Here is a 229,467-nt window from a genome sequence, read left to right as displayed (position 1 = left end):
CCATCAGCAGGACTCCAGGAGCCTGCCTGGCTCACATGCTCTGATTACTCTCCTGATTTGCAGGCTGTGTCCTCACATCCACGATTTGTGCCCAGAAATCAGCTCCACCCTGTGTTTATTCAACCCTGCCTGCTCTGTGCAGCCCTCCACAAGGAGATACGTGCTCATTACAAATATTTACAAAGCAGCAGAATCCATCTGTCCAGCACAGCACGTTTCTGCTGCCAGTTGCACCAACTCAGCCAAAACTGAACAGGAAGTGTTCCCCCCTTTAGCAGGAGAGAAGCTGGAGCTGGGAAGGCAGCTCTGGAAAGGATGTAGGGACAGAAGGTCTTGGGATGCTACAGCCTCATTAGCAGGACTAGAGCTGCCTCATAAGGAGAGTTAGAGGACAGAAAGGGGCAGAGAGCTGGGCTGCTCTGTACCATATCCAGCAAAGTTTGAGTGCCTGAAGGGAGCTGCTGATCTTCAGCAGGAGCAGGGAGCCAGCCAGGATCATGGAATCATAGAATGCTGGGGGTTGGAAAGGCCCTGCAGAGCTGCTCCAGCCCAAGCCTCTGCTAAAGCAGGTTCCTCTCAATCAGGGGGCACAGGAATGTGTCCAGGTGGGTCTGGAAACCTCTCTAGAAGGAGCCTCCACACCCTCTCTGGGCAGCCTGGGCCAGGGCTCTCTCACCTCAGCACCAAAGGAGTTTCTCCTTGTGTTCCAGCTTCTGTCCATTACCCCTTGTCCTATTACTGGGCACTACAGCAAAAAGTGTGACCCCATCCCCCTGACACCCACCCTTTAGGTACTGATAAGTATTTCTAAGGTCATCCCTCAGCCTTCTCCTCTCCAGCCTGAACAGCCCCAGTTCCTGTAGCCTTCCCTCATAAGGAAGTTGCTCCAGTCCCCTCAGCATCTTGGTGTCCTTGCCCTGGCCTCTCTCCAGCAGTTCCCTGTCCCTCTTGAGCTGGGGAAGCCCAGAACCAGATACAGGACTCCAGAGGAGGCCTCATCAGGGCAGAGAAGAGAGGGAGGAGAACATGCCTCAACCTGCTGCCCACGCTCTTCTTAATACACCCCAGGATGCCACTGGACTTTCTTGCCCACAAGAGCACATTGCTGGCTCATGTTTAGTTTGTTATCAAGCAGAACCCTCAGGTCCTTCTCCCAGAGCTGCTCTCCAGCAGGTCACTCCCAACTTAACAGCTACCAGCTGTGGGGCACACCATGGTCTCAAGGTAGTACATGCCCCTGTGGTAGCCAGTAATGGACTGAGGCTCTCTGGCCCCATATACCCTGGTTCACCCAGTCTTCAGCAGTCAGAGATTAACTTCAGCTCTGAATCACAAGGTTGAACTGTCTTTGTTGCAGATTTGCTGACAGTAATGCTGGATAATTACACGCGTCCAAACTGTTAAAATGAAATGACTTCCTGGGACAGCAAGTTCCACAATGAAACACCAGTTCAGATGGCAACAATACTGATGATCCCATCTTTTTATGAGCTCTCCTTCCCCTCACATTCCTGTCACACAGACACAGGCAGGGGTTTAGGAAGGAGAGCAGTTCTTGCTCAGCTTTGTGTCCTGTACTCCTCCTGCAATGCACGTCTGTGAAATCACCTGACTCAGCTCTACCAGCCCCACTCGCTTTCATCTCTCTTCAAAGGAGATTCCTCCATGCTTTTGATTATCCCACACTTTCTTATTTCCCTCCAGCACTGAAGCAAGCAGATGACCAGCACATGACTGCCAACTCCTTTCACCCCTTGCACTCCAACTGTCCTTCAGCCTTCCTAATAGCTCATTTTTCTCTCAAATGCCCAGAGTCCTCACTGAGGGGTCCAGGATGACTCCACAACGAGTTAGTTAGTATTCTAGAGGGGCTACTCCCAAACTGAAAGGAATTCCAACTATGTTCTTATGGGAGGCAGCTCTGGGACAGTCTCTGCAGTCACATGGCAGTACATCTGCCTTGCTCAGCTCTGTTCCTTTCTTTATCCTCCAGCATGGTCTCCTCTCTCATTTCTAGAGCACATCCACTCTCCTGTTTTCAACTCATTCCAGCTCACTGTTGGCCACAGGGTTCCCAGCTCTCAAACAAACATTTTAACAATAGCTGGAAGCTCAAAGTCCTGCAGACAATCTTTTCTTTCAGCAGAGCACATTTTTCTTCCTCTTAGACAACATCTCCTGGAAAAAGCAGCTGACATCTTCAGATCCCTTCCTGACCTTATGGCATTGATGAATCTGGGAATGGTGCTTCCCAGGTTGTGCTGAGTAAGATGTGAGGCATAAGTTAACAGGTCCTCATTGGGCACTTCAGCTGGGCATTGCAGCAGTGAAAGAATTAAACACCTCTTGGCTGGTCTTGCTACTCCAGTACTTGGCACTGGTGAAGTACAAAGTTTGCTGGTGCTCACCATGAAGGGATGAGAGCAGAGCTGGTGGCTACAGCCTTGCTGTGAGATTTACCTGCCCAAGGGCTCTTTCATGTCCAGGCTGTAGAGAACAGTCTTCCCTGGAAAGTGGGCCTGGGCCTGTCACCTCCAAAGAGCCACATGCAACAGGACCACCTGAAGCCCTGCAAGCCATTCTGCTCCAACTGGCTGCTGAAGTCTGCTATTGTTTAGCAAAAGTAGCTGCACAATTAGTTTGTCATGTCAGGGTTTCACTCTGCATTTGAGGCTTGGTCTAAGAGATTCTACCCATTCTTCATGGCTGTTCCCAGCACCAGAGGCAGGAGAGACAGCACACAGGCCAGGGATGGACTGGAAAGCTCCCAACAGCAAGTTGCCAAATGGGAGAGATGCCTTGGCTGTTCTGCAACAGCAGCCTTATGTTCAAACCACAGAGACAGACAGACCTGGTGCAATTTCCAGGCAGCCTCCTCACTGCAGTCTCCAGAGAAATCACCACATCCCTCCTGAGCAAGGAGACCTCACTGCTGGTGCCAAGCTTTGCTGGCTGCTGGCCCCTGTTGTTCTCTGGTTACAGATCCCCTCTGAGGCTCTCTGACAAACCAGGAGCCTGAAGAGGCACTTCAGTCCTTTAGCTTTCACTGGCAAAAGTGTTTGGTGCTCTTTTCTTGCCTTGCAACAAGCTGGTAAACACTGAGCCCAGCTCCACAACCTCCTCAGTCCTCCCAGGGCAGCCAGACCTGGCAAGGAAACTATGTCAGCAACAAGTAGTTGCTGTCTCATGGTGAACCTATTTGTTCCTCAACACCAACTGCTAAAGCTGATTAACACAAGGCACAGCTCTTTATCTAAGCAGGAGCTGGAGACAGGGGAGTGAGAATAGCCAGTCAGAATAGCTGCTTTGCAACACTAGATTTAGTGACCAGTGCTTACAGCTCTCCCACAGGACATGAGTGAAAGAGCAGGGCTTTTAGTTCTGCCAATCCCAAACCAAACAGCCTCTGATTCTAGTCCAACCCAAAACCTATGGAGCACTTTTACATCCTCCTTCACCCAAGGGTCCTGAGGCACTGGATGGAGCTGTGTGCTGAATAACACCACCAACTTTACGTGCTTGAGATGAAGCACAAGCCACACCACATCAGAGCCCATGACTGCAGCAAGGGCACAGTGTTACTCATGCCCTGTAACCCTCTTCCTGTAGCACTCATCCCCTGCCATGTAAGCCTCTTGTTTTCTCATTTCATCAAGTTTCATCCCTTTAACACAGTTTTCATCCCTAAATTGTTACTTGCATCAGACATACAATTTTAAGATGGAATATAGGTTAAAGTTCTCCTGTTGTTTCTTGTTCTCTCAAGGAGAGCTGTTGCTACACACAGCTGACAGGTTCATGTGAGAGCTGCTCCACTCCAGCTGCTTCCAAGCCAACCTGGAGAGAAAAAAACCCACCCAGAAAGCAAGTCTCAAACCCAGATTGGAGCCCAATCAAAGCCAAACAGGAGCAGTTTCCAGTCTCAGATCCTGGGCTCAATTTTAAACAGCAGGGAAACAAAGGCAAGATTGAGGTGGGTGAAATCCAGCTCACAGCATCCCCATCTTACCAACGAGGAACATGCAGCACAAGGCTTAATTTCTCTTTCTTGCTAATCTGTTGCCATACATGACAGTAATGCTTGATAATGACACACATCAGGTCACTGTCCAAACTGTTAAAAACCAAATCCCTTCCTGGGACAATAAGTTCCATCAAGAAACACAATCTAAGATGATAATGATAATAATCTTTTAATGTGATCTCCTTCCCATCTTGTTGATGTGACAGACATGTGGAGGATTAGGAAGGGCAGATGATGGGATTTACATGATGTGACATACAACCAGTGTGGTTCAAAGCTGGGTGACAGCACCCAGGCTCAAACCCTGGAGCCCAAATGTAGATCCCAGATCTAATCACTAAACCACAGAGGATGACTGCACCAGGAGTGTTTAGTTTACAAGTCAAAACAGAGCCTAACTGCCAGCATAGGAGTGCAACCCGATAGCCTGTCCACAGGGCCTAGGGCCTCTTGCACAACCCTGGCCTTGGAATCAGGATGCAGAGGCAATTAGGCAGGAGCAGAGCCAGCCCTGCAGCAGCTGAGGGGTGAAAAGGGGAGGCTGATAAAACAGGAACCTGCCCCAAGGGTGCATCTCTCAGCTGCCAGCCCAGGTAGATTTGCACAGTGGCTGCTGCTGATTTGCACCTGGCTTCAGGTCATACAATTAGACCTTGAGCTGCTGTCTCCTCTTGCCCTGCAACAGCAGGCAGCCAAGCCAGCAGGTGAAACACCCACCTAAGCCCCAGTGTCATTGCAGCACCAATATTTAAGCTTTTAAGAGAAATTCCCTCCAAGCTCATACCTTAACCTCTTCACTACCAGAACTAAAACCTCCGTGAGCTTGGAGCATGTCTGTGCCACGAAAGTCCATTTCTGAAATGGACACCTCTTGAGATCACTCAGGTAGAGAGTGAGAAACCATTCTCCTCAAAGGCCATTACTATGGCAGCTCCTATTCACATGAACAGAACCTCTCATTTTACCCAAAGGCTGCCTCCCTCCACCCCTTCTTTCTTCAGAGCACACAGAAGTCTGTGAAGGAGCAGAGCCAGTTTGGCTGCTGGGTACTTAAATAACTCCCTGTGCTGCTTCTGAGAAAGACCTTCTCCATCCATCACTGCTTGATGGAGCTGGCAGGACTGAAAGATTAAACAGGTTTCAGCATAAGGTCTCACTATAAAGAGCAGAGAAGTGCCCTGCCAGCTTCTCACCTTGCACTTATCTATAAAACATCAGCTTTCAAGGAAGTTCTCATGGGAGGCAAGAAATGTGAGATGGCAGCTTCCCTCATCCAAACCAACGCTGTAGGTCAACCATGGCTTTCAACACCTTCTCCCCCCTGCCTTTCACTCCTGTACCTGCCAGGTAACACAACCTGTGTAACTGCACCCACAGAAAAACACCTGGTATCAGATTTAAAATCACCTTTGTCTCCCTCTGCAGAGGCTGTCAGCCTCCACCTCAAAAGGCATCAGCAGTACTGATAAACCTTGGCTGATCCTCAGCTGCTTTATGTTGCTCCAGGTAGGTGCTGGCACAATGTAGACCAGTTAAAGCTCTGCATCACTGTTGCATCCTAACAGTGAGGTCCTTAGACCTAGTTATACATTCTGCTTGTGCTGCAGAGACTCTGCTCTCTGACTGCAATACAGGCTCAGGCAGAAGGGCTGTAAGATCAGGAACCCAGATGAGAAACCCTTTTTCACTCTTGTTGTGAGAATGAATCTCTCAGTTGCAGTTTCTGCAGACAGCAACCAGAACAAAACACCCCCCACCTACTGGTACACCAGAATTTTACACGGGCTCAGACAGGAATGATTTCACACAGGCAGAGTTATTTGGAGAGGTATCTAATGTTCCACTTCACCCAAATCCCAAGCTCATCCACACCTTGGTGGACTGTCCCTCTTCACACAGCACAGCAGCAAGCACTGACCCAAGGGACTCTTGATTTTATGCCCTAGACAAAGATTTTTAAGCCTGCCCAAGGCAAATCATGGCTCAAGCTCTTGAGTAAAGACTTCAGAGAATTGCTAAACCCTTTGCTACGAACTACCACGTTAAGAAGAACTTTCGTCATCTGCACACCTCAGTTTTCCTACCTGTGAGAGAAGGATGACAGTCTCCTGACTCCCTGGGTGTTGCTAGGATTAGACAATGTTTGCTCAACATTAAACACAGATTTTAGTGTCTTGTGTTATTGCTACTGTCACATTACAGAAAGGTCAAGGAACACACTGCAGTGAGTCAGAGCCTTTCCACAGCATTAGTGTAGTCCTCTGAGCTGAGCCAGGCTCTCTGTTTGGATAAAGCCCACCACAGTCTCACCCTTAAAAGATCCCAATGTACGTCAGAGTGGCAGCTCTTTCCTGTTGCTGCCTCATCTCTATGTTTAGGATAAGGAGCACTTGGAAGATGATGCTGTAATTGAAGCAGGAGAAGGAAAAAAAACACCCACCACCACACCAACCCACACATACAAGGGGAAAAAAAAGGCTATAAAAATAAACCAAACTTCCCTCAGATAAACTCTGAGCATTAGAGAGTGTTTAGTCAGAAGGAAGGGAGAGATGAGATGTGTTTAGGCAGAAATTAAATTAACATAGGGAAAAATGAGTCTCTCACTTCTGCTCCAAACAGAACTCTCAGTGAGAGGTTCTTGCCAGTCCAGAGCCTCGGGTAAAACAGCAGTCATGTTACCAAACCTCTCCCATAAAGCACTTGCAAATATTGAGGCCATTATACATTCTCCAACAAAAATACAGCCCTTTTCTAGGAAAAGCATTGATTCATTGACCCTCCAGTTCTTACCTGGAAAGGTCTTGTACTCCATGAACTCAAGGCAGGGCTTGCAATGCCAGTTCTTAGCACCCTGTCCCCTGGCTGGAGACATTATGTTTCTTGGCTGGCCAGCCAGCTGGGAAGTATGCTGCCTCATGGTCACAGAGCCACGCTAAGCAGCCCCAGCGCACATTCTCCAGGCTCTCTGCCATGCAGCCAGGAGCCCCACGCCCTGAGAACACTGACTTTAAACCACCAACATACAAATCAACCTGGAGAGGGTGACAGAAAACTTCAACACACCAGAGAAAGCAGAGTGAGGGCAGGCAAAGCTCTCACCTGGGTCTTCTCTACCTCTTCTTGGCCTTAAGAACTCCATCTCTGTGACCCTTATCTCCCATTGCAACCCACCCATCCCTTCCTCACTACCTTCCCTATCACAATAGCTTTAGTGCTCCCAGTTACTCACTGCAAACACACAGTAACATCCAGCTCATAGTGTCTCTGTTTTCCCTCTTCCTGTAATCTCCCCCCCACATCCTTACCTCTCCTGCACCCTCACTCTTGATCAACACCACAAATCAAATTCCCCAAGTCAACTGTCACCCACCAAACACTTTTAAAAGTTCTTTTCCATTACAAGCTTTCAGTACCTTCAGCTTCTGGCAGCTGGTTCCAGACACCACAGTGCTAGCTCATCACCCCCCAAATACACAACAGGATGTCAGCTCTGTGCAGAAGAGGCATTGAGGCAGAAGAACAACGTGTTCATCAGCACAAGACAGGCAAGGAGATGCGCTGCAGACTGCGTGGTGCAGGGTCTGTGTTCCACTTGGAGCTCCCAGACAGCTGTTCACGGAAATTGCCATCAATGTCAGCCTCACCACTGCTATTAGACATCTCATCCATGTCCAGGCCCAGCTTGAACCCATTTAAGTTGTAAGGGATAATGAGATAACAGCATGACATGTTGCAGCTGAAGGTTATTTAAACACCCATCTGGTACCTGTTAGGCAGCATACATCCTATTGTTGTATAGGAAATATATGTCACCTCCCTCCCACATGGAAAGGAGAAGATCTATAGATTTGTCCCATGCTACTCCTTTTTACATAGATGATGTAATTCTCCTTCTCTGTGCTGTTCCTAGCTTATGACTTTGCATTTCCTATCTGTATTTTAGGAGACACAGTCCTTTCCAGGCTGGTGACACCTTGTGAAAGGGCACAATGAAAAATATACTAGGGCTATCTCACCACACTCTTCACATGTCAGTCAGAAGAGGTTCCATCCCATCCAGGTTGGAAAGGGTAGACCATAAACTGTGACATTTATTCACCCTTTGCAAGACACAACTCTAGACTTTATCCCAGGACCATTCAGGGCTGACAGTTCACTTCAGCCTTCATGGGACCACACTCCTCTCTAGAAACGTCTGCTGAAGCCTGTGAAGTGAGCAACACAGCCTGCTTGCACCTTTAATTCCCTTTTACCTGAGAGAATCTGCAGGTCTCAGCTAAACCAGCCTCATTTCTTTATTCTCCATCTTCCTTTCTAGCATGACCTTGGCTATTCTCAGTCTGCTGCTGAAACTGCCTGTGAAGCTCTTGCTCTTTGTGAGCCCTCAGCAGCCGGGACGCTTGTGCAGTATCCCAAGAAATCACGTTTCACAGCACAAGCGGGCAGCTCTGCGCACGGGTACGCCTCCCTCTCCCGTTTTTCTCAGGCACGACTCAAGTTTTCGGCAAAGTTCTACCGTGTAAATCCTGGACTGAAACCTTTGCCTGACACCCCCTCTAGTGTTCAGCACAGGCGAACGCAGAGGACCGATGCACCAAGGAAGCAGCTGACTGGAAAAGTCCCAGCATTTTTCCCCTCAGCAGTATGAATCCATCTTTATGAAACTCTCATTTGAGTTGTGTCCCAGATTGCTCTGACACTGTCCAAGCATCATGGAAACCTGCATATGCCACTGCAAATTCCTTCCTCTGGCTTCTACACACCGTGTGTGCCTCAACAGAGAGATTGCAGCTGGGAAGCCCAGCAAGCTCTGCTCCTCATGTGACAATGGAAGAGTCTCAAAACAGGGACCAACAGGGCTTTAAAAAGAAAATGAGAATTACTTAGAAGTGCTTGTCACATTCTTTCAATGAAAGCACTGAGAAAATGACAGCTGGTTCAGTGTCTGCCCTTCCCTTTGCAAACACACTTTGTTTTTGTTGAGGGTGGATGTGGAATCATGAAGTTGTCAGGACAAAATACGTGCTGAAAGCCTGGTTTTAATCAAGCAGCTTTCTGACATGGTCAGTCCTGGGAGCTGCAGAGCTCCAGCCACTGCTACAGAAATCTTTGGGCTCTGCAACGGTAAGTGCACAATCCACTTGGAATAAGCCCCTGCTGTGTTCTTGGTTAATCACCAGACCAATTAGCACCTTGGTTAAGATGCAGTGAGACTGCAGTGCTGCTCCCTTCAGTGCTGGGATTGTTCTGATGAAATTCTCCCTCTACCCATGGGGCAATACCCTGTTCACAACACTTGCAGTTCAGGGGCAGTGTAAGTCTGGTAGCTCATTAACACCTCCAGCTTACAGGAGATTTGGCTTCCATCCTCAGGCCCCAGGCTCCAGGAAGTTACTCTGCCATTTCTGTTTTAGTTTCAATTCCTGCTGAGCCAGCCTGCCTTTCAGTTTCCAGCATGAAGCTGCTGAATGCTGCTGTGTTCTTTACTCTTCTGCCCACTTTAACGCCAGCTTTGGACCCTCTCAGCACTTCAATCTTCATGGGGAGTGCTGCTATGGTTTGGCAGCTCCTCTCCCCTCACTCCTGGCTCAAGTGCAGGCTCCTGGAGTGTTGCAATATGAAGGACACACTGAACTTCTCAGGTAAGGCAGGGGCAAGGGTATCTTGAGACAGGTTGTTGGTGGGTCCTTCCCAGGGTGGTGAGGGCTTCCTTTTTGCTGCCAGCTTCCTCTGGAGTCACTGTGGAAGGACAAAAGTTACCACCCACAGTGGGTCTGGAAGACTAAAGGCTGTAGTAATGTAACTTATCCCACAAGTGGTTGTGTACCCTGCCTCACATGGCAGTACTGGAGCATTTTCCTTGCTGGTGTCTTGGTGTATGTTGGCAGAAGCAGGCAAAATCCTGGAGGTGAATTCAAGGCTAAGAGATGGACACACTGATGGTATCCCACACCACAGCTGGTGGCTGCCTGTAATAAATGTCAGATGAGGAGCAATTAATGGCAGGTCTAGATTCAAAACATGCTGCTTCACTTCCTTGAGAGAAACAGGCTGGCACACCTTAGTGATTGGGGTTGTTCCACCCTTCCTGCAGGGAACTAGTGCATGGTCTGAAAAAGAGCTTATGCAACCTTTTAACCATAAACTCTTGATCTTGCCACCTGGAAATCCCCTTTCCCTTTGTCATGAGATTACAAGTAGGGCTTCATTTCAGTGCTGGGCCACAGATTTCCAAACAAATCCTCAATTGTTGGAGACCTCTGTGCCTCCAGGCACTTGCAGCATATCACTTCCTACCAGCTCTATCTGGCTGCTTACATACAAACTGTTTGCTAGTACTTCATCCACTCAGACACCAATTGTGGTACTTGATGAGGCAACTTGATAGAGAAGCACATTTTTCTATAAACATGAGGTATGCCAGGTGTCACAAAAACAGAATTTAGCATGTGCAGTGAATGAGGGTCTGCAAATGCATTAGATCCCATCCCAGAGCTTTATAGGAGGCAGGAGCTACAAAACTGCTGGCACTCCTGCCTATCTCATACAAACTGCTTGGTTCCCATAAATGCCATCAAGAGTCTCATTCGTGAGTCTGCTCCTCAGATGGGTTCTCTGCTGACTCACAATCTTGTCATGGCTAGAGGGCAGTGAACATTTGTTGTTTGGGATGGTCATTCATACACACCAGTCTCCCCTCCAAAACAAGGAGGGCTAACGTGGCATTTTCTGTCTCTTGTCTCCCCTCATTCCTTCAGTTCTAAAGAGGGATTTGGAACGAAAAGTCTTTGGCCAGCATCTTGCTATCCAGATAATTCTGAGAGCTCTGAGCACAAACATGCACTCCAAACAGCCTAGAAAGCCCCTGGTGATGTCCTTCCACGGCTGGACTGGAACAGGCAAATCCTTTGTCAGTAGTATCATTGCAAAGAACCTCTATCAGCTTAACATACCAAGACGGAGGTTCGTGCATCACTTCAGCACAGTCCTGCACTTCCCACACCCTTCACATGTCCAGCTCTACAAGGTACTTGCAGCTTTATCTCACTTTCTCCAATTTATCTACAAATGTGAGTGCAAATCCCAATTAATTTTGCCTCCTCTCACAGGAGCAGCTGCAGAACTGGATTCGAGGCAATGTCAGTGCCTGTCCGAGGTCCCTTTTCATCTTCTCTGAAATGGATCAGATGCCACATGGCCTGATAGACTCCATCATGCCATTCCTTGGCTACCATGAAGAGATTGATGGTGTTTACTATGGCAAGGCAATCTTCATCTTTCTGAAGTAAGGAAAACCAAAGGCCAGAAGGGAATTGCACAAAATCAGCAGGGACAAAGGGAGGAAGAGCTGCTGGATAGGTTTGTAGCTGTCTGCAGCATGCTTGAGCAGCCAGGGTCCCTTGCTGTCTGTCTTTACAGCATGGTGTCAATGAATACTCCCAGCCATGCTGTCAGCCTATTCAACACAGCACAGAGAAGTGCTCTGTCCCCAGGCAGGAAAGGCCTCCATTCCTCAAGTGGATGGGAAATGGACAATATCTATGATGGCTCCATGAAGTACTGGAGATGCCACTTCCACAGTGGTCAGTAAATAGTTTTCTCCAGTTCTACAACTACAGTTAGACAGAAAGGTCTTTGTGGGATGGATGGGAGACAGGACAAAAATCACCTATTGAAGGCCACTTGCATACACAGACCAAGGGAGCATGACTCTCCCAGGTATTATGCTCAGGAAATTCAGCTCTGTTCACACCACATGACTGAAGTAAGCTCAAACACCAGACTTTCAGCTGGTATACCTCTCAGCTTGCTTTTATGTTCAAAAAGGTGGCTGACTACCTATTTCAGCTTGAGGAGGCAATTACTACAGTGAGTGACAGCTTGGTAGAGAACTTCTCAGTAGCACCTGGCAGTGTGACCAATCCTCCTGCTCTGCTGCAGTTGTTCAAGCTGCTTTCTCAGAGGAGTGCTCACACCAGACCTGAGACCAGAACCAGATCTGAGATCTGAGCAGTAAAGATGGCAAAGGTACAGCTATAATGAGCCAGTGAATCTCTTTCCTAACAGCAATGCAGGTGGAGATAAGATAACAGAGATGGCTCTTGATTACTGGAGGAGGATGAAGAGAAGAGAAGACATTCCCATGAAGGAGCTCCAGTCTCTGCTCTCAGAGGAAATCTTCAGGAACAGAAGCAGTGAGTACCTCGGGGTTCAGACCCAGGACTGCTGATGTATTCTGCAAAATAATCCATGGAGTGCAGAGCAACACACTGGGCTCTGCAGCACTCTGCTGGTAAAGCTCCCTGTTCTCTCTTCCAGGTGCTTTCTTTCACAGTCAACTGATCCAGAAGAACCTGATTGACTATTTCGTCCCTTTCCTTCCTCTGGAATATAAACACGTGAGGCAGTGTGCCCGGGAGGAGCTGCGTGTGCAAGGGCATCCTGAGGATGAAGACCTCATCTCAGAGATTGCCTTGGCAATGACTGACTACCCCAGTGAGGAAAGACTCTACTCCAGCAAAGGCTGCAAGACTGTAGCCTCCAGAGTGACTCTGAGCATCTAGGCATCAATAGGCTGAATGCCTCACCTTCTGGTTACGAGACCACAGCAGGTGGAAGAACCAGTAACTCCCTTTCCCCTCTGTGCAACTCAGTCTACACACCATTCCTTGAAGGGATTCAGGCTGTCCCATACCTGAGGCACCTTCTGTAGAGCCCTTGAATAAGCACACAGGACATGGCAACAATCATGGTGTAGAGTAAGCAGAGGAGGGACATGTGTGAGGAGGTTTGCTCTCCTTGACAGACAAACACTGCAAATACAAGTACTTTGAAGCAGAACATCTCCCACTTCGGTGGTAAGAGTGCACTTAGCATTAATAAATCTAGGAATAAGTATCATTCTCTGTTAGTATGAGTCTGCTTTATACTGGCTGTCACCTGTGCATCTCACACAAACCACACTGGAGATCAGCACCACTGTTCCTGCTCTACAGCTGTGGAAAGCCAAGCAGCAAGGGTGAGGTTTGCAGGTTGCCCCACAGGCCCTGCTCAGGGGTGGTGCCCTGGTTCCACAGCCCATCCCTGTGGCACTGCCTCAGGCTGCTCTGCTTACCCCATGCCCTTGGGGAACACCGTGTGCCTGTGCTGCTCAAGGGTAAATGGAAAGGGTGCAGAAAAGGCCTCCTCATCTCCATGCCATGTCCCCATGCTGTTTCTCCTGCAGGCTGTGGGCAGCTCCTCTGTGTTTCCTCGGCTCTCAGAACTTATCTGGATAGTTGGCTTTTTGGTCCAAAGCCATCTTTGGAACTGAAGGAATGAGGGGGGAGAAGAGTCAAAAAGTGCCTAATGTTTGCAGTCACACATGGCTGTAACAGAAACATCGCCTGATACAACACAGGGTGTGCACAAACGGAGGAACCATCCCCCGTGCATCCCGTGCTGCTGTAAAGAGCGCTGCCTTCCCAGACTCCAAAACGGAGTCTTAGAGGGTTGTCCTAGACTGGTGTTTACGGTACCAGCAGCATGGGGTGAGGAGCACCATTCGCACCCGTGTCTTGCAGGAAAACACAGTGGGGAGGGATGGGGATGGCAGGGACGGCGCCTGGTTTGCTCAGAGGGGTGATGGCAGGGATGAGGCCTGGCTCACTGTGAGGGGTGACGGCAGGGACAGTGGCCGGCTCGCTGTGAGGGGTGACGGCAGGGACAGTGCCCGGCTCGCTGTGAGGGGTGACGGCAGGGATGGAGCCCGGCTCGCTGTGAGGGGTGACGGCAGGGACAATGCCCGGCTCGCTGTGAGGGGTGACGGCAGGGACAGTGCCCGGCTTGCTCTGAGGGGTGACGGCAGGGACAGGGCCCGGCTCGCTGACGGGTAACGGCAGGGACAGGAACGGAGCCCGGCTCGCTGAGGGCCCGCGGCCCCTGAGCCGCACGGCTCGTCCCCGCCTCACCCCTGTGCCGTCACACGGCGTGACCCCGCGCACCGCTCGCCGCGCTGCCCTTCCCAAAGATGGCGGCGGCTGTGGGCGGAGCGGGGCGGGCTCCGGCGGGGCCGCGGCCGGCGGCGGGAGGACGCGGGGCAGCCATGCTGCGGGCGGTCGGGCTGCTGTGGCTGCTGCTGCCGGGGCTGGCGGCGCTGGAGCCCATCAGCGTGGGCCTGGCTATCGGAGTGGCCTGCGCGGTCACCGGCTACCTGTCCGACCCCAACTTCTACTGCAAATTCGTGGAGTGCTGCCCCAGCGCCGGGCAGCGCCTCAACGCCACCGGTACGGCGGGGACTGGGGGTCGGCGGGCCGCGTGGGCCCGGAGACATTCCCGCTGGGCCTGGCAGTGGCCGTGCCGAGCCTGGCTGATGCGTGGCTGGTGACCAGCACCCCTGGGGGCCGTGCCGAGCCTGGCTGATGCGTGGCTGGTGACCAGCACCCCTGGGGGCCATGCCGAGCCTGGCTGATGCGTGGCTGGTGACCAGCACCCCTGGGGGCCATGCCGAGCCTGGCTGATGCGTGGCTGGTGACCAGCACCCCTGGGGGCCATGCGGAGCCTGGCTGATGCGTGGCTGGTGACCAGCACCCCTGGGGGCCATGCGGAGCCTGGCTGATGCGTGGCTGGTGACCAGCACCCCTGGGGGCCATGCCGAGCCTGGCTGATGCATGGCTGGTGACCAGCACCCCTGGGGGCCATGCTGAGCCTGGCTGATGCATGGCTGGTGACCAGCACCCCTGGGGGCCATGCCGAGCCTGGCTGATGCATGGCTGGTGACCAGCACCCCTGGGGGCCATGCCGAGCCTGGCGGATGCATGGCTGGTGACCAGCACCCCTGGGGGCCATGCCGAGCCTGGCTGATGCATGGCTGGTGACCAGCACCCCTGGGGGCCATGCGGAGCCTGGCTGATGCGTGGCTGGTGACCAGCACCCCTGGGGGCCATGCCGAGCCTGGCTGATGCATGGCTGGTGACCAGCACCCCTGGGGGCCGTGCCGAGCCTGGCTGATGCGTGGCTGGTGACCAGCACCCCTGGGGGCCATGCCGAGCCTGGCTGATGCGTGGCTGGTGACCAGCACCCCTGGGGGCCATGCCGAGCCTGGCTGATGCGTGGCTGGTGACCAGCACCCCTGGGGGCCATGCGGAGCCTGGCTGATGCGTGGCTGGTGACCAGCACCCCTGGGGGCCATGCGGAGCCTGGCTGATGCGTGGCTGGTGACCAGCACCCCTGGGGGCCATGCCGAGCCTGGCTGATGCATGGCTGGTGACCAGCACCCCTGGGGGCCATGCTGAGCCTGGCTGATGCATGGCTGGTGACCAGCACCCCTGGGGGCCATGCCGAGCCTGGCTGATGCATGGCTGGTGACCAGCACCCCTGGGGGCCATGCCGAGCCTGGCGGATGCATGGCTGGTGACCAGCACCCCTGGGGGCCATGCCGAGCCTGGCTGATGCATGGCTGGTGACCAGCACCCCTGGGGGCCATGCGGAGCCTGGCTGATGCGTGGCTGGTGACCAGCACCCCTGGGGGCCATGCCGAGCCTGGCTGATGCATGGCTGGTGACCAGCACCCCTGGGGGCCGTGCCGAGCCTGGCTGATGCGTGGCTGGTGACCAGCACCCCTGGGGGCCATGCTGAGCCTGGCTGATGCATGGCTGGTGACCAGCACCCCTGGGGGCCATGCTCAGCTGACAGAGACCTGTTGGTGATCATGTGGTGCTGAGCTCTCCCTCTCCGCACAGCGCTGAAGATGCAGCTGGACACCAAGCTCTTTGGGCAGCACTTGGCCAAGGATGTGGTGCTGAAGGCAGTGCTGGGCTTCAGCAGCAACCCCAGCCCCAAGAAGCCGCTGACGCTCTCGCTCCACGGCTGGGCCGGCACTGGCAAGAACTTCCTCAGCCAGATCCTGGCGGAGCACGTCCACCCCACCGGCCTGCGCAGCAAGTTTGTCCATCTCTTCCTGGCCACCCTGCACTTCCCCCACCATGACAGAATCGAGCTCTACAAGGTGAGGAAGGACACAAGGTAATAAGTTACCTTAAGTCCCTAAAACCCTGAGTACAAGGAGTTTGGCTGTTTTATGCTACACATGTCCCCCCAATCCCTGACAAATGGAGGTGTAGGATAGAACCATACAGCCGGGGATTCCCAGAGCTGGTGCTTCGGAGAGAGGGAAGAGGGAATGCAGAAAGTGAAAGGCACTAGAACACCAGGAAATCAAAACTGAGAATAGTTGCCAGGCAATGTATTCTCACTGATGCCATCTGCTGATTGTGGTGGTGCATAGAATCACAGCATTGTTATGGTTGGAAAAGACCGAAGGTCATGGAGCCCAAGCCCCTGTGCCAGGCTGCCCAGGGAGCTGGAGGAGTCCCCAGCCCTGGAGCTATTGCAAAGCCGTGGAGCTGAGGTGCTGAGGCTGGGTTAGTGGTGGGCTTGGCAGGGTGAAGGGAGGGTTAGGACTCCAGGAGCTAAAAGGGCTTTTCCCACCAAAATGATTCTGTGAAACACTGAATCATTAGGTTTTTTAAATAAAGAAAAAGCAGCTTTCTCCTCCCCAAGGCTTCCCAGCCTAGTTTTCATGTCTTATCCATCCACTAAGCAGAAAGAATTAGAAAGTCTTTCCTCTGTGAAAAAGAACTCACATTTAAATTCAGCATCACCTGTCAAAAGGATGAGAGAATTTATGTCCCTCTTTCCAGGAAAAGATAAAAGCAGCAAGTGTGGGATGCTGCCGTGTGAAAGGGTGTCCCTAGAGCCTGTCACATACAAGAGGTGTTTTTTCAGTGGTTTCCTCCCTCTTCTTCCAGGAACAGCTGCAGAACTGGATTCGGGGCAATGTCAGTGCCTGTGCCCACTCTGTCTTCATTTTTGATGAGATGGACAAAATGCATCCAGGTCTCATTGATGCCATCAAGCCATTCTTAGACTATTACGAGCACGTCGATAGGGTGTCCTACAGGAAGGCCATCTTCATCTTCCTCAGGTCTGTAGCACCTATTTCAGTCCTTTTAAGATATTGAGATATTTCTTTTGCTAATGATGTGTAAACTCTGATAAGAACATGAGGAAAGGCTGTGGGACCTGAGGCTGTTCAGCCTGGAGAAGGAAAGGCTAAGGTTGGACCTCATTAAGTACCTAAAGGGTGGGTGTCAGGATGGGGTGACACTTGTTTCCTTTAGTGCCCAGTGACAGCACAAGGGGTAATGGACAGAAGGTGGAACACAAACAGTTCCACTGGAACACAAGGAGAAACTCCTTTGGTGCTGAGGTGAGGGAGCCCTGGCCCAGGCTGCCCAGGGAGGGTGTGGAGGCTCTTTCTTGGGAGGTTTCCAACCCCACCTGGACACGTTCCTGTGCCCCCTGAGCGAGGGGAACCTGCTTTAGCAGGGGGTTGGGCTGGAGCAGCTCTGCAGGGCCCTTCCAACCCCCACCATTCTATGTTCCTATGGGACCTTATTCAAAGAACAGCAAAAGAACTGCTCTGAAGTAAAGACCCTGTTTAAGACAGAGGGGAGCACTAGGAGCTCTGATGCTGTGCAGCAGACCACTGCAGCACGCTGAGCTCCCAAGCCTGGCCCAGAGCACAGACTGTATCAGAATCAGAGTTCTCATTTTGGGGCAGTTCTCTGGGACAGGTGTCCTGTGTTGAGTTAGACTGATATGGAGTTCCCTGTCTTCACAGTGGCCACTTTGGTGCTGTGTTTTCAATTTGTGGCTGAAACAGTGTTGATAACACACCAGTGTTGTGGCTGTTTCTGGATAGTGCTGGAAAGCCTCAAGGCTTTCTCTTTTTTCCCACACTGCCCTCGGCAAGTAGACTCACTTGGGCAAGAGGATGGGAGGGGACACAGCTGGGACTGTGAAAGAAAATGGGTTCAGCTTCCAAGGTGATGGTCCTTCAGAGACTGCCTGAGCATTGGTCTGACTCTGGGGATGGTATGTGATTTCCTTAAGCCTCCTTGGGTCTTTTTTTCTTCTTTTTTCATGACCTATTAAACTGTCTTTATCTTGACTCACAGTTCTGACTTTTATTCTTCCTATTTTCTCTTTCCCTCCCCCTGAAGCAGGAAGGAGTCAGCATGTGGCTGTGTAGGTGCTTGCCTGGTTCAGTTGTGTCTGTACTCAACACTGTGTATTTTTCTTTGATCAACAGCAATGCAGGTGGTGATTTAATTAATAAAGCAGCTCTTGACTTCTGGACAAGTGGAAAACAGAGGGAAGAGATTCAGCTGAAAGACTTGGAGCCCATGCTGTCCCTAGGAGTCTTCAATAACAAGAATAGTAAGTCACTGTCCCCAGAAAAGGGGAAATTCATTTTGCTTCGTAACACGTGGTTCATCTCTGCAATCTGTACTGCAGCCTCCCTTGACCCTGCCCTGCTTCCTGCCACCTTCCTGTCATGCTCTGGCTGCTGCCCTCTGTCCTTTCACTCTGCTTTTTCTCACATGAGATTTTCCAGCCTGTACCCTGAAGGGCAGCAGTGACAACTGACAGGTACCACGAGGCTGAGCCCTTCAGCTACCTGGCGTGTTCTTCCTTGCAACAAACTGCTTTGTGAATTTCCTCTGGCCTATAGATCCTGTCATGTACAGGCTCAAGTTTAGATAAACTCCTCCCTCTAATTGTATTTTTCCCTCCCCTCAATTCCTCCAGGTGGACTGTGGCACAGCAGCCTCATCGACAGGAACCTCATCGACTACTTCATCCCCTTCCTGCCGCTGGAGCACAGGCACGTGAAGATGTGTGTCAGGGCTGAAATGAGGGCCCGAGGCTATGCTGTCGATGAGAAGGTGGTTCAGGCAGTGGCTGATGAGATGACATTCTTCCCAAAAGAGCAGAAAATCTTCTCTGATAAAGGCTGCAAGACTGTACAGGCCAAGCTGGATATTCACGAAGATGTGATGAGAGATACAGAAACCAGGAGCTGATTCCTCTTTGGGTCTCCAAAGGCCTTTCATGACTTTTGGAAGTCTGTGTATTTGCACTTCTTACTGTTGCAGGGAGGATGGTGAACATACCAGTGAGCTGTCTGGCCTTTCTGAACTGATTAGCATCTAAATGTTGCCCCCTTCATTGTTCTCTGAAGCTGTAAATTTCTAAGCATAACACATATGCTTCTGTGCACTGGGTACAGCCTCTGCTGCTTTATCCTTCCAAGTGCTTCCCCCTCTGCTGCTTTGGGGAAAAAGAAGGTGTAAAAGAGACTTTATATTCATCTAAGGGGATGAAGTGAAATTGTGTGGTAAGTTCAGGTCTTCCTAAGCAGAAGGACCCATCTGAGGGATTTGACTGTTAAAACATACCAGCCCCTTTTCCTGTTCTTACTCAGAAAAGTCTCTCAAAGGTCTGACTGTTAACAGCTTGTCACGTTGATCTGCATGTGGGCTCCTGGGCCTGAAGTCAGCAAGATCTTTAGTAGTCCCACATGCCCCCTATAGTTTAGGAGTGGGTAATGCTGCTCTCACCTGGCTTGGAAGACACTTCCATGGCAGAAGTTATTTTTAATAGTGTATTTTTATACTGAAGTGTAATGAACAGCACTACAGAGCTTTTCCTAGAGAGCCACAGAGAAGGGTGTATGGGAAATGGGAGCATGGGAAATGGGAACAATCCACAATCTGATGAGAGAATCATGTTTTACAGTAGCCTTTAACATTAAAAGATGATCTGTGTGGAAGGGTGAGTGATCAGTGAGGAAGATGGGAAAGACTGAATTAACTTTCCCCCACTGCTCAGGGACTGGGGTTTAAAATTCTGTTGCAAGCTTTAAGGTTTTCATCACCCATCACTTGCAGGTCAAACACTGCAGTGTAAGCCAGAAGTGCCTACCACTTGGTTGATTGTAGTGTGGGTTTTTTTTCCTTAGAACTGGTATGAGGGACTGGGCTATTCTTTAAACCTGCTTTAAGATGTGATGCAAAACTTGCAGGTCTCCAATACTATTATGTTAATTCAGATTACCTCAGAGCTTAGCATGTGTGTTGAGCTCTAAATTTGAAAGTGCCAATTGCATTTCACAGCCCCACAGGGAGTTTGTTGTCACTGATGCAGTCTTGGAAGCCAACTGGTAACCTTATGACACTGGCCTGTTGCTTTGCATGTATGATGTCTTGCCCAGTAGCTGACATTTATAGGTGTAAATACTGCATCCAGGTACAATTACTGCAAATACAAACTATTTGGGTAACTACAAAGCACTAACTGTTACTGCTGTGCTGCAGTTGGAATAAAAAGTGACTTTTCTCTCTTGGTTTGGTAATTTTCAGCTACAGGGAAGCAGCAGCTCGTGCAGTGTTCAACCAGCTGCACTGCAGCTTTCTGTTAAGCTTTCTTGAGTCTTAAAAATCTTCTCTGCAGCAAAGGATAAGCAGATGGAACAGCCCGTTGATACTGAAACACGTTGAGTCATCCAACAGCACAGTAAGGAACTCAGCAGCTAAATACAGCTCAGTAGAAAGAGACACCTATGAAAACACCTTACAGCCTCTGCCTGCTTCAGTTATTGACAGGTATCTCCTACCTTACTGCCAGGCCCTGCAGGACACACGTGCCCCAGGTGGCTTGTTTAACCATTCCTCCTCTCTGGGCTGTGTCTGGAAAGCTGTCCTTCAAGGTGGCTCTTCTCTCACTGGCAAAGGCTCGACAGGGCAGGCTTTCATCATATCTCTGTGGGTCAGAGCATCTGTGGCCTCTCCAGCACTGAAATGAAGCCTATGTGTAAATAACAGCCTCATTCAAGTGAGGTACAGCTCTTGGCAACTCCCACCTCCCCCACCAGCCCTTCCTGCCCTTGTGCACCGTGTCATGTGCTGTAGGGATGCACACAGAAGCTCAGGACAGAGCATCCCTGGGAAGTAGAAGCTGTTGTGGTCATTAGGACTTTGCACTCTGCAGCACTCCACACACAGCACAGCTTGGCTGATGGCCCGGGGTGACAGGCAGATGAAGCTCTGTCACAAGAGCAGCACTGACTGCATCACTGTTTTAACCCATTGCCTCCAGTTTTATGAGCACAGTGTGAGATCCAAAGGCTGAATTCAACAGCAACTGCTTGTGCTGGACTTTGGTAAGAAGAATTCAGTCTCAGTGACTGCTCAGCTACTCTGGATCAGACCCTTCGCCCTCTCCCCACTTGACATTTTAAGTTGTCTGATCCACTTTTAAGTGGCCTATTGAGAGCAATAATGGCCAAAGTTAACCAGTCACAGCAAGAAAGACAGAGTGAGGCCCTCACCTCTGAAACCATAGTCTAAAGGGGAGGAATAATGACAGAATCAGATCAAATCTAGGGGGGCTTTCAGGCACATGTATTTCTTTTACCCAGATGGAGATGCTTCTAGCCAGGGCTGCTGTTTTCAAGACCAGAAGACACACAAAACAGAGGCAGTCTTCAGCCTTTCATCATCAGCTCTGCACCCTCTGGAGGAAGCTTCCACCTACCCTGAGCCACCTAGGGCTATGATACAATGAAACACTTGCTCCCACTGTCTGTCAAATGCTATCAGCCGTGTTCCAACAGCATACAAAGCAGAACTGGGAGTACTGAGTGCTGGAGGAGTCACAGCAGTAGGTCCATGAACTTTCTCTTGCTGAGAAGACACCAGCAGTAGTAAAAGTTGATCATTTTCATGGCTGCTTTTTTTTCCATTAGCCAGTCCTTTGCTATAATCAGAAGGTCAAAGAAACAGATAAACACCAGAGTTCAAAGCACTCCTTTGCCAACTGACAATTTGCATATTGCACAACTTCTGAGCAGAACTGGGCAGTTGGAGTCTTCCTGGCCCCCTATCTTTTTTCTTCCCCTTGCAGAGAAAAGTTCAAGATGCTGCCACTGAAAACATAAATGGCTTCAGTCAGAGCCTGCAGGGTGTTCAGACAGAGGTGCCACAGCAGGAGGAGGAGCTGGCAAGCTGGTTGCACCTAGTCTCTAGAAGACAAGTCCATCCTTATGATACTGTTGAGCACATATACATCTTCAAATCCTGCCTCTCCAAAAAACACACAAGTGTGTTAATAGTGATGGTCTAGAAGTGCATTTTCACTCCAAACTTCATTTGTTTAACCAGGTAGCAGAGTCCCATCTCATATACTCAAGAAGGGAGATGCAGTATTTAAGCACAGCTGAATGCTTCACAGACACACAGTGTGTTCTTCCTCAACAGGAGAAGCTTCTGCAGAATGAACATCAAATAACTCAATGCACAGGACACCAGAAGGTAGCCAAGGAATCCATTTCGATGAGAAAAGTTTATTTTGAATAGAAACTGGAGTGAAAAAAGCCTCTGCAGTGCTCACATTGAGAAACAAGTCTGACACTCTTCACAGTAACCCCAGTTGACACATTTCACATTCCCCTCCCCCCAACCCCCTTTGGATCCATCTCTATCCTGACCCTAAAGGCATATGGTATTGTGAGAAGATGAAAAAGGGAAAACTCTGCACGTTGGCCCCTGATTTCTACATGGAGGTGAAGAGCAGAACCCACTTTTCCTTTTCCTTGGTGAAAAAAACCAACTTAACCTGTTCCCATGAAGTGACACCCTTTCTGTGAAGCTGATTCACCAGTCACAAAGCACATCTCCCCCTCCTGGGAGAGCAACTTTATCCATAAAACACTAACCAAGAATAGGAACCAACCACACTGACATGGCAGCCAAAGATTTTAACTCGTAATATTAAGTCCACCCACTGAACAGTACTCACACCAGAGTTTCATCTGCTTAGTTTGACATTCAAGAGGCCAAATGATACTACTGCTTTGAGAAAGACTCTGGTTCTGCATGATGCTGAGTAGAAGACTCTGGCTTTTTTCTCATTACACAGTTCCCATTACCTTTGCAAGAGCTGAGCTGTTCAAGGACAAAAGACACAGAAGACAGGAATACCTTGATTCAAATGCTCACTATTGTCTACAGATCATCCACATTGAACTGAAACCCAAGTGAAATGAGGTCACAGCCTCAGTCCTTCTGTACCTGCCAACAGGCTGCCAAATGATTGATCATAACATGATCCAAGAGGAATCTTCAGCTCTGCCAGACACAGGCCCCCCACAATCAGGACACAGTTTCTTTAACAACACAAGGGTGAGGTATTTGGGAGCCATGATGAGTGGCAGAAGGAAAATGCAGAGGCACTGCTGCTTCTTTACACACCAGTTGAAAAATAACGTTCCTTCCTTTAAAAAGTGCTTAAAAATGAAATGTCCCAGGTTCTCCACTTTGTGATTAAGTTAAATTTCCTTCTTTGTGGGTTCTAGCAATGAAGTGTTTTAAAAGTCATAATAATAATCCAGCTTGGCATCCACAGTTTTACACCCTTTATCTGAATAAATTCTCTCCTCTCTGGGGAAATAGGTCATCTCATCAGCTATTCTGGTTAAAATCTCCTCATCCACAGCGTAGCCACGCGACTCGATCTCCACCCTGACACACATCTTCACATGTTTGTATTCCAGAGGCAGGAAGGGAACAAAGTAGTCAATGAGATTTCTATCAATCAAGGTGCTGTGCCAAAACCCACCTACAAAGGGAAAGAGAAGGAGGTTGTTAATAGCTCCTCTGGTTAAATACTGCCATGGGTTAATGGGAGCAAGAGCTACATCAGAGCCCCAGCTACATACCAGTAAGAATTAACCCGTGATTTTAGAGACTTACAATGCACAAGCTGGGCCAAACACAAGCCCTTTCTCATAGTACCTTGTGCATAAAGTTTTGGACAGACATATCATCCTCACTGAATGTATGTAAGCCTGGCTGCCCAGGTTCTAGTCTCATACCTTCCCCTCTCTCCCCTACACAACAGGTTTCTATCTCTTATCAGCTCTCCCAGACCACTTTTCTCGCTCCTTTTTTAGAGCCTGCATCTGAGCTTTTTAAAAAGCTCTGTAATATTGCTTCCAGTGCTAGTTTTAGAGCACAATTGACTCAAAACTGCTTCTCACTGGAAGGCCTGTGTGAGGAAATCTAGGCAACACTGGACTGCCCACAGCAGGGCTGGCAGGTCAGCTTGTTGCTCTGAAATAGCTGCCTGAAGGCTTTAAACAGGCTGAGCAAGACAGGCTGAGTGGGCTGGGGGTGAAGGAGGTGGCTTTCCCATAATAAAATGTTTTATTGGTTAAAGATTTTTCAGCTACTGCAATATCTAGCCTTACTGTCAGCATTTCTGTTTGTTTTCCCTGTAGTATGTCAATAAAAAGCTTCCCCCAACACATGTAACCCAGCAGACAGCAAACACACTGGTAGCCAAGGTGCACATAGAGCTCCAAAACCTCCTTGTCATCTCAAGAGCTGACTGTTTGCCCCAAAATTGCATTGTGGCTCCTTACTAACTGAATGGGCCACATCCAGTAGAAAACACAGCTGTAAAAAACCCCCCAGAGCTAAATGCAGCCCATCCTTTTGTGGCACTTCCCCCACCCCAAAAGCAATGGCAGTTCTACTCACTATTTTTGTTATTGAAGACAGACACAGACAGTGCATTTTGGATATCTGTGAGCTGTATATCTTCCCTTGTCTTCCCATTTCTCCAGAAGTCTAGTGCCACCTCTGTTATCTTTTCAGCTCCTGCATTGCTAAATGAAGAGAAAGCAAAGACTGTAGCTAGAGGTAGGTATAAAAGGCATGGAGTGTATGTGACAGCAAACCCAAGCAGTCACTTCTCACCTGAGGAATATGAAGATGGCTTGTCGGTAAGACACCCCATCCAGGAGCTCATAGTAGTCCAGGAATGGCTTGATGGCATCAATGAGCCCTGCATGCATTTTATCCATTTCATCAAATATGAAGAGTGATCTGGGGCAGATGCTCACGTTTCCCCTAATCCACGACTGCAACTGGTCCTGAGGGGCACACAAATAAAAGATGATGAAAGAGTTTGTGTTGAAAAGACAGAAAACAGCACTTCTGCTTATTGACCTTTGTCCTGAAAGAGCCATTTCAACGGTGTCACTTTAATAGCTTTAGCTTCTTGACTAAAACATGCTGAAAAGCTGTAAGTAAACAAAATCTCACGCTGGTTCTGACAAGTTTTAGGTCACTGAGAGTGTGGGTGTCCTGGTTTTGCCTGGGATAGAGTTTGTTTTCTCACTAGTAGTTGGTGCAGTGCTGTGGTTTGGGTTTAGTGTGAGAATAATAACACCACATCCATGTTTCAGTTGTTGCTCAGTAGCACTTACCATAATTCAAGGACTTCTGAGTTCCTCATGCTCTGCCAGTGAGGCCATGCCCAAGAAGCTGGGAGGGAGCACGGCCAGGATAGCTGATCCCAACTAGCCAAAGAGCCACCCCATACCACAGGGCATCCTGCACACTGTAAAACTGGGGGCAGTTGGTCAGGAGGGGCCAATTGCTGCTCAGGCATCGGTCAGTGGGTGCTGAGCAATTGCACTGGGCATCATTTGTTTCATTTCTCTCTCTTATCTTCATTTTCATTGCTATTCTTATTGCTATTCTTAGAACAGTCTCTTCTATTTCAATTGTTAAACTGTTTTTATCTCAACCAACAACTTCTTTAGGTGTCAAAGCTACAAACAGTATTAATTTTGCTACTGGAATAGCACCAGTGAAGACATTGTACCTCCTACCAGAAGCAGAGACAGAATTCAGTTCTCAGCCCTGGGTTTTAATGATTCAGAAGGTAAATGAGGGCAATTACGAGACCTTCTTAAAACACAGTATTCTCAGACAGGCTGATGCTTTACTGTATTTAAAGAGTCTCTCACTTCAGTGTTGCATTTAAGATCAATAATGAAGTAACTAGGGGAAAAAAGGTTGATCTGCTGGCAGATGAATGAGATGTAACTGTTCTGGCCATTTTCCATGATTCACTTTTGATGTTTACTCTTTACTCAGTCTCTGAACTGCAAGGGCAGCATGGGGTGTATTGTAGATAAGAAGTGACAGGTTCTCCTGCTGCCTTGGGCAGCACATTTCCCAAGAGTATTCACCTCAAAACAAAACCAGAAAAGGACTCATTTTATCTTAAAATAGCTCAGTTACAAGAAGGGGAAAGGTAAGCTGTAAGAGAGGAAATATTTCCTCCATTTAGAAATAAGGTTTTTAGATCATCCCATTCCCATTTGTAACAACTACCAACTGGACAGAAACCCTCAGTACTACAAGACAATGGTCCTCATTCCAACTCTGCTGATAAAAAACCCCAAACCCAGAGAACATGCACCTGAGCTAGTGCTCCATGTCATACCCATCTGCCTACAGAACTGTGCTGAAACTCAGCAAAGCAGCAGAACAATCCCAAATAACATTTACCTGGGCCTTTATGACAAAAGAATACGTTATGATTTTATCTTACAGCTGGGGAATGGATACAAACTAAATAACTTGCTCAGTGTGCACTAAACCTGAAAAGTACATCCATGTTTCAGCTTGCCATGGTACTTGACACGTTTAGAGGTGACTGGGTGGCTCCTCAGAACCATGAACTGCTGGCTTTCTGCAGTGCCCACCAGCCTATCAACTAACCCTGCAAACCTGCTGAATCACACTTAGCCTTAAGTCTCCAAGCAAACTGCAGAATGAAAGTTAACCTAAGGAGAGACTCAAAACACAGGCAAAAGAATTCACATTCACGGGAAAAAGTTCTGATGGATGTCAGGATCTACTCAGTTCTGTACAGAGGATCACAAAAGCGGCACTGACTGTGTTTTGCTGGATAGAAACACTTAGGTTCCTGATCATGCCACAACATCTATAACTGCACACAGCAGCCACTGCAGCAGAGCTGTGCCCCACCACCACAGATCCCACAACACACTCTTACCTTGTAGAGATTGATGCTGTGAGCATGAGGAAAGTGTAAAGTTGCCACGAACTGATGGACATATTTACTCTCCAGACCTCTTTTATAAATGCTCTCGGCGACTATCTTACTGACAAAGTTTTTGCCTGTTCCAGTCCACCCGTGCAAGGAAAGGGCAAGAGGCTTCTTGGTGTTGGTGTTGTTCAAGAAGCCCTTCACAGCCTTTACAACCACCTTGTTCACCAGGTGCTGCCCGAACAGCTTCTTGTCCAAGTTCTCCTGCAGAGCTGGACAGGGAGACCACACTATTAACAGCCTGGAGGGAGCCGGGCCGCGGGTGCCGCCGGCTTCGAGGAGGGTCCAGCACCCACCGCGGCCTCACAGCAGTCAGCCCCGGGCCAGGGGGCAAAGGGCCGGCCGCGCCCTGCGGCTCACGTAGGCCCCGCGGGCCCTGCCCGGCTGCCGCGGCCCCTCACCCCGCCGTCCGCCACCCCCGCCGCGTCCCCTCGGCCCGCGCCGGCCCCGCCTCGGCCCGCACCGGCGGCGGCTCGCTGCTCGGGCCGCTGCAGGCAGCACTCCTTGAAGTAGCAGTAGAGCCGCGGGTAGGAGATGAAACCGGTGAGCGCGGACGCGGCGGCGCCCGCGATGGCCAGCCCCAGGCTGATGGGCTCCACGGCGGCCGCCGGCCCGAGCAGCGGCAGCAGCGCCAGCGCCGCCCGCAGCGCGCCCCGCCGCAGCTTCATGGCCCGCACGGCCCCGCCGCCGCCCGCCGCTTCCGGCCCGCCGCGCCGCTTCCGCTTCCGCTTCCGCCGCCGCCATCGCGGCTCAGGGCGGGGGCGGGGCCGGGGCGCGGCGGGCGGCCGCCATGGCTGCTCGCTGCCCGGCACGGCCCGGCACGGCCCGGCCCTGCAGCCTGGTGCGGCGGCAGAACGCGCTTAAACACGGCGCTGCCGCTCCAGCGCTACTCGGCACGGCCCTGCCGGCAGCGATCGCGGGGACACGGCGCCCCAGAGCTGCACGGCGGCAGCGACAGAAACGCGCGGGAGCGACACCCGGGCGCTGCTGTCCCTTCCTCGCTGATGACAAGGGACATTCAAGCAAAGTGGCTTTGAAGCTTCCGTTTATATTTACAAGACAAGCAGCGCTGTGGCTTTTAAAGGATCTTTTTTGTCTGTTTTCATCGGTGTGGTTTTTAAGAGGCCAAAAGAACCCGTAAAAGCAAGTTTGTTTCTCACTAAAAAAATGCCAACCATGAAAGCTCTTACAAAAGACATTTTATAACTGAAAATAAGCTATATACAAGATTTCACTGACCAGAGAGTTCACAACCATCTGCAAACTGATTCACTGCAAGAACACAACAAAACCTTTTGTAGGTAACACCAGCAGGTGAAGGCAGCCACTCGCCCCAGCTCCAGTTGAGGTCATTGACTCAAAATCCTCTATTAGTGGAAAAGCAGAAGTGCAAAGGCTTGAGCCCACGGCCCTCAGTAGCGCCTGTTCATCTTCTTGAACTTCTCATAGTGGTAATCATCCGTTGCCTTTTCGTTGAGTGGCCGTTTGCGGTTCGGAGGAGACCCTTCCAAAGAAAGAGAAAGCAATGTTATTCCTGTCCTTTCATCTTCTTGACTATCTCACAATGATAATCATCTGTTGCTTCTCACTGCCTGGACATTTGTGATTTGCAGGAGGCCCTTCAAAGGAAAGGGAAGAGTATTCCCTTGTTCTTTCACAGGAGACGTTTCCTTAACTCCACCACTTTCCTCACCACAGCCCTTTGCTACATGAAGGATTGTTGCTTTAGCTGTCAATGCTCCCCAGCCTTGCACCTCTTCCTATTCTAGCTTGCATCAAACCCTTATCACCCAGCTTTGGCAACATGTTTCAGGTGTGACCTTTGCTAATCCACTCTTGGGCATCTCTAAAAGCATCCTCCATCCAGAGGGCTTCATCTGTGACCTAGGAGGGGTGCACCAGGTGCAACAGTCTCTCACAGACTTGGGCTGAGTTTCCCCACTACCTCAGGGTACCCACAGAAGATCATTTCTCTGTGCAACACCCCTGAGGAGTTTCAGAGTCTCTGCAGATGAGGAACTTACGCTCAGGTTCTGGCCTCTCTGTATCCCCCACTCGCAGGGGACGGGGCTTTGGCTCCTCTTTGTTCCTTCGCACTGGTGCATTCAGCTCTTCATGATAAACTGAGAGAAGGAAAACATCACAGGAGGAATATTACCTAGAGCAGTGTTTTTCAGGCAGATGTATTTCTGTGGTATTTGTTACAACAGATCTTTAGTAGCAACAACAGAACCGCAGAACGAGTGTTCTTGTAATTGGTTTCTAGGGGTTATTGATACAGGCAAGGTGGGAGACAGCAAACTTCAGCAGCACTAGTTAACCAGAAGTGGCTCATAGACACTTCCTTTCCCTCAGAACACACAAATCTGACTCCAAAGCACCCCTGTAGGCATGGTGAGGCACAGCAGAAGGCTGCCTTCCCTCCAGATGGCTCTGGTGTGAGAGGCGCCCCCGGAAATTAATTCCCATCTCCCGCCTCGTAAGGTCTGTGTCTGCTTGACTACCTGTCTGCCTTGCCAGCCTACAGAATGGCTTCTCCCAGTTACTCATCATTTAGAAGACAGACAAGGCAGGCATTTCCAGCACAGGGCCAAGACACACGTTTCTACTGCATCAAGCTCTTTCTCAACTAACTGCTTTTCTGCAGCAGAGGAGAGGGTCACACCTGGCTCAGGAAAGCTATGTGAGACTTACATCTGTTGTGCTGGACATAGTTAACAGCCATGTTGGTGGGAACAAAGGAAGTTTCACTGTCTTTCTTTTTGTTCTGCTGCTCTGCCAGCAGCTTGGCCTTGGCCTCTTCAGTTGAGATGATGTTTTTGATTTTTGCACTAGAAGGAAAACCAAGAACAAAAATAATTAACATTCAGAAAGGGTATTAGGCACAGAAGTGCTACGTGGATGGGGGTTGGGGATAGTAATAGCTCTGCTATAGGACTGGATGGGGTTTTTGAGAGAGGAGACAGTGCTGTAAAAGCAGACACTGTTTCAAAGCAAAAGGGGAGCTGCATCTTCAGTGCATCCTCTTTCAGTGCAGGATATAAACTGATCCTCCAGAAAGGTGCTAGATTCAAGTCACAAAGCTTAAGAACCTCTCCCCAGGTGTCACATGGTGGAGCAGCACCACAGCCCCATCCCTGTGTACAACATCCTGCACTCGATCCCACGCTAATCCAGAGCAAGGTTCAATCCCATCAGGGAGCCACAAACCAGCCATACTGCTGCTCTGCCAATCAACAATCCTGGCAGTTCAGGCCATGACCAACAGATCTGTGAAGCACGTACTCAATTCCCAGGTCCACTTCAGGAATGCCACTCAGCATCTGGTTGGACAGCATCTCCTCAGTCTTCTTGGCAGAGGAGACGCGGATGTTCTCTGGCAGCTCGTACAGAGAGTCCTCGGCATTCTTGAGCTTCACCTTCTGCTCCTCATTCTCCACAATCCCCTTTCTCTTCTTCAGCTCAGTCTCAATGTACTTCATCCTAGACAGCAGCACATGAGGGACATACAGCATTTAATTGTTTCCTGTACTCCATCACTGTCCCCACAGCTAGGAGAACGGAATGAATCATCTCTCCAAAACAGCTCAGCTAACATCAATTGCAGGAAGCTGGAACACAAACAGTTCCACCTAAACATACGAAAAAACTATGTCACTGTTGAGGTGAGGGAGCCCTGGCCCTGGCTGCCCAGGGAGGGTGTGGAGGCTCCTTCTCAGGAGGTTTCCAACCCCACCGGACACATTCCTGTGCACCTTGGTCAAGGGGAATCTGCTTTAGCAGGGGGTTGGGCTGGGTGATCTCTAAAGGTTCCTTCCAAACCCTTCCATTGTATGAGTCAATGAAGTAATGTATGTGCTACTCTGTCCAAGAAATGATCAGATGCTACAAGCTCTTTCACAATCAGCAGGGAAGGCTCCCATGGGTATGTAATGCCAAGCTGGCTGGTTGGCGCCTCCCATCTTTGTCCATGCAAAACCCTCCTTGCGTCTGGCAGCCAGGAGGTGAAAGAGCAAATCTCAGGTAGCACTGGGAAGCTGTTTCTGGGACTACTCAGAATCCAAGACATTAAAAAAATAAATTGTGAGAGGACACTCAAGCCTGAATTCAACATCCCAGACACAACACAGCACGACTTACATGTCAGCATCTTCATCCCGCCTGTTGGTTTCAGCTGAGAAGGAAGTTCCCAAGTTTAGATCTTCCTCTTCATTAATCCTAAATAGAAACCACAAGGTTTAGAGGTTTAGGGGTTCTTTTTTACTGTTGTTTTGGGCTTTTCTTGGAGGTTTTTGTTTGTTTTTTTAACTAACTTGACAAGTTAGGGTAACAGTTACTGGTCAAACTGCATTATGTTGAACTCCTCAAAGCAACACAACATCTGGTTACTTCATTACTAGCTCTCATTTAATACTAGTCCAGGGAGAGATCTCCAGAGCTCACATGTACCCACCTGTCCTTGCCTCTTTCTTTCAGCTTCTTCATGTCCACCATTCCCCCAGACTTTATCTTGAATGGGTCATCCTGTAAAATAAGAAACAATGAAAAACCCTGAAGCTTGTTCTAGTATAACACTAGCCTTGAACATCTGGATAAAACCACGGAAGACACTGGTTGTCACTGATGTCACTGAGCTGTGACATCAGGCCTGCCCCAGGCCAGACTCGTACAGCCACTGTCTGGACCACAGGGAAGTTTTCCCATCGTGACACCTTAGTGCTGAGGTGATGAAAGTGTCTGGCACTTACCACAAGTGCTGCTTCTTCTTGCAGCTTCTCTCCAACAAGCAGAGCTACAGCACTAGTCAGGCAGAGAAAGAAATCAATAAAATTCAGTGGAAGGAAACATATTACCAATAACACTGCATTTCTTGGTCCTCCTCTAAATGTAACTGATGGTTTCACAGACTGGATGAACACCAGACTGGCAGTCTTACCAATCCCTCCACAGGGACAGAGAATTGTCACTGCTCTGAGGAGAACTTAAGGTAGATTTTAATGCCTTACAGCCAGTCACCAAAATGAGGAACATAGTTCATTGCTGGCACACATTTCAACCAGACCATCAGCTAATTGACAGCATTAGATGAGAGGGCAATTAGCATGGAGGTTCTGAAGGCGTCCAATTGAAACCTCAACAGCACAACAGTAATTTGGTGACAATGCTTTTCATGGAGAATCCCAGTCTTGATCCTTTTTTCCCACAGCTGGGATACAGAACAGACTTTGCTCACTGTAAACTGACACTGTGCACCTACACCAAACTCCCCCTCTTTTCCATCCTCAGGCTTCAATACAGAAACTTCTCTACCACAAACATGGTTTTCACTATCCAACACATCGTGCTTTCTACAGAAAGGAGGAAGGTGACAAGAGAGACATTTACTGTGACATGGCACTCTCAGGACAAAACACAGCTTCACATCTTTGGGGCTACATCCCTTACCTCACCCCATTAGGTCGCTTTCTGAGGCTCTGAACTTCTTTGGCTTCCTCAACTTTCAACCTGAAGAAAAAACAGTTGACTTAGTACTTGATGCTTTGTATTTAATCAACTACCTTGATTTCCTGCAGACAACACAGAATCTTCTGGACAGACTTGGCTTTCAACTTCTGCATGTGAGTGTCCACGTTCCTAGATACAGATCAGTTAGATATTTTCTATTTAACTTAAGGAATTCCAGGTATTCAAGCAACCAGAAAGCAGCGTATGGCATCTGCTGGATGAGCGCCTGCAAGGTGCCTTCCCTCAGCTGAGGAAGAAGCACCCAAACCCCGAAAGGCCTGAATAAGGTAAGCAGACAGCTGTAAGTGGCGGCATGACGTGACGTGAGGATGTGCCGTGACACCGCCGGATAAACGCGCAGCCGGGCTCGCCCTCCCCACGGCCGCGGGGCCCAGCGCGCCCCCACGCCCCGGCCGGGCTCTCCACGGGCTCCCGACCCACCTGACCTCCTCAGCGACCTGTTCGTCCTCCTCCTCCTCCTCGGAGTCCTCCCTCCGCCGGCGGAAGGACTTCTTGGCCGGCATGGCCCCGGCTGCCGCCCGCCGCCCCGGCCGCCACTCTGCGGGCCCTGAGCCCTCAGCTTCGCCTCGACGCGCGGTGATCACGTCACCATCCCGCGCCGAAGCCCGGCGGCCCTGCCCGGCTGCCAGCGCCCGGGCCCGGCGCGGCCCGCAGCCCCCAGCGCAGCCCCCAGCCCTCAGCGCAGCCCCCAGCCCGCAGCCCGCAGCCCCCAGCCCCCAGCCCCGCCACCTGGGGCCAGTCCTGCGCTCCCCGGCTCCAGGCAGACCGGGAACTGCTGGAGAGAGGCCAGCGCGGGGCTACCGAGATGCTGAGGGGGCTGGAACATCTTTCTTACCAGGAAAGGCTGCGGGACCTGGGGCTGTTCAGCCTGGAGAAGGCTGAGGGGGAACCGCATCAATGCTGATCAATGCTAAAGGGTGGGTGTCAGGGGGATGGGGGGACACTACATTCAGTGACGGGACCAAGGGTAACGGGCACAGGCTGGAACACAAACAGTTCCACTGGAACACAAGCAGAAACTCCTTCGGTGCTGAGGTGAGGGAGCCCTGGCCCAGGCTGCCCAGGAGGCTCCTTCTCAGGAGGTTTCCAACCCCACCTGGACACGTTCCTGTGCCCCCTGAGCCAGGGGAACCTGCTTTAGCAGGGGCTGGGCTGGAGCGGCTCTGCAGGGTCTTTCCAACCCCCACCATTCTATGAACTTATCCTTTCCTACCAGACCCCGTTCAGTCCCGAGGGCCTCTTTGTTTAGCACCGACCCGGCAGAGCCACCTCCGCCGCCCGCAGGCCGCTGTCCGGGACGCCGGGGAGAACAGACGCCTTGGGAAGCGCTTGTGACCCGCTGGTGCTTTAACACCCGTCCCCTTCAGCAGGACGGGGCTGCACCACGTCGAGCCGGTGGCCCAACCCCCGAGCGGCCGGAGCTCCAGGCGCCGTGTCCCCGCCGCCGGTTGAGCAGAGCCGGGGTTCGCCCCTCCAGCAGCAGCTGCTGCAGCAGACGCGCCGCCGGGGGCTCCGGCCGCTCGCGCTCCGCGGGCTGCGGACGGACCCTCTCTCCGAGCAACCCCCCGCCTTCCCGGGGCCCGCAGGGGCCGCGCCGCCGCCCGCCTCCTCCCCGCCCCGCCGCGGCCCGGCCCCCGCCCCACCCCCGGCCTCCGCCGCTCCGCCGCTCCGCCGCCGCCTCCCCGCGCTGCTCGGGGCGCCGCGGCCCTTCCCCCCGCGCTGCCGGGCCTACAGCGGCCGCCCGGCGCCAGGCGCGGCCCCGCGGAGGGGCCCGGCGCCCCGAGCATCCCGCAGGTGAGCGAGGGCCGGGGGCGGCGGCGGGGCCGGGGGGCGGGCAGGCCTCGGCACGGGGCGCGGCAGCGGCCGCTCCGCCTCGGCCGCGGGGCTGCGGGGGCACGGCCGCGCCGGCGACGACGATGATGATGATGCAGCACCAGCGGCCGGGGGGCTCCGGCCTGGCCCCTCTCCCCCGGGATCCCGCCGTACCCGGGTTGCAGGGGCGGCCCCTCCGGGCCTGGTGCCTTTCGCGGCCTCTGCCCCCGCGACCCTCGCAGTGGGACCCTGCGGGGCGGCCGGTGGCTGGTCCTGCCCCGATCCATGGGTATTTATACTTGACTTCACTCACTTGTCACAGCGTCTGTCAGGAGGGGATCAGCTGCACGTAGCAGGGCGAGGGGGCAGTTCCCAGAGCTGTGTGGGGTTGTTTTTTCTTAAAGGCTTCATGTGTGTGTGCGCCGTCGTGTTGTGACGACACGTAATAAACCTCAGTTCCAACCTGGTCTCCTTTGCCTGCTCCACATGAAACGCTTGGCGTCCCGATGTGTGACACGCTGCAAACGCTGAGCTCAGAAGCGCCTGGTTTCTGCTCCTTCCTTGTCAGCTGGGCAGTTCAGTAGGTGTTTCTTTCTTTAGCATCTCAAGTATAAAATGCCACTAAGAGCTGCAGATAACTTCTTTTCCATGGTAGGTTATGCAAGATGAGCGAGCAGAGCTGGCGTTTTGCAGACGAACAGAGCTGGGATTTCTTTTGTTTAGTCAGTTTTATTTAGTTCGTGTGCACACCACCCGTCTGCGTGTGTCAGAAATCCCTGACAGCCGGCTCTAGCTTTGGTACAACATCACACAGTTGTTTTGAGCCAAAAAAAACCCACCCCCAATCCCAACCCTGAGAAATATGTGACTGTGGAAGGCAGAGACACCGAGTTTGGCAGCAATTGAAGCAACCGAAAGTAGGTTGCTGTGGAATTGTTCTGACATGTTCATGTACTGTTCTTGCACAGACGTGCTTGAGAAAGACGGGCTGAAGGAGTTGTTTGCAGGGAACTTCTTTTCCCCTCGTACAAGGTACATTTTTGACAGGCAGAGTTAAGCTTTGTGGCAGTGCTTTTATGAAATTCCTGCTTTCCTGAGCAGCATTTGAAAGCTGTGTGCTCCTGCTAAGGCTCTGAGGGCAGAGCTGTGGGGGAAGGCAGGCATTGAATACCTCCTTCTGAGCAGTTAGGACTCACATCTTTTCTGATGCATTCAGTCAGGGCTGAGAGGCAAAAAGGAGGTTTTTCCCTGTGTTGTTCAGGAAGGGAAGCCCTAGGTGGGAAGATCAGCATCCCAGTGCTGGGGAGTTCAAAGGCATAGGTTTAATTTTGAGTAGAGGGATGATCCCACGGAATGTACAAACCCATCCACATCTCCAGGACTGTACCTGCCTCAGTCTGCTCCAAAAGCCCTTCCCAGTTAGCTGAAGCTGCTGAAGATGAGTCTGGAGTTAATTTTAAAGCAGTGTTTTGTTCGTTAGGTTTTCTGGGAACGAGATAAGAAATCAAGGAAGGTGAAGTAGGAAACAGAGCATTGATCCTTCTGTTTGTTTAAACTGGACCAGCTGATGGTTTGGGAAAAGGGGTGGATTTGGGGAATGGAGTCGGAGCCTGAAAGTGCCCCAGTTTTATGTTTGTTTGTCAAAGTGTGGTCTTGTCACTTGTCTTTTAAGTCAACATATTTTACATGCTACTCTTTGCTTCTCCATGAAACTGCATGCAGTTGCTCAGTTGTTTAAGCCAGGGGTTACTGAGATCCTGCTCACAACCACTGTTCTGTTTTCCAGCCTGCAGATATGCTTTCTTTCCCCTCCAGTTTTGCTTTGCTCCTCCCTTTCAGTCTATTCAGATCCAAAGAGTGCTGGAAAAACATTGTTATATCATTATCCTCGAGGTTTGTGTTCTGCCAAGACAAGGTGCTAGGCAAGCTTTTCATCTCCTGAGATAAGTGTTGCTGATATGGCTTAATCGTTTATCCTGGCTTTTTTCTCCTTTTCTCCCTGCTGTCAGTGATTCAGACCAGATAACACTGGGAACCCTTTCAAATGTTCTCAAAATGTGAAAGCAGCAGAGTGTAGCAGCCATGCTGCTGGAGATGAACTTCAAGTTGATCAGATTTTTCCATTTCTTTGTGTAATGATGGGAGCTTTTCCTACCTGCTTCCAGACAGGAGTGTTATTCTGGATCCTAATCTCTGTTGTTAATATCATTTGTCTTTCTTCTTTCATCAGCCATGAGTGAGGTTACTTTGACTATGCTTCAGAAACATAAACTCTTTTCATCTCTCTTTTTGTGGCTGCATGTTACCAGCCATGTTTAAAGTCCTTCACATGCCCATAGACCACCGTGACAGTGTTTATTGTGCTCATAAGCACACAGCTATGAAATCCTTTGTACTTGCAGTGCTGGGATGTACTAGCTGGGTGGAACAGTGTGTTATTACATTTGAACAGTCTTTGAGAGTTGTGTGGCTCACATTGTTCAAAATCTGTCTCTGCAGTGGTAAATGCCTGAGAGAATGAAAACTGGTTGTCTGTGTTACAGATCATTTAAGCCTAATTCCCTCTTGCCCAGCTTCATGTACAACAGAATGTCTGATAAAGTAGCCCAACAACTAAATGTTAGGTCCAGATCAGCACAGGGTGGGTAGCGTGAAGCCCCAAGACACCACAGGCTAAATACCTGTGTCTTGGGCTGCAGCACCTTTTTGCTTTTAACCCAGGATTCATGCAAACAGGCTAATGAGCTGTGTATCATTTCATGCTGTGGTGTGTTCAGAGCACCACGTTTGTTTTCCCCTCCACCTTGCCAAGCTTGCACAGGACACCTAGTTTCTAGGAGGAAGGCAAAGCTCATCAGTCTTGTTGGGTTCCTGGAGCACAGAGTGTTTGAGGACTATGAGAGTGGTGAGGTGACGTGTAAAACACGTAGGAGCTAATGGGAGCTTTTATTTATTGCCATAGGACTGTGCATCATTCAGGGGTTCTGTGTGAACCAGGCAGCCTGGGAGTTTGAGAAGAGGGTGGCTGGTAGATTGCTGTACTGCTCTTTGCATTTTGAGGCTACAGCAAATCCACCCCCAGACCCAAAACTGAATCTGCAGCCGTGCTGCTGAGGCTCTGCCTGTGTGCTGAGCACCTCCCTGCATTCCTCACTGCACAGATTATTGGCTTTATCCAAGTGTTCCCTTCTCCTCTCCATTGCCTCACTTGCTCACCTACCATGCCACAATGCAGCCACTCAACAACAGGTCAGAACTGTGCTAGACAATATGAATGACTCCAGGTTTAGACTTGGTTTGATCTCTGAGCCTTAAAGGTGCATATTGTAATCTCTAATGTGCAAAACATGCTAATTTATCTTCTTACAATCTGTGAGAGCAAATCTGAATGGAATTGTCCTTTCTTGTCCTAGGAAACCCCCACTCTGTGGGTGGGTGTTGGTGACAATGGGGGACACAAGAGACATCTGTCCTCACCTGGATTCCATAGGAGAGGTGACCAGAGATGATCTGCTGCTCAAATCCAAGGTACAGGCTGTTCTGGTTGTCAGTCCTTTCCCTTTTAACTATTGTGCATGGGTTGGCATGTTTGCTTTTCAAAGAAAGTGCTGTCTGTCTCCACAGAGGAGAGGCAGAAACTCTTCCAGTGCTGATGCTCATGTCCCATGAAGTCAGCCTTTGTCGACCCCATCTGATCTCTTTCTCACTGTCATTTTATCCTGCTCAAATGTGTCACAGCCAAAATGCTGCCAAATGGACATTGAACTGGAAGTGTGGTATTAAGAAATGAAATACTGTGAGCTGCAGGTTGATGAGGCCTGTCTGATACAGAACATGCCCACTCTTGAAGAACTAGGTTACTTCAAAACCAAACAAGCAAACAAACCTTCTTTTATCATGAATATGCAGGGAACTTGCCAGTCTTGTGGAGCTGTGGGACCAAATCTCTGGGCTTGTCTTCAGGTAAAGTGGCTTGTTCTTTGTGTGCATGGGATGGTGGGGACTTCTCTTTAATATCATTTAAAAAAGAAATGAAGCATTGTACTGAAAAATAAAAAGAACAGGAAACAAAGAAGGGGTTCACATTAGAGCTATCAACCATTTTTAGATGGATTCCAAGGAAGAGTCTCCCTAGATGAAAGGCTAACTCTGTCAGAACATGCCAGACTGTAACAGTTCCCTCCTCATGGGTGACTGCCCCCTGGTAGTCCTAAAATGAATGACAGCATTGACTGCTGGCTGGGTCCTGCCTGTGCTGGCACCTGTGGAGGGAAGCTGCAAGGGTGAGCCTCATAAAATGCTGCTGAGTGCAGCGAGGCAGAAAGGAATGACAAGGGGCAGGCGGGAGGGCAGGGGCAGGTTATTTTTACACTGGAATGCCCGGGTGTTGTGAGGCTGCACAGAGCAGCTGCCCATGGGAGCAGTTCCTTGGAACGGAGCCTTTATGTGGGTGCAAACTTGGCTCCAGGTTTGCTTTCTCAAACCAAGCAATTCCAATTTTCCACCTTATTCCGGTCCTTGGATAAAAAAAAAAAGCAAGTTAGGAAGCTGGCAAGATCAGCCCTGAAGCTGCAGCTGCTGGCTGGACTGGACATGGGTCTAATTTTGACGTGCCTGTTGTACTTTTGCTTTCACCAGATGGGTTGTCCTTACGTCGGTTGTGGGGAGTCCTTTGCTGACCACAGCACACTGCATGCACAGGTGAGCTTTCCCATTACCCAATCTGGTAGCCCAACGCTTCAGCTTGAGCTTCAGTGCTTCAGCTTCATTATTCCTCTTTTTAATACACATATATATATATTTTAGGCCAAAAAGCACAACCTGACTGTGAACCTGACGACGTTCCGCGTGTGGTGCTACGCCTGTGAGCGCGAGGTGTTCCTGGAGCAGCGCCTGGCCGCACACACACCCGCCCCACCCGCCAGGTTCCCTGAGCCGGTGCGTCTGTGCCACAGCCTGCCAGGGTTGGGGCCTTGCCACAGGGGTTCTTTACTGTTGCAAAGTCAGCCAAACAGATTCTGCTGTTTTTGCTGTGATAGAAACTCTTTTACTGAAAGAGGATATCTGAAGGGCTTGTGGGATCTCCCAGTAAGACTTCCAGATGGCTTTTGACCTGCTGGAGAGCAGCTCTGGAGAGAGGGACCTGGGAGTCCTAGTTGATAACAAACTAAACATAAGCAGCAATGTGCCCTCGTGGGCAAGAAGCCAATGGCATCCTGGGGTGCATCAAGGAGAGTGTGGGCAGCAGGTCAAGGGAGGTTCTGCTGCCCCTCTGCTCTGCCCCGGTGAGGCCTCATCTGGAGTCCTGTGTCCAGTTGTGGGCTCCTCAGCTTAAGAGGGACAGGAAACTTCTAGAGAGAGTCCAGTGCAGGACAATCCCTCTCACAACTCATCTCTGAAAGCAAACCTCTGACTGATGCTTATTTCTCTGTCTTTAGGATTCTCCATTGCCTGCTCACCCTCTGAAAGCTGTTCCAATTGCAGTGGCCGATGAAGGTGAATCTGAATCAGAGGATGACGATTTGAAACCAAGAGGTAACTCTGCATTGAGCTGATGACAGGGCTGTGAGGGTAACTCTGCAAACTTTAGGACCTGCACTGAGAGGTTCCTGGGAGCAGAGTGTAGAGACTGCCTAGAAAGAGCTGAATTCCCTCTCCTTTGGGGAGGAGTGTAGAAAGCAGCGTGTCTGGAAAGTGTTTCATACCTCTCTTGTTTGTGCTTTAGGCCTTACTGGAATGAAAAATCTTGGGAACTCCTGCTACATGAATGCAGCACTCCAGGCTCTCTCTAACTGGTAGGCATCAGGGCCTTTCAGCAGAGTCTTGACTAGACTTCAGTAAACATCAAAAGTGATGATCTGAGACTCTCAAGAGTCTTGCAGGGAGCAACCAGCCAGGCAGAGAAATTTAGTGTTTCTTTAGGGCAACAGAAGCTTTACAGTAGGAAACTGGGTGAATAGCCAACTGGTGGCTACAGACAAGTCTTAGATTTAGATGAGTACTGGAAGTAAAACTTCCTCATTTCTATTGTGACCAATGTGTTTACCACATGGGAAGGCTCTTCACATCTCTCTTCTGCCCAGTGATATCCTTCTAACGACCCATACCCTAAACTATTCACTAGCCATCCTGCTGAGAACTAACTCCAGGATCTCTTCTCTGTACTGGGAGCAGATTCAGATCAGCCTGTTTGTTTGAAGTTAGGAGTAGGAGAATCTTCAGGGCACTGAAACTTCTCTTTAATCTCCCTTGTAGCCCACCTCTCACACAGTTCTTTCTGGAATGTGGTGGACTGGTCCGTACAGATAAGAAACCTGCCCTGTGCAAGAGTTACCAGAAGTTGGTGTCTGAGGTTTGGCATAAGAAACGGTGAGTGGCCCCTCCCTCATCTCATCTGGCCAGGACTCAAAGGGACATTCTGAAGTCTGTCATCAGTAAAGAGGAGATTTGATCTTTAGGGATAAGTGCATTGTCTGAGGCAGTCACTTTATACCCTTCTGTAGATGGGTGTGTGAGTGTTCCCCCAAATCTAGGAGATCCCACGTCCTGCTACTGGTGGTAAGATGGGCATACTGCTGCCAGTGAAGAGAACATTTCTTAATGTTACCACTTGAGAAAGGAAGATTGGTTTTATGTATCTCTACCTTCTCTGTTGCCAACGAAGAGAAAAGGACGAAGTGAGGGAATACTGGGGCCATTTCTGAGTATTTTGAATGGACTGAGCAGCAAATTGCACTGCTCTTGCTGGGCTGAGGATTTGGATAGAGAAAAATGACACAGCAAGGGGAAAATACAAGTGATGCTTTGGGAAATGTTCACTAGTGGTTCATAGCCTAAATGAGCTCAAAGGACAGTGTAACATAATGCAGCTCTGGTGACATCTGAAGGTGTCTCCTCTGTGCAATCAATTGAACAAAATCAAACCAAGGATGTAAATGGCATTGTGTGTCTCCTTCAGGTTGTTAACAAGGGATAAATAAGAGAGGGCAACAGGGAACTGTGTCTACAAGAGAAGACTTTGAAGCAACATAATGCTATTTTAATACTGATTTTGATTTACTTCATTCAGTGGTTGATCAGATACTGAGACAGACACAGTGCTGCAAAATCAAACCAAGTCACTAATTGCAAACCCCTGCTCTGGAGAGAATCACCTGAGACAAAAGTGTGGCCAGAGCTTTAAGTTCAATGTGCTGTGTGGAAGGGTCTCTCTGGAAGGATGACTTTGCTGGAATGACTGCAGTGTGTTTTCTCTCTCTTAATTTGTGTATCACCCAGCTAATAGAGAAATACCTGCCCAGGCTCTGCAGTGCATACTTTTGTCCTCTTCAACTAGTTACCACACCCTGTTCTATGGCTTATTAGAGAAAGTGGCTCCAGGGCCTCAGAAGCAAACTAACTGCTTTGTTTTTATACCTAAACAGCCCGAGTTATGTTGTTCCAAGCAGCCTGTCCCATGGAATCAAACTCGTCAACCCCATGTTCCGAGGCTATGCACAGCAGGTGAGGCCTCCACAGAAACCTGCCATTGCTCCAAACATGAGGGGGATATTTCTTCCTGCAGTGGTGCTGCTTGTGTTCAGCAGAAAGAGCTTGAGCTCAGGGGTTGTGCCCACTTTGTGTCTGTGTTAGTGAGCTGATAGAACACTTGGGTGGGGTTTAGGAGACCTGGGTTCTCTTCAGCTAGCTTGCTGGTACCAAGTCAGCTTTCTCACCTCTGAAATGATGATGGTCACCTCCTTTATAAAGGGCTCAGAGGGCTATTGATACATAAATATATGAGTTAGGTATTATCCACATCAGAGCTTAGAAATCTGGATGAACCAGTACTAAAATGTTACAGATATGAGTGTTCTAGGTTGTTTTTCTGGGGAGTTACAGCAAGCTAAATCTTATTTGAAGACAGGATCCTTTGTTTTTCCTCTTTGAAGTGTTTATCAGCATAGATCTCGTGTTTCTTCTTTAGAATCAAATGTAAACATCAAACTATGATTAGAAAATGTATAAGAGAAGTGACAGCACATCTGAACTGTGCTGCTGACAGGACAGCAAACCAGAGGATAGCAATAATGATTAATGGAAGAACTTCCATATTTATCTTTGATGTGAAGTACGTTGGACTGGAAAACTCTGAGCTGCAAAGAAAGTTGAAAGGAAGGCAGGGCAGGCTAAAAGCCAAACTTCCCCTAAATAACAGAAACATCATCATTAACTTTCTGGAGTTGTCAGAATACCAAGTGGCTTTCCAGATGGTTCTTTGAAGCCAACGTATCGGTTCTTTTACCGTGTATTATGAATGGAGGAGCTTGCACAGAGACTGAGGAGTCTTTGGCTTCTGATTCCACTCCCTGTTTATTACAGATTTGAATCTGCCCTCTCTCAGGGATTGCTGTGAGCACAAGTCAGTGTTGGTGACATTTGTTTTGTAAGGGTCTGTTCTCTCCAGCCTGCTGCCTCCATCAGGGCTTCTCCTCATGTCTCACCTCTTATCAGTGATAAGCCCCTATAAATAAGCTCATGGTTTGCTGTCTGTGTCTTTCAGCTAAAGATGCTCAGATAAAAACTGGGCCTTTTATCATTTAGGAGCTAAAAGCATTGAAGTAGCAGACAGGCTCCTTGGTACTTCAGGAGGGTCTCCTTGTGTTGCAGAGGTGGCCAGGCTTTGTGGCAGCTCTGGAGGGGCTGTGAGGGGAGCTGGCTCCCCTCTGCCCCTCTCTTTTGCCCCATTTCTGCATGGGCACTAACATGGAATGACTCCTGCTTTTCAGGACACTCAGGAGTTCCTGCGGTGCCTGATGGATCAGCTTCATGAGGAGCTGAAGGAGCCAATTGTCGCAGAGACAAGGGATGTGGACAGCAGTGACCAGGACGAGAAGCGCGAGGGCGACCGGAGCCCGTCGGAGGATGAGTTCCTGTCCTGTGACTCCAGCAGCGACAGGGGGGAGGACGGGCAAAGCCGGAGCACGGTGAGCGTGGGCAGCAGCTCCCTGGCAGAGACAGAGTTGTTGATCCAGGATGAAGCAGGAAGGGGGATCTCTGAGAAAGAGAGGATGAAGGACAGAAAGTTCTCCTGTGGCCATCGGCGCAGCAACTCGGAGCAGGTGGATGAGGACGCGGATGTCGACACTACGATGATGGCAGTGGATGGCAGAGCCTCACCCGAGATGCTGGCGGCTCCCCGTCCTGCCAGCCCGTGCAGGACACCAGGTATCCACCTCTCCAGCTGTGCTGTTTGGGAGAAGACACGTTGTTGTGCCACACAGGGATGGTGTTGTGGTGCAGTAGCGAACACCACGGAATGTGACTGTTCCTTCTATGGGTTGCAAGAGATTTTGCCTCCAAGATCTTTCCCTGGCAGTAGTTTTGCCTTTGTGCACTGTTGCTTCTGTAAGGAAGTGTGTGAGCCAGAGAGATGCTGGGCTAAAGTGGGGCTGAGGAAAGACTATGTCCTGAAGGCAGTGCTGGCTGCCTCTGCCTTTCCTCATTTGAGAACAAGGCTTTGCCTGTGTGCGTTGCTTTACCTCAGAGGCTAGCTGTGGAACAGGCACAGAAGAAGGTATTTGTTAATGTTGGACTGTGGGTTTTGTGGAGAGAAAAGGGAGAAGGCAGAGTTGGTGCTTTTGTGGGAAAAGAGCAGCAGTGAAGACGTAGGTGTGGAGTCACCTCAGACTGAACATACCCGATCTTTCAACACTTCTTTATATAAGAGGCTCCCTGTGCCAGCTGGCACTGGAGGCAGCAGTGCTGTTAGTGTGGGGTAGGGATACAGGAGCAAGCTGTAAAATCTCATTAGTCACAAGTGGGAAAAAAATGGTGGGTTGGGTTTTCTCTCTGTGTAATTATGATGTGCTCAGTGTAGCTCTGTGTGCACCCATCCATGCACTGAGGGGGCTGCACCTGCCAACCAGGGCGAGCAGGACAGTGAACACACACTGACTCTGCATGTTGGGAAGGATTCTGTGCTGAGACACAGAGCTGGGCTGAAGCTGACTGCAATAGAGTCCCCTTCCCTCATGGGGGTTTTCACCAGGCTCTTCTCCCTCCCCACCTTCCCAAACAGAACCTGACAATGACGCCTATGTGCGCTGCTCCTCACGGCCCTGCAGCCCAGTCCACCATGAAATGCACTCCAAGCTCTCCAGCAGCCCTCCTCGCTCCAGTCCTGCCAGGCTTGGACCTTCCTACATCCTCAAGAAAGGTACAGTGCAAAGAGTGGATGTTGGGAGGCAAAGTGGGGAGCATGTAGAGGAGGAGAGATTCCCTCACAGGAGAGAGAAGGGATCCACCATGACCCCTGGTGAATGGTTGTAAGAGGTGCTGATTCCCCTGGACTTCAGTGCTTTCTGAAATAGTGCAAGGCAAAGGCTACAGGTAAAATCAATCCCTGGGCACAAGAGATGTTTTAGCATGACCTAATATTGGAGCCTGGAATGATTTCCATGTGTGATTTGTTATTAATAAGAGGGCCATGAAGTCCTATGCACAAACTCTGTCCCTTTAGGGAAGTGGGGAGATGTGTAAACATCTGTCTGCTGGACTTGAATTTCACAGCATGTGGGCCAAAGAACTGGACGATGATGTTACTGAGAGAGAGCTTCCTGCCTCTTGGCCACCTTGGGCTCACAATAGCAGAATTAAGGCTGCAGATGTACTGGGAGCATTGTTAGGCTTCAGAATGGAGCCTGGCTTCTGTTGTCAGCAAACTGGTCTCATCATCTCCAGCAAATTGCAAATGAAAACCCCTCAGGATTGCATTAGTCTGCAGCCATGTCCCTCCAGCCCTGCAATAATGACATCCTCTCCTGGCCATGGCCTGGCCCTTGGCTGAGGTCAGGGCAGCCACAGATGTTCTGGCTGGATGAAAAGCAGCTCTGTCTCTGTGCACGTGTGTGTGGGGAAGAGGGTTTGGTACTAAACCAAACTGTGTGTTTGGCCATCCCTGCTGGGGAGAGCTCTCTCCAGTGCAAGACACTTGGATAACACGTGGTAGATGTCAGAGGGAAAAATAGAAGTGCCCAGGGAGGTGAGGTGGGAGAGGAAGTGAAGGGTAAAGCTGAGAGCTAAATGTTGCAAGACCTCAGAAAAGCAGGGACTCTGTGGCAGGGCCAGGCTGCTAAACATGTAGGAAAAGGATGGAAACAGGATCTGTTTCTGCCTGCTGAGAGCTGGCACTTTCATGTTGGGTCACTGGGGCTCCTTTCCTCTACCACCCAAAGTCTTCATGTGGCTTTACAGAGGGCTCCACTCTCTCACTGGCATGCAAGTGGTGTCTGAACATGCAGGACAGCACTTCTCCTGTCTTCTTGTGTGGCTGCATGACTATACTGAGATGGGAGACTGGGAAGGATGGAGTGATGGGTGTCCCTTGTGTGTCTCAGCCCAGGTTCAGGCTTCTGGGAAGAAGAAGAAAGAGCTGCGTTACCGCAGTGTGATTTCTGACATCTTCGACGGCTCCATTCTCAGCCTGGTGCAGTGCCTGACCTGTGACAGGGTGAGTGGGGGAGGCTGTCACTCACAGAGCAGCCAGTCTGGCAGCTGGTAGCTCTTAGAACTATTTTGGTTGGAGAAGACCTTTAAGCTCAGCTGTTCCCCAGCACCCTTGTGCTCCAGCCCCTTCCCCAGCTCTGTGCCCGGCTCTGGCCACGCTGCAGCCCCTCAGTGTCCCTGTGGCACTGAGTGAGGGGCCCAGCACTGAGCACAGCCCTGGAGCTGCAGCCTCCCCAGGGCCCAGCATAGGGGACAATCCCTGCCCTGCTCCTGCTGCCCACACTAGATCTGATTTGCAGCCACTCTGGGATGCAGTTGGACCACTAAAACAATATCACACTCACATTAGAAAACTGATTCCAGTGCTACAAAAGCCATGACAAATGTCATCCTGCTGATAGCAGTGAAGAGTAATTAGCCAGAGCAAACTGCTCTTACTGCCAGCTCAGGTTTCCAGCCCAGACAAAACCAAGCAGTGACAGAGGTCAGGTCTCACCTCCATTACACACCCAGGAAACCCAGACCTCTTCCTCTTGGATGTTTCCAGGTTTCTACGACAGTGGAGACGTTCCAGGACCTCTCACTCCCAATCCCAGGGAAGGAGGACTTGGCCAAGCTGCACTCTGCCATCTACCAAAACGTGCCAGCTAAGTCAGGGGCATGTGGGGACAACTATGCCTCCCAGGGCTGGATTGCTTTCATCATGGAGTACATCCGGAGGTGTGTGTGTTCCCTGCACAGCACCTCTGTGTTCTGGGGCTGGCCCTGCAGGGCTGGAAGGCAGCTCTCCCTCCCCACTGGGGTTTACAGCAGAATGTCAGCTGAACCCTTCCGTGGGGGTCAGTATGTGCTACCTCACAGGTCTCTGAGCCTTTTCCTGCAAACCAGGTGCTGTGGCTCCTCCAGTTCGATCACTCACCTTGAGATCTCACGTGCAGCTGAGAACCCCTCACTCACTCCTGCCTTTAGCTCAGTCTTGCCCTCCAGGGTAAATTAATTCCTGATGTAGTTGTCCAAGTAGTTTCCAGTTTGAACAATGACAGTGGGAACACCAGGTGAGGGACATCCCCTGGTCCTTTGAGACGTGTGACGAGCTTAGAGCCTACAGCATGAAGGAAACCCATAATCCATTTGGGGGTTTGGACACCAAAGCACTGTCTCTTTGACGTGTAACTCTTTCTCTCATTCCCCTCTCCTCTGCAGGTTTGTGGTGTCCTGTATCCCCAGCTGGTTTTGGGGTCCTGTGGTGACACTGGAGGATTGTCTTGCTGCCTTTTTTGCAGCGGATGAGTTGAAGGGTGAGTTGTCTTCAGTGGGGTCTGACAGCTCCAAACAAGGAAAACTGTCTGGGGAGTATTTCGTGTGCATTTGGAGGCAGATGACACCTCCTGGAGCCTCTCACTGAGAGACTGGCAGTGACAGAACTTGGCAGTTCAGCCTCTCTGAGCTGAAGTGAGTTTTCCCACTTGCTCAGAAGTGTTTCTTTTTCATTCTGAACCTCAGTGAGAGCATCTTCAGTGAGGAGCACACTTGGCTGTTGCTTGTCAGTGCTGTGGCCCCTTAGCTGTCTTAGTTCTTTCACTTTCTCCATCCACTCCATAGCTCTAGAGGACCTAATTTGCTGTATTCCCTTGTGTAGGTGGGTGATTGCACACTTTTCTGCTCATTGACTGCAGTCTCTTTCTGCCCACACTTATTGAGAGAGAGGCTGGGTTGGATCTCTTCTCGCCCTGGCTTCCCCAAGAGGCTGCTTAGTGTGGTTCATAGAATCACAGAATCATTTGGGTTGGAAAAGCCCTTGAAGCTGCTGCAGTTCCAGCCCTCCCTTCACCCTGCCCAGCCCACCACTAACCCCTGGCCTCAGCACCTCAGCTCCACAGCTTTGGGATCCCTCCAGGGCTGGGCACTCCCCCAGCTCCCTGGGCAGCCTGGCACAGGGGCTGACACCCCTCTCAGGGAAACAGTTCTGCCTCAGCTCCAATCTCAACCTCCCCTGGGGCAACTGCAGCCCATTTCCTCTTGTCCTGTCACTTGTTACTTGGGAGAAGAGACTGACCCCAACCTCACCCCAACAGCCTCCTATCAGGGAGTTGCAGAGAGTGCTCCTGTCTCTCCTCAGCCTCCTCCAGACTAAACTCTGCTCCAGCCTGTATCATTGCCTGGGCTTGTGGCCCAAGCCCAGATCCCAGCCCTTGGCTTTGTTGAACCTCATCCAATTTGCCTCAGCCCATTGATCAGCCTGGCCAGGACCCTCTGAAGAGCCTTCCTGCCCTCAAGTGGGTTCCTCTGTACTGGGTGCAAATGGAGGCCTGTCAGCATTGTGTGCTCTCAGTAACTGCATCATGTCTTTCTTCATCTACAGGGGACAACATGTACAGCTGTGAACGGTGTAAGAAGTGAGTGTGCACTATCTGTACTGCCTGTGTTTCTGGAGCTGTCTCTGTGCTGCTCTCAAATGTTTTGCTGTGCCCTGTGCCTGGACAGTGCTTCTGCTGAGTGGCATGTGAAATCTGCCTTGTCTTACCCTGGAGTTCTGGTTTTGAGAGGTCACTGATCACAGATCAGACAAGTGCTGGCTTTGGGGGGGAAAGAAAGGAATATGAACAGGGATGTGGCTTGGCAGTACCAGAGCCACAGTATTAGAAGAGGCATGACAAACTGCTGATGCCTCCTTGGGGAAGGATGCTGCAAAGAGCCTCAATTTGCTGCTGCTGCTGCTGGAATTCAGGATATGTCTCAGATTTCAAAGTGAGCAGGACCTGGCCCTGCCCTTTGGCATCCCTTTGGTTTAGAGCTTTCTAACTGATAGTTTCTTCTCCTCCCTCAGGCTGCGGAATGGAGTCAAGTACTGCAAAGTCCTCCAGCTTCCAGAGGTGAGTAAAAGCACCTTCCTTCCTTCTGTAGCCACTGAGGAGCTCAGAGACAAAACAGAAACAGCAGTTTGTCCTGGTGGCAAAGTCCTGTACCTAGACCAGAGACTTCCCCACTCATTCTAAGGCAGGGAGCCAGCAGGTTTCACAACTACCAGGCAAATAACTCTTGCAAAGATCAGAAATGTGCTGTTAGATCAGGAATGTGCTGTTTGTACTCACAGCAGAGCTGGGCTTTGGTGGTGTCTGTCTGGCCTTTCAGATCCTCTGCATCCACCTGAAGCGGTTCCGGCACGAGGTGATGTACTCCTTCAAGATCAACAGTCACGTCTCCTTCCCCTTGGAAGGGCTGGATCTGAGACCTTTCCTGGCCAAGGAGTGTGTCTCCCAGATCACCACCTATGATCTCCTGTCAGTCATCTGCCACCACGGCACAGCAGGCAGTAAGTGCTTCTCCTGTGGGTAGGGGCAGAGGTGAGCAGCAATGGGATGAGTAGGAGCAAAGCAGAATCTGTTCCAGGAGGAGCCAACAGCTCTTCTGGGCTGAAGTGCAGTGTGGGACCTGCCCCCTCCATTCCCAGGCTTCCTCTGCCTGTGCCTTTTGAGGATTGAACCCAGCAGCTTCTGACAGATCCCCTGTAGTCATTCCAGCCTCACCACTGGGTTGGCTCAAACTCCCCATTTCTCAGTGTTCAGGCTGGCTAAGAGGCCCTTCCAAGGAAGGCAAATGAGGGGGACACTGCCAGGCTCCCCTGCTCCTCCAGAGCTTGCCTGAACAGGAGTTATGCCTATTTAAGGAGAACCATCCCATAATAGGAGAACCTCCCATTAGGAAGAGCTGTTTCCCTGAGAGGGGTGTCAGCCCTGTGCCAGGCTGCCCAGGGAGCTGGGGGAGTGCCCAGCCCTGGAGGGATCCCAAAGCTGTGGAGCTGAGGTGCTGATGGCCGTGATGTAGTGCTGGGCTGGGCAGGGTGAGGGGAGGGCTGGGACTGCAGCAGCTTAAAAGTCCTTTCCAACTGAAATGATTCTGTGACTTATTTAGACCTCTCTGCCAGCAGCTAGTCCTGCTTGTGCTGCTGAGGTTGGCCCTGCACTCTGAGGCCAGGGCTGTCATGCTGTCTCTGTTGCAGGTGGGCATTACATTGCCTACTGCCAGAACGTGATCAATGGCCAGTGGTACGAGTTTGATGACCAGTACGTCACCGAAGTCCACGAGACCGTGGTACAGAACGCAGAAGCCTATGTCTTGTTCTACAGGTGAGCTCTGCCCTGGGTGCAGCAGGCCCTTCCTGGTAACCTAGAGATAGACCTAGAGATGTGTTTCAAAAACTGAACATTTCAGGAATTGCTTCATTTTCTCTTCCTTTCCCTACTTAAGGAAAAGCAGCGAGGAAGCCGTGCGAGAGCGTCAGAAGGTCGTGTCCCTCGCCAGCATGAAGGAGCACAGCTTACTCCAGTTCTACATCTCCAGAGAGTGGCTCAATAAATTCAACACCTTTGCTGAGCCTGGGCCCATCACCAACCACACCTTCCTGTGCTCTCATGGAGGTAGGACAGTGCTTACAACCCTCAGCTCAACCTTCATGCTTCAGGAGCAAAGCTCCAGCTGTAGCCCTGATAGAGCCACTGCAGGATCTGCTGCTTTGGCAGCAACTGCAGCTGGAGGAGAGATGAGACAATGACCTCATTGTCCTGCTGATCAGAGGCCCTGAGGGATGTGCAGTGATGGCAAACAACAGTTATCAGTTCTCTTGTTTGGTTTTATAAACAAACCTGTAGCAGGCAGATAAAGCAGCAGTTCTGTTGCCCTGTCAGCCAGGCTGGCCCAGAGGGTTTGTTTGGAGGAGGGAGCACACGCCACTGAGCAGAGCTGAGATCAGGTTTTAGTCTTGTGCTGCTTCATCTGTCAGCACTGGGGAGCCCTCGTGTTTCTGAATTAAACACTTGATTAGAAATTGAGGCCCTGACCCAAGAAACCACAATTAAGGAACTCATGTGTTCCCTTGGCAAGGAAGTTCTGGGACTGAAGTTTTCCATAAGGGAGATCTGACACTTTATTTGTGTCTTTATCTGTCAATAACAAGTTCTCTGGGTCACTCTCCCTCCTGCCTTTCCTCCACAGGGATCCCTCCTAACAAATATCACTACATTGATGACCTGGTTGTGATTCTGCCCCAGAACGTGTGGGAATATCTCTACAACAGGTCAGTGTGGCCGCTGCATCCTTCCACGGAGTTTGGGGGCTTGTTTCACACCTGACCAAGACATAATCCCCTCCCAGATCACCTTAAAGGTGTGTGGGCTGGAAAAGACTTGCATTTGTCCTAATTGAAACCAAAATGAGCTCTATCAATGAACTCAGGGCAGTGCTGTGACCCTCCCTGTGGTAAGGCAGCACCCGGGAGCTTCAGCTGCAGATGCAGCTCCTTCAGCACTGTCTGGAGCAGCATCAGAATCCATCCCTGCAGGACACAGGGCTGTGGGGAGCATTTCCATCTCCTGCAGTTGCCCATTCCCCTCTCTCCCTTCCCATGCCCAGGTTTGGGGGGGGCCCTGCTGTCAACCACCTCTACGTGTGCTCCATTTGCCAAGTGGAGATCGAAGCGTTGGCCAAGCGCAGGAGGATTGAGATCGACACCTTCATCAAGGTTTGTGTGGGCAGAGGCTGGAAGCACTGGGAAGGGGAGGAGGTGGGAGGTGGAGACCAGTGACAGGCAGTTAGTGGGAAATTCCTGCCAGGGTGTTCCCCAGCGCTGGCAGCTGGGCAGGGGCAGCTGGGACACACCAGTGCTGTCCTGGCTGTGGGCAGACACGGAGTTTAAAAGCCTCCCAGCCTGTTTGCCTGCTGCAGGGAGCAGGAATGGGCTGAGAGGAAGGTGGTGGAATTACATGGGATTCTTCTAAAGAATGGCAAGGCTGCCCTGGAGTGACTGAACCCTTCCTGCATGTCTCTGTTCTCTGCTCTCCCAGCTGAACAAGGCTTTCCAGGCAGAGGAGTCTCCAAGTGTCATCTACTGTATCAGCATGCAGTGGTTCCGGGAGTGGGAAGCCTTCGTCAAGGGGAAGGATAACGGTGAGAAGCCAGAGGCCTCTGGAGCCTGGGGGTGAGAGGCAGAGTGGAAATAAGGCTGTTGGCTGGGAGCACCCCCTCTGTGAGCCCTGCTCCTGCCTGGTGGCACTGGACACTCCCAGGGCAGGGCAGAAGGAATCAGAGAACCTCTTCTGGAAACAAACTCTATCTGGTGGCACTGTGGGAAGCAAATGAGTTCTGATGGGCTTGTGCTCCTCTTACAGAGCCCCCTGGACCCATTGACAACAGCAAGATTGCACTCACGAAAGCAGGTGGCCACGTGCAAGTCAAGCAGGGTAAGGCTCACGTGTGCTGCCTTGCAGTGTTCCTGGGAGGTGAAGCAGAGTGGATGTGGATCTGGCTGCCCACAGGTCACAGAGCAGGATGACAGTTCCCTGCACAGCCCTGTGCTGAAGGGCCCAGGCCACCTCAGCCCTCCACTGGCAGCTCCTGTGGGACGTGTTGCAGTGGAGCCTACAGTCCCCTTGCCCTGGTATTCCTCAGGCCCCTTCCACCATTCCCCTCTGCCCCCCTGGATCTTGTACCTTCCATGGCACGTTGCTCTTGATCTTTACCCAACATCTGCTGCAGTCCAGCCTGAGAAACACCACTGCTCACACTGTCCTCGCTGGGTTCTCCTGACAGGCAGATAAAGATTGCATTTACACCTTAATTACCCCTCAAAGCAACCCCTGCTGCTCTTCTCCTCCTCTGTAACCTTTATGACTCTGCTTTCCATCAAGCCATGGAGTCCCAGCCCTTCCCTCACCCTGCCCAGCCCAGCACTAACCCCTGGCCCTCAGCTCCACATCTTTGGGATCCCTCCAGGGCTGGGCACTCCCCCAGCTCCCTGGGCAGCCTGGCACAGGGGCTGACACCCCTCTCAGGGAAAAGGTTCTTCCTCAGATCCCATCTCAACCTCCCCTGGGGCAACTTGAGGCCATTGCCTCTTGTGTTGTCCCTTGTGGCTTTCCCTCCGACGCCGCTGGTCTGAGTTCTGCTGTTGTCGCTTTCAGGTGCTGATTATGGGCAGATTTCCGAGGAGACCTGGGTTTATTTAAGCACCCTGTATGGAGGAGGCCCAGAGATAGCCATCAGGCAGAACATGGCCCAGGTCCAAGAGCTGGAAAGCCTGCACGGGGAGCAGAAGATCGAGGCGGAGACACGGGCGGTGTGAGCTGTGTGGGACAGGCAGCCAAGGGCCAGGGCTGCGAGGAACCCCGAGGAGTCAACCCTCTGCCCTCCTCTGGGACTTGGGGTGTGTGCAGCTCCCACTGCTCCTGGGGAAGGCAGGTTTCCTCTGCTGTCCTTTCACATGGCTTTGAATATAGGGCTGGTGCTGGGCAGGGCTGGCAGGAAAGCAGCTTCTCTGGGACTGCCGCGGATGAGGCGGCAGCAGGAGCCCGCGGCCACTCACCGGCATCTGCTCTGACCCCTCTCCCTCATCTCCTCACCAGGAGCCAGCACTCCCAGCCTGCCCCCAGCCTACAGGCTCTGCTCCTTGGCAGATTTTTGCTTCTGGCACTTTTGAACTGAAACGTGTATGGCTAAGGAGATGTCAGTTGTGTTTCCAGCAGGCTGTGCTGCGAGGAGAGGAGCCTTTTGCTCCCAGCTGACTAAGCCCCAGGGGCTGCTGGGGGGGTTGTGCTGGGGGTCACAGCTCTTGTACCTTCCTAGTTTTGCTCTTTATCTGATTCTTGCAAATTCAGTTGCAATCACCTAAGACATTTTGGAAGAGGCCATTTCTTTCTCTTTTAGCCCCTAAAGCTGCATCTTCACGGTCCTGCAGACTTAGTGGTTGTTCTTCTTTGTACCTGATCTCATGTGTTCAGCACAGCTTCAGAGAACAAAGCTGGAAGATGAGACCCCCTCCCTCACTGGCTCCCCACTCTGTTCTTTCCACTGAAGCCCTTGGCAGCTTCATAGCCACAGGCTGGAGCCTTCCAGGGCTGAAGAAGGCCCTGAAGCAGCTCAGACTGGAGCTGTTGCTGGGAGGACTCCTGGTTGATAAGCCCCTTCTCAGACTGAACCTGTCAGGAGCAGCAAAGGGGATGTGGAGGAGCTGTTTTGCTGGCACAGAGCCTGGGCAGAGGGGGCCATAACTCAGTGGTGGGGAAGGGGCCAAGCTGAGCAGCCCCCAGGCTAGTGAAGCAGCTTCATAGGAACGAGCTGCATTTGGCAGCCCAGCCCCCACCTGGGTGCTGAGGCCATTCCAGCTTCATCCCACAGCTGTTGTTTGTGTACACTGTGGCTCATTTAATGACCAGAAATAACGTCCTCCCCCGTCTCCTGCTGCTGCTGCAGCCAAGAGCACCCAAGAGCAGGCAGGAGAGAGGAGGGAAGACAAAAAAGGTGAAACACTACTTTTCTCAGCAAAACTGTTCCTCAAAGTCATCTCAGAAGCCAGGGAGGCACTACTGAGACCCTTGCCAGGGGTGGAGGGCAGTGCCTTGGAAGCAGGAGGACAGAGCTGGCCTGCAGTGGGCTGGGGAACCAGTTGCTGGTGGTGCTGGAACCTGACTGGTTCCACAGCACAGGGTCTGGGGTGGGGGGTGGCAGGCTCAGCACGGGGCTGGGCTCTCCCCAGCACCTCTGGGGAGAGGCTGAGGTTGGAAGGGGCTTGGACAGGAGAACTTGGAAAGAAAAATGTGGCCTTTATTCTTTTCTTTTCTTTTTTTTTAAGACCAAATAGTTGCTGCAGAGAGCAGCTTGTGTAGAAATGTGTCTGTGAAGGGTTCAGCATGTGAATTTCCTATCCTGTTGAGTGGGTGTTTGTGTGTCCTCAGCCAGGCCGGGGGCAGGGGCAGGGAACCAGCCATGGTGGGGGCTTCGGGAGCAGCTGCAGGGACTCTGTGTCCCCCCAGCCAGGCCCAGGAGCCACCTGGACTGTAAAGACACGCCTGTGCTTCAGTGTTACCCTTTGTGCTGAAAATGTGTTCTAATAAACCCATGTGCATTCAACGTGGGGCTGCCTGGTGACTTGCCCGGGGTGAGAGGGGCTGAGGGCAGCCCCAGGCTTTGGAGGGTTCTTCATAAAGCAGTGCAGCCTGTTCCGAGCCCGTCCCCTGGCCCTTACCGGCTGTGCTCAGAGGAGGGCGCTTGTTCCTTTCTCTCTGCTCACAAAACCTTCCTCTTCCCTTTCATTTACCCCGAGGCAGCCGCGTCTGTCCCAGAAGGGCCGAGGGGCAGCGAGTGCTCTGCCCAGCGCTGCTCCCACGGGCACCTGCACGGGAAGGAGAGGGAGTTCCCTTGAGCTGGTGGAGGTTTCATGAGGAGTTTGGTGCCCGGCTGCTGCGTGGCTGGAGCTGCCATAAGCCACAGCCCAGGTGATGCTCCCGTGGAGCACCGCTGGGACTGACGGCCCTGCTGCAGCAGCATTGAGGGAGTGACACGGCCTGTGCTGGAGCCTGAAAGGCCTGAAGCTGGGTTATTAAGGTTATGCAGCTCATTCTTGAGCAACTGGAAGTGAACCATCCAAACTGGCATCTCCCAGAACAACCCCATCCCCTCAGCAGCTCCAGCCCGTCCCAGCGAGGGCACGGCTCAGCCTCTGCTCAAACAGCCCCTGGGCTGCTCTGGCAACACCACACTTCTGCTTGTGACCCTCAGTGCTGTAAGACACTCCAGTTCTGCCTCTCAGTTTCATCTGACATCTGACTGCAGCTCTGCTTTTGGCCCAGGCCCTCGGGCAGCGGCCGTGTCTGAGCACAGCTCCCAGCTCCAGCACCCGCTGCCTCTGTCAGCTCCATCTCAGGGCCCAGCTCTTCCCCAGTTCTGTCTGCAAATCACTTCACTTCCCCAGAAAGGGCAAATGCACTGGACTGACAGAGCCAAGCTCAGCCTTCAGACCCTCTGCTCCTTCTCCCAGCCTTCAGGGAGCACTGGGGAGCTCAGGGACCAGGCTGTGCCCTTTCCCTCATGGGCAGAGACATCACCAGGCCGTATCTCAGCTGTGACACACACACAGTGACCATTCTGCCCCACACTCTTGCCTGAGGATGCCTCTGCCATGTCTCACCCCCCAGAAAGCACAACTGCACACATACCCCAGAGCTTTCCCCCAGCAGCCCCCTCACGGGGCCGTGTCCCAAAGCCCTCAGCATCCCTCACACCCCGACACCTTCAGCAACAGCCGCCACACAGAGCTCTCTCATTCTCTGCCCACTCATTGCTCAGCTTGGCTCCAGTTTCCAGCCTTCCCTCAACTTGTTGGGTTGTGCTGTTTCCATTTAAAGTTAGCAATGCTAATTCTGTGTGAGATAAAGCAAATTCAGAGCCAGACTGACACCCCCTCCTATTCGTTACTTCCCAAAAATGCAGAGACCAGACGCCTGTTCCATAAACAGCCTGATCTGTCCCCACTTGACAGGGATGTGAACTACTTCTGGCAAACAACAACTGAAAAACCCCAACAACTAACCCAAAATGCAATCTGACCTCAGGAAACAATCCCCATGGAGCTGCCTCCAAGGAAATGATCAGGCAGGAGTCACCTACTGTGAGCTGTACCACTGCAACCCCTCACAGTCCCAGAGCAGGCTGTTCCAGCCAACTGCACCGAGGGCTGATGGAGAAACTGGCCAGAAGCCAGACAGGGTTTTTGTCTCAGCCAGAGAGACACAGCCCATCCACCAACCCTGCCTGTGGATGGAGCAGTAACTGTCCTCACCCAGACTGACAGGACACATCTGCTTTTTGGATCATTCAGCAAAGGGGATCATGCCTATTGCACCCCCTGTGTGTTCACACCTGCATGCACACAGGCATCCTCTGCCAGGCTTAGCAACAGGCTCAAGCAATGGCTATCAAAATCATCTGCCAGGACTTCCAGTCAAACCAGAGCATCCGCAATGAGAGGGAACAGCTCTGACAGGAGAGGTTTTCCCTGAGCTCCCAGTTCTCACAGCCTCCTACTCAAGTGGGAAAAACCACAATCCACCTGCCTGGCCCCAGTGCCCCACCAGCTCCAACCAGAGCCATTCCTCTTTCTCCTCAGATGGCCACATTGAAAAAACAGCAGCCCAACAACTTCTCATCAGTTCCAGATGGAAAGAGAAAACCTGGATGCAATTGTACCTCTAAAGTGACTTGACTCTCAGCTATGAGGGACAATCACAAAGGTACTGGCAGAGCACAATGAATACTTCCCATACCTGAAAATTCCAGCATGAAAGAAAACCCCAAACAGATCCTCCAGGTACCACCAAGTGTGTCACTGCACAGCAGCAGCGAGACGGGAGCAGCAACAGGCTGTTTCTGCTTGTCTGTTGTACACCTTACAGCTGGAAGCCAACCTCAAATCCAGCCCATGGAGAATAACGAGGAGTAAGACAGCAGCTACAGGGAGTTTCAGGCTGCCATTTCATCTGGCTGAAGCAGCAGGTGGCAGAGAAACTCCTGTTCTTAACTGGAAATGTTTGTGTAAGGCAGAAAACTCACTGGGGAGCAACAGCCAGAAACCCTCCACAAATCCCAGAAGCCCCAGCAGAGGCATTGCCTTTGTCATCAGCAAAGGGAAGCAACAAAACCTTTGTTCCCCTTCTCAGGATGATCAAAAGGGTGCAGTGAAACTGTGCTTCTGGAATTAAATGTTTATTTAAATACACGGCTGACTTGCTTTTTCGTTTGTTACAAGGTCAATATTCGCTTTCAAATGGAAGCACTTTATTTGGTTGAATTCCGTCTCCAGAAATGAATGGGCAACACCTTTTACATGGGCAATGAAATCACAACACTGAGATGCCACCACAGTCTAGAGATCAGTGCTCAAACACACATACACACACATATACAGATAAAAAAAGTGCTCGGCATCGTCATGTTAAAATAGAATTTGGCTTCTTTTAGGGGGGTTTTGACACTTCAGGCAGGAAAACAAAGAAAAACCAACCCAAAGAACAATATGCACCCAACTAAAGGAGCTTCTGAAAAATACTCAGCATTAGACACAACTTTCAGTATCAGTAAATATGTTTCTTCTCTATTTACAGGAGTTAAGAAAGGGCATTAGAGACTTTCGCTGGCGACAGCGAGGCTTCCCAGGGGTTGCACAGCCCACACACGCTCTGGATGTCAATTCCAGCAGAGTTTTTATAAACCAGCCACACGTTCAGTCCTTGGGATTTTGCAGCAGGTAAATTCTGCACCACTGCCTGGGCTCCTTCCCCCGAAGGCAGCGGGGCAGAGGCGCAGCTTACGGAACGTGAGGGTCCCTGCTCTGTGCTGGCAGTTCAGTTCTAACCTCTGGGCTTTAGGGAACGAGTTGCCAAGTTTATAAAAACTCCTTCCACGGCCTTTTAATAGAACTTTAGAAGAAAAAAAACCCTCAGCTAAAGCTAATGCTCCTTCTCAAGCACTATTTAGCAACACAGACATTGCAGTCGCTCAGATGTCCCACGGAGGCCGACAGTAATATACTGTCCACCCACATGAAATATAGAAAAGCAAACTTTTATCTCATTTTCTTCCACAGAGATGGCACAACAATAGGTGAATTCTTCCAGCTGCTGCTTCAACAGTGCATTGGACACGAGAATAAAGGTACTGCAGCTAAAAAAATAGATTTTCAAAGACATTTTTGCACACCTGGGAGCTGCTGAACCATTGAGATCCTGAGAGCTGGGCAGGACAAGGCCTTGGCACAGGTCTCGAGACAAAGTCACGTGTGCCAAGCCTGGGGATCACATTCTGCTACCAGAGGCTCGTGGATCTGAAGAGCTGAGTGACCACAGCAGCAGCAGTGATAAGGATGGGGATTTAATTAATGAATTAATGATGGCCCTCTGCTGGTATGGCCCCTGGGCTGCTTGAATCAGGTTAAAACCATGAAGCTTTTGCTGGTTGATGCCTGCAGACATTAAGCACCGTGGTACAACTGCTACAGCACTAACTGTAGGGCTGAGGGACTTTGTGCTAGTAAAAAAGTTGGCATCCTGGATGGAGAGGAAGGGACAGAGTTATGAAGACAACACATAACCTAACTCAAAGATCACTCCATCCTGAGTGGGGACGACCTCAGTGATCCCCAACACGGGGAACAGATGATCCCAGGACTCTGACCCTGCACCAAAGCTCGGCAGACAGCAAAACTCAGACCTTTGTCTGCAAACTGAAGCCAAGAGGCTGCAGTTCAGGGTCGCTGTCCGGAACAGGGTCCATGTAGATGTTCTCAGGTTCTGGGGGTTGTTCACAAAAGGTGCTCAAGTTCTCTAAAGCAAGCAGATATCCCCAACTGATGTGTTGATCTATCAATAAATGAGGCCCTCAGGAGCTGTTAAGTAGTAACTGACTCTTACAGGGCTCAGATGTGTACAGGATAGCTGTGAAATCCCAGCAGTGGTAAAGATTCAAGGGAAACCAACCCAATACAGAAGTTTGGAAAGCAAGTGACCCTTTCTTAGGCAGTCGAGGTCCAGATCACAGGATATTTGGAGACATTACAGCTCTCTCTCCACTGTATGACATGATAAAGTGCAGCATCTCTTATCATGCTACTTCTGCTTCAAACAAAGCCACGTGGGAACAGGATGGTCACAATTCCTGTCTGGCTTGGGGGTCAAGGTCCAGCCCAGGTCAAGGTGGGGGAACGAGACAGGGTGTTGTTTCTCTTTTTCTTTCCTATTCTTCTTCTAAAAATATATCTGTGATTCCAACATTAAGTGATGAGGATGCACAGGAGGTCATGCAAAAGGGAGAAGGCAGGTCTGAAACGCTGGAAATCAAACCAAACCAACAAAAGAAAACTGCAAAGAGATGTAACGGCGCCGAGGCACGAACAGCGTGACCCCCTGGGAAGGTGCAGGCAAGGCAACAGGGCGAGCATGCAGACTGAAACGAGAGCAAAATGGGGCTCCAAACCAAAATGCCAGTGTCTCTGTCTGTGTGTGTCTGTGTGTGTGTGAGGAGGAGGGAGAGAGGAAGGAGAGGGGACAAAGAGGAGGGGGAGGAGAGAACAAGCAGGAAAAGAAGCGTACATACGTGAGCTGGAAGGCTCTCAGGAAACAGCAGGGTCATGGGGGTTTAATACTTGGAATGAGCATCAGCCTAGGTTTAAAAAAAGAAATAAAGGCTGACAAGTATTAGTGACCCTTTCTGGGGAAAGCAGAGTATTGAATAATGCACGTGGATCGATTTAATATCTGCAAATTCAGAGCCCAGTCCAGCTGCTGCAACACTGACCCGGGGCAGGGGGCTCCGCGAGCCCCTCTCACCCTCCCGAGCTCCCCGACGGACACAACCCGCAGGACTGGCACGAAAGGCACCGTGTGAAATGCTGATGGACCAGTGTGTACATTCAGATGGACTGAGGGAGAAGGGAGGACAGGAGACAGACCAGTACAGGCTTGGGACTCCCTGATTATCCTCTGCAGAGGGCAACCAGCGGTTCTTTGCCTGGTGTTGGGAGGAATCGGGTTGGGGTTGGAAGCGTTGGTTATGTTTTACAGAAGGGCTGTGCTGAGCTGGCAGAAGAGCAGGAAAGGTTGGTGAGTTAATCTGAGCCACAAGTAGCATGCCATGGAAAAGAGCAAGCATCTGAATGATACTGGGGTGGAATTTAGGTCTGAATTTGTCAAGTGGGAACTCCAGACAAGACTGGGAGCCTGGCTTTCCAGGAGTGTGTTTTTTAACTGCCTGCAGGGTAAACAGACCATTTTGTTTCTCCTTCTGTGACAAGCTCGCCCCGAGGTTCTTGCACCAGCACAAACACCTTTAGGAATCTAAAACATAAGAAAGACAAAAAGAAAAGAGACTGGATTAGAAAGAGGCTGGGGAAAATGGGATCCCTAAAGAGTAGCACTGCCTGCAGGAGGTTAAAGGAAATGCAGCATCCAAGCAACCACCAGCTTACAGGGGGTAAAGGGAGGCTCCCGCTCCAACAGTAATTGTTCCCCCTCAGCCCTCCCCTCCAGCATCATTGGGACACAGCTCTCCTCTGTGAGGAGGATGTAAAGCCCAGGGGCAGGACCCTGGCAGCACTTTGTTAGTGCAACACAGAACACAAACTTTTCAGTTTTCAGTCTGCAAAGGAGAACTGTTTCTGTTCAAGTGACAGCTGCAGAGACCATGAACAACACTGACAACAGCAACAGGAAGCTAAAACAAAGAACATTTCTGCAGATGAAACCAGACTGGTTATGCCTTTCCAGACAGGCTGCAAAGACTTGTCTTTTTCAAGAGAAGCCCAGAAATTAACAGGTAAGTGAAAGCAGCCTGAGCCTCTGCACTCGTCCTTTGCCACGCTCCTGTGCCCACAGACGTCTGGCCCAGAGTCAGTTTTCTCCATGGCCAAGTGAGGCTGGAATCCAGAAGTGTGATTTGGCCCAAGAGGCTGCAGTTTCCAAGGGGATACAGGATGAGTCTAAACTTCCCTCATGCTGGAGAGAGCAAGGGAACCTTCCCATCCCCTTTGTGCCCACTTCCATAAAGAAAAACCTCCAGATGACAGCACAAAGAGGCTTTCACAGAACCACAACAAAACATTTGTTTCCTGGAAGGGAATTGCAGTTGTACTTAGTGTGAGAAGCAGGTGAAAAGCAGCTCCTGGCCATTTGCTTCCCCTTAGTAAAGACAAACTGAAATGAATTGCAATTAAAAACAAAAACCCTCACAGGAATGAGAAAATATAATGTTTATTAGAGGAAGACACCATGGTACATCGAGCTATAGAGAGGTTCCTGACAGATGATGGTTCTTTAAAAGAACAAGAAGAGTAGAAATGAAACAACCACTCTGGCCAGATGGAACAATGAACAATGAACTTTAACACAAACTGAGAGTTTCTATGCAAGCCTGACCAGATGTAGGCAGCTGAGTAACCAAACCCAACGTCAGAGGGACTGAGCAGCTACCAAAGCAACAGCTAGGTTAAGCACAACAACAGCCTGTGAAACCATTTATATTTATACATACATAAAAGGATAAAAACAATTCAAGTCACTTTAGTTTTTAAGTTACGTTATGTACAATAGTTTTTATTATACTGGGAGAACTAAGGGCAAGTATTTAACAAGAGGATTTTTAAGAGCCACAGTCCAGTTTGTAATTACTGTTTCCTAAATAATTTGGCAAGCATTAAATAATCAGATATATCCTAGATTAAAACAAAGTGCATCAGCATGGTTAACTTTTACCTATTTACTTATAGAAGTCAGGGCTCTGCAGAAAGGTTACAGCAAACAGACAGCAGAGCTGCAACTCTGGGAATCACAGGGCTGACCTCACAAGGATGTGTATCTATAATGGAAGGAGGAACAGGCCCACAGTGGCAAAACACTCATCAGCACACAGCTCCAAAACTTCACAATATGTGCCTGTGACCCAACAGCCAGCCTTGCTGGGGAAGGGAACAGGGTGTGTTCACTGGGTGCAATGGGGAGTCTACAGAACGCTGGCAAGTTCTTTTGTGCATCACACCATTTCACAGCATCCCCTCAGGGAGAGGCAGCTTTGTTCCCCAGCAGGTGATGAGGTACCACATTCAGTAACACAGTAGGGTCACTCTTGAGCAAAAAGGCCAAGATTTGACAGTTGCCAGCACCAGATACCCAACGGGCACAGAAAAGCCCTGCAAGAACTCACACCCCTGCGTGCACTGAGGGGTTTTCTTCCTTTTCCCTCAGCAGTCAGAGGTTGGCAGAAGCCTCAAAACATGAGCTTACAGCCTGTAGATCCAATTCTTAAGGGTCTTTTTTAGCATCTCTAAGTTTCCTGCATGCATCACAGTGAGAATGACCTGTGCTGGCTCTCCCTTTGGTTAGGGAGGACGACACTGTCGACAACTAAATTCCCCCCGTTGGGTCAGTACTTTCATTGGCAGTGATGCACATTTAAATTTCAAGAAGTGAACTTATACATGCATCAGCTGAGTGAATGGTACCTAACAGAGTCTTTCATTGCTGGAGATAGGACATGTGCATTCATCTCTTCTAAAGAAAACCTTCTGACACAGAGCTCTTAAAACAACCGTAGCAGCAAACCGGTAGAATAAAAGGTGAACAGGCCTATGCAAACCTACTCAGAGATTTTCTGAAGTGATTTGTACTCATCTGGAAAAAAAAACAAAAGGCAAAACAAGATAGACATTACTGTTCTTTGTTATGGTAGGGTTTGCTAACAGCCTCTGACTGGAGGTACCACTGTAAGCTTTATGAACAGCCCTCGCACAGGTACTTGCAGGAGGACAGACCACAGCGCACGACTTACCTGTCCTACTCATCTCAGGGTTGGCAGCAGAGCACTGACATTACAGGCTTCAGCTGACTAGAACAGCTCAGCAGCTGCCAGGTAGCTTTCCTCAAAGCACTGAGCAGTTGCATTGCTGAGACAGAGCTGCCTCGGGCCCACGGCACTGGCACGGCTGAGCCAGGCAGGAATGCCCGAGCCAGAATAGATTCTGCTGGCTGGGAGAGTCAGTGATGGACTCAAGAGCTGGTGTGGATGCTCCCACCCCTCATGCAGCCAACCTTTACAGGTATCAGCTGCTCAAACTTCTTTCCCACAAGAGGAAAGAACTACTCAAGTTTGTAAATGCTTTAGTATTGCCAGTGGCATTCTCAGGAATGCCATAGATTCTGCTTCAAGGAATGAAGCCACTTCTACTAACCCACCAACAATCAAACAAGAAACATGCAGCTTGAAACAGAATTTGTCTTTAAACACAGTAGCACTTGCCCCAAATCTTCATCCTCCTGCTGGGACATTTTAAGGAAAGTTCTCTTTTAGCTTTTCCTTCTAACCAGAGAACTGAGGAGTAACAGAGGTAAATGCTGCAGTTCCTTTACATCACATATTCACTGATGCATTTGATTTTGCTCCTGAAGTTGAGCAAGATTAATGGAAAAACTGGAAACTCTCCATTGTTGCTACAGGAGTGGCTGCAACCATACCAGCCTTGGCTCCCAGCACAGCCTCACTTCTGGCACCACTCAGCACCATCCCATGGCTTATGTAACACCATTAACACACCAGGACCATTTTCTGGCTGGTATTGTAATGCTCCTGCAACATTCTCTCCAGAAGGGCAAATGAAAGACAAATTTTGGCCAGCTGAGTTGCAGGATTGTGTTGGGATTCCCTCACACCCCCTGGCTCTGCTCATGCAGAGGTGATTTGATGTGAGGCTCCACTGATGCGAGCCACAGTGTATGCCCCAGGCCAGTACAGCCATGCTTGTTACTTAAGACAGATTTAGATGCCACACTAGCTTAGCTGTTCCAAGCAGCCTACACTGCATTTTCCAGCAGAATAATAATGTTGCTTTCAACTATTGCCACACACAAAGCAGCTGATCTCCACAGAGCCCAGGAGTATGAGACAGCATCTCCTGTTCTGTTCTTTCTGAGTGTGAGGTAAGGAAATGTTTGATCCACATTCCTATTACAGGGGTCAATAAATGCTGACAGCAGGGATGATTTTTTTGCACTCTCATGTCTCAACTGACCCTGTGTTTGCCAACACAAATGTAGAACTACTGTATGTATGGCAAAATAAAAGACTCCAGACCTTCCTCTGCAGCAAAGACACTGCACTGTTTAATACCAAATCCAGGTCAGTGAACTGATCAAGTTAGAGTGATTGTTTACAGTCTTGCTCTGCTCCTCTCTTCCTCCTGTCCATAAAACCCCAATGACAATGGTTTGGTTTTCTTTTAAATTGGCTGAGACAGCTTGTTTCACATCAACAATAAGGTTTAAGGAAACACAACAATAATCTGAAGGAATAAATGACTGAAAAAAAGGGACTTCAAACACATCCTGGCTTGAAACAGGACTCAAATCTTTTGATCTCTCAGTGTGTTACACTACCAGGTGTGCACAGCACATATTCCGGTCAGGACTCTCCTGTAGATTCTCCTTGCTTATATAGTACATTTAATTGAGGAGTTAAAGCACCAACCTAAGAGAAGACTGGTGAGCCTAAACTCTGAATGTCTCCATTGACTGTGTGTGAGCAAAAGATCAAGCATTAGTTATGGTCCTCTGAAATAACTGTATTTCATCTGAAACAGCAAATGAAATGTATCAAGGGGAGAAGAGTGGAGGATCTTTCTTGATGTCTATGTTTTACTGGTTTACCAAGTACCACAGACTTCTGTGTCGGCAGGTTTTGGTAAGATCTCTCCTTCCCCTTCCAGACACACTAACTAAATGATGACTAGGTTTCAATCCAAAAGGTCCATAGAACACAACAGGCTCTGAAAAGCCCCCCCACAGGACAGCAGGCTACGTATTTCCTACGTAACACTCCACTGAACCAGGCTGGGACAACGAGATGATGTGTGAATGTGGCTGAGAGGCCACCTGGCTATCTGAGGAGAGAGAGTATCATCCCAAATGGCTTCAGATGTCCTGTGCCAAGTCAGGTGAGCAATGGCAGTGACAGTTGAAGCAGCACTGTCTGGGAAAGGCTCCTTTCCCCTTTAGCTTTGCAGTCTACCAACACTATCCTTCTCTGATCAATAAAAAGCAGGTTTTGCAGTACAAGAAGCCATATTAGTCCACGTACAAAATAATGCACTCTGAGGCATTGTACAGACTTTTCAAAGGCTCTATCTGCAACACAGAGCAGTTTCAGAGTTGGATTCCTCTGTGAAAGCAAATAAAGTAATAATAATAGTATTAAATATAAGTCATAGCACCTTTGGCATTTTTGTCCAAATAGACTTCAACATAGGACGTGGGGACATAGCCCTCCTCGTCTTCGTTCCTTCGGATTCGTGTCCAGCCATCACCTTTGTCTTCTTCTATTACATACAGCATTTCTCCTTCTGCTACAGAAATTGTTCCTTCATTCTGACCTGAAAGACACAGTTAACAGGGAGTTGAGGCTGCCCTGCACAACGGGAACCACAGATGCGGTGGAGGGTGCTCAGGGCACACTCGGACCACGCGCTGACGCAACCCACATTGCATCACCAGGAGCAAGAACAAGGGCTGTTCTGGAGACAACAGTGAGTACATAAAGAAACAGATGCATGTGATCCTGGGACCAAAGTTTTGAGTTTGTTTTTCTTGCAGAGACCCTGCATAAGAGGAGACAAATCACTGCCTTAGTGCCTTTCTACAAAACAGAACCATGCCAGAGTCTCACTTGCCCTTTCCTCGTCTCATTGAAGCACTGCAGGGGTTAAATCAAGGTTTCCCACTTGGCGTAGGAGCTAAAAAAACCATTAAGTGAAATGAGAGTGAAGTTTGAGTGGTACCTTCAAAAGTATAGAGTGCTTTACAGGTTCCTATGGTGGGCAGTGGTTCTTCATCATCAAACTCATCGTCAAAATCTGTTGCAGGTACTTTCATCTCAGTCTCCTGACTCTGCTCTTCTGTGTAACTGCCATCTGGGCTGCTCAAGAGAGGAAAATACACAGCAACTATAGCAACCAGTCTCAGGAGTGAAAAGAAAGGCACTTGGTCGCCAGACACTTCAGGCAAAGTGAGCAACTGTAGCGGGAGCAGCTCAGCAATTCCAGAGCGTGCTCAGAAGTGACTGTTACCACTTCAGTTGTCCCAGTGTGATGGGTGACACCAGTCATTTTTCCCATCAAAAGCTATAAAAAAATGCACCCACCTCACTCAGCTCCACAGCAGTGAGTGTAGGGGCTATTACACTTTCACCATGATTCACTGGAAGAAAGGTGCTGCCATTCAGTGAGAATTTTACCAGCTTGAGAGTTGGGCAGAGAGGAACCTCATGAGGTTCAACAAGGACAAGTGCAGAGTCCTGCAGCTGGGGAGGAACAACCCCCTGCACCAGCACAGGCTGGGGATTGACTTGCTCCAGGAGAGAGCTGGGTGTGCTGGTTTATAATAAACTGAGCATGAGCCAGCAATGTGCCCTCATGGGCAAAAAGCCAATGGCATCCTGGGGGACATCCAGAAGAGTGTGGGCAGCAGATTGAGGGAGGTTCTGCTCCCCCTCTCCTCTGCCCTGGTGAGGCCTCATCTGAGGTCCTGTGTCCAGTTCTGGGCTCCCCAGCTCCAGAGGGACAGGGAACTGATGGAAAGAGGCCAGTGCAGGGCTACCAAGACACTGAGGGGACTGGAGCATCTTCCTTATGAGGAAAGGCTGCGGGACATGGGCCTGTTCAGCCTGGAGAAGGCCAAAGGGGGACCTCATCAACACTTACAAGTACCTAAAGGGTAGATGTCAGGAGGATGGGAGAACGCTATTTTCTGTAGCATTCAGTGACAGGACAAGGGGTGATGGGCACAAGCTGCAGCAAAAAGCAGTTCCTTTTAAACATGAGGAAAAACTCCTTTGATGCTGAGTTGAGGGAGCCCTGGCCCAGGCTGCCCAGGGAGGGTGTGGAGGCTCCTTCTCGGGAGGTTTCCAAACCCTCCTGGACACGTTCCTGTGCCCCCTGAGCCAGGGGAACCTGCTTTAGCAGGGGATGGGGCTGGAGCAGCTCTGCAGGGCCCTTCCAACCCCCACCATGCTGGGATTCTTTGATCATATCCAGAAGAGTGGATCAAAGTTGGGAACTTCTATATACTAAAATCAAGCTCTTCACAGAGTTCCTGCCTTTAGTCTGGTTACGGAATGAGTTTCTGAACGCTGCAGAGCTACAGCTTCCCTGGGTAACCAGCGAAGGAAAGCGGGTGCAGTGCCAGGCTGGGCAGGGCAGCCCTGTACAGATACTGTACCTCTCCCGGTCCTGGGCACAGCTGTTGACTGCTGAAGTGTTCTGGGCCTCATAGAGGCCGCTCTGCCGCCGGGCCTGCTCGTTCCGTGGGGGCAACCTGCCCTCCACCTCAGCCAGCCAGCCCTGCAAGGGGAAAGCAGTGTCATGCTTTGCAAAGGGATATACGTTGTTTTCATTCTGCTGTGTTATATTTCACATTCAAACTAGGGTACTAAAACCAGACTGCAAACTCCTTTGAGTTGCAGTCATCAGGAGATACAGCTCCTGTGCCTGAAGTGTGTGTTAGCTCTATCAGTCTTGCCAAAAAAATTCACACTTCCCAAAAACTCAATTCTTTGGATAGCAGGTGCTGAAAACACCGTGACCCAAGAGAAGCAGTTGTCGGGAGATGCTGCTGCTCTAGTCAGGATGAAGTAAAAAGACACATGGCAGCATATAGTAGTCTCAGAACCACAGCAACTTCAGTGACTGATGAACACAAGAGGAATGCTGGGGGGAATCAAAGACCCAGTGACTTTCATCGGGGTAAGCAAGCAACGGATTGTAAAGCCAACAGCTGTAAGGAACATGTCAAATTAACAAGTCTGTATCTATTTATGTACACAGTGTAACTTAGAGTGAAGTCTCTTCTCAGCCCTATAATCCTCCTCATGTCATTATAATGGCTTCATACATTGCAAATATTCCTTATGCTCTTGAGATATTTTTCCCTTTGAGAAGCTTCCTGTTAATGGCAGGCTATTCCTTAGAACATATTTCATCTGGTGGCTTCTGTCTTGCTATTAAGACTATAAATGGTGCTTTGCATTTACGTTCCTGGGATTTTCCACAGGCATCTGTAACATGATCCTTCACATTATTTAATTAATTAAATAAGCATCTAAATCCCTCTGGGCAGTCCAGAGACCACTACAGTTTCTCTTACCCTCCACTTGGCACAGTTTGTTTTCTGTGGTAAGTCAAACAGCAGGACTGGTGGGTGACAGTCACCAGAGATGGTGCAAGTTTCAGCAATACAAACTGGTTCAAAAATGTCAACTAACACAAGTGCTCAAGCAGCACTTGCCAGACACAGTAAGGAAATACATCAATACATCTGGAAAAGCAATGAGGAAAAATCTCTTCTCATACCTCAAACTTCTGAACCTCTAATCGTAGCTTCTCGATGTTCTGTCCAAGCTCTGCCAATCTCTGGTCCACACTCGCTGCATCTCCCATCTGGGGGTTCTTGATATACACATCTTTCATTTTTGTTAAGGCATCTCTGAGAGACAGAAGAAAAATAAACCATGTAAGTGTGAGTGCAGCTGTTCTCTAAATGAGAGCAAATGAAAAGGTAATAAAACTGCCTCCTCTTTACTTTGTGGCTTAAGCCTAATCTGTTACAAAGGTAACTGAGACAGACAGGGGCTTTTGCACAGATAAGGTCTGGTATACAATCAGCCATTAAAAATGACCTTAAAATCACTTGCCAGAAGAGAATTTACACCACCAGGGATGGAAACAAGCTAGTGACCTTTACCTACAATGTGACATGACAGAGACATTGTACACAAGTCAGACTCTTCAAGCTCCTACATCAAAAGGAGCTCCTCTCTCTGCAGGCAGCTGAAGGTTCTTCAAGCCAGTGAGGCTGTCAGGAGCCTCAGCAGTGGCTCGTGAGGCTCCACAGGAGATGTACTGTCTCATACAAGCACACAGCACATTTAGACTGAATAATTCAAGCTCCACATGTCCCACTTGAACTGCAGCAGAAAAACAACTGAGTTCTTGGACATTGGCCTTTCACAAGGCAAAAGGAAGAACTTGCTGCGGACTTCAAGCCCGGCACATTCTTTTAGATTAAAAGAAAGATTAATTAAAAAAAGTATCTCACAACCATTGCAACAGATGACAGCTTCAAATTCTAGATGAATATCATCCCAGTTTTTGGGGCACAAACACTTGCATCATTATAATCCATCACGGGCTAAAATCCAGCTGAGAAACTGGAACAAAGAGCTGGCCATGGCTGTATTAACAAAAAGAAATGGAGTGCTAACCAGAAATTCTCACCCTGCCTGTTGCAGTTTGCCTTTTGCAACGGGAATCATTTGTAAGATATTTATTTAACAGAGCTTGAAACAAAGTTAAATCCAGCTGGTTTGCATTTGTCACAGCACAGACAGACCCCAGGTCACGTAACAGGAGAGAGGGCTGTGTTAAGTTATACAGCATTTTTACTGGACTCTTTCTAGGGGCTGTGTTTTGTATCAACCCAGATGCCAAAGGCCTGGGGCCTCTGAGATGTGAATTTTAAGGCCTGATATGATGAATGTGGTACTGTAAGGCCAAGATTAAGGTGGTACAGCCTCTGTGAGTCCCTGACAGCAGTGTGCTGCCTTTGACCTGACCCAAGTTGGGGCTGAACTTAGGGAAAGAAAAAAAGTACCCTGCATGATGATGAACATTTCAGAGCTTAAAGAAGGGTGGACTTAAGAGCCAATTTCCTGTATTACTGGCACAGCTATTCAGCTTTTCTCTAGGCACTAGCTGTGGGGAGAAAGGTTAATCTGAGTCCCACGACTCAAGTTAGCACGCTTTATGTTTTAGAGTTTCCCACCAAACTCTTGACAATTGCAATCCTGTGCCTGCCTTTGCTTTGTGTGTACAGAAAATGGGGAAAAGTGTGGGTGGCAAGGAAGTGGGACTGCTCTGTGGTTGAAGCCCTGAGGGACAATATTGCAAACATATGAGTCACAATTATTACTATTTTTTAAACTCTCATTTAACTGCTGGTGCTACTTCCTCAATCACATTCTATCTTTATTTAAAACCATTTCAGTCTGCTCTGATCTCCTATCAGATTTTAATGTTGGGTTACTTCAGGATCAATAGAGAGCAGAAAGGAAAATCTGTACAGAGACAAATGTAAGTTCCCACAGAGGGAAAGACCAAAGCAATGAGAAATCACATAGCTACACAGAGTTTTCCCTTTCTTATTCATGATATAAAACATCAGGAAGTTTGGGTTACTAGACAAATACATTGTCCAAAGGAAGCCAGAAGAAAATGTAGGTCAATCTGTACAAATGAAAAGCAGTATTTGGGGATAAACTAGTACAGGAGAATCTAAGGTTTTAAATGATTTGGGGAAGAAAAGTTCTGTCTCTTGTAAGCATAATGTGCTGGATCTTTTGTATTAAAAAGATTGTATTAAAGCCACAGAACGTGAACAAACACAAAGCAACAAACACAGGCTGCCAGAATCAATAAAAAGCATGTAACTAAAATAGCCTTATTCTGAACCAGAATGATGAATGCAGCCTTGTAGGAAAAGCATCCACAAAGGCACAGGAGCCATTATATTTCAGTTTGCAGGAAACGTAAGCTACAGATCAGAGTCTTAAGATACACACCAATCAATCAGCACTGTTGAGAATGCTGTCATACTCATAATAGCTTGGGATCTACCCATGTCCATCACACAGTAACAGGTGCTCTGCTTGGTGCCAAGAAGTCTGTGATTGAACCTTTATTCACATCCTGTTCTTTCCTAAAAACATACCCTCAGGAACAGCTCAAGAAATAAACTTTGTGTCTCTAATAGTAACCTTTGTCCACTGATCTCCTGTGAAAGCCAAGAAAGCAGCTCCAGAAAGGAGAAACTATCATTGCTCTCCTTACAACAAGACCATCTCTTCCTGCAGTTCCAAAGGCAGCAGATGCATTAGATAGAGGTGGGAGAATGGAATAAAGGGAAAGACAGCTTTTGCCCCAACTCTGAGCTACATCAGCCCAAATTAAAGAACTGCTTTCAGAGTGTGAGTTGTGGAGAGCCTTGGATCTCTCGGGGAACAGTACAGCAAACAACTAGAACCTTGTTCTTATTTGCTCTTTCTTACATTTTAAAGATTTCTGTTCTATATTGGACTATTTATTCTATTTTTTATTGAGAGGTTTAACATACCTTTGATCCATCTCCTTCTGGATATCTTTGTTCAGTTCATCGACCTTTTGCTGAAGCTTCTTTCTTCTTTGCTCGGGTGGGAGATTGCTGAAGTCTTCTGGCCCTGCTCCCTGCATGGAATAGAATTGAGGGGGGAGAAAAGAAATTGGGAAAGCATAATAATCAGAGCCTGAAAAAAATCCTTCAGGACTGCAGTTTGAAAACAGCTCACAAAAATCTGTGCAAAAATCACAATGGTCTGAAGCATTGCTACCATTTATAGTGAGAGTTATCAGTCCTGGAATGGTTAGGAATCCCAGAACCACATCCCACTTCACACCAAACAGCTAACGAGAGATCACCAACTAAAGAATGTCACAGTTCAACAGCAGAGCTGAGAAACTGCTTTTACTCATAGTTAGATCTTATTTAACAGAGTTCCATCCTCATGGAAAGCTGTTCTTTCCTGCCTTCCTCTACCCTGCTACAGTGTTTCCCTAAAATCACTTGCTAGCTTTTACTCCTGTGTCTCAGTGGCACTTCTCATGCACACTACCAACTGCTGGCTTGCTCTGCATAGTCTGAGTGTTGGTCCAATGCAGTAAATTTGTGTCAGGGCTCTCCTGATCACACTAAAGTAATAAAAGTGCTTCCCCTGGGATTCTGCAATTTAAAAACATGCTGCATGCTTTCCAGGATCCACATTCTGTGCCCAAGTCTCTCAGTCTTTCCTCCCTCATTTGTACTAGCATAAAAACCAGGAGTTATATCAAAGCCATATATCAATCAATTTGAAATCACAACCAAAGAAAACAATTGAAGACCACAGTTGTTACCTTTGTATGATTCTGCTTGAAAGACCCTTTTCTGCCTTCAAAGTGCTATGCCTCTTCTTGATTGCCTCAATATGACACAGCAGATAGATGACACTTAAAATACATCCAGACTATTTTCTTCCCAAGTACCACTTATTTTTGTCTTTCAAGAAAGCAGGGGGACAGTTTGGGTGGGCTAAACTGAACACATATCAACACTAATTAGTTGCACCATAAAGGAATGAGGTTCCTGTACATGGCCTTGAATTTGTACAGGTTTCTCTTGCTCTGGTTTCTGCTCATTCTGCATCCCATTTCTAAAGGGGAATACTGAGAAGGGTAAAAACACAAAGCTGAGTAACCAAACTCAGTGGCCCATCAGCTTACTGAAAGCTTATGAGACAGGCTGTAACAGTAGTCCTATTAAAATGTCACATCTCTGTCTCTCAAGGGGTGTGTTTTAGTGGACACTGCCACAAAGGGTCTAACGGGCAGCATTCAAAGGCTGCACTGGATGTGCTCTGAGACAGCCTGCTCCTCCTCCTGCAATTGCAGCAGAACAAGCCATCCGGAAAGAAAGTGTGTGGATGCTGGAGAGGCAGAGGACAGCTACTGACAGGTCATCTCCTCTGGCCTAGCCATTCAAAAAACCAGGACAGGCAAACCTAATGTAATTGCTGCCATATTGATCTTCAGCAAAAGACAGCTATGTGTCTAGTGAAGCTTTGATCACCTGTGTAACAATACACTTAAAATTCCACTCTTGAGACAGTGAGAAAGTAATTTTCAGACAAATGAAGGAAACAACTACAGTTATTCTGTAACTTCAAGCACATGAAGTCCTAGCAATGCTTACATTATTTGTTGTGCATGGTATAGGACAGATCTATTTTAATTCACCTTTTATGATCATATTTTGCTTGACAGTAACTCCCACATTACACTAGACATGGGAGTGACTCAAAATATTTTGCAGATAATCTACACACTAAACCCATCCATATCTCTAAGCATCTGGAGGGAGCTTTGTAAATAAACCTGCAGTTACAAGGGATGTGCTTGAAAACATCCCTAGCTACACTTTAGGACAATGCAATAGATGTAGTCAAACAAATTTGGCAAAACATCTTCTTTTTGATTCTTCACCTTTGATCCCAGGCTGGATTAAATTCAGTGTCTTTGCTCACAGTGCTTCAGACCAAGGCATTTGTGTTGCATACAAGTGCATGCCTGAAACTAGGAGGTGATCTCGCTCAGACTTTATTCCATGCTCGATCATTTCCCATCAATTACAAAAGCTACAGTTTCTGCTCCAAAAGGAAGAGTCAAGGAGTAATTTTTGTACATGCTGGGCAGATTTCATGCTGTAAAGCAAAAACACACCTGGGCTATCTCTCAAGTAGTGATCATTGCCTGCATTTTTAGAAGTGTTTCAACAGAGGTGGGATGGGGGGAAATCTGTGCTATTTCTCATGTGCTATCATAGGATCAGCAGAGCCAGTGCTCACTAGATTTCCTTGCACAAGGAGACTGAGATCTAGGATGCAAATTGTCCCAGGATGAAGGACTGTGGAAAAGAAACAGGCCACGTTAGGACCAGCTTCTGGGATGAAGCTACATATAAGCTGATTTCCTCCTCCTGAGCTGTACATGGGTCTCAGCCCTCTCTGCACACATTTCCAATTAGTGTAATTTTTGGTGAAAGGCCAGGGCAGCTATTAATTTTGGGAGGATTTATTCCTATGTTGGAAGGCTTAGCTCAGCTACACAACACACTAGCACTGAGACCAGGAAAACAACAAAAGAACAAGGTTTACAAGTAAGCTGGACACTTCCATCATTCCTCAGGCCTACCCCAGGTCCTCACTGAGAGGCAACATTGCTAATGGAGACCAAGTGAGTCACTGTGTTGACAGAGCAGCAGCAGAACCTGAAACCTCAGGGAGAACTACTTCATGTAGTTTTCATGCCCTAGGAATAAGCTGCTATGAACAGAGCAGGCCCACAATGACAAATCCAACAGCAATATATTCACAAGGTTTGAAAGAGAGGTGAAGATGTAAGAAAACTTTCAAGCTAATGCAGTTAAGGTGCTACTGCAGATCCTCTGAAGCTCTCTGAAACTGCAACATGACATCTGTGGCTCTTGCACGCTGGCATGAAGTGAGTGAGCAAACCAGTTGCATTCTCCTTGTGACTGGACTCTCGAAGGGCAAAGGGATGTAGATCAGTTGTCAGGAACATGCCACAGTGTGGAGTATCTCAAGCAATACAGTACCTTGTGTGTGAAGCTCAGCACATAATTTGCTTTCCCAAATATGCTCACCCCTTCCCTTTCCAACCCAGTAACATCTTACCGTAGTTCCCAGTTGCATCCAAGATAGAATTTAGGATTCATATATAGGTATAGCTCTCCATTTGTCAATTCAAATCAGATTGAGTTAACCTTGTTGGTTAAGGTTTACAGAACTTCAATTAATATCATTATTAGTTACTCTGAAGGACTACATAGGGCTGTAAAATGTAGGTGATAGTGATGCAGATTTCCAGTAACATCTGGGCATGGAAAGCAAACTTTGCAGCTGTGTTACACCAAAAGACATGCATTTCTCTTTGGAAAAGGTCCAGCAAGCCCAGAGACTTTTTTTTTCCTCCTTTAAACATTTTAGTGTGTACTTATATTGTAGCAGAATTACTCAATACTGTTTTTTCTACATTTTCATAGCCCTAGATTATAAAAGTGAAAACTAAACTATATATTAGAGTTAATTTTTTAGCAGCTTATTAGAAAGACTGAATTCTGATCACCTCTATTAGACTCCAGACCTGTGTATTCAGAGTTATCTGATAAATATCAAAAAAAAGTAAAGAAGAAACAAATTTAACAGTTAATTTCAGTGTCATGTCATATGTGGCACAGTGCACATTAAAACACACAGAGAATTGTGATTAAAACACAGGACAGGCATGCTGTAAATGTGCTTACCAGCTTGAGAGAAAGCTTCATGTAAAAATTGGAGAGATACAGGGTGGGGGGAGAAAGAGAAAAAAAAACAACAGTGCATCAGTAGAAAAGGAACTTTTTCAGACTGACGTTACAATAACATGACACATAATCCCTTTGCTGTTGGAAGGCAAAATGGGTAACACTAAGAGATCTGTGCAAAAGTTCACAAGATGGGCCAGTGCTCTCAGTCAGCTGCTGTTTCCTCACCAGAAACAGAAACGAAGAAGTGTTGTACCTCTACACATTGGGCTTAGCACTGCAGGTGAGAACCCGGCCTGGATTGCCTTATGGATAGTGGCTACAACAACAGTGACTCTCCCTGTTACAGTAACAACTCTGAAGTGGGGGAGAAAAGTGCCAGAACTTGCAATGTATTACATTTTAGATCAAAAATGTGCTGAAAGGCAGTTGTGAGCATCAGCCACTTTAAGCAAGGGCTTAAGAGAAGACCAGGGGACGTCACACCAAACCAAAACTTAGTGAAGAGGTAAGGCATGGCACTTGGCCTCCAGCAGTAAAGAGCACTTTGGGCTCTCCAGTGATTTCCTAGCTCTCAGGCCTACATCCAAAGGCCAACATCTCTGAAATACCCCTGTTGATTGGATACAGTGCTGTCTGGGCAGTCATATAAAGTCCTTTCATGTTCCTGAACAATCCATAAACAAGCAGTCTCAAGCATATTTTGGCTGTACAGTCAGAGAAGGTCAGGATCAAGGAGGAGGCAAAAGAAAAAACTCTTTTCTACACCAAATTGATTCTACAACAGCATGGTAGGACATTATTCAAGCTCCTTATGCAAGATACATGATCTAATTCTTCAAAGGTTACCACATTTCCTGCTGCAGAGCCAAAACGTTATCTTCAGTTACTCTGGGAAAGTTAAGACTGAATAGCAGTGTATGCTTCCAGAGCTGACACATGGCATGGTTTGTCTCTGCCCTGCACATCAAGCTCTCAACAGCACTGGAGGGCCTCAGGAATTGAGTCTTTCAGTGTTACAAGACATGAGAGCTGCAATTCCAGGGTTTTCCAAGAGATAGGGAGACTTAGCAGTGTTACAGTGCTTTTCTGTTCTGTACCCAGGAGCATGAGTTAGCTGTTGTTCATGATATAAACACAGATTTTTAAGGAAGAATCAAAAGTACACTCAGCCTCCTCCAGCCATCTGCACTGTGCCTGTCCTACAGGCTGATGACACTTGTGAAATGCTCAAACCACACAACAAACTTGTAAGTGCATAAACACGCATCCTTGGTGTTAAAGACAGCTGAAAGGTGGAAAACTCCTCTCACTCCAGGCCATGATCTGTACTGAGAGACTTCAGAACTTCTTTCCATTTAAAAGTTCCGTGTTATTCTACTACCAACAGCTCCCAGGTATGCTGCTCTCAGACCCTCATTTTTAGCAGAGTTCTTGAGGATTGGATTTAAAATATCTGTGATGTTTTCCGACAGCATGATGTAAGAAATACACATTTTCCAAAAATAACAGACCACCATTAGTTACCAGAGTTTGTACAGTGTTCAATATGCTCAGTTGTTCAATATGAGGCTCAATGTGGCCTTGAAATAAATAGTGAGAGATTCTATTCGAACTGATGAATTCAGTGCCAAGGCAGCAGTTAAAACTTCCTTCTGAAGTTCAGCCCATTAGGAAGTAAACACATGATAATCATCACAGTGCAACAAGAAATTCACTCTCCCAGCTAAGAGGTCATTAAAAAAAAAGCAAACCAACCCAACCCATTGGAGAGAATAATCATCTAGGAAGGAGAAAGAATGATGTCAATTCTCTTGCTGAAGAAATTCAGCGGAGGTAGCTTTTGTTTGCATAATTGCTTCAGCACTCCTGTGAACTTTCGCATAGATGGGATCAGCACAAACTGAGATCCTTGTACATATATACAGACAAGACTCATGGTGCAGAATAAATATTTACCTATGAAGCACTCTAGAAAAGGCACAGATGTATGCTACATGCGCTAGTTTCTAAACACTACTCACTCTAAAGGCACTATGCTACTGCAAAGAATCATCTGCATCAAGACTATCCTTTTGCTGTTAGGTTCAGCAAATTTGAAAGGGATTAAGACATTGTATGCCCAATTCTTATGCTGTTAAACATGTCAAAAATAGAGAACTTATTAATAGCATTTCCAAATAGTTCATCAGAGATTGTTATAACCAGTACAAGTAACAAAGCAGTGACCACGAAATGCTGAAATAAGTCAGGTTCAGTTTTCCATTGGTGAAATGTGTTGGCAATTTTACGTGACAGCAATTCAGTTTCTAGACACAAATATAAGCAGACTGAAGTCTACATTAAAACTAAGTAACTACTTTTGTCCATTCTGTTGGGTTTTCACAGCTAGAAACTTGCTCACAATTCCTGGGAAAATAGGGTCATTTCTTCCCCCCAAAGTTTCTTCAAAATGAGCAAATCTGTTTCAAGCTGTCAATTTGAACACATCTAGCTTAGTCTTGCAGGGAAAAAAAATGAAGAGCCTAAGAGCCACAAGCTTCAATAACACATGAGAGAGCATGAAAGCCAGCAAGTCCATGTGTTATTGGACAGTCACGGACACTAACCTCACTTACAGAAAACAAGGTTGAAATAAATCACTGGACTTTCACACAACCGAGAGGCAAAGTGGTCCTGTAACAATCACTTTATCTGAGCATTAGATTTTGAGGTCATATATTGATTCCATGAACTATCACTGTTACAGACAGTTCAGGGAAGCTTCAGAAAGCTCCATGGAGTGCTCCATGACCAAGGCACAGAACGTGTGACCACACTGCTGCAAATCAGGGCTTGGCTTATGATGCTCAAGACTGCGTTCATAAAACAATTTAGAATAAATGCACGGAACCTGTTTGTGGGACTTCACTCTGAATTTCACAGGTCCAGCTACTTTAATTGTGGCAATTTCAGCATTTCCAGAACTAGCAGACATACCTCTCCTGCATGGAACATGGTAAAGCTGCAACTTGCCTCACAGCAAATTTCCCTGTTGTCTTTTTCCAAAGCACATTTCCACAGCACACTCTAAGGACGTTGTAAGTGGGGTTAGCGACTGTGCAGCGACCGTATGGGCTGAGCACACCATACACGGACTTACAACATATTCCCTAGCCTCAACGGCACACGTGGGTGTCCCTAAAGTCCTCTTCATGAGTTCTTTGTGAGTATACAAAGACTGTGTCTGCTGGTGAGTCAGCAAGAGAAAACACATCCGTTACAGTGGAGACGAGCACGGCACCTCTGTGTTTACTGCTTCTACAGCAAAAGACAGCTTGGCATTTAACTGGCCTTTAAGTTCAAAATGGGAGTTTCCTAGAAACTCAGTGATTTATATTAAGAGTTTAGCATTCAGAAAACATTGCACTTTAAATGATAGCTTAAACATATAAGGTCAGAAAATATCTCTTTGTCTGTGCTAGAATAAACTGTCTTCAATGACCCCACCCACCCAAAAATCCTGGTCTTGGCACAGATTCATACACTTACTTTAGAACAACAAGTATTCCCAGGGGCAGGGAGCGGAGCAGGTACAAAAGGGGATGGTTTGTTTTGCTTGCTGTTTCTGCATGCTCACAGAACAACAAAGTACTGAATCACCCAGGCAGACCAACAGCTAAGTGTCAGGGGAGAAGACTGCACAGTATGTCACAGAGGCAAGACGAGGTGGTAAGGGAAAACATTAACTGGTGCAATGGAAATCAAATCACATTATAATGAAGTCAACAGTTTCCACTAAAAAAGAAACCACAAAAATCCCTCTGTGTGCCTTACGGAACAAGACAGAGGGTGGAACTTGGGTAATGATAGTAATATCTGTGTGTCCCAGCTCCCAGCCTCTGCAAGGAAAGGGCAAGGCCATGTAATGGCACACAGAGTAATTCAAAGGTGTAAGTTCTTCTGAACTAACAAAATCCAGGAGTAGAAGAGCTCTTTAAATAAAGGTGCTGATGTTACTGCTGCTATAGCAATAAAATATAAGAACACAAAATTAATATCAACTAGCAGAATACTGAGTTTCCTTTGTCCTCAAAACGGAATTAGAAAAAGCAGAGCAAGCATAAATGAAATTATGACTTATGTAAGTGGTTCCTCATTCTTTGTACTCTTCTGGCCTTAACTTCCCTAAAGAGACAGAGTTGATTTCAAGAGTTATATATCTTGTATACTGCCTTTTAAAAGAGTTACTAGAAAAAGAACTCAAAAACTGTGTAAAAGAGACTTTTCCCCCTTTTTTTCCCTTCTTAGCCTTGATCTGTGCTAAGTGCTGGAACAGTTTTACAGTTTTCCCTGTAATGGACATTTCTGCTGTTGGAGTTAGAAGAAAGAAACTTTGAGAAAATACAAAAATGTGATTAGAAAACCATAGACACTGACAGGACTCAGCACCTAACTTCTTAAAACACGTATCTATTTTTTCAAACAGACTAGGATTTCATCTTGGCAGTGACCACTGATGCTGGCATTGGCACCTCTGCACAACTCTTGCATCTGTTGGAGATTGTTCAGGCATCTGTTTCCTTCCACAAAAACGAGATGTGCTGGATTTTTGGTTTGAAAGCAAAATTCAAACCACACTGAGCACAGGACAGATCATTACTAATTATCTAATTCGTTTGAACGGTCACCACTGATTTTTCCACTTTAGTTTTGTAACTTCCAAATACAACAGAAGATGCTAAACCAAAACTTTATAAGGAAATGATAAAAACGTGCTGCCTCACCAGACACATTCTGAGATCAAAGATTTCATGAGGAATTGCATGGGAATCCACTCACTCATGTTTCAAGGATCAGTTACAATGTGCACTTCTGCTGCTGCTATTGTATTTCTTCTGTAAGGTCTTAGTATCTACTGGACTTGTTTACATTTAGTAGTTCCTTTTCATGCACTTCTTCCTTCAGCCAGTGCAAAAAAAGGAGTATGACCCAGTTTCTCCCAAAATAAACAAATTGTTACCCTGGCTTTTGTAAGAGTTTAAACAGCTTAGTTTATCAACAAAGCCAGGAAGAACCTGCTTGACAATTGGGTTGAACACTCTCAAATAATACTTAAAACCCCTTGTGGTCACCTTTACTGCAAGGTGTCTGGCTGGAGTGGAATTCTACCTCTGTACAAAACCAGCAGCGTGGAAACAATATTTGGAGCAAATGAAATTATTCAATGCCCAAAGTCAAATGGCCGTTAGATTGTGCTGTCCTGCTGGCTCCCTGCATGACTCTTCCAAAGTTGTTTCACTGCTGTACTTCTGTACAGATCCAATGTTCTGTGTGAAGAGTTTCCCTCTACATCCTCCTAATGCCTTTGGTAACATTGCAATCCAGTAGTTGTAACAGTACTGCTCATGCTCCTGAGTAAAAATCAGATGCTTTTGGATCTGACGGGGGGATGGAAAAGAACTGAGAAAAGGACATCTTGTAAAACTTAATAGGGTAAAAGCAGAATTAACAGCATTACCTGGTTGTACTGAATATAAAGGGGATCACAGAATGGTAGGGTTGGAAGGGACAACAAATGTCAGCTGGAACAAATGCCAACCACTCATTTTTCATCTGATGAATTAACAAGATTTGGGTGGTTGTTGATTTTTTTTTTGCCTGTCTAGAATGATTTTCTTCCTGAAGGTCATATTGCACTTTCATGATCTTTTAGTCTGACTATTTGTGTAATACAAATCACCCAAGGGCCTATGAAATGTGAACTTGGACTAGTTTTCAAATCAGATGTAGCAGGCTGCCAGAACTTTGCAGCCTTCTCCTACTCGTATTTCTAGATGAACCAAGTGGTCTGAATTTGTCCCTCTGGAAAATAGAGACCATGATCTGAACACTGGCTCCAGCTCTGTTGGGATGAGTCAAGCAGGAAAAGTATTTACATAGAAACATCCTAGTAGCTAACAAGGGAAGGAAATGAAATAGAACACAGCAAAAGGTTTAAATGGAGATTTAGCAATAGCTTTTCCTTGCACTTTTTTAATGAACATGTCAGCAGAAACTTAAAGGGTTTCAAAGAAGGCTATAGGAAATTGTTCTCATTACTTCACCTTTCACACAAACCACTTAACACCAATACAGGAGGCAGGATTTGTAGGACTTGCTTGGACTTCCCAGATGTAATCTGGCACATCACATGCTCCAGATCTGCTGCTGCAGAAGCAGAAATGAAAGGCTGTCTCATCCCCATAAAAGCCATTGAGGAAAGATGCTCTGAGCCAAACTGCAACTGATGGCAGGAGGTACATTTACAGAACCTGCCTTCAGACAACTTGGAAACTTTTTGCTTCCCCAATGAAAAGCACCAGAAATGTGATTTTTTGGGGGGGGATTCTGAATGTCCCATGAAATGGCAATTCCCTAGCAAAGAGCTGAAAACCAAGCTGTATAAAGCACCATTTTAAACAAAATGTGCTGTCTGTAACCAGATGTGATAAAATATTGTTTTCAGCACTGTTTTTAATTCTCTGTAACCACTGAAGTTCCCCACTGAAATCATCTCCACTTTTATACAACTCCAGCCCTCAGCCCTAAATGTCAGTACAGTCCCTGGAGCAGAATTTGGGCTTTTTAGAGTAGTCACTTCTTTGCTGTTACAGTCTTGAAAGAAAATGTTTTAAAATACTGAACACTTGTGTCTCCTTCCTGTAATTTTTATAGAAGGAAATAATCCTAAGGACCTTAACCCAGGAGCCAAAGCCAAGCTATAGTAGCAATTTTTCAGCGTGACTGACATATGTGAGCTTCTGGGAAGACAAAAGTCTTCTTTTTGTTTGAAACCCAGAACATTTTATCTCAGGAACCTGTCATTTTACCTACTGCCTATGAAGACCACTAATGAGAGCATTTAATTCCACACAAACACTTCAATATCAGCTTGCCAATACAGCCACAGTTGCTGTCAGTGACCAGAACAGAGCAGCTGAGCTGGGAAGACTCAGGCCATGTTTCCTACTTTATCAGCAGCAAAGGAGACAGGGACACTCAACTGAGAAGAGTGGTGATGTGTCACAACATGATTATCCAGTTCGATCTAGGTCCAGGTGAATCCTAAAGCCAGCCATGGAGGCCTCTGGCTTCTTTGAACCGTACAAGACATAAATCAACATCCAACAGACTGTTCTTGAGCTGTTGGCAGAGGAAAACCTCAACACCAGTCCCTCAGAACCTCTCATCTGTGTTGTCTCAGTTAATTCTTGCAAACTATGGCAGCTGTTACAAATAGGTTTTTTCCAATTTGGTTATTTTCACAAAGGTATTTCATCAACACTGGAAGTGTAAAAAAACCTCAACTGTGAGGGGAAAAAAAGCACACTTAAAAGGAATTAGAAAAAGGTCCAAGAGCATGATGAGATTCTAATGTTTCTATGGACACTTCAAAAACTGTTTAACCAACATTGTGTGCTCAAGGAGGCTCAAAGGCGGATGTGATACACTTCTTGGGAAGCAGTATTCTTCAGGTCTCTACGGGAATCAAGTAAAACCTTCCTATCTTATTGCTACAGGATGTGGTTAAGGTGCTTTACAAGCATCAATCCCAATTATTTAGAGCCAACTGTCATCGAGGTAGCTGCAGGGAACATTAAATTTGCTCCCCGTCCCCTCCAGTCTTCACCCACAGGGCAGCCATGGCTTAAAGCACACATGTACAATATAAACAGCTTTATTTCCCGTTAGAAACAGTTCATCTTTCACATCTCACCTGTTATCTTAAGACTCAGACTCACCAACCCTGCAGCACTTGAGGCACAAGCTGAGGCCAAGTCTCTGGAACTTAAGTTACATACAGCAGCATATTTGGTCACCAAAGACAGGGAAGTCCTCTTCCCACCACTACAGCAAGAGGTGTTAGATGATTTCAGGGAAACATCTGATCTTGCACTAACTGAAATCAGACCAATTATTTTCTAGAGTCCCTAATTTACTTTCCTCCTTCAGGAGGAAAGTAACACCAGGATCGGAGTAAACCACTGGATGATGCTCCTCCAAACCTACTCCACCACAGACAGGGCTATTCAGTTAATGACTTAGACTTCTCCATGAGTATTACTAAGTGTTCAGCTCTTCCTTCCCTACTTTGGACAGTCTCTCCTCCCTAAACAACCCAAATGGGTCATTTCCATCAGCAGCTGTACTTTTTGTGGTTTCATTGTGGGATTTTTGACTACAAATGGCTTTAGAGGTTGGGATTCCTTGGATTTGTCTGCATGTTATGACAAAACACAATGGATTCCTTCACAAAACAAAACAAGGTTTTTACGTAACAGAACGTGCAATAAAAGCGCAAGAAAGGAAGAAAAGAAAAAGAAAGAAGAGAGAGAGAGAGAGAGGTATCCAGAGGAGAACTTACCCCACGCTTTAGGCTCCTGAAGCAGTGGATTTTGGGTTTGGAGGTCATGAACTCGTTGAAGCGATGGGAGAGGGGTTCCTTTTGCTGCTTGGGAGACTGGGGGCCGTTGGGAACAGCAGAGGGTGAGGCAGAGGCAGGGGGAGGAGGAGGGGGCTGATGGGGGGATGTTAAAAGGGACATAAGCTACGTATAAGAGATGGAGAAGTGACAGAATAAAAACCAAAATAAAAAGATAAAACACAAAACGAAAATAAGCATCAAAACCAATATCTGAAATCCAGAGAAAAAACCAATTAAATAATTAAATATTAAAGGCCATGGTTCAAAAGAGGGGGGAAAGCAGAACTTTACAGTCGTGTTAAACGAAGAATGTGAGAGATGGAAGTTTTAGTAAGTGAAGCAACAGAAGAGCAACACAAAAGTATTCTGACAGGAAGCTCATGCAGACTCTTCCATGCAGTACTATCCCCATAAATTGCCCTGTTCTGGCTCTGTGGACAGCTCAGAATAATGCATATGGATAGAGCTTTCAAATACCTGAATTTAAATGGATCAGATAAGGAAGGTACCTTAGTGCCCAGTAGAGTTTCTATTATCTGGAAAACAACAAACCACATTCCTTCCTGCTTTCAAATCATACCTCAGTAATGAGCACACTTCACTTTCACAAATTATTCTATGAATTTGCTCAGGAGTTAGCCCTGGGTTCTGTTTCTGGCTACACTGATGTAAGCACCAGACAGCCAAGCTGTCTCTTACACCATGGAAATAGCAATGACCCATTTTGAACAGGTACATCTTTGGACTCTAATTAGAAGTGGTTTGATAAGGGTCTGAGTAAAGGGGAGATCGAAACAACAAAGCTACTCTGGGCTTCCATCAGTGTTACTGAAAACCAATTCAGTCCAGTCACCCTGCCACATTCTGGTAACCCCTGACAAATGTTGCCATGCATTATGGTGTAAAATATGACAGTGAAATGAAAAAGGTTTAATGGATACATAAGTTAATACGGTCTTTTAACAAGTCAACTGCTCAGTTAGTTGTGTTCTGTTAGTTGTGCTTAAGAAGAATGAAACACAGCAATTCCTTGTTCCCAGCCACCCAACTGCTGAACACAGTGCACAGACTGAAAAGACAATGCAAATGAAAAGCCAAGGAGAGTTTTAGAAGTGTCAAAACAGTAATGCCACATGGAAGCTTCCCAAAAGTAACAACATTAGTTGGCACACACGGCACTTAGGTAAGTGGTACACAATTCCTTCTCTGAGTTAGGAGCAGAAATGGACCATGGCAGAGACGTGACAACTCAAGTTAAATTAATATAAAAACTGCAACATAATTAAAGAAATTATACAAGAAAATCAAATTTAAAGATATAAAGAAATTCAAGTAACCAAAGACTACAACAAAACACCATATTAAACATCAGCTCTTGATTGTCTGAATCAAAAAGTCTCTTTAAACATTGTAAATTGCCAGGATTACTACACAAGACAGAGGTTACTGACTACACACATACAAGCATCAAGCTCAAGTTTGCAAGTCAGTACCTTATTTTTCTTGATGAATGGCCATAACTTGCCCTTGGATTTGCTACCAAACTTGGGCTCAGACTTGCCATCCCCTCTGGAGTTGGAAAGGCTGGATTCTGAGATCGTCCGCTTCATGGGCTGAGTGAAATCCTCAAAGTCGACATCTCCCGGAGGCTCAAATCCTGATTTAAAGGCTTCTATTACCAGCTGTGAATCCTGGAATGGGACAGATCCAGTACAAGTGTAAATGTCTCAGATCAGAGCTGTCATTAAATCAGTAGCACAGGAAAATAGCAGGACAGGAAAGTTTTGTATGTGCATGGATCAGGCTCACTCCCTGGAACAAACACACTTCCAGAGACCGGGATCAATACAAGTCTCTCCACCTTCTGCCCCAAGATCAAGGCACTTGGACTTAATTTCACTATATACTAGGCACAGCACAGTATCCTACCAAAATAAGGCACTCCAACGTGTAAGACATAAACCACCAGTCACTAAAGCAGGAAATGCAGTTAAGAGCCCAACAACCACCCCACATAGAACAAAGTTTCTGACCTATGTCAGTCAGAATGCATTACAACTGGGAACATAAATGGTTGCAATGTCAGCTTCATAATGGATCTCTAAATCATCAATCTATGGAAATCAAGCAGCTGAGCTTTAGTCTGACATAGTGTATTGTTCCTATTATGAAACTCCAGCCCATTTTGCTATCACTGAGATCAGTTGTTACTCAACATATTAACAGATAAACAGCAGAGGATGAGTCTAGTTAGGAAAACAAAAAAATCATAGCTACCATTAAGGTATAGGTCACTGCAGTTCACTAAAGATGATGCTTAGGAACAGTAAACTCAGATCTCCTCACTGCAACCTTCCACTGAGCTGCACACCCCGAGTCTGACCCCAGTTTAGCAATGTTGTCATACCTGTGATTTCATTTCAATCACAAATCATCATTCTGATACAAGTATCTTTACATCTACCAGACAAAATGATTGAAAGCTTACTATTGTTAATTTTATTGACTAGAAAAGCAATTATTCTTTAGTAACTGAAAGCTTAAGTGACTCAACACAAAGATTTAAGGTATAGAATTGCTGGGCATGCAGCCACAAACAAAGTAGTGGAAAATCCCAATAAATACTCCTATACAAAGGAACTCTTGGGTGATTACCCTGCCACAAATTGACGGTGAACTTGTGAACTCAGCTAGAGTAAATGGCAGGAGTTTATTTTGTGAGCTTTACTCAACAACTGAGTAGTCCAAGGTCACTCAAGCAGCCTGACACCTTGGTGCAGGCAGTGGCTGAGAACTCCATGCACTGTCATTAAAGCCACATTCCCTTTAGCACTGCCAGGAGTGGTAGATGCAAGTCAGCCACACATTGGCTGTATACTGTGTATTATGGTTTTGCTCTTTTCTTTTTGTCAGAGGGAAAGAAAAACATAAATCAAACTAAGAACAATATATAGTGTTTTTCTTAGCCAGGCCTACAAACACAATTAATTATACATAAGTTCAAATTCAGACCTGAGCTTGCCAAATGCATTTAAACCTAATGGACTTGGAAAAAAGCAACACTTTAGCACACTTTTTATCCACCTGACTTCATGAGATTGGGAAGAAAATGAAGGTTTAAGATCCTCAATCTATCAGGTGCACTGAGAAAATCCTACACAACTTTTAGGGAGGTAGAACAGTACTTTCCATTATCTCCTAGTTTGACATTCTTGAGATCGAAACATTTGAAGAGGTTTTTAGTAATAGTTATGAAAAAAGGATGAAGAAGAGGGAAGACTATAAATATATACAAGGTTACATTAAATACTCTACTAGTATTTTATCCTCCTACTCATGGGGATGTTCATTTTTCCCTCTTAATTTTACAATGTTCCTTTCATTTAGTCAAAACATCCTTCCACTACAATGGAGCTAAAAATAACCAGCATGCTCCATACATCACAGAGATAATGTCATAACAGGAACTCCAAAGTCCATAACAAATTAATTTTATCTGCTGCTAGAGCCTTCTGAAGCAAGTTCTGCACAGGTTCACCTAGCAGTCACTACAGCTTACCCTTGACCTTGGTGTTGTCAGAGTCATTGGAAAGAGGACATGGAAAAGCAGCAGACACAGGGATAACCAGTATTCCCAGCTAAATCCAGACAGTTTCTACTGCTATTATCAGGAACTCTATACACTTCAGTGAGGGCATTAAGCAATCCCATTTGCATAGTTGCAAATTTAGTAACTAAGCCTGAAGGACAAGCCCATTTGGCAAGTAAGCTTGAGGCAGAACTTTGTAATAGTGAAGCTGTAGAGAATACAGAAAGTATTAAATCTGTCCCATATGTCACTCTGGTTCTTAATGCTCTTCAACAAAACAGAGGTCCTGGAAGAAAAATGGTCTTCCAGAATCCTGCTAGCATCCACAGAGGGAAGGAACACAGAGCTGGTCATGGAAAGGAAGCCTGTCAGCAACCTGCACTTCCACAGTTTCAAAGTCACTACAGAAATACATCCTTCCTACCTATTGTACTACACAATGCTCCAATTCTGAGGCTAGAAATCACAGGTATCATAGCAACTCCACCTTCATAGACCAATGTTTGCAATAAACCTACCTGAAACCGAAAACTGATTACCAATAAGCTTCAAAATACCTACACAAAGTGTGAAGTTCTGCTCCTTTTGTTTTTCCTTTTCACATGATGAAAAGACAGGTTTGGTTTTCCTTTTTACCATCAATATTTTACTGGCAAGAAAAAAAACAAGCTGCCGAACTTGCAAGTTCTCACATTCTTTCAGCTAGAGTTGACACACAGTTTGGTACACAAGGTAAATTACTATAATTGGGGCTTTCTCTGTAATTATTTTCCTCTGACCAATGCATCTTCTGTATCAGTTGTGGTTGTTCCATTTAAAGCTCTGGTTTCTCAACTGAAGTTACTGCACAAAGAGCAGAGCTTTCATTTAACCTTCTTCAGTAACTCTTTATGCAATAGCTGGGTAGAAGAAGTGAAAATAAAACCAAAGGATACCAAGAGCTAAATGCCTCACTGTCTTTTGTCAGTGTCACGGTGTCTGACCTTACACATTTGAAGTTTAGTGATACTTTATGTTTGTTGATGATTACCAGATCCTGGAGATCTCCTCCCAGCTGGGAAACACATGTCTATGTGGGCCCAGAGTTTCACACAAAGCTTTTCCTGCTCAGCAGGCTCTTGGTTTTGCTCACCATTGTACCAGCTCTATTATCACCAGCTGTCCTTGCATTCAACTTTTCTGGAATCTGACCTAAATTTCAAAACTGACTACAGCACAGACCTAATTGACTTTCCTATGCAAAGTTTTTCAAGCTTGAGAAAGACAAGCAAAGCATTCAATTGGAATCTTTCGAGGAAAAGGAGAAACTCTCCTGATGGTAGCCTGAGAGAGCTCAGACTTGCTGCTTAGAACTTTTAAGGATTGAGATGGGAAAGGTCTGCTGTAACATTGCTTTAGCAGCAAAAGCAGGACATTCTCTATAGAGAAAACATAGCTTTTAAATTGTGACTGTGCATACCTATGGGCATCTCTATGAAGTGGCTGAACCTGTATGCTACAGCAGGGCAGGAACAAGCATATGACTTCACAGAATCAGTAATGTTAGAAAGTACTGGTCCAGAGATGAAACAGAAATCTTTGGTGATACTCAAGAAAAAAGAACCCCTTATGGATGTAACAGTTTTCCAGACAGAACCCACTGAAACCTCTGTAATTGCTCAGATATAACAAATTTGGTTAAATACATTTTGTTAGCAACAGGAGATCCCTGAATTACCAGTGGTCAAAGACACAATATTCTATTGTCATACTTATCCACATGAGACAACCTGACTCATCTGTGTGCAAGAGAGCTTAACTTGAATATCAAATTCATGGTGATTCATGGAGCTAGCTTAAGCCTTGGATGTGTTTTGCTAAGACCTCACTTGAAGATTCAGGCAGTACAGGCTTAGATATGAATCTCCCCAGTTCATCATGCAGCACCTAAAGCTGTACCTCAAGAAGGGTACATTGCTCTTACACAGGAATCTGTGCCCCAACTCACCCTTCTCCCACCCTGCAAGAGTAATTATCCGATCCCTTGGTTTCCTATGCTGTGCTCTGAGCACAATTGCCAAGCAGAAAGCAGTGGATTTATTTCGAAGCTTCAGCCTCAGGCTCATGCTGCCAATGAATGGCAGTCTCCAGCCTCTGGGCACTGAGTAGCTCAGAAAATATTCCAGTGAAAAAAACGTATGGGAAATTCAAACAGCCAGCAAGACACATGCTGTTTGTATTTGAAGCACTAATGTGATCCATGAGAAGGGCTGAAAGAGCAAGCAGAGACTTCATTTACAAAGGAAGCAGATCATTCTGAAATCAAAATAGAGAACACATTTGCCCTTGTACTAACTGCACATCAGGAAGCAGAACCCCAACTATTTATCAGCCTTTTTATCAGGAAGGCTGTTTCTTACTCCCACAATGATGCTCATAAAACAACATTAACAGAACTTATTTAGAGTTTGCTAGCAAACCTCAAACCTGCAAAGAGAGATTTTATTAAGAAGTAAAAATTTTGCCAGAGTTGTTTGCAATAATTTATGAAAACAACAGTTTCCCAATAGTGGAAGTATTTAAAGTAACTGGAACGAAGACATCTCTGCAACACTGACTTTTCTGTTAGATATAGAGCCCATTTGAATAAGAATTGGTGATTCTTTGGTGTCTAGAATCGTGCCTGCCATCATCTTTAATCTACACAGAAGCTTGTTTTTCAAATACAGTACTGCAAAAAGTAATTATCCTAGTAAATGGAGAGAATATTCCTAAAAGCAGCTACTCTTTGATTTAGTTCTATGACTATAAAGTTCTCTTGTGGCAGCCTGGACTCAGGATTTCAGTCTCCATATGCGAGTGATCAATACTAAAGATGACAATCACCAAGCCAAACAATGCAACACTTACATTCTTGTGATCAATTGATTCTGCAGCCTTTGTTATTTCATCCAGACACTTTCCAATGATGGGGATCACTTGGCGGTCGACCTCTGCAAAAGTTTTCATGGATTCACCTATCCTCACGATTCTTCTTTCCTCCATCTCTTGTATTTTCTAAAACATTACATTTCATTCAGATCAAATATCAGGATTAACTTCACAATTTCAACCAATTGTTCTCCCCAGCATACATCAGTTGCTTTAAAATTTATGGTTTAAATATATGTTTAAGAACAAACTCGGACAGCTGTTCTCATGAAGGCACCAAGTGACATTGTTCCCTCAAACATCAAAATGCCATTGTCTGTAACCTCTGTTACTTGGAATTTTTCCATTGCTTTTTATATGTTTAAAATGCTGACTTGTTAAAAGCACAGCTTTAGACTTTTCTAAGGATGGCTCCTAAGGCTTTGAAGAGAAATTCTACTAGAAAATCTCTCTCATTTTCTGCACGTATCCTGAAAGATCATATTTCAAAACCACTGCAGAACCCAAGCAAACAAAAACTTTGATGTCTCCCTTTCTCCTTTTCCCTAGAAGGTAATTTTTGGTTTACAGGCACTCCTACACATTATGTATTGCTCACATCAGGGCTTCTCAACACAGGCTCCCTGTTACCCAATGGATTCAGTGCCGTGACCTCCAGCATCTCTTCCATGGACCTCTCATTTACAACAGAGAAACTGGATGTGGGGTAATGCTCTTACAATAGATTGTAACAGGATAAAGAGGGCATGAACAGGAATGGACTGTTTCACATCAGACTGCAGGAACCTAATAGAGTTGTCAACTTAAAATCCCTTTTCCCTTGACTGATCCACAAGCATCAGAAATTCTTTATAAAACATCTTATTTCAATTCTGAAAGAAAGGACCAGAGTTTACTAGTGGTACACTGGTAGTAAAAGGGTACACCTGCAGTGCTTTAAGCATGCTCACCTACAACCCAGAGCACTTCCCAGATCTAGTGTCAATACAAATATACTGCAGAAATCTGAGAATCTGAATTTGAGATCTGATGCCAGTGATAATTTCACTCAAGACGTTAGTTTGAAATACCATGAAGCAAAAGAGGAGGTGCCCATTTAGCTGAGAAGTGCCAGCTACGGAGAAGAAAATACATACTGCTACATAAATATAACTTAATTCTCATCAGATGATAAGCATGTGACATTTTCTCCCTTACAGAGGTTGTATTTTCCACTTCCGATGCTTATGACCCATTACAGTGGAACGGTCATTTATAACTCCTGTTCTACTACATTAACCTCTCTCTGTTCAGTCAAGCACAAACTCAGATCTTCAGCCAGTATAAGTCTGATGGGTTTTTTGTTCTTTCTCTACAGTCTTTCTTTAGGCATCCTAAAACATAATCAGCAAGCTTTCTTAAACCCTTTGACATTCACTACTGCAAAACTACTGTGCTTTAAATTGAAACATCTGTGAAGTCTGATGTGAAGACAGGTTATAAAGAGCTGGGAGGCTTTACAGATGTCGAGATGCCCAGCTGACTTCTGCCCCAACAATGCAAATAATGCTCTCATTGCCCAGCTGCATGGACATGAGAGTGTAACAGAGCAAGATTGTGAGGAGTCCAAAGACTATCGTAATCTGTCATGACAATTCAACACCACTTTCCTCATATTATTGATGACATGATATCTAGTCTAAGAGAAAGGAACAATTTATCCTACCAAGTCTTCTCTTTCTTGGGTTGGCAGACTGCACGTAAAATCTGCTGACTGTAACAGAAGTCACCCCAAAAGTAAAAGACAGGATCACAGGATCGAGGCAATGTGCATTGTGCCCCTCTGTTCTTATCACAAGGTTATGAGCTACTCCAGATCACAGCCAGTGACCCTTACCTGGAAGATGTTTGGTATGTGTGTGTAGTAATGATCATGCTGCTCACTGTTGAATTTCTGCAGAGTGGAAGAATATTCTGCTTTGCTGTCTTCTGCCATTTGATGTCTCAGCTGGGCTTGCTGTCTTGCCTAAAGAAACACCAAAAGAAATTTACAGTTTGTACCCCATGAAAAGAAATTGCATTGTGTTACTCCTCATCTTACTACCCCTACCAGTAGGCAGCACAAGAACATTAGCATATGGGATTCTGAGCACTTCAGCTTTTGGTTTACTCCTGTTTTGTGAAATCATCTAAATCAAGCATAAGCCTGCATTGTGCAGTGTTACAACAATGCTATTGCCATCATCCATTCTGCATTCCATGAACAACTTCTGTTCATACTGCATGTAAACACTGAAACAAGCTTGGCCCTTTACTAGCCCACTTCTGCACACTGTGAACCTTCTTCTTGCTCCATCCTGTGCCCTGTTGAATAGCACCTGCTCTTCTCTAATGAACTACTTGCCCGTTGACTAGTAGTATTTCCAGGGGAAAGGGGAGTGACAAAAAAACCCTCTTTTCACTTGCTTTAGTCAACATAATCATGTCAAAACATCTTAACTCTGTGCTCCTGTTGTGCTCTCTGCAAAGTCCTTTATCTACACCTTCTTGAATAGCTCTGGCATGAAGTGCACCAGGAAAGTGAAGCCTGAGGAGTAGCTGAGACACAACTCTTCCTATTTTTACCCACACAGACGATTTGCTCTGCTACCCATCAGAGCACTGGGCTATTAACCTCACTTCTTTCTCTAGAACAATGTGTCCCTGAGTGACCCTTTGATATTTTCCAATCCCCCCCTTACAGTTTTGTTTCCCAAAGCCTTCTGTTATCTGTTTCACTGCCCAATGTATCTTCCTTACTGTCTATCCCATCTGTTTATTTTACATGCTATTTCCTTCCTTGCTGTTGGCCTTCATACAGCAGCTCTTCCTTCTCTTCCCATCCTACCCAGCTCTCTGTACCCATATGTTCCCTGTCCTGTACCCACCTGTTGAAGATTTAAGCTATCCTGAGTTAATAGTCTTTTTTGAGGCTCTCACAGAGCCTCCTCACGCTCCACAGCCAACCTAGCCCTGGAACAGTGTCACAGTGTCCAGAAAGTGTTATGTTCCCATCAATCCTTCAATTTCACAGTAACTTCTTCAAGAGAGGAAAAAGAAAGTGTTTACAAAAATATTTAAAGGATTTTTGCATGTTTCAGGGGAAATGGCATAATTAATCTCAGCATAGTCTAAAGCAGGCTCCCATTAAAGCCAGTTCAGAACAGGGTTATGCTTTGAACTGTTCCAAGCAGACAATAGTTTCCTGACAATAAATTTATGAAATACCAAATCATGGAACACTTTAGTAATAATAACTGGAAGGTAACAAATTCTGCCAGAAGGTTTCAAATCACAATTTGCAAAGAAATAGGCTTCCCTCCCATTTGTCCAGCTCACACATCTCACCTAATAATTTATTTCACCTCAATACAGTTATTTCTTTTGCAGTCAATGGCAGGAATTTCCTAGATCCCCTTCACATTCCTTCAACAAAAATACATCAAACACAATGAGAAAATGCTGGGCACTGAGTGCATAACAGAGAGAAGAAATAGCAGCATCCAATGGAAGCTGCTATGACTTTAACCAAATGAGTAAGTTCATTAAGAGACAGACTTTTGACCTTTCCCCCAGGGGTTTTAAGTGCCCACTAACTCCTGTAAAGGATGCACATGTAACTTCAAGAAGATTTACCTGCTGCAATGAAACTCCAAGCAGCCATACTAATCATTTTTCTGCCCCAAGTGCTATACAGCTTATTAAACTTTATCATCCACACACTGATATATAGCTACATTAAATGAGTGGAAAACAATATAGCTTTGTACTACAATACAAATTTACCAGCAAAACAAAGTCAGGCATGGAAAGGCAGACAGCTGTAAGAGTCATGTACCCTTGTCTCCCAAGCCCTTCCTCACATCCCAGCTGCTACAGATCAATATCCATTTGTGAGGCCCTTTCTCTCCATGTACCTAAGAGCAACCCATTGTTTGAGCTGACTTCAGGACAGCCCCAGTCCCACTCATACAGCTGTCTCTTTTTTAAAGATTATTTTTAATATTGTAACTGAGGAATTTGTCCCTTGACTCTATTGTTGAAGCAGAAAAACAAGTCATCCGTTATTACACATTTCCAGGCAGATCCAGCAAACATTAAGGCATCAGAGTTCATTTTCACCAGTGAGCTCATTGGTCGGGTATGAGCAAAGTAACTCTGAGCTGAATGTACACAGGAGTAGACGGTCAGTTTCCAAAACTATCTTAACTGGCCCCAACTAAGAGGAGGCAAGCAGATGAGTAAGTAAAATTGGGTACATTCCAAAACCAAGAATTTTTGTATGAGAGCCACAGTGATGTTTTGTTTCTCCTGGCCATTTAATGCATTTGGCAAGCTTCAAACAGTTTAAATATTTTTCCAATGAAGTATTTGGATCTTAAAATACAAATATATATATATATATATATAAAAAGTCTAGCATTTTTTATTACTTCATTTGAGGATGTCACTTTAATATCATCACTCCTAGCATTGACACAATTATATTTTATAGCTAGGCTCCTGCACTCTGTGGAAGCACAGAATGATAAAAATGAACTGATAACTCTAACATTCAGAGTAATGGATACAGAGGCCTGGAGCTGCACAGAGTCACAGAAGCTATTTCAGGAGTAATTTATAGTTGAGTTTTACAGAAAATATTTTTTTTCCTTCTTTACTGCTCACTTGTGCACACAAACAGCTTCAGAGAAGGTATTTTTTTGGGCTCCTTAGAGTTAATGTTAAAATATTTGCTCTAAGCAGTGTTTTCAGGAGGAAATGCTTTAGGATAATTGGTCTCTGGAAAATCAGAGCATGACTTCAGAGGTAAGACAATAATACTGTGATGCAGCTTTCAGTCAACATACTAACTGGGCACGAGTGACTGAGCAAGAGCTCACATTTACAGTACCACATCTACTGCAATCCAGATCTTCTGATTGTTCAGACTGACAGATTACCTGTTTGCAAGAGATGTCAAGGCTAGGTATTCCTAATGCAACAAAAAAATCTCCTCCCCTCTTGAAAGGAAGAAAAAATGGGATCACCTTTTGGCACCAAGAAAAAGCAGAATAGGATGTATACATTTGAGGGATTTGTGGGGAGAAGAAAAGCTGTTTGCTTTCAAACTCACGCTTCCACACACAAGATATGCAGGTTTTGCACACACTCCCCTACAGAGCACCTTTGTAACATCTTTTTTGTTCCCAAATAAACATGCACAGTGTACATACATTTTGTCTGCTCTCCAAAGCTTGGTTTTATTAAGGCAGTTCTTCTCTGAACTTGTATGGCAGCAATAGAACCAAAAGGTCACATATGCCAATGCACGTCCCATCAAGAAAAGCACTCCCAGGAGTGACCGACAGCTCAGTATCTGCAGCATCATTAACCTTGCAAAGAGCACACAGCTAAACTTCAGGTTTCCACTGCCATGGTAATCAGATTCAAACACAATCACACCAGAGGAGTGGCTTCTATAACTAATTCTGGAAGGTAAAGGAAGAGTAGCTGTGTTATACTGAACTAGTTACAAGCACACCAGCAGCACGTAAGGCTTATTGTCTATGACCTCTCAGAACTTACACAGAATTGCCATTACACGTACTCAAAAACCATCTTTTTGCTAGTTGGTGGAGGAGAATACAGGGCAGTAATTAACTGCAGGGTGGTAATAACTTTCAAGTTGTTGATTTTTAAAAGCTAGTAGAACTGCTGCCACAAATTCACAAAAATCAAGTATACTTTCTGCCATTTCAGTCCCCACTATAGAAGAGAATGAAGGATATTTTGCTGAGAACAATTTTCTAAGACACATTCCAGAAACAGCAAGAGGGTCAATAGACACACTGTCTTCTGGGTTTACACAGACAAAAAATGCAGCTCCTCGAGGCTGTTATGGTGGGAGTGATATGAATAACTGAAAAGGGCAGAAAAAAGCTTTGGCTGCTGTTCAGCTGATCCACACTGAGTGGAACAGTTCAACTTCTCAGCAGTTGCTCTTGTCCAGAATGGCAGAGTTTCCAGTCAAAACTTTGGTGTAGTTTGCTTTCTTTCTTTTCTCCCATTCCCCCCCCTTCCCCCATCCTTTTTAAAACCCAGACAGCATATGAGATGCATCCCTGCCAGGCCACTGCCTGCCAAAATAGATCTGTCTTTGGTAAACCCAAGATCAGACTCAAATCCAAACACAAAAAAAAAAAGCCACTGCCCCTGCTGGACTACCCAATCCCTTCAAAATACTTAATGATAAAGGCAGACTCAGAAACGCTTCACCAATTTCAGGAATGCTTGCAATTGCTCACAGATTTTTCAGCTGCAGGCTTTGGTCCTCCCTCCACAGATCTCACATAGCCACCCTCTGTTAGGAGCAGACATCATCACCAACAGCAGTGGGGTGTCTCTTGGTAGCAGCAACACTGGCAGCATTTGTAGAATCATTAGTAACAGTGGGAATTCTGCCATGGACTTCAAAACAGGGCCAGGATTTCAGGCTTTGATTTACATAGCCTCCAGATCAAGCTCCATTGTTTACTATTTTACAATAACCCGTTTGGTCTCTCTGGATTGGCAAGCAGAAAAAGGTTTTGAAACTTGCTTTCCTGAAAGCAAGAAGGTGCAAAAAGACAAGCAAAAAAAAACCCCAACAAAACAATGAGAAAAATCCTTACTTTCAACATTAGAAGAGGTGGGGGGAAAAAATCTGAGAGTTTCTGGACCCTAAAATCCTTTGGCTGAATATATCACACAAACTAGTGAGTCGCTGACAGGGGATGGAAAATTCTCATCACCAGACCTCAAGGAATTGTTATCTAGTGCAGTTGCATTGCACATAATTCTGCCAGACTACAGAAGTGCACACTTAAAAGAGATAATACCAAAGCAATGTAACACTGCTGAAGTTCTAACAAGAAAGAGGGGCCAAACGAAGGGAGCTGGGACAGTAAGGCAGTAAGCACACTGCACAGGGCTCTAGCACTGCTCTTTAATGGCTCTGCTCATATCTACACTCCTAAAAAACCCCACACTATCCTTCTGCAACAAGGATTGACCTATGTCAGTCCTATATTGATATGACCAGTCCCACAGCATGACTAAAGGCAAGGCTGCTTGTTGATTAATGGAGTCTGACAGCTAGAGGTGACTTGAAATTTCCCTTAAGTGCATGAGCCCAAAACTTTGGTTGCCTGGCTTCAGAGCTCAGTTCTGCCACAGACTCCCTTACACAAACTGGAGTGCTTCATTTATCATGTATCAAACAAGTGTATTGGTATTTCTTTTTTCAACACATCCAACCAATTGCCTCATTTTAGTCTGCAAAGTGTTCAGAGCAGTCCAAAGGTTGTGTAAGAGAAGGACCATTAGATAAAAATTAAGAACACCAGGATGTCCCACCCTGACATGTGCCAGAAAAACACCTCTCATCTCAAAGGCCCTAGTGAAACCACTGTCCTGAAGCCAAAAGTTTGCCTCCTTGCACTGCCATTCTCATGTCATGAATACTAAATATCCCAACTTTCTGAGTGCCCCAACTGCACATCCCTGCTGACATCCAGCAGCTTGCCACACAGCTCAGAGAAACGCTGGGTCACAGGGATACCTAATGAAAGTTCATTACAAAAGTTGTGCAGGGTGGGTGAAAGGCTATGGGGACTTGAGGGAGAGGTGAAAGGAGCAAATGTACTCAGAGCAGTGGCCAACAATGTTTAAATGATTTCTGGAGGTCTGTTTAGATGTACTAACATAAGCAACTAACTGCTGCAGTACATACATTTAAGTATTGAATATAAATAATGGAAATAATTTCAGAACTGTATAACAGACTGCCTAGCTCATACTTTGAATACTAGGCACAGTTCTAGCCATCTCTCTCCAAGAAAGAATTTACAAACACAGCCAAGGTAGAATGAATAGTCAGAGTTGAAAAGTTACCAGTATGAATTTGCCAGCCCCTTAAAAAAAAAAAAACAGCATTTGGGGTACAATTCACTCTCTTGAACTGAACTAGTTGCAAACAATAAGGTATCATTCTGAGGTCTCCACTTTCTTTTCTCTTAGTTCTTAAACAACTGAAGATATCAGTTCTAATATTTTGACAGAATAAGAATGGCTATAAACAAGCTTTCCAAATGTATGGCATACACTAACTGCTTTGCATTAGCCAAGAACACTGGTCACATCACATTTCTGATCCAAACTGCAGTCGATCCTTAACTCAGAAGTTGCTCTTATCATCTCATTTCCCTTCCCTAACTTGTTTGCTCCTTTAGTAATCCACCTCCCAATAGTCTCACTGTTACAAAACACAGACAAATTGCTATGTGGAGTGTTGCTGCAGAGCAGTACTGCTGAGAGGAAACCTAAGTTCAGATGGAATTCCTTAGCTTATGCCAAAACTGACTGGTTCTGTTCCTCAGTCTCTTATCACCAAACACAATGTATGCATAGAATACATATGGATATTTATTAAGTTCTCAGATCGCTCCTGATGCAGTCATTAACTGTTTATTGACTAGAAAGGAAAACTCTTAATTTAGTCATGATTCCAAAAGGGAAACAGCTGGTATATACAGAGAGTCACAGACAGCAGGTTGTAAACAAGGTTTACTCTTCCAGAAATGCAAATGACTGTCCCAAGGGACTCCCTATGTTCACAGACTACTTTGTCCTTTAGGAAGGAAGTAGTTCAGGAAGGAAAGTGGGGTCTGCATAACCCAGAGATATAACCTCAGTGTGAATCTAATGACCTTAAATCACGTAGACAAGAAGAGGGAAAATCTTATGCAGTATCTTAACTCTCAAATAAGAAAGCACAGACCAGGCTCTCCTGCACTATGTTCAGGCCTGAGCATTAGGCACTTTGCCTGCACATTTCACTGAGATATTGCTGCTGGTCGTCTATAAATTCACAGCAGAGTACAGGAAAGGCAAAGCTTCTGGAACTATTCACTGCAGTAAGTATTTCAGAAATTAAAGGCACAAACACTGTAGAGCTTGCCTACTCTACCACATTATAACTGAACAGCACTACATTTTCCAAAATTCTGAGAAGTTAAAATGCCAGTAGGTACCATGAGGTAGCAGGAGAAGGAGGGGATTCAACAAACCCTAATGTCACAGGGCAGATGGCTCAACATCAGAACAAGGTGATGAGCCGGACTTCAGGACAGCAGTTGTGGGAACACAGGCATAGCTCATTTTTTACTGCTGAAAGTTGAAGTACTTCTCTGGAAAAATATTATTATCTAGGATGCTTGACATATGACCATGCTGCTCTTCAGGAAAGGGACAGATCCTACCTGACACCAAGTACCTCAAACTGCCATCCTTCCTCAACTGCCGTCCAAATCCAGAGGCAGAGCATTCACCCCTTCCCCTGGCTGGCCTCAGCCACTTCCTCTATAAAAAGAGATTCTGAAAAATCCACTTTGAAAATAAACCTTTAGAAAAGCCAGCTGATATTATTATTATTATTATTATTATTATTACAAGAAGCCTGCAAAGGCACCACTGGCTACCAGGTTATCCCAAAAAGATGTCAGCTTTTTAGTAATTGCAGCTCCGAAGAGAAGGAACAAACAATAGAACGTTTCCTTATATGTACAGCAGCTCTGCACTGATGACAGAGACCATTTCCCCAAATGGTCAAAAAATTGAAGCAGCTCCACTGTGGTTTTTGAAAGAGCACTGCTTTAAAGCACACGTCCTGCTGTGATCCAAATGAAGCTGAAGCTTACAGTGATACCTGCAAGGCTTCCCGGTATTGGCATCAGCATGTTGCATCATTTGCTTAGTTTATAAGGATATTTTTACAGGACAGCTGTCATCAACACAGTTTCCCAGCATGACACTGCTAAACTGAACTGACAAAACCTTTGTGGCAACTTGTACTGCGTGCTGACACCTCAACATCTCTCTGCAAAAATGTTGTCTGCTGTCAACTTAGAGGCTCAGTGTCAATGCAGGAAGAGAGCTCAGGGGCACAAATACACTCTCCTTTGATTCCTGTGTAAGGGCTATGACCATGACAGAGTCTGAACATAGCCTTTTGCTCCATGTTTCCAGCACCAAAAAAGTGGACGGGAGGAAACAAAGCTAAACATCCCTTGTTTGCTCTAAGATCCACTATGAGACTGGCCAGCTGCAAATATGATGAAGCCCACTCTGGCCACAGAAGTGGCACAGAAGGAATATGTAATATGCATTATCAAGCCTGAGCTGGTCCTGCAGAAGCAGTGTGGACCTATGTGCAAGACATCTGCACTGCACATCCAGCCCTGCCTCCGAGCACACACCTGAGGCCCTTCACAAAACAGTCCTGGAGAAATAAGGAGGCTCTGACACTACTCTGGTTACTTCATCCTAGCAAACTGTAACACCAAGAGCTATTGCTTAGTCAAGGCTGTGTTAAGCGCTTGTACCTAGCAACTATGTCACAGAATTTCCTGCTGTTGTCAAAGGATGCGATGACTCAATGATTGAGAGATATGAGCATTTCTGAACCACATGTTACTTGGCATTAGGAAACTGCAGCTAGATATTCTTTTGACTCCATGTGTCACTGATCACTGCAGAATTTTAATTCCATTACTCTATAATGCATGATGCAAAAAATAGCTCCAGTGTCTGCTCATATTCACAGGTACAAGTTGAAACAGCCAAGGTGTCAATCTCAAGCTGAAGAAACGAGGGCAAACAATCCCACGGCTTGAAGAGCACTTTGTTCCACCAAAGCTAACAGTACCATCTCCCAACACAGCCAAAACTCTTTGGGGAGTAGGAGTTCAGCAGCCAAGCTACAAGAGGCAAGAGAAACAAGAACCACTGCAAGAGGGAGAGGAGGCAGAAGTCATCGTGTTGCTCCATTTGAAGCAGCACGGTTGGTGCGTGTCCCTGGCGCGGGCTGGCGAGAGCTGCCCCGCCGTGGCACTCGGTTCAACAATATCCTATTCTGCATAGGGCATTGTGTAAGAGCAGGCCCAGTCACACGGGCAGAGGGGAGCAAAGAAAGGGCATTATTCACAGCCTGACATGGATGAACCCAGTGTAACACATGCACTTGGAAAACACTGTTCTCTCTGTTCAGTAATATTATTTCACATTCCACTCGTTTAGATAACCTTTTCCTTCTCCATCTAGCCCTCTGCCTGACTGTAAAGTCGGCTGATGCCGTCTCCTGAGATCAGCCAACACACATAACTGCAACAGATTCGTATTTTTTTCTTTCCAGACACCAATGAGCTTCATTTTACAATAAATAATTTACAAATACATGAAATAAAAAGCTAGAGAAATTCAGAAAGAACAGTCTCTCTGCTTCACTGTACAGGGAAAGTGCACCAGGGCAGTGACTGCTTCCCAGAATTTACCTAAGGCTATCACATTGATAGACCACCAATATGTAGCCTTTCACTCTGACCAGAAAAGGGCATCCTTAGAAGAGGATATAGCACTGAAGAGTTTCAGCCCTCCGTTTGAAACAATAAGTCACGTCTCTGTACCCTTTTGACATGGCTTCAGCCTTGAAAACAAAAAATCTAGGGCAAGTCCTAATTTTATCTACGAAAAAAAAAAGCATTCTAAAATCACTTCATACAGATAAAGCAGAGATGATCCTCCTCTGTCAGAAAAACCCACATGTGGTGCTACATCTTTAACAATCCTGGACATTCATCCGTAAAGTGCCCCAGCAAATCCAGAAGGCAACAGAGGATCAAATCTGCATGGTGATTTTACAGCTAATAGCCAAGCAAATTAGAAGACCACAGAGGTATTTTTGCCTTTGATATGCAATAGCACCGTGGGGAAATTTTCTGGGCTTTTTTAGTTTACTGTCCTCATTTCTAACAGCATCACTGATGTTATCTGATATGTGACCTCCAGGATGCTCAGCACAATGGAAAGACCTTAAGATCACACAGATGTAAAGAAAAAATTGTATTTGATAGCTTCCCAGGAATTAACTTAAAATGAAGCAGACCTCTTGAGAAGTAAAAACCACATTCTACAAGGACTACCTTGGACTAGAAAGATTCCTTACCTATAATTCAGTTTCCTTTCCGGTCCCTGCAACTAAACATTTAGTACATTTTAAGCCTCAGTGGGTTCTTCTTTTCCTTTTGCTATTTTTTTCCTGTTTGCTCCATTTTTTAAAAGAAATGAATCTTCTCAAGTGTTCTGGCTATTCTCTACCTACATGAATCAAATTCAGGAAAGAAAAAACTGTCCTTAGACATTGTGATATGGTGTTCATCTACATCACTGCATCCTCTGAGCAGAAGTGTAATATGCTTTCTCCCTATCCATCACTAGACTTGAACATTTTAAGCATCCTTCTTCAGATTCAACTTTGAATCAAACTAAAGAGAAGATATTTCAAGACTCCTATGCCGAAACAGAAACATGTTTAAGTATCACTTCAAAACCTTCACTGAACAGGGATCAATGTACAAAAGTCACAAATTAAAACAAAAGCTGTGCCATCTGTGAAAAGCATGGAGTCCAGGATTGTGCATAACACGAAAAGCTGTCCTGTTGTAAACCTAGGGCCATGAACAACAATCCTGGTAATACTTCATTGCAATCAATGTCACTGGGACATCTTCAAAGGGCTGCTCAAAAGGCAGGAAATTTGGTTCTATCTGTGTCAGTGACCAACCTGCAGTACTGCAGGCACCCCTGAGGGAGCCCTCACAAGCTTGACTGTCACAGAATCTGGGATGTTACTTAAACCTGATTTTACATAAGCTCATTTGGAGCCATGTCAGCTATGATGAACTCAGATATCATCTTACTGAAGAAAACTCACTGTATCTGTTTAGAATTGTCATGCAAATAGAGGTCTCTGGGGAGATCTCCCTATTTTTAATTAACCTTTGGACTGACTGAAGTGAGGCATTAAAGCCTCGAAGGATTTATCCTACTAGTAAGCTTGAGGAACTAAACCAATCACATCCATGTTTGCAAGCAGTTTCTCCACCCTCTGGCTTACTTTTTCAACATCTGCTTTTGTAACATTGATGTCAGCATCCATTTTCTCAAAATACTGCTGTGCTCGATCAGCTTCTTTGCAGTCCCGTTCAAACCGCCTCTTGCTCTACGAAGGAAAGAGAGAAAACGTCACAACCTCACAGCATCAAAATCTACTTAAAATCAATACCTTTCTCTAAACTGATCTGTCAGATTTTGGGATCTCCTTGTTTACACTAGAATATGTTTCCATATTAAAAACAAACAACAAAACAAACCCAAAGTTAGCAGAAACGTGGTTTTGGTTCCTTTCTTCAGGCTGCTTGACTCTACCAACATCACTCATATTACAGTACATTTCCCTGTTAGTGTCTCTTTTTCTCTTTACACCAAATCACTCTCTTACAACACTAAACTCCCCCATTTCTGTAATGAACAACATAGGATTCATACATTTCCAAGTAGGATTTTTGGTTACTGATGTCTCCTTTTTTCATCCTCTCACAGCCTCAATTTTTGTTCATCACATGAACAACATTTCCAACGTATTTACTTTTGAGAAACATCATCTTACTTCAGAGATGGTCCCATTCAATTTATTCATGTAGTATGAAGCTGTTCAGTTTACCAGGGAACATCTGAGTAGGACCCGCAGGGACTCTGCCTTTTCAGCAATGCTTAGCACACTTTTCAAGACACACCAAATGAAATGCTACACAGATCCCACAGAAAACCAAATGTACTTTTAAAACAGACTTTAAATACTACCAGAGTATTTAAGAAAGAGTGTTTAAAATCCCATTTCTATGGCTTTTATCCACACACCCTTCTTTCTCCAGATATAATGCTTGGAACCATCTCTATGAAAAGCACATAAAAATGACTGAATTGTCACATCTGAGAAAGTTTCCACTTACAGCTTCAAGTTGTTTCCAGCAAGTTTCAATATGTTGTTGTGCCTTTCTGCCATCATGGAAATGCTGTTTCAAAAAAGAAGACAGAAAAAGAAAACATTTTGAACAACAAAAGAGCAAACAGTCAATTATGCTCAAGGAGTTCCAGAAAAAAAAAGCCCAGAAATGATTCTGACAGCTGTGTTCTGCAACACTGGTAAATCGAGCAGGTGTACAACGACTATCTCATGTCTCAGCAGGCTGCAGATGTATATTTGCATCAATTATAGTGGTTAGTCAGACCAAGGCTAATTAATCCCTTTAGCAATTCTACCTTGTATTGTTCACTGTATCTCATAATTACTGGTTTCCAGTACCATGAAATCTGAAGCACTTTTAGCTGAAGAGTATTTCTTTGGTGACTGACTGAACACTAGGCTCTAAATTAGAATTCCTCTCTACATGGAATTTACCAAGATGCCCTTGATTGGCACATTCTAACAACTGATATTTGTCCTGATTTTCATTCAGACTCAACATAAAACCCTCTTCTTCCCAGTTACTGGCTGTGTGTGTGAGGCCAGCTGTTCATTTCTCTTGAGAGGTATTCAATTCTTTGGGTCCCTCCACAATCCTTCCTCTCCCACACGTTGGGCTGTGTGCACATGTGTACACATATTAAGGTGTTACAGAGGTTACTAAATATGAGATGTCAGCTACATACTGAACAACAAGGAACTTCTCCTGACATGCCTTTTAGAGACAGAGTTTTAATTGTATTCAGTTTAAATAACCATTCTTAGGTCTTACACAATGCTCTTCATCAGAGAATCTAATGTGCTTTAGATATTATCCCCTCCTGTCTTCCATATGTTTCATTTTTCCTCAGAAGGAAATAGTTGAAAATCAGTGCATAGGTAAATGGTACAGCTGTAAATAGGAATGCTAATGCAGCCTGCAACCGACTGCTAGAAGAGGTTGCTTCTTCTACCAACCACCTTGTAAAACAAATAATACAGCAAACTATAAATAGGAAGAGGTGCCCTTCTGCTGCATTATTCACTGACAATTAGGATGTTTTACTCAAATACAGATACAGCTTCATGCAGTAAACCTAAAAAATAAAGGTCTGATATTATCTGATAGTCCTGCCTGTAACTCACTCAAATTCATGCATTCTCATGTGCATAGGCAGACATTAGATATATCTTAAGCAGAATGATATCAACAGTCTGTTAGGCTAAAAAAGCTTCTGCTTCCCAACAGCAGCCTGCCACAAACTGCCAAAGTTAGAAAAACGTGCCTGCAAGCACTTTATAATTGGCAGCTACTTGGTTTCCTGCATCTTCCACTAAAGCATCTGGTATTTTCCTCTCTCAGAGAGGCAAGTTTCTGGAGCAAATGTGCTAGTGACATTTCCTACCAGATATGCCACTAGAGAGCCCCAAAGCTGTAATTGTCTGTTATGCCACATCCAATAGACTTGTCTTAAAAATCGTGACAACCTTCAACTTCTACTATTACTTGTGGCTGTTAAGGAGGGATGGCTCACCTACAGTTAAGCGTAGGAGCACTCTATAGCTTTAACTTTCTAGATAGTGTTTATCTCTGCACAAAAATTCTCAAAGCAAAAAAGACATGCACAATGTCAGTAAAGCTTTTAATCGTGGGCATGTGCCATGCTCATCTCTGTCTACTCCTGCTTACTGAGGAAGGAGCACAGCTGACAGCACGGGACTTCTGTGCCTGGGGAAAGATGCCTTTGCCATGAACATACTTGTGCAGTTCAGCCGCCTGCCTACCACACAAGGCTTTGCCAAAAACTCAGTCACCTCATTATGACATTCAAAAACCCCAGACATGAACTGTAAAACTGCTGGGGTGGTGGGGAAAGGCTCCAAGTTGATTTCGGTTCCTTTTGTGGATCCCCATCTTCTCTCAACTCCGCACGTGACAGAGCATCTTCCTTGCCAGGGAGCTTTGAAGCACTTCTCAGTTCAGGCTTGCTTTCGTGATTAGAGTTTTGGAAAACAGATTGAAAGAGCAACAAAAAGAGTCCCAAGGAACAACTAATTGAAAAGGTCATTTTTCAACATTTTGCTAATGAGCACAGAATTCATGAAAACCTTTTAACAGCAAAGCTGCCAGTGAAGTGCCTTGGCTGTCTTAATACAGCATCTCCTGCCTCCAGTAGCCTTTGCTCAGGTGCTCCCCTCTTCACCAGCTCTGACTGTGTTGGAGTGTAGGAAGGGACTCGACTCAAGAACAGATGGCCTGCATGAAACCCAGTGCTGTCACAGACCCAAACACCTTTGGAAAACAACATGCCAAGTTCATTTGACAGAAGACAATCATATACAAGGGCTGAAGCATGAACTACTCTGAGCTTTAAACCATTTTGTAGTGAACCAGTAACATAGTTTTAATTTTGGACAAGTCATCACTGTTATTTCCAAATTTGCCTTTTCTGATTTTGCCATGCTTTCTTTCTTTTTTGACAAAGCTCTTCTACAGAATGGGGCTCTGAGGTGTAAAACTGGCATTACTGAGGACTATTGAATAGTGAAACTGAGGAAGCAATGTCAAATGACAGTATAATAAACACAGGTACACCATGTTTTGGATATTTCAGTGCAATATTGCCTTTTTTTACTTCAACTATTTCCCAAATATAACCCCCAATTCTTCTTGTATTATCCCACATATATCCTTGTTACAAGAGACCAAGCTACATGTGGTAACAGATGTAATAAGTATTGAGAGCACTTGTGCTTTTGCAAATCCTTGGCCATCAGAAGATGATCTCTGCCTTCCAAAAATTCATTTTTATATAATGCAACTGAGGATATATTTCTTCACTGCCTCCACTTCATGGGTAAGAAAATCGAGACAGTATGGTGAAGTGATGTGCTTGAAGCCATATAGGAAGCCTCCAGTTTCCTCAAACCCTCTATTATCTTCAACTTCCGCAAACTTGTTTCCTTTTGAATCTTCTTAAACAGCAAGTGTCTTTTAAGTTTTTTTTTGGGGGGGGAAAAGAAAGAAGTTAAACCTCAAAACCTTACCAAGAAGAGCTGATCTAAAGTTCTAGTTTGAAGAAAAAGAATTTTTCTTTTCAGTAAGAATTATTGGTTATTCCACACGTGAGGGGAACGTGACAGAGGATTTGGCAAATCACATGCAAAACCACCATTCTTAGTGAGTCACGTTTCAGCAGCACACACTGATGAATTTAGAGTAGTTGATACAATCTAGAATATTAGTCTTTTTTCCTTCCCCTCAACCTAATGAACACTAATCAGCCTTTCTATTTAAAAAACTCAGATTACAAGCAAGATACCGAATTAATGAATCACACTTTGAGCTTGCCAGTAAGACATTTGCAGTAGTGATGTTGATTCTCCACATGCCATAATTTCCTCCAGACTTTTCAGCCATATTCACAGCATTTAAAGCACACAGTACAAAATGGTAAAGTGAAGGTTTTAGTTTTGTTAGTGTTCATTACTTGACCTCTATAAACCCCCTTTTAATCTATACTTTGAAGTCTTAATCTAGCAATCACCGTGCCAACTTTAAGTCTTCCCTACAAAAATGTTTTCTCCAAGCATTAGACCTGCTAAATAGCTTAAAATGTTGCAGCATTACCCAAGCTCAAACAATACTGCCTACATGACCACAACTGTCCTTTTTTCCTGTGTATTAAAAACAGAAGGCAATTAGGATGTCACAGGGTGCTCTGAACAATCCATAATTGGCCATGTTTTGACTGGATGTTTCCATCCATTCCATGCTCACAGGGTAAGACCCAATAATCTTGGGTTTAAGTGACCTCAAGTTGTTGTTACAACTTGAGAGATTTTCAGCATTAAGTTGCTTATATGAAGACTGCAGATTAAATCAACTTTTCAAAAGCATTCATTGTATTTTAAGAACTCCCAGCTCATGGAATACTCAGCTACAATAAAGGAATTTGAGGACAAGTAGGAAATCCACAACAAGATGCACCATATGTGTGAGGTTTTTCCTTTTTAAATCAAGTCACCCCAGTCGGTGTGCTCTGCTCATTACCATGCTGACTGTGTTTGTAACAGCTGGGATGAAATCCTGGCTGCTGCACACTCAAAGACAAAACTCTCATTGACTTTTGTTAGGCTCAGATTTCACCCATGTTGATCAAAACACTGCGAGCAGTGAGCTACCTACAATACAGTGCCTGTTACTGCCAACACCATTACAATAAGTAGCAGTGGGATACTTTTACAAAACTTTCTTGGTATGCAAGAGGGTTTACGTAGTCACCCAGCTCTCAGAGCAGACAACAAAAGCTTGTTAGAAGATGCCTCAGCTTCTTACTGACCTTTTGAGAGGAATAGCAGAAAAGCAAGATGTTACAAACATCTTATGAAGGACAATACAGTCCAGTAATTTTGCTGGGGAAATCCTGGGTAGCTTTAAACGAAAGAATTGCCTGAAACATTTAGACTACCAGCACAACAGCAGGACTGCTTATGCTGTACCAAAAACTGACCATGGGAAACATTTTAAGAAGGGCTGTAAAATGACAGCCTTGTTCTTCTTAAGTAAGTAACCAGCAATTGATTGCATGATTGAACTCAAGATTAGCACATCTACTGTCTGTTTATATTAGAGAGTCTGAAAACTCATCTTAGTGAATTTATTTGTATGCATAGGGTTCATTTGACAACACCAATTCAAAAACTTTCAGAAAAGATAAATTACAAGGTTGCTTCATTCTCCTTCCTGTTTTCAAACTGGATAATGTAACAAACTGAAAAAACAGTTACTTTTGACTTCTGCAAGTGTCACTCTCATCTCATATTGGCAGTCAGTATAAACAGGCCTAGCAACTTGGTACTTCCTGTCCAATTCAAACTCACCATTTTTGTTAGAAGTGATTCCTAAAGTCATGGCTAGTGATTCAAGCATACTAGAGATGGAAATGTGAGAAGATGATTTTTTTCCTCAGTTTCCTCAGCTTGATTTACAAAAAGACTTGTCAAATGTTTTTCTTTTCCTGGCTCAAAAGACAGGAAACATTCCACTCGGAAGAAATCTTTGTTTCCCATAATAGCAACATGCTCTTGAGGTCTTATCATTCTCATTTGTAATAAGAGCAGCATAAGACAGCACTGTCATCGTTGACATGAAACACATGACTATCTTCACACACATTCATCAGTGCTACTTCTTCACATTGTGGCATAACCCTTTTCTTGCAGCTTTCCACATGAATCTTATTCTTAACGTATCTATCAATTAGATCAAGTCTGAAACAGGTTATATGAAGATCTGTTCAAGGGTGATGTTAATGAGACTTGAACTGTCTCCTAAAGGTGGTGCATTCCAAAGGAATTGCAGTTACAGATCACCAAGACCAAAGTTTCTCAGCTTCAGACAAAGATCAGATTAGCTGCACAAGACACCCAGATCTAGCTGCTCATGCCTACTGGGAAACACAACAACAGAATGATGGTGATTAGCCCAGAAGACACTGTGGCAGTAACATTTATGGTAACTTGACGTTTCATGCTACGTACCACAGATTAAGTCCTTGTACCAAGAATTGTAGCTCAGAAACAAATAAGTTCTTCTCAGGCACAGAGACTACTGTGCATTGTGCTCCTCAGCAGAGCACAGCTTTGCAGAACAAGTCCATGAGAGCAAAGCTACAGGGATCCTGGAGAGCGTTCTGCTACACTGGCCAACTCTGAGTGGTCCTGCTGAACCATCTGGCTTCCAGGCTTCAGCCCAGAAGGCCCTGGACTCAATGACCACAAACACAGGTAGGACAGGTTGTTTGGAGGTTGTATAGCACACTCTCAAATCCATCTGTGGAGGTTACTCACATCCTTAAAAGCCCAGCTGTGCACAGTGCTCTATAAGAACAAATCTATGGGCTTTTCAAAGGGAGACCCAATGTTAGTACTAAAAACTACAGTATGAAAATGTGTTTGTCTTTTGGAATCCTTCAACAAGAATAAAGGAGCATGCTACTCTAGCTTCTCCCTCTTCCAAGCTGCCGGTCTTGTTACAAAGCTTTTCTTCCACTGGTCCACACACAACCAAGAGACAGCATTTCAACAGAACATCTCCTCCCTCTACAGAAATTATCTGTGCCAGTCTCATACAGTAAAACTACATGTGCAAGTTAATGTCTCAACAAAGAAATACTTATGTCTTTCAATAGCTCCCACCTTTTAGCTGCTTCCATGTAACATTCCTGTATGCACATACCCACACAGGAGTAAAGACCTGCATCAGATACATAAAGTATAAATGTGAGCTAAAATGCCAGAAAAACACCCCCACAGGTATCCTGTACCTTGGGCCTTGGATAAACAGCACTCACACAGTTAAAGCGTGCTCTGCTAGCATGGCTTTACTATTCCTCTTCCACTTTAGGCCTCTTTCTGTGGCTGTCTGGATGCAGCACGAAGAGAAAAATACACACATGGCCGATGCTCGACCTCTCTCGCCCGCAGGTGTTTCAGTCATGTACTGAGCAGGAAATGTCACTGTCTTTAGAATACATATCTCTTCTCATCCCTCTAACAGGCTGCTGCTCTGCAATGCAATACTAAGGCCAATTCACAGAAAGTGTAGCTACGTTTATTTGTAACCATATTTTGTTTCCTTAAAGTAGTCAATGGAAGTCAGTTTCTTCATCTGAACTATTATTACACAGTTCAATGTACCCATTCAAAACTGGGAAGAGCGGGATGTTCAGTCCAGCAGCCTCAACTTTGCTACATCCAAGGTTCACATCATACCTTACAGCTGGGTGTAAGGTGGGATATTTTTATTAGTTCCTCATACAAAAAGATGTTTTTAGAAGCTTTCATAATAACATTTGCTTTTTCCATCCCAGGACAGTCCGTCACAACACCATTACATGATGTGTACAAATATTTAACACAGTCTCGTTAAATTTGTGCCATAGTTTAGGGAAAATCAACAAACACTCAATCAGAATATGCAGAATTTATTATGCTCTTTCCTAACCAATTTCCTGCATTGTTTCTTTTCTATACTGGTATAATTTCACTTAATTAAATACAGACCAAATCTCGTAAGAAACAGGAGATGAGTATGTAGAGTTGGACTTCTGTGCAGTGTATGTATCAAGCACAACAAACTCTCCCAACATGACCAGAGATTTCTTTCTGTTCATAAGTAGCTCCTGGCAACATAACCATTAATGATTTTTTTATACCCTTATACTTCAGATTAAACAAATTCTAACTCCATTCATGGGGCAATAAGCTAGAGGTGGGTTTGTCACAGAACAAGGACTGGGAAAAGCTCAGTTTGAATCTTCTCAAAATGAAGTTTCAAGTCTGGCATATCACTTTCACTGGCTCACTTTTCCTACTATCCACTTTGCCATTAGTTTGCCCTTTCTGGAAGGCAGCAACGCCACTTTGTACCTCTGCAGCACAAAGCACAGCTGTGCTCCAAACACACATAGACCTTGAGGCACATCCAAAACACAATATGGAAAAATCCATTGTGCACTTGACAGGGTCACACTTTGCCATCCTGTCTCACGCTTGCATGGTGCATTACACTGTGAGAAACCCTGTTGAAAAACCACAGGACTGTTTGCAGAACAGGGCACCTCTGAAAAGTAATAAATGTGGCAGAATTCCTCCAATTATTTACTTTTCTTCAACACCTGAGAGTCTACAAGAAATAGAAAGTTCTCTGACATGGACACCCCCTGTATCAATACACACAGTGGAGTGAATATGCTCCACCATAAAGAACCAGATCATTTTTTCACCTTACAGTACCCATAAGGATGCATTCACTCCCTTTTCCCCTTCTATCCCAACACAAAATGGAATGTATTGACATCATGTAAATTCTCTCCCAACCACAGAATCCCAGTGCTGCACCAGTTCAGTCTGCAGCAAAGCTTCTGTTTGTACCTGACTTTTATGCTTGATTGTATGGAGTCAGCCTCCTCCCAAGGGGAGGTGGAGGTAGAGGTGAAAGCAACAGCCATAATAAGAAGGATAGCTCATGACTCCCAAATACATTTTTAGCAAAATTATATGAGCAATGGCTACACAGAGCAGCTGCTGCCAGAGCAGATTATGAGTCAGACCTAGTCTGTGACCACTGCATCTAAGTCAGAATTGCCTCAGGAATTCATTTAGGAATTTCTATCTAGACAAAGTATAGTATTGAGGGTTTTCCTCAGCCACAGTTGAGAGAACCAAGCTACCCCCTGTGAAGCTTCAAGAAAAAAAATGATAATCTCAATTCCTGGGCCCCACTGGCTACATGTTTGCTCAGAAGTCCTCTAAGGCATCACTCATAAAAGAGGGTAGCAAAAAAAAGTGTCTAGATACCCTTTTCTCTCTCTTTTTACTTTTTCAATAGAACAAATTGATGTTGAGTAATGTTGAGTAACTTGGCAAGTGCAAAAATGCACAGAAACAGATTCCCTCACCTCAAATGCTGGTGGTTGTTCCTGCATATGGAGAATAACTGGTCTGCTTCAGAGGTACTATCACAACCAGCAACAGCCACAGTGACTAAAACTAGCACTCAAGTACATTTCTGACCTGGAAAGGTATTACCTGTTACTTCCCACAAAGTGAACCAAACACCTCTCTTGACATCACTGGGATCATCTCCTTTTCCTGTGTCACAGACAACCAAGATTAAGACCCAATTCTATAACACTGCAGGGCCCGTAGCTTAAATGTGACACCTAGAGTTACCCCAAAGTGAGATTTTGGTGAAATTGAGGTAGCACAAAATAAAACTCTTTTTTTCCCCTAAACCACTCCAAGACAATCCCTGTCATACAGAGAAGGGGAATTCACTTGCATGCATCTGACTTCAATAACTTCAAAAGGAAGGTGGATGGGGCATGACTTTCACACGTAGGGTAGAACTGAAATTGCAGCTTTAAAGCAGCTATCAAGGCTGAAGATGATACTTACTCAGATGAGAGCATGGACACACTAAGACCAAGAGAATACAAGGAGAAGTTTAAGTGAGGAAGTGTATTACAGAGAGTTTCACTTCACTACTCAGTTGGGAAGAACTGAAACAGCATGAGAAGCTCTCCCTCTCACAAACACGCGTGCTGTGTGTGAAAAGCAGGCGGGGTGTATGCCTAACTACAGTGACTGTGAGGGCAAAACAACTCATCCAGTATGGTGATAACATCAGTGTGGGCTATCCTATGGAAGAGGAATGTGTAATATGATAAAGTTTAACACACTGATTGACCTTTGCTGCTGAAGGTACTCTAGTTTTAGAAAAAGAGTCTTTGCTTCATTTTTCTTCCTGTTTTCTGAGAATCAAAATCCATCAAGCAACAAAGCACATGATCTGTAAAAACATAAAGGTAACTCAGAACTCTCCTAAACTCCAAGTCAGATCAAGGAAAGAGATCTATTTGTCCTCTGAACAACAGCACCAGACCACTCTGAATGTGCAAATCACTCCACTCATCCAATCTCCAAATTTTTCTATCTTTGATTAGCTGCATCTTTCCTTATTTCCACCATGAAGAACATGATATAGGCAGACATCAAGCACACCTTTCTCAACAGTCAAATCTAACATATGTAATATTTGCATGCCAAATTAATTTTATAATAAAACTAATTAAAGGCTTTATATACTATCAGGTTTTGTACTGCTTAAAGGCTATGGGCTTGTACTTGAAAGAAAAACAAAGGAGTGTGAGTTATCATTACACAATCCCAATCATCTGCTGATCTAATTCCACTTTAGTCAGCAGAGCTAAATGAGCAGGAAAAAAAGAGCAATATAGGTGGGCATCAGACCCCATGTGTTTAAAGACCACCACCCTCATCCCCCATCGCTCTGTTAAATGCACAATTCCTAGCACATATCAAAGCAGTTTCCTGTGGAAACAGGAGCTCTTAAAGTCTGATGTATTTGCCTGACCAATATCTTCATCTTTCACACATTTATCCTTACAACACCTTTGTGTATCATTTCTATCTTCCAGATGAGAAATTAGAACAAGAGCAGGAGTGCTTATCTATCTTGGTCACATTGAAATCACTGGAAGTGTCTCTCCTTTTACAGGTATTTGGACAGCTTAATGACTTAAATGGAATTATACAAGGCTCTGTGAACAAGAATGTGGGTCTCCCAGTTCCTTGGCCTTAGACCCAGACCAGATCAACTTTGTTAGGTTAATGGTTGGACTCAGAGATCTTAAGGGTGTTTTCCAACATAAATGAGTCTATGAACTTGCAGCACAAGTGTTGATGACACATCAAGCAGTGAGCATGAGAACTCATGATAGAAAAATTTCTGGAAATACCAAGCCATTCATCAATTTGTATCATAAAAGGTTTTGCCAAAGCATCAGCCCTCTGTGATATTTACACAAGCACCTTCCCCTCCTGCAGATCCCAGCATGATTGATGCATTTGTGTTTTGAAGTGAGAGAGGCTATGTATGAAAAACGCCTGGAGGCAGAAGTAGTTTCCTTTTCAACACCATTTGCTCATAATTGAGTAATCTCCAGGAATCAGACAAGGATTCATAATTCATGTAGCTTATATTGGTGTTACAAGAACAAAACAGCCTGCCATGACTGACAACTGTTTCCTGTCAAAGGCTAAGAATTACCAGCAACAGCAGGTAAATACTCTGCCAAGTTTGGGGGTTTTTTTTGATGTTCTCATGCTGTTATCACATGACCAATATTAAAATAATCTTCCTGTCATTCACCTGTTACTTATGGACTATACTTACTACAGAAGTGTACAAACAGAACAAAAAAGCAACACAGTTACTGCTCATATTCTTTACAAGATCCTCTTTCATCATATCTAAAATGTCAAACAGATATTCCCATCACCTTACACATCCTGGACATGTTCCTATGCAACTTGATCTAGATTGACCTGCTTCTGCAGAGGGGTTGGACTGGATCCCTTCCAACACTACCATTCTATGTAATTGAAAAATTGGGTAAAAAACATTAGAAGGGACAGAACAATGTCACACTAGAATGGATTTATTTTTTCTTTTTGCAGAGTCCATGCTGAATAAAAGCTAACAGAAGGGGCTGAAAAAACATTATCCTCACTGCTAGATATAAAACATTCTCCCATGCCAAAATCTGGTGTCCCTGAAAGACTACACACCATTCTGCAAATTAAAGGTATGTCTGTATGTTCTTTTCCTCTGACAGACTTACCATCCTAATAGTGTAATTAGGAAAAGATGGTAATTTCCAGGACTCTGATGCTGCACAACACTTCACGTTAAACACACATGCTTAACATTTGGGGGAGTATTTATAAGAGCCTAAGTTTTTCCAGACTGAGTAAGGGTCCTTTTGCACTTTCCACAATAGACCAACACTTTTCAAGGGAAAAATGTTGCCTTGATGCTCCCTTGCCTTGTTACACTTTGCTTAGTCATTTCATACCTCTGTAAGAGTATTTGTAACAACAATAATTAGAATCACTACTTTATGCCTGGTTATCCCTGGGATAAAAGGGTTCAGGGCAAGGAAGAAAAATCACATCTCAGAGCTGGTGGCATGCAAATTTACCAGCTTTGATAATTTACTGTAGCAGGCACATAGGTTCCTAAACTACTAGCATTAACATAAAACATTACCATAAAGCTTCTAATTCTACCAATCTTGAAGGATAACAGATTGAAAAACAGATTCCTCATCATCACAAAGAAAGACAGATCCCATATTTCTCATCAGAATATTTTTTAGAAAGTTCTGTTCACCAGACCTGGCTGAGAAGCAGGAAAATGGGAACCACAATCCTAATAATTCCATCAATCCATCTCAATACTACAGTTTCTCTGTTTACTTCAGGCTTTACACAGTGCTGCTGGACTCTTCCCTAAGCAAGCTTTTGGCTAACAGAGCCATAAGCACAGATGGGTCTCTGACCTTATTTAGCAGGGATTCTCCTGAAGGCATTGCTGTCTGATTTTATAACATTTGATTCAAACGGTTCAGTGACTTGGTGAGGGCACATAACCCACTTTCTTAATGCTTGGTTCATTTTCAACATTCATGCTTAATAACTACCAATAAGTTTTGCTAAACATTGAACTCCCTTACCACTAATTATCTATCTTAAACAGCAATTTACTGTGAAAGATTAAAAAAAGAGGCTCTCAGTTACCGATTTCCTCTCTTGTTTCAGCTCCTGCACGTAGCGGGTTAACTCTCCAGTGATAAGAGAGGTCATGTTCTCCGAAATGACCTCGTGCTGTCCAGCATAGTCATTCATTTCATTTAAAGTGGCTAGGAAGGCTCTAGCTGATGTGTACCTGCAGAGAACAAAAAACACATTTTTCTTTTAGTCCCTTTCTTTTCAGCAAGACACACTGCAAAGGGAGGTTGGGATTTACTGTTGCCGTGTGAGGCTGAATATGGATTAGCACAGATTCATCTGAAGGAATTTCTCAAAATGAAGCTTATCCCACACATTGACAGTTGGCTGATAAATTTATCTTGATTTTGACAGGTTGACATTGGCACTTGAAATATCACAGTTTTAGAGTGCAAAGTTTGTTATCAGCACAGCTCTGGGACTTGATTATTCTCATTTCTCTTCACAGAATACTTATAATCACACTCTTTAAAGTCTTGCAAACCTATACACAGAGTCATCAGTGTACCCTACCTGGCAAAATCTAGTCTAGGCAACCAACATTTTGGCTAACACAGTGCAAAAATCTTTCCTAATATAAGATGGACTAAAATCAGCCATAGATTATAATGTTTTCAAAAAGGTAGTGAGCTAACTAACCAGCTGTTCCTTGTCAATTCTTACTTTTTAGTACCTTCCATTGCAAGGTTTATTTATTTTATAAACTGATCTCCTATACAACGTTCCACTTATTATTAAAAGGAAGAAACCAACATCTGTGCACACAATTCCAAAACAGTAGATTATGTCACTAGCATATTCAGCACAGGGCCAACAGAGCTGCATTTCAACACCCCAGATGGTTGTGCTGGTCAGCTGGAAAACAGCAGCTTTGAAATACTGCACTTGTACATACCAGAAAAACTGTTAGTTAAATGGTAGTGGTCTGCATCAATAACATCACCTAATAATGAAAAAGCAAAGCAAAGAGGGAGAGATTTAGAAGAAAAAGAGGTAGGGATGAAAAAGGAATCACAGAGGAAAAAAAAATCCACAAAAAAAAAAAGAAACTAAAAAGATACTAAAAACGTAGTTCAGTCCAAGCAGCCACTTTCACAGGCAAGCTGTGGTGCCTTGAGTGAAATCCCAGGTGTAAAAGACAGTGGATCAAGGCCATAAAACTACAGACTAATAATAAGGTTGAAAAGAGATAATTTTTAGACAGACTGTCTCAAAGCAGTGTCTGAGGCACCCAAAGGTCGCATGACAAATTCCCAGACATTGCTTAGAGACATGGGGAACCTATGCTGAGGTGAACACTATTTAAAAGGGCAAAGGATACATAGGATCTCCTGTGCCCCATCACATAAATGCTTCAACTCCAATATCCTTTTCTAATAATGAAAGATGTATCAAGAAAAGGTTGTAGTAAACTCAAAATACCCATTTATGGTAGAGCTACCCAAAGGCAGATTTATTCTTAATCCTGGGTACAGACCAAACCAGCTGATGCACTGGCAAAGTAAGCTTCCTTGTGTAAACATCAATATCTCAGGAAACAATGGCATAAATAACTGATTCCTCATGTTACTAAACAGAAATTCAAAAGAAAACAAAACAGGCTCTGATCTCTGTTAAAGGGAGCCCCAAGAGCAGCTGCATATAAAAGCTTTAGGGGCTGACCCAAAAAGCTAAATTTATACAATCACACAGTTGGACCCTTATCCAAAATTATTCGAAATGCTTCAGATTTCAAGGTCAAGGGTTTAAGCCTGCTGCTGGGCTTTACAGAGGCAGAGCAGCCTCCTGCAATATAAAGCTACAAGGTCAGCCTCTGTGATGCCTTTGTTCAAAGCTGACATATTACAAAACACTGACTTTGAGAAACATGAATGCTCTAAGGAAAATGTTTTTGTTCTTGCTTATGGCCTGCCTGATGGAAAGCTCCTCCTCTAGAAAGCTCTCTTTAAAGATTATCTTTGATCTCAACTAGGGCAGGAATGTTCTTAATGATGTGTGGTCTATCATCACTTGTATGCTCCACAGCATCACCCAGTGAAGGAGCTGTGCTTTGATGCTGCAGTCATTATCTGTGAATGCTGCATTGGTCCTGGAAGATACACTCCAAATCCATGCATAACAGCAGGCAGCTGAGGCCATGCAACACCCTTCAGCAGCAGCAAGTCATGCAGCCATCCATCCCAGGACACTGCCAGTACAAACTACATCCTTCACCTTACTCTTCAAGAACCATGGGTCTCTCTGTTGTGTTGTCCCTTTAGTAAATTACTAATCTGTGTTGTCAATCCATTTGAGTAATTTAATACTGAAGTGGACTGCTTCAGTTTCATGCTAAAATTAACAACTCTTTCTCTTCCTGATGAAAGTAGTTCAGAGTTTGGTCAGCATCATACAGTCTGGCTCAAAGTTTTAAGGTATAGGAAAACAGCAAAACAACCGACCACAAAACCAGGCACTCTGAAACTGTAACATATAAAGAGAATTGAGTAGTTATAGACCAAATCCAAACTTTGAAAACCTACAATCTACAAGTCTGTCTCTGCATCTAAGATTTCTATACTCTTACACTTGGCTTGAAAATCTTTGGTTTACAAGTCAAATCCTAGTTGGTAGCTCAAACTTTTCCCCTTCCTCCATCAGTGTGTGTTCACCCACCAGTGGATTATGAACATACCTGTATTCCTCCTCTTCTTTGGAGTTCTTTTTAGGTTGGTATTTCTTTGAAAGATTCCTAAAATTAAAAATACATTAAATACAGTAAAAAACCCCAATTTTAAATCTCCTTGAAATTAACTACAATTAATCTTTGCATTCACACACATTCTGTGGGCTTTCAGCTTTCATTTGCAGTGACTAGACACCTTTTCAGAAGTATAACTGCAATTAGGCTTGGGCTGTAGTGCTTCAGTCTCTATAACCACAACAGAATAGTAGATTCTGAACATGAAAAGATAATAAATTGAGATCATGAATTCAATACACCTGACTTCTGGTTATGCATTAGTCTCCTTCAGCTGAGCTAAAGGAGAGATCCTTTCACAGTAAAAACACTGGCCCTTAGACACACAGATGTGCTTTACAAACTGCACCCAGTAGAAGGTGCTGCTCTATATCCAAAGGTCAGGCAGCCCATTACAGTGTGATTTGCTGCAGATGACACTTATGGCCAGGCAAATTTGACTGCCTTTAGCAGGATGCTTCCAAAGAAGAGAAAATTCTTCATGAAGCTGCAATTGAGATGATAAAAGTGGAATCATTTTATGATTATCAACTGATGCTGGGAGAAACATGAAATTTGATTATCCCAATTAGCACAGATGATTGCATCACTCATTACCCCACATCCAATGAGTGATTTAATGTTAAAATGTTGATATGCTCTTCAAGTGATTGTATCTTGAATAAGAAATATGAACACAACTGTTAACACATTTGACAGCTATCACATAGCTTTCAATGTACCACTGAGTGGAAGCCCCCAGCCAGCAGCACAGCAAAGTTTTAATGACCATGTGCTCTCCAACTGACACAGAACACACCTTGCTGATCCTTAATGCTCAGCATTGCCACATATATCACACTGTATCACAATCCAACATCACACATCCTTTAAACAACACAAACCAGAGAGCTGTCAAATCTTACGTAGCAATTTTAAGACCATTTCAGTGCTGCAGTACTGGGATCTCCTCTATTCTAAAAACTCAGTCCCATGACTACATGCCTTTCTGCAGTCTGTTACACTGCTGTGAAATGGAAGCCATTTGTTTTAGCTTTACAAGGTTCTTTCAGTGATTAAGAATAACACACAAGTGGCACTGATGGAGTCATTATCTGAAAGACTAACTTTCACTGGCCTATCTGTGCCAAACTCTTTGGGAAGATTCCCAGAACACATCCCATTGAAAAGAAACTGCTTTTTCAGAGGGGTAACCCCATTCCCTGTTGCACATTGTTTTTACTGCTAACTGGGAGACAGGAGGGACTCGTCTCATTTCTTTTGTTCTCCTTAAGGAATTAAGGAGCATCTGCCCAAACAGAGAGGTAGCCAGAACCCTGGCAGATTTTCACTGACAAATATGTGCATCTCAACATTTAAGCATCCCTACTGGAAGGGATACAAATGAGCATCTCCTTTCCAGTTTCTGCCTTCTCTGAAAAGAGCATGCTCTGACAAAACGAACTCTTCTCCAGTTCTGCATAAAGCAGCAAAAGATACCAGCATGGGAAGAGTTCTGCAAACTGTTCTGCACAATTACTGTAAGCTTTGAGCTAAAACCACAGGAACAGCCTGTGTTAACCTGTCCGTTTTTTAATAGAATGTCTGCACATTGAAATGCTGCAGCCCTTTCACTCCAAATGGATGTGATACAAGAGCTTTGCACCAGCCTTGGGGAGACTTATGAAAAGCAGATGCATGATTTATTATTATTTTTAAAATGTTCAGCACTGTTTCATCTCAACATTTGACAAGTGTATATTTTTGATTTTTCTTTTATACTTCTGACTTTTTAGAGCCTTCAAAGAGCACTGTGTTTAAGAGCTCCTCAGGGGTGAATAGATTTTTCATCCAGTCATACTTATTTGGCAGGGGAGGGACAAATGCAGCTACGCATGGGGAACTGAAACATGAAGAGAAGAAACAAATTGACCAAGTTTGTTTTGGAAGTCTAGGACAGAATAAGAAATAAACTTAAGGAGTTCAGAGTTTTCAGATAGTCTCAGGTAAAACAACCTCCCACTTAAACATTTTGTTGCTGTGTTTATTTTCATCATTACAGTCTTTACAACTGAAATTTGTCATCCTAACAAATTCACCATAGACGTGGGATTTTTTGTAAAACAGGTTTGCTCACACAGATACTCTGCTGGGGTTTCCCAGTCCAGTCACTCTCTTCCAGCTCATTCTGCCTCTGTAATTCAATCTCTTCTCATCTCCATAGGATGTGAGCAATTTGTTCATGCACAAATCATCTTCTATTTCCTGCTTGTCTATAGCAGAAACCCTGGGGAATCCTTGTGGCATTCCCCTGAGAAAGGGCATAACCACAAAGTCAGGGTATTATCACTACCAGCTCCTTGTAAAGAACAGGCCATCACACATCTCAAATCCATTCTACCACAAGCATCAAACATTCTGAGTGTTTTTTCTTAAAAAGACATTGTGGTTTAAATACACATAGATCAAGCACAACCTCAGAATTCCAACTCTCTATTATATAAAAAAGAAAGTATGGATTTACTAGAGGGGTTAGGAAAGATTAGTCCTGCACTCCTCAGTCACTTCTACCACCTCCAGTTTATCACCCTAGACACTGGTGGCTGCCAACATCATTGCACCACAGCCTCTCTTGGCAGGAGGAGGAATGCCTGTGTGTTGTAGTCCCTTCTAACCCTATTCACCTCTTTTTCTACCCTACTGGGAAAAGCAGTGTAAGGAGCTACTCATTGTGGGAGAGTTCTTACCACCCCTTCCCCATTTATACTGCATCTGACCTCGAGGAATACATTATCTGGGTCTGGTTCACATACACACATCATTTCACCTACAACCTGATGGTTGAACCAGACATGTAGAAAGTACCTAGCAGTTATTTCCAGTAATTTAGCTACTTGAGATAAAGTCACAGAGTCTCTACTCTGCACATCACAAGAACAGGGGCAAAATTATAAGTGTCAACATTCAAATCGTAGGTTCTAGCTACACAGATGAAATTTCCAAGGGCTGAGACTGACTTTCTGACCCGCAGTTTCTCCAACACATACTCATAAACAGCCAGTCTTATGAAAAGAAACCCTAAATTTCACCTTACAACAAACAGTCATTATTCTGCTGAATTATTAAATCCTTCAGCATTTACACACAGCAGTCCTAATTTTACAGAAAACATTACAATGTTATCCTCAAAGCCTGAGCCATTAATCATGCATGAATTGTGAGTAAGCTCTAGTAGGCTGCTCAGCCTCTACTTTCTTTTTGCAAAGCATATGACTTTTAGCACAGATAATAAAACAGTAGCTTAAATTAACTTCCCATTTCTATTCCCTAAATTAAAGCTAGCCTCTAACAGCCATTAGTATAAACCAAATAAACTAACACCACTGAAACAGTAAACTTACAGATGATTACAGGCTCCGCAACTGAGTCCAGAACTTTACACATCAACTTACCTAAGCTGCTTTGCATAGCTGAGTTCAATCTCTGTTCTTTCTTTTACAAACTTGATGTATTTTTCCAAAACATCAATACCCCACTGTGTGTGTTTCTCTAAGTTGTCAAACTGGTCCTGCAATGAATCAAAAAAAAAAAAAAAAACCCAACAAAATAGTTTAGTCTCATTGAACAGAGATAGCTAAAAATGATTTCCAAAGTGTGTATCACCACAAAGAAAGTGTTATTAATGTTTTCCATTACCACAGTTAGATATTTTCGTAGCAACACAGGTTTTTAATCAACAGAAATCTATCTTTTAAGAAGAGACCAATCCACTGACACTCTTCATTCCTCATTTGTGAATCAGTTTCATTTCAAAAATCCTGGCAATTCTACAGAACACAACCTTCTAATACAAAGACATGTTTAGACAAAGGATAAGAAATAGATATTCTTGCCAGTACTTTATTTTACTCTGACGAGTTAATAGAAGTTCCATGAGTTTGAGGCCTACTCCTAAATAACAATTCTGAGTTTTGTGTCCAATATATATATTTGGACTCCAGTTTCTCAGTGTTACAAATTTAAAGTCTGGTTTAGAACAGCTAAGAATCTTTTACAGGAAAGAATTTGCTTATCCTATAGCCTATTTTGTTCTAAACCAGAAGACATTCTAACAAATGATGCCACCAAACATGACCTTAGCTATCTTCACCGTAAGTTTGCTGTATAACTCCTATTTATATACAGATGCTACTTTGTTTTTGTGGGGAACAATATTTAAAGAACAGTCACACGTGTTTTCTATAAAAACCTTTCTCAATCAAGAACATTCCACAAGTCAGCTTGGGATTTACAAATGCCAAGAGAAATTAAGCAACTCTAAATCCCAGTTAATTATCCAAGCCAGTTTATTACTATCTGCAGATTTCACCTAAAATTACCATGTTTTTTTTCAAATTGGGTTACTTCAACAACACTGAAATCCCATCATCCATTCCACACAGCATTTCAGAAGTTAATGGTCCTACAAGACTTGAAATATATTTTTCAACTGTGATACTGTGAATACATATCTTGAAAGAACCACAGCATAAACAAGGTCTTTAATACCAGCCTGACTTATTTAGCATCAGGTTCCAATATGGGTTATACAGAAAATAAAGACTAAGTTTGTAAATCTGCAGTACACACTTACAACATTTTCCCCCCAAAAAAACTGTACACAGCAATAGATTTGAGTCAGATGCTCAGCTGCCACAATTAAAGCTTTTGATGGAAGAAATACATCTTTCTATCTTAGTGACTTCCAGTTTGTAGAGCTATTTTCAAATATTATCACAGCAATACCAGGCCACTTCCTCATATGCACAGAAAGAAAAAGAACAGAAAACTACCACAACGCCTAGTTTATGAATATGCTGCTTTTAAGCAAATACCACTTTCTGCTTGGTAGCATATCTCACAGATCAGTATCAGGGTAGATTCTTCCAGCTCGGAACAAAACAGTCATCTTCACAGAACCTGCTGCGTGCTAACAAAACTGCTTAATTGAACATTCAAGGGGAGAAAATAGAAGCCATCTTAGAGGAGGAAACCTGCAAAAACCCAGAAGGAATCCAGTTAAACCAGCAGGTAATTTGCATGGAATAGGACACACAGAGTTTGTGTATATGTGTGTTTGTTCTGGTTTAGCATAGGGTACTATTTTAAACCAATTCAGCCAAACCAGATTAGGTTTCCATTTAAATTATGTCAGTTTTAGTCAATTAAAGAGGCAGTGGGGGCAGAACAGCAAAAGGGCAATAGTATAAAGTCACAAAAGGAGTAAAGAACTTCTAAGTTCCTCACTCCAGGAACTAAGAAAAAATGGTTAAGGGCAACTGGTGAAAAAATGTGAAGAAATAAAAAAAATAAAGGCACACAGAAGACAACACAAATCACCCTTAAACCAATGTAACATCCTTCAGGCAAAACGAGGATGTATATATTCTGCAGAAAGGGAAGACATGGACTAAGCCAACACGTATTTGCATATAGACAAATCCTTATTTCAGACACTTTCACAGCTGGGGAGAGTACAAAGCTGACACGGGTAACATCAGAGCGCTCAGATCAGGCCAGAACATGGCGTGCTGACTGGAGCACAATGCCAGCACAAGGCACCTCCTGCTCTGCTTCAAATAGACAACCTCTGCACCTCTCAGATTATGCTGACGTCAAGAAAGTAGCACAAACATGGCCCTTTTAAGGTTTCTGATAAAGAGTTCTCACAGCTACCCCACAACCTGCTCTTCTACAATTTACGTTATTTAACATAAACACATGCAGAGGCAGTCCATTACTCACAAGTTTACATGCATTCACACATACTCCCAACTCTGAGGAAATTTCAGGGAGGAAAATCCACTCTTTAATCCCTGTAAGCAAATTTAACCACCTTTATCAGATACACCATACCAGTGGCAAAAAACTAACTACTGTAACCCCATCCTAAGAGGAGAGGTCATGCTTTCCCATAGGAAAGAATGCTTTCAAGGAGATCCTGCCCTTCAAGATAATTCAGACTGATGACTGCACAGAAATAGAGAGCAGCTTCACCTTGGAATGGCAGTCTTGGTGGTGGCTTGTCCAAAACTCTTCCATCACCATCACCCCGATTCAATTCTTAGAGCATCAGTTAGATCAGAGAATGAATAAATACCTGAAAACAGTTCCAAGAAGCTACTTCAGTTTGGTCTGTTATTCTATAGATGGATCTGCTGGACTGTTTCAGCAGCCTCACTACATCACGTCTGGCAAAAGAAAACTCCATGATGTGTAGTGGTGAATCCCCCCCAGTGCAGCTGTCAGACCAACTGTGTGAAGATGCAAACTTTCTATTTATAAAGTGAGCAGAAACATTTGTCCTGCACCAAGCTGTAACCAGAAGAACCTCAATCAGATAAATGACAACCATTGAGCTCTGCTATCAGGAAGCAAAGCAAGGTGAAATGTAGCTTTCTGCAGGTTTTGTGCAAGAGGAGAGTTTCTGTCCTTTTCTGGGTATAGAACAGTTTTGGCCCAAGTGCCATTTCACTAAGGAGCCAATACTCCACAACAGCTCAATAGATCATCTATTCCACTGCCTGTCCTCTTTTCTGTGTTCCTCAAGGACGAAAAAAAGTCAGTAAAAGTGGCAACACCATCACTTGCTGAGCATGAGATTCCAAAGGAAAGGCAGTACAGCCAGAGAGACCCAACATAGATAGTCCTCCTTGTTTCACAGATCTGCACAGCAACCTGAAGGTCTCCAAAGGTGCTGTGTTAGAGCTAATGAATCACAGGGCTGGCAGCATACATAGAATGCTTTGACTGTAAAGCGTAACTTTTAGTGTATGGAATCACAGACTCTGCAGATACATGCAAACAATGCAGAAACAAAACTTGTAAGGAGATTTTTCAGCAGTACTGTGCGTTGAAACAATACTGGAAAGAGCTTTTTAAAAGTGATTTAGTATTTCCAAAGTTCATTACAAAAATGCATTATCACATGGAATCTGAAGAGTTCAAAAACCCCACAATCTCAACTAGTCTGTAGCAAATTTGGTCTAGTTTTGTTATCCTTAAACAATGAAATTTTCACCCTTCTCCATAACAGACTGGCTCCCACAAAAGATTTACCAGAAGCAGACTGCTACAAAAGTAAAATCCTCAAAAGATTCCCAAACTCCAGTCCTATGTTTCATTTCAGCTTTCACTGAACTCCAGAATTCTTTTATAGTTTAAAAAAAGCTCTTCAGAGTAATTAATATCAGCAAAGAAAAAAAAAATCTCATGAAGGGGACAATGTCATCAGTAAATTAGTTAGTACTTTGATTAACTTAAGCACTTGTAGCTCCAGGCTCAGTGCTTGTGCTCAAACAGTAAAATTTAACCAGGATTTTCAAGCACAGATGAGTAAAGGCACCAGTGTCCCACTGCAGTCAGAAAGAAGCTGATGCCTGGGGGAGCATCTGCCTTACAAAAAGATGCACGAGTGCAGCCTGCGAGCATTTCTGTGTCTGGGCTCTGAAGGAACTCAGCTCTACAACCAGAAGCAGACTAATGAGAACAGCACATGATGCTGGCACAAAGTGCACAGTCCCTGCCAGGGACAGGTACAGGTTTAGCAGGCAAAGTGGGCCACTACACATGGGAGACAGCTCAGGTACCTCCATGAGCTGCTATTTCAGCTTTCAGTTTCAGGATACGTATTCTCCTGCTCATTTTTGCAGACTCCTCACCCTTCCAGTTAGGACTAACGTTAAGAAACAATGAATTCCACAAAGAATTCTTCAAGAAAAGCAATAAAACAAGACAAGAAGTGTGACACACTGTTCAGTGAGAATGCTCCCACCAGACCAGAGAGAGGGAAGGAACAAAAGGTCACTTGGCACCTGTTTTCTCCAAAAAAAGAAACACCAAAAGATCTTCTAGAAGCATCCACTACTTCACTCAGACCCAGAGACTGGTTTATATCTATAAACACTCTTGAGCAAAATACTGCACCATCAATAAATCATATATCACAGCAGGCTCCCACCAGAGTCATGTTTTTGTCTGTATACTCTGGCCTTCCAACTTGCCAAATATCATGTTCTCCTGTTTTCAAGTCTCTATACTTACTGTGGTATCAACCACTTAAAGAATAGACTTTTGATTAATAACCAAGATGTGCATGTAATTAAACTCATACAGCCATAACTTACTCCTGTCCATCCAATTCCACCAGCTTCCCAAAAACAGCAACACATGCCAGTACAAACACTTCATGGTTTCCCCAAGTGATGGAGGAGTTTGAATATAGGAGCTGACCCACCTGACTTCATGTGGGTGGGAAAGCAGAGCCTTGGCTGCACCCTGCTTGAAACAAACAGCAGCTTCCTATTTGTTGGGAGCTTAACACATTCTTGAGAATGCACAGAAAAATTGAAACTCAAAAGAGGCAAGAACTTTTAGTCATTAACTTGAATGGGAATTGGACATCCAAGTACCCAGAATGCTTTGAAAATGTTATCCCTAAGGCAAAGTGTGTTTCTAACTTCATTTCTGTTTCCATTAATCCGCTCCCGGTATTTTTACGGCTGCCCAAAGAACCTCACACTCATGCCTTCTCTCTGGAACGCAGCTGCATGCTTGTTACTCTGACAATGCTTAAAATGGAAATAGTGCTGCCTAGTTGCTTTTCCTCATTTTAATAGCTACTTTAAGCTGTCAAATTCCCTCACTTCTCACCGCTCCTCCTGGTCACATTTCTCAGCTATGAAAAGTATTTTGGGAAGAAGAAAGCTGTTAAAAAAAAGAGATTTCTTTCAATTTCCAAGCCATAAGATGGAGTACAATCAATTATTGAGCAATAAAGAAGAGGTCTTTGAAGATCAGCTCAGTGAGATATTCCTTCCTCTTCCAGGAGCACTTCTATCTATTGCAAAATAGTTCAACACAAAGCTTGTTCTTATCTAACAAAGGATGACCAAGCGGCAAATTAACACCTACTGCATTAACACCTACTGAAATAAAGGGGAGTGCTTACTCTTCTCTTGAGATACAATCCCTGTCCCTCTGCAGCCAGACCACACTCAGGTGGCTGTACTCCCACTCAGGTGGTCTATAACCACCCTTCACAAACTGAAAGGCAGATGGTGAGGAGTTGACTCCACCATACAGCTAGACCAGAAGTCCTGGGATTTCTATTTGGTTTCAAGGAGACTTTACCAATTAGCTCGGCAGTTTTCATCTTTGTGTCAAACCTGATCAGATTAGATTTAGGTGGCAGCATTCACGGGACCAGTAGCAGGTTAAACTGTCACTCTTTCTGCTATTTCATGTCACACTATGAAATTCACAAGTAGTGAAGAAAGAGTATGCTGAAAATGCTAAAACCAGAGAAACAAAGTCTTTATATTTAGCACACTCCTCCTATAAATCTAATCTGGCAACACAAAAGACTTACAATTCTTAAATGCTAAGAATATTTGAAGACTTTCTGCTGCCTCATTCTCCAAAGACTTCAACTCCCTTTTCCCACAAAATTACTTGTTTATCTACTGTCTTAAAAACATAAATAGAAATAGGGGAAATAAATGCTAATTCTCACCTCTGGTTCATACCTTCTCCTCCCACATACCTCTTTTTTTAAACACTCTCATCCATTTCCACAGGCAAAAAGGAATTCAAGTGAAGATCAAAAATCCATTACAGTGTTCAAACTCTAAATTGCTTTTTTAGATTCCACGGTTTAACAACTTCAAATTATAAAAATAATTAACAAGATGATGAGACCTTTATAGGCTCAGTTAAGTCCCATATGGCACTACAGTGCTAGCAGACTTCAGATCACAGATCCTTGGAGACTTACAATAGAACTATATGCAAATGTTAACAGTCTTCAGGCAAATTAATAATGAAAGAAGATGCATAAAGTATAGGCAACCACTGCAAGAGCCTTCCAGAAAAGAGAGATGAGCAGAAAATATGAAAGCACTTCAGCATCTGTCAACTCAGCCACTACTGAGAGACAGCTTCCCCCACAAAACTCTTCAGCTATATTCAGTGAAATCCTCCCTTAATGACAACTAAACAAACATCCATGTTTATATACATTAAGTATGATACAGCACACAGGACACTAACCTTTTGCTTCACACAGCACAGACAAGGAGGACTAACAGCACCACGGAAAAAAGGTCCATGACACAGAGAGATCATCTCTTTTTGATTTACACTCAAACAATGCTGTGGCTTTACCAGTTGTTTTGAATCTACCTTTCTATTACCCCTCTATATCCGGTTCTTGTTCACAGAACTATTGATGATCACATGCATTGTCCATGCAGATTTCATATTCATATACATGTTTAATTTCATTTTAAGTGTTAAATAAATTCTTCCAGATCTTTCACCTTAAACAAGCATATTTCCACTCAGGCTGAAATAATAAATACTCCCTCGAAAAAAAAAATTCCATCTTTCTTTGCCACCTCCATTTTTTCTTCATCACAACCCTTTGAAGTCACTTTCCATACAGCTCAAAATATTTTAGCTATTCATTTATCTCTTCTGATTCATCTCAGAAATTGATCTAGTTAGGAGGAAATAGAAACAAAAGGAAGATTCTTTGCTGAATCATTAGACAACTGAGTGCATTTCAAACTTGGGGTGAGATCCCAGAAATCGAGAGGAGAAATAGACTGTGTTTTAACTTGAAATATCATTTATGTTGCTAGATAAAACTCACCTCTAATTGTTCTACGTGTTACAATAAGCATTATGAATTAAGCAGTTTCTGGTCTGTATTTCAGCCTTGAAATGCTTGCTCTCTTCAGCATTTTGCTGAAGCTGTAAAGCAAAATAAATTTAATATTTATGCCAACTTTGATTTGGATTTAAAAGAACATTGCCCCAGTGTAATAACAAGACCTCTCGCAAAGCAAAGGGTAGCAACAGGGAGTAGCTCTCTTTAATTGCTCCTGCGATCAACCACACTCATCCCCACCCAGAATAACCACCTTACACAAACTCAAGAGTGACCCCTCCTGCTAATTAAGCAGAAGTGCTGTCTCCCAGGCAGGTTTCGGCCATACCTGAACCCTACCTTAATGGAAACCTGACTCAAACAAGAAGTGCTTCTGAAAAAAGCCACATGAGCATGTTGCACAGAGGCCAGTGCCCGGAGAGCAAAACAAATATCCCATCGATGCTGGAGGCAAGGCCTGTTCTGGGAGTACAACCAGATCAGCTGGGTTGACAAGGAACAAATTAAATTGCAACATCAACAAAAAGACCCACCTACAGTAAAGCTGCAGAGGTACATCCCCCACTAACACTGAGCTTGTATTCATCATATTGTAGCTTATGACCTGGTTGCAGAGAGGATTATGCACAATGCCAGGCTCTAAACCACAGCAGTAGGTTACAGAGAGTACAACAACAAAGAGTAGTGCAAAGTCAACTAGTGAGCTTTGAAAGCAGGGAAAGGAGGGAGGGAGGAAGGGAAGGAGAATGACTGCATCAGCAGCAGCAGCAGAGAGCATCAGGTCAGAAACAAGACAGCTCTGCCTCCCAGACAGGTCACTGGGAGCGTGGCAGGGCACCCATGTTGGTGACCCCACATTAACATCTATTATGGAATGTAACTTGCAAAACCTGACAGGTGGTTCACAGGAGGATGCTTCCCTGTGTGAGTACAAGCCATGTCATCAACTACGAAGACACTCATGCACATACTCTCCATGTCTAGTTCTCTCTGCTGACAGCTTAAACTGTGAACTGAAACTGCTCCCTCCTGCAGCAGTCAGAAGCCTCTGAGTCACCAGAGCAGTGGAGCTGCAGGTGCTCAGATCCAGAGGCTGCCCTTACTGCTGCAAACAGCCTTCCTCACCAGAGCCCAAGCTATTGAACCCCCAAATCCTTCACCTCTGCCAGCCTGGTGTCGAACTAGGCCTTCTCCTTGCCCTTAACACTACTGTATCCTACAAAGGATGTGGTAAAGCAGAACTTGTGGTCCCTCCATAGCAACAGGGCAAGTAACACTGCTAACACAGCAGCCAGGAAGGAAGGTGAGAGAGAGAGGATGTGGTTGCTGGTACTGCAACAACTTTAAAAGATGCTGTGAGAGGTAAGATAACAGAGAAGAATGATTAATTCTGGGGAGTGGGAAGGCAGGAGGATGTGAACAGCTCAAGTGGAGCAGGACAGAGCTGATGAGCAACAGGTGATTAACAGAAACAGCAACTGAATGAAAGGATAGTGGATAGTTTGAGACAGTAAGACAGTTCTTTTGCAGATGCATTGCAGCATTGGATAGGTCCCTTTTCAGTTTTATTCAGATACCTGAAAAGGTCATACAGAGGCATTAGAGAACTGACAGAAGTCATCTGCTGTTATCACTGGGAGATGCTTCTAAGAAAGTTGTGCTACATGCCTTGAAAGATGAAATGTACATCTTAGAGGTGTCCAGTTTTCATGCTCTTGAAAATGAATATTATAATTTTACTTGAATAAGGAATACATAAGGCTCAGAAACCGTTGTTTGCAGCGTCCAGGGATACTTTTCATAGATGGCCGTGCTGCAGCAGCAATTCATTTCCCTCAAATAAGTTTATACATTTTGAGGTTTGGGGCACTGCATGACTTCACCACAATGAGAACCATCTGTCATAAGCAGACCATTCAGAAATGAACACTGCTCTTCAAGCATGCAATTCTGCTTATAAACTACACACAAGCAACCTCAGAATGGGACACAGTTTTGTTTCAAAATACCTTATAATGTGCAAATTACAACCCAGGATGTAAGAAAGCTCTTAAAGAGCATGAAAATAAGAAAGAAAACCTCAACTAATGCCAGATGTAAGGTCAGAAATATCAACTATTTTTATTGAAGGACTGAGTGTATTTAAATCTTTTTCTGTACAAGTTCAGTTATTTAAACTGAAGATGAACACACACGTGCTGCTTCTCTTTTTGGTGATACCAGGGCAATTCAACTGATTTAAGTGAACTTATTGCTACTAGGTATGGGGACAAGCAGCAGAATCTAGACTTTAAAATCCAGACTCATTAGCTAAGCAAAGGCTCATAACTACAGAAATCTATGGGGGCCCTGAGAGATGATGCATCTCCGTCATTAGCACTAATGATAGCCACAAAACTCATTTAAAAACAAAGTCATAAAACAAAGCAATGCTAACCTCTTCCTCTGCTCATCCTGGGGGAATTGAAATGGGACAAGGATTTGGTTTTGCTGACAGTATCCAGAGCTGCAGACTGAAATCTTCAAGGACCCACAGGGATTCACTGTTCTGTTCGTTATAAACAAGAGCTTTGAAAATGAGCAGATTCTGGTGTGTATCGCACTGCTGCCGGGATGGTATAAATCATGAGCCACAGCAGAGCTCCAGATCTGAGCTGCCTCCCTCAGGAGTTGCAGCATGGTAACAATGCTAAATATATGTTGTTGTTTTTCCAGGAAGATTTTTCAGTTGACAATGTTGCAACTTTTCACTGTTCACCAGCACCATCCCACTTCCTTGATTCAATACACACCCATTCTTTTATTCTGAAATAATTTGAACAAATGCAATTTTAGAACTAATTCCCAGTAAATCTTTTGGTGTCTGGCTACATCTTCAGATTAACTGTCGACTGATTTTCATCCTCTTCTTTTTTTTTTTTCCATTCTGGAAGGCACTCCCTTAATAATACCAGCTGTTAAAACAAAGATCAACAAGACCTCTTGCCCACACAATTTCCCCTTTGGGCAGCTGTGTACTAATTATTAAAAATGAACCATACAGCGTTCCTGCTTATTGCACAGATAACTACAACAGAAAAACAAACAAGCCTGCTGATTCATTTAAAAGGAGACACACAGACAAAAAGGCAATTCTGCCCTCTTATCCAAAACCATACTGAATTACTATAGTGAAATCTTATCCAGAAGAACAATACTTCAAACTGTAATGTTTGTGGAAATGTATTTTAGGGAAAATAGCTTTTTGCCCAATTTCTTCGTAAACCGATGTCACACTGAATTCATCATGTACAATATCCGAGCTGTTCTACGTATCTTTTTTAAACACAATACTGCTCTGAGCATGCAGCTGGAATTTAGGAACTCCTGAATTTCAGTGCCCTTCTGTTGAATTCTTGAGAGGATTAATATTTGGGTGAGGGGATTTTCTTGTTTGGTTAATTTTTGGGGAATTTGATTATTTTTATATAACTACTTGAAAAAAGGTAACAGTGACATTGTTAAACTCTGCCAAGCAAAAGTCCTTGATAGCCCTCTATCTAAATGTAGCCTGTATAAGCTACACGTAAAAAAAGTGAATGCCTGGTATTCTCAATGCAAAACTTCTGATCTTCTGTTCTCCATTAAATAAGTCACTTGGCAGGTCTAGAACTGAGCATGTGTATGAATCTCTTTTCTACACAGATGTTAATGCAAAAATGTATTTATTTATTAAACAGAAGAGAAGAGACTTTACTCCTCTGACTCATTTTCACCTCCTCCTCTGGCTGTGAAGCACTCTTGAGAATTGACTACCCAACTCCACTGTAGGCATGGCGTCCTTATGGGATGTTTATGCAGATGCTTGGAAAAGAAATATGCTGTAAAAGTCCCTGTAATGCTGCCTAGCTGGAGGCTGCCTCCTATAATCACTGGAGTAATGGCAATACCTAGGGGTCAAAAAATAACCCTCCCCAAGTGTGTCCAAAGCCCTTCCCAAAGTTCAAGTGAGAAGAGAAAGTCTGTAAACTGACCATTCCCTCCTTTCTTTTCCAAATTAAATGGACCTAAGGTCTGAAATAGACAAAAACACTCCTTTGCAGATGGGGTTCAAAGAACATTCAGTATTTTAAATACTATGACATTACAAATCCAGTTCTAGATTTTTTTCAAGGGCTACTTCACACTCAAGACCAAATAAGATTACTGCTATGCCTTCAGTATTTCTATCTGCCATTGCATTCCATTTTTAACCCAGAAATTTGATTTGGGGCTTCTGCTCTGAAGAAATGGTTAAGTTTTCAAAACAGAAGACTTCTCAGAGAGATCTGTATTGACTCAGGAAATCTCATGCAATAGAAAAACATAATATTTTAAATGTTTGCAAATCCAGGCATAAATTCGACTTAAATTTTAAACACAAAGTTGATAACTTCAAAAATTGTCAACAAACTGTTCAAAGGGCATTTCATAATTCAGTATTATCCACTCATACACTCCACTCTGTGAAAGGGAGTCAAACAACACTGGTAAAGAAATAGATGCATCCCAGAATGCCATTGACCACCTTTATGGCCACAGAATTACATGGGTCAAGCCAAAACTCATGGAACAACTGTATCACTGACACATCTTGCTAGAGATTAGTGACATTCATAGTGCATTAAAGCATATTTTGCTGTAAATAAAGCAGGATTCTCTAATGGTTTCTTTTCCTTTGGAGTGAGACAGCACATACTCATTCTCAAATGCTCAGTTCTATTCCATTTCTATTAAGTTTATCCTGAAGTAACAACTCTCATTAATTATAGCGTGAGCTGGTGTTAAATCAAAGTTTAAACCTGAGGAATCTGCGTAATCGCATTTCCCTTAACCAAATAATCACTGTATAAAGCCTCTCTGAAACTCCACTGGGTCTCCCTCCCCCTCCCAACAGAAGCCTCTCTCAGCCCCAGTAATAAGATCACAGCAAAAATAAATGAATGCATCAAAGTAGGTGGAATACAGAAGGGGGAATATTGTACGAAGTGCTGACCCACCAAAAGCACACAAAGCATTTGTTCAGTTGTGACAATGAATAATTTAATCTGAGGCAAATTACCAAACAAGCATCAATTAGATTACATGCTAGAATACAAGAGAAAGTTCTCCCACACGCATTTCAGGTTTGCAGAGTCACTAGAGCAGCACGCACACAGCCAAGCAAAACGCTCTGCGGATTGTGATGGAGTCGGGAGTCGTCCCAGCTACTCACTCAAGCCTACTTGAGACTTGTCTACAGGACAAGAGAAAGAGGTACATTTAACTCCATCATCACGTGAATCAAGCATTCCTATAACAACAACAACAAAAGAGATCATGAGACTGAGCTTTGTAAAGTGGGAAGAAATTCTTGTTTCCTGCCCTATAAACGTGACATTCATTCGTGACATAAATTTTAAGTGCCCGAACATCTGATCAGAAAGGTTTTGAATCAAGTTGTAGCAGCAAAGATCCTCCAGCTCTAAGAGCAGCCCTGTTGTGCTAAGTGCTGCCTACCCAACAGATCTGAAACAGGGACCAGTTGACAGAGAAATCAGAGATGTGGCAGAAACCACAGCATGAGAGAGGCATCGTGGTTTGATGACTGTCTCACAAATATGCAACAGTGAGGCCACACTCTGAGCCCCAGCAGAAGCAGCTCAGGTTTAGTGTGCCAACCAAACTGTGCTCACCAAGAGAACCTAAAATTACTGTTTCTAGCAAGTAGGGCATCTACTGACTGTACAAACCTTTTAACCTGGCTCCCTACAAAAGCCCTGGCCTTTCCAAGTAAAACAGTCAGAACATTTTACGCAAATAAATCAGCAACTACACTGTCTCTTGACCAACATGACTTGGAAACCTGTGCATCGGGAATAAACACTGTTTCATTATCCTAAGCAAGAAAAGCAACATCCCTTCATCCCTTCTTTCAGTAAGGACTGCTTCTCTCAGCAAGGGCACTCTGCTCATAAGCTGGAGATGCGAGTGTAGCTGAGCAAAAGGGGTAATTCAGTTTCTTGCAACAACAATCTCATGTCCTTGGATTTCAAAAAACCCATATATTTTATAACTCATGCTATAACAATGATAATGGTACCATGACAGAGATTGCAAGCCTTCGCAACACTTGAATAGGCAAAACATCTTCACAGCCCTAATGGGAACTACATTAGTAGACGGTCTTCTGTTCATCTAGTTTTCAGGCACAGTCATGAAGGAAAGCACTACCCAATTCAAAGTAGTGCTTTACTGGATCTGAGATTAAAAGTCACATGTATGTCACACCAGTCTGACCACTTGCTTCCACTCATCTCATCTTCTAGTACTACATATTGCCTAAATCCAGTATCAGTGAAACAAGAACTAGCACTAAGTGTTTGGGGCTTCTTTGCAATTCCATTCCTGAACATGCAGCTGCAATATTCAATTCCCAGTGAACAGTGAATCACTACCAGCTCACAAAGCTTCAGACAGAAGTTCTGCTGCAGTAAATAATAACACCATGCTTTACCCATCTAGGCAGCTTTCACTAAATACTAATTTCACTCTGAATAAAAGCAGCCCTTTCAAGATCCTACAAATACACTTCTGAGTTTGAAACTTTTTGTAGTTTAAAAAAGACACATTAGTTTCTGTCTTCTCCCAAGAACTGTGAGACTGGATATTGGTTTTGGGGGAAGAAGGTGTTAGTTTACTACACAAAGAAAGAAAATTTACTGTCATATTAATTCTACTCTGGCATCTAAATACCAACACACAAACTTAAGGTGGAAGAGAAAATACACATGAAAAGAAACCAGGTTGACAGCATCCAGTCTCGTAAAAACCAACATTATGTTGGTTTACCTAAAATGTAACTGTAACCCAACCAAGTTTTGGACCTAAATCCTAGACTGTCCATTGAGATAAAGGTCATCTAGAGAAAGCACTAACAGAAGCCTCAATAAGAGAGTTATACAGTAAAATCTAGAGTACAACAAGACTCCAAGGCAATTAATACTACCAGGAAAAGATTCTTACTAGCTTTGCTAAGCTCTGGACACACATTTTTCAAATACAGATCTCGAAATTCTTGATAAAGCTGGTAAGGCTACACCAAGCAGACAAGAATTTGAAACTCTCTTTTAAGGAGTTTAAAACCAACAAAGCTCCTGGTATTTTAGTGACATTGCAGGCTCTTGTAACACTGCAGGCATTTAGAAGTGCTAGCAAATTAATATGCTGCACCAACTCATTTGGTGAACAATCTCATTCAGATCTTAAGCTGCTTGTCCTGTGTTCTGAATGTGTTAGCAGGCTGAAAAAATCTGAGGCGCCAAAGATATTTTCTGAAAGGGTGCTACAGTTTTTCAAGCGTAAAGCTGCTTGCTGCACTTTGGACTGATTACTGGGACAGTGATAAAAAGCATTCTGTCTTGAAGACAAACAAAACCAAGACGACCACACCACGTAAATCCTGACGTTATTAAAGGACTAGCACAAACCACAGTACAATGTTATGGAGAGCTGCTGCTCAAGCTTTGAGTAGGTGTCATAGCACAGCACGTTTTACAGGAATAGTTTGGAATTAATTGCTTTATTATCTCACAGAACACAGAAGATTCTGTGGATAAAGCCATACAATCCTTATTTCCAATCTTCTCAAATTCCTGGAAGATCCAGAAGAAGGTTACCACAACACAAAATAAACAGGGGGAATGTTTACATTATCCTGTGCTACTTGTGTTTTCCTAATACAGCAACGACAAACCATGAAGTACCAAAAGAGGATGGCAAGCAAAGCACTGCTCTTTCCTATCACTATTGTGGGAGGAAATATAAGAAATACTCAATTTATCTCCAGAAAGTAATGGATTCCTCTTTTCTACAGGTTTATTTGTAATAACACCGATAGATTATATGCAAAACTGTAACAAAATCACATCTCCACCAGCCTGGTATTCAAAATAAGCTGCTGATAACATAGCAATAATAATTAATACAGTCAGTTCACATATGGAAATACTGTCAGCATACTGCTCAAGAGTAGACTGGCATCTCACAAGAGAATGACAAATTTAGGTCAGCTTGCAGTCGTGCTTTCAGCAGCAGAACAGGAAACAATGTGGTGTAGAGAATAGGATGTCAGGCACTACAGCTCACTCTTTCCTGAAGTAAGAGAAAAATCGCAGCCCACTTTCAGTATTCCTCCTGTCCACTTGGTTCAACTGCAAGAGTCTTGCCTGCAGAAAGGTGGAGACAGGCTCAGACCATTTGGGAAACAAAAACTCTTTCTGGTAACATCTGAATGTGTATTCATGGTGCAAGGCCTACAAAGAGATGAAGCAGTTTCCTACAAGCCATGATTTTTTAAGCAGGGTTCATGGGGGCATCTCACAACTGCATCTTTAAGGAGTAAGTAATTAACTCCTTAAATGAAAAGAAAACAAGAGATACACAAACACATTCCATCCACACTTCATCAGAGATGTGCAAATATCATTGCTGCACAACTTCAAAAGTCTAGACCAGGAGGGTTTAAAGCAGATGCCATTAAATATTGATGCTGCTGTATTTCATTTTTTTTGCATGGCTTTTTATTTGAAGGGAATTAATTAGTACATTGGAAAAATAATTCTTTGAAATGTGTCTGTCAGACATACAGACTTTCAGTGAGCACTGCAGTTCTAGTATAGATAATCTATCCTGGCTATCTATCACTACACTATATTGATTTTCAATGCAGGAAGATACAATAAAATTCATACCCTCTATTTTACTTTTTTAACTTTCACAGTACAGTAACTATCCTGCTGTTTACAATTTCACAATACATAAGAGCTTTCATAACAGACATGGGTGCAAGAGAAATTACTGTCTTCTCCATACCGGAAGAGTCATGAGATGGGAGAGGTTTGAGAGTCCTCTATGATTTCCATATCTTCGAGTGACAAACGCTGCATCCTTCCAATCTTGCTTGTCTTTAATTCCTGTTACACAATTTGCAATACCTAGTCCATTCAATGCCAGGATTGCACAGTGTCTACCTAATACCCTGGGGATGGGATTTCCAGCAACAGCTGCTATGACAGAAACCCCTAGGTTCATAAAATAAATTAATTTTCAAGTGATTAAAAAAAGGAAGGTTTGTCTTTTTTTGTTGAAGAGATGTTAGGCTTTGGATATTACAGATGATCAGAGCAAGTGAAACCTGTGAAGACTCCACACCTTAAAACACTTTTTTTGAAGTCTTGCCATTTGATTAAATCACCAAGTCACTACCAGCAAGTCTCCTTCCAGTGCTCTGGTGTCTAATAACCAGAGCAAGTGCTTTCCTGTTTCTACAACATTTGGTATATTCAACTCACCTATATCTTCCTTCATGAAACATGACACTTCCTGAGTTGGCAGACCAACCCACAAGAGGTTGACTCTATAGTTCCATCAGCATGGAAACCCTAAAGCATTGCAAACTCAAAAGTTCACGGTGATAGGAATTCATCTTGTGAGCAATGCAAGAGAGAGACAAAGAACAGTGTCTTTCTGTATCAATAATCTATTCCTGGAAAGTAAGATGCATGGGGGGACAGGGGAAGATAATGAGATACTAACAAAACAACTGATCCTGCTGCAGAACATCAGAGAAGAGAAAATATACTTGACCAGAGCTCAAGACTAAAGTCTAAGGCATGTGCATGTATTGGTGGAGAATTTCTTAATCGAGATACTAGAGGCACAAGTCTTTTAGAAAAACATGTGCCTGAAATGAGACCAAAGGTTCTCATTGCCCTGCGCCTTGTACAGGCAGTGATGCAAACAGAGTGACAGATGTTCAGAGAGCAGAGTCAGCATTACTAAATTAAGCACAATGATCTACATTTCTTATTAACCTCAAAAAACAAAAGCTGAAGACTCATAATGCAGACAGACAAAATGGATGCAGAAACAAAAAGCCCAGGGCTTCAGCTCTTTTCTGCACTGGAATAACTGAGATTACTCATAAGGGTAAGGGAAGAAGAATGAAGTTCAGTCTTGTAAAATGTTACTTAGTTGAACAATGACACAAAATCCAGACACTTTCTAAAATAATAGATACATTAATAAATAGACTAAGCAACACTTTATACCAGTGTAAGTGCTTTGAGAGACAAAGCTTTTCATACAAGGGCTTCATAAGTGATAGTGGTGGCAAGGCAAAAATCTCATTAATTTATCCTCTAAAACTAAGAGGCTCTAATTTAAGCAACAATAATCAATTTCACTACAGATCAAATCCCCCAAAGTAACAAACTTTTCATATATTTGCTTTCTTGTCATCTTCATAATTTCTGCTTCTGCAGGGGGTTGGACTAGATGATCTCTAAAGGTCCCTTCCAACCCCTACCATTCTATGATTGTACTTCATCTAGGCTGAAGAAAACCACGTTGTTTACAAACTTTAAACCAAATATGTGACAGCACAGATGCTAAGCTAACAAACTCTCTCATTTATACAACAAGAATTAACATTTTGAGACAGGAAAATAAAAAAAAAAAACCTCTTAATGCTATTTTCTTTTAATATGAATGTAAAATACAGGATCACCTTCCAAACCTGGACTTAAACACAATTCTTAGGTAAACTGAGTGGTCTTAGGAAAAAAAAAGACAAAAACACCCCCAAAAATAAACCTGAATGCTCATGCACAGAAATGCTTGCCCAAAAACCAGTATCAAGAAATCAGAGTATCTAGTATAATCAGAGTGAGTGAGTCACTATCAGAGGCATCCAGCAATATCATCCAGAGCAATTCAGAACAGATCGAACTTCTCAGCAGGACTGACAAACAAGAGCTTGGATCTTCGTAAGCTTTGTGAGAGGAAAGGCCCACAGCTGATGGGTGACAGCCACAGCAATCCCACGCGACTGCTGGCACAACATAACCAAGGATTCCCAAAGCTTACGGTGGACCTAGAGACTCTTATTTCAGTATAAAGCTGCTGCTTCTGACAGAAAATCTACTAGTCCCTTGGCAATCTGTATCAGTTCCCACTCTTACAACGTGTCAGTCTTTATCCTCTTCCCCTTTTATTCCTCCTTGTATCTATACTTCACTTTTATGCATTACATGGCTGCAGCTTTATCTGTTGGATTAAAGAGCACTGAACAGAGAAGAGATGTCTTTGTTAGAAGAACAACAAACAGGAACCTCTTGTCCAACCTTTGACTTAGACAGATCTGAGCTACTGATCTTCATAGAGCAACTGGAGCTTCTGGGCACAGGTCCCTGAATGTCTCATGACTCCCCAACTATTTTATAACACAAGAATAGGCCATTTGCTTGATGAACAGTTGAATCATCTACAAAATATGAAAGAGGATATTGACTTGAATCTACGAGATGCGTTATCTGCCAAGCAGGGAAAAGGAAGTTTGGCCTCTGAACAGAGAGAGAGGAAAGAGGACAGCAAACGCCTGCTTACCTATGTGCACAGAGGGCGAGGGAAAGAAAGAATTCCTCATAATTTGACAAGAACATCCCCTTCCATAGCAAGGACAACGAGGTCATTCAGTGCTCTTCAGTTATCATAATTACAATACCTTCCACTTTGGAAGCTGCAACTCTGGTCCAGAGGTTGATTGAAACTGTTATTGCTCTCAGACAAGAAAGGGAAAGACCATATTTTACACAAGCCCTGGAGCTTAACCTCGCCCCCTGTAAAAAGGAGTTTTGCCTGCTGACACAAACTGGTGTGCCATGGATCAGTGTGACCAAGGAAGTTTACAGCATGGTAGAATTCTTTGACAGCTAATCTCTGAAGTCAGAGGTAAGATGTGAGTATCTGCCAACTTCTACCAGGGATATTCAGTATGTCTTCATAGACATTATTAACACAGAGTCACCTTAAAACATTTCAGCTTTTAAAAAGTCCTCAGGCCTTCTGGATATATTTGTTCTCTTATGAGAATGATCTCAATACTCTGTAAAAGGAAAATTACTGCTTACTTCAATTGGTGTGCAGGCTGAAGTGGAATGAGACAAAGCAGCTAAAAATTAAGAGTAAAGACTGAAGAAATAGCATGTGGTCTACCTCACTGGTTTCTTCAGAACTGCTGTATATGAGTGACATTCATAATGATCAGTAAGCACATCCAACAGGTTACTAACACATTATAGTTAATTCTTGCTTATGAACACTTAATATACAGACTACAGCTCAGTCATAATGTTTCATTCCCCATCCAAGTTAATGAAAGCATTTCCAGAAAAGCTGAATGCAACCATGACATTTTCATCCTCCATAAATCCATGTGTAATTGTAGACGCTGTAAATGCACAAGTAAACACAATCTTCACATTTTGCAAAATTAAGACATAATATGTGTAGAAACCAATGTCTCCTCAGTAGGGACTGCTGTTTAAAAGTGGTATATTTACTGACTTGAAGATTCTTAATTCTAATGACTTAATATTTGTGATATGTCTATTTTTGGAATGGCTACAGAACAGACACAAAAAGGGGAAAATAAATGCAATGCCATGAATAGAGCTATAGAATTCATGTATTTTTTCTTCCCCAAGAGAATCTGAGCATTAAGCACTGCACCACATAAAGCAAATGTATTATGGTCCCTCTTTTTAAGGATGATTTGTGCCTGTAGCTTTTTTCTTTTAGTTTTGGGTTCATCTTCTGATTATTTTCAAAACTCTCCTGATTCAAGAAAGGCTCTTGAAGTGCATTAGGGCTTACACATTAGTCCCAGACTGTTTAATTTAGCCCTAATACCTTGAGGAAGCTTCAGGATGGATTGTTGCTATTCTGATTAAGGAATCAATCTCCCCTCCTGCTGAGAAGGTTAGATGAATGCTTCGTCCCCAGAGGGAAATCAATATTGCTCCACTGACCAGCATCTTCAAAACACTGCATATGCCAATGTATCATAAAGAAACAAAAAAAGCACTTAATTCTGGCATTCTAATTACAAAGTAGGTTCTGAATTTCCACTATTTTGACACTTGTTTACTTGCTCAAATCTTCTGCAGGTACAGGCTCAAGCTTTTTACTACTCTGTCATTATTCCAGATTTTCTTTTGTTCTGAGGGATTAATCCGCAAGCAAACCACAAAAGACAATTTATACCAAGTCAATAACAGGTTCAACACCCCAGTCAATAAAAATTGCTGTAATCCTATGCATGAAAATCATACATATCATATAAAAGGGAACATCTTCTGACATTTGTGTGAATAAAGTTCACTGCTTTGTCATGTTGTTCCTAACCATCAAGTAATTTAACTCAACTGGCTAATAACCAAGTGAAATATTTATATTTCTATTGTTTAGCTCAGCTAAGTCTTCTGCTAGCTGGAACAATTCAACACACTCCCACAAACATTAAACTATGACAAGCAAGCTTTCTGCCCAAGACTAAGTATTTTTAAAGAGCAATCATGCAGATCCAGTCTCCAAAGATGCACAAATTAGGTGTTCCACAGCATCACATTTCTTGCAAAAATTGTTTTCTTCAACAACTGCAACTTTGTTACTTCAAGATGGTTTCACATCTATCATACTGAACATCTGAAAAGGAGCATTCTACAGTTTTATACATAACACAAGTATAAGGATGATGCAGACAAGAATCAGAGCAAAAGCTACAATGCAAAAAGGCAAAGCATCCTACAATTATTCAGAAGAGGACTTGAGGTGCTCACAGCTGAGACCAGCTTCACTAAAATCGGATGCATGCTTCCTTCCGCCCTTCTACAGTTGTTTCCTGGGCAACTTCATTGCATCTCAAAAGACTGCATGCAGCCACACAGCCAGAGAAACATTATTTTGTCTTTATAAATAGAGTTGGAACCTTGCTATCCCCCCCATTCCAAAAATAATGCTGTAAATCCCCAAGGCATTGATTTAAATAGGAACCAAGTCACATGTGTCATGTGATAGACGTTCTCATTACCTAAAGGATAGCCTGCTGCATTCACTCAGCTTGCAATTTTGGTTTTCAGGTAAAATATGCAATGATAATCTTCAAGTGTTGAGTGCCCTGATCACCTGGCATCTGTCTGTCCTTCAGGAGGATGCAGCCCAATCAGCTGATGACAGTGGCTTTGAATAAAGTTGCAATGAAGCTACTAGCCAACACATACACTGAAATGTTTGCTTACGACTTCTTTTGCACACTGAATTCTAAAGTAAAGCTGTGCTACACAGCTTTTCATCTTCTACATGTTAAGTTATGAACAAATGCCAAATAGCACCCTCTGTGTAACAAAGACGTTTCATGGCTCCAAAGAGTTGTAAGGAAATAAAGGCTCTTGACCGGCATATACAACACTTTCCTCTCACCCTTCATTATCAGGCTTTTCTAGTGACAACACATGACCAAAAGTGTCACAGGCTATTATACTTGGAAGACAGAGGTAGTATAGGTGAAAAAAACATTTATGTAGCACTATCACAGTTCTCCTGGTTGATCCACTGCCAATTCTTTCACTACAGCAAAATCTTAGTTACACATTCTTAATGAATGCCACTCCTATAAGACCTACATTTGACAGATCAACAGCCCCCAAGAGGGCAAGAAATATTTCCCTTCCCCATTTAACTTTTGTTTGAGAAAACACACTTCCATTCAACTCATTGCTGCATGCCAATCATTTTTTCCCTTTGTAAATAGAAGATAAATGTGTTAAAGCATTTCTCTCTACAGAAGAGAAAGTATAATGCAGAATGAAATGTATTATCTAAATGCATTTTTTAACATATTTGCTAAACAATTCCTCGAGGCTTTCTGCACAGAAAGAGTGGATGAAAACTGGCAGCACACACACTTCTGAATAAAGCCTTCATTTGGGGATGTGGTCAAATATTCTTCCACAAAGAGTAAAGATGCAAAATGCAACCACAGAAATCAATATATATACATTCAAATCAGTGAGTCAACTCTAGTTAAATGTTACATGGAAAAAGCCCCATAGAAATAGCAATGCTACAAAGCCAAGTGTGCAGAAGAGGATTGCTAGATCCCTTCACTACTTTTCTGGTTTACTCATCTCCTTCCTGTGCTCCATGCTGCTTCTCCTTGTACACCCACGACACTTTCTCCAGATCCCATCAAAAACTCTTGACTTGCCATTCCTAATGAATTAATCCCACGTCTTTTCTGACAGCAATTCACAACCCTACCTGTCCTACTCAGAGTCCAACCCTGCTCTCACGTTCTTTATTCAAGCTATTTCCTTGTTACTTGTTCCTTCCTTTTTAGTTTAAATTTCCTTTCTCCTTCTGTGTTCATTTCTACTGTTCCCTTTGCCCAATTAGTCACAGCTCCCTCATACTACCTGAGTTCAGAATTACCAACTTAAATTATTTCTCCTCAAATGACACATTCCCATTATTCTGGGCCTAGGCAATCCAACCACACAAACAGCTCCTAGACAAGCAGCTCCACGTTCTGTAACTAGATCCTAGTCTCAGTGCTACTCTCTTCCCCACCACACTTGGTCTCTCGAATCAGCTAGTTTCTTCTCTGACCACAGCATCTCTTGCCCCATTCCTCACCCTCAGGTGAGTATAACAAAAAATTAACCAGTCCATAACAAGAGATGAACCAGTTGGCTACCACCAGATGGACCCTTGGCATGTCCAAGTGCAGTCATGCCCTTCATCCCCTTTCCCTCCTAGTTGTAGTCTGTTTTCTCCCAACTCACTGACCCAAATTATCCTCCCTTAATACTGCCCAAGACCCAGTTCATGCAGGACTGTCTTCCAGCCAGCTTGTACCTCCACACAATTGGGTACCATAAAGGAGTCTGAGCAGAAGAGGCTCCACCCTGGCCTCAAGCAGCCATGACATGGAAAGTCTGGCAGCACTCTTGCAAGGACCAGACTGAGGCACATTCAATTATTTTGTGTGAGTGACTGCATCATGCTGTCCCACAAAAATCCCTCCAAGGCCAAAACATACTCAGCAGACACTGGAACTTCTGAAGACTTCAGCACTAGTATATATTCACTGAGTACTTGCAAAGTGGTATTTTTCCCAAGACTTACAAGTTTGCCTAATTTGGGCAGATTTTCTCAAGAAGAGCAGAAGGCGTATTGCATTCAACAGCTATTGTCTGCCAAACTTCAAAACCTTGCTCCAATGAAAGGGACCACTACAGCTTTCCAAAACCAAAGAGGCATCGTGCTTAGTATGTACAAGACATTGGCCCTAGTAACAACTGAATAATCCTGACTGATCTGAAATACAAAAAAACTGAGAGGCTGGCACAGACCAAAGAAAACTGCAGCCTGAGCACATTAACTTGGAAAAAAATATAAGCAGCAGAAAGCAGATGACTTCAACAGAAAGTGTTAAATAACCTTCATAATATGAAGAATATAGGCTGAGATACAGAAAACTGTCCAAGGCATTGAGATGCAATTTCTCAGTGTTCATCAGAGCAAAGCATCAAAATCTCCAGGAGTCCAGTTAGGAAACAGCAGTGTTCTCAGTATCTCCACAAAACAATTACTCTCCTGCCACACAGGAGTGGCACTCCTTCCTTCACCTGCATTTCCACAGATTCAGTACAATGAAGTAATTTATTTTTTTTAACTATAAAATGAAAAAATATGCATGAAATTGTACTTGCTGTTCACAGAGGAGTAAATCTAAAAACTACAAATAATAGGAGCACTCATACCTGCCTCACCGGAAAAGCAGAATTTAAAGATGTGATCTTAAAACTTTTTAGGCACCAAGCAGGAGCACTTGAAAAATACTGAACAAGAGACAGCCCAGTGTCACATTTTAACATAAGAAACCTACATTATTTCAGCTACAAGAAGAATGATTATCCACTTCAGCATTTCCTCAGGATTAAGGACTATCTGGACAAGTTGGTAGTTCACTGGGGACCATTCCTTCTAAACCAGGCATTAATTCCTGAGAGACTCCATTTCAAGTTGTATTGCTTTCCTGGGTTTCTGAGGGTGCCTGGAGGATGGCTGTTGTTCTTTTGGTTGTTTTTTTCCAATTAGACTGACTGTTCATCACATAAATTAAGGATAATATTGCAACAGATCTTTACGTGCATCATAACATGCTTGTCTGCTTCAGTGACCAACAATGCTCACTGGCTAATCACCATTTCATTCTTGCACTTTAACTGCACTGCTCCGTGCTGTAAGATGCTGCCCATATACTCTTTTTTCCCCATTTTCAGAAACAAAATCCCTCTGTTTTATCCAATAATGCCATCCAAATATTCTTAATAAACTGAGATAAAAGATTTTATTTATTGACCAGGTAAATAAGCTTATTTAGCAGAGGCAAAGCAATCCAGTGAAAATTCCAAAGCCATACAAATCACCTTCCCACACCTGCTTGAGAAGAAAGACTAAAGCCCATCATATCCTCTACATACCTACTTACATGCAGAAAACATATATACTGCTTTTCCTTTCCCCATCTTGTATTTTAGAGCCAAAGGCATTGATTGAAAAGGATGAAGACTGCAATATGCCAAGAACAACAGTGTTTCTTGTTCTCATCAATTTAACCAGCTTGTTTTTCAGAATTAAATAGAAAAGCAGAGATTCCAGGAGTGGAAGGAGGAAGACAAGTTTCATCTGAAAAAGCACACAATTGTCTTGAAGGGGGAAGTTATTTTAAAATATTTATATGAGCACTAAGAGAACTCTACAGGGGATTGGATTTTGATGGCTGGACTGGATTCAGTGTATAACTAATCTCAGAAGCATTATTTCAAACAGGATGAAAGTGAATTTCAAAAATGCTTTAGCAGGTTACCTTTCCAGCAATCAACAGAGGTCCTAATGTAAAGCATGTTATTAAGTTATAGTGCAGCAGTGGCTCTTGCTCTTCATGTGGAGCATGGCTTTTGAAATTCTGCTTTAAAAGAATGTTTCACAACATGAGTAACACTAATGAGCTGCAAAGAGTCCAGAAAAACATCCTCTCATGTTTGACTGCCTTCCCATATGGTTCAAGAAAGCGGGGGATCTTGAGCAGCCACAATACAAATGGGAAGAGTCTGTGACTGCAAGGAAAAAAAAGATATTCTCCAGTCTTGACTCACAGTGAAAGACAGCAAAACCCCCATTCTGTAATGAATAGGTAGGAATATAAGAATAGGTTGGAAGACAACATTATAGAAAACCTTTTCCTTAAAGCAAAGCTGAGCTGTAAATGAAATTACTCAGACATCCAGACACTAAAGACCCAGCAACTCCTTCAGAAACCTGAACAGTCTATCCACTCCTAGTGTCTGTAACTACCAAGTAGTGTACACAGAGACCTCACATCTCCTACAGACCAGCTCCTGCCAGCAGCAGGGGAGTTCCCACATAGCACATCTTAAAAGTCAACTATTGTTTTTTAGAGTAATGAAGAAGACTATGACAACAGAAATTTTAAAGTGATTTAAATGATCAAAATGATTTAAACTTAAGAGGCTGCAGCAGCCTGAGCCACCATCCTGTGATGGACAAACGCACAAAAGCTGTGTGCAGCACAATTAAGATACTATGTAATGACTCAACTTCTATAAACAATTTCTCACTCAGTAATCTGCATCTACAGGCTGACCACTTAAAACAGCAAGTGATCCACTGTGAAATAAGGAGATATTCATGTCAGACAGCTTTGCTGCCTCGAAACTGTCCAAATAACCATGCAGGATACTTAGCTAATGAAAAGTTTACTTTGCTTTGAAGTGCTCATTCTCCAGCACTCTGTATACAACTTTTACTAAGAGCCTTAGAATAACCAAGACTAAACTATAAATATGATGCCTGACCTCAGCTTTTTTTTCCCCCAACCTCTCACTGTATTAGCTTTTAGGATGCCTTACTCTATGAGCATATTTTTGTGGGTGCAACTCCAGACTATCTGAAATATAAAGAAGTTTTAACATGTTAGTAAACAAAGGGGTCAGAGAGCTGCTTCTCTGCCCCTAAGAGTTGTCTGAGTGATGCCAAATAAGTTGCAACAATTCATAGACAATTTACAACAAATCACGGTTTTCAGAAGAACATTTGACATCACTACAGAGGAAGATTTTACTAAGCTGAAAACAATTCACCCACCCACCTTTGAAGGGTAGGTCCATTACTTTATATAATGGAAATTCTCAACTCATCAGCAGAGTTAACTGATGATTTAGCCGCAAGACTAATCTGCATCCTTGTCCCATCAGAGACCAGCTCCTTCTCTTTTCTATCTTGGAGAGTAACCATTAACACCTAAACCCTAAGAATTGACAGGGGATAAGGGGTGTGAGGGTGAGATGCCACACACAGAGATTTCTATTATATGCAATCAACTCTACTAAGAAATCAATTCATCAAACCTAGATCCAGCTCTGCACATCCCCTGACAGGCAACAAGCTGACAAAAGCAGAGCCTTGTCATCTTTAAGAGTCTATTTGAATGCTGTGCCCAGATAACATCATGGTGCAATGCCACCAAGGTCAAAAGCACCTAGGTACTCCAGACAGTTTCTAAATGTGAGTCACCACTACATGCAACACCCATACATTATAAATACTGTTGAACAACAACACTGCTTTCAGGCAAATTTAAGAAATGCAAGATTTACAGCTGTTTAAACAAAAATTCTGCTGATGAAATAGTTAAGTATTACAAGAGGAAACAATTTATCACAGAGTTGCACCTATGTTTCATCGTCTAATAATGAGGATGTAGTTGAAGAGAACAAGGTCTACAAGAATCCCACTTAATCTTGTGAGTTAAGAAATTACTGTTACTGAAAATACTAATTTTCTAAACCATAAAAAGCTTAGAAACAATTCACTTTCATAAAATGAAACAGACTAAAGTTACCATATTAGATTGGAACATTATCCAAACAAAAAGTCCAGTCTCCAAATTATCAGTCACATGAAGAATTAGCCAACAGAGCCCCTTGCATAAGGACAGCAAATCGGAGTCCTCTGCAAGTACAGTACATTCACCTTCTCACAGGCTGAAAGGATGGTAACATCTGTGAGCAGACACAGCTTTTCCACAAAGGTCAAAGAAAAATCACCTTCCTCACCAGGCTTATTTTAAACTTTAGCTTGAATGTGGAAAAATCCCCAACAAGAAACTCACTGCATCCGCACCTCTGAAACATTCATAAGAAAAAGACGAATCTTTCCACATTTAATCACTTTACCACTTGCACTTGCCACGCCATGTGATTGCGTTATGAAGAGTTTCGCCAGGACCATTCAACCACAAATTTACATGTAGCTCCCTCAAACTACATACTGTACCAAAACTCATAATCAAGAAATTTCATTCCCTTCAATATATTAACCATGAGCCACAGCCTTTTCCACCCAAAAGACAAGGACTGAAGTGCTGAGGTTAGTTTTAGCTCAGTTTGCTATGTAATTCCTACTACTTGCTTCGACGTCTTCAAACCACACAAAAGGATGCTGGTGGGAAGTGTAGCACACACTAGCATTTTACTAGTTAAAGTACCCTTCAGAATAGCTGTAAATGCCATGCTCCATACTTTTTCCCATTACCCAAGAGCAGAGAAGAGTGAAAGAGATCCAAGGATGCTTTTTCAGGCTATTGTCTCCCAAGCACAGTTGACTGAAGGTACAAGTTGGGTCTGTACACTGCCAACACATCACCTTTACTTACCACTTACATTAACTAAGTATTTAGAAAACATTGCCAAATTCAAAATTAGACATCAAATAATTATCTACTATACTCTACCTGTCAGCCCTTAATGGTACTCTTGAACAGGGGTTAAAAAACAAAATGGTTTGGTTCTATGGCTGTACTTTGTCCTTCACCCACAGCTTCTTCCTCCAGCTCCTGAATGTTTCAAGTGCAACAGAGAGTGACTTGAGCAGGGGTTGAATAGACTGACAAAGTGCACAGAGCAGCCGTGGCTGTCCAGTACACTGTGTTTACACACAGGAAACTCAAGAGGGTTACATGACAGACATCTTTGAGTTTCACACTGCAATGTTGTATTGCGTGGAGGCCCCAGATGATCTCATTATCCCAAGCATTTAGCCTCATATATGATATAAATGCTGCATTAGTACCTCCAGTAATTCTGCTGGTTATAGGTCCATTTACACTCACAGGGCAACCTTAAAGATGAAACTCAAAGTCTAGATTCCAGTGAAACATTGATAGGAGCTTTGCAATAGGATTTGCAAGCCAGAGGCATAGAACACACTCATATCACAGCACAAGGCTAAAAAGCCTGTCTTGGAAATCACATGTTGCTGAAGGGATTTTATTGCTTCTGAAGTGTGAGACTTTCTGCAACCAGCTTTTTTTAAAATAGAAATTCTACATAAATCTATCCACATTAACATTTCACGTGCTCTAAAAAGCAAGCTTGATTTTACTTCTCCTTTGCTGCATTTAAAGGAGTGAATCGAACATGCATCCGGTCTGGCAGATCAACACATCAGAAAGACAGGGTGCCAGTCAAGCCTGATCAAAGAACACTCATCTTTCTAGCAAATTTCAAAACTACAGTTAGAAACACTTGTCACTGCCTCAACTTCAGTCCAAATGGCTGCATCAAATCACATAGCAGTCAAAGCGGGTATTTAGTTGTTGCTTACAACACCTGTTTCTCACTACCCATTCCCTGACAACTTTAAAACAAATATTGAGTTCTACAGTAAATGGAAATTTCATTTTGTTTAAAAAAAAAGCCACGATCAACAAGAGTTTTTATTAAAATACAGGTTGTTTGTGTGGTTTCCTTTCCCAGTGAAAGGGAGAACACGAGGAGCAAAATGAGTGGGTTGGCCTAAATACCCAGAGCACTGGAAACTGATGCTGTCAAAACTCTGCCCACTTTAAAATAAAGCAACTCTTGCTAATTTTGTATCTAGAACCAATCTGTTGGTCCAGCTTTTTCATCAGTAACCTGCTACGCTTCTCAAAGGGCTACACTGAAGACATAATAAATAATACTTTCGTGCTGATAAAGACTATTCCACCAAGAAAATTTCCAAGGGGGAAAAAAAGTTACAAGAGCTGTTTCAAACTGTTACAGAAGACAAGCATATAACTGCACACACACCTGCAACAATGCAGAAAACAGAAACAACTATTTATAAGCCCTACTCTGTTACTACTGTTCCTCTGCAGAAACATCTCAGTATTGCTTGCACACTTTTAAGAATGAAAAACAATTGACTCCTTGGGAAATCAGAATTTATTTTCCCGTGGCAAAATTATCATACTGACTTTAATTCCACTCAAACTCAAACCTCCCCCAAAGCATCCATGAGGCAGAAAAAGAAGGTAACTGCAGATTTTCACAGAAACATTCCCATGCAGCAGAACTGTTTCTATCCTGATGAATCAATAGAGCATCACTACAACATTTCATCAGGATGTATCACCTTTGTCCCTGCAACATATAGACGTACCATAATAACCTCTGAGTAAGCATTTGCTCCCTAATTTACTCTGTTTCTGAACAGATATAGCTATAACATGACTACAATGTCACAGCAAAGTGGGATGCTTACTTAACTGTCTGTTAGAACAGGCCAGCAATGCATCCAGAAAAGACAGTAATTAGCACATCTAAAATAATCGTTTCTATATAGAGACAGTGTAAAAGCTTAGATATGTTCACTGGTTACCAGCCACAAACAGATGGGTATAGCAACGAAATCCTGCAGTGCTTTGCAATCCAGATGACTCTATGCCACTCATTCTTGACTTCTCCATTCAAAACACCATTTCCTTTTTCCTCTTCCCCCCCTGCTCCCGAGTGCGGATGTGTCCAAAGATTTTTAATGTCCCACCAATAAATTAACACCGGCTCACATGGTCTCCTGTCCACTCTCACAAGCCCTCAATAACAGGGTTTGCTCCGTGCTCCACCATCACGCTGCCAAACATGGCTGCATCATGTCCTCTTTGTGATTGAATATGTAGAGCTCTTTCGCCTTTCAAGACTTCTTTTATCTACCCACCTTTATTTACTCAGATTAGCAAGGGACCATTTCAAATCGCTGTTATCCACTTTTTCATCCCTTTTAACAGTTTGATATTTTCCAGTAATGTACCGCGGTAAACCAAATGCATTTCCACTTTCCAGGTTCACTTCAGAAACAATCAAGGAGCTTTATCCATTGACACCCTCCCCACCATTAAACCATACTTATTTACACACGACAGAAAACTCTGCCAACAAAAACCTCCGTCCTTCAAAACAAGCGTGGAGAGAAGCCCCTTAACAGCAGCGAAAGGAAATTTTATCATCAGGCTTTTCTTCCCCGCAGCTCCCTCTCCTGAAATTGGACCCCCTGATATATAAATCCACCTCGGAGCCTCTTCTCCAGACTCTTGCAGAAGCCACACACATAACCCACCCCAAGCTTTACTGCAAAGCCTCTCTCCAATCCAGACTGAGATCGCTTTTTGGGCTGCAGATCATTTCTTTTATTATTTTACTGAAGAAAAGAAATAAAACTACCAAGTCTCCGCGATTTCTCTGCGGAAGCCACACATCAAAGTTTCTAGACAGGGAGGACCCCCGCGGGAGAGAACAGCCCCCAGCCAGTCCTCCTCGCTGTGTCCCGCACCGCGGAGCCCCGGCCCCCCGCACCGCACCGGGGCCGGCGCCGGCCCCTCCGCACGGACCGTTATGACACGGGGCGGGCGCGGCGCTCCGCGGTAACGGCCGCAACGGCGGCCCCGCTCCCTCTCTCCTTTCCCTCCTTAACTCACCCACAGCTCCGTGCCCCAGCTCATGGCTCCGCCGCGCCGCCGGGGGCCGGCGCTTGAGGGGCGGGCGGCTCTCGGGGTCTCTCTGTCCCCTGACTGGGCTTCCTTCCCTTTCGCTCCCCAAGCACGGGGCGGCCCGATCCCAGCGGGCTGAGACGGAGGAGGTGCGAAGAGGAGCGGGATGAGTCCGGGCACTGCTCACTGCCGCTCCCGCCTCATCGCGCCGCAAAATGGCCCGAGCGGCGCCGCGCGGGGAGGCGGCGGCGGAGCGGGGGGGGGGCGATTGACAGCTCCGGCGGCCTGCGCAGGCGCGGCCTCAGGCGACGGAGCGGGGGGGCGAGTCCGGCACTGCGCAGGCGCGGCCTCCAGGTTGCGCGGGACCCTGGTGCGCAGCGGCCCCGGCCCGCGCCCCCCAGGGACCCCGTCTCGGGACCCCCTCACCACAGCCCCGCTTGGGGACGCGGGCTGGCGGCAGCTCCCGGCCGGGGGAAGCGGGCGCTGTCCCGGCGGCCATCCCCGCCCGGCCCCGCCTTCCCTCAGGTGTCGTTACCCCATTCCTTACCGCCCTCTCCCCAAGCGAGGCAGGGCTTTGACGGGGTTTTTTTGAAGCAAATAGTCGTGTTTTGACCGTTGGGAAAGAGAGGGCAACCGACCTAGTGAAGGACGAAACCCGCACTCTTAACACCGTCAACTCGTAACACTCCCTGCAAGGGCTGACTTCTATGAACTCTACATACGCACACCCCCGCCAAAAAACAACCTAAATCCAGGAATATTAACTCCACAGTTTCTCCAATGTGCTCAATGAGCATGCAAAAAAATAACCAAATTACCTGCCTTTGCATAGACGTGGGTTATTGTAGCAATTACACAGGCCTTGCACAAACCAGCCCATTTCCTTGCCAGAGAAATAAAGATTGATTTTGTGCTCGTGTTCTTCTAACAGCATTTATTTGAGCTGTGTCACTTAATTTGATTTTACATTTCTGTTTTTCAGCTACAAGAAATGTAAAAAGTTCTAGACTGATATATTTATGTTCGTGAAAGATTTACATGGGGGTTAAAAAGAAAAAGCACTTTTATTCACCTGAGGAAAAAGGTGTCTCCTTACAGAGGGTGAAGATCCTTTTGATGTCAGAAGACAAAACCCGACCAGCTGCTGAAGCACTGTCTTCTTTAGATTAACGCTCTTTCACTGACACTTGGCTATTACCTTACATAAGAAAGTACAAGAAAATAATAACTTATTAAGCCGTTCTAACATTTATGACAACAATGAAGACAAGCATCACGTTAATAACTGAATTGCATTTCTTTTTTTATCCTAGTTCAATTGATTTGAACATGAGCAGAATGCTGCTCCTCAGAGTCATCTTTCAAGAGAGGCGACGTTGTCCATCATTAAAAGTTATTACTTATAAGGATAGACTTCATAATAAGTAAGAGACACTGTTCAACCAGCTTTCCAGAGCACTTTTTTCTGCCCCTGCCAACATATTTAAATACCTGAGAGCCTGCCATGCTGCTTAAAGCACAAGCACCATCTTCCAAGGCCTTGTGCTTCCACAGACTCTCAGAGAAGGGACACCGAAACACACTGCCCTTAGACTTACATCCACCCAGAACACATTGCAAAACCAGACAACACAGATACACTGGGACTTTTTGAGAACTTAATCCAAAAAAATACTTGAATAAAATATGCAGAGAGACCAAACAGAAAGCAGCATTAGTATCATCTGAGGTAAATTTGCTGTGGAATTTCCTTTTGCACAAAGAGCTGGGAGGGGAACAAGGCAAACCTGTTACACCAGCATGGGTAGGGAAACCTGTCTGCACTGAGAGATAGAAATGCTTAACCAGTTCCAGAAAGATAAAAGCCAGAAATGCAAGTTTTGTATTATGATGGTTCATTAGAATCCACCATGCCAAAACATATCAAAAGTAATTAACGTTTCTGGCCAGAGGTCCAAGAGAAACACTAAATAAAATCAAATCCTGGTATTTACAGAATGAGACATTTTACTCTCTTTCTCTGTCTGTCTTATTTAGTCTGAAACTCTTCAAGACAGGGACTGCCACTTAGGTTATTAGTTTCAGATGTACAGTGCCCAAAACAGCAGGGCCTGCAGCTTGGTTGGTCTCTACTTACTAACATAGTTAACAACGATGGGAGCATTAAGGACATTTTATGCTTGAGTACATAAGTGCTGTAAGGCTGAGTAGGCCCCAGCCTTGAAAAACACTTCAAAATTGTATTAGCTAACACTTCTTTGCTTAATTCACACAATCCAAATCTGATCAACAGAGAAGCTGGTGGGAAATTTCCCTCATCCAAACTGAGATCAAGACCATGCAGATCTGTTCTCTAGATATGGGCTTATTCTTGTAAATTCTGTTTACCTCGGCTGTTGTTATGATTCAGCTCCTAGAGGAAGATCCTAGGCCCCAGTAGAAGCAATTCCCTTTTTAGAAGGTTAAGACTTTGTTTAGAAAACTCCAATCCCAATTCAAACCCACCAGATGACCTGCTGAATGATTCAGAAGGTATTTGAAGAAAATAAAACCCTAAACCTTTTCAATCTAAAGCCTTTCCTCTGGGTTTGTTTACTCATGCAAACCAAGAAAAATCACAACTCTCACAACACATTCACGCATTTCTAGCTTCCAGGACACAAAAGGAAGAGGACCCACCTTTCCCCCCAGAGTTATCACCCTTGCAGCTGCTTCCCTTTTATTTTTATAATTCTAACCAGATAACACACATCCAAGACAAGGAACATAGATGTTGCTTGTAACCTCTCATACACTGGGAATGAAACTGGCCCCAGGAAAGGAAGAGGACACACCTTTCCCCGAGGCCATCACTATCCCAGCTGTTTCCTTTCTGCTGTTCCAACACTATGCAGATCGTTGAGACACACAGCAGGGGACCTTGGTTCTCTTTAAATGTCCTATCAGGGGCCATGGCCGCCTAATTAAGGCCTGATTAAGACCTGATAAACCTTAATGGCCCCAGCCAGCCTCAGCTGTGGTTTCTACACACACCCTCTGTGGGCTCTTGAGCCTCATTTAAGCTGTGGCCTGAGGGCTTAGGCTGTGAGAGATATTGCAAGGCTATGCCTGGTTTTAGGTAGGTCTTATCGCTGTGGGTCTGTCCATCTAGTGCTAGAGCATCTCTGACCTTGCCTAAACTGCAAGCTGACTTCAAAAGTAAAAAGTTTCCCAGGTGGGCCGTGCTCAAGAAATTTAATAATTACAACATTAAAAATAATTCCAAGAAAACATGTGTAGCGAGGTTATCATTTCAGAGCAAATCACCTGATGCCTGCAGGCTTCATAACCCCCTGGGGTGTAGCTGTGTGTGCTGCAAGGCCCGATGTTGACAGGACATCTAGTGGCATCCACAAGCTACTGCCCAGAGAAAAAAAAATCCTACTAGAAAATACATGCTTCCAGATGTTTTCTGAACCAGTTCAGGTTTCTTTAGCTAATGGTGAGATTCCTGTGATTATTTTATTACCTAAGAGTATAAAAGAAAAAGAGGGAAATTAAATTGTAAGTACAGTAACATCTGATTCACCTCTGCACAAAGATGGGACATTCTACACAATGTTGCTAATATAGAAGTGAAGATTATTGACTTTCCTCTGCCTTTTCATGCTCACTTGCATTTTACTCCTTGCTTGGTCCAGTCGTTTATCTGCTTCCCGATGAAGAAACTTGCACAGCTGTTAGTCCATACACTGAAAGAATGTCAGAGTTCCATGAGCAGATAGGACAGGACTCTACACTGAAGTACACTTATTTACAGTGATGGTTTCCCATTGCATAGCTTCCCCTTTCTCCTTTCCTTTCCTTTTCATTAGCCTTCGTGTTCACTTTGCTTTATGTGATACTCTCAGTTTATGCACCAAAGACATCAGAGAAGCCAGACCCAACCTGCTTGATGATTCATTTTTAAGGGGAACTACAGCTCACAGTTTCAAATAGTTTCATAACTGCAACACTGTTCCAGTAAGGAAGGAGAAAGACCCTTGTTTTGGTTTTTGTGTTGATATTTAAAACTAATGCTCTAAGCCCAGCTTTACACAGAAAGGCAGTTTTACAGTTGTTTGGGTGACCTGATGCTCAGACATCTGCTCTCACCTGAGGTCCCAGGAAGAAGCTGAAACCTGCTGGCCAAGCCAAGGCTGAGCTGGAGGCAACAACTGCAAACCTCGAATGAACTCTGCTGTGTGGCTGAGGGCTAAGGCAGGAACAGCTCCAGACTTCGCTGAGGGACAGAGAAGAGCTCTGTGTCATCTCACCCTAATCCCGGGCCTCGCTAAGCACAGCCACAAAGGCTGGTGCGGGGAAGGTTCAGGGGGTTCCATCTGGCCGGTGTCCCCCTGTGAGGGCAGCGAGGGCCGCTGGCGAGGAGGGAGCCCACCCCAGAGCCTCAGCCGCTGCCATGGGTCTCACTGAGAGTCCCCGGACAACCGGGGGACGCCGTTGGCGTCAGCCTCCGGGTGTGAGCAGCCCAGAAGGGCTGTAGACGGAAGGCGAAAGGCTGTGAAGCCTCAAAACGCCGGGGACAGGGAACGACCCACTGCGGGCGCGCGCCCGGCGCTGACGGGCGCGAGCACAGCCCCGCCCGCCCGGTCACGTGCCGCCCCCCGACCCCGGAAGCGCTGCGGGAAGAGGATGCTGATGTTGGACTAAACATGGCGGCCCGCGGCCAAGGGGCTGCTCTGTCGCGGGCCGCGGTCCTGACGGTTCTTGTGCTTGTGCTGTTCTGGGCGGGCCCGGTCGGCGCCCGCGTCCATCATCTCACCCTCAAAGTAAGGTCTGCGCCGCCCCTGTTCCTGCTGGCTCAGCTCCCTCCGGGTCGCCTGAGGGGAGCGGCGGGCCCGGCCCGGCCCGGCCTTACCCGCCTCCCGCGGGTCGGGGTTCTCAACCTCGCGCCTCCAGCTTCATATCCTTGCCCCTTCTCCCACTTCCCATCTCTTTAGGCTCCCTTCCTGCGCCTCAACCTGCCCGGGCTTGCTGTGTTCTCATTTTCGAGTTGTTTTTCCTTCTCCCCACTGTCTCCCACCCATCCCGTCAGCCCCTGTCCCTGCTTTCTTGTCCATTTGTTTCTTAGATGTGGGGAAATCATTTGAAGGGGCCTCAGAACTGTAGCGGCTTGAAAATGCTAATGCTTCCAAGTCCAATTAAAGCAGGGCAGAAAGCTGCATGTGATAAGAGAGAACTGAACGTGAATAGGGGAAAGCTTCTGAAAGGGATTGGAGTTGCTTTAGTATTTAATCTACCCTCAGCAGTAGTTTTCCTTCCTAATCAGTGATCACTCAGCTCTAAAAGGTTATCTGGCTGTCGTGTTGGCCGTCTAGATATAGTGCCTTTGCCTTAATCAAGTGAGCAGCAGAGGCAAGGAAGAAGACAGTGATACTGATGCCTCTCTGCTTCAGTGTGATAAACTTCTGGTTGTGGTTTAAAAGTGTTTTGTAGTCCTGTGACTATATTTGAGAGGAATGATTCATTCAGGCTTGTTGATGGGAAGATCTACAGCACTGCACTGTTACTGTCTGTTGTGCTTTAAATAAGCTACACAGTTGTTATGGGACAGAGGAACTTTGTGTTTGGGGTGACACCCTTTAAGGGCTTCTGTATAGTTCCTGAAATGCTCCATTCAGATTCAGAACAAACTTGTTAATTTTGTCCTTGTTGTCCTTGGTGTGTATTATTTGGACTATAGAAACATTGGGAGAAGTTGATAAAGTGGTGTATGACTAGGACAACAGTCTCGTGTTCTTGGGGCAGTTTAGGAAGGGTGCCAAAACTTTGCAAGAGCATCCCTTCACCCTTTGGGATGTAGCAAATGCCAGAGGGATGTTCATGACCTACTTATAGGGAGTTTTCCAGACCATATAGCTGTCTAATGTGCAGCCACATCAATATTGTTCTGTTTCAGCAAAAGTAATTTTTTTTTCTCTGAAGCAACAAATGAGGAGGTTTGTGCTGGTTGCGTTGTTGTGAGGAATTTGTGACCAGCAGTTGGGAGCTGGAGGAATTTCTGTTGATGTGATATTTTTCCCTTACGAGGAAATCTTTAAAACTGGCCTTAAGCAAATATTCTCAGCAGGAAGCATGACTTCTAGTTCCTATTAGGCTACCACAGAATCCTAAGGGGTTGGAAGGGACCTCAAGAGATGATCCAGTCCAACCCCCCTGCCAGAGCAGGACTACCTAGAGTAGGTCACACAGGAACTCATCCAGGTGGGTTTTGAATGTCTCCAGAGGAGACTCCACAGCCCATCTGGGCTCCTTCAGTTCCACTGCTCCCTCGCCTCAACAGGGAAGAATTTTTCCCTTGTGTCTCTTAACTATTTGGATCAATCCTATACAGTGTTTGCTGATTTTTACAATGAAAGTGAAGTATAGTTTTAGTTTTGTAGGTATTTAGTGTGAGTTGCATCACTGACCTACCAAGCAACGTGGAAGGTAGAAGCATGCTAATGCTTGTCCACCTCCTGTATAAACATGAGCTTTATTGTTAGAAAACAGTCTCTCCTTTTCTGCTTCAGCTGCTGCTTTACAGCATTTATGTAAACACCAGGCTCCAACAAGTGTACCCTTTCACAAGAAATCTCCCTTCTAGTGTTCTTGCCATTGGCTCCTTGCTTGTAAGTGTGCTTTGACGCTGTGCCAAGCTAAAGGCCACAGCTTTGTGTGAGAGTTTGATATTAGGTTTCCTCAAACAAGCTGTTATTGCTTGAGTTAGAAGACTTGTTCTTGTAGCTTTGTAATGAGTGTGCTAAGGTGAAGCTTGCTTTTTTGTTGCCAGGAAAGCAAGGCCCAGTATGAGCCATTTCCTGTTCTGAAAATAACCTTTTTCTCACCCCTCATTTATGCCTCTAAATAAGAAAAAATATTTATTTCCATCTTACTGTTAGACTAACTTTGTCAAAGGAGACTCTCTTCCTTATTAGCAACTGTTACCATCTTTATCAGTTTAATGAGATATGTAATGAAAAACCCAAACACCCCTCCACCAAATAAAGACTAGGAAACTGAAGTTGTAGAAGATGAACAGGAGCTATTTTCAGAAGTTTCCAGATGCAGGTGGTAGTTAGAATGTTTCTCTTGGCCCCCCTCTGTCTTCACAGAGAGTGCTATAATATTCAGGCCTTATGTTTTGCATAATGCAGTGGCAAGCTGAGAAAGTTGGTGAGCAAGGCCTTTGTCAGGCATGCAGTGAAGTTTAATGCCAGTGAATAGCTAAATGTGCTGCTTCAAGAGGAACCAACCCACTGGCCACACTGTGTAGTGGCTGTGGTTGTAGTTTCAAATTAAAATGAGTTATCCTTCCAGTTAAGTGGCTTCAAAAAGGGATACAAGACCTCTCCTATTATCTGATGCTGTCAAGCTTGCAGTTTCATGTGAAGTGATTGTTTGGAAGATGTTATTTTTCAGTAGTTGTTTGTAAACATTTGTCACCCTTTAATGTTGGTAGGTCTCATGGTTCAGTTTTTCAAGTTGAAAATACCTTTCACAGTGATTTATTTAGTCTTACAGAAACTATAAGTCTTGCTTCTAATCTCATACAAGTAGTACCATTCCTTCCACGTAAGGCTAAGCACTCTGTTTAAACTTTCACTGCACTGACAGTGTGATCCCAATTAGATTTGGGGTTAAAGAGTATTTCCTGCCCATTCTGGTCTACAGAATATTGGATGTCACTTTCCTGTAACCTTACCCAAAAGTTGCAAGATCAATATTTATCTTAAAGGAGTCAAAGATGTGGGGAAGATGTTTATTAAAATAAGATATGAACTTTATTGGCTTGAGAGTAACCTGTTAGTCATGAGTCCCTCACTCCTCTCTTCACAAGGGCAGGCTTAACTATTAAATGCATCCTCTGTAAATTAAAATTCTGTGTACGCTAACAACTCATGCTTAGATATTCACTTGTGTGGGTTCACATCTTTCTTGTAAACTTACAACTGGATATTTCTGAAGTCAGCAATTGAGTGATTATAAATAAAAGCTGGCTTCTTCCAACCCATTAAGCCTCCTGTGAAAGGCGAGACAATTATTGTTAGGCTGGTGCCTCTAAGCTGTTAATGTGTGGAGCAGTAGATGCTCTTGGATGCATCTATTTGCTGTTGCTTGGTGGCTACTGATGCTGTTGCTTGGTGGCTACTGATGACTGTGTATGGGATCATGCAAAGCTGAAGGATTTGTGAACTAAATCTGTAAACTCTAAGCACTCAAAGCTGAGATAAGACCATGGAGGAAAGAGTGTGGGTTGTATATTAATTATCTTTTGGTAGGGAGCATATGAGTAAACTGTCAGGGTAAATAAACTTAAGAATTTTGCAAGTACTCAGAGTTAAGTGTCGGTCTCTGGTCATGATTACAAGCTGCAAATACCTTGTGGCTGGATGACACTGTGTGTCCTCCCTTCAGTTCTCCTTTAACTAATCACCCAGGCAAATGCTGCTATGCCCAGATGTGGCTAAATGCATGTGGTGTGCTCTGTGAAGAGCTAGTATTAATCTTCTGTTCTGACTGGGAAATGATATTGAAAGCAGTGTTAAATGAACCAGATGGGCTCTTGTTCAAGCACATTAAGTGACCTAGAACTGGGAGACAGCACAGCTATATTACGCTGTTGGACAAAGCGTCTGCTGAGAGCCATGTGTCACTAATTTTTTTTCCCCTCTTCTGGGCATTAAGTGAACCATCTGGTTATTTGCCACATTAACTTGATTCTATGAGGATGATCTTGTTACAGCTAGATTCCAGGTTAGCTGTGTCAGGATTAGTGTCCTGCTATTACAGTGAGTGATATGGATGTGCCAACAATGTTTTATGCAAAGATGTCAAAATTAATGCTGGGTGTGAAGGAAGAGAGACAACTTACTGTACATCTGTAGGTCTTAGCTCAGTCTTCCAGTACCCTGTCCAGAACAGTTTGTTTCACTTTAACAGCTGACTTCTCTGCTTAGAGTGTTCTGCAGTCTGATTATCTTTTCCTATCTTTTCCTTTTCTTATTTTTAGTAACAACTTGTAAAAGTGCTTTCAATTACATTTTAAACATGCTTTTTATTTTTTTGTTGTTGCTCTGTTTCTGCTCTAATTCCAACTGATGATCCAAGAGGCTGAGATTCCAACGTGTACCTCTTTATTGATTTATGAATACACAGTAACAGGGATATGACCTTTCCTCATCTGATGTGGCAGCTGTGTGTAATGTTTATTACTCTTCATGTGAGGTCTTTCACAGCCCCCTTTTTTAAAAAATCAAGAAGCTGACTGTATTTGAGCCATTGTCAGCCAAGCAAGGCATGGGGAGGGATTAATTTCTACAGTTTTCTTGCCAATCTGAGAGGGAGTAAATTATTCTGCAATTAAGACTGGGAGTGGAGTCAGAGTTTGGAGTTTCCCTATCAGAGAAACTAACCCAAATGATTCTGTTTGAACATGCATATCCAGTTTTTTGTATTTATCCTACTCATAAGACACAATGCCTTGCTTAAAATCATTTGGAGGAATGGGACTACAGAAGGAGTTTTCTCATCTGTACCATACACACAGTTTTCCTGTGTGTTAGACGTTCATCTGTCCAATCATTGACTTTGCCTGACATCTGATGGGATGACAATACATGGTGATACTTGTTAAACACTTGACAAAAAGCCACTTCTCATTTAATTAAGATCACTATAATCAGCTAATTCCTCTTAAGCCACATCTGTCTTGATTTGTCCACAGTCTCTTCTGTGCTGACAATATTTTGTTTAATTGGTGATGCCAGATTTTCTTTCAGCCTTTTTTTCTTGCCTAGTTCTGAGCAGTATAGGCAGGTCATTAGCAGAGACATTCATTGAAAGTTGTTGCTCTTCATATTATTGATAGAGTTGGTCAATTCCACTGAAATAATTGGTTGTATCTGAATGTTTTGCAAATAAATTTGCTCTTGATGTGCTCAGATAGGTGTTTTGCATGAATACTTGAGTAAGCGCTAATCTCCATCACCTTGCTTCCTCTTGGAGTGCTGTGACTTGTAAAATTACTTTCTCTTCTTACAGGATGACGTGAGGCAGAAAGTGCACCTGAATACCTTTGGCTTCTTCAAGAATGGTTTCATGAAAGTCAATGTCAGCAACCTTTCATTGAAGCCACCTATGAACTCTGACAGGGATGGATTAGTAAGTTACTTTGAGTCCAATGACTGTATTAGGCTTCCTGTGAATTTGCCCTTGCGTTGGATGCCTTTAGTGGACTCTAACATTACATGTTGTATAGAGCATTCTATCAGTGGTTTTGATAGATTGAAATACTAGGGTAGAAAACAGACCTGTGTTCTTATTCTTCTGCATGTTGCAACCTCTTTATTGCTAAAAGTGTTAAATGATTTCACAAGCAAAACCATCTGAAATACGTCAGAATGTTCAGTGACAGAAGCTACTCCAGTTTGGGTTGGAATCACTACATATTTCATTCTTGGTGGTTGAAGCAGCAAGTTCATTACATTTCAGTCATATTTTTTCTGTCTAATTAGGTAATGAGAAAAATGCCTGGATTCTACCTTAAAAACTTATTTAGAGAGCAGGATCTTTGACTCTTACATTTGTGGCCTGTGATAATAGAGGAACCCGAGCTGGTTTAATTTGACAGATTGTTCTCAATTGTCTCATAGGTGGGATTCAGCTTGGATCGAACAAGGAATGACGGGTTCTCCACTTACCTGGTAAGAGATGTGAACTTAATTTTTCTGAACTGGGGGCTTGTCATAGTCTACCTTACTCCAGAAACAGTTGGAAGAAATAAAACACAAGGTTGTCCTTTAGACATGGGTGGGTTGTTAAGGTTAATTCAACTTTTCAACTTGCTGCGCTAAGAATGGTAACTTCTACCCAGGAGGTGGAACATGTCCCACTTCTCACAAACAGGAGGATACTTCAAAGATACTTTGCTTGTATTACCAGGATGAAGAAGTGGATTATTGTATCTTGAGGAAGAAACCAGAGCAAGATGTCTCTGTTGTAATTTTACTTCTGAACTTTCAATCTGACACGTGAGTAACTAATGTATGCTACATTTTAAAGTTGTTTCACTAGCTGAAGCTAATGTAACACTTGTGAGATTTCTTTAAGGGTTTGGAGAGCTGCTTTGCATGTACTTTAATTTTTATAAAGTGAGTTATGTGATAGTTGAGAGGTAGGGTGAGAGTGAAAGAAAAAAAACCCCTACAGTGTAAAGTGGTCCAAGAATTCTTGCTGTATATTGGAGGAATAAGGGGACATTGGGCAAAATACCTTAATTGTTTTGAAGGCATGTACCTGAAGTCTTGGGTCACTTCTGCCGTTGTTGCACTGAGTATGCCATTTTATTGATTTTCTTGAGTTATCTGTTTTAGGGAAGTACCTTTGAGGCTGTGTTGCTTTCTTTTGCCAGAACAACTGTAACTGTATGGTAAAATAACTTCAAATGAGGCTCTGGTTACTAAAAGTGAATAAACTTATTTTTCTTCAGCTGCTCCTGTAATTGATGTAACTATCCAGTGATCAGTTCAATGCCAGGCTGCCATAAGTCATGGTGTGGTGCTTGCCTGTTGTCTGTGGTAAAAAAAACAAGTCAAGACAAATAGATATTCCTTTATTTGGTGTTTGTAGGCTATGACAACCTCTTTATGAATGTTGATTTACTTTCATTTTATATAAATCTCTCTGTTTGTTTAGTGTGAAAGTAAAGTTCTCTGCAAAAGCTGCTTCTTTGTTACCTAAAATTTCATTCACATCTGAGGAAAATGTTACAGCCTTAAGTACCAAGCCAGCAAAAGCTTCTGAACAGAGCAGTGATTCTGGCAGAAGTCCTGCAAAGTCCAACGAAAATGCAGACAGCAAAAGTAAGCCTGCTAAACCTGACCTGTAATTGTTCCCACTGCTAGTTCCTTGCTGATATATGTCCAGTAGTGTATTGTGGTGACGTTCTGGGGTCTCCTTGGGCCAGAACCTGATGCACAGTCTTGTGTAAACCTGTGCATAGGGATGTCTCTTGGACTGGAGTCTCTTCTGCTCAGTGACTTGTGATAACCAGTTCCATTGATCCAGCAGAGACCTAATGAGCACATTGATCCAACAGAGACCTACAGTACCTGTGAGGAGGGTGTGAGGTACATGTTTGTCTTTTGAGTGGCAAAAAGAAGACTAAGGGGGAATTTGGTAGCCACTAGCAGCTAGCTGAAGAAAGGCTAGAAGCATAATGATGCCAAGCTATTTTTAGTAGTGGCATACAATATAACCTGTTGCTGTTCCCCCTTATAAAGTCTTGAATGTCTCAGGATATTAGGATGGCAAACAAGACTTTCCTAAGTAGGTATTCCAGCACTGTAGCAGAACGTTTGTCTGTGGAACCTCCATCCTTTGAGATTTTAAACACTTGACTAAATAAGCTCAGGGCCAGTATGATACAGGATTGACACTAGGCGTGCTTTGAGTCAGAAGTTGATTAAATACCTCTGCAGGTCCTTTCCAGCCAATAGAGACCAACCTCTAGAGACCATCTAGTCCAACCCAACCCTTCTACTAAAGCAGCTGAATAGTACTCAGTTATAGCATTTGAGAATACATTCTGACAGAATGCTAGTTGTGGGAAGAATCCTGGGAGAGTAATGAGAGACTGGGAAAGAATCTCTGTTGATTATCTAGGAAGCTGCCACGCAGACAAGTATGGGAAGATTTGAGTAAGGTACTGAGAATGTGCACAATGTGGTATTCTATGAGGATGTCTAAATGCAAACCCTTTAAATGTACTATCAATACTTTTATCTCTAGATAAGAAGTCCAAACGAAGTACAACACCCTCCCAGGTAAGGAACTATATGCTGTTTTCTTTCAAAAAGAACCTGGGGGACTATTCCAGTATAAACATAGCCAGAAAGTGCAACGTATTATCTTCTGTTACTCTCAGCCTCCACTGTAAATACACAGAATACAGTTTTGATTGTCTGGATGACATAGCTAAATGTGGTTGTTACCTGCTTAAAAAAACTCTCTTTTCCTTCTCCCAGGACACAATAGAACAACAATATCCTGTTCACAATGACAGAGGAACTGTTTCATTTCAGGTAGGGTGCCTGTCAGTACCTGGTCTTAATATGTGCAGACAGTTCCTTCATTGTACCTACTATGTGAAAAGCAAAAGGCTGGTATAGATACCTCTGTGATACCTCAGTCAGTTTGTGAGTAGATTCCTGTTAAGAAGTGCTGGAAGTCTTTTTTTTTTTTTCTTTTTTTTTTTTTGAAATAGAATGTTTTAAATTATCTTTAGTGTGACACAGTTCTTCTGAAGATCTGACTCCGTGAGCTTCAGCGTATTAAAGTTTACCGTGGTGCAACTAGAGCATGCAAATTGCTAACAATAGCCATGACCTGACTGGTGACTCACTTAAGAGAAAGATATTCTATGTCTTTCAGGTTAATGCTTTGTTTCAGCACCTTGCTTCACTTAGGATTGTTGATTACTATAAACCAAACACACTTTAAATTCTGTTATGTGCCACAAATCTCATCTCCCTAGCTCTCACAATTTATATAGGTGGGGGAGCTGCTTATGCTTTAGTGCAAGTTTGATCAAAATCTACACGTCACCATGTTAAACACATAATGTTTCTTGTCTTTTTCTCTGACATGAAGTAAATTAAACAGTGATACCTAAAGGTTTTTAATAAAGAACTTGGATTACCAGAGTACATAATCATAGATAGGTGCAATGATTTTGCATCTGGAATTCTGTTGAAACTTGTAGGTGCACTGGTGTCCTCAGAACAGTATACTTACTGAAAGGATCCAGCTGACCCTAAATAACTGACTTTTTTCTTGCCTCAGTAGAGATGGCTGCTTACCAGGGCAACCCTGTTGTGAATGAGAAGAATGCTGACTTTCCTATTCCTTATTTGCAGTTTTCTTTTAACATCAGCTCTGAAAACCAAGAAGGTCTCTACAGCCTCTATTTCCATAAATGTCCTAGCAGTCAAGATGAGAAGGGTAGCAATCATCGGCTGTTTAGTCTTGATGTGAGTATAGCTTCTAAAGTATAATTAACTCATTTACTTACGCTGCAATATACAGCTTTCAATTCTTGCTTGGATACCAAGCACACAGTTACATGAGTATGTATGGGATGGAAAGTGATTCAGAGTTGTGCATTCAATCTCTCTGGTGGCATTTCTGAAGGAAGCAGCTACAGTAAGAACTAAAATACTAGTTTTGAAGAAGTGTCTGGAAATCTGTAGACTGTGTGTAGGCTGGGTTCAGTCGACACAGTTGTGACTAGATGCTGTAATGAGATGGGAGCTAAACCAGCTGATCCTGTTTCGCTGTGCTCAAAAAATCACTTGTTTTTTATTTTGCACAGTTGTAGATTAACACTGTTGCTGCAAACTCAGTTGCCAGTATTTGTGAATTTAGTGTTTCCTGCTTTTTTTTTTGGCCTAATTAAAGATGCCTTTTTACAATGTTATATACACATCTTAAAGGCAATATGCTATAGCAGACTTCTTATCTTATAACATCCAAGACTTTGGTCCTGTTTTCTGTTGAGCCAGAGTGCATTATCACAGCTCAGGCTTTCCCTTTCTTCTCTTTCCCAGACTCATGCCAGCATCCATGCTGGTGTACAGTGAGCTATTCTGTAATGCATCGTCTTGTTGATCAAGGTTACTCAGACAGATCAGACCCCTGAACTGCTTTTTACAGAGTTGTGCTGAACCTCATGCAAGGCAAAACATGTGGGTGATAAAACTTAGCAGCCCTAACTTAACTCAGACTAGACTACATTAAATCTGCTTCTAAAGTTGCATGTTTAGAGGACAAAGATTTTATTTGCAGTTCGTTGCTTTGACCCACTGAAGGATCTGGAAAGAGAAGAAAATCTGGGTAACTAACCTGCTTGGTATTTAGAGATGTGGGACGGTTTAGGTACTGAAAACCAGCCTTGGTGCATTATTTTAATGAAGTCCTAGCACCTATAACCAAGCAGTTTAGGGGCATAAATAGGATGTTAAATAAAGCTTCTGTTTTCTCAGTCACAAGGTAATAGGCTTGCAGCAAAGTGCTTATTTTCTCTTGACAAGTGAAGAAAATCCCCTGTAGTAAACCTAAGAGTGAATTCTTCAGCTGTATATGACTTTCTCCACACCTAAAATTGGGACTGTGCTGAAAACCTGCTTGTTTATGCAAAGTTGTAGTTACTGTTTCTGAATCAAAGATGGGCAATCTCTGATGTTTGGGGTGAAGAACAGCTATTCTTTGGGGAAATTACTTTGCCTTTCTGAATGACGTTGCATAACTGAAGCACTGGAAAGAACCTCTGTTCTTTTCTGCTTTTCAAGGAAATGATTGTTGTGGATGTAATTTTGCAAAATGCTTTGAGATGCTTGAGGATGAAGAGTTGCTTTTCTTCAAGAGTCTCATAACAGTCACTGCTTTAGAAAAACTGATTTAAAATGAGGGAATTTGATTGTGTGCTGTAATTGTTGACTCTGCTTCAACACAATGTTTTTTTTTTCAACTGTACACGTAACACACCTTTAATATTCAGATAGAAATTACAGAAAAGAATCCTGAAAGCTACCTCTCAGCGGGTGAGATCCCACTGCCAAAACTTTACATTTCCATGGCTATCTTCTTCTTCCTTTCTGGGACTGTGTGGATCCATATACTTCGTAAACGCAGGTAAGCAGATGAGTTCAGTGTCAGTGACTTGTATGGGCCTGCCTGGTTTGATTTCTGGTTGTTATTCCTCCTCTTATAATGCCTAATTTACAGTCAGATTTAATAACTTAAAACTCCAAATCTATCTCCATATTGTACACCTAATACATACAGTTTCTAGTTGAATACAGCTACTACTGTCAGGATCATTGTTGTGGACTGTTGTTCTAAAGTTGGCAAATATTAAGAAATTCTTCATCTAGTGTAGATATTTAATTATATTGTGGCAGCAAATAAACAGGAAATTCCTGTAGCTGATAGCCAAAGGCGAACACTGTTTGAAAATAACTTTAAATGTCAAGAGAAATTTGAGTGGGTTTTTTTTTCATATGAGGAATTGCAGCTGATGGCAGTGGAGAGCCATAAACATTTTGGCTATAGTTGAGAGTAGTAAAAACTCCTGATGGAAAAACTTTCTTTTTAATAGTTGAAGCATAGCAACAGAAGCCAGGAGCACCTATGATTTCATTTTGACTTTACCTCTGACTTAGTCTGAAGTTCACTTGGTGGTGTGGTATAGTGTCTTGGGGGCAGTGTGGAGTAACAAGTGTTTGAATGATGTTTAGCTAATTTTCAGTTATGATCTATATATTCAAGGTGTTGCTATGAATGATGGTTTTTTAATTAATCCGTGTATTAAGGAGGAGAGTTGTAGAACATGTTGTCGAAATGTTCAGAATGTTGCAAGAAGTTGAACTGCAGCATTGAAGGGAAGTCCTTTTGCACTAATAGTCATCTCAGCCTGTTTGACGTTTGTTATACTGTTTGACATTGAGTTCCTGTTTGCTATTTATAGGCTTTAAAGAAATACCCTTGTGAATGGAAATTTTTATTGCTAGCTTTCAATTTGATGGCTCTTCCTTCTTTGTTCTCAGAAACGATGTCTTTAAAATTCACTGGCTAATGGCAGCCCTCCCTTTCACTAAATCTCTCTCCTTAGTCTTCCATGCGGTATGTATAACATCCCTGCCTGTAGAGTATGAAAGTGGAATCCAGGGCCTGCTGTTAGGGAAATGTGTTTGGGGGGTAGGGAGAATTGGAGAGAAGCATTGGAACTGAACTGCAGCTGTTTTGATTGAAATGATTCAGTTTTGATCAGTGAATTCTGACTTCAAATACAATGGAGATTGTGGCCTGAAGTGGTGAAGCAGAAAACATAAATGAGAGTTGAATGAACTCCATGATTCTAACGTTTTGGCCATCTGAGGCTGGCCTGAAAGCTTGAGCTATGGTGGTGCTTCAGCCACGTGGCTTGCAATACATGTTAATAAATGGAAACCTTGATGAATGTTTGTAAAACTCAAGGGCACTACTCTAAATGAAGTATCACTACAAACATTTTTGGAGTCTAATGAATTGAATCTGTTTTCCACTGAAAGTGAAACTGGAAAACCTCTTGTCACCTAATGAAACTGAACTTTATCAGTGAATGAATGAATAGGTTGCAAATGTGGTTGTTTAACTATAGTTAAGTGTCGGAGCTGTGTAGGAAGGATGTGTATTGTATGAGATACATTCACTGAAGAAATAGTGCAAATGGAAATGACCTCATTGAACAAAACTAGAACACGTTGGGAGGAAATGTTCTCCAAGATGTTACAGAGTTGAGTTTGTACCCACTGATTGGAAAATGAAACTTGAAGTGGCTGTCAAGCAGACCTATTTTATAGACACAGGTAGGGTGCTGATGAGCAGCTTCTAAAGTACTGCATTTTCTGCTTCCAGATCGACTATCACTACATTTCTTCTCAGGGATTCCCTATTGAAGGCTGGGCTGTTGTTTATTACATTACTCACCTGTAAGTATGTCAGAAGATTGATGTGATAAATTCAAACAACGAAACTGAATTCCCTGTGGGACTGCCCCCCTCCCTCCCTCCCCAGCAAACTGGAAAATTGCTGATTTTTTGGTGCTGTGGTCTGAATAATAAGGCAACCATCAGCCCTGTGTGAAGGGGAAAGCTCTACTTATAGAGAACAGCTGCAGAGAATTGATACTTATCTGGGTGGAGTAGTAAAAGGGGAGAAATGGTTTGCTGTCCTTTGTTCATGCTAACATTCAAGTATCTAATTTGCTGTTGGTGTGAATGGTAAGAGGGTACAGCTGGCAGTGATTTTGCCTGTTCACAGTGGTGAATGGATGACTCCCCCAGGAAAAGATTACATATATTGACATTGTGGATGAAGTGTAATGCTTGCTATGTGATACACAGTTGTAAGCAAGTACATCTGCTTCACTGTTGTAGGATAAGCACTTGCCAAAATTATGAATAGCAAGGCATTTGTTTGGGTTTGTGGCTTTACTGTGATAGTAGAGAACCTGAGCAGAAGAGGAAGTGTGATAAAGTAGCCTAATTGCAGTATCTCTTTCCCTTTCAGACTGAAAGGTGCTCTTCTGTTCATCACTATTGCCCTTATTGGCACAGGCTGGGCTTTCATTAAACACATCCTGTCAGATAAAGACAAAAAAATTTTCATGATTGTCATCCCACTTCAGGTGAGGACTGAGCTGTGTTAATGCTGTCTTGTGGGAGAGCTGTTTGTGGCAACTGTAAAAGGCTGTGAATCCTTCACAAAACACCACAGTTACTGCTTGTTATAAGCCTATTGGTTACAGTTTCATTTGAGCTGGGATTTCACAGAATCATGAGTTTCCTGGGCCAGAAGTAAAGCCCCTGGGCCAGTGGAGCTATAATTTTCCTCACTTTTTTTCCCTATGTTCAGTATGAGATAATGGTGATCAAGTAGTGTCAGCAAATGAGCAACTAGCTATAAGGTAGCTATAAAAAAGGGAAAACTTAGTCTGCAGAACAGTGCTAAAACTACTAAGCAGAGGAATTAAATGAAAGATGTCACCTCTGAAATGCTTGCTGAATGGGCTTAAGAAAAAAGAGAGAAGTTAAGAAAGATGAAGAATTGTAGATCTGTTGGGTCTGAGGGAAATTTATCCACTGTTTTCAAAGTGATCAGTGCTTGCTTCCTATTCCAACAACTGAAGTAAATAGCAGGGCAGTGTTTCTATTTGTAGATAGAACAGCTTCTCTGCCCTTGCAGATGCAAAACTAGAAATATATAGTTAGTGTTCCAGGCTCTTCTAGAGCTCAGGTATGGACTACAAAATATAGTCCATGACCAGTTTGAATTACTGGCTTAATTTAGAGTAAATTTATATTTGCTGTCTGTGCATATGTGAAGTCCTATTTCTGTATATAGATTTTTCTCTTTTGTCTCTACTGATACAGTGCATTCAGCATAGTCTATAACAAAAGGGACTACTCTCTGAAAGTCAGCACAAATGAGTTCCAATCAATTTTATTCCTGTAAATCCTGTGAAGATGTTGCTGAACCGTGTGACTTTCTTGACACAGAGCTGCAGAGGAATTATTGATGTTACTGGATGGTCTCTAACTGTAGCTTTCTGCAATTGCTGAATTGGGAAAAGGTTCTGAAACCATTAAGTGTGTTTTGTCCTGTAGGTACTGGCAAATGTGGCATTCATTATCATAGAGTCAACAGAAGAGGGGACAACTGAATATGGACTGTGGAAAGAAATCCTCTTCTTGGTAGACTTGTTATGTTGTGGAGCCATCCTATTTCCAGTGGTATGGTGAGTCACTGGAAGTGTGGTGTGATTTCTGAGTCCTCATGGCTTAAGCTGTTTCTGAACTAACGAGTATTAACTGTTAATTAGAGCTAAAAGCACCACCAAAGGAGAAGGAATCAGCCCTTTGGAGTAAAGCATTTTGGTCATTTTTAGCTGACTCGGTCCTAACTCTTTGGTCTTGTGTTGTGGAAGGTACTTGTTTGGGGGATGTTAAAGTGGGGATAAGGTAAGGTGGGTGGCAATTTCCGTGTCACCAGCATTGTCCAGACTATAGGTGCTTTTGAAACTTGGAGTTTTGTGCAAGCGCTTTCTCTCTTACATCGAGAAACAGGATTTTGCTTTACTGACTGAGGCTGGAAACTGCTGCTAAATTCTAAAGCAATGGTGCTGTCTAAGATCAGTGTTGCCTTCAAGCAGAGTAGCTGTATTTTTACTTGACTCTTTAGAGAAAATAATCCCACAGGGAGTATTTCTCTGCCCTTCCTTCCACTCTACTTGGCAGGAAATAATGTTGGTTATATAAAACTTGACCAAAACACAGATAATACAGATAAAACTATGGTTGCTTCTTGCCAGTTAATCAGAACATTTATCATCTTCATTCATTTTAGTCTTAATTGGATAAACAGCTGGATTTAAAGGAGAAGATGAGGGAGCTTCTGGCTCCTTGATTAGTTAACACAGAATATTCTTATTTCTTCCCATTACCTCCATTATTTTTTTCTAAAATGCAGAGTGAATATAAGTGTCTGTTTAGGCAACATGTCATCACTCTAGAGTGTGTAACTCTCCAGTGTTTTCAGAGAAACATTTCATAATGCATATAGGTGGGTGTGTGTGCTCAGAGGTGAGAGTAAGCTTCAGCTTGACTTGTTCGGCTAAGTTTCAGCTGTCTTTACCTTCCAGTTGTTCCCTGTGTAAGGACAAAACCCTACACATTCTGTGTGGCCTTCTGCCAAGACTGGGAAATGTGTTCCAAGAAATTTGCACTACCCACTTGGCCCTTCCCCCATTCCTGTCAAAATGTTGCAGTTCTGAGGCTGGGAGCATTTGGGTATGGTAAATAAAACTGCTGGCATATTGACTTTATTTGTAGAGAGACTCTTGATTTCCAGTGATAAAAGTGATTTTTAAAGTCACAGCTCTTACTACCTAGTGGTAGAATCCATATGTCCTACCTAGTGATATGCTGGTACTAAACTTGTTTTCCAGAAAGAAACAATGTCTGAAAAACAAATGCATTTGGGAGAGCTGTCCTGTAACAGTTTATAGTGTGCAGCCAATGTTCCTGCATTGTCATGGTACCAACATAAACCGGCAGTGAAGGCCAGGACATAAAATCCTGCCCCTTTTTCATCTGGATAGTGTCACTGCAGCTGGTGGAATGACTCATGTGAGCAAGGTGACTAAGACTTGGCCCTTGAATTTACATTCCTGCAGGGTAGCTTCTGTTACATAAGTTGCCTATGTAGACATGTAAGCTGTAATCAACTATTTAAATGAAAAGAGCTTAAAAGAGCAGTAAGATGCCGAGTGCTTGGCAATACTCTGAATAGTAGCTTAGCTTAATTGTACAAGTGGAAAGCATTATGCTGGAAAATGCCCCAGTTTCTCACTCTGCTCCTTCTCTCCCACAAAGCTTTCTGGAGGCTGAAGTAGGCTTTGGCAATCAGCTTTCTTAATCACAAGGAGATATAGATACTTGAACTAACTGCCTAAGCTGGGGATAAAATATATGCAGTGCCAAGCATGCTAGGCACAGTTAATTCTGAGCATGGCCCAGCCATAAAGTGTTAACAAAACTTGTCAGTGTTCTAGAAGGCTGCAGTGAAAGGGGATTGAAAAAATTACAGCTCATCAACTCCTTTTTTTTTCTTCTTCAGGTCTATAAGACATTTACAGGAGGCTTCAGCAACAGATGGGAAAGGTAAGTGATCTCTGCTTCCTTTCTGGTTTATGCCATAAGGTAATGCTGGAATTTCAAATGCAAAGTGCTGATTTCAAACCTGTAAACTAAAACTACAAATCCACACGGTGTTATTGTCACACTGTTACTTCCCTCAGGAGGAAATGTGGGAATGACTTTTGGAAAATGACCTTTTTCATGTATTACTTTGGCTATCACAGCTTGTACGTGGAGCTTGTTCTCTGGCACTTGCACAGCTCTTGGGGCCTGAGCTAGACACGACATCTAGAGGAAATCATCTTGACAAATTTGCTGCCTTTTCTCAGACTCGAGTGTTATGAAGCAGAACTAGAAATGAATTCCAGAATTGCTGACTATTAGTCAAAATAGACCCACTTCAATTTCTGCAGAAATCTGTTTCTGCCAAAATAGAGGGAAACCTCATTATGAAACAATGTAAACTGACACTCGGTGTAGCACAGTTCTTGACTTTATACAGCAGTTTAAAGGACTGCTTGTGTAAAGTCCAGTTATGTTTATCATAGCAGTGAAAATGAGATGATGGATGGAAAGCCAACCCAAATATGGCTTCTGCACTGTGTGCTTTTCCTACCGTATCTTCTCACTTCTTCTGAATTAGTTCCTCAGTTGACTGCAGATGCAAGCCACGGGGCCTAGCACTGGCTTCCTTGGAAGCAGGCAGCCGTTTCAGTGCTGTCACTTGATGGCTTACTCTTCTCCAAAGCTCTATTTGTAGAAGGTCCTTTGTTGGCAACATCTTTTCAACCCAGTTTTATCCTTTAACTCTTGTCTCTCCTTTCTGGAGATAGCTTCCTAGGTTGGGATACTTCTTCCAGTCATTTACTTTGGATTCCTCTGAGACACCTGCATTTCAGTCCAGGTTGCTTCTACAGTCTTGCAGGTGAAGTGTAAGGCTGGTTACTGAACTCAGCTCTGTACAGACTACAGATTAGGTCTTGTTTTGCCATCTGTTAAATTGAAACAATACTAAAGATAAGCCCAGCTCTTTTATTTTTTTTTTCCAGATTCTAAGCTTTTCAAAATAAACCAACCAACCATCACACAAAAACCACCCTCACACCAAAAGGAAGAAAATACTGATTTCTAATAAAAATCAATGTACAAGAGGTGGTTGTTGGTGATGGATCATGAATGTTATCAGTAGCTTTCTCATCAGCATGTTCAGTGGCATTCACCGATGAATTTGAATTTGGTTTACCTTGTTCCCTGAGCATATGTTCTGGAGTATTTATGCTCTTACTGTTAAAAAAAGTCTGCTTAAATTTAGACACTCCTTGAATCAGTCTCTTCTGAACTGAGGACTTCAAATGTGTAAGGCCTGGTTCTTGGCTGAAGCCACTGTGTGTGGCTGCAAATAGAGGTTACCTTTCCTGTGACTAAGGCAGGACTACTGGGTGGCAGTGGAGCCTGTGACTGTTGTAACTAATGCCCTGAAGGGAGACACAGAACCACTAGACCAGTGTGATCTCGGGTGATCACATACAGTGCACTTCATAGTTTTAATCACAAGGTGGTGCTATGGAGTTTGCTTCAAAACACTGCGTGAAGGAGAAAAGTGAGGTGGCCAATGTCAGGGATGTTCAGCATAAAGACTGGACCTGTCCACTGTCCATCGTAATGGGTGGAATCCAGCTCTGAGTAAAACCAAACGGTTCTGAAGGATGCATTTCAGTGTAGGATGGAGAGAAAAGAAAATAGTTGTCTTTATAGCTAGTCAGTGCTAGGCACAATGGCTTCTGAGGACTGTTCTTAGTCCTCTGTTTTGTGGTGTTCTCCATGGGTAGCAGCTTGCTTTCTGTTGGTTGTGGATCACCTACTGATGTTTACCATCTGGCTGTACAGATCCTGCAAGTTCAGCAGTTGTGTGTTGAGAAAGATTTAGCCAGTTGTATTATACTGCACTAATAATAAAAGAAGCTAAGGAGAGCCACAGTGCTCTCTCACGGCCAGGAGAGCCACAGTGCTGGGACTCCCTTGGGAAGTACAGTGTGGTTAGAATATTTAGAAGCTGTTTCTAGGAGGCCGTGGGGAGAAAGAGAATGGCAATGTGATGCCAGAGCAGAATGTTATCTAATGATGTCATGCTGCTAGTGTGCCTGGTTGAGAAAATTGAAAGTGATTTGCTTGTACTGCAACAAAGTAAAACCATTCATGTTAGGCTTATCAATGGATAGACTTGACTAGAACCACATGCTGTTAAATCTGTAGGCTTCCCTTGAAGGCCCTGTTCTGAGTAAGTGCTACTCAGTGTCTTGTCTTCTCATGAGAAAAACAGGACCAGTGCTAACTCTAAAGTCACCAGAATTTTTTTTCCCCCTAGAGTTGAAGATAGTTTCCTCCTGAAGTGGTAAAATCTGCTGGATTGTCTCATATGCAGTTTAACTGCTCTGTCCTGTGGTCAGAGCTGACTGAATCTTGTGCAAACAGTTATAGTTAGACTGCCTATTTCTTGGTAGGATTTGTTGTCTGATATTATCTCAAAGGCTGCTTTCCCTGATCTCTCACACAGACTTCATTAACACACAGGGTGTCTTGGGGAATTATATCCTAAAAATTCAATACCTGTTTTTCCTGGTGCTGAGTCTCACAGTGACCTTCTCACTGCTGAGAAAGGCCTAAGGAAAATTGTTTTTGCTTTCTTGTGTCTATTAGAACTAACAACTTAGGACTTCACCACCAGGATACTGAGCTTTGTTTCCCAACTGCCAGTCTTCTTGTCCTCCAGCTACTTTACAACCTGCTTATTAGATAGCACTCCCTTGGGTCAAGTGCAGCCATGACTGCAGCGTGACTAGACTGGAAATGAAGCTGCAGGCTTGTCAGGCTACTAGTCTTTTAGTCTGATACAACTGTATTTGCCATGGGGCTTCATTTTAACAATGTAGAGTTATTAAAAAGATTTGTTGTAGGTAGCAATAATTTGGAATCAGTGGCTAATGGTCAGTTAAACTTGGGTTTTTTTTAAATATGCTTCTCTAAAGTGAGGGGAAGCTAGAGGAAAGGGTCAGAAGCCATTATTGTACATACAGGGTGTCCCTGGACAGATGGTATGGATTACTAGAGAAGGATAAATGTGGCACAATGATACAGCTGAGTTTGAGCTGCTTGGCTGTTTGTTTTTTTTCCCTTGAAGATGATCTTTAAAGCAAAGTATCTGACCTACACAGGCTTCTTATCTTGCACAGCAGTGGGCGTAAACATCCCATTTTTAGAAGCTTTTTTTCTTCCTTCTTTGCTACCTTCAGACTTAAGCAGTGCCTAGCTGCAGCTCTTGGGTCTGTCACTGTATCTTCTTTCAGATGGGAGTCTGTGCTCTCTGTCCATTTCTAGATTTGCATTACAAATATCTGTGGATTTAATGAAATGAGCCTTGCAAAGTGAGCTGGAATTGTCTGGGCTGGAAAGCTGCTCAGCTACCTTGATTACAGGCATCATGAGAAAAGGAACAGAGTGAGTGTGCTGTAGCAATCTTGCTTATTTTTGTTTGGAACTCAAAGCTCTTGGTCGCTGGACCTCTCAGGTCTCCTAACCCACTCTTGTGTGTCGTGTCATCTGTTTGAGGGAGGAACAGAGGGCTGGAAACACCACTGCAGTTCTTGTTCTGCTTGTACCTCTGTGTGTGATGAGAGATGTGAGCCTCAGTGCAGTCTGATCACGAACAGTTAGCTATTTTCCCAAAGCACTGCAGCGTGTCATAGTCAGCAGCAGAATTAGGGGAAATACACTGCAGTCTGTAGCTCCCAGGCAGTATTCCCTGCATGCCGTGCAGGGGGCAAATGATGATTAATGCTTTCATGCTTGCCCCCATGTCAGGAAAAAACATTTGTCATATTCAGTGTCTTCCTGTACCATGAAAGTGCCCTGAAAAAGAAAGAGCCTGGTCCTGTGTGGTGCAGAACAGCCTCTGCTTAGCTGAGCTCAGCAGCTGCTGGAGGCGATGGCTCCGTGAAGCCCCGTGTTAAAACACCTCCTCAACTCTCCAGGGAGGAGGAGGGGGTGGCACAGGGTAAACATGCTCCAGGCAGTATGTGGGCATCTAAAACCTTGAGATAAAGCTTAGTGATTTTAGTGTCAAGACCTCAGTGGGTAGCACGGGAGAGCTGGGAAATGTTGAGAAATGGAATTGGCCTATTATGTTCCAGTGTACCACTTCCAGGCGCCCTAGATAGCTATCCAGGCTTGATGGAGCAGTTACACGTTGGAAACACATTGCTTGGCTTGTACTTTGGACTTTCTTCTGACCCTAGTGGGGAACTTTTGTGCCAAATGGCCAATATGTTTCAGAATATTCAAGATTAACTTGTCTATGCCACTTTCTCATGCGTGACACTGAGCTCCTGCATGTTTGCTCAACACTGTCTTTTTAGTATAGGAATGCTTTTAAGCAGAGTGCTATAGAGATTATAGGGCTGTACTTCTCTGAGTTGCTTCTGGAGTTACTTTTGTAGATTGGGATCTACATGTGTGCCTTCATTCTTAGGGAGGGTTGAAAACTTCCAGTTACTGTTTGTTAATGGCACAGATTGAATCTCAAATGCACCAGAGTTGCTAAAGCCCCTAAAGCATTGTAACAATGCTCTTTGCTCAAGATGCATTATGGTTTGCCCTTGCGTACTGTATTGTCTGGACTTGAGCTCCCTGTGCCCTCAGCTGCAGTCCTCTGATTGCTATTACACAGATATTCTAAAAAGGTCAGAATTATTCATCAAAAAGCTGTTGGCTGTTGGTATTCAGGGCTGTAGTGGGTGGCCTGACTTCCGTTTTTCCCCATCTTATGATTTGAATTTGAAATTAGCCCAGGAATAATCTGAAAAAGATGGATTATCAGAACCTGTGGTATGCTGTGTCTTAATCAATGCAGATCAGGCTGTTGCAGGCACAAGCTGTTAAAGTAAATCCTGACAGGAGAAACTGAGGGAAGCATGGTATAGATGTTGTTATAAGCCTTTCTTGGAGGATAGCTGACATCTTTTTAATTGCTCTATGTATGAGATGGAACACAAGTATGAATACCATTTGAAAAACCCTTGGCAGAAAGTCTCTTTTTTATTTCCCTTTTCTGCAGTTAAGTATTGTTCCTTGAAGAATGGTTATCATACTTGAAACATAAATTTACCCAACCTTCACTGCATGCTGTGATTGCTGCTGTGTTATCACAGCTTTGCAGGTTGGGGCTGCAAGTGATTCAGGTTAGAAGTGACAACTGCTGGCCTAGCCTCTCTCCTTGCAAGTGTTGCTGTCAGTGTGTGGACTGCCAGGCTAAGGTGACTCAAAGTCCTAAAGTGTCCAGTATAGCAAGACTCAAGTGTTACTGCTTGGAGCACATTCAGCCTGTGGAGAAGCAATTCACAGGCTGCTGATGCCAAGCGATGATGATTTTAGACTTTCTGCAGAACAGTGTGTGCTGTAACTTTGAGCTGTTTAAAAAAAACTGGCAGATTTTTGTAGACATGCATTAATACTGACTTACATGCATTAACATTGACTTCAATATCTGACAATGAGGAACAGTGTTGCTGAAGCTGAGGCAGCTAGGGGAGAGCACCTAGTTGGGATAAGTAAGCAAGCCAGCTTCCACAGGTGGCTCTTCAGTCTTTCCAGTTGGTGGTGGTTGTGTTTTTTTTCCTCCACTCACCCTGCTTTCCCATGCTTAGCCATTCCAGATATCTGGATGTGCCAAACTATGACTCTTTGGTATTGATTATCATTGTGAGTAGGTGAGATCTTGAGCTGTGCTCTGTCTTCTGGGAGAGGTGGCATTGTGACACTTCAGTTGGCAGACAGATCTTTGGCTTCTCTATCCTTTCCTCCTATGCACTGCATGAATCCCAACAGAAATGACTCCCCAGCTCACTTGGCTGTAAAGCATTGATGGACTGGCAGTTTGAATCACAGCTGTTGAGTTGGTGTTCCTTTAACTACAAAGCCTGGTAATTTTCATGGCCTGTCATTGCACCAGTTGGTGGCAGTTCTTGAAGATGAATGCATTGAGTTCAAAATAGATCCTTCTGTGTACAAACCGGTATGTGGTAAATCACAAGATCTTCATGGTCACACTTAATGTAGCTCTCCTTTAAATAGGACAATATTGTTTCCCTGCTTCACAATTTAATGAGCTTGTCCTGCATATTCACGGGCTTTAATCCTTCTCCAACTGTATTACAAAAAGCTTTTCACAATAGGTTATCTGGTAGCACACTAGACCCATGAAAATCTCTAAGTTTTTGCTATTTAAATGTCAGAAATGAGCTTTTGTGAGGGACAGAAATGAAGGTGAAGGAGCTAAATCAATGTCTTGGGGCTGAATTGGATACCAAGGATGTAGTTACATTCTTGTTCTAGCAGTTGCAAGTCTTGCCATCTTTTGCCCAGTGAACTGCTCTGTGCTCCACTGCTGGTACTCTACAGCTGCAAGTCTAGAGCTTGGCCATTGCTTTCTGTAGTCCAGAACTGTGTATTGCCAAGTAGATACTAGTTTATATTCAGTGCTTCATATTGCGGTCCAGAAAAGAGCACCCTCCCAAAACTGACAAGTGTTCCTCTGGCACATACTGTGCCAAGATTGCCCCCAGAAGTAGGGTCTTCTGCAAAGCCCACTCAGTCTTGACTGACATTCAGGTGAGTGTTACACAGTACATGCTTTGGCTGCATGGAAGCAAACTTGGTGTTCTTTCACAAATAAGGTTTGCTTTTTCCCTCTTGAGCTCTGTCTGTGCTTTCTCTTACCGTCAAGCCCTGTGCTTTGTCAAAAGCTAAACATCTGTTTGGAAATGTGTAGAAGCCAATAGTCAGTGCCAATTCAAAACTACTCTTAGTTTTATCTACTTGTCAGTCAGTTGATGCCTTGTTTTAGTCAGGTGCTGTTCTAGTAGTCTGCTAGAGAGGGTTTGTATGTGTCTCTTGGTGTCCATAGCTTTCAGTGGTTCTTCTGGAATGTTAAAAGTAGGTTTACAATAGAATGTAGTCTGTCATCACAGTAGCTTAGTAATATAGTACCACTATATAAGTGGTACATTTGACATTGCCTTTCCATAAGAAAAGCTTCATGGTTTTTGTCACGGGATGTGAAGCATTTCTTTGGTGGTTATTTGTTCTCTTGATGTGTAGTATGGTACCTTGCTCTGGTGTGAACCTGAAGACCTTACGTGCATTCACGTGCAGCCTTTGAGTCTGCTTTTTGCAGGGGATGTGAAGGTGTGCAGCTGAACTTAAGCACAATGTGTTTCACTTCCACATCTGATAAAATTATAAGGGCTTGGAGGGAATACCATTATGTGGCAGTATTTTCTAACTGGCAACTTGTGTTCATTGGCTCTAAATTGCATCTCTGTATGCTGTCAACATATCTTGGGCTCTTTGCCTCTCTCATTGTCACAAAAGCACCAGGAGTCTGTATTTGTAATTCTGCTGTACCTATAAAACCCGACTCTCAAACCAGAGTTGACAGCTGTTCCATCTGTTGTTGACCTCTGCTTGTTCACATGAATATCTGCTGTGTTCCTTAAGAGCTGATGTAATCTGTCTGAAAACACAGGTTAGCTTGGGGCCTAAGCGTACACGGTGTGACTGAAACACAGGCATTTACTGTGAGAGCTATTTCATGTGACTTCTCATTTTATTTGCAAGTTGTGACTGTGCCACAGATGGATAGAGGATGCTACTTAGATGTTCAACTATTTCTACTGCTCTTCAACAAGACACAGTGGTTCCCAGAGCCACGATTACCTCGAAGTCGCTCAGGTCAGCTGAAGGCAGAGAGTGGGTCTGGAAATATTCTAGAAAGCTGAAGAATTTTGTAGGAGACATTGTCAAGTGGTGTGGCCCTTCTGGCAGGACTGAGGTGACAGTATTTAGTTGGCTCTACACAGATAAGCAAGGTTCTGTACTGCAGAGTACATGCATGTGAAATTTAGTGTAACAGTGATCTCACTGAGGGAGGCAAATTGCCCTGGCTTAGGAGTTGTCTACAGACTGGCACTGTAAAGAGTACTCATTGGGCTGTGGGTCAAAACCATTTGAGTCTGGGTCCTACTAGTGACTACTTTCCTATATCATAGACAAGCATCAAAAGAAACTGGCTCATTTTATCGATTTTGATGGACTTTCTTGTTCTCTTCACAGCTGCCATTAACCTAGCAAAGCTGAAGCTGTTCAGACATTACTATGTCATGGTAAGTGAAACACCTGCACATGTGCATGTAGAATACTTAGAAGCCATTCAGGCCTTTTGATGGATTATTTGCTGGAAGCACTGTAGCTTGGTGGATGTGGTGGAGATGTTACTAATTCTGTGGCAGTGCTGTGCTTTGGCATCTTTGACAATCCTCAAAACAACTTCCCATCTTTTGCTAGTGGTTGCATCCTTCTGTCTGTCTTGAAATTGATTCCAGCTATTTGTAACGCTTACTGACTTCCTCTGGAGACAGCTTGAGCTGCCAGTGGAATTGATGGGCTTGAATAACGTACTGTAAACTTGCTAAAAATTAAACTTGGGACCAAATGGTGCCTTGAGATGCATGTGTGCAGTTTCTGATTAAGTCAGTGGGAGCCATGAGCATACCTCCCAAGAGAGCAGAGGCTGCTTAATGATTTCCAGCGGCCTCATTTCAGCCTTTTATAAGTGGTGAGAGTAATAAATTGCAATCGTGATTCTTCAGGTCCTACAGAATCCTAATACTTGAAGCATTTCCTGTTGTAACTTGCCTCCAGTTATTGCTAACAGATTTATTTGGACCTTAAAGAATCAGTAGAGCCCTCAGCCTGTATCTTCCATGTTTATCAAGGAGCATAGCATGGCCAATCTGATATAATGAGTTGTCTGGGAATTGCTGGAGCTATTTCCCTGGTAGAAGAAGTTCTCTAAGGCTGATGCTGTCGTTCTCATCACGCTTTCTCCTTTTCCTTCCCAGATTGTGTGTTACATTTACTTCACACGGATCATTGCAATTCTCATAAAGATTGCTGTTCCATTCCAGTGGAAATGGCTGTACCAGGTATTTGACAGCAAAGGAAAACACATCCATTTCTTGATATTTTTTCTTTCTTTTTACTGTTGTTCTTTGAATAGAATTGCATCAAAATCCCAAAACCAAATGCCCATGAATTGTTCCTCATGTTGTAGTAGCACATCTCAAAGCACACTGCTGCAACCTGTCTCCTGATTTTTATCACTCATGTGCTAAAGGTGGCAGGAATATATTTTTGGTTTCATGTTTGTCCAGCGAGGCTGCTGGATTATACATGACATGTCTCAAAGTAATTGCATTATTGATTTTTAGTCTTCAATTTAAAAATGTCTGAAGGAAATTAATCAAGAACATACAAAGGAGAAAAAAAATAGTCAGGTTTGCCCTGTGTAATTGAGGCCCCGGGGTGTCAGTGAAATAGGCTTTCTCTCTTCCATCTATAGGCTTTATTTGCCTAGTGACTTTTAAATACTTGGTTTCTTAACATATAATCCAAGTAACTGTGCAGGGAGTCTTTAGAATACATTAACTGTTGAAAACACCAAACAATGTAGGGGTGGTTTTTTTCCTCTCTCCTTTAAAAGCCAAGTCTTGCTGTAGTTATTTAAAAGCACTGGAGTGATGGCTAGAATTGTAACTGTATTTAAGGTGCCAGAGAAAGCTGAAAGAACAAAGGACTTGACAGCCTTTAGCCTGGGACTAATGACAACAGGATAGGAATTGCTTTGTTATTTCTGCAATGGCTCAGGCTTCTTGGACATTAAAACTTCAACCTTGTGAATGAGGAGGAATGTTTCATGATGGTGAAGGATTACAGCACTGAACTTCAGTCTTGTGTTTTCACTTGCAGCTGCTGGATGAAATGGCCACACTTGTGTTCTTTGTCCTCACTGGGTATAAGTTCCGTCCAGCATCAGACAACCCTTATCTACAGCTTTCTCAAGACGATGAGGATGACTTGGAGATGGAAGCTGTGTAAGAACCTCTCCTGTTTGTTTTTACCTTTTTGATTTAAGAAGAGGCTTAAAAACAGTTTACTTTTAATCTCTCTAAATCCTCCTTTGAAAAAGATGAGGATCTGCCCACACTGTTAAAGATGAGGTGTTTATTGTTTGGTGTGTGTTAGATTAACAGATTTCTGATACGGATAGGAGCCTCAGAGCTGGATGTTGCAGCTGTGTGGAATAAGCTGGTGAAAGATGCCCATGAAAATATCAAGTAAAAAAGCTTCTGTGTTCAATGTGTGTTGCTGAACACCCATGAGACTTGGGTATTGTCATTAATGCTTCATATTAAAAAAACCCCAAACAAACCCCACCAACCAACCAACCAACCCAACACCAAAATGAGCTATCAATCCACAAAATATAAATGAGCAAGATGTAAGGTCCCTTCTACTTTCATATTCAGCCTGTAGCTTTGCAGAACTTTATCTTAAGTAACAGTGAGCTGAGGAGATGGATTTTTACCAATACTCTTCTATTCCGTGCTACTAAACCACGAGGCACCACAAATGCACAAGGACCTGAGTTGTTCTGGAAAAATTATCAAGTAGGACTCAGCCTAAGCCCCTGTCATTTTCTTTGCTGTGATTTTCTGAGGACTTAAAAATGAGTGGCATTTCTGAATCTATAATAGAAACTGCCCTAAGAAATTCAGCATGCTGGAAGTGTTGAGTACAGCTATAATTGCTGCACACTCTGTGGCCTTAATAGGAGCAGAGCTAACCTAATCTCTTTAGTAGTTATATATTTCATGCATAATTACAATTCATGTACAGGCTCAGAAGCCTGTTCCTAAGAGTTTTTCCAGTTTGGCAAATCTCTTTTGCCTCATCTTGGGTGAAACAAATCGACACTTGTGGTTTTTTTATTGCACATACAGAGTAAGTCAGAATGTGTTTGCCTTCATAGTTAGCTCAGAAAGAAACTTCTACAAGGAGGTTTGAGGTGGAATCCAGCTTGAAATGTCATGCAAGGAGTTTAATTTCTAAGAAATATCTCTAGTAACAAAGATCTTGTTTCCAAACACTTAGCTGTTTTTGCATTGAGACCATAAAATCTGCCATGGTTGGAAGCAGAATCCAACTAGTGGGCAGTGACCTTAAGATCACTGTCACTTAAAGGTGTTTAAGTGGTTTATGTAAGAAACTGGTTTCATTTAGGAGCTGTTAAATATCCACATCAGGAAGGCACTGTCTGAACTGGAAGATGTCCCTGGAATTTTCATTGAGGAATGAGCTTTATTCCTTCTTGCCTGTTAGAGTGAATTTTAACTCTCCATTACATGCTTAATGAATTTTTACTTGAGGTTTTTTAGGACTAATAATATGGCACCTTTCCTATTTTCTGATTTCAGGGAATTAGAGAAGCTGCCAAATTTAGGAGAATTTCCCAGAAATAAGCTTGATGAAGTTTAATGAACTAATAAATTCATTTACAGTAGCGAAACAGATGTTCCTAGAAACTCAAGGATCAGGATCCTCTCTGAGCCTTTTCCTACTAAGGCATTTTCTCTTTGCCTTGGGAGTTTCCATTGTTGTGCCTTGTGTGTTGTTCCCATCAGCCTTGCTTGAATTTTTCCCATCTGATTCACCAGAAGTTTTACTCCATTTGGGCATTTGGCAGGGTGTAATTGTCTTCTTGTCCCTTCCCCAGCTGCATCAGGGAGGTGAAGTTTACATGTATTTGACAAGCAGGGCTTACACACAGTCTGTGACAGGTGAAGCACTGCAATGACAGCGTATTAAATTCCTTGTTGACTTGGTCTTGTTGGTCCTATTTTTGCTTTTATAAATATTAAATGTTGTTTTTGTGTGAGGAAAAAAGAAATCAAGACTTTTATTTGAGCAAGTGACTAAGTGCCTGACAGCATCCTGACTAACCACTGCATGAGTGTGTTTTGTCTTTCATGTGATAAATACCCACTTGTCTTCAGAGGCTATGGCAGAAGTTAAAAGCTTGCAAACTTCAAACTTCACGGTGTTCTGCCATGTCTTATTGCCAGGTTTTATGGTTGTTTTCCTCTCCCAGAGGGTTTTTGTTAAAATCAAGCTCTTCAAAACATTTGCTGCAGAAGCATTCAGTTTGTTTAGACTCGACATTTCTATCAGCCAATGGAGAGGACAGCCCTGAGGTCTTCAAGCCTCTTTTCCAGGCTTGCTGGTCTTCCAGGAAAAAAAAAAATAGGACATTTTAAAGTGCAGCACTCTAGTTGATGCCTGTTTTTATGCAGTGCTAACTACACAAAGCTCAGTCTGGCAGTAAATGTAAATGTTGTTAAGGACAGTGTGGAAAACTGCAAAGTTTCAAGAAAAATGCAAAGACTTAGGTATCTGTGACAGAAGCAAAGTAAAGCACAAATCCTCCCTCTCTAGATCCTTATGACTCTCCAAAATAAAATGTATAAGTCTTTTTCAACTAACACACTTCTCTTGGGAGAAAAGATCCAGAAATGTTACAGGACTTTCTCTTCAGTTATGGCAGGCTCCACAGAAGTTGTCCTGGTGGAGAGCAGAGTATGGCTAAACATGAAGTAAGGGCCAGTCTGTTTTGTCTCAAGTAGGGTCAATAGCTATTCATCATCAACAAAGTGGCTTTCTGAGTATTCTGTGCTGGGCAGCCTCTTGAGCCTGTTCTGACAGTATGTGGGCTTGTTGCTGACAGTTTGTTAGATTAAAGTACTCTGCCTGAAGAGGTGCAGCCACACTTGGCAGAAAGAATTGTTAGACTTCCACTCCTAATGCCGTTTCTGAGGCATGAACACAAAAATACAAGCAGTACAGTAAAGAAGGTGAGGGTGAGGAAAGGGAAAGGAAGCAGTTTGGGGTTTATTTCTTTTAGTCTTGCAGTAAATTATTTCATTACTTCAGTAAGTTTGCTTTAAATCCAAGGTACTAAAGGTCTCTTCTACAGATCTTGGTTGACCATGATGTTCATATATGAGTGTGGGGTTACGATGTTTCCACTGGAGGAAGAATTGCAGGAGAAGCTGTTAATGGTTTTGTTCTCAGCTTGGTGAATTCATCTTACTGAGTGCATGGAGACTAACTTTGTTGTTCCTTAACACCCAAACCAACCTCAACACAGTGAACTGTTGTGGTAACGCTGCCCTAGCTTTGCTTATGCCTTGGCATCTGGAGTTTTTCACTGTATCATGAAGCAACCTATTCTGTCTGCTTGGCTGCTTTTTTCTGCTTTCTCTCAGATTGTACTTTATGGCAGACTGATTCATGATGCTCCCCATTAGAAGTGATTTTCTTCACCTGACACATCTTTCCCATGCAGAGATCAGCTTTTTTGCCCAATGACTGATCAGTTTTCACTCCCGTTTGCAGTAGCTTATAAGGGCTGGGTGCTGCCTGTATTGCAGTGTTTCTTGTTGAACTATAAAACAAACCCAAGAGAAAAGACAGCTATGAAGGGCTGCAGATGGTTCTGAATGTGTACCCATTTCTTGATATCTTGGAAACAATGCAAGGGAGAAATAGGAAACCCATGAAACTTTCACAGCATATACCACTGTGGAGTGTTCAGGGAGCTCCTCTTGAGCCTTATTTGTGTCAGATATCCTTCTGACAGCCACAGAAATTCTCTCTGGAGAGTGATGGTTTAGTGAGAAGGATTTGATGCATTTTAACTGCTGCTAATTTGTGGGCTAGAAATGCAGTTCAGAACTGCCACAGAGGAACACTTATGGGTAGTATTGCAAGTCAGAAGTCCTGAGACTACTCAGAGGATTAGGAGAACTGCAGTGTGCTTGGTCTTAGTGCTTGTACCTTTATCTTACTGGGCACTAGATCATGTTGGCTGAATTAGTTTTGAGAGGGAGAAGAATTGCCCGTTGTACACAAACAGTCTGAGCAAATTAGGACTGAAGAGCTCTGCCATATCCTTGTCATGAGACAAGAACAGTGCTCATCAGCTGGTCTCTAGCTTTCACTGCTGAGGAATTCCCCCCTCCCGAAATCTCTCCCAATTCTTTGCTGTTGTTGGGGAGGGACATGGCACAGGACAGTAAATGGCCTCCCTGATAACAAATGACATGACAAGACCTGTCTGCTGTTTCAGTATGTAGCTGTTTGTCCTGTCCCTCCGTGAATGTGGGAAGTGGATCATTCCCTCAGCCTCTCATCACTTCTGTCATCATCTTGGTGTGCAATGGGTTTGTAATTGTATTAGAGTGCAGTGCTAAAATCTAGGCTGTGTGCCAGGTGGGATCTTACTAGCTGTGAGTCAAGTGTCATCTTTGTACAAAACACCTATTTATATACCCTGATATGTTTGCTCTTGTAGTGCTATGTTACTTGCTCATTTTTGGTTTGTAGTCCATTGAAAGCTTCAGCTCCTCCCTGAAGAATTGATACTCAGCCCCTTATTCTGTAATTACAAAATGCATTCTTTTTGGAGAGCAAACCCTGTAGCTGTCTTGCTGCATTATCCCATATTTTTCAGACCGTTACTTCGATTTGCCACAATCTTCCTGCTTTCTAGTCTTGCTCTCAAATATATAGCTCTCAGTGTCTTCTGCAAAATCTAATAAGCAAGTTCTCTTATTCTGTTACCCGGGCAATTACTGAAAATACTGAATAGAAGTGAACCAGACCTCTCTGGAACCACACTCAATGTTTTTTCATATCTGACAAGAAACCATTAAGTACACTCAATGTATGCTTTTCCCATTAGTTATGCATCTGCTTTGGTTTTGTCTAGCTCACGTTTCCCCAGACTTTTTTGTGTGTGACTGCGGGGAAAAGCTTTGTCAACAGGGAGAACTTGAGATCTATGTGTTCTCTGTGTTGATGTGTTTTCTTCCAGGCAAATGTTTACTGTTTACAGATTCCATCTTTCTGGTTCAAGCAACCTGCTGTCTTTTCTCCTTCCTTTTTAAAAATTTCAATAGGGAATAAAGTTGCTATTTGATCTGTACTCTTCTGACTCTTTCCTGTTCCTTTCCACACAAGCTCACCTAGGCCCACTGTAAAGTGCCTGAACCACTGATGATCCCAGTGTTACCACTGCTAGAGTCACTGAGCACCCCAGTTTGAGTAAATAATTTTTACATGTAAAGTACATGTAAAGAAGCTGATATCTCATGTGGAACTCAGGGTACTGTCGGAAAAGTGTATCTGAAGACTACTTCTCTTGGGTAATGCTGTGAAAATGTTGTTAGTTAGTTTGATCAGACCAAGTATTCTTATGTGAAAGCACACAAAGACTGACAGCAGCATCTTTGAACAGGAATTTTGTGTATACTTCCAGGCATCCCTCAGGAGTGCATTGAACTATTGGCACTCTCACTATCAGCATCCAAAATAACCTTTGTAGCTCTTTGGTGGGGGAAAAAAAATAATACATGCATGGAATGAGAATCATATGGTGGAAAAGAACAAAGCAGATGACTTGTGCATGTGAATAGCCTGTTTTGTGTGTCAACAGAGAAAGCTACTGGGCTGAAGGGCTTGTTGGATAGCCAAGGTAGCTCTAAGAGTAGTGATGACTGTTCTGGCTGGATAAACAGTTCAATCTGCTGATGTTTTGACAGTATTATGAATCTTTCTAGTTCAATGGTCAGATTGCTATGACAAATCCAGCCTTGGATGGTATAAAAAGGGTGACCTCTCTCCTCTGTTTTATAGCTGTTCATTGAGTACTTCTGCTATTATCAGGAGCTGGTGTGCATTAAGCTAATACAGTTCATTTGGGGCACTGTCCACGTGTGTGCATTTGTATAATATGTTGTACCTATTAAAAGCACTGCAAATGCAGAAGAAAGTCTGCAGTGCACAGAGTTAAAGGTGTTCAGCTGTAGAGGAAAAGAGTTTGGAAGTAAGCTGCTCAAACTTTAGCAAAAGGTCAGCTGATTTAACTGTTCAACCACTCCTGCTATCTTCTTTCAAGTACCACAAATGCTATTTCCTCTTTTAGTTTAATGGTGGATGGGGAGGGCCTTAAAGCCCTCAAGGACAGTGGCCTTGCTCCCAGTGCCCATCAGTGCTGTGTCCAAGGAGATACCTGGCCTGCAAAATGTTAGCAATAGGAGAGACCAAACATTGAGACTTGCTAGGGCTTGATAAAGAAGCATTTGAAATGGTGGTATGTGCAGGAAGACAACCGTGGGCTGTAGGTGAAGTGAGTGTTACAGTTCAAGTTCTGTTCTCTGATGCTTTCTCTCTTCTCTTCCAGGGTAACGACTTCTGGAGTGATGGAGGGCATGAAGAAGGTCAAGAAAGTGGTGAACGGTTCAGCAGAGCCCCAGGGCGAGTGGGAAACCACAGCATGAGGGACTGCACTGAGGCAGCACTTCCAGAGAAACTTCTTTTTTTTTAATTTATTAATATTACTCTCAGTGGAAAGGAAGCAACTGGCACTTCCCACCACTGAAACTGCAGAGTGGGGTGTGCCTAGGGGGGAGCAAAGCAAAGCAGAAATATAACTATTCCTCTGACCATAAGAAATGGGATCTCTTGGTACCTGCAAGGAGCCTGAAGCTTTCCTAGGGATTTGGGGTAGCTTTTTTTTTTCATTTTCCCCCTTTCTGGATTGATTAGGTGTTCTGAATTATTTGCAGTTGCCTTCTCCAGAATGTGTAATACTAATGTGAAGAGAGAGACCTTTAGTGTGTATGTAAAGTATATATTTTATATAACGTGCATATCTATATACACACACTTGCTATGTAACGTATGCTGAGAGTTCCAAGTGTGTCAGAAGGTGGCAAAAGAAGATGAGAGATGTAAGTATTCTTTTTTGTTTGTTTGTTTGTTTTTATAAACTCTCCTTTTGGCTTGGACAAAACATTGCAAAACAAAGTCATAGAAGCACCTGCAGTTATTTGAGTGACTAAATGGGTTATTGGACCAGATGACTTCTGCTGCTGCTCACGTCAGTGGGAGAGTTGATAAGTACCGTCTGGTCTTAGCCATGCAGATATCCACTGGAACATGTCAGGTTTTCAAATGTATTGCCATACAGGAAGCAAGTGACTGTTCTCCATTAAAGGCACTAGCCCCTAGTGCAATAAGCATTGGTGTAAATTCTGCCCTGTTCATGGAGCTGCTCTTGATTCACACCTACCTGACGAGAAGTACACAAGAGGTGTAAGACTGATGCTTGGTTTTTAGGGGGCTGCCATGCTGTCTTCAACATTTAATTTCAAGTTGTGACCCAGAGCACTTTCGTCTGCTTTAAACAATATTTTCAAGGTATCTCAAAGGACACTCTGTTCTGGCACAGTATAAACAGTACCAGCATCTTCAGTGGAAAGTTGTCTGGCAGATGTACTGAAGCATAAATCTGTGGTTCACCATTATCCTGAGTTATTTAGCCTCTCTGGGTGGTTACTTGTACCTCTCTGGCTATGTAGGATTAATGATACTGCTATTGGAGGTGAGCTGAACTGGTAAAAATGGTATTACTGCCAAAACCAGGCAACTGGAGCTCCCAGTCCTCAGTGGTTTTTGTCAGGACAGGAGAAGGTTATGACCAGAACCAGAATGCAGGGGAGTTACAGAAGTCTTGACTATTAGCTGCAAACTTGCAGTGGAGCCTTTAGAGCCACGTTACAAACGCCACGTGCATTTTATCTGTAGTACTCTGCTATGGTCAGTAAGGCAAGCTGGTGCCCATAGCTGTAGTAGTAAGGCATAGGAAGTGATTGTTAATTTGGGAAGGACAGAAGTGATTCACTGATGTAGTGAGGATAATGAAAAATAAACCAAGTCTAACTCACTGACCGACTGAAGCCTTAATACTCATGTAGAGACATTGACACATGGTGCTGTGGAGGAAAGTGCTTCTGTCAGGGTGACAGGGATAGGCATCATCACAGAGCTTGGGATGTGCCAATGTCTTGACAAGCTCATTTAGGGGTTGCTTTTGTACTGAAGGGACTACATCTCTGCAGCACAACTGATTAGAAGACTGTTAGCCTCTAGGTTCTTCAAGTTTAGAAGGAGGATTTTCTTTGTAACTTGGAACTGCTTCTTCCTCAGCCTTGAACAGAGATTGTAGAGCTCTTTGAGCTGTCTGTGCCCAGACTGGTTGTTTCAGGGGCAGCATTGTTTTCTCCAGTTGCCACTTCTCTTCCCAGGTTCTGTGCATCGTAGAAATTAACATACTTGCTTTGATACCTGGAACTGGTTTAAGCTACAGCATAAGAGTAGCCCTCTTCTCTGGGTACAGAGTCCTCTTCTATGTTTTCTGCCTCAGCTGTAACTTCATAGCAATCACAGCAGTGATAGTTTGACTTCTGCTATCATTGTCTAGCAATGATAGCAATTTTAGTGGAAACAGAGAGCCTACACCACTAGAAAGGCTGTTAGGTGATCTGTGAGCCTCTTGGGCCTTCTGTGTGAAGAAATCTTCTACATATGAAGTATCTGAGGTCTGAGAAGTTGGACTATAAACACAGGCAGTGCCAGCTCATTATACACTTCAATACAGTACCTGAAAACCTCATCCTCTCACTCCCCAGTTAGTCTGTCACTGTGGAAATGTCACTCTGCATCCAAAGGCCTGCTCAGATCTGAACTTTATTCAGAGTAGTCCACTGGAGACTTGCAGTCTGTTGGCACTGAGGTGTGTGAGAGAGAAGGGTTTGCTGTCAGTAACAGAAGTGTGATAGCTGTTAATCTGGACACGATGCCGTTTCAGAAGCTGGTAATACCTTCTGCATTTGAGATGTGACATTCTGATGGCTGTGGCATTTGGGCCAAACACCTGAGGGGCTGTGCTGGGATCCCAGTATGTGCTGAGCTGCTTTTACACAGCTGCCTGTTCAATACCTCAGCACCAGTGGAGCTGCCCATCTGGCAGGTGCTCTTACCTCAGTCTCAGGTTGCATTGGGGTATTGTATATGCGCTTTTTTGCTGAAGTTGTAGATGGTGTTGGTTTATCTGCCAAGTCCCTGGCTCACTAGTCAAAAGGCCAAAAATCTGGATGACTTTATTTTTTGTCTTGGCATGAAAAGCCATGGCAGTACTCTGGAAGTGTTTTCAGAAGAGCTCTGCCCAGGTTCAGACCAGCTGTACAACTACCTTTAGCTGGCACTTGATGCAGGGTGGTAACCAGCAGTACAATAGTAACTAGCCAGAAGTAAGCATTAGTGAATGTGGATGTACAAGTCAAAATAGAGGGAGAGAAGGTTCTCACTGCAGCCATTTCCAAAGTGAATTTCCACATTTTCTGGTCGAAGCCTTCAAAAAATGTCTTGCAGGGTTGTCTGATGGATTGGACAAAACCTGGAATGTTGGAGGATGGAGAGGATGGCTGCAGAGTGTGTGCTGCACAGCAGAGCATCAAAGGGAGGGCTGCTCCCTCCCCCTTCCTCCCAAGGCAATCCCACATCTGCATGACTGGCAAGTGCATGACTCTCTGTTGGAAAGCAGCAGCTTGGAGCTCACCAGGCAGGATTATCTCGGTGCTTGCCTGTCACACACTGCCAGCTGTCTGCTAGGGAGCTCTGGCTTTCATGGGGAGGGAAAATAGAATTGTTCCTTGTGGCTTAAAGATGGTTTTGGGATATGGCCTTACTTTCCTCTCTCTGCCTTTTACTGAAGTGAGCAAATAAAACAACTGCCCCATGAGTGCCCAGTGGTGTAATGACAGGAGCCCTGGAAAAGCAGGTCTGGTGCAGTTCAGAATAAATGGGGTTGAATGCATTCACATCCATTGCTGCAGTGGAGTGCTCACCACCTTCTGCAGACAAAAATGAGATTGGATCAGTCTTCAGTTGCAAAGCAGGTTATGCCCCAATAAATCCCTGTCGCTGATGACATGCAAATGGCACTGATGCACTCCTCCTTCCTGCTGTAACTGTGCAGCAACCTGTCTTCCAGAGGAAACCTCCTTGCAGTGCAGCTGACAGACTCTTGCATTCTTCAGACTTAAAATGTTTTCCTTGATGGTTCATCAAGAGATGTACTAAAAGAAAGCAAGACATAATGGGGTCATCTGGAACATGCTGCTGCTCGCTCAAAATGTAGCAGTTCGAGTTGAAGAAGCCACATGCTGTCCTATTAAGATGCTCTTTCATGCTGTCATCTAACTCAGCATGTCATGATCTGTGCAGTGCATTGTTCAGTGTTTCTCTCCAGCTGAGTGTCCTGTTCCTGGATTTCCATGCTGGCATATCCTAGGAGCATGTTGTAAAAATTTGCTGCATTGCAGTATTTTGTCTTGGAGCTAGTAATGTGGAAGGTGTATTTTTCTGAGCTAAGTGGACTCTCTCTAGCATGAGTGTGCATCCACTGTGTATCCTTAAGCACTGTAACATTCCTTCTGGCCTTGTCCTATAATCAGCCCAGGGTGGACATGTGGTGAAAGCCCAATAGGAGATTTCTAATGTTTAAAGTCTTTCATACCATGCATACACTCCTCTTAGAGGAGGGTTCCTGCTTTAGCAGAGGTTAGACTAGATGACCTTTAAGAGGTCCCTTCCAACCCCTGCCATCCTGTGAAGAGAAATGCAGTCTGGCTGATGGTAATCAAATTGATGAGAAAGGGGATGGGTTTTGGTTGAGGGGTTTTTATTCTATTTGCAATTTGCCTGGCTGCATTTCCAGCAAATACTGGGTATTTGTTCAGTTGAGCTCTGAGAACTAATGTTGCTTATCTACTAAAAAAATAATCAGGTAGTGATGCAGGTATTGAAAGGAAGGGAATCCCTCCTCCTTCAGTCCATCTGGTTTGTCTCCTTCAGTTTGACCTCTCAGGATAGCCAATAGGCTACTGTCACTTTAAAGCAAATGTGTTTTATTGATTCTGTGTTATGACCACTTAAATCACAACACATTTCCCCATTTTTCCCCTTTGTAAGGAGCACAGAGCTGGGGGCTGCAGCGGGGGGAAGGCACAGTGATGTCTGAAACATAACAGGCCTCACACTGTTTGAAACCCTGTGTGCAACTTCAGTAACCTGAATGTTTCATGAAAACTGAGGTGGTGCTGCCCAGAGGCACCTGAGTAATGGTGGGTTTTTTATGTTCCCTGGGGTTGCTTTGCTGGAAGATGTTGTTCTAAATTGGGTAAATCTGGCATTTCTTGTAGCTGCTGGGTATGGTGCTGTTTGGGCCTGTTAGCAATACTGGGAAGCTGTGTAGTTTCCTCCTTGTATAGTTTCTCTCTTTGATATAGCAATGATCCTGTAAGAACTCTGCATGGTACGTACTTGCAGGTGGCTGGAACGGGATTTAAGGCAAATACCGAGATACTCATGTGTTAAGTGATGGTGCTGGAAGAAAGTAGCCAAGGCAAAAGTCACTCCTGTAGGCTGACTGCCTCAAGAACCCATTTGTGTTTTGACTGCAGCAATCCTGTAGAAAGGACAATTCTTAATAAATATTTCCCTGTGGGATTTCACTCAGTGTTCTGTTCTCTCTGTAATAAAGTAGAGGCTGACCTCTACCTTATCAGAAGCACTCCTTGTAGCTAGGATACTGGAGTGTTGGGCTGGTACGTGTTCTGTCACAACAGAGTATGGGTCTAAATAGCTTCCCTTTAGTGACTATTAATAATTAATTCTAGATCCTCTTGTGTCATTAAGCAGCTTTAGGGCACCTTGTACAATGTAGCTTTGAATTCCTGTAGTGAATGGCCTCCAAGAGAACTCAAAAAGACTTTCCTGTGTACAGCAAGGTGCAGTTGCAGGCTTTTGGGTGACCTGTGTAAATACCCTGTTCCTCAGTTCATGTTCACATGTACAAATGGATTCTTTTCAGTATTTTTTAAAGCTTTATTAAAAGAACAACCAACAGTATTCAAAGAGAGGCAGGTTTGATACAAATCAGGACAGTCTGTGTAACTTGGTTTTCCTGCTGTGATGCAAACATGTAAAATAAAAATTGACCAGACAATTGACACATCTCATTCTCTGCTTCTGAACTGCCAGCTACCCACCTGTCCCGTGGTTCCTGAAGTCTGCATTTCCCCAGGCCTGCCTTCAATTTGCAGCCATTAACACCCCCAGCGTGGATATGGGTCCAAATGTTAGCAATGTTTGTATACCTGTCACCTCTCCTGCCAGTGCCCTGCAGTGGGCTTCACTAGGGTGCCCCTCCTCAGGCTGAAAGCCCTCCAGGTCCTACAGCTGTGATCCTCTTTTAGTTTGGGAAGCTCAACTCGTGCAGTGCTTTGTGGCCTGAGTCTCAAATGGAAGTGTTTCTCATGGCCTGGCAGTCTCAGGAAGGCCTGTGCATCTGGGGCTGTTGCTGGTAGCCAGTGCTGGGATCTCATTCCATAGGGCTTAGTGTCAGCTTGACAGGCAGGTGAGGGAAGGGAAGGAGGTGGTACTTTGACCCTTGGTGACCAGACACAAATTAAGGGTAGAAATGGGTATTTTAAGTAATATCCTTTGTGTATCTATCCCACATTATCTCAAAGGGGTCAGTCCTAGACCTGCTTGTTTGAGGCTAGAGTGATGGGGATTAGAGACTTCTGCAGCTGTTCCCTCCCTGAGGTGTCAGGATCTAACCCCACATTTCAGGGCTGCAACCTGGCTGGGTTGGCAGGGAGGAAGAGGGCAAAGTATTTCTGTCCAGTGTTCTTCCTGATAGTCCCCCACCCTCAGCAGCAAATGTCCTTCATCACAAATTGTAAGCCTTCAAGACGTTTCTTATCGTTTACATTGTAGTTCCATCCTACCACAGAGGAGTGACACCAGAAATAGCCCATGTTCTCTATCCTGCAACTCCCCAGCAGCCAGCTCTGCATTGCCTCAAGCCTTTGGGTGGGTGGTGTTTTACCAGGGAAGTAAACTATAAAAAGTCTGTGGGTTTTGGACTTACAGATAAACCACTGTAGAATAAAACAAACTTCATGTGATGGAGCTGAGGGCTGGTTACTGCACTGGGGGAGCCTTACAGCTCTTTCATGCAGGTAACTCTGGGATGTTGGGCTTCTCCAAACTAAACATCCTCTGGTTTTTCTATCTGTTGTATATTTGGCCTTAAAGCATTCCCCCTCAAACTGGCAGCAGCCAAACTCATCCCTCCTTTAGGTGCACTGTACTCCAGTGGGGTAAGCAGCACTGGGACAAGAAATTGCTGAGCTGTAATGAAAGGTGAAGTGTTAGGGATGGGGCTGTAAACTGGGACTAAACTGTGGGGAAACTCACTTGAGATTGAGACCAAATGTAGGTTATGGGTAAAAAGATACATCTTGATTTGTGACTGTCATCTCCAAGGACAGACAGGAGGAAAAAGCCCCCCAGTATCAAGGTATTTGTGGTCTACTGCAAATGGAGGTTGTCTGATAGACTTAGATGGAGGGAGAATAAACACAGCCAGAGCCCTAACAAAGCTTTCCTGTGTTTGTAGGTGGTGGCTGCCAGAGGATGTAAATTGTTTTACCTGCTTCAAGGATTTTCTTCTGGTGTCTGAAATTCTGAGCTGTCTTGATCATTTGCTGCTCCTTGTTGCAGTCCAAGCTGCCTGCTGTCAATGCTCTTGCTCTAGCAAGATTATCTTCATGACTGCAACGAGCTGCATTCTCTTTAAATCTTGCTTTTACCTTCCTTTGCCTTCTGACTGACAGACTCTAATGAGCAGGAGCGTGTTGTAGTGCCCTGTATAGTGAATGGTCAATAAAAACAAATTGCTTTTTACAGAAGAGGTAATAACACAGCTTGTATTGGCACAGCTGATCCTGATACGGGGGTTCTCAGTTAGGAGACAAGGGCTTTCATGTGTCTTAAGTGATAGCAAATGCATGTCCTCCCTTTCTTCTCATCCACAGAAAATAACGTGAGGTAGCACTGGTTTCTTGTGACTCTCCTCTGTGGAGTATTTGTAGTGGGGTGGCTGAGACATAATGCAAGAGAAGGCTCTTGTATTGCTGAAAAAACTAAACAGGCATGTGAGGTGGGGTTGTGACAGGGGTGGTAGGGGGCACAGATCAGGATCAGAATGGAGAGCATGGCCTGAAAACTCCTTTTACTGCTCCATCTTGAGATGATTGTGCTGAGCTTGGCAATGAGAGGAGCTGTTAACAACATGGGTCTCCTGTGCAAGGGTAAATATGTTGCTAGTGCCTCAGCTGCCTCTTCCCATGAGCTGCTTTGTTCTGCAGGAGCTCTGTGAAGCCAGAAGAAATCCCAGAGCCACTGTGGCTGTGATCAGTCAACCCCTGGGGGAAGCCAAACTGCTTCAGTTTAGGATGGATCTTGTACCAGGATGCAGTAGCCAGATCTGAGGGGCTGCAAAGAACAGCTGCAGTGATTGGGATGAGGGAGTTTGGCAATGACAGATTACAAGAATTAAATCTGTTAAGCCTGACTAAGTGATGACTGAAGAGAGCCAAGAAGATGTAGCACGCTACAAAATGGCTGCACGGGGGAAACAGCAGGATGGATGCAGAGTTAATTAGCGTGGCTCAAGGACTGAGCTGTGGAGAGGTGGGGTGATAGGAAAGCAGAGGGAAAGGAGACATTAGGAGAAACATTTTCCCAATGAGATGGGTTTGGCTGCAAACAACCTCCCTGGAGAAAGTGGAGGCAGTTGTGTGTTGTTTTAGATAATCAACACTAGACTGGACAAATCACTGCTAAATATACTGCAGGGAACGACCTGCTATCAGCTGTGAGCTGGACAAAATGCCTGACTCAGTCCTTCTCCATTTGCTTATCTCTCTGTGGAAGATATTGCATGCATCATTTCTGGTTTGGGGGTTCATTTTTGTTTTACTGTTAAACCTTGTAGATGCCTTGAGTGAGCTCAGCTGCTCCGTCAGAGGAACACAGAAGTTCCCGGTTAAGCTGGTTTGTGTGTGCCCTAATCTGTATTCATTGTAAGTTACAGTTTTAACTGTTGTTGCAAAAATTGAGCAGAGAGCTCTGCTGGGATTTACCCAGCACACACCGCCTGTGTGTTGCCATGAATCAGAGCAACCTTGTGGGAGGCAACAGTTCAACCTCAGTGAGATTTGAAGCACAGGCACCGCTGGATTTTGTGGGATTGAATGTTTTGGGGGTTTTGTAGTGTGTGGTTGGTTTGTTTGATCGTTTTTTAATGTAAGGACTGGAGGGTGGGGTTTGGGTGGACAGACATCACTCCTGACAGCACAGCTTGCTTACTCAGCTGCTCCAGGGACTTGTTTCTAATCTTAACACCAGCCCAGGTCAGCAGCGCCCAGTCGAGTCCGCGGCCCCACGGCAGCAGCTGTGGCAGGTTGGAGGGCGCAGCAGACAGAATCCACGCACCATACTGCCGAGCTTCTGTGACTCATGAGCAAGCTTTGAAAGAGGCTGACTTCTGTCTGGCTCATGGCGTGAAAACCACCACCCCAGCTCCTCCCCTGTGCCCGCTGTGGGTGCTCACAGCTCAGCATCACACCAACTGCGACCCCGAGCGACCTTGGGAGTGAAGGTGGGGGCAGGAGCGCAGACAGCTGCCAGCCTCAGACCTTTCCGTTCAATTTAAGGTCTTTCTATATGCATATGCTATTTAAAAATCTCTCTCCTGCTCCAAACCCCAGTGTTGAAGTTTTAGGGACATTTCTCTCAGAGTTTTTGGTTTGGTTTTTAATAAAAACCTCAGCTGAAGCTGGGCAGCAGAACTGGTGAATGGTGCTCAGTAACCTTGTGCACTGCCTCCCTCACAGCGTGGAGAACAGCCTCTCCAGCCCCTCTTTCAGCCCTGATGGCGCTGGTCGATGCTGCAGGGTGTCTTTGCTGCTACCTCTGTGACTGTGACCTTATCTCCTGCAGACACAACGGTGCTTCTCCTTCTGAGGAGCCCTGAGCAAACGTGCTGCCTGCTTTTAATATCAAGCCTTGTTTGAAGGTATCTTGGGTGAAGCTCTGCAGTTCCTGTGCTGCAGGATGAGTGTGTGAGGAGCAGAAAGAGAAGGTGGTTTCCCAAGTCACCAGCTGTGATTTGCGACGTGGCACACGAAGGGAAGATGGCAACACCTCCTCCTGCTTGGCTTTGTCTCAGCCAACTGCTGGCTGCACGCAGCAGGCAACCGGCAAGAGCAGCTGATGAGTTCACCACAGCCACCCTTTCCAGGTTCCCACATTAGCATAACAATTACAGCCCCAGAGGCTGTAAGAAGACGAGTCTTCATAAAAAAATATGCTAGAATTGAGCAGAGAAATTAATAGTGGAGCAAATTGTAACACTCAGCGCGGCGGCTGCGTGGCGGTCTTGAAGGACAGCTGGACAGGCAGCCTTGGCACAGTCCTGCTGCTTTCCAGACCTTCCTCTGTGTTTTGCCATCACTTCAACTGTTTCCTGGGGAAAGGGCCTGCAGGGCACCATTCCTGGTGCTGAGTGTGGTACGGGTTGTGCCTGGTGTGGTTTTTATCAGAGGCTGCGCTGTGTATTGGCACTAAAATGCTGTGCTAGCCACAATTAATTTATAATGGTGACAGGCTGCTAGAGTTCAGGTCTCAGAGTGTTTTGGGTTATAAATCATGATTACTGAGGGTTTTCTTGTTTAGCTCTATATAGCTCAGCTATCAAAGCAGTTAGAAAGGGAACCACCGTCTCTCGGCGCTTCCCGTGGCCCACAGTACAACCAGGGGCAAAGCAAGAGCAGCACCACTCGCTCTTGGCAACCTTAAAAGAGCTTCAGGAACTCGGTGGCTCAGGAGCCTGAGGCTGTGGCTTCCCATCTGAAGCTGCTCACAGTCTTGAAATTATGCACCAATGTAAAATTGCTGTGATCTGAGGTTAGAGTGATGCCTGAGAGGCACAGGTGAGGATGTCCCCAGGACTAGCTGGTGCATTCCAGCCTTCCTGCTTTGTGCCTCTTGCACAGGGATGTTGAATTCGCTCTATTGGCATTTTCTTTCAAGAGCCCTCCAAAAACATCTGCTTTGGTGGCTCTCTGTGCCAGCAATGACCAGGGCTTGTCTGGTGGAGCAGCCAGCACTGATGCCAATAATTTCTTTGGCTCTTTCTGACCAAGTCAGATCACTTAAGCATAAACCTTAAAATAGCCACTGTTTTTGTAGCTGATACAACTAATTCTCTGTGTGTGTGTGTCCCTTCCCCATCCTTGGCTTTGAGGCTTCTCCACTCCCCAGCTGACCGCCTCCCTACTTTGGCACAAAAACCTCTTAGCAAAACTTGTCTTTTCCATGAGACAAGCACAAAGTAGAGGCTGTTTGTGCTCTGCTCAGTGAGTTCACTGCCAGGCAAAGGCTGTTTGTTGCTGCTGTCTCCAGCAATGGATTCCTTGCTTGTGTGGTCGCCTGGGTTTGGAGCATCTTCTCCATCTGCATGAGTGGGATGTGGAAGGGGGATGTTCACAAGGTCTGAGGGTGACATTGGCCATGAAGACAGTGGTAATGGATGGATTTGTGGGTTTAATGATGGACTAGAAGAAAAAGGGTGAAGCCTGGAGCATGAATGGACCTTGTTTGGGGCCTCATCCAGCCCTAGGAAGGGGAGGAGAAAAGCAGGGGATGGGCAGGGATCTATGGCTCAGCTCAGCCCGTCCCCTGCCTCTCATCTCCCCAGGGTAGCTCCTGCATCAACACATATCCAAGAGTACAAGTGTGGGATACTGGATATTGCCTCATCCCCAGCTTCCAGTCACACACGTGGCTCCAGCCATGCCCATGGTGGGGGTTGCAGTGTGCTGTGCTTTAGCTACATTATGCCCCTGAGTTTTCAGATCTGAGCACATCAGCAAGGGCAAGGAAGGGAGGAAAGAAAAGACCTTTTCCAAGGAAGCAAAGGGAATGGTCACACAACTGCAACACAATTCCCACTAGGTGACTGTGATCCTGACAATTAAATCCCCAGGCACACGGTGGGGAAAGCCCTGGTGATGGCACCTGAGGGTGCTTTGTGAAGCACACGCAGCATGGTGAGCCCACGTGGAACAAAGGCTGCGTGGCTGAGCCTGACAGCCCTGCTGTGCCCTGGGGAAAACTCAGAAAGGAGCTCAGTGGTTTTATTTAACACTTGTAAGTGAATAGTGCAGCTCCCAGCTTTTGCAGTCAGAGCGTGGAGCATCCTCAGCTCCCATCCCAGCCCCTGGTGCTGGTGTGGCAGGAGAAGTGAAGTGTCTTCCCTGTGAGCCAGACCCTGCTCCAGCCACAGTGGTAACAGCCAAGATCACCCAGGGAATGAGCATTTCCATGGCAGCGCCTTGCGATCTGCTGAGCAGACGGCTGATGCACTCGAGCAGCACAAGCAGTTGCTTAAGGAAGGAGCCAGCCCGGGCTGCAGTCACAGAGGGGAGATGTGAGCACTGCCCTGGCTGCCAAGGACTGCTATGGAAGAGAGAGGCAGGGGCATTTACAAGCAAAGCTGCTCTCAAGGGCTGCACTGTGTTGGATTTTCCTCTCTTGACAAGCCACTCTGCTCCTTCCCTAGTGCACCGGCCACATTCAGCTAGACAGCGTTGTTTTGTGCCCCAGCTGCTCTTCAGATTTCAATCCTGCCAGCCCCAGGAGTCTTTCCAGGCTGGATCAGTGTTCCTCTGGCTATAGAAAACTCACTGTCTCCCAGAAAATGCCACTAGTGCTGTTATTTAAGCAATAATAGGGTTAAAGCTAATAATTAAGAAGAGAAAGTGAGTGGCATGCACAGTTTCCGATTACTTTTGTCCTCTGGGCTGTGTGATCTGAGCTCTCTCCAGCATTCCCCCGTGGTGAAGGCAGGGTCGAGTTTTAAATAGAATTAAATCCCTTTAACATTAGTTTTGCTTCAGTAGAGATTGTATTAAAAAGTCTGTGCTGCGTGGGGAAGGTTTGGGATACCAGCCTTGCCTATCACCCCAGCTGGGCAGGGACAGGTCGTGCTCTGCCCACAGCAGGACACGGCCCGGTGACCACGGGTGAAGGGAACACTGCCAAAGGGGGTGATCTTGCTGATGGACAGCAAAGGAAGGGGCTGCACAACCTCCCTTTGCAGTGGATTTGAAGACCAAACTGAAATCTGCCTGGGTCCCAGACAGGCCTTTGTCTCTAAAAGCTGTGCAAATATTGGTAGTGACTGGGAGGGACTCAGGAGGGAAGATGTGAGCCTCACTGAGCCCCCAGAGCCGTGTGCTGCGGATCCCGTCACTCAGCGCCGCTCCCCCTGTTCATCGCCCGGGGTGTGCTGCTGGGTGCCCGAGCTGGGATGTGGTGATGGTGTTTTTATACTCTCCTGCCTTAACAAGCTTGTTTGTGAAGGGCTGGGTAAAACAGGACTATGGATTTGAGAAACATCTACCTGGGGAATGTGTCCCTGGAGAAGTGTCAGGTCACCCTTTGCTGGTGAGAAGGGTGCAGAGACCAGCGGTGTATCGGCTGTGCTCCTTTGCAGCTACCCTGTGTGTTTTGTGTTGGGCTCTCTGCAGCCTTTCAGACAGGTTTTACTGTATCCAAGCCCAGGTTTTTTCCCTCTGCAGCTTCCACAGAAGCCGAGGCATGCCTGGGCAGCTCCAGCGAGGCCTTTATTGCAACACAGGCAGGAAGAAAACTGTATTTATCGTGTGCATCGGTACAGCTAATGAACGTGTGCACCCATACACAGAGAGCTCTTGTGGGGTATAAAGCTGTGCATGGTTTTGAGGTGGAAAAGAGCAGAGTGCCGCTGCTTTTAGCACTTGTATGGTTTCCTGGCTGTGCCACAAAGCCTCTGTAGGTTGAACGTGTGGGGTTTTTTGAAGGCATTGAACTTGGTCTTTTAAGTGCACGCTGCAGAGAGGCAATGAAGGCTGACAGAGCCCTGGGATGAGAAGCAGGGACCTCGCTGGCTCCGGAGGCTGGATGACACTTCTGTTTTCCGCTGAAGGTGTTGGTGTCCCACCAAGGTCACCCCGATCCCCCAGGCCCGGAGGCTCGCCTCGCTGCCAGCTCCCCCCTCCCCATCCTCCGGCTTCCAGGGCCGGCAGAGCCCGGCAGGGCCCCCGCTCCCGCGACCATTCCCCCCCGTTCGCCTCCCCACCATCCCCGCGCGTGTTCCCCGCGGCTCCCCGAGGGGCTGCAGCATCGGCCGTGTGCGTGGGGGGCATCCCCGCGTGGGAGCCCGCTCTGCGCTCCCCGGTGCCGCCTGCAGCCCTCGGCACTGGCGGCGGGGCCGGGCCGGAGCCGCGTTCCTCCCCCGGCTCCATCCCGCAGCGCGGGGCGGGGCGCAGCGCCCGCCCGTGTCCCCGCAGCGCGGCCGCGGCCGCTCCGCGCCTTGCCGGCGGAGGGCGGGAGGGTGCGTGTCGCCAGGGACACGCACTCACACACACACACAGACACGCACACACACACACACAGACACAGACACACAGCCCCGGGCACACGCACACACAGCGCGCGCAGGCAGGGCGGCCCTGCAGCGCCTCGCCGCTCGCCTTTGCGACCGAGCGCCGGCAACAAAGAGCCACCCACCCGCCCCTTCTCCTCCTCCTTTCCCTGCCGGCTCTGCTCCGCGGCCCTGCCCGGCCCCGCCGCGGGATGTAGCCGGGCCGGGAGCTGCCAGCGAGGCACCGCGGCCCCCCGCTGCCCCGCCTGGGCCCGGCCCTCCATGCCCCCGCGCTGAGGCCGGGAGGCGGCGGGCGTGCCGGCGCTGGGCGCTTTGCCGGGGCTGACGGCGTTGCCGGCCACCATGGGGAAATCCAACAGCAAGTTGAAGCCTGAAGTTGTGGAGGAGCTGACCAGGAAAACGTACTGTGAGTGTGCGGGCCCGGCTGCGGGGGCTGCGGGGGGCGTTCGGGGGCGCGGGGCCGGGCACGGCCTCTGCCCGCGGCTGCTGCGGGGCCGGGGCTGTTCCCGGGGCTGTTCGCGGGGCTGTGCCCGGGGCTGTTCCCGGTGCTATTCCCGGGGCTGTTCGCGGGGCTGTTCGCGGGGCTGTTCCCGGGGCTGTGCCCGGGGCTGTTCCCGGGGGAGGGCGCTGGCTCGGCCGGGTTTGGTGTGAGGATTCAGACATTAGCCGGAGAGGATGAAAAGCCAGCCCCGCAAGGCAAGGAGATGGGTAGGGACCCCGAGAAACACTCCGTTTCCTTCTGGAAACGGTTCTCCGTGGCCTGTTTCTAAGCCTCCAGTAGCAGCGGGACACGGGCCGCATCCTGCCCACCCCGAGCAACGCGCCTTCCATCCCTGAGCACCCGCCAGCCTGTGTTCGGAGCATCCTTCCTCCCGGGCTGCCTGGCCCCGGGGTTTGGCTGCCAGCCTGCCCGGGCTGTGGTGGCTGCGCTGCCCTTGCAGCCTCCCTGCGGCCAGGCACCTTCTCCCTGAACGAGCAGCCGAGCCATTCGGGTGGCTTTCAAAGTTTGGGTGCGTTGCTTGGAGGGGTTTCCTTTGTTACCACGCTCTGAAGTGAGGAGCCTGACGCCGGAGAGTTGGGTGTTTTTCTGTGAGTGTCTCAGTATCAGTTTAATAACCTGATTTTCTGAGTGAGTGGCTTTCCCGTCTGAACCTCTGCTGTAATCTTATTAACGTGGCTGGTGCCTGAGCCATCCGGTTGCAGCAGAAACAGTTGGGTTATGTTGGTGGTGGTGTGTTTTCTTTTTCCCTGAAGGATGCACAAAGGAAACAAAGGCTTTGGTGCTTCAAGTTTGTCTCAGTGCTTGCAGGTCGGAGCTCTCCCCCTGACGCGTAGCAGACCTGCGAGCTCTCCCTGCTGTCATTGCTGCAGTCCCACGGCAGCACTTACCCAAAAAGGCAATAGATTAGGATGCAGCAAGTTCTCCCATATGGAGAAGAGACAATACTGGTGCATTGCACAACCCTGCACGCGGGGTTGCCTCTCTCTGTTGTGCCACAGGCAGGCAGAGGACAGGTTGCGGGGGGCATGTCTGCGTAGCCAAACCGTGGGTGATGGTAGGAGAGGTTGGGGTGCCCCGGCTGGGCACAGACCCTGGCTGGAGCTGGAGCTGAGCGCTGGGTTTTGGTGTCCTGGCTGCAGCTGTGAGCCCCGGCGGGTGCAGCCGCGCTGGGCCGGGTTCGATTAGTGCTGCGCTGCAGTCGTCCGCTGGGTTTGCAGCCCTGGGCGATCCAGTCTCTGATGGAGAGGGATGTGCGAGGCCACAGCCCCAGCACAGCCTCAGCTGCTGGTGATCTGCTGCGTGCTGGGCTTCCTGCACCCCTGGGGTGGCTTCTGATAGTGTGGGGAGGGTGCTGACCCCAGCAGGGCGCACAGGCAGCCATGTCTCGTGTCTTAACCAATGTCCCGTGTCTGAACCCATCACAGTGCAGGTGAAACGGTGGCCTGCGGGCACAAGGGTGTCTCTCGTGCTGGATAAAGCCACTAGAGGGTCATTGCCTTGAAAATCACTCTATTCCCAACTTTCTGCTCCTCAATCTACCTTCCCCCTCCCACTGCAACCCCTCCAAAACAGACTCCAGTGCTCTGATTGCTCCCTCGGTGTGTTCCCAGCCTGTCTGAGGTGCCTGTGCAGATGGGGCAGCAGCAGCTGTGCAGAGCCCTGCCGTGGGGCAGCAGCGTGGCTGGAGCCCGGGACAGCAGCCCATCGTGTGCCGATGCTACAGAGCCTGTCAGGGAGAGTCCTCGCTAATCCCAGGCTCTGTTTGCTGAGCTGTGCTCATCCCACCTCTCATCACTGAGATTAATTACTTTTGCTGAGTGCTTCTGCCCCTTTCCTGCAGCTGTCAAGGCGAGTGCACGTTCCCTTGCCTGGCAAAGCATTTCACAGGGCCCTCCCAGGCGCGCCTGGGAGCCTCTGATTTGCCTTCAGATCCTGGCAGATTGGAAAGATACCGATTTCCTTCTGGGTTTTGGGGAGTCCAGGCAGAGCAGGGGCAGGTAGGAGCGCAGGGTTGCATAGAGGACAGTGAGAGGGACTGATCCAGACCTCCGTGCTGTGGCTCAGGCAGGGAATGGTCATACCCACAGATACATCCCATGCTGCAGAGTTTCTGGGGCCCTGCTTGGGAGAGGTTGGACTCCACAGCACTGTGGTATATCAGCACCTTTCTGGTGCCTGGTGATGACCATCCCTCTGAGAGCATCCCTAGCATGTGGTACCCTTCCCTCCCTGCTGAGCTGGCCCTGCCTCATGCGTGCTGCTGCTTCTGCTGCTGTCACAGCACATCTGGGCAGATGTCTGCAGGAGCCTGTAGCTGGTATGTAACGACAGGGACCTGCTTTTGTCCCGGGGAGGTTCCCATGGCAGCGTGAGCTGTGGCTGCGTTACCTGGAAGGTTTCTCCCACGACGGGATTTCCTTCCGTTGCATCATGTTCTGGTTTTGCCATTGCCAGACTAAACGAAGCAAGTAACAAAAAGCCCCTTCTTGATTTCGCAGGATCAGAGGGATGGGGAGAAATCACTCCCTGTCCCTGCCCCCCATGGCTTCTCCACACATTTGTCTTATCCACGGGACCCAGAGGCCCCGCAGCCCGTGCCGTGTGCCCTCGGTGCTCTTCCAGTGCTTGGTGGTTTCTTGTGTCCTCTGGCCACTGTCCCCTCGGGTCTTTCCGTCTCTTATTTGTGGCATTTCTCTTTCTTTGTCTCAGTTGCATAATCTTGGGGCAAGTGGGTGGTGGGAGCATCTGGGAGAGGAGTGTGGGACTGCTCACGTGCCAGGACAGTGGTGGGCACAGTGGCCTTAACGAGGATGCTGCGGGGTCTCCATGAGATGTGAGAGTTATTTTACTGCAGGCATTAAGAGCAGGTTGTCCCAGGCCCTGCTGGGAACTGGACAGGGAAGAGCAGAAGCCTGGAAACCTCATTGCTTGGCTCCCTTCCCCATTCTGCTCCTGACTGACAGTGCCAGGGGCCAGGTTTTAATGGCACTTGGACACCTAAAGATGGAGAAGGACATCCGAGGGCTTCTTCAAGTGCCAACTGCCCACGTCCTGTTGATTTGGACCCATCACCTTGTGCCTTTCAGCATCCACGGGCACCAGAGTGCCCAGCAATGTCTGGCAGTGCTGAGCTCACCCATTTGCCAGGGGCTGGAGTGGCACAGGCTGGGGAGAGCCGGGCTGCAGGGTGAGGATTTAACCTTGCTCCGAGGCCAGGCTGGTGCCCTGCAGGAGCGTGCAGGAGAGGCCAACACCGAGTGATGATGAATAATGAATTATGTAATTCTTTGTGCTTCCATAGAGCCTTTCATCCAAAAGCTCCTGAAAGTGTTTTATCATCATTAATTTATGAATCTTCCTGATGCCTCGTTGAGGTAGCTCAGAGACACAGTTTGGGCTGTTGGGTGTTTTGTCCCAGGAGGTGGTGATGCCTGAGACTTGAAGGAACCTCCCTGGATTGTGTCTGCTGGCCCTTCTTTTGTCAGGGATTTAAACCTGGGCTTCTCTTGGGCCAAGTGCTCGAGGCTCAGGGCCACAGGGGGATTTGGGATTGTGTTTAAGAGCCTTTCAGGGTCATTGTCAAAGCTGGAGGTTTGTGAAGGTGCTGGGGCTTTGCTGCTCCGTTGTGTAAAGCTCTGTAAAGCACACGTGTGCAGCTGTGGGTGCAGAAAGGTGTCGTGTTGGGGGTGGGAATGGCTCGACATGAACTCCTGGGAGAGAAACTGGGAGAGAAATGCAGTGCTGAGCATCCCTCCTTGCAGCTGAGCTCCCAGGCCTGCCCAGCCACAGCCCTGACGACCCTTAAAACCATGAAACTGGCTTAAAAACGTGAGATTGTTTCAGAAAGGCACGTTTTAGCTCTTTTCAATCATTTTTGGGGGGTGATTAGATTGCAGAGTTGCCTTTTCCTAGCTTGCCCCTTTCCAGAGCTACAAACACTATGTCATGTTAACACCAGCTGCAATCTGGCGTGCTCAGAGCCACGTAGGTGCAGTGGCCTCAGTGCTGGGCCCAGGCACAGGGTGGGGATGCTGGTCCCAGTGCTCCAGAGGCCTCAGCAAAGGCGTGGGAGCCGTGGTGAAGGTGCCAAAACACCACCCACGGTGCTCAGAGGCCCCAGGCTGTGGAGTGGGTGCAGGGAGAGGAAGATGCTCTTTTTTTTTTTCACCCCCCAAGAACCACATCCCACCTACTGGGATCTATTTTGTGGATTTTAAACTCACTCTGGCATCATCATTTTCTGCTCTTTTACAATAAGCCTCAGAACTGGCTCTGTTGCTCGACAGTAATGCACTGAATTAATGGGCATTAGTTTAAGAGCGAACTACAAACATATTGATTTGTAGTTACGGGGGGACATTGTGCTGGGCTGAATCCTGCAGGAAAGGAAAGAAAATTCTCCCAATTGCAGCAGTTTTCAGCCAGGAAAATGGGTCAGTTCCTCGCTGGGGGCACTGGGTTGGGGCTTTGCTTCGCTGTGCTGGGGAAATGTGCCCGTGGGCAGGAGCAGAGGGGCAGGAGGAGCAGAGGAGGGACCTCAGTGGCTTTCCACTGCTGGTTTATTTTTAGCCTCTGAAGCATTTGGCCTCGGGTACTGGGTTTCTCTGCCAGGTTGGTCCTGTTGAAATCCCTCCTGTTGCTCATCCAGCTGTGAGTGGGGTGAGCTGGCTAGCTGGTTACACACCCGTTATCCCTCAGGGGCAAAGGCTGGGGCAAATAACCTGAAGCGTGGAGTCCCGAAGCCAGGCTGCAGTGCCTGAGTGTGGCAGCTGCCTCTGCTCACTCCTGCAGCACCAGCCACGTGCCTCTTGGCCCTACAAGCACCCATTTTGGGCTGGGCAGGATGCCACCTGGGGTGGGAGCCCCATAGGACCTGCTTTTGGGAGGTGATGTGTGAGGCTGAGCTGGTGCTGGATGGTTCATCCAGTGAGCATGTCTGCCTGCCCTGAGTGCTCTCTGCAGCCCCAAAAAGGGGAATTTGGGGGAGGTAGGAGAGCACGTGGCAAAGAACCTTGTGGATGTGCTGAGGAGAGGGGAGCAGAGTGGGTCTGCCATCTCAGGGGGGCCTGAGGGGCCTGTTGTTCCTGCAGCCGTGTGCAACCCAGAGCTGTGGCAGTGCAGCTGTGGCGCGGGGTCACTGAGCACAGTGGGGCTGGGGGCTCCGTGGGAAGGTGCAAGTGAAGCAAGTTTTGGGCTATGAGGAGCAGGTTGTGAGGTGCCCCTGCAGTCCCTGGGAGGTGCTCGGTGCCGGGGTGGGATGGGGAGGACGTGGTCGAGGGCCTGTCGGGCTCCCTCTGCGGCAGAGCCCAGCAGCCGACCCCACCAGGCTCTGCTGCCGCTGCTCAGGCATCGGAAGAATCACATTTCATTTATCCCCTGACATGTTAATGGATCTGCTTAACCACTCTCCTGACCTTTGCTGCTGCCGCTATAATTAAGGTTGTGAAACAAGAAGCTCTGAAGGCATCAAAGGAAGCGGCTCCTTCGGGGACGAGCCCGCGGATGCGCCCGCGGCCTTGTCGGGGTGACATTTGTGGGGTGGCTTTGTTCCTCCCTTTGCTCCTCATCTGCTCTGGAGCTGTCTGGGAAAGGAGCCAGGGTGTGTGCCCTGCTGCCCCAGGCCAGGAGATGCTCAGCCCCAGGTATGGTGTGTGTCTCTCCCATTGCCACTGCTGCTGTGTGTTCCCGAGCCCAGCGGTGCTGCCACGGGGCTCACTCTCCTGCACCTTGTCCTTCCTTCAGGGCATGGTTTTGGTTTCTACATGAAAGGGGAGCTGCCTGTGTTTCATCTACTCGTGCTAGAGCATCTCCTGGGGTTGGGGACGGCAGCTTGGAGCAGCAGGCCGTGCTGAAATCCCCATAGCCGAGGAGAGGATTGGGTAGGGGCAGGACACAGCCAGGGCAGGGAGCTGCTCCATCCCTTTGCCTGGCAGCCCTGGGCGTGCTCAGCCCTGTTGTGGGGCAGCACTGCAGTGGCTCGTGGGGAGGCTGAGATCCAATCCAGCCTGGGATAGACCTGCTGCAGCCACCAGCTCCTGCTCTGGGTGTGTTTTAGTCTGATTCATTCATTTCCAAACGGAGGCACCGTCCTTTGCCCTTCCCCTGCTGCCTCTGCCACGATGCTGCTTTTTCCCTGAACCCAATTTCCAAAGCCTCACGTCGGGCCCTTAAATATTTAATAGTCTGAAAAGGATTTTAACTGCATATTGGCTTTTCTGTTGGTACCAGCCCCAAGGGAGATGAGAATAGAGCTGCTCATGGACCTGTTTATCCAGTCTGGGAGCAAGACAGACCACTAATGGCAGCTGCCAGCAAGGAAAGTGCCAAACGCACATGCAGTTCCCTCTGCACCTTGCTCTGTATCTCAGCAGTAACAAATGACACCAATAACAGTCAGGCTCGTGCTCCAGACATCTCAGAGGCTCCCAGACCCACCGTGATGCTGCTGATGTCTGTGGCTGATGGGGAGAGGAGCCAAAATTGGGCAAGTGCATGGGGGAGATGGGCTGGGCTGGGGATGAGCTGGGCTGGGGATGAGCTGGGATGGGGATGTCCTGTCCCACAGGTCAGAAGCTCCAGCTGCATTGGTGCAGGCGTGTGGAGGCTGCTCCAACATCCCTCTGTGATGGGATATTGCAGGGACAGGTACCTGTCGTGTGGGACACGTGGCTGGGAGGAGGGACTGGGCACTGCTGGGGCTGGGATGGGGACACGGTGGTTTGGGCAAGCTGCTGCAGCTCATCTCCAGGGGCAAAAGAGAGTGTCATCAGACAGCCTTCTGCTGTGGTTGTTTCCAGGGGGGTGGAACAGATTTCACTGAGGTTGTGTTTTAACTCTGCTTCCCCAAAGGTAGCCCTGTGCCTGCCCAGGAGCAGGAGCAGACCCCAGCCCTGGAGTGTTCTGGTAGCCCCAGGATGCTGTGGTAGCCCTGGGGTACTGTAGCAGCCCTGAAGCTGGGGCTGAGCAGGAGGCTGTGTGCTCTGTGGTGTTTAACCAGGACAGTGCTCACGTAGTGAAACCTGGATTTTAATGAGAGCAGCTCGTCAGGGCCAAACAACCCACATCTCCCAAGTGCTGATGTGTGGCGTGTCTTTGAAGTTCTCATCGTGGTGTGGGGACTGGGGGGAGCTCTGTGGTGCACCGGGGTGGAGTGATGAGTGGTCCTGGGGAAGGGCTGAGCCTGTGGCAGCCTGGGAGGTTGTTTTCACCCCTTTCACCCCCAGCACAGCTCCCATGGGCACTGGGCTCTGTGCTGGGGCCGGTGCTGAGCTGGGGCAGTGTGTTGCTGCAAGGAATCTTATGCCCCCTCTCCAGCCATCTCCAGGGGCCAGTGGGTGCTTCTCTCTGACACCAACAGCCACCCAACAGCCCAGGCTGCTGGGGATTGTCCCAGACAGCCCTGACACATGAATCCCTTCCCCTCCCCACAGGGAGATGCCTGTGCTGCACCAAGCAGATGCTGCCCAGGGCTCATTTTGGGGCTGGATGAAGCACCACAACTACCTCACTCATCGGCACCTCCAACCTCCTACCCTTCATCAGTACCTCCTCTTGGCTACTTGTTCTGTAGGGTGATTGCTCTGTGAGGACAATTCAAGGGTTAATTTGTTCAGGCTGTGATGCTGAGCCCCAAATCTGGGTCCCAGGGGCAAGGAGTGAAACGTGCTGAGCGTGTGCATGCGCTGCTGAGCCCTGTTGGCAGGGAGGGAGGGGGCAGCTCCTAATTGGAGGATATGAACTGTTGTGGTGATGTTGAAAGTGGAGTTTGTAACAGATTAATGTTCAGACAGTTGTTAAATATGTGTTTCACAGAGGGGTGGAGTGTGTTGGGGATAAATTGCAGGGTGTGCGGGGTTCACCCCGGAGCGCCGCGGTGTTTCACGCATGAGGGGCCGATGAGCTCATGCATCAGCACCCAATGAGTTCACACATGAGCACCCAATTAATGCACACACCAGTGCACAGCTCATTTACATATGAGCACCCTGGTGATTTGTGCAGGGGTGCCCAGTTAATTCTTGATGGATCACACGCTGCTCTGTGCGTGAGCACCCTGTTAGCTGATGCATAGGTGCCTAATGAACTGTTGCTTGTGTCCCCAACCAGTGCATGCCTCAGTGTCCTGTTAACTTGCACATGAGCACCTCATCCATTCACACCTGTGTGCCCAATTAGTGTATGCATAGGTGTGTTATCTGCTCATTGCACTAATTTACACGAGTGCCTAATCAGTTGTTGCAGCGGTACCCAGTGAGCTTCCACATGAGTGCTCGGTCAGTCCATGCATGAGCACCCAGCTGGTTCGTGCATGAGCACCTGATGAAATCATGCATGAGCACGCAATTAGTTCACCTAGAATCATAGAATTATTTTGGTTGGAAAAGCCCTTGAAGCTGCTGCAGTCCCAGCCCTCCCCTCACCCTGCCCAGCCCAACACTACCCCATGGCCCTCAGCACCTCAGCTCCACGGCTTTGGGATCCCTCCAGGGCTGGGCACTCCCCCAGTTCCCTGGGCAGCCTGGCACAGGGGCTGACACCCCTCTCAGGGAAAAAGTTCTTCCTCAGCTCCAGTGTAAACCTCCCCTGGGGCAACTTGAGGCTGTTTCCTCTTGTCCTGTCATTCATTACCAGGGAGAAGAGACCAACCCCCAGCTCACTGCAGCCTCCTGTCAGGCAGTTGTAGAGAGTGCTCATCTGGGTGCTCCTAGAAGCACCCAAATAATTAATGCATGAGTGCCTAGTTGGTGCACACATGGTCACCTGCTTTCTTTTTGCATGAGTGCCAATCCAGCTCAGGCAGGGGTGCTCAGTTAGTGTGTGCATGAGTGCCCCATGAATTCACGCCTGAACACTCCCTCTGCTCGTGCATGAATGCCCAATTTGCCCCTGTCCAGGCTCTGTGGTGAGCACTTGGCAGCAGGTTTAGGCAGCTCCAATCTCAGATGGGAGCTCCAGTGCAGGGTGATGTGCCAGCTCCCACAAACTGGGATGTGTGAGGCCCTGCAGGGACCCTGGGAAGGAGCTGCAGTGAGTCCCTGAGGGGAATGGATGTCTCAAGACCAACGCTCCCATGCCGTGGTGAGTGATGCCAGAGCAGCCACTGGGGTTGGCAGTCACCTGACAGAGCTGCTGTGCCTGGAAATAATTAACCCTGGTTTCCCTGATAGGGTGATGGTGCCCATGGCTCTGTGGGATTGAGGTGCTGTTGTAGTGGCTGGGGCGAGGGGGGATGTGAGGGGCTTGGTGGAGGCTCCCTGCTGGCTGCTGGGGAGGATGGTGGCTGCAGAGCCTTGGGGAGCCTGAGCCCACATGAGGATAGAGCTGTGGAGTGGCTGAGGGTGCGTGTTCCTGCTCAGGATCCAGCCCTGTGGCTGTGGCTGAGCCCCTGCCCTTGCACAGACAGGGGAAGGGATGGCTGTGAGATGGAATGGCAGCAGAAAAGAAGCCCTGTGGGGCTGGAGCACCACATCACTGAGGTGTATGTGTGCATCCCACTGTTTTGGAACCAAACATTTCCAAACCAGCCACCTCTCCTGCACTCTGCCCTGTCCCCACCACGGTCCAGGGAGCAAGGAGCTGCCCTGCAATGGATGGAATTTGCAGTCCTGGTTCCCTCCTCTCCTCGCTGCCTGGCAAACACAAATTAACAGGCTTGAGCACTGATTAACCAGAGCTGTTTCTTGCTGCAGTGGCAGCTGGGTGGTGGGAAGAGAGGGGGCACACGGAGGGCGGGTGGTGACGGAGCTGTCAGTCCCTGCCTGTGCCGTCAGGGGCTGATGGAAGGGTGGGGGTAGAGGGCTGGGGGGTTTTTGGGTACCAGTAGCTGGGAGGAGGGAGCTGTGGGCTGCTTGAGTGCAGCCCCATTGTGCAGCCTCTATCCTTCTCTGCTGCAGGAGATGTGCAGCCCGGCTGAGACACGAGCAGGGATGGACTGACCAGCATTGAGAAGGGGCAGCAAGAGCTGGTGGCCGTGGCTTTAGGGTGCAGGGCAGCTCCTGTGCTGCCCTGGGGCAGCTGCCTGCCCTGTGCAGGGTGTTTCCCCGCTGTGCTCAGAGCAGCCCAGGACGTGCCGTGCGGGGTTGTCCGTGCGGGAGGGCGCCCGCGGTGCGTGGCCGGGGCTCCCGCTCAGCGCTGCGGCTCATAACGAACGCGAACGCCCTGCCTTTATTTAGTGCTTCCATCCCCAAGGATCCCAGGGCACGCTGCAGCCCATAACAAGCTGCTACGTGGGCTATTTATAGCCATCCCCGGAGCGGGGGCTGCGGGGAGCGTGGCACGGCAGCTGAGCCCCGGCACAGCCCCTGCCCTGCCCTGCCCAGGCCCTGCTGCCGTGGGATGCTGCAGTGGGGCTGCTGCGGGTCGTCCCCGTGTCCTTGAGCGCCCGGGGTCAACCCTGCCTGAGGTTTGGATCCCTGCAAATTGATTTGCGTCGGCTCAGCACCGCGCCGCAATCGATAGCCGGGGAGGGAGATGCAGCAGCCGCCGCACAGGTACTGTCTGAGGGCTCTGCCATGCCAGGGAGCTGCGGGGCACGGTGGGGGAGAGCAGAGGCACAGCCCTGCCTGCATCCCCTGTCCCCAGCCCCACGGGTGGCTGGCCAGGTCAGTGGCTGTCCCCAAGGGCTTCCGTGGCCGCAGGGATGGGCATCGGCATTGGCATCCCCACGGAGTGCCCACAGCTGGGGGCTGGAGCAGCCGGGAAGTCATCACCCACCTGGGATCTGTAGCTGCAGGTATGTGCTGAGCCCCAGCCTGCAGGGACACTGTGCTCAGAGCTCTGGCGCTTCCCTGCAGTGGAAACGCTCTGCCCTGGGCAGAGGAACAGTTTGGTGGCAGCAGAGAGATGCACCCAGAGCATCCACGGGCTGGGAGATGGGGCCACGTTCACATGTCAGGACAAACCTCTCAGCTTCCCTCATGCCCAGGGCAGGGGCAAAGGCACTGACTGGTGCCAGTGTGCTGCAGGAGGGATGAGGCTTTGCATGGCCCCGTTCCAGGGATTCACATTAACAAATCCCTCCTCAGGAGCCTCGTGCTGGTTTTTAGGCTGACATGTGAGTGGTCCCCTCACCCAGAAGAGCCTCTCCCAGGAGCATCACCTGTCCCTCCTGAGGGCATGAGGGGAGCCAGCCCCAGCCCTGCCCTCCCACCCCAGCCTGAGCATGTCATTACCAGCATTGCTCCTGGACTAAAAAAAGCACAAATTTCTTTAATTGCTTCCTGCTGGAGTTGAAAGGCAGCTCCAGGGCCTGAAATAGCTCGTTGAGGGAAACACAGGGGAAGGAGAGAGAAAGCAGGGAGGGCCATTTGCCTGGAGGGGCTGAACTGAACCCTGACTGCAGCCCCTGACTGCTGCTGTTACTCCTTTTGCCTGCCTGAGGGCTGCCTGAAGACCTGCTGCTCATCCTTCTCCTTCTTCATCAGCACCTTTGGTGCCTGGGGCTGTAGAGCTGGTGCCTAGGACCTCCCTGGGGCATCCTTCAGGTGGAGGTTGTGTCTAGTGCTGTGATGGTAGGGAAGGTGTGCAGGGAGGCCTGTGTCTGTTACAGATGTCACCCAGCATTTCTCTTTTGGAAGGATGCCTCCATGCAACCCTTTTTCTCTTAGGATGAGGAATCCTTTGTGACCAGCACAAGTTGTCTTTGCCCACCCCAGCTCAGCTGCTGGATGCTTTGTGTCCTTCCCTCCTACCAGGAAACCCCTTGTCCTTTCCTCTCTCTGCTCTTCTGCCAGACAGCCCTGCTGAAACAACCCTCCAAACCCCTCCTGCATCATGCCTGAAGCCCTTGGTGTCCTTCATCCCAGGTGCTGGGCATCCCCTTGCCAGGTCCAGCCCTCGGGCCATACGATGGGTGCCGCTGCCCACCCAGCCCCTGTGCTCCCACCACGGCCACTGCAGCCCTTTGCCACCTCCCTGGTGACACGTGAGGAGCATTTGCCCCGTGCTCAGCCCTTTCTGGGGTGGGGTTTGCAGGCTCTGTCCCTCCAGCTCCTGAGCTGGGATGGAGGGACCTGTGTGTGCACGGGGCCAGCCTTGGGGTGATTCCTCTGTGCCCCACTGCTGCCTGCCAGCTGTCCGTGCTCTGTCCCTGCTGCCAGGCACAGGATCAATCTCTCTGATGGAAGATGGCTTTATTGGGTTTTTTTTTCCTGCCATCCCAGGTAATTGGCATCTGTTGATGTGCCTTGGGTCTCTGTTTTTATCAGCCCTTTGCACACTGACACATCTCCACTCTGCCTCATCATCCCGGCGCCTCGCACACCTATTGCTTTCCTGTTGTTATTTAGATGCACAATGCAAAGGAAATGACTAATGAGGCTGTTCCCCCCCTCACCCACCCTGTGCCCATCTCCTGGCACTGCTCCTGCAGTGGGACACGTGGGGATGGGCACCAGCCCTCACTCCACCAGCCTCCTCAGAATCCCAGCCCCCACCAGAGCCTTTCCTGTGTGATCTCAGCAGCTGTGTCCTGCTTGGAGACACTCACATTTGCCAACACTCACTGGTTTCCATCTTGTCATGTTTTTGGGGTTTCCCCAGGGCCTGCCAAAGCTTCTTGTGGCCTTGGGATGGGTTTGATGGTGTTTTTCTGTGTGCTTCAGAGGCAGCTGGTTCCTGGGGGGATGTTGGCCCTGAGGCTGTTCCCATGCCCGTGTTCAGTGGGTTGGTGTTGGGGCTGTGGGCAGGTGCCTTCCCTGAGCTGCCTCCAGGCTGATGTTTTGGCAGATGTTTCCAGGGAAGTTTTGGCTTTAGGGAGGTGGGAGGGCAGGGCTGGATCCTTCCCAGGCATGGACCAGCCTGGCCACAGTGTGGTCTGTAGCATCTTGCAGTGATGGTCATGTACTCCCCTGGCAAAACAGCATCATTTTGTTTGGAGAAGATAGTTAAACTGCTGCAGTCCCAGCCCTCTGCTCACCCTGTCCAGCCCACCACTAACCCACGGCCTCAGCACCTCAGCTCTATGGCTTTGGGATCCCTCCAGGGCTGGGGCTGACAATCCTCTCAGGGAAACAGTTCTGCCTCAGCTCCAATGTAAACCTCCCCTGGGGCAACTTGAGGCCATTTTTGTGGACTCCCCAGTTTGAGGTTGGAGGGACCCCAGTGCCTGTAGCCCCGGCCCCATCGACCTCCTGGGCTGCTGGAGGAGTCCTGGGCAGTGGCTGGAAGGAGCCATTGAGCCCTGGGGTATCTCCCTTGGGGATGTCACGTCTCTGAAATGCAAAACAAAACCCCAGCTCAGTGCTGGGAAAGCCCTAAATTCTTTTTTTTGTCTTTTCTCCTGCTTTCTCTTGCAGTTACAGAGAAGGAGGTGCAGCAGTGGTGAGTGTCCTGCATGGTGGGGAGCTGCTGGGGCATGGGGCTGGTGGGTGAGGAGGCTGCTCCTCTTTAGGGGTGCAGCTCTTGGCTCATTGAGGGGTTTTTCTTGCAAAACTGGGGCTTTCAGCTGCTTATGTGGGATGGTGCACGCTCCCTCTCACCTCTCCCCTCTTGAGGGGAGTGGGGGATGTGGGGACTGTCCAGCTGGTGGCCCTGGCCAGTGCTGGCCCAGCGTGTCCCCATTTGCAGGGGGCCGGCAGAGGCTGGCATGTGCCAGGACTGTGGTGCCTTACAGGCAGCACACTCTCCCCCTTCCCTTCCACCCCACTGAAAGCAACGCCCTAGAAAAGCCACGGCTTCCCTTTCATCCTCCCATCCCACCAGTCAAGGTTTGCTTTCTTTATCTATGTCTCTCATCCTTCCCCCCCCAGTGAGTCATAGCTGCAGCAGCGTGAAAACCATGTCAGCGGCACTTCGGTTTCCCACCTCGCCACCCCCTTCCCCTCCTCCTCCCTCAGCCCTCGGCCGCTGCAGCGGCTTCCTGACAGATTTGGGCGACGTGTTGCATAATGCTCACGCACCCTGCGTGGTCCCTGCGTGGTCCCTGCACGCACAGAGCCACTGAGCCGGTTCCCCTGCACCCTCCTGGGTGGCGTTTTGCAGCATCCAGGTCCAGCCTGGAGCTGAGACCGAAGGCTTTGGGGGTGTTTATGCACTGATGGCTTTTGGGAGATGCCCTGGGCTGTGCCACCCTGAGCCTCGGCTCTCCCAGGTGCTTTGGGTTGCTGTGCTGTTGGTTTTCACCAGGGCATGGCTGTAGGATGTGTGTGCCAGGGCTGGGCTGCCAGCTGCCTGTGGGGTTGCTGCAGACACCAAGTGCCTCTTCCACGGGGGAGCTTTCCCAGTCAGGTGCAGCAGATGAAATGGGGCCAAGCCACGGTGGTGGTGGGGAAGGGAAGCTCTGGCCCTTAGGTGAAGCTTTCTGTGTGCAACTCCTTGCTTGGGAGCTGCACACATCTGAAGTTCTGAGCTCTCCTGAGCACTCTCTTGCATGCCCCATGATGGCTTCAGGGCTATTGTGTGCCCTGGCACCTCTGCCTGCAGCGAGGCTGTGCTGGCCAGAGTTGACTGTGCAGAGAGCTTTTCACTTGGAAGGTTTAAAAGGTGGGTTCCCATCCCCTCTCAGCTCCTGGACAACCTTCAGCATGAGCCTGGTTGTGGCTTGGTTGCCACTTCTGGGCACCACCCAGCATCACCAGTGTCACTCACTGCTCCAGGCTGTCCTGGTGCCACTCTGGCTGCAGTGCCCACAGGGACCTCATCCCACGGGGCTGGGAGGCTGCGGTGGGCAATGGGAGTGACACAGGGAGCACCCAGGGACCTGCCCTGCTCCAGCCCACCACAGCACTGGGGACAGCCCCATCCCAGCTCCCCAGGGCTTGTGGGGCTGTGCTCAGCGGGGACACCCACCTGATGCCCATCCTCTGCCCTTTGTCCACAGGTACAAGGGCTTTATCAAGGATTGCCCCAGCGGGCAGCTCGACGCCGCTGGCTTTCAGAAGATCTATAAGCAGTTCTTCCCATTCGGTGACCCAACCAAATTTGCCACCTTTGTTTTCAATGTCTTTGATGAGAACAAAGTAAGTCTGAGCTGAGGGCAGGGGCTGGGGGTGAGGGCAGGGGCTGGAGGGGTCAGAGCTGGCCCCATGGCAATGGTGGGATGGGTTCAGTACGTGGCTGGGCAGCACCAGAGGAACAAAACATGCCAGTGCTTCCTGGGGCTTCCTGGGGCATGAAATGGAAGCTGTGCAGCTGCAGGGAGTGAGCCTCTGCACTGACTTGAGTCTCTGACAGAGTCAGGTGGGAAAAGGTGATGAAGTGAGGAGAGAGGAGAGAGGTGGTGGCTCAGTGCCTCTGCCAGAGCCCCCCCTGAGCAGCGCCCTCGCTCCTGAGTGGCTGCCACCGCTGAGCATCCTGCATCACGCTGCTGCAGTTAAGTGTGGCATCACTCCTCCTTCTCCATTGCCTTTTTGGATGTGCCCCCTAAGAGGACACACGTGGGCAGGGGGAACTGGTGACAGGAAGGGGTGGCAGCAGCAGCCTCACTCCCTCCTTCCCTCCCCCAGGACGGGAGGATCGAGTTTTCAGAGTTCATCCAAGCGCTGTCGGTCACCTCCCGGGGCACGCTGGACGAGAAGCTGAGGTGTAAGTGGTGCCAGGGAACGGGGCTGGGGGGTGGCAGTGGGGTGTGTGTCCATCCTGGAGCCCTCCAGCACCTCGGTGTTTTGTTCATAGGGGCATTTAAACTGTATGACTTGGACAATGACGGGTACATCACAAGGAACGAGATGCTGGACATTGTGGATGCCATTTATCAGATGGTGGTAAGTGGTGACGGAGGGCATGGGGTGAGGAGCCCCTGGGGGGGGTCCCTGCTGGGCTGGAGCCCGGCTCTGCAGGCAGGGGAGGCTGTGGGCAGGATGCTCAAACACCACAGATGCCTTCCCTGGGCATTTTGGTGGGAGTTTGTGGCCATTGTGGCCGGGGCAGGATCTGGATCTGGCTGCTGAGCATGGCCCTGGTGCCAGTGCTGGCCCTCTGTGCCCTGTCCTGATGTGGGGGCTGTTGGGGAGCAAAATGCATGTCCCTGCCAGGGGACACTGTCCAAGCAGGGCACAGATGGGTGTGTGACCAGGTCCTGTCCTGCTGCCCCAGGGAAACACAGTGGAGCTCCCTGAGGAGGAGAACACGCCAGAGAAGAGGGTGGATCGGATTTTCGCCATGATGGACAAGGTGAGGGGACACTCCAGGGCTTGTTTCCCTGGGGCCAGAGCATTTAGGGGCCAGCTGTGGGCCCTCTTGCCATGTCTCAGCTCTCAGAGGTGCCTCCTTCCCTCAGCAATACAAGCTCTCAGCTGCCACTGCAGACCCCCACACCCCACCAGGACCCTTGTACCAGGGTCCCTGAGGTGTTGCTGCCTGGTGGCAGGTGGGTGGTTTGGTGTGGGATGTGGCAGGGGCTGTGGCAGGGCCTGTGGCTGCAGCCAGGGGAGTGTTTTGCAGAACGCAGACGGGAAGCTGACGCTGCAGGAGTTCCAGGAGGGCTCCAAGGCCGACCCCTCCATCGTGCAGGCGCTGTCCCTCTACGATGGGCTCGTATAGTCCCAGGGCCGAGCGGCGGTGAGTATGGCACAGGGATACCCAGAGGGGCCCATCTCCCACCCACCCAATGCCACCTTCCCTGGGCTGGGCGGCTGCTTCTCCTCTGCTGGAGTATCAAAGCATGGACATCCCCTTCAAAGCCATCTTCCCTGATACTGGTCATAGAGTCACAGAGTCATAGAATAGTGGGGTTGGAAGGGCCCTGCAGAGCTCACCCAGCCCAAACCCCGCTAAAGCAGGTTCCCCTGGCTCAGGGGGCACAGGAACGTGTCCAGGTGGGTTTGGAAACCTCCTAAGAAGGAGCCTCCACACCCTCCCTGGGCAGCCTGGGCCAGGAATCCCCCACCTCAGCACCAAAGGACTTTCTCCTTCAGTGGAACTGTTTGTGTTCCATGCCCATCACCCCTTGTCCTGTCCCTGGGCACTACAGAAAAAAGTGTCTCCCCATCCTCCTGACACCCACCTTTCAAATACTTGTAAGTATCAATGAGATCCCCAAATGATGGGTTTCTCCAGGTGACCCCATGACAGGGAGCACCCCCAGAGCACAGCCCATGAGGCTGGGATATGAAGCACCAGGCTGGCAGGTATTTGCCCACAGCACAGCTCACCCTCACTGCAGCTGCAGAGGAGACAGGGAGGCAGCTGCTGTGCTCAGGGCTCCAGATAGATATTACATTAAATGTTTTATTTATATTTTATCTTATTCTGTTCTGCCCTGGAGCTGGCAGGATTTGGCATGGAGGTGTCAGGGGTGCTGTGGGTGGCAGCGTCCTGGGGATGCTGGGCTGAGCATGTCATGCCTCACAGGACCGTGCAGAGGTGTCCTTTGGGCTGATGTTGCTTGTCACAGTCCAGTCAGCATCCAGCCATGAGTGATGGGGGATCATTCTAATCCCACTGGAGTTTATCGTAGCAATAATGTGGTTGGAGAAAATATTTAAACTTGTAGAGCCCAAGTTCTCCTCTCACCCTGCCCAGCCCAGCACTACCCCATGGCCCTCAGCACCTCAGCCCCATGGCTTTGGGATCCCTGCAGGGCTGGGCACCCCCCAGCTCCCTGGGCAGCCTGGCACAGGGGCTGACACCAGGGAAAAACGAGCTTTTGAGTATCTTCACTGTGTTCCCAGCTGTGTTGGTGACTCAGGAATCAGCTGCAGGGCTTCCTATCCACCCTCCTCACCTTTTCCCTCCTCCCTGCCCTCTCCTGCAGATGCCTGGGGGAAGATGCTCTCCGTGCCATCCGACCACCGCCGCGCGAAGCTTGCCTGTCCCTCCTGGCCTTCCTTTCAGTTCCGCGAGCAAAGGATGCCCTCGCAGCGCGAGCTCACTCCCCTCTGCACTCCAAACCAGCCGCTGCCATTGCCGACTTCTGCTTGTTCCAAACCAAACCCAAACCAACAACAAACCACCAACAAACCAGAACCAAAACCAACCCACCACAGACCCCCCTTCCCCTAGGGCTGAGCTGGCAGCGAACGCCCGCGACTGCAGGGCTGGGGCAACGGGCCGAGCGGTGCCCCAAGGCAGAGCCCACCCCGACCTCCTCACTCTCTCCCCTCCCTTTTCTACCTTGTGGGACGGGGCTGTGGCTGCACTGGTGTGGTGCCTCTCTCCCAGGAACCATCCGACTGGAGACGGAGCCCGAAGGTGGCGGGGGCCGTGTGCCGCAGCGTGCCGGGGGCGGTTGGGAGCACAGGCCCGGTTGGGAGCACAGGCCCGGTGTCCCCCAGCTCACCAGGGACATCTGCTGTTATATTAGTATTATTTTAATCCTTCTTTTTTTCTTTGGTGAGACAGTATTGTGCTTTTTTTGTTTGTTTGTTTGTTTGAGGGGTTTTTTCTTTCCTTGGCTGGAAGTAAGTGAGGCTTTTTTTATACACCCCATCTCCACAATGGATACCCTTATTTATTTGTTGTAAGTGTTGCTCTGTGGTGTTTAGTCTCTCCTCTGTGTGTGTGTATGTGTGTGTGTGTGTGTGTGTGTCTGACCACCTCGGTGATGATATGTAAGGTTTACATGCTCGTACACTATTGCGAGGCACCGGGGGCCTGCAATAACAATGAAGCCAAAAATCTGCCTTCCCCCTTCTCCTCCCAGCCCCTGCACACTGAGCTGCTGCTGGGGGATGCTGTAGCTTCTTTTCCTCTTCCCATTCTCTCGTTCCTTGCTTTTTCCTGTTCCCCCTTCCCCTCAGCCCAGGCTCTAAGCAGACTGAGCCTCTCCATCCCTCAGGCAGCGTGAGGAATCCACCAGGCACCAGGACAGCCTCATTTCTTGTTTGTTGTTTTCATCTTCTCACTGCATGAAGAAGTATGAATGGAGCTGAGAGTTGGGTTTTGCTTCCTTTGCTATTTGCTGTTTTGCAGGCAGTGGAAGGTCTGTTTGCAGCCCAGGGAGGTGGCAGGGAGTTAGCCCCTGTGCCAGCAGAGGGGATGCCCGTGGGGATGGCTCACTGCTTCCCTCCATCCCAGCTGGGGTGAGGGGGCAGCTCCTGCCTCAGGGGTGCTGGGCTGGGAGTCCTGTGGCTCGAGGTGTTTCCTTATCCCCTTGTTGAGGATGTGGGAGGTTTGGCTGTAAATGGAGAGCACAGCCCCAAAGCAGAGCTGCTTGTGCTCACTCTGCTCTGTGCTCCTGGCTGGGCTGTGGGAATGCACCTGGAGACACCCAGCATGGGTCCCCTGGACACCTGTGTGGCCTCTCCATCACCCACCTCTGCACTGGGATGTGCCCAGGCAGGAGGACAAGCATGACATGGGTGCTGCCATGACTCTTGTTTCCATCCACCTTGGCCCCTGCCCTGGGGAAGGAGAGATTTGCATCTCCTCAGGACCCCTGAGGCCACTCAGGATGCAAAATGAATCCTGCCAGTGGGGCCAGGACAGGCTCTGTACCCAAAGCCATGCTGGTCCTTTGCCATGCAGCACTGCTCCCCATGTTTGGGGTCATATTCTGGTGGCACTTTCTGATGCCCATAAAAACCTGCCCTTCCCCATCCCTGAGACCAGCCTCATGTCCACGTGCAATATTTGTGCCTCTTCTGTGGTTCCTGCCCCTGAGGGTGCCCATGTTTCATTGCAGGGGGCTCCTGGAGGGTGTCACCTCCACTCCCTCTTGTGGAAACTCCTTTTCCTTGATGCTTTGTGGCCAAAACACGACTCTTTTGGGTAGATCTTTGCAGTGCCTCCAACTTCTGGAACGCTCGTCTGCCAGACCAGTCCCTTCCCGGTGCCAATCCATGTTCCCAGTGAATGTGACACTGCTGCAATTGCCTCTGCTGATAAATGAAGGACCCCACAACGTTTGACAGAGTTCCCAGGCAAAAGCAAACCTCATTTGCTCTGACACTTTCTCCCTGAAAGGCTTTTAATTGTGCAAGGACCTGCCATGCTTTGAGCTCCGTCAGCGCTCGCTGATGTCCCAGCGAGGAGGCAGCGCTGCAGGGGCCACTGTCAGCAGTGGGGTGAGGGACCAGCATCATCCTGGGAGAGCTTCAGACCCCAGAAATGCCCAAATCCACTGTCCACCAGGCCCCAGGCAGGTGCTGCCATTGCCAGCAACCTCCTGCTGCTGCTGGGGGCTGGAGCCCAAAGCCTCGTCCCCCCTCCCCCCATGTTCAATATTTGCATGTTATCAAAAAGAAAAAGGAGCAAAAAGGAAACAAAAAAGGAGGTTGTAGCCTGTGTTCCAAACGTCAGCTGCGAGGAAGCCATTGGTCTGGTGGTAATGCTGAGCTGCCCTGATGCTGAGCAGGGTCAGGGCTGGCTCTGCTCCTGGCTCCAGCCCCGTGGTGGGTCCCAGCGTGGGCTTGTTCCTGCCCCACTCGTGGCACACTGAGTGTCCCCTGGCAAAGCATTTTAGCCCTAATTTTTTGTGCATTTGGGACCCTGGCTTGGATGCTTCCAGCTACCCCTTGGGGAGCACTGAGGGCCCCCAACTCCTGAACATCACCAGGATTTGCAACTTCTCAGTGCTGATGGAAGTAAGGCTTGAAGCATCTCACCTTTGGAAATGTGTTGGCCTTAACCTCCTCGTGCCTCAGTTTCCCCATCAGTGAAATGGCCTCTGCAGTAAGCCACGTGCCCATGGGAGTGCCAGGGCTGGGGATGGCTCATGGCTGTAACCAGGAGGACTTGGCAGGACCCACAGAGCATCAGCCCCACCGGGAGCGGTGCCTGAGCCGCCAGGTCAGAGGTTACAGCAGCCCAATAATTCATTTCAGGCTGCTTCTTCCCACCTGCTCGTTGTGAAAAGCAAACAGCTGGCAGGACCTGGCCTGGCTGTGTTTGCACTGGGGTTCCTGGTGCCCCTGTGCTGGGAAGGGGACCCAAGGCTTGGCCAGGCAGAGGTGAGGCCCCGGCAGCGTGTGTGTGTCCCTCCCCCGGCGTTTGTCCCTGTCCCTGTTGCCCCATTCAATTGCCATGTCTGTACTTTTCCTTTCTTTCCATTTTTCTGTCTGTGTGCTGACTGTTGCTGCTTTGTAACTGTCTTTCCTTGAGCTCTGGGGCTGGGTTGGGCTGAGCTGTTTCCCCCTGAGAGCAGGGTGGGAGAAGGCTCTGGGGGCAGATTCCCTCTCACCCTCTCATCAACCAGGACCTGAGAGAGAGAAGTGAAGTGGGTTTTCCCTCTGGAGCAGTCCTTTAATTGCTGTGATTTGAGATGGCAGCCCCCAGGACCATCCCTGATGGGTTTTTGGAGGGGGATATTTGTTTAGAGGGGAGCCCAGACCTGATTTGGGCCAAGTGCCAGCTGCATCTCACCCAACCAGGCAGGAGTGGGTGCCTGTTGGTGCCTGCCTCCCATGCTGGGAGGGAGGGGGTTGCTGAGCCTGTGGCACCCCCAGCCCAGAGCCACTACTCACCCTGAGTGGGCAGAGGTGCAAATAACCACCTATTGCACTGACCTGGGGGGTGGAAGGGTCTGGGGGTCTTAGACTTGGAGCAGAGCTGGCTTTGAAGCAGAGCCACGAGGGCAGAGCTGGCAGAGCTGCCCTTTGCCGTGGATACAGGCTCAGGGGGTTGGACAGAGGGTGGGTGGCCTGCAGCCAGCTCACTGTCCCATTGTCCAGGGTCAAAGGGGAGATCTGGGGCATTTTGAGAGGGCACCAGCCACTCCTCCTTCACAGGGCTGTTGCCAGTGGCTGGCAGGGCAGGGGGAAAGGAGGGAGACCGTGGCCCTGGCCTCAGTGCACAGCTTGAGGGACTCCTTGCAGAGTTTCGGGGTCTCAGTTGCACGTGCCAGCCAGGCTGCTGGAAAGCCATCCTTCCCTTCTCTCTCTCTATCCCCATGGCCACCAGCCCACGGTGGGATGCCGTGTCCAGCAGGACCCGTGCCCTAGGGGAGGCTGAGCCCTGGGCTGGGAAACAGCAGCTCCAGCAAAGAGCCTTGTTTGTAAAGATGAAGCCTGTTTGTGTGTCCGTGCCGGTGTCTCGGCTTGCATGCCCTGCTGCCTTGTCTTGAGATGAATTCAAGAGCAAACCAAGCAAACAAAACTGTTGAGAAAACAAAACAAAACAAAACTGAAACCCAGGAACTTTGTGACAGTGGAAATAAAAGCTTAATGACAGTAACAAAGCACCTGTGGTCTGTGCTGTGGGGTGAGCAGGGGAAGGCATGTAGTCCCAAAAGGGGATCTGTGCCCAGTGTGCAGTGAGCCAAACCACACCCAGGGCTGAGACAGGGCTTTAGTTGGTGTCTGCACAGAGGTGGGTGCTGGGGGGTCACCCCACGAGCTGCACACCCAGCAGTGCATCCTGTGCTGCATTGGTACAAAACCTGACAGAGCACATCTTGTTATTCTGTTCAGTGAGTCCTCTGCCTGGGGTGGATATTGAGGAAACTCTCATCACTCCTCATCCTCCTCAGGAACACAGTCATTAACAGCCCATACATATAAAGTAACCAGGCCCACCCCATCGAGCTGTTTTATCATAGAATAATTGGGTTGGGAAGGGCCCTGCAGAGCTCCTCCATCCCAAGCCCCTGCTCAAGCAGGTTCCCCTGGCTCAGGGGGCACAGGAACGTGTCCAGGTGGGTTTGGAAACCTCCTAAGAAGGAGCCTCCACACCCTCCCTGGGCAGCCTGGGCCAGGGCTCCCTCACCTCAGCACCAAAGGAGTTTCTGCTTGTGTTCAAGTGGAACTGTTTGTGTTGCAGCTTCTGTCCCATTACCAGAGCACAGTCCTGACCAAGCCATGCACATGAAGGGACTGTGCCCACCCCATCCCCCTGTTGATAGGGTCTCTCCCCTCGAGCAGAGGGCAGGGCATGGTGCCCACACGCTGTCATGAGCTGCCAGGTCTCAGCTCCAGGCACATCAGGTACCTTTCACCCCCATGTTATTGCTCCTTCCACCTCCCTTTACCCACACACAGCTTTTCTCCTCCCAGCTTCTCCCCATCCCACCACCTGCATCCTTTCTTTTGGGTTCTGTTGCAGCAGAGCCACTCACAGCCCTGCCCATCTGCCCCTCACCCCCTCAGCTCCTGGCACACAATGAGCTGCTGAGGAAGCTCCATATTAATATCCCATAATTGTGTCTCCTGGCCCATAACAGCTGCTGGGTGAGCAGGGGGCTCCCAGCCCGGGTCAGGCCTCTCACGTGCAGGGGAATCGCTTTTGCCCTGCCAAGTCTTCTGGAAAGGGGCCCCTGAGGCCTCCCTGCCAGCCCAGCTTCGTTTGTTTGCTCCCCTAACGAGGAGGCTGACTAATTATTTTCAGGAGGCCAGAGGAGATGCCCTGCCATTCTGAACAAGGAGGCTGTGTTTGCACAGGGGGTTTTGTTGGGAGCTGCCGTGTGCCAGCACATGGTGGGGGCACCCGGGGATTTATCCCCTGTGCTGGGGTGTGGGTGAGGATGGGCACAGGCTCCAAACTATGGTGGAGGCTGTGCCTGTCTTTACTGGGCTTTAACCCCCAGCAAGGATGAGGTTAAAGCCCAGCTGGTGCAGGTACTCCTGGGACTGGGAGCAGTGGTGGGTGTGGGAAGGGCTGATTGGGGTTAATTTGGTGATGGGGAGAAGCTGTTGTGGTTTGGTGGCAGCAGTGGTGGGGAAGATGGTTCCTGCTGGGGTGTGGGATGGAGCCTGGCACAGGGCTGGTGGTAGGGGGATGCTCTGAGGTAGGTTTGGTGGCACTGTGGGGTGGGAGATACCCCCTTCCCTCCCCTGGGTGTGGGGCTGGGGGGGCAAAGCCTGGGCAGGATAAGGGGCTGCAGGTGAGAGGCTGCATGCAAGCCTCCAGCCCTGGCTGTGGCACGGGAGCAGGGTCCTTGCCCACCCTAGCACTGGGCTGGACTGAGCCCAGGCTTGCAGGGACACGTAGGGTGGAGGGATGAGTCCCACTGTCCTGTGTGTGGGATGAGTGCTCCCTCATCTCCCCCAGCCCCGGTGCTGGGGCTAATGCCAGAGGGAGGTGCTGAGGGCTGGAGGAGGTTCTCAGCCCAGGCAGGATTCGCTCCTTGGTGCGCAGCTTCACCTGCAGCTGGCCCTTGGCCACGGCCTCTCCCGGGGTCTCGGTGGGGGAGGAGTTGAGCAAGAGCAGAGCATCCCTTTGGGCAGCCATGAGCTCAGCCCTCCCTTCAAGGGGAGCCAGGAGGGGCTGCGGGCCAAGGGCCCCTGTCCCAGCCAAGGGCCGCCTGTCCCAGCCCTCCTCCTGCCTCTGCCTTTGGCTGCACTTTGTGTGGCTGTTTGCTCCCTCTTCCCGGGGCAGCTGTGCTGAGAAGCCCCCTCAGACAGCCCCCAGAGCCCCTTGTCTCCCCCAGCCCCGGGTTGTGGGGAGGACCCTGCGGGGGAGCTGCTGCCGGGGGTCCCTTTGGCAGCTGCCTCTGCGCCCTCCGCCGTGGCTTTGGCAGCGGCTCCACAGGCACTCAGCTGTGTCCTCCCCTCACCCCCAGCTCCCCCCAG

At 46.0% G+C, this 229,467-nt stretch overlaps 8 protein-coding genes across 21 annotated transcripts; 5 read left to right on the top strand and 3 right to left on the bottom strand.

Moving 5' to 3' along the window:
* Positions 1 to 9,482: 9,482 nt before the first annotated feature.
* On the top strand, positions 9,483 to 12,871 carry LOC104557489 (torsin-1A). Its single transcript, XM_010201731.2, has 5 exons — positions 9,483 to 9,669; positions 10,786 to 11,054; positions 11,137 to 11,312; positions 12,095 to 12,222; positions 12,347 to 12,871. The coding sequence occupies exons 1-5, from the start codon at positions 9,483 to 9,485 to the stop codon at positions 12,589 to 12,591; spliced, it is 1,005 nt and encodes a 334-aa protein (XP_010200033.2). The 3' UTR covers positions 12,592 to 12,871.
* A 1,201-nt stretch (positions 12,872 to 14,072) lies between these two features.
* LOC104561391 (torsin-1B-like) lies at positions 14,073 to 20,251 on the top strand. The gene is made up of 5 exons (XM_062011304.1): positions 14,073 to 14,292; positions 15,748 to 16,013; positions 16,816 to 16,991; positions 18,162 to 18,289; positions 18,662 to 20,251. Exons 1-5 carry the CDS (start codon positions 14,112 to 14,114, stop codon positions 18,934 to 18,936), a joined length of 1,026 nt encoding a protein of 341 aa, XP_061867288.1. The 5' UTR covers positions 14,073 to 14,111; the 3' UTR covers positions 18,937 to 20,251.
* A 1,248-nt stretch (positions 20,252 to 21,499) lies between these two features.
* On the bottom strand, positions 21,500 to 27,515 carry LOC104551159 (torsin-1A). The gene is made up of 5 exons (XM_062011303.1): positions 27,306 to 27,515; positions 26,789 to 27,054; positions 24,673 to 24,848; positions 24,454 to 24,581; positions 21,500 to 23,530 (listed from the first exon to the last, which is right to left on the bottom strand). The coding sequence occupies exons 1-5, from the start codon at positions 27,508 to 27,510 to the stop codon at positions 23,280 to 23,282; spliced, it is 1,026 nt and encodes a 341-aa protein (XP_061867287.1). The 5' UTR covers positions 27,511 to 27,515; the 3' UTR covers positions 21,500 to 23,279.
* A 506-nt stretch (positions 27,516 to 28,021) lies between these two features.
* Positions 28,022 to 32,968, bottom strand: C19H9orf78 (chromosome 19 C9orf78 homolog). The gene is made up of 9 exons (XM_062011479.1): positions 32,789 to 32,968; positions 32,288 to 32,347; positions 31,591 to 31,642; positions 31,296 to 31,366; positions 30,983 to 31,060; positions 30,128 to 30,325; positions 29,537 to 29,673; positions 28,867 to 28,965; positions 28,022 to 28,346 (listed from the first exon to the last, which is right to left on the bottom strand). Exons 1-9 carry the CDS (start codon positions 32,869 to 32,871, stop codon positions 28,255 to 28,257), a joined length of 870 nt encoding a protein of 289 aa, XP_061867463.1. The 5' UTR covers positions 32,872 to 32,968; the 3' UTR covers positions 28,022 to 28,254.
* A 1,105-nt stretch (positions 32,969 to 34,073) lies between these two features.
* On the top strand, positions 34,074 to 54,568 carry USP20 (ubiquitin specific peptidase 20). Of its 2 annotated transcripts, XM_062011428.1 has the most exons (25): positions 34,074 to 34,162; positions 34,585 to 34,760; positions 37,594 to 37,708; positions 38,090 to 38,143; positions 38,819 to 38,881; positions 38,987 to 39,118; positions 39,619 to 39,715; positions 39,906 to 39,975; positions 40,436 to 40,549; positions 41,605 to 41,683; positions 42,949 to 43,387; positions 44,241 to 44,378; positions 45,559 to 45,671; positions 46,215 to 46,387; positions 46,871 to 46,965; positions 48,030 to 48,063; positions 48,495 to 48,540; positions 48,800 to 48,980; positions 49,668 to 49,794; positions 49,916 to 50,085; positions 50,660 to 50,741; positions 51,077 to 51,185; positions 51,508 to 51,610; positions 51,832 to 51,903; positions 52,624 to 54,568. In XM_062011428.1, exons 2-25 carry the CDS (start codon positions 34,687 to 34,689, stop codon positions 52,782 to 52,784), a joined length of 2,841 nt encoding a protein of 946 aa, XP_061867412.1. In that variant the 5' UTR covers positions 34,074 to 34,162; positions 34,585 to 34,686; the 3' UTR covers positions 52,785 to 54,568. The 2 variants fall into 2 exon arrangements, with proteins under 2 accessions (XP_061867412.1, XP_061867413.1); XM_062011429.1 differs by lacking the exon at positions 34,585 to 34,760.
* Positions 54,569 to 57,183: 2,615 nt separating this feature from the next.
* On the bottom strand, positions 57,184 to 153,371 carry FNBP1 (formin binding protein 1). Of its 13 annotated transcripts, none has more exons than XM_062011941.1 (17): positions 153,112 to 153,371; positions 122,131 to 122,246; positions 118,634 to 118,690; positions 115,969 to 116,116; positions 103,805 to 103,867; positions 102,910 to 103,014; positions 91,795 to 91,923; positions 89,898 to 90,044; positions 84,913 to 85,110; positions 83,360 to 83,542; positions 74,974 to 74,988; positions 71,194 to 71,303; positions 68,376 to 68,508; positions 67,246 to 67,367; positions 65,808 to 65,947; positions 65,244 to 65,402; positions 57,184 to 60,324 (listed from the first exon to the last, which is right to left on the bottom strand). In XM_062011941.1, exons 1-17 carry the CDS (start codon positions 153,133 to 153,135, stop codon positions 60,317 to 60,319), a joined length of 1,857 nt encoding a protein of 618 aa, XP_061867925.1. In that variant the 5' UTR covers positions 153,136 to 153,371; the 3' UTR covers positions 57,184 to 60,316. The 13 variants fall into 13 exon arrangements, with proteins under 13 accessions (XP_061867925.1, XP_061867921.1, XP_061867922.1 ...); XM_062011937.1 differs by lacking the exon at positions 57,184 to 60,324 and adding an exon at positions 61,221 to 62,652; XM_062011938.1 differs by lacking the exon at positions 57,184 to 60,324 and adding an exon at positions 61,221 to 62,652 and having other exon boundaries at positions 65,808 to 65,944.
* Positions 153,372 to 157,770: 4,399 nt separating this feature from the next.
* Positions 157,771 to 195,751, top strand: GPR107 (G protein-coupled receptor 107). The gene is made up of 18 exons (XM_062011368.1): positions 157,771 to 157,931; positions 163,186 to 163,305; positions 163,797 to 163,847; positions 164,086 to 164,174; positions 164,839 to 165,005; positions 165,934 to 165,968; positions 166,170 to 166,226; positions 167,061 to 167,174; positions 168,701 to 168,834; positions 169,749 to 169,824; positions 170,599 to 170,672; positions 171,253 to 171,370; positions 172,350 to 172,480; positions 174,361 to 174,404; positions 182,547 to 182,596; positions 183,335 to 183,418; positions 184,242 to 184,366; positions 190,576 to 195,751. Exons 1-18 carry the CDS (start codon positions 157,815 to 157,817, stop codon positions 190,670 to 190,672), a joined length of 1,683 nt encoding a protein of 560 aa, XP_061867352.1. The 5' UTR covers positions 157,771 to 157,814; the 3' UTR covers positions 190,673 to 195,751.
* Positions 195,752 to 204,525: 8,774 nt separating this feature from the next.
* Positions 204,526 to 227,138, top strand: NCS1 (neuronal calcium sensor 1). Its single transcript, XM_062011785.1, has 8 exons — positions 204,526 to 204,988; positions 218,380 to 218,404; positions 219,903 to 220,041; positions 220,528 to 220,606; positions 220,697 to 220,785; positions 221,117 to 221,194; positions 221,465 to 221,581; positions 222,777 to 227,138. The coding sequence occupies exons 1-7, from the start codon at positions 204,925 to 204,927 to the stop codon at positions 221,561 to 221,563; spliced, it is 573 nt and encodes a 190-aa protein (XP_061867769.1). The 5' UTR covers positions 204,526 to 204,924; the 3' UTR covers positions 221,564 to 221,581; positions 222,777 to 227,138.
* Positions 227,139 to 229,467: the final 2,329 nt, after the last annotated feature.

Source organism: Colius striatus, chromosome 19, assembly GCF_028858725.1.
Source record: "Colius striatus isolate bColStr4 chromosome 19, bColStr4.1.hap1, whole genome shotgun sequence".
Classification (NCBI taxonomy): Eukaryota; Metazoa; Chordata; class Aves; order Coliiformes; family Coliidae; genus Colius; species Colius striatus.
Note: the sequence above shows the minus strand (reverse complement) of the source record. Positions and strands in the feature narration are given on the sequence as shown.

Bases quoted from the DNA above. Each gene is read 5' to 3' on its own strand.
- LOC104557489 (XM_010201731.2), top strand. From the start codon at position 9,483: ATGAAGCTGCTGAATGCTGCTGTGTTCTTTACTCTTCTGCCCACTTTA. The intron at 9,670-10,785 runs GTAAGGCAGGGG...TCATTCCTTCAG, and splicing joins GGACACACTGAACTTCTCAG to TTCTAAAGAGGGATTTGGAA. The intron at 12,223-12,346 runs GTGAGTACCTCG...TCTCTCTTCCAG, and splicing joins AATCTTCAGGAACAGAAGCA to GTGCTTTCTTTCACAGTCAA.
- LOC104561391 (XM_062011304.1), top strand. From the start codon at position 14,112: ATGCTGCGGGCGGTCGGGCTGCTGTGGCTGCTGCTGCCGGGGCTGGCG. The intron at 16,992-18,161 runs GTCTGTAGCACC...TTTGATCAACAG, and splicing joins GCCATCTTCATCTTCCTCAG to CAATGCAGGTGGTGATTTAA. The intron at 18,290-18,661 runs GTAAGTCACTGT...CAATTCCTCCAG, and splicing joins AGTCTTCAATAACAAGAATA to GTGGACTGTGGCACAGCAGC.
- LOC104551159 (XM_062011303.1), bottom strand. From the start codon at position 27,510: ATGAAGCTGCGGCGGGGCGCGCTGCGGGCGGCGCTGGCGCTGCTGCCG. The intron at 24,849-26,788 runs GTAAGAGTGTGT...TGTGCCCCTCAG, and splicing joins ACAGCATCAATCTCTACAAG to GACCAGTTGCAGTCGTGGAT. The intron at 24,582-24,672 runs GTGAGAAGTGAC...CTCTTCATTTAG, and splicing joins GCCATCTTCATATTCCTCAG to CAATGCAGGAGCTGAAAAGA.
- C19H9orf78 (XM_062011479.1), bottom strand. From the start codon at position 32,871: ATGCCGGCCAAGAAGTCCTTCCGCCGGCGGAGGGAGGACTCCGAGGAG. The intron at 31,061-31,295 runs GTGGGTACATGT...GTTTCTATTTAG, and splicing joins AAAGAAAGAGGCAAGGACAG to GATTAATGAAGAGGAAGATC. The intron at 29,674-30,127 runs GTACGTGCTTCA...TTTTCCTTCTAG, and splicing joins GAAGTGGACCTGGGAATTGA to TGCAAAAATCAAAAACATCA.
- USP20 (XM_062011428.1), top strand. From the start codon at position 34,687: ATGTGTGACACGCTGCAAACGCTGAGCTCAGAAGCGCCTGGTTTCTGC. The intron at 44,379-45,558 runs GTACAGTGCAAA...TGTGTGTCTCAG, and splicing joins TTCCTACATCCTCAAGAAAG to CCCAGGTTCAGGCTTCTGGG. The intron at 50,742-51,076 runs GTCAGTGTGGCC...TCCCATGCCCAG, and splicing joins TGGGAATATCTCTACAACAG to GTTTGGGGGGGGCCCTGCTG.
- FNBP1 (XM_062011937.1), bottom strand. From the start codon at position 153,135: ATGAGCTGGGGCACGGAGCTGTGG. The intron at 116,117-118,633 runs GTATGTTCATAA...TGTTCTCTGCAG, and splicing joins AAAGAAGAGGAGGAATACAG to GTACACATCAGCTAGAGCCT. The intron at 103,868-115,968 runs GTAACTGAGAGC...TTTTTGAAACAG, and splicing joins TGAAACAAGAGAGGAAATCG to CATTTCCATGATGGCAGAAA.
- GPR107 (XM_062011368.1), top strand. From the start codon at position 157,815: ATGGCGGCCCGCGGCCAAGGGGCTGCTCTGTCGCGGGCCGCGGTCCTG. The intron at 157,932-163,185 runs GTAAGGTCTGCG...CTCTTCTTACAG, and splicing joins TCCATCATCTCACCCTCAAA to GATGACGTGAGGCAGAAAGT. The intron at 163,306-163,796 runs GTAAGTTACTTT...ATTGTCTCATAG, and splicing joins ACTCTGACAGGGATGGATTA to GTGGGATTCAGCTTGGATCG.
- NCS1 (XM_062011785.1), top strand. From the start codon at position 204,925: ATGGGGAAATCCAACAGCAAGTTGAAGCCTGAAGTTGTGGAGGAGCTG. The intron at 218,405-219,902 runs GTGAGTGTCCTG...CTTTGTCCACAG, and splicing joins GAGAAGGAGGTGCAGCAGTG to GTACAAGGGCTTTATCAAGG. The intron at 220,607-220,696 runs GTAAGTGGTGCC...TTTTGTTCATAG, and splicing joins GCTGGACGAGAAGCTGAGGT to GGGCATTTAAACTGTATGAC.